The following is a 244819-nucleotide window of genomic DNA, read 5'->3' on the forward strand; positions in this document are numbered from 1 at the left end:
TGAACAAATAAAATAAAAGCATTCTGTCCATCTACAACTAAAAAAAAAAATTGAAAAGAAATAGCATCACTAGTCTGAGCTGTAGCTCCCCTCCCTGAAGTCAACCCATTTCTTCTCCTACTTAACAAGCTAGCCTTTGTTTATTTAAAGGCACCATTGATGTGACAGGAGCTATACCAAGAGCTTCACTTATTTCATCTCATTTCACTCTCCCAGCAACCTGCAAAGGAAGGTTACTATAATTTTAGAGAGAAAAGGACTGAGGCTTGGGGAAGTTAGAAGACACAGCTGGTAAACGGAGCCAGGTTAAACAACAAGCCGAGCCCCAGTCTCCTCCGTCATCAACCATTTGGACAGGGCTCTCGGTCCAGCAATTAGCTCTGAAACTCCATCTCTTCAGGCAAGCCCCTGCCCTGGGCTGCTGGGATCATGGGATCGCCCCAGCTGCCCCTCCCTCAGTTCTGTCCAGCCTGGTAGGAAATGACAGCCTCGGGGGTTCCTCTTGACATGGATGGCTCTGCAATGTGGGGATTGTGCACCATGGCATGGTCCTCTCCAACTGACCTAGCATTTGTACCAAAGCCAAGCTGCCTAGCCTCCAAGGCTGGTTGATCAATCTGTCTTTAGTACATCAAGGCATAAAATGGGGGTGGGTTTCAAGTCACTGTAGACACTAAGCTGTCTTCTCATCCCACATGCACTATGGAATGGAGCCAGCTGGGCAAGCCCCCCCAACTATCTCTTAGATTTTAGTCCTGGCTTAATGAATGCTGGGTGCCTTGATGAAGGACCTTATCTCTCTGTGCCTCCGTTTCCCCTGTGTGAAATAAAGAAGTAATTCCCTACTATATCACTCGAGGAACAAATGAGATTAAGTATATTACTAGCTCACAGCTAGGGTATTGTGGGGGTTCTACAAATGATGGTTTCTTCTAGGGCCCATAAAGCAACCCAGAGCATAACTGTGAGCAGGACCTAGGCTGCCTCGCCTCCGCCCTCAGCCTCATTTCCCTAATGTCCTATTTTTGCCTGGCCACATGCAATCCCTTCTCTGCCCAGAAGAGACAGAGCCCTTCCTAGGGTGTCCAAGAGAGAAATGGGAGAAGAGGCAAGAGCACCCCACCCTCTGCCTTGCCACATTTAAGGGCATAGGGCCCTCCAAATCCAGGGTATGTCCCTCGCCAAAGTGAGATGTGGGCTCGCCTTACACACATCTTCTTGTACCAGTACAGACAACTGTGGGGCTTTGCAGAGAAATGGAGCACTAATTGAAGGGGGAATTGGAGTCGAAAAAGAGCTTTTTAAAAGATCGGAAGGGCTAATTTACATGTTTACTGACAAAAATGATCAAATAAAAAATCAGTGGAAGAGAGATTTCCACTGAGTGTAGCTTGGTCCTTTCATCCCCTTGAATGTCAGCTCAAAATTTCCTTCCTCATTTCAGAGACTCCTTTGTACTGGATGGAGGCTCTATGCCCTGATAGGAAGAGCTTTGGAATCTGGGTTCAAATCCTGATTCTGCCAATCATTGGCTGGTAGGCCCCTGTGGGCCTTTATTTCCTCATCTTTAAAACTGGAATAATAATACCTTTTGAATTTGGCCTGAGGATTAAAGAAATTGTGTTTGGCCTGGCACACACTTAGTAAGAGCTCAAAAATAACTATTACTGTTGCTATTCTTTTACCAAAAAAAGGTTTTTCCAAGCCTTTCTGAGATGTGAGTTCTTACTGGGAACAAACCGTAGCCACAGCCTGGAGCAACAGTAAAGGTTCACTCTTCCTAGCTTGGGCACCTGTGTCCAGGCCATTCTGACACTGCGCTCATTACCCAGCTCCTCTCCTGCCTGCCTCGGGGCATGGATTTCCCCATCCTTTTCAGGAGCATATTCCTAGGTGAACTGGAAGTTGCTTCCCTGAGCCCTGCCTGTGCCAGAAAGGGTGGCAGCTTTCCCTTGAGTGCCCTGAGATGAGCAGTCACTCTGCCCTTTAGCTCCCTGCTTTGTGTCTGTTATTGGGCAGGTGGGGGCAGCTGCCTAGGGGGCTGCATCTGCTGTGGCCTGTCAGCTGGGTGTCAGACTCGACCCCGAGGGCAAATAGGGCTCCAGCTAATGAAAAGCTCAGCGGAGACTTCTGGAGCAGCTCTGCAGCTGCTGCCTCTGTCCTTCCTCTTTTCCCACACGCCTGGCTTTGGCAGTCCTCAGCAGGCAGGACCAGGGCTCTGTGGTTCCCTCTCCCAAGATCAAATTACAGAACAGATTCCCTGGCTCACCTTGAAGAATACCAGAGACCTGAGCCAACACAGCTGCCCATGTGGTGTGATTTCATGGTCTCTGGAAAAATCCCTCGAGCCCCAAATGTGTTCCTGCTATAAACCTGAAACCCCGGCCCTTCCTTACACCCATGACTCTAACAAGCATCACCTGGCTTGTTAGAAATACAAATTCTTGGGCCCCACCAAGAATTTATGGGACTGGCCCTGTGGATTGGGGGCTCAGCACCATCCTCTCATGTAGTGGGTGGATTCTTTGCTTACATTTTCCCTGTTTTATTCTAATCTCTTTGGGGGCTGGTGGGTACAGGTAAGGCTTCCCGTGGGTAGCTAGTGAAAATAAAGTAAGTGGTGCGCTTTCCCGAAACTCTGGATTCTTAGGGTTGAGAAGAAAGGCAGCAGTTGAGGCAGAGGCCACGCTGGAGACCCAATATTTGCGCCAGACACCATCAGGGTCTCGCAGCCAACCAATAGGCCGGCAGCTGAGTGCATCCCTGGAGAGGAGAATGAGCTCCTGGAGAAGCAGACATGTGCCCTCCACCACAGCACCTTTCCTTTCCCTTAAAGCCTCACACAGCATTGTGAGCCTTTGATGGGAGAACAAGATCTCAGTCCCACTAGGCAGACTCACACTATGGGGTTGCAGAATAATGCTACCCTGATTCCCTAGCTTCCCGTTGCCAGTCAATGCTTCATCACTAATTGAAGGGCTTAATCCCCACTAGAATTCACATCTCCACTGAGCTGTGCTCTGGTTTGGGGTTAGTCAGTCTGGATTCAAATCCCAGTTCTACCATTTGCTAGCTGTTATGTCCTGAGTTAAATATTTAAACTCTTTGAATTTCACGTTCTGCCTTTGTAAAATTGAGAAAGTGTTTTAGGCCCACACTTGCGCGTGCACACACACACACTTATATATAGTCATTGTTATGTCAACGTGTGGTGCCTTTTGTATTTCTTATGATTATATTACTTTAAAGTTCCAGAAAGAGTGGGGGGAGTAAAACCTGAAGTGAGTGGGTGAGATCAGGGAAGACTAATAGTTCTCAACTGCTAGCCTGTGTGGAATCCCAGGTGACACTTGGAACACCGCACTGTGAGGGTCATGAAGAATTCAATGGCTGACTGCCAATGCAATCAGAAACTACAATTTTTAATATTTTGTTATGGCAGAAGGGGCCCATGAACACAAAAGGACTCCTTGGCAGACAGAGTGCCTGACAGAGTGAAAATGTCAGTTGCACTGTGGGCAGGGGAACTAGTCACATGTGCAACCCACATTTGCCTCATCTGCTCTAGTTGCTCCCTCCCTGAAGGCAAAAAGACAGCCGTGACTCACGCAATTACCTGCAGTGGAATTATAAAAGCCATTACCTGGGCTCTTCAAAGACTCACACAAAGAGTTATTTAGTCTCTTAATTGAATGCAGTCTCCCAGTATCATTTTGGAACATCGGAGCTATCCCCAGTCACGTCGCAAGTCCTCTTGATCTTCAGGAGAAAAGTCTTTTATGTGTCCTCAAGAGGAAAGAGAAGAGGAGTCTCTACAGTGGCACCAGACATGTTTGTGAACCAGAAGGATCTTGAAGCCGGTTTCATCAGGGTGGGGTGGGAGCTGGGGACCAGGCGGGCATGAGACTTGGAGGAATGGGCACCCCAGGAGACCATGAACTCTAGTAACTTCCTGATGACTCCCAGATCAATGGTAGCTGTTGTGTGTTTCCCAGCTGGAAGGCTGTGCGACTTGCAGGTGTTTTTCATTATTAATCAGTGAGGTTTTTTTCTTCTTAATAATCTAGTCTCTCTCCACATCTATAGAGGCACTTTGAAAAGCCTGTGGTGGTGTATGTGTGTTTCATGTGGGCAGCTGGGCAAGGCCCCTTGACTATTAATGCAGGCTCTTTGCCTGGGGCCCCTGGGACTTTGAGGGCCTGGGAAGATGTTTTAATTTTGATATCATTTAATATCAGAAGAAAAAAATATTAATGAATATAGACTAATAAATCCAACCCAGATTGTCTGTCTTTATACCAGGACAATCATAAAATAACATTTTAAATATTTTATTGTGGTAGTGGAAGAGGCCCAAGAAGGCTAAAGTGCTTAGGGCCCAGAAAGGTCACAGTGTGGTCCTCAGCACAGGTTTGGAAGAAATTTGAACGGGATCTGAAGACAAATCCCGGTGACCTTATAACCTCAATCCCATCATTCATCTGGGGGTGCAGCTTTCTCTGTGGTCCAGTGTCCTACAAGTGCAAAAGAGGACTGAGAGTCCCCTTCCCCTCTTGCTCCTGGTTTCAGGCTCTAAAGAAATGATCACTATAAATTGTTTGAAAATGTGTAAATTTGCAACAGGAATGTTGGAGGTCAGAATTCTTATTACTTGGAGAGAAGATAGAGAGACCCATGCTCCAGGAATGGATAGCTCCAGAGGAGCCGTTAATGTTTCCATGACACCCTAACATCCACCAGGCAGACACCATCTGTTTGATTCCTAAGAAAACAGCAAGTTCAGGAGAGGCTGGTTAGTGAGCTGGGCCTTTGAGGGTTTGTGGGGCTCCAGGAAACAGAAATCTTAGGGAACAGCACTGCAGGCTTCCAGACCCACCAGGGAGGGTGGACTTGGCAGGAGGGCTCTCCAGGTGTGAGAGGTGTGGCCACCCTGCTGACCAGGTGGCTTTCCTGCTCAGCAGATACCTTAGCTGAGATGAAGAACGGAATGATCTGGAAATTGCAAAATTGCTTAGTCTTATTATAAAGCTAACTGTGTTATTGTATAAACACCCTGTTCATTTCTTTTATTCCACTCTGTGGTAGGATGAATTTGGGGCTGGGAAATGGAGGCAATGTTTTTCCTTTAATTTGTGAGAACAGGTGTCCAGGTGGCCCTCCCCAGACAGCTGTAGAGAGGTCAGATGGATGGACCTTGCCCTGCCAACCCACCAGGCCAGCAGGTCAGGAGCTAGCAACTCCAGTGTCTTCATCCACAGGGGCAAAGCAAGGCCTCGACATGGCCTGGAGAAGGAAATCCCTGACTTCTACTTTGCTCACTGTGAAGAGAAAAAAAGCAGGGGACAGCCGAGAAACAGGTGGGGAGTGTGGCATTCCCAAGACTGCAGGAGGTGGGGTGCTGGGCTATCTGAAAGAACTGCTGGCAGAACCTTCTCTATTCTGATACTTCCCTGCCCAGGGCCTCAAAGCTGCTGTAATTAAGAATCAAAGAAATGTACATTCAAATAATCAAAGAGTATTTCTTAAACTTATCAGATGGGCAAAATAGTAAATGTTTTTGAAGTTTGCCTGTTAAACAGGTGCTCTCAAATCCTAAGGGAAAGAGTCCTGCAAGCTTTCTGGAGACGTAATTTGAAACTATGTAGCCCTCTGACCCAGAGATTCCACTTTTAGGAATTTATCCTAAGAAAATTATGCATGTCATAAAGAATCACCCACAAAAAAAAGGTAACTGTAATTTTTTAATAATGGTGAAAAAATCGAGACTTTGAGTAGTAGATAAATTGTGCTATTTTTATTCATTATAGTTCTGAGTGATGATAGATATAGATTAGTTTCTTTCTTTCTTTTTTTCTGAGATGGGGTTTTGCTATGCTGCCCAGGCTGGGTTGTCAAACTTGGAATCCTGTAGTCTGAACTTGCCAAGGTATGGATTCATTAACATGGAAAATGTTCACAGTATACTGATGGAGTGAAAAAAGTTGATTTCTGAACAGTATTATGATCCCATCTTTTTAAAGAAAAATGTATTTATATTTATTACCTATGGCCACCTAACAAATTAGCCTATAACTTTGTATCTTAAAATAGCAATTATTTGTTCACAGGTTCTGTGAGTCAGGAATTCAGGGTGGATTCATCTCACAGCTCCTCAGGAGGCTCCTGAAGCTTGACTGGGCCAGAGGAGCTGCCTGCAGATGGCTCTCCCACTGGCAGCTGGCAGCAGGAGGCCCATACCCCACACGTGGACCTTCTGCAGGAGCTCCCTCCTGACATGAAAGCTGCTTTCCCCCAGGGCAAGTGAGCCCAAGAGCAAGACAAAGATGGTCACATCTATCAGGACCCGGCCTCAGAAGTCACAATTTGTATCTTCTGTAATAGACTATACTACTGATAATACAAATCCACCCTATTTGGTGTAGGAGGGGACGACATAGCAGCCTGAGCACTAGGAGGCAGGGGTCCTTGGGCCATCTTGGAGGCTGTCTATCTCAGTGTTTGTGCTTGTTCATTCCATAAACATCTTTTGAGTGCCTACCAAACATCACATTGGGGACATGCCTATAAAAAGAGAGGCAAGCTCCCTGCTCTCCAGGAAATCACCTTCCTGGGAAGAGGAAGTAAGAAAAATCCTTATAAACAGTGATCAGTGTGTGAAGGGAAGAATGGAGGAAATGACGTGGGGCAGGGCAGGGGCAGATAAAGAACCTTGCAGGCCATATAGGGAATTTAGATTTCATTCTAAGTGTGATAGAAAGCCACTAGAGGGTCTCAAGCAGACACGTGACATGGCCTGAGTTATATTTTTTCAAGGATCCCTCTGGCCGGGGGTAGAAAATGAATTCAGAGGCAAACACAGAAGCAAAGAGATAGGTTAGAAGTTCTTAAAGTGATGGCTTGAAGAAAGACAGCAATCCTAGTGAATGCAATCCTAGTGAATGTGAATGAGTGTGTGTGTGTGTGTGTGTGTGTGTGTGTGTGTGTGTCCTGTTTATTTCTCTCCCCACCCCACTACCCCACTTGGCCCTTGGCCCAGCACAGTGCTGGCATGAGAAAGGAGGCAATAGTCCAAGTGGATGACACTCCACTTGGACGGACCATCAAGTGACATCCAGTCACTCCTGTTCTGTGCCTCAGTTTCCTCATAAGTAAGAAGAGAGATGCAAATGAAGTCAATGGTTTGCTGATTTTTTAGGCAGTGAAATCATATCCCCCCCCCCCCAATCAGAAACAGCATTATGACATACAAACCAACTGAGAGAGAGTGCTGGCAGGAGCAGGGCTGAGCTGCAGCCTCCCCACGGACCCCAGCTGACCCTCACGCCCACTAACGCTCCACAGGCTGAGTGTTCCCTGAATGCTCATCGTCAGCCAGTTGGCTTGATTTCTGCCAGGCCCTTCCTGCTGCCACGTTGAAATGCTCTGTTCCATGTCCCTCCACCTGGCAGCGTCTGGACATTCCATTCCATTCCATTCGTACACAGGGCTGCCGGGCTGGGAATGCTGCACTGTCCCTACTGGGAAGGGAGGCCTCAATATCTGGGCAAGGAGGGCGAGTTTTCACTCATATTTACCATCAGACTCGGGCTCCCCAGGGAGGAAGAAGCTGCTCTGAGATCCCCCTGGTAAGCTGTCCGATGAGTGGCTGCTTTTCTCTAAGCTCCTTGGATAAAAACTGTCAGGGAGATTTTCTGGTTGAAATCTTTTACTCCCTCCAAGGCTGCAGCCCTGACAGCTTTCTTTCCCAACCAAGTTTCTCACTTCAGGGAAAAATCCTCTCCCCTCTGAGCCTCGAAGCCTCCTCTACAAAGTGGGATTATCAACATCCACTATCCAGCTAGTGCATCAGGGCAGACATCCTCATTGTGAGAATATTCAAATATGCAAATACTGGGTGCTGAAAAGCTGGCCCTGGTACTGAAGCTTTCTTGATATCAACAGTCCAGCCACCCCACTCCGAGGACCCAGATGTCCACAAGTCAGTCTAAGTTTAAGGGTCACACAGCAGGAGCCTGCAGATCGAGCTCCAGCACTATGGACAGACTCAGTTCTGACAGGCAAGAACCTGAGCCTTAGAGGCTATTAATATCATAATATTACCCTTGGCTACAGTGGTGTGAGATCATGTACATGAGGCAATCAGCATGTAAGTTCCTGGGGAACAGAGGAATAATAATTCTTTTAATCTTCGTAATTCACAGAGTTGGACTTCCCAAGTTTTATTTTCCTTAATTTTTTTTCTTGTCGATGGACACAACATCTTTATTTTATTTATTTATTTTTACGTGGTGTTGAGGATCAAACCCAGTGCCTCACGCGTGCTAAGCAAGTGCTCTACTACTGAGCTGCAATGACAGTCCAAGTTTGTTTTTCTCAAAGCCCGGCCCATTCCCCTTCCTGTCTACGGCACATGGTGTCCTCTATCCAAGGCTCAGACTTTGAGGTTGCCACTTTGTTTGTGTGTTGCCTTTCAAATACTCTTGAGTCTCTGTGTGGTTATGCCTGTTTCCTTTGTGGGTTAATTCTAGATAGGATGAGGTAAAAAGGGGTGAACCCATCTTATAATCAGTGGTACAGGAAGGGCTGTTCTCAGCCTTTAGTCTCCGCTGGTACATGCATAGCCCTGGAGCTCATCTCAGTGTACATTCAGCAGTCAGAGCTGCTGGATCTGCCTCATAGAAACCCACCTATGGACCAAGAGAAGCAGCTGTCTGCAGCTAACTCGCAGAGCACCTTGGCCACGCATGCTGAAGCAATAGAGCGTGTGTGTCTTGCTTCCTGAAGTTGGTTGAATGGTAATCTGCCCCCTCCAAGATATGTCTAGATCCTAACCCTAAGAATTTATAAATGTGACCTTATTTGAAAGAACAGTCTTTGTAGATGTTATTAGTTTGGGATCTGAAGGTAAGATTGTCCTGGATTATTCTGGTGGGCCCTAAATCCTAGAACCTAGAAACTATTGTCTTTCTCACTGTCTCCACCTTGTAGGAGAAGTTTCTCACCAGAATGTGTTCTACACTGTACTTTTTGTCTTTTCCCCTTCCTACCAGTAAAAAAAAGTTGTGAATCATTCATTCAAAAACATGAACTTTCCAGACCTGGCTGAGCTGGAGGCGCCACCGTAGGAGGTGAAAGTTTCAGCACAAAGAACCCATGAACCAGGACATCTACCAAGACTGTAGGTCAAGTTGTACAGGTTTCTGCCTAGAGGAACCAACTCCACTTTCAACCGAGTAGTACTGAAGAGGGGACAGGAACCCTGGTCAGGTGAAGGGGGCGGGGACAAAATTTCACATGTCTAAGGCAAAATTCAAAGGGAGAATATTCAAATGAGACCCTTCATATCACAGGTGAGAAACCTGAGATCTAGAAAGGGGAATGGACTTGCCCAACCACACCCACCAAGAGACAGACCTAACATACCCAATTCCAGGTCAAGTCCATCTCACTACTCCAACTTCTCCTGAAGCCAAGGAGAAGGTCAAAAGTTTTAGCCAGGGATTCTCATTGTGAGAACTTGCAGCTGCAGCATTTTCTGTGAACTTGTAAGAAATGCAAATTGTAGGCCCCCATCTCAGACCCGGAAGCCTGGCAGCAGTCCCTTTTTAACAGGCATCCAGGTGATTCTGATGCTAAAGTTTGCTTTAGGCAAAGGAATGATCTCTAATCAGGGAATTTTTCAGAATGCAGGGCAGTTTTGGAGATGTTTTTTTTCTGAGAATTCTCAAATGACTTGTCCTGCACTGAGATATTATTCAGGGGCCAGCAAACAGGGTTACTAAGAGGAGCAGAACTGAGGAAATGCATAAGCGCCTTCTACTGGTTGGGGTGGCTTCTGAGTAGCCAGGGAGGCCCAGGCCCAAGCTCTGAGCTGGAGGTGACATAAACAAATATTCTGGCCAAGGACCAGCCAGCACCTGGTTTTGTCTCAACAACCCACAGGCAGACCTTCTCTGACTGCAGCGGGGGCCTTGGTGGCCCAAAGAAGTCAGTTTCCTTTTCTTCCCGTTTTGACAGATCAGGCTCCTCTTCTCTTTTGCCTTTAAAACCACATCTCTGTCCTTTACTATAGATGTTAGCAAACTTGAAATTGGAGATTAGGGGCTCTAAATCTGGGGTTCCTTACAGATTCCAATCTTCAGGATTTCTTCTTCCCTTCCAGCTAAAGACAGCCCTCAACACACTTGATCCCAAATAGCTCTGATTCAGGATCTTAGAAATTCATGCTGTCTCCACTGGCCTGATCTCTGATGCCAACCCATTTCATGACCCTGGCCCAGTTACCAAATCCCACGAACACTTTATTTCCCCATCTGCTAAAGAAGGGAGTTGGATATAGTGAAATGGCCTTGTTTTTCTTTACATATTGACCATGGAAACCCCAGGTATTTGGATAGCAGGCCTCAAATGCCTTGCCACCCAATGATGTCATACCTAGATTACAGGTAAATTCCCCAGGAAAGAACACAGTAGTCTGACAAGCCAAACCCACAAATGATTGAGGAAATCCTGAGTTTAGAGAGAGAATTTTTAAAAATATTTATTTATTTTTAGTTTTCGGCAGACACAACATCCTTGTTGGTATGTGGTGCTGAGGATCGAACCCAGAGCCGCACGCATGCCAGGCGAGCGCGCTACCGCTTGAGCCACATCCCCAGCCCGGAAATCCTGAGTTTAAAGAAAATAGTATTGTTAAGAAGTTTTGGCTGGCATTTAATTTGTCCTTATCCTAATGACTTTAGGAAACCAGATGTAAAAGAGTCCCTCAGGAGGATGGGCAAATTCAAGTGTCATGTGCTTAGTTTGTTAGGACCCCATCCATTCATCCATTTTATATTGCATCTTCTGACAAAAATCGAGGCAAATGTAACTAGGCTAAAAGATCTTGATTGCTACTGTAGGACATAGAATGAGTTTTACTATGATGAGAGAAACAGGGACCAGAGAAGAAAGAAAAGAGGAGGAAAGCTGAATAACTGAAAAGTAGCTAAGAAGAAAATGAAGAGACGAAGGAAAGAAGGAAGGAGGGGAGGGAGAGAGAAATATCGTCCCTATTCAGCAAATGTCTATTATTAAGCCAAAAACTTTCTGGTTTTTTTTTGTGCTTAAAAGGCCTCTGCTGAGCAGCAACGATAGAGGAACTGGGCCATGGTCCCCCTGCCAGGCAGAATCCATCAAGGCAGTGACAGCCCCTCCAGAGAGGGTTTTCTGGCCCTGACGGAGCAGGATCCCAGAAGCTTCCTTTCAGGAACCAGTGTGGACCCAAACATACTTCAAGGCCAGGGGCAACTAAAGTAAGATAAAAGAAACTGGGCGGTGGGCTTAGAGAAATTGAGATTTGCTTCCCACAATGCTACACCCCTGGCACCAGGCTCATTGCATTGAGAGCTGGCCCTGGAGTCCTGGAAGGGTTATTGATAAGATAGTCAATCAATTGACTTCAAGGTCTTTCCTTTCTTTCCTTCGTTTGTTTGTTTGTTTCTTTGTTTCTTTGTTTCTTTCTTTTCTTGGTACTAGGGATTGGGCACTTAACCACTAAGGCACATCCCTAACCCTTTCTTATATATTACTTAGAGACAGGGTCTCACTGAGTTGCTCACTAATCTGCTGAGGCTGGCTTTGAACTCTCAATCTTCCTGCCTCAGCCTCCAGAGTTGCTGGGATTATAGGTGTGCACCACCACGTCCAGCTAAAAGGTTCATCTTTATTGAGCACTTCCTACAGTGTCCTGGGGAGGTGCTTGACCACTACCTTCATGGCATTTGCAAGGGAAAAAATGTCATTGTGCAATTTAAAAAGAGCCACTGTTGATTAGCCACTAATCATGTTGGTACTAATTTATATACAAAAGAAAGGAAAGAGGAACAATGGAGGAGTCTACAGCAGCGAGTGACCTTATTAGGAGAACTGACCCAATTTTAGGAAGCTAAATTCAATTCAACTGGCCCAAGGTCACCTGGCAAGTAATTGATAGAAATGGAATGTGAGCCCAGCAGCCTGGATCACAGACCCTGAATCCTGAGCCACTCTGACACCCGATCTCCATCAGTATAGTCAGGACATGGAGCCAGGGTATAAAGAAGATGACACTTCCAGCTGGGACTTGTTGCTTTGAGCTAGAAGCATCTACCAGGCAATTGACGATGCTTCCTGGCACTCTGGAAGACAGGGCTGCTGCAGAGGGTGGGGTGCTTGAAAGGCTTTCTGTGCTGTCTGCCTACTCTCTCCCTGCTTGGAGGAGAGAGCATTGGAATTGGCTGTTTTGTTTCTGAGCTCATCTCTAGCAAGGTTATATGTATATATATAGTCAGCAGCATATCATCTATTCTGTCTTGGCTCTTACAAAGGCACAAAGTCTTTATGGTGAGCCGATCAATGACCATTCAGAGCATTCTTTTCATCCACACACAAAAAAATCAATTAGTCAGACTGAACCAAAAAGAGGAGCAGCAGGATGGTCTAACTGATGAATCCTGCTTCTGAGAAAGCTTATTTTCTGTGTAGTTATTCATTTAATCTTCAAAACAACTCCACGAGGTAGGTACTGTGATTGTAGCCATTTTTACACATGACACATTCCCTATGGATGAAAGTCTTTTAAGTAAGATATGTATTTGTTGATAGAAAGAGACCTGGGCTTAGAATAAGGACACATGGCTGGCAGCTCAGAAGTGTGTGATGGGTCTAAGTCTTCTCATCTGTAAAGTGGGAGCAAGGGGTTAAGGAATTCCTAAAGCTCCTTCCTGCTACTGCTTATGGATTCTCTCACTGTCCCCAGGGCCTTGTCTTTTCATTGGCTTCCTGGGCCCAAGCTTAGCTCCTGCTCCCAGCTGCCCCATGTCCTAGCAGGCACAGGCTTGTGGCTTCCACTCAAAGCTGTGCCTTCCTAACCCATGCCAGGGCTTTCATTGAGCGTCTGTCATCACTTCCTGTTTTTGGCATTAACTTGGGGGATTGGGAGATGGCACCCTGTGGTGCCTGGCCAAAAGGCTGGCCCTTCCCTGATCTGGTTGGGAAGATGGGAGGACTATGACAGATGGTGAACAGAGCTGCCCCTACCCCTGAGCCCCTGGGTGGCTGTCACCTGCCACCCTCTCTCTGGCTATGGTCTTGCTCTGCTGGCAGCACCCCCTGTGGCCTAGCCAGTCAGCCAAATGGCCTCTACAGTGGAAGAGCACTGAGAGTTAGTTTTCTGCTTCTTGCTGCTTTGATTTTTAAGTCAGCATTTTCATTCTGTTGGATGAGGACGTTCAGATCCTCTTCTGCTTCAAATGCTCTCTGGCACAGAATCAGGGAAAAAAGAGGCTCATTGGCCTCTAACCTCCCACTGGTTAGAAGGCCTGCAGGCAGGTGGAGGCCACGTCCAGAAGGAGGAGATACTCGCCAGGAAGTGAGTGTGGAGGGAGTCGAGGCCTGGACTTTGGGCCCAGTTTTGCCTTTTCCTGTTCCTCTCAGAGACATGATTGTGACCTAGAGGTAGAGGGAGTAGGAAAGACCTCTGGGGGTCTACCTCTGGGGGTCTTTCCTGGTCTCAAACCATTTCTCTACATCAGAGTTGGCACATCACAGCCCAGCTGGCTGAATTTTTTTCTTTTTTATAAATAAAGTTTTATTGGAAGCCCATTGATCATAGGTGCTTTTGTGTGCCAGAGTTGAATAGTTATAACAGAAGCCATATGTGGCCCACAAAGCCTAAAATATTTACTAACTGACCCTTTATAGAAAAGCCTGCCAACTTCTGCTCAACCCAGCTCTTCTCCCAGTTGTAGGGTTCTAGAAATGACTGTTTCTCTCCTAAGCCGAAGCTGTGTAATAATACAGGCCTCTTGCAGCCAGGTGTGTTTTCAGTTTATGTGCACCACATGAATGGTCTATTATATATCACCCCTGGTGGGATCTGGGACAACAGGTCATAATCAAACACACTAATTTTTCTGTAGTGAAATATATAACTATTCCTACTTTATGGGATAAATATAACCATAAATAGATTCCCATCATTTCAGGCCTGTCTCCACCCACTGAATGTGTTTACATGTGGCTGCCAAATGAGATACAAAAATCACTTTCAGTGTCACAGTCCTCCTTGGTAGATTAGGAGGCTGAGATTGAGAGAGGAGGTACAGTGCTGAGGTCGGCCACCTTGTGAAGATCAGGGCCCAGACTACACCAGATGTCTCTTCAAATTCCTATCCCAGCCTCATTGCAGTCTGGAGTTCATCCCTCTGACTCCTCCCTCCTTCACAAACCCTCCTCTGAAAGTGAAAGTCTATATTTACTTCTGACTTTTCCAATTTTTTAAAATCTTTTTTTTTCTTGCCTTGAAATCCATCACTTAATTACCCGCCGCATGGTGTCGTTATGCCTCAGTGGTCTTCTCATCTCTTCGAGGACAGGGTCTGTGAATTCCATTTGTTCTCGTCTTCCCTACGGGATTGAAGGGCCAGTATATCAGTGATGATCCATGATGATCCATTGTTGATTGAAGAAAGTATCTAACTGATCTGGGTGCTGAAACTCACTTCTCATACCCAGCAGGGTGTGCAATAGGGAAGGGGGAGTTCCCCGCACCTCTGAACTAGCATGTGGAACATACCCATTTGCCTCCAGTGAAAACCCTGACACTCCACAATCAGGGCGGCTGGGAGCAGGGAGCTTGGAGATACAAACGTGGAAATGAAGCTGTGTGTGTGATTTGTTAGGCTGGTAAATGCTGCAGGAAATTCATAGGTGATGCATACAGATATCTCAATGATCAAGGGCAACCAGCAGTCAAAGGTGACCTGTGCTCTGTGGTTGGTGTCAGCAAGGAGGACAAAGACAAAGTCTGCATTTAGGGAAAGCATTTAGGTGAATCTCTTAGCTGAGTGCTCCTGTGGGGCTTGGATAATGCTGATGAATATGTGCATTTTGAAGTGGTCAGGAGTTGATCTGATCATCTATCACATATAAAGATACCTTTGGGAGCAACTAACCCTTTCTCTGCTGATGAGAAGTCCAACCCCTTATGAGGAGGTGCTTGGGCAGCATCACCACAGCATTCATCATCATTATCAGACGACATCACTGCTGGGTGGGTTACTAAAGAGCCTGCTTCTGGGGAGTGACTAGGTGAAGCTGTCACTGCCCTCACTCGTCTTCCGATCCAACCATTTGCAGAAAACACTAAGAGACCATGTGGGTGGCTGGTGGGTGAAGCATGGTGAACTATGTGTGAATCTGACTCTGCCATGTAGTAGCAGCTAGCTGACCTTAAACAAATTCCTTACTTTCTCTGAGTTCAGATTTTTATCTGAGAAAGGGGATATTAGTAACCCCTCTTTCTCAGAGTTGTTGTAAGACATAATGAGATTGTCACTATTAAATATTCATAGAAGTAAACCATAAATCCCTCCCCTTCCTGCGTACTTTTTGGTCTCTGAAGGCAAATGGTAACCAGGGAGGGCATAGGTGTGGCACACATACTACCTTTCTCCCTCTCAAGGCATGGGCAGGCTTTTAGTAATCAATCAGCACCCTAGACTCTGTTCTGCTAAGCTTAAATGAATCCCCAATACCTTCAACACAGTGTTACAAGCTACAGGACCAATGAGGACCTCAGGCCAGTCCTAATACAATGCAATCAGCTCATCCCTAGATAGTGGGGAGTCTCAGAGCCTAAGTGAGTTAAGATCACAATAGGGTCAAGAATGTTTGATGGACCCCTGGGACAGGAATTTGTTTAGATGAAAAACAAGGGAGCCTTCTGGAAAAGAATTTAGCCTAAGAGAAGAGAGAAGGGACCCATACAGCTTAAATTCAAGGATAATGACCCATGTTGTAGGAGTGGGAATGCAGATTTTGCTAGACTGGAGTCTGAGCCACTCTCCACTTGACTGAGCCTAGGCCCATTTTTGCAGAAAATTTTCTTTTTTACAAGAAAATTATAAAAGAGCAGTTTTACAGTGATGGCCAAAGATGGTGAAGCTCTAAGACAGCAACCATTGCCACTGTGGAAGGGGAGTATACCCTTGCCAAGTGTTGGCATAGGAGAGAAGGGGCGTGGACAGGTACTGGACATTGGCAGCTTCAGAATGAGCAGCAGCAGCAGGACCCTTGGTAGCACTCCAATACAACTGGCTTCGGTAGGCACCATATGTGGTTGTTGTCTGTGTTCTTGACTGAGACTACCGCAGCAAGGCCGAGCTGGTGAGCCAGCTGGTATCAGGGGCTCTAAGACTCCCAGAGTGAATCACCACTGGAAACCCCAGAACTACTAGAGGGAGTTCAGTGTTCCTTAGGGTGAATAGGAGGCAGCCAGAGAAATGTTTTAAAATATTATTCCTTGAACTCCTCCCAATCTAGTCCCTGGTGGCCTCAGAAACTACGGAGTCAGCATATGATCTGGAGCCCTCATACATCTACAATTTTTTTTTTTTTTTGTACCCGGGATTAAACTCAGAGGCACTCAACCACTGAGCCACATCCCCAGCCCTATTTTGCATTTTATTTAGAGACAGGGTCTCACTGAGTTGCTTAGCACCTCACCGTTGCTGAGCCTGGCTTTGAACTCCCAATTCTTCTGTCTCAGCCTCCCGAGATGCTGGGATTATAGGCATGTGACGCTGTGCTCAGCATCTTCTACTATTTTTTGAGGAGTATTCTTTTTGTAAATTACCTCTGGCGTCATCATATTATGAAATATATAGTTGATCTTCCACCCCACTTCCTGACTAGTAACTCCTAAAACCCTTGTAATCTGGTCAGAGTGTCTTTTTTTTATGCTAATGAGATGACTAATAGCTGGCATATCCTAAAGGCTTCAAGATGTAGGCTGATCATAAGAAAGATCAACAGGTGATTAGAGGGTTGCAGAGAGGGGAAGGACTAGAGGTTGAGCTGATCACCAATGACCATAGTTTAATTAATCATACTATATAATAGTGTTTCCATAACTCCCCATTTCCCCCCCCTCCAATTTATGTGGCTACATGGAGCTTCCTGAGAGCTAAATGCATGAAGGTTCCTGAAGGGTGGCATGCTCAGAGAGGGCAGGAAAGCTCTGGGCCTCTTCTCATGACTTGCTCTATGCATCTGGCTATTTATCTCTATTCTTTATAATAACTGGGTAGATGTATGTAAAATATTTCCCTGAGCTCTGTGAGTCATTCTAGCAAATTCTTCCAACCCAAGGAAGAGGTCATGGAAAGCTCCCATTATATCCCGTTGATTAGAAGCATAGGCCACAACCTGTGCTTGTGACCAACAACTAAAGGGTGGAGGGAGTCGGGAGTTCTGTGGGACTGAGCCCTAACCTGTGGGATCTGATACTCTCTTCAGGTAGGGAGGGTCATAATGAAATTAAAGAATGCCCACATATCTGTGGGGGTCACAGAAACATTGAGTTTAGTGTCGTGGGGAGTAGAGAATAGGAAAAACCTAATTTGGGGGCTGGGATTGTGGCTCAGTGGTAGAGTGCTGGCCTCCCATGCATGAAGCACTAGGTTTGATCCTCAGCACCACATAAATGGAACATAAATACATTTGTGTTCACCTAAAACTAAGAAATAAATTTTTTTTTTTTTAAAAAAAACCTAATTTGGCTTTTCTTCTACATGTGAAAGGTACAGATCCAATGAGGTTGTGCCTCATCGTGTTTTCCACAGTTTCCAGAGCAACTGATATGATCGTAGTCCCTGAAAAATGGCTGGCCAGGGAGTGAAGAGAGGAGTGAATTAGTGGAAGGAAGGAAGGAAGGAAGGAAGGAAGGAAGGAAGGAAGGAAGGAAGGAAGGAAGGGAGGGAGGGAGGGTGGGTGGGTATGTGGTGTGTGCCCTGAAAGCCAGTGCTGCTGGTCTCTTACTGATCAGCATTTGCATTTCAGTTTTCTCCCATTTCTCTCTTTCCTGTTTTTTTTTTTTTTTGGTTGTTGTTTGTTTGTTTGTTTGGTTTTTGGTACCAGGGATTGAACTCAAGGGCACATAACCACTGAGCCACATCATTTTTATTTTTTGAGACAGGGTCTCACTAGGTTACTCATAGCCTCACATAGTTGCTGAAGGTGGCTTTGAACTCTTGATCCTCCTGCCTCAGCCTCCCGAGCCCCTGGGATTACAGGCATGTGCCGCTGCACCTAGTTTCTTTCCCTTCTTTCCACACATTTCTTGTTTCCTTTGTTTTCATCACCCTCGTCTTTTCTCCTTTGTGAGCTTCCTTTCTCATGGTTTCACTCTTCAGAGATCAGAATGAAAGTCTGGATCAATTTTCCATTAATTAATTCATTAATTAACTGAGTCAATAATTATTTATTGATCTCCAGCTGTTCCTTTGTCCTTTCATGTAGTCACTTGACAAGATGTTTATTGAGCATCAGACCAGTGGTGTGTCTGATGTGGTGCCAGGAGTTAACTAATAGGGAGACAGAAAGATCTGAGTAAGTTCTCTGTTCTCTAGGGTCTGACAATCTGAAGCACAAAGCAGACAGGAAATGGCAATTGCTGAGCTCTGCTGACCCATGGCTCCCTTCCTGATCAGTTGCCCCAGTTCGGGTTGTGAAGGTCAACTCCTCGACCACCCACCTCCATGTTGTTTTGCCTCTTGCCCTTTGTTAATTGGTCTAGCACACTGCCTGGGGTAGCCACATAATTAATATGGCATTTACAGAGCAGCAGGCCCTCTCCTCACTGCCTCCCTTCACCCTGCTCCTCATTTGTTCAGTGGCTCATGCTCCTTCAATCCTCCCTGCTCCTCCCTATCCTCAGCTCTGTGAATTGGAGAGATCTTGGAGTGTTTCTGGAACTCTGACACCCAGCACGGAAGCCCTATCCACAGCCTCCCCAAAGCTGGTCCCTCAGCTGAGGCCTACACCTCCAACAGCAGCCAGCCCCTCTCCTTCATGAGCCTCCTGTCTTGGCTCTACAGAGACCGATTCACATGTTTAGCTCAAGTGGACACACTTTATCCAGATTGCAGCTTGGAGCTCAACACAATCTTGACACATCTTTTAGTTGCAGTCTATCAGATATTAAATTTATAGCTCTTATGTTCCTTTTCAGGATTCTCTTCTTTTTAAATTTTATTTTAAATATTTTTTTTAGTTGCAGATGGACACAATACTTTCATGTTATTTATTTATTTATTTATTTTTATGTGTTGCTAAGGATCAAACTCAGTGCCTCACATATACTAGGCAAGCAATCTACCACTGAGCTACAGCCCAGCCTTAGGATTGTCTTCTTGAGGATAAATATTTCCAAGTTATCAATTTTTTCAAATGCAAATATGACCTCTCACAATACTGAAGAACTTTCTCTGGTCAGAATCTAGTTTTCCTCTAGACTTTCTTTCTTTCTTTCTTTTTGGGTACTGGGGATTGAACTTAGGGGCACTAAATTACTGAGCCAAATCTCTATTTTGTATTTTATTTAGAGATAGGGTCTCACTGAGTTGCTTAGCGCCTCACCATTCCTGAGAGCTGCTGGGATTACAAACATGTGCCACCATACCTGGCTCCTCTAGACTCTTTAAAAAGAATCTTGTCCCCACAATGGACAACTACCCAGAGGACTGCCAGGCAATTGAGGTCAGCTGGGTCATTGTTTGGTTTAAAGTGACCTTTATACCTATTTGTACGCCTGAAGTTTGCACTAATTACTATTTATATACTCTGGCTCTTATTGAACTGATAACCAACTAAAACCACCAAGTCTTCTTGTATGAATGAAATAAGAGAATTCTATGATGAAAGCAAGAGAATCCACAGGACTATCTAGTAGTCCAATTCACTAATTTTGCAGGACAGGAAACAGGTCCAGAGAGGGTCAGGTTCTATGCAGAGGCTCGAAGCTTATGCAGAGTGGAGGCGGTATGGGGTCTCTTGATTCCTGTTCTGGTGCTCATTCTGCTACATCAGGCTGCCTCCTGATTGGCAGCCATTTCAGGGAGAAAGTGGAATGTGTCTTGTACTTTCAAGTCAGTTTTTCTCATTCAATATTTTGTGCTGTTGGGTTTCTGAACCCCAGGTATGACCCCGAGTTTAACCCTTTTAGGTTTCAGCTTACCTGTTTCTTCAGTCTGTCAGGATCACTTCCTGCCTTGGTTTTGCCAGGCATTGCTGTGGCAGGTCCTCCCCGTCTTGTGTCTTATGTTAGGCTCATATATGGAACTTCCTCCAGCTCTGGAGGCTCTTCATTCTGTGCCATGTGCCAGCTTGTCCCACTGCAAGCCTGGCAGGGAGGACATACTGCCTGGAGACAGACAATGGACACTGTGGCTTCCTCTTTGGCTCCCCTGCTGCCTGGCTCTTGCCTTCCATGTGAGTCCTTCTCCTTCCACTTGCTTCCTGTCCTGCCTATTCTATTGGGAGCCCCACAAATCCACTTCAGATTCCACTACCAGAATGTTGTAGTGGAAGCCTCTGAAACAGGCACATATAGATGCTGGGTCCTCTCACTTTCTTGATTCACATTATTTCTGTCTCTGTCATCTCTACTTTCTCATCTGTGTAGTAAGTAGAGATGGAAACTCACAGCTAGTGAACATGTGCTCTGTACTCGTAGCTGCCAGTGGCTTCATATAATTGTCACCAATATCCCACTCTCTTAGTAGACAACATTCCTATTTCAAAGAAGAGAAGACTGATGTCAGAGAAGTTAATTTGCCAAGGATTTTCCAAGCTGGTAAGTGAAAGAGTTTCTTTACCCCCTGTCCTCCCTTGTTGAGTTATTATAAAAATCACATAATTTAGTAATGAATGTGAAACTGATTTGAAAAGAATAAAGCATGTAAACATAAGGGAGTATTATAAAAGACTGAGATTCCTTGCTTGCGCTCTTTGCTTCTCCTTTTCTGTCACCTCTCTAAAGTATAAACTGCTGCCTTTGGTCCAGACCTATCAAAGAAATGTCATAAAACCATTTTTCAAAATGTCAAATGCCCATGTACTTTAGCCCAAAGTAATTAAGCCCTTTTATTTTCTCTAAGTCACAATGCAGAACCCTGGGAGCTTCCAGAATGCGCCCTTTCTCCTCTATCCTGGACTAATGGAAATCAAGGCTGAAAGCTGAGCTTGCTGGGGAGTCCACGAGAGCCCTTCAGTGCCACAGAGGCCTGGCCTGACTTTGGCGGGTCTCCAGCAGTGACCACAGAGTGCTAAATAATAACAGGGTTGAATTATTTATCCAGGGGCCAATGACTTGTGATGGCATGGTTTACGTCTAGCAGAGTGCCAACATCCCTGGGTCTACGGTAAGTGGGTGCCAGAGGGAAGACAGCAGTCCTGGTCTCTAGACTGCCAGTCCTGCCTCCTCCTCCACTGCTCCCCAGAATCACCCCACCTTGTGTATAGCAATCCAAGCAAGGGCCCATGCCTGGGGGCAGCTGACATTTCAGTGACATTATTGGCTATTGACTCTGAGCTAGATATTTGTGCATACATTTTCCCAGGCATTTCTACAGCAACCTTTATTTTGCCTGTTTTCCCCAATGAAGAATTTGAGGCTTATGCTCCCAGTGACATAGTTGGCAAAGGGCAGAGCTAGAATAAAAGCCTGGGTCTGATATATCTAGGACACCACGTGTGCTCTTAGAATTCCTTCTTCCTGACAATTATTTTTATGAGCACAATCCAGGAAGTTTAGATGGTGCCAGCCATGATCTTGGGGAGCAGTGGATTCTTGGCCTGGTACTTACAGCCCTTCATAATCTGGTCCTGTTCTAGTTTTTTTTTTTTTTAATCATTGCATTTTGTTCCTTCATAAGAATCACCTGGAAGCTTTAAAATACAGATTCTTGGATCTTATTCTTAGTTCACCGTAATCCTAAAAACCAGTGCTAGGACCCAGGAATTAGCATTTTTAAACCCAAATGATTATGATGATCTGTTGATTTGGAAGCCATCAACTGATCATCACAATCAGGCCAGCTTTCTCATTAGTACCTTTCCAAATTACCATCTATATGTCCATCTCAATGACCTTGCTCAATTCCATGCACTTCACTTAGATTGACTTTTCTTCTACTCATTATTCTGTTAAGCCAGCTCATACTCCTTAAAAGGAACTTGACTACCACAGCTTGTAGAAATATGTATGTTAGTTAGGATGTGTGTTTAGAAGCTGAGAGAGACCCAAGATAAGAGTTTTGCCTCATTTGACACCTAGAAATACATGTCTGTCTTCGCTAACAGTGCAGGAGTAATTAGTTCAGTTGTGGCTCCAGGGCTTCAGAAACCCAGGCTCCCACAGTCTCAATTCTCATCCACCGTGTAATTAGTGCCTTTGGTTTCGTGACCCAAATCAGCTCATCACCACACCCACACTCCAGCCAGCAGGAAAAGGAGAGATGGAGGAAGGGGGACCAGGAATTGCCCAGAATGATTCTGATCACATCTCACTGTCCAGGATCTGATCACATGGCCATATTCAGCTGCAACCAAGGCTGAGAAATTTAATTTAATTTTACTCAGTTTAATTTCTATTAATCATGCTAGAGAAAGGGGAGAATGAATATTGGGGAACAACCTAGCAGGTTCAACTTTTACCTTGGTTTGTTATTCTCTGCTTTTATCTGTGTTCTCAGCTAAACTGTGAAAGCTTTGTGAGAACTGGGCCCCTGACTGTACCTGTTTGTGATCATTCTATGTGTCTAACACATGGAAAGCACAAGATGAATGTCACCGATTGGCAGAATAGTCTAGAGTGATTACAAAGCTCTGGGATGTGTCAGATTTTTATTTTAGCCCATGTTCTCCACAATTTAACCTCTCCAGACTTCCGTTTCATAGAAATATAACATTTAATTGAAAGGTACCTTTGATGTCATCTAGCTCAATCCTTTCATTTTGTAGATGAGGAAACTAAAAACCAGAAAGGTAGTGACTTATCCAGGACACAAAGCTTCATAAAGAGAAGAACTAGAGCCTAGGCCTTCTGGAAACCAATCCAGGTACTGTATGAAGTTCTTTTGCCATATCTGGAAAATGGGTTCTAGGGACAAGGTGTTCTTAAAGTCTCCTTCCAACATAGAAACCCTGATGCACATACAAAATATTTCTACCTTTCAATCAAATTAAATACAAAACTGGGATAATTTCTAAGCACTCAACCATTGCATTTGCTAGATGTTGCTATGTATTGTAGCAGCTTAGACAGGTGAGCAAGAGGTAGAAAAGTTCAGAGCTTTGGGCTCCAGGGTCAGTGAAGATGCAAAACTAGGTGGAGAAGGCAAAGGAGAGACATGTGGATGAGACCCTTCGCCTGGTCACAAGCAGCAATATCCCCTGTGAGCTGCTCTGAGATGACACTGTTGTTCTAGGTGCTGTGGAGCAGCTGCCCTCGGGGACTTGGGATCCAGGTCACACACAGTTAAACGGCAGTGGAAGAAGATGTATGTAACAATCAACAGAAGAAATGTCACAAGGCAAACTGGCCATCTTAGTAATAAGAGCTTCCATTTATTGCTAACTGCAATGTGTGCCCCTCAGTTTGATAGGTATTTATTTTATAGGCTTGATCTCATTAAATTCTCACGACAAGCTTCTGGGATTACTGAAGGTCATACAGCTGGTAAGTGGTGATTAATTGTCGGAGGAGTGGTGTGAAGAACATAAATTATGGAGCAGTTTGGAAAGAGCGAAGCCTGTGGATAGAGAGTGGTCTGGAAAGGCTCTGTGGGGGAGGAGAAAGTTAAACTGGGTCCTGAGCATAGAAAGGATTTGTGGGAGAGGGGAAGAGGGAAAGGGAGGGCCGATGGCAAAGGCAGCCTTGGTGAGGGGAAGCAGGGAGTGAGTGAGGTCCCAGGTAAAGTACGAGTCAGAGCCAAGGGCAAACACCCAAGCTGTGGAATTGTGAGGCTAGGGAGTGATGAAGGGGAATGACACACCAATAATCATTCTCAGGAAACGAAAAGGATAAAAAGTCAATGGACACTCCATGGCTCACCCGTGGCCTACTGCCAAAGAGAAGAGAAGAGAAAATGACTGGAAGACTCTGAAAGCAATTTGTGTCAAGAGCCTTACAAAGAAGTATATATCCTTTCATCCAGGAATCTCGCTTCTAGGATTTACCCAAAGAAAATTTCAGAGACAGAGTGAAACCTGGAACCAACTAAATGTCTAATAGTAGGGAAATCATTGAATACATTATGGTACATCTGCATGACTAAATGTTATATAGTTTTTACAGAACATACATTTGAAGAATATGTAATGATAGCACATAATGTCAGGTAAAGAAGCAGAATGCAAAACTGCAGTACAGAAGTTCTTAACTTTAAATTATATGTATTACAAGAAATTGTATGTGTGTACACATAAACAGGAAGAGATCAAAAGAAAAGATAGTGTATTTAGTGTAGTTAGCATCACATGGTAGGAATATGGGTCATTTAGTTTCATTTTAAACTTCAATATTTACCAAGTTTTGTTCAGTGAATACCTACTTTTACAGTTATCAAATGCTCATTTTATTTTTTTGGGGGGGATAACAGGGATTGAACTTTGGGGTACTTGACCTTTGAGCCACATCCTCAACCCTAGTTTATATTTTATTTAGAGACGGTCTCACAGAGTTGCTTAGTGCCTTACTTTTGCTAAGGCTAGCTTTGAACTCGCAATCCTCCTGCCTCAGTCTCCTGAGCTGCTGGGATTATAGGTATGCGCCACCGCTCCTGACTTGAAATGTTCATTTTTAATTTAAAATCTCTGAACACTAAACATATCTGCTTTGTCTTTAAAGACAATTCATTATCTATTCCCCCACTCCCTCAACACAAATAGTCCAACTAAATGATTGTTCCATGGTTGCTGCATCCACAGAGTCTGGAAGTTTGTGCAAACCTGGTTTGCCTGGGTTCCCACGTAAAGCTTCCTGTCTCCTGGCTTCCACTGCATTGCAAACACTGAAGTTTCCCATTAATGTTCTGTGTAGCCATTTAGATAAATTGTCTTCCTCAGTGTCATAAATCCTAAATGAACAACACTCTCATTTCTGAGGACAGGCACCAAAGCTTCTTTCAAACTTGAAGATGTATGTGTCTGTGGCTTTCAGAATGCCAGGGGTCCTTCATCAATATCTGCAGGGCCTTCCCAAGTGTAGGAATGTACCGTGTCTGGCAGAAAGACATCACTGTACTTGGATCGCTAGTTTTCACCTTTATCCTTCCTGTTAGGTATTTATTTTTCTTCCTTCCTCTGAAATAGTTGAAATATTAACAGAGTAAGAGAGGCAGTACATTAAATATAACTTGATCAGAACCCCTCCTGTCTTCACCCTCATTGCTAGAGGGGCAACAGAAAGGTTAATAACTAAAGAGAGGCCCCCCAAGCACTTAACCACAGTGCAGCACCCTATCACCAGGTGACAATTAGAAACCTTCCATGAATGCCAATGACGAGTGATCAAACAGAGCTTTGCCCAAACCAGGCGGACCACTGCATTAGCTCAGCTCTCCATTCATCATGGAACTGACAGCCTGCTGAGCTCAAGGTTGAGTACGCAGCTCTGCCTTTCTGTGTTACCCAGTGAAATGGTCCATGCTGCTAGGACTGAATGGGAGAAGAGTTGGGGAGGGAATGAAGGAAATGAAACAGGCTTGTCTTGGGCGTGCTTGGGCAACAGTTCAAAGTGTCTGAGACTTGAAGAGAAATGTTGCATAATGATCTTGCTTGTTCCTGCTTGCAACTTTCTGGCTCTCACACAGGGATGGTCCTACCTCAAACAACTTTCACTTTTTGGAGGCAGCATGACAAATTGGAGCAAACACTTAGTCAGTTATAAGACTTTGGACAAGTCACTCAGGCCTGTTTTCTCATCATCCATAGAGTAAATGGGCTGGATAAGAGTAGCAGTTTTCAAACTGGGCTCCTTGGGGTGCTGAGTTCCACAGAGCTGCCTTAGACTCTGCCAGGTATGCTTCCTGAGTGTGCATGCGGTGGGTAGACAGGTAAATACTAAACCCTATTGCTCCATGTGAGCTTATTGAATTATATTTGTAGACTACTTTAAAATGGGTGGATTGTGGTCTTACCTATGAATCTCATTTGATCCTCACAATTTTGTGAGGCAGTCAGGACTGTTGTGACCTTCTGCTCTACTTACTGAGTAACAAAACACTCCAAATTTGATGGCATAAGACAACCATTGTGTTATGGATTCTTTGAGACAAGAATTCAGATGGGCACAATAGTAAATGCTTTTCTCTGCTCCATGATGTCTGGGACATTTACTGGAAGACTCCAAGGCTGGGGGCAACTCAAGAGCCAGGGGCTAGACTCATCAGGATGTGTATTCATTTACATGTCTGTCAGGGGGAACCTCAGGTGAACTATTGATTGGAATACCAACACATGGCCTCATTCTATGGTCTCATCACCTGGCTGGTTTGGGCTTTCTCACACAATGTAAACTGAATCCCAAAAGCTATTGTCCCATTTTTATAATTGAACCTCAGAAGTCACATAATATTGCTTCTACCATGCCCTAGTGATTGAGGCAATCCCAAATCGCCCAGCATCAAGGAAGAGGACATGATAGGAGAAGAATCAGTGTCACGGTGCAAGAAGAACATGTGGAATGGGAGATAGCTTTGGAAAATACGATCTGACAAGTTCTCTTCATTTGAAAGATGAGGAAACAGGAGGATTAATATACATCTCTTAAGAGTAGAACTGCGACTAGAACTGATTCCTTCAAATTTGAGCTCTTTCTTCACCATGCTGCTTTGGGCTCTTCATTTTTTCTTTCTGAGTTAACTCGTTAATTTAGTAAATAGATTGATTCAAGTATGAACCTTTAATATGAAAGTACACAACCAGTCTCAGAGAACAATGTCTTCTAGTGAATGGAACATTTTGATCTGATCTGTTCACAGAAAATTGGGATGGAAAATGTATATAACTTCCATTAATGTTAAGGTAAAGGCAAGGGTTATTTGTGTCTCTTTCTAGCCTCCAGCCCAATATCAGGAACATAATCAGCACTTAGTAAAGGGTTGTAGTTTCTGTTTACTTGTTTTTGTTTTATGAATTGACATTTAAAATATTTTCCAAAGTCAAAGCCATGTAAGCCACTCTTTAAGTTTGCCTTGGTGGTTTCTATGTGAAGTTTATTTTTATCTTTATCCATTCTCACAACACCTAAATATGTATTTCTAATTTATCAACAAGAAAAATGAGAGATAAGCAATCAAGAGAGAGCCAAGAACACAGGGTGGAGTCTGAAAAAAAGAGTTTGACTCTGGGGAAGTTGTGAAGTGGAAAATTTTTCATTGATCCAGCAGCCATTTACTGGGACTTGGAAATGCCTGTTTCTATGTTCAACATAGAATCCAGAGGTGAGACAAGTATGCTCTCTCTCATTGAAATCCTCACATTCTAACAAAAAAGATAAACAGCACAATCAGTGCTGAAAGGGAGCCTGAACGAAGTGCTGATGGAACACAGAGGGAGCAGCAGTGGACACTGCCTGGGAGATCAGATGGCTTTACAGAGGAGAACCTGTACCTGGAGGGAGAGGTGAAAGCTGCCCAGGCAGAGACAGTGGGGGTAGAAAAAAGTCCTGAGCTTAAGGAATGCACACAGGACACAGGGACACGAAAGGACATGATGTATCTTAAGAACGGTAGGCAGTTGGTCCATGTTGGAGGTTAGGTGTAATGGGTGAGCAGACAAGCAGGGGAGGAGACTGGGAAAGTAAGTAAGTCGATTGTCAAGGAGTGTCAGTGGCATTCCTAGTTATTCTATTTCTCTGAATGTTCACTTCTTCATAATCCCACTTATCCTCACTTCTGAGTCCCTGCTCCCTTGGTCTCTGGATGAAAATTTAATTATCTCAAGAGCTGCTAAACACTTCTTGCAATAAAGTACAGTACATCCCATAATGATCAACTCGCAGAACTACTATTCTTTGCATACAGCAAGCCAAACTCCCAGGCATGGGGCAGAATGTAAATGTTAACAACCTCCTAGGTCATTGCCAATAAAACTCCTTCATGGCTGCCTAAATAACAGGCATTGTCCAGTGCCTCCAGCTAGAGTGACAACCCCAGCTTCTACTGGCTGAATGAGAGGAGCGTTGATTCTCTATGTGAGAACAAGCAGGTTGAAGTGATGTTCAAGGAACCCAGACCTTACCAACACACGAACACAGTGCCTGCACAATGCTGCAAGGGAGGGAGGAGGACCTTCCCATGGGGTGATTGGTTTCCTTTCCTTGTTGATTGGCATCGGGTGCTGCTTGACCTCTTGACTCCTCAGAGCTTGTTTTCATGTCCCACTTTTTGCTGTCCTCCAAGTCTAACTCATCTGGTACTAGAAGGCAGTTGGCTGATCACCGAGGTGCTAATATCTTGATGATATTTTTTTCCTCAGTTACCCCTCTAACCTCTTATTCCCACCATTTCTCACCACCTGACCACACTGATGGCCTCCCCACCCTTGACTCACCTCTTGAGCTCTGGTTTCCTGATCACACTTGCTGACTGGCTTTGCTCCAAGGATTGTGTCCTGTGACTGGTTGTCAAGGCCACTTTCTGCCCATTTATATGTCCAATCTATCCAACTGCTTCTTGAGCATTACTTCCACAGAGGATTGACATCGCATTACCATACTGTTTCCTTTTGTTCCCCTGACATGATCCCTTGGCTAGGAAAGAGGTTCTTGTGTTACTCCCCTGCATCCAAGCCTCTGCCTGTGCCTGGCCCGAGTTGCCAGACTATGTCTTATCCTTTGCTTAAAACTCTAAATGTTCCTATTGTTTCCTTTGGAGCAGAGGCCTTCTCTGCCTTCACTGTGCAAACTGTGCACCCTGAGTTGGAATCCATTGAGAGCTCCAGTCCTTGCATCTCAAGATTACTCATTGTCATGCTCAGTCAATGTCTATGGCTACTGATATCCCCTTAGAGACCTTGAATTCTGGGTTCTGAATTTTTACTTGTCTGTCTCATATATGGTCACTGTACTTCATTTTCCTGCATGGACTTTCTGTTTCTATCTGTTGCTATGTCTGCCATCCCACTGATTAATGCCAGGGTAGGCCCAACTGCTGTCAACCCCAAATCTCAGTAGCTTAACATAAGAATTTTTGTTGTTGTTGTTGTGCCGGGGATTGAACCCAGGGCCTTGCCTTGTGCATGTGAAGCAATCACTCTACCAAATGAGCTATATCCCCAGCCCCAAGAATGGTTTCTTTCTAATTTACACCAGTTTGTATGTTCAATAGTGTACTATATGGTGATTCAGGGGCCTACTTCTTCCATCCAGTGACCTTCTCCATTTTCTAGGAACTTGAAATCCTTAACTGCTTCCTTTGTGTCCAGATAGCCAGTAGATGAGGGATGCAATGAGTAGGTGAGGTAGCAGTCAGGAGTTTTCTGGGGCTGGTCAAGAAGTGGCACTCATGGCTTCTGCCCTCATTGCTGGCTAGAACTAGTGAACTAGTAGCTGGCCTCATTTAAAAATGAAACCTTCCTGAGTGTCAAGAGGAAATAAAATGCTCTAGGACACAAGTAGCATTGGCTCTGCTACTTACGAAAGTATCTGTTTTCTAAGGGCCATCTCCTCCCAATCCAGTCCACTCCTTCATTTTGTTCAGTCTAAAATGATCTGGACTCCTGAGAAGACCTCTAAGAAGTGGCAGAAGATGTGAAGTGGACATCTACCTTCTCACTACCTGAGTAGAAGGTGGATCCCATGGAAAGGCCCTCTAGGGAGAACCTCAAGCTGAACATAATATTGCAAATTGGACTCTTTTTGACAAATGACAGCCTTTCATTTCTTCCAGGAAATATTCTTTTTCTCCTCCTGGGGACTTGTTCAGAGAAGAGATACCCAAGTGATACGTGCTTTGCAAATATCTAGATGGATGAGAAAAAATGGCACAAGGAAAAATTTAGACGAAACAATGTGGATCACCATGGAAACAATCTTTAGAACACACTAGGAGGGAGGAATCATTGTTAACATGGTTCATATTTTGAAGAGGTATCTAATCACCAAATTCAATTTAAGACCCTTCAATCATGCTATCTTCAAAGTGCTGAGGTTGTTGTGACCACAGAGCATAAGCTGATTTTCAGGAAGCCCTTTTCTTACCCATCTAATCATCTTTAATGAAGATAATGCTTTAATGAAGGCAACTTACTGTTATCCCATTGGTTAATTTGAAATCAGTAAAAGGTCAAGTTACCATTAACACAGCAAATTTACTCAGTTATTCCAGGAGTATTTTTGTTCTGACAGCAGAGACTTATAAGAATATGGCAAAGATGCATATTTTGTTGAAATGTGCACAAGGAAAACAGAAGGTTTGTCTTTTATATGTCATTTGAAAGAAAAAGGGAAACTTCTTCATTGCACAAAAGCAGTTTTTCTTAGTCTTTTCTGCCCTAACATATGTGAAAATACCTACAGGTATGGATGATACTCTGGCAATAATACATATTCATTATAGCTGTTTAACCAAAACCTCTGGAGGTTGCGAATAAGCAGTTTGTTCCAAGGACTTCTAAAGCTATGTCAGAAGAAGGGCAGTGGCTCTTGAAAACAAGGCTTCAGAAATGGAGAGTCACTACAGTCCATGTGTTGGCATGGGAATGTAGAGTCTGTCCACTATTACCTGCCCACTATTACCTATTCACCTTCACAGGCATGGGAATGTAGAGTCTGTCCACTATTATCTGCCCACTAGTCTCTGAGAGCTCCCACACTGTCTGCCTATTCCCCAGTTTCCCAGTCTTCTTGGGAAAAACTGAGTGTCTTCCTCATTTGCAGGCAAAGCCATAGTCTGATCTTGCAGTCCCAGGATCACAAATCATGAAATGTATACCCTAAAGTCTTCTAGAATATATATTTGTGCTCTGTTTCCTGCTTTCCTTGGCCCTAATTTTCCTAATATGGCCATCCCTTAGTATTTTGGGGGATTGCTTCCAGGAGCCCCTACAGACACCAAAATCCACAGGTGCTCAAGTCCCTTATATAAAATGATTTAACATTTGCATATAACATATGAACATCCTTCCTTATACTTTAAGGCATCTCTACATTACGTATAATATGCAATGCAATGTAAATATGATGTCAATAGTTGCTATACTACATTATTTAGTAGTGTTCAGTTATTCAGATACATTTTTTCCCCATTTATTTTCCATGAGGATGGTTAAACTCATGGGTGGGGAACCTGAGGATACAGAAGACTGATCATATATGATACATGTGGGTTTGGGGAGAAAAGAGCCTCCCTATAATACAAGAAAAGTCTTGAACAAAGTATGAGATTTCTTTTCTCTTCCTTCTCTCCTTCTTTCCTTCCTTCCTTTCTTTCTTCTTTCATTTATTCCTGCACATATTTGTCAAGCATGTGATATGTACTGGGTATTCTTGCAGGTGCCACTATTATTGCTTTTGCATTTCTCTTACCCCCTCTCTGTGACTTTTCTTCTTCCAACTTTAACCAGATTTCCTCCTGTCCTCCAACTCTTTGTGACCTCAAAATCTGTTCTCAGGAAAGTTCAGCTAACGGTCGTTTGTTCTTTAGTGCAAATATAAAATTGCCGCATTCCTCTTCCTAGAATAATTAGCATTTGACATTTGATCTTCTTTGTATCAAATGATTCGCAGTTCAAAAAATTTGAGACATTAATTTGCAAGCAGGAGTGATATTTTTCAAAGCAGAAGACCTTCTCCAAAACCTTAGAGTCACACCATCTGTTGACCACCCACTTGAAATATGCATGAGGTTGGTCCCTTCCTTTGCTCCTTTTGGTGATCAAAACAGAGGATGGAATTGATCAATCTCAGAAAAACATGCTAACATTGTTCTTAAGATAAGAGCAGAGAAGCCTGCATAATCCTGCCTCCTACCTAACTCTTCAGACTCTTTCTACATCACTGGAGGAAAGCCACATTGGAATTTTATCAGATCTTTGATCAAAATACCATCTAATCTTAGTATGCCTCTGCATGGAGCATACTACTCATCAACCCCTTCAGCATGCTGATTCCTACCCCTGCCTCAGTACTCACTGCAGATGGTTCTTCTGGGAAGCCTTTTCTGACTCTCAGGGACCTAGAAAGACTAGGATAGGCCCCTTGATACATGAAGTCATAGCACCCAATACTTTTCATAGCACTTATCATGATTGTGCTTCATTATTTGTTTCATGGAAGTATATACCCCATTGACTTAAATCTTCATAATGGTCTTATCTATCGTTGTGTATCAAATGTGCTGGGCACATAGTACATAACTGGAACGTGTACATGACAAATCTGAAGTACTGTTCCCAAGTCAAAACATCACTGGGAGTTCCCTATTTGGTAATAAAACACTGATTAGTTTTGCCTTGCTGAGTGTTCACCGACTGCTGAGGTCACTCATCTTGGGATTTGGGGGTTTTTCCTTATTGTCTCATGCCTGGGATGTCCCCACTTCAGTTCAACTTGTGAGATCATCCGGGATTAATCTTTGCAAACACTAGTTTGAGCAGGCTACTTTTCTGCTTAAAAGCCTCTCATTCATTGGAGTTGGCTGCAGAATAAAGTTCACATAGATTCTGCTCGGCCTTCAAGCCCTTCTGTGATAGGACCCTGACCTATAATTCTGTATTAACTTACCCTCTGTGGTGAGTTGCTTATTCCATCAGATATTTTTTTCTTCCACAAGAAGAAACAAGTTTTTGTTTACATTGTTTACTCCATCTAAAAATGCTCCCTGTTCTGTTTAATCAAGCTTCTACCCAGTTTAAGAGTATAACTTGCCAGGCGTGGTGGCACACATTTGTAATCCCAGTGGCTGGGGAGTCTGGGACAGGAAGATTGTGAGTTCAAAGCCAGCCTCAGCAATGGTGAGGCACTAAGCAACTCAGTGAGACCCTGTCTCTAAATGAATTACAAAATAGAGCTGGGGATGTGGCTCAGTGGTCAAGTGCCCCTGAATTCAATCCCTGCTCCACCCCACCACCTCCAATAAAAAAAAAAAAAGTATACTTCATTTCCCACTTTCTTTGTATAACAGTCCCTAGCCACTATTGTTGAGACTCTTTCAGGTACAAGTACAGAGTCAATCTCAAATAGGTTTAAGTAAAAACAACTTACTACATACAAGGTATTGTATATTTCCGATTCTCATCTAGTTCAATTGGGTTTTTTTCAACCCCAAAGGAAAATTACCAGAAAGGTAACAAATATCTCAAGTTTCCTCTGAGAACCATGCAACTTCCTTCATGCAGTTCTGGGGGCTGACCCCACCATCAGTTCTAGGGATGGAAGTTTTTCCTTTCTTGGGAAGGTCCTCTCTCCATCTGCTCTCTTCTTCCTTCTGTTCCTCATAGGAACTATGGCTCATAGCTTGCATTCTTCACAATGCTTTATACTTTGCAGCTATCCAATATTTGTTGATTATATTTGACAGTAAGGGGTTGAGGGAAGGGTGGAGAACTAAGATTTTCTCTGGGTTCTTATGGTTCAGACTTAATTTTTGCCCTCAATGCTAAAGAAAATGGAAGATTTACAACACATTCGTGTTATGGTCATTTGAGCTATGAAGATGCAAATACAGGCTAGGGTTGTGGCTCAGTGATGGAGCACTTGCCTAGCATGTGTGAGGCACTGGGTTTGATTCTCATCACTGCATATAAATAAAATAAAGGTCCATTGACAACTAAAAAATATTTTTAAAAAATGCAAATACATCTCAAATATATTTCCTTAGCTGTAGCTCATTTCCTGGTCAACTTGTAAAGTTGTCTGATGCTTTTGTTGTATGGCTAATCTATGTGGCTTTTATATATGTAAAATGAAGTTAGACGTGCAATATACCTAACTTGGATAATTGGTTTCCTTTTTATGTGGATTTCTTCACTTTTAATTTAATAAGAGAATTTGTCCTCTCACCGAATCTTAATTCACAGTGGTAAGTCTTCAGAAATATATATTATATTATAGAATCCAATCTCCTGCTGTCAAATACACTTTATTCTCACATGGACACTTTATGTTGTCAGGATGTCAATTATTTTGACAGGGTCCTGAAAGATGGCGTTTTCACATTTTTATTCTTAGCTAATATGGATAGGTAAGAGAATGTTTTCCCCCTCTGTTTTCATAGAAACATATACTTTCCCACAAGATTGGATGAAAGTGGTATGTTTGTAAAGCACTCTAAGCTTTGGGGAGGAAAAGATTTCCCTACTGCTCAAGACCTACTATTAACTGCCTCCAAATGGCTCCACAGTTGTTGTTATCTCCAATTGCTGTAATGCTCAGAAGGGTCTGAATCTTAAGGCACTGGAAATGCCTTTGTTTCCACCAAGGATGACTTCTTCTACTTTCTTTTGGCATACTGCCACTTGCATTTTGTATGTAGTAAGTTATGGCTACTGATCCATTGTCCTTTGCTCTTTGGGTAATGTTAGTGCCTGATGATTAGCAGGCTGTGAGTTTGTCGGGTATTTTATTTCAGGAGTAGGAGCAGACTGAAACTATTCTCAATACTCTTGTGTTAGCCATCGATTATTGCATAACAAGTGATCTCAAAATAAAGTGTCTTTAAACTATAGACATTTATAAACTCACACAGTTTCTTTGAGGAATATGAGAGAGGCTGGGGGCATGTGTGTTCTGGCTCAGGGTCTCTCATGAGGCGATGTCAAGGTGTTGGCCCCAGGTTATAGGCTTAACTTGGCTGTACTAGACTTTCCAAGATAGTTTACTTAAACAGGTATTAGCTGGAGGCCTAAGTTTCTGGATTCTTCTTCAATGTCTTTATGCTTTGTTTACTCCAGAGTGTGTGACCAAAGAAATTAAGGAAGAAGCTTTAGTGCCTCTCATAACCATCTTATAAGTCACACACTATCATATTTGCTGTATTCTATTCAGTAGAAGTGAGTCACTAGGTCTAGCCCAGGCACAGTGGGGGAGGGAATTAATTAAGCTTCACTTCTTGAGAAATGTATCAAATAATTTTGGGATATATTTTAAAACAGTTCTATTGATTTCCCCCTCTCTGTGACTGGCTATCTGCAATACACAAACCAAAGTCAAGGGTTTAATCAAGGGTCAGCAAATGGAAAGATGAATACTGCTCCTTTAATCTTAGGATAATTCACACAGAATTTCAGCCTTCCAATCTAACCAAATAGGTATCCCCCAACTCTAAAAGGAAGGAAGAGAAGTTGAATTGGAGAGTCAGATTTCTTCTTCCAGTTTTTCAAACAATATTGTCTTATGAGGTCCTTGTGAATATGGAGTGGCCAAGAGGTAGCTATTTCCAAGGTACACTCAGTAAAGCTTCAGAACAGAGACCTAGATGAATAGGTCAGAATAAGGCAGCAGTGGCCATAACTTAGTAAGAAGCACACAGGTTCTGTTCTGCTGCTGGTTGGCAAAGACCAGTCACAGATGGTGACAGTGAGGCTATGAGTAGACAGACCCCAGTGCTCGGATCAAGCAAGTGCCAATGCCTCACACTAAAATCATCTGCAGCACCACTGAGAAGTATGCAGGGTCCATGAGCAGAATTCTAAGCTTGGATCTCTAAAACAGAGACCAAAGTGGCTCTGGCCCCTTGGTGGCTTTCAGCACAAAACACCAAGAAGGGAGCACTTGGTGACAGATGGAGAGGATGCAGGAACAGAGCATGACTGTCAGGCCACAGAATGACGCATCGTGCCATAAAGACAGATGGTGAGAGGGTGCCCCCGTGAGCAGTGGCTTGCTGCCTTTTCAGTACTCACACTGCCTGTGTACCCTTCACATTGGGGCTTCCTCAAGAGTTTCTACTCACAAAGCATTTTTATTTAGAAGTCAAATGTAAGTGTGCCAAGCTTTAGTTCAGGCTGAGAACACTTCATACCTTTCTTGTTTTCTCACATTTACTGTCACATAGATTTCTGATACACTAATTAATAAGGTAATCTTATGGGATGATATAATTTATGAGACTGAGTATTGGAGAAAAGATGCCCATAAGATATAGAGTTTTCTTTCTAGTATATTCCTGCCATTAGGACAAGAGCCAAGAGGGTGGGAAGCATAGAATACACACAGATTTTTGTTTCAAGATACAGATAGAACCTACTTGTCATTATTTAAAAAAATTCATTGGATCTGCTAGTACCAAACATAGAGGCAGACAGGAGGGGTCTGCCTTTAAAGGGCTCTACTCTGGTTCTTCTCTAGCTGCATTCCTACTTACGGAAGAGGAGTTCATTAAGCCAAGGAATGTGCCCACCTGGAACTGACTGGAGTTGACTTGACACTGTACTTCACTCCAGGTGCTCAGCAGTAAGAATTCCCTGCCTAAAGACCCAGAGTACACTTTCAGAACCTCGGTGGGCTTCTCTCTAGATCCTGAGATATATATACCCCTGAACTTGTGGAATGCCCATGAAATGACTATTTTGGAGGTAGAGAAGTGGAACTAGAGCTTGGACGTGTGGGCTGGAGTATCCACGTTGGGGTTACCTTATAATTTGGGACTGCACTGACTAAGGGAAATAATGGGAAAAGGCTGCCCTGGTGGGGACCATCTCTCCTTAACCTACCTTTTTTTCCCCCCCCCAGCAGGGTACTGTGAGAAATCCCATACCAGAATTCTAAATCCCAACATGGTCTTTCAAGTTGTTATCAAAGTATACTTGTAAAAGGATATAATTTTTTTGTGTGTGGTGCTGGGTATTGAACCCAGGGTCTTGTGCATGCAAGGCAAGCACTCTACCAACTGAGCTATATCCCCAGCCCAAGGATATAATTTTTTAAAGTCCACAGTTTATTATTTGTTTTATAACTTTGACATATTTAGACATTTGATATGTGGGCCTCCAAGAGTAACTTATTCCTGGGTTCTACAAATGCTAGGGTTGGTCCTGGTTTCCCATTTAATACAAAATCAAGCCAAATCAAAGTGGCTTGGTATTTAATGCCTTTTACTCTTTAATTCCTTTCTGATCTGATCTCCCACTACTTTTCTGTAGGAATCTATCTACCAAACTGGCCAACTCACAGGCTCAGCCCTCATGCTTTTCTCTGAGCTTAGGTTCACATGATTTCTCCCCGAAGGCCTCCATTTCTGCCCTATATTTGTATGGTCAACCCACTGTCTTTCCATTCAATTCAAGACTCACAGCCATGACTCCCCCCTCTGGACTCTTCTAACAGTTTTTGTCTGAGCCAATTATTGTCACTAAAGTGTGCAACTGTGTATTATGCACAAGGTGTGGTTATTAGATAGGTATACATCAATACCCAACGGTTTTCAAACCAAGAAAGGTGACTGGGGAAAAAAAGATAAAAGAGTATCTAGAGATTCAAAAGGTGAATAGCCAGATACTAAAAAAGCCAGTCAGCATTGCCAGTTGCAGAAAGGTTAAAGATGGCCCCAAGTAGACCACCAATAGGAAAGAGGTTTTTTGAAACCATTGACAGCAGCAGACTGTGTGGGCAAAAGCAACATTGTAGCAGAGAAAAATAAGAGATGAAAAAGTGGAAACAGTAAATATACTTTAATGTTTCTTAAAAAGAGTGATTCTGAGAAGAAAGGAGATAGGGCAGGTTGAGTGGGTAGAAGAGGTAAGGTGGTTTTGTTCTGTTCAAAGGTTGGGGGAGACTGAGTATATCTGTGGGAGAAAGGAGTCAGCAAATGAAATTGATAATCTGGAAAGCTGATTAAACCAAGTCTGGGCATGGCTGCGATCCTGTGCACAGGTGCAGGGGTTAACCTTGATGAGGAGAAAGAGCACTTGCTGTGGTAAAACCGGAAAGGAGAGGAAGATGAATGAAGGCTACAGGATAGGTATAATAATGAAGAGTCTAGACTTAAGTGTAAAGGGATTGGCTCTCATTGTAGAGGAAAGGTTAAAAAAAACCCAAGTTTCTGGGGCCGGTCCAAATTTCATATATTTATACAGTCTTCATTCATTCCTTTCATATGTATTCAGTGCTCTGCGTGTGCCAAACACTATTGGCTACTTGGGTCTACAAGTTACTTTTCATATAATTTGGGAATTTGTTATGTTGGTGACTCAAGTGAGATTTTTTTTACTCTATAGGAAGGCTTTAAGTAGAAACAAATGCATGAATCACAGGAGTCCTTTGTCAAACCAGATGTCCCGAGCAGGGGCTTGGAAAACATGGGCATCTTAACAATTGTCACCCTGTTTGTAGTAGAGAGGGAGAAGAGGCCGAAATGGGGGAAAGAGGGGAGTTTTAATCTGAATTAAATGGAAGTTACTAGGCGGGCAACCCAAGGCAGATACACATTCAACCTGGAAGACAAGAAATCCCCGCGCTACTTCAGGTCTCGCTGTTACCAAAGGTGAGCCTCGTTTATCCCAGTGTAGGACCGGCCGACTAGTTCCCCAAACCATGTGTATCTACGGCGGCCGAGCAGGACCAAACGCTAGCAAGGCCCGTCATCCATACCTCGCCCCCAAAGTCCATCTCCTCCGACTACTTCAGGTCTCTGCTACCTTTGCCCGTGGGTTATTGATGAAGGGTGGGGCGGATCACCTTTCCTCTCGTACAATAGGTCACAGTGAGTTTCGAGTCCCTCCTCCTGCGCTGCCGCCAACAGGCTGCCGGCGCTGTCACTCGAGGAGCGGCCGCGGCCGCCCCTCGCCGCGGCCCCGCCCCTCGCCGTGGCGGCGATCTCGCGGGAAGAGCGGCGGGCACGGCGGTGGCTTGGTCTCCCGGTTGCGCGCGGAGCTGGAGGTCTCTCTTCACACCAGCGCTTCCTCGCCGAGAGGCTGGAGCTGCGGCACCGCAGGCCTGGGCTACCGTTTACCTGCCGCCTCCTTTTCCTTCTCAGGGCTCCCAGTCTGCTTGCCACCCGACGCTGCTCAGGTGAGGAAGCCCAGCGCGCGTCTCCGCGGAGGAGCGGTCCGGGAGCAGCGACACGGAGCCGCCGGGGCAGGCGGGCTCCCGACGGGGGCGGCTCCTGGGGCTGCGCTGCGCTGCCTGGTGGGCGCGAGGCTTAGCGGGGCTCTGGAGTGCGGTGGGCGAGGAGGCGCTGCGGTGGGATCCGGGGGCGGGCGCCGAAGCGCGGTTTAGCGGGTGAGGGGACTCTGGAGGTGAGGGGGAGGTTTGTTGGGGGTCCTGGGGATCTTCTGGCTTTGAGTGGGGGTGAGTGGCGGCAAAGAGGGTCCCTGGTGTTCGGGGTCGGGGGAGATTTGTCCGGTCTTAAGATTCCTTGAGGTGGTGTAGCGGGGTTCCGGGTCAAGGGGACTGTTGATTGGGGTCTTGGGCTGTTTGGGGGCAGTGGAAGCAGTTTAGGAAGGTTCCAGGTGTCCGGGGGCAGATCACTGGGGGGATGTCCTTTGAGCGGTGGGGGGCGTCTTCGCATTCCTGAGATAAAGAAGCAGAGTGTCAGGGTTCCGGGGAGAGGGGTGTGTTTATCGCTGTCTCGGGACCCAGAGGGCGGTGTATCTATCTGTTCCGCAAGGGCGGCCGCCTCCGTCTGTGGCTGGGGCCGAAGGGTGTCCCGCCGGTACCAGAGAATATACTGGGGTTTCTACTTTGCCCAGAGGGTGGCGGTAACTGGGCTTGGTCCCCAGCCTTTTCTTTTTTAGCGGGGGTGGGGGGTGGGGGGGGGAGATGGGGGGGCGACCGGGCTAGATAGTGGGTCCCCGGGCGATCTAGCAGCGTGGGCGCGGTTCAGCAGGCGCTGAGTCTCCTGGGGACCCAAGGGAGCTTTCCTGGCTTCCTTCTTGAGCTGGCCCAATTGACTGTCAGTGGCTGTTCAGCATCCTGAAACGGTTTCAATCTGGTCACTCTAGATGAGATTTACTCAATGTTTAGTTGGAGGATTGACCCGTATTGTTGCCTAGTTGTTGAATTAGTGGGTTTGTTCTGCAGTTCTCTTTCCTCTGCTCTGGGATCCCTGTGGGGGCGCGCTGGACTCTCTGGAGCTGTGGGAGCTGGAGAGTGGCAGTACCTTTAACTGGGCATGTGGTCTGTAGGTTCTGTAGGAGGCACGTGTCCGCGGGTTCAGCGAAGATACAGCTCCCAAGCAACTGGAAATTGCTAAGGGCGAGGAAGGCTATGTGATCTTGGCTTTCCTTCCTAGGTGGTCTGCTTTGATGATCCTACATTTTTAGATCTGTCCTGAAGTCTTGCCTGAGTGTAGGCAGAATTAAGTAGTGCTGGAAACGTGTGTTCTGACTTCTGTGTTCTTTGAAAAACATTTGTGGAGAGAGACAAGTTTAGCTTCAAAAAAAAAAAAAAAGTATTGGAATTTGAAGCCCTAAAACTAGATCTTTGCAAAAGCATCTTTTGCAACCTGTTAAGGATGGCTAACAGAGCTCTTTTACAGAATCTTGCTTATCAGTTTTGTTGTGAAGGTGTACTTAGTTTTAGATCTTAAGGAGTTCTTGGTGACTAGCCCAATTTAGGTGAGATTTAAATAAACTGACCTGTATGTATGTGTATGTGGTTTAAAAACAAAAGTATAAATCAAAAGTCTGGCATTTACCTGGCATTTCTTCTCCTTAGGGAGTCTATTGTGACAGACAGTGGGGCCTCTACCTATAATAGTTTTGTAAATTTGTAATCTGGGATAAAGGACAAATTTGACTATGCAAAAGCAAAGTCTGCCTCAGACTTTTTCTTATTGACAGCTTTTTTAAAAGGACATTTTATTTCATCTTAGAATCAGAGAGTAGGGATAACATACTGAATTTTTGAATTTTGCAAACATTTTTTAAAAAACAAGGGAATGATGTGCAGGAATATTTAACTCTTTGAGGGGCTTAAAGTAGGTTTTTGTTCAAACTAAAATATCTGCTTGGCTTTTCAGCCATCAAGACCCATCAGTTGAGCAGGTATTTAACACTGTGGCCCCCAGAACTCTTAAGTATATCCTCCTGCCCCCCCCCCCCCGATTTTTGAGAGAAAGACAAATGATAAATTAAGCAGATTTTAGAAACATGGCTTTCATGACTGCTAAGTAAGGATAGAATTATCAATCAAATATTTGATTATATGCTTTGTGTCACAACATTGAAGGTACGGTGATTTTAGCAGTTACCTAACCAACATCAAAAGGGAGACAAATAAAATAAACAACTTGTAATGATGCTAAGAAAGAAGTATACAGACAACTTGGGATTCAGCTATTTTTTAAAGTATGAGTGGTAATATAATTGATGTCTGTCACAATCACCAAAACCCAACAAGGTAGTGCTCTACTTTCTGAATTATTAATGAGAGAGTAAATTATTATAAGAGTTTGGGTGTTATATATTAATTCCTTAAAGATACTTCTGTATGTAAGTATAAGAAAGTCTGTAAGGATGCACATCAAACTTACATTTAAAGATTCTCTAGAAGGGATTTGCAGAGGCATGGTAGAGCTATTTAATTTTATACTTTTATCTTGAATTTATTTAAATGAGCACACATTAAGTGCAAATTAGAGAGTTCAAAATTTAAACATTTTGAACACTATGCAAATTTGTGAAATACGCAGTATTTATGAGGCTTGTGTTAACATTGCCACTTCCATCTGTTTGTACAGATGAAGAAAAAAGATATTTCAAGTGTCTAAAAATTATAGGGACAGGGTGAGGTGGTGAGCACAACAAAAATAAGATGTAGACCTAAGTAAAATGTTAAAAGATGTTGGATATTTAATTATATAAAGATGAATTAATCTTAGCTCTTTTTAAAATTGTTTCCTGAGTTTGAGAAAGGAGGTTTGTAGGCTCCCTAGAGAAGAAGAGGGAGTTTTTTTGGGTGGAGGGAGGTGTTCTTAGTGTGGGGCAAGTGTCAGGAAAGTTTTCTTTCTTTCTTTATTTTTTTGGTCAGTCAAACATATACATATCTAATAGATGTTTTTATTGTGAGACATATGAACTCTGAAAAGCTTTATAATATCATTATTACACTGCTGAAAGTGATAGTACCAAAGTGTCTTGAGTTATTCAAAACTCTAAAATCATAAATGTGATATATTAAAGCAATTTCTAGAAAAGAAATCATCAGACGTGAATGCCAGTCTTCATTGTACTACTAACAGCATGACCTTAGATAATTCCTTAGTCTTTTAGGGCCTTGGTTTCCATATTTACACGCACACATACACACACTCACACACACACACACACACACACACACACACACACACACACACAAAGTAAGAGAAGTCTCTGTCAGTAGTCAATATAAGCTCCGTTCTAAGAATTAAACTACATTGGTTTTTATGTTGCAGATTTGCAATATTATATATACAAGAAGGGACAGATACTGTAGAGTGGCTATGTAGAAGGCTAGTTCTCAGGATACAGTTAGTTCTGTATAGTTTTTATATATTAGACTTAATTTTAGAAGCCTCTTCTTTTTAAAGATATATGCGAATTGTTTAACCCCATAGTATACATTCATGAAGGTGAATGATTTCCTTTGGGTCATTTAGTTTTGTCTGTTAAAGGATGGTTGTTTTTAAATTTTTGATCCTTGTTTCTATCATTATTTATCATCCTTATTTAACTCTGTATGGAGAATGACATCTTTAGTGGTTGCTTCCAGACTTGACTCCCTTTAATCCATTCATATACTACTGCCAAGGTAATTTTTCTAAAATGCAAATCTGTTCATCACTTGTTTATTAAAACCCATACTTCCTTTGTACCTACAGTATTTAGTCTTAACTCTTATCATTACAAGGCCTTTCATCATCTGGCTCATTTGTCTTTCTCCTACCGTAATCTCAAGTTCCAGTTTTAGAAATAAGAGCAGTTTACTAAATGAACATTATTGCTTCCTGACTCACTTTTATTCTCCCCACTGCTTAGTGTGCATTTCGTTCTCTTGTCTTGTAGTGAATTATACTGTTTTTTCAAGATAAAACTTAATGCTGTGCTTTTTAGGACTCCTATACCCTCTGATTCGCCATCTTCCCATCTCACTGAGTTATTCACCCAATGTATTTTGTTTATTCATTCTGTTAAGTTCATTAGTGTGCTGTAATTATGTCTCTCTCTCTTCCTGGATTCAAAGGCAAGTTTATATTTCTTACTAGTTTTTGAATTTCCATTGCTTGTTGACACATAATTGGCTCTCATTACATGTTACATTCTCAAAACCAAGATTAATGTCTTTTTTTATGTCCCAGGTGAATTAAACTCAAATCTCAATGTTGTCCTATTTTCCTAGAACTTTGGGGTTTCTAAATTATCTTATTTTCTTGATTTATATTTAAGAACTGAGACTCCTGACATAATAGGAGTTAAGCTTGCAGTAAAATCTTATAGAATTTTGAGACAACCATTAATTCCTCTCTCTAAATTGCTAAGTAAGAAATTAACTAATTTAGGAATTTCAAATTTTGGACATCAGTGATTTTACCTTGGCTACTTTTTATATGAGTTTTTATATTGGCTCAATAATTGCTTTACATATATTCATAGCCTTTAATTTTCAAAACCAAATCCTGACTTAATAACTTGCCAATGATCATTATCTACTAAGAATCAGACAATGACTACATCTAAGTCTGAATAATTCCACATTCTATGCTTTTTCATAAATGCTACCCTGCTTTCTGAATAAGGCTACTTATTCATCGTTAAATTAACTGATATTTTGCATATTTTATAATTTGAAGAAGTAAATTGTAAGATTTATCCATTTACTTCTTCCAAAAAAAAAAACAAAAAAACGCTTAAATGGAGAATTTGAGATTGGTTGGACTTTAGACACTATTTAATCCAACTCTTTCTTTTAGCAAGCATATAAGGATACTGACATGTAAGAATTGTCGAATGTCTTGCTCAAGATCACACAGCTAGTTGGTCTGTAAGATTTTCTTTGTTAAGCTGATTGTGAACACTGACATTGTTAAACTATTGTTTGAAAGGAGCACTAGATGGCTGATTTCCCCCCTTGGGGAGGGGAAGCTTAGAGTTGCTTTTTAGAAAAGTGACATCAAGAATCTTAGAGTCTTAAGGACATGGCTCAGAGAAAATCCTGACTTTGGATCATGACACACAGAGATACCTCATTGCCTTTACTCATGTGGGTTTCTAATCTTATTTTCTTTTCTTCCTTTTTTTTTGTTTTTGTTTTTTGTTATAGGCCTATTCACAGCTTACTGATCTTATGCCTGCTCAGTTATTAGCATCAACCTTACTGTTAATTATTTTAGTGCCAACCATGGGCCAACTAATAAGAATATAAAACTGCATAAAATCTTGTCCCTTCCTTGAAGAGGCTTGGGGTGTGTGTGTTTAAATGAAGTTAACTTCAATAAAGTTATTAGCCATGAAATTAATTCTTAGGACCAACTTTGGTGGGGGGAGGTAATGGGGATGGAACTCAGGAGCACTTGACCACTGAGTCACATCTCCAGCCTTTTTTTTTTTTTTTTTTTTTAATTTAGAGACAGGGTCTCACTGAGTTGCTTAACGCCTTGCTTTTGCTGAGGCTGGCTTTGAACTCTCGATCCTCCTGCCTCAGCCTCCCAAGCCACCGGGATTACAAGTGTGTGCTACTGTGCCAGGCTTCTTATGGCTAACAATAAATTTTTTTTTTTTTATTGTTGGTCGTTCAAAACATTACATAGTTCTTAATACATCATATTTCACAATTTGATTCAAGTGGGTTATGAACTCCCAATTTTACCCCGTATACAGATTGCTGTATCACATCAGTTACCCTTCCATTGATTGACAAATTGCCTTTCTAGTGTCTGATGTATTCTGCTGTCTGTCCTATTCTCTACTATCCCCCCTCCCCTCCCCTCCCCTCCCCTCCCCTCCCCTTTTCTCTCTCTACCCCTTCTACTGTAAATCATTTCTTCGATTTGTATTATCTTGTCTTACCCCTCCTTTCCTCTTATATGTCCTTATGTATAACCCTGAGGATCGCCTTACATTTCCATGCGATTTCCCTTCTCACTCCCTTACCCTCCCACCTCTCATCCCTGTTTAATGTAAATCTTCTTCTCAAGCTCTTCGTCCCTACCCTGTCCTTGTTTACTCCCCTTATATCAAAGGGGTCATTTGGTATTTGTTTTTTAAAGATTGACTAGCTTCACTTAGCATAATCTGCTCTAATGCCATCCATTTCCCTCCAAATTCTATGATTTTGTCATTTTTAAATGCAGAGTAATACTCCATTGTGTATAAATGCCACATTTTTTTTATCCATTCATCTATTGAAGGGCATCTAGGCTGATTCCACAATCTTGCTATCGTGAATTGTGCTGCTATGAACATCGATGTAGCAGTGTCCCTGTAGCATGCTCTTATTAGGTCTTTGGGGAATAGACCGAGAAGGGGAATAGCTGGGTCAAATGGTGGTTCCATTCCCAGCTTTCCAAGAAATCTCCATACTGCTTTCCAAATTGGGTGCACCAATTTGCAGTCCCACCAGCAATGAACAAGAGTGCCCTTTTCCCCGCATCCTCTCCAGCACTTATTGTTGTTTGACTTCCTGATGGCTGCCAATCTTACTGGAGTGAGATGGTATCTTAGGGTAGTTTTGATTTGCATTTCTCTGACTGCTAGAGATGGTGAGCATTTTTTCATGTACTTATTGATTGATTGCATGTCCTCCTCTGAGAAGTGTCTGTTCAGGTCCTTGGCCCATTTATTGATTGGGTTATTTGTAATCTTATTGTCTAATTTTTTGAGTTCTTTGTATATTCTGGTTATTAGGGCTCTATCTGAAGTGTGTGGAGTAAAGATTTGTTCCCAGGATGTAGGCTCCCTGTTTATCTCTCTTATTGTTTCTTTTGCTGAGAAAAAACTTTTTAGTTTGAGTAAGTCCCATTTGTTGATTCTAGTTGTTAACTCTTGCGCTATGGGTGTCCTATTGAGGAATTTGGGGCCCGATCCCACAGTATGTAGATCATAACCAACTTTTTTTTCTATCAGATGCCGTGTCTCTGATTTAATATCAAGCTCCTTGATCCATTTTGAGTTACTTTTGTGCATGGCGAGAGATAGGGATTCAGCTTCATTTTGATGCAAATGGATTTCCAGTTTTCCCAGCACCGTTTGTTGAAGATGCTATCCTTCCTCCATTGCATGCTTTTAGCTCCTTTATCAAATATAAGATAGTTGTAGTTTTGTGGATTGGTTACTGTGTCCTCTATTCTGTACCATTGGTCCACCCGCCTGTTTTGGTACCAGTACCATGCTGTTTTCGTTACTATTGCTCTGTAGTATAGTTTGAAGTCTGGTATCGCTATACCGCCTGATTCACACTTCCTGCTTAGCATTGTTTTTGCTATTCTGGGTCTTTTATTATTCCATATGAATTTCATGATTCTTTTATCTATTTCTACAAGAAATGCTGTTGGGATTTTGATTGGCATTGCATTGAACTTATAGAGAACTTTTGGTAATATCGCCATTTTGATGATGTTGGTTCTGCCTATCCATGAGCAGGGTATATTTTTCCATCTTCTAAGGTCTTCTTCTGTATCTTTCTTTAGTGTTCTGTAATTTTCATTGTATAAATCTTTCACCTCTTTTGTTAGGTTGATTCCCAAGTACTTTATTTTTTGGGGGGATATTGTGAATGGAGTAGTTTTCCTCATTTCAGTTTCAGAGGATTTGTCGCTGATATACAGGAATGCCTTTGATTTATGCGTGTTGATCTTATATCCGGCAACTTTGCTGAATTCATTTATTAGCTCTAATAGCTTCTTTGTAGACCCTTTTGGGTCTGCTAGGTATAGAATCATATCATCTGCAAATAGTGATAATTTAAGTTCTTCTTTTCCTATTTTTATGCCTTTAATTTCTTTTGTCTAATTGCTCTGGCCAGTGTTTCGAGGACTATGTTGAACAGAAGTGGTGAGAGAGGGCATCCCTGTCTTGTACCAGATCTTAGAGGGAATGCCTTCAATTTTTCTCCATTCAGAATGATGCTGGCCTGTGGCTTATCATAGATTGCTTTTACAATGTTGAGGTATGATCCTGTTATCCCTACTTTTTCTAGCGTTTTGAACATAAAGGGATGCTGTACTTTGTCGAATGCTTTCTCTGCATCTATCGAGATGATCATATGGTTTTTATTTTTATGTCTATTGATGTGGTGAATAACATTTATTGATTTCCGTATATTGAACCAGCCTTGCATCCCATGGATGAATCCTACTTGATCATGGTGTATAATTTTTTTGATATGTATTTGAATCCGGTTCGCCAGAATTTTATTGAGGATTTTTGCGTCAAGGTTCATTAGAGATATTGGTCTGTAGTTTTCTTTCTTTGAAGTGTCTTTGTCTGGTTTCGGAATCAGGGTGATGTTGGCCTCGTAGAATGAATTTGGAAGTTCTCCCTCTTTTTCTATTTCCTGAAATAGCTTGAAAAGTATTGGTGTTAGTTCCTCTTTAAAGGTTTTGTAAAACTCTGCTGTATACCCATCCGGTCCTGGGCTTTTCTTAGTTGGTAGTCTTTTGATGGTTTCTTCTATTTCCTCTATTGTTATTGGTCTGTTTAGGTTGTCAATATCCTCCTGACTCAATCTGGGCAGATCATAAGACTTAAGGAATTTATCTATGCCTTCACTATCTTCTATTTTATTGGAGTATAAGGATTCAAAATAATTTCTGATTATCTTCTGTATTTCTGAAGTGTCTGTTGTGATATTGCCTTTTTCATCCCGTATGCTAGTAATTTGGGTTCTCTCTCTTCTTCTCTTCGTTAGCATGGCTAAGGGTCTGTCAATTTTATTTATTTTTTCAAAGAACCAGCTTTTAGTTTTGTCAATTTTTTCAATTGTTTCTTTTGTTTCAATTTCATTAATTTCAGCTCTGATTTTAATTATTTCTTGCCTTCTACTTCTTTTGCTGTTGTTTTGCTCTTCTTTTTCTAGGATTTTGAGATGAAGTATGAGATCATTTATTTGTTGGTTTTTTCTTTTTTTGAGGAATGAACTCCAAGCAATGAATTTTCCTCTTAGAACTGCTTTCAATGTGTCCCATAGATTCCGATATGTTGTGTCTGTGTTTTCATTTAACTCTAGGAAGTTTTTAATTTCCTCCTTGATGTCTTCTAAAACCCATTGATCACTCAGCAACCTATTGTTCATTCTCCAAGTGATGCTTGATTTTTCCTTCCTTCTTTTATCATTGACTTTCAGTTTCATTCCATTATGATCAGATAAGATGCATGGTATTATCTCTACCCCTTTATATTGTCTAAGAGTTGCCCTGTGACATAATATATGGTCTATTTTTGAGAAAGTTCCATGTGCTGCTGAGAAAAAATTGTAACTACTTGATGTTGGGTGGTATAGTCTATATATGTCAATTAAGTCTAGGTTGTTAATTGTGTTATTGAGTTCTATAGTTTCCTTATTTAACTTTTGTTTGGAAGATCTGTCCAGTGGTGAGAGAGGTGTGTTGAAGTCTCCCATGATTATTGTATGGTGGTCAATTAGACTTTTGAACTTGAGAAGAGTTTGCTTGATGAACACAGCTGCACCATTATTTGGGGCATATATATTTATGATTGTTATGTCTTGTTGGTGTATGGTTCCCTTGAGCAGTATGAAGTGTCCTTCTTTGTCCCTTTTGATTAACTTTGGCTTGAAATCTATTTTATTAGATATGAGTATGGACACTCCTGCTTGTTTCCGCAGTCCATATGAGTGGTATGATTTTTCCCAGCCTTTCACCTTCAGTCTATGAATATCTTTTCCTATCAGATGCGTCTCCTGTAGACAGCATATTGTTGGGTCTTGTTTTGTGATCCATTCTACTAGCCTGTGTCTCTTAATTGGTGAGTTTAAGCCATTAACATTTAGGGTTATTATTGAGATATGGTTTGTTCTTCTATCCATATTTGTTTATTGATGTTACTAACCCTGATTTGTTATCCTCTTTGACTACTTTCCCCCCTTTACTGTCCTATCTCCCATTGTTGGTTTTCAATGTTATTTTCCATTTCCTCTTCCTGTAATGTTTTGCCAAGGATTTTTTGAAGAGATGGTTTTCTAGCTGCGAATTCTTTTAACTTTTGTTTATCGTGGAAGGTTTTAATTTCATCTTCTAACCTGAAGCTTAATTTTGCCGGATACACGATTCTTGGTTGGAACCCATTTTCTTTCAGTGTTTGAAATATGTTATTCCAGGATCTTCTAGCTTTCAGAGTCTGTGTTGAGAGATCAGCTGTTATCCTGATTGGTTTACCCCTAAATGTAATCTGCTTTCTTTCTCTTGCAGCTTTTAAAATTCTCTCCTTATTCTGTATGTTGGACATTTTCATTATAATGTGTCTAGGTGTGGATCTCTTATGATTTTGCACATTCGGCGTCCTGTAGGCTTCTAGGATTTGGGAATCTGTCTCATTCTTCAATTCTGGGAAGTTTTCTCGTATTATTTCACTGAATAGACTTTTTATTCCTTTGGTTTGGAGCTCTGTGCCTTCCTGTATCCCAATGACTCTTAAATTTGGTCTTTTGATATTGTCCCATAATTCTTGGATGTTCTGCTCATGGTTTCTTAGCAGACTTGCTGAGCTGTCTATGTTCTTTTCCAGTTGAAATACTTTGTCTTCATTGTCTGATGTTCTCTCTTCTAAGTGATCTACTCTGCTGGTAGTATTCTCAATTGAGTTTTTAAGTTGGTTTATTGTTTCTTGCATTTCTAGAATTTCTATTTGTTTGTTTTTTATTTCCTCTATCTCCCTGTGAAATTGATCTTTTACTTCCTGGATTTGTTTGTCAATGTGATCTTTCATTGTCTGATTTTGCTGTCTCATGTCTTCCTTGAGTCTCCAGATCATCTGAAGCATATTAATCCTGAACTCTTTATCTGACATTCCATCTGTTGCAGCTATTACCTCTTCTAAAGTTGAGTTGACCTGCATTGCTTGTGGTCCTTTCTTTCCTTGTCTTTTCATACTGCTCGCGTTTCTTTCTGCTTGGTGCAACTGTTGTGTTTTTGAAATTTACCCCCTATTTATTTATGTTGCTCTTGTATAGTTGGGAAGTCTCCCTTGCAGGACGGGTATTGGCTGTGCTCCTCCTCTAATTATGGTGGTCTGTCTACCCCGCTGATCGGTCGCAGGTCTGCCCCCGCTGCGGGCCCGGGTGGCGGCTTTGCTTTGCCCCCACTCCAGTTGTGGTAACGTAACTACCACGCCCTGGGGTCGTTGGTCCTGATCTGGATGTGGGTGGCGGCTCTGCTGGGCCCCCACTTCAATTGGTGTGACGAGTCTACCGCGCTGGCAGACCTCTAGGTCGGTGGGTCGCAGTTCTGCACAGCCCCCACTCCCAATGGGGGTACCTGACTACCTCTCCAACGGGTCGCTGAGCCCCCTCCGGACCTGGGCGGCGACCCTGCTCCACCCCCACTCCAACCAGTGTGACGCGACTGCCTCGGTGTTACGTGTCCACCACGCTGGCAAGCTACCTGGCCTGTCTTGCCAGTTGGCGGCAGGTCTGCCTGCCCTACTTGCTCAGATGGCAGTTCTGCACAGCCCCTACTCCAAATGAGGTTACTTGGCTACCGCGCCGCAGAATCGCTGGTCCTATTCTAGGCGTGGGCCGCTACTCTCTTCAGCCCCAGCTGCATTTGGGGTGTCATGGTACCACGCTGGCGGTTCACTTGGCCTGCTCTGGGCGCAGGTGAAAGCTCCACTTTGCCCCTACAGCACCCCACCGGACCCTGATTGAGAAGCAGTCACCACCGGTTCCCTAGCCTTGGGCCAAAGCAGCTTAGGTAGCCGGAACCCCCCCTCTCCGATCCCGATACACTCTCCGCTGGGAGCTGGCTCCAGCGAGCGACCCCCACGGGTTCCCCAGCCCCAGGCCAAAACTGTTCCGGGAGTCAGAACCCAGTCGCCCCAAGCTCAGCGCACTCTCCACTTGGAGCTGGCCTCCACCGGCAGTCTCCGCAGTTTCCTCAGACCTGGGCCAGGTTAGCCCCGGGAACCAGAATCCAGCTGCTCAGTGCCCGGCGCACGCCTTGTCCGGCACGTGCCTCTAGGAGTATTCTCCACAAGAACCCCAGTCCCGAGCCTGAGCAAGAAATCTGTCTGCTAGATGCAGGCAAATATCAGCCTGAAATCACCTGTTCCGTAGTTGAATGGGCTGAGATCAGTAGAACACGGGGATGATTATATCATCTCTCCGAAATGGCGGCTGCTGTCCTCCACTGTGGTCCGACCGGTGTCTGGAACCAAACTGGGCCGCTTCTCTCCTCTGTTTCAAAGCCGGAACTCAGCACTATGGGCTCCGATGTACCACTGGTGGGAACCCCCCCGGATCCGTATCGCTGTTCCCCCGCTCCGGCACCCTGCCGCTCCCCGGCGCGCACCACAGACTCCAGCCGCTGGGCGATCGCCTGTCAGGCTATGCGACCCTCCGTGCGGAGAAATGGAGCTCTCAGAGCCGAACTTCGCACGATGGAAATCTGTCCACTAGATTCTGGAGCACCTCAATTTCACTGGAACTTCCCAAAGATAGCCTTCAGCCGTTTTGCATCGTCTTTCTCCCACTTAGTGACGCGGTGCCCTGGGGTGATGCACTCCCTTCGCCGCCATCTTAGAATCCGGAACAACAATAAATTTTTATACATGCAAACATATACCACCAGCCAGATCAAGATGTAGATCATTTCTAGGACCCTAGAAAACTCCCTTATGTTCTCTTCTAGTCAGTACTTTCCAAAGGTGACCACTTTTCTGATCTCCATCACTCTAGAGTAGTTGTGCTTATTCTTGAGCTTCATATAAATGGGATCTAGCCGTTCTTTTATGTCTGGTTTCCCTTGTTAATATGATGTCTGTGAGATTCATCCCTGTTTTTTGAGTTAACAGTAGCTTATTCTTTTTCATTGCTAAATGTTATTCCATTATGTGGGCATATATTCATCTATTCTACTATTGACAGACATATAGACACTTAGGCTGTTTCCAGTTTGTAGTTTTTAGAAATAAAGCTGCTATGAACAATTTTATACATGTGTTTGATGGGCATAAGATTTCATTTCTTGGGTTGGGGGTGTAGCTTACTGGGTTCAATTCCCAACAGAACAGAAAAGGAGAAGGAGAAGGAATTCATTTCCATTCTTATAAAGCTAGGAGTTAACTTCATTATTTTATTTATGTGTGTGTGTGTGTGTGTGTGTGTGTATGTGTGTATACATATATGAATATGTATATAAAGTATTTGGAGCAGGTCTACCCTAAGTGCCATCAGTAGGGTTTTCCTTTCTATGTAGAAGGAGGCACCTCCTTTAGGCCTTTCCTGCTTCCATCTTAGTTCCTTGTTGGTGATATACAGGTTAGGAACGAGGCCAGCTCCTCACTGGTATAAAATGTTATTTAGTATACATTAAATCATCACTAGATTACTTATAATCCCTAATACATTGTAAAAGCTATATAAATAGTTTTTATATTCTATTGTTTAGGGAATAATGATTAGAAAAAAAAATGTTCAGTGAAGACTCAATTTTCTCTCCAAATATTTTCAACCCTCTGTTGGTTGAATCCACAGATGTAGAACTAGTAGATACAGAGGGCAAACTATATACATGTATATGTATAAATGTGTGTGTGTGTGTGTATATATATATATATATATATATATATATATATGTGTGTGTGTGTGTGTGTGTACATATGTATATGTAGAGAGAGTATATGTGTGTGTATATGTGTGTTTGTGTGTGTGTGTGTGTGTGTATATATATATATACATACATACATACAAACATACCAAAACAGATGGATTATGTAAAACATTCATTAAAATACTGATTTAGATGGGTATCAAGTATTCTATTCATATACTAAAAATAAGAAAGGGTCTGAATGTCATTAGAGTCTGGCTACTAGTCCAGAAGGAAGAAAAGAAAGGTCTGGTGGTATTTCACAGTAATTTTCTATAAGACAGGTGGCCTTAGTTCTTTTTATTATTGGATCAATTATTTGACATAGCACTACTGTTTATAGTACTTATTCTGTGGTACTTTTCAAAAAAGGAAACCAAATTTCTGAAAATTAGACAGTTGATAACTTAAAAGAAATTCAAACACAAAGCTATTTGAAGGTATTTAAGGAGAACATTTTGGAGAATGATATTATATTCTTAGGCATTTTAGTATTTCAGTGTGTCAGATAACAGTTTTAGCAGAATTCTCATGATTTTTTTTGCTTAACATTGAAAATTAAGTTATTGCAAATAAAACTCATCATTTTACTAAACTCTTATTTGCCTACATTAAAAACTAATCAGTCTTGATATAAACATTTTAGAGTATATATTTTAAAGATTTTTATGCTAATGGCATAGTAGTAATTTGTATCATACATCAAAGATCTTGTAGAACTTGACTTGAATATGATTGCTAAATAAGTGGTTTGAGCAATACAAGCAGAAATTTTAATTGGTTTCTATGGAGTTTTTATGGTTTGTGGAAAATATATTTGCTTATGGGATCAACTTCTTAAGGTTCCTATTTCCAAAAATAAAATTTGGAGATGACTGGTGTTTACTGAATACTAACTATGACCCGGATACTAACTATGACCCGGATAATAAGTAGGGGTATTGCAAGGGATCCTACTTACTGGAATTAAAGTCTTCTGTTCAAGACAAATTATAAGGCTGTAGGTCTCCTCAAAGAATTTACACCTAATAGGTTGGTAATATTTGCTGAGTTTTAAGAAAGAATTCTTCATAATGGGAAGATATCATCTTGATTGTTTAAAAATGTTCAGTTTTAAAATAGTCGCATATTTGAAGAAGAATTGCAAAATAGTGTAGAGAATTCTCATGTACCATGTACCCTTCATTTAACTTCCCCTAATATTAACATCTTATATAATCTTGGTGTCTTTATCAAAACTGACAAATTCATCGTAAGTTTTGAAAAGGAAATTAAATAAACCTTATTAAAAAACACTATTATGTATAAATAGTGTTAACTCCTGAATAAGTACAGTGTTGGAAAATAAGTGAAAATTGTAGGTAATAATAATAACAGACTGGTAAGCTTGGTGTCATTTCTTGAACAAATTGTCTAGCAGTTTATTGAATTCTTGTATTGATGGTACTTAAAAGAATACTGATCATGGGGATGGGAATGTGGCTCAAGTGGTAGTGTGCTGGCCTGGCATGCATAAGGCACTGGGTTCGAGCCTCAGTACCACATAAAAATAAATAAAGATATTATGTCCACCTAAAACAAAACAAAATGAAAAAGGAATACTGATCACTAGAAGAAGTCAGCATGATTTCTCAAAGAACATGTCTTGACATCTAGACTCCCTTCTTCTAGGGTAAGTAAACTGGAAGTTACATCAGGAAATACTCTTGCCATAGTAAATGTTTATTATTATAACTATATTTATTGAATTTTTAGTATGTGCTGGACACTGGTTTAAATGCTTAACATAGGTTGTCTCATTTAGTATCCATTATACAGATGAAGAAAGGGGCCCTCAAGGTTATAAATATAGCATTTGACAATCTTCTCTGATATATTTGTAGATCAGATAAAGAAATGTGGTCTGAGTAATTACATAGGTAGGTGGATTTGTAATTAATTAAAAGGTCACATTCAAAACTTGATGATTAATGGACTGATTTTATTCTTAGGAGTGTGCCTCAAAATGCTATTTTCCCCCATGTGCTATTTAATGCTTTTATCAGTTCCATAAGGGAGTGCTGATGAATATACAGAATCAGGATCCTTACCTACTCTTATTCATCTGTTTGCTTATTTATTTATTAATTATTTTTGATATTAGGGTGTGCTCTACCACTGAGCCTGTATCTCCAGTCCTTTTTACTTTTTATTTTGAGGTAGGATCTTGCTAAATGCTAAGACTGGCCTTGAATTGGTGATACTATTGCCTCTATTGCTGGGTGTGTGCTGCTATACCCAACTTTCTTTATTTTTAAGAATAAGGACAGGCTATATTTAAGAAAATACATGCTACACACATTTTGTATTTGATTGTATGGATATTTGATAGGGATGAACAAAGCCCTATAATTGAAGATTTTTAAAAAGTCTGTATGGGTGCAGTTAGAAGACCTGGAAGGCTAAGAGCAGTAGGTGTTTTTTGTTCAATGTTCCTTCTTTTTAAAACAGTTGCGTTTCTGCTTGGGTATGGCTCCTTATTTATCTGAAGTTGTTTTGTCAGTGGTCCAAAAGCTAACACCTCCTTAAGCTACATTATTTTGAAGCATGTTGTTTTAAACACAGTTAATTATCCTTTTCCAGTCTGCATCTTTGTTTTTTTTATTTTCTTGGTCACATTTTAAAGAGGATATAGGTAAATAGTGTATTCAGAGAAGAATAATAAGAATGAAGTAGTGTCTTAACAAAGATACTTGAAAAATAAATGAAATATTTTGTTTTTCAGCCTGAAAGAAAGAAGCCTTTAGCAGGTATATGGTAATGCTTTTCAGATTGTATACTTGGGTGATCTTCAGTGTGCTTACTGACTCAAGTTTGTGTTTCTGTGAAACCAAGAAGGAAGGGTACAGTAGAAGAAGGATTAAATATATCTTGCATTCCCAGATGATGGAACGAAGAACAATGAATGAAAGAGGAAGGGGAGAATATTTGTTCATAATGAAGAAGTCCTTTCTGACAGTTGAAATGAGAATGGGAGTGGACATTCTCTCCTTTGAGACATCAAAGCATATACTGAGTATGGGTTTAATCACCAATCTTTTTTTTTAAATTTCTTCATTAGTTATAATTCCAATTTGCAAAACTTTCTTTTGGGCACTAATTCTTAACTACTTTACAGCTTCACATAGTATCAAAAGTTTGTAGGAAAGACTATTTTTCTTGATTATCAACTTCTGAAATTAGAATATGAAATAATTTACATGGAATTTTTAAAAAGTTTATTTGTACTTCCAAAGGAAATGAGATTTTAGTTTTCTTTTAGAAGTGCTACAAACTATTTGCAATTGCTTTTACATGTGATGGCATAAGTACCACTAAATAGAAATACTCAAATTTTGTCTCTTATGCATTTCTGCAAAATAATGTAATGCCAAAACCTGAAACCAAAGGTTAACTTCTAAATTATTTGTTTGTTTAAATTCATAATGAAACAATAAGCTCTTTTATGTATTGTCTCTTGAACAAACCAGGAGTTTCTTTTTTGGCAGGGAGTTTTTTGGGGGGGGGACTTTGTGACCTTTTTTAAAAAAAATTTTCTTTTAAGAGGAAGAAAAATTTATTTGGCACTCACAGTTTCAGAGGTCTCAGCCCATAGATGGCTCACTTTATAACTCTGGGCCTGGGCCTGAGGTGAGAGAACTTCAGACCAGAAGGGCATGGCAAAGGAAAGCAGGGAACAGAGGGCTCTGGCTCACAGGGATAAAATATATACTCCCAAAGACACCACCCTGTTAATTCCTATCAATGGATTGATGCACTGATTAGGTTAAAGCTCTTGTAACATCATTTCACCTCTAAATTTTCTTTCATTGTCTCCCACATGAACTTTTGGGGGGGACACCTCATATCTGAACCATAACAACCTGCCCCGGGCCTCCAAAAGCTCATGTCCATCTCACAAGGCAAAATACATTTAGTCCATTTCCAGAAGTCCCTATAGTCTCAACTAATCCAGGATTGCCCAAAGTCCAAGTCCAAAATCTCATCTGAGACTCAAGGCAAATTCTCAGTATAGCTCCTGTAAAAAGTTACTATATCCAATATATAAAGGCACAGAGTATACACTTCTATTCTACAGGGGAGAAAGAGGGGATGGGACCAAAGTAAGACCAAAATCAGCTGGACAAACAAGTCTTGTAACTGTGCTCATTGCAGCCTGTGTGCCCTCTCCCTTGACTTGTTTCTGCTTCTTTGCCGCTGCTTTCATCAGCTGACCTTTCGTGGTATTGGCCTTTCTTAATCTTAGGGTCTCCACTGCATCTTTGACTTTCTTTTCACATCTTCACACATCATTCTCTTAGGGGGTTGCTTGTAGGGATTCTGATCCTGTGGCACTTTGCTTAGTCTCCCAGGACTTCCTTGGAAATCTTGGTGGAAGCCTCCATGACCCCCTAACTCCAGCATCCTTCGGTCCTACAGAACTGTCATCATCAGGTGATTGATGCCAAGGTCTGCTGCCATCTCCAGTAGTAGCCAAACCTGGCTGCAGCAGCATCTGAGTGCCTGGGCATCTGAGCATGGTGAAACAACTTCTTAACCCACCTCCCCAAACACACTTGGTTTCTTCTCAAGGGAATTTTTACTTTTATATCCTTGAGTCTGAGCTGGGTGTGGTCTTGCCAATTCCTGAGAAGCCCTCAAGCCATCTTTCCTATTGTCTCTGGGTCAAGTCTTTAGCATCTCTTTAGTGAATATGAAGTCTTTAACAACCTTGTTAGCCCCAGACATACTTGCACTTTTCCGGTCAAAACTTTCTGCTTTGCTTTCTGTCCCTGATTATCACAATAAACTTGGCTAAAAACCACCAGCAATATCATGCCACCACCTGAATGCTATACTATCTTGAAATTTCCTCCACTGGATTAATTAGTCCATCAACTTTAAATTCAGCCTCACAAAAAGTCTCAGGACACAGGCAAAATGTAGACAACTTGTTAGAATGTAATGCGAGTTGTCTCTGGTCCAATTTCCAATAGAGTCTTCTTTTTCCTCAGAAACCTCTTGAGCCTGGTTTTCACTGTCCATTGTTCCTTCAGCATTCCGGTCTTTTGAGCTCTCACAAGAATTGGCCACTAAGCTCTGCTTATAACAATCTAAAGCTTTTTCTAGCTTGCATTTCTAAACTTTGAAAATTCTTCTCCCCACAAACCAGTTCCAAAGGCTTTTGAACCTCATGTTCAGGTTAGTCACAACAGTGACCCCACTTCTTGGTACCAACTTCACTTTTGGTCAACTTTTTCATTGCTTTGACCACAAAGACTTGACCAGACAAGCAGAATAACATAGAGGAGGAAAAGTTTATCTGGGGGTTTCATAGGTCTCAATCCATAGATGGCCAACTCCATTTCTCTGGGTGCAAGGTGAGATACAACATCAGAGTGTGGAAGAAACAGCTCAGGATGACCATCAGAAAACAGAACATCTTCATATTTTTTATCCTAAGAGCTCTCCCTTTCTTAAAATGTAATCTTCAGGACTTTTCCCCCAGACCCATGTCTTAAAGTCATCTTGAGTTCCTCTATTCAACACATTTTTTTTTCTTTTCAAATAGGTTAGTATCTTAGTGATAGTATATCATATACTATTGTGAATTGCTTAATAATTATAATATTATTAAGATTTTTTTATTGTTGTTTTTTAAAGCAACATTATAAGCTTCTTGAGATCTTCTTCAATGGGCTTGAAAACTATTTAATGAAATTAAAATGTATGGTCTGGGGATGTGGCTCAAGCGGTAGCGCGCTCGCCTGGCATGCGTGTGGCCCGGGTTCGATCCTCAGCACCACATACAAAAACAAAGATGTTGTGTCTGCCGAAAACTAAAAAATAAATATTAAAAAATTCTCTCTCTCTCTCTCTCTCTTTAAAAAAATTAAAATGTATGGACTGGGATAACACTAGAAAAAAACAAAAAAAAGAAACACAGTAGTTGAATATCAGTTAATGTCAAAACAGTAGCAAAGAAAAGCCTGTGCAGAACTTTAACACATTTAATTACTACTTTTATCTTTAGTGCATCTTTATTTTTGTCTTTATTCAGTAATTAAAGTTACAAATGATAGTATTGTGTCCATTTAAACATTGAAAAATAAGAAAGTAGAAATGATTTTTACTTATCCTGACATTCTTAATACTACCCTCTCCACATTTTGGAATTTCCCTTTAGTTGTTTTTCTATGAATATGCCAATTTTGTTGTCATTAGCCCTCAAAAGTGGCAGATATATAAAAATGCTATTTCAAAATGAGTATCTAATAAAAAATAAAGCAAAACCGGGAGATACATTCCAGTAAATGTACTTTGCCAGTGGGGTACTTTTTATGTTGTCATATTAATACAAACACAAAAAGGCTTAGTGAAAGAAAAAACAATGTGTTTTAAAATGTTTGAGAAATAAATGTCTATGAAAATGTCTAATTGATCATAGATGAAATTAGTTTACAGTCATCAGCTTTCTCTATTCTCCATATAGAATTTTTGTTCTACCCAGTGGGGTTCCAGATTTAGGTGTATTATCAAGCCAGCATTGTTATCTTGTGTTTTGATTGGCTTTCATTTGGGGAAGCATTGGCCTGTTTCAGAGATCTTTTTGCCTTCTTCAGTGAAGCTGCTCTTAATAGGCTTTCCTTGCTTCTTCATTGCAGGGGTGGTAGAGGTGTGGGGGAGGGCCTTTTTTCCATGTAAATTGTCTTTTCCAGTTATTATTTTACTTAAATTTTAAAAAATATGCCAGGCATGGTGGTGCATGCCTATAATTCCCGAGACTTGGGAGGCTGAGGCAAGAGGATGGTGAGTTCAAAGCCAGCCTCAGTAACTTAGTGAGGTACTTAGCAACTCTGGGAGACCCTGTCTCTAAATAAAATCCAAAAAAGTGCTGGAGATGCGCCCCAGCGGTTGAGTGTTCTTGAGTTCAATCCCCGGTACAAAAAAAAAATTTTTTTTAAATACAATTTTTGAAGATAGGAAATACATGAATTCACTGAACTTAACCATAGAACCTTTGAATAGAAAATATGACAAACTAGGAAAGCAAATATATTGGCTGGGAAGTCTTATATTATACTAAATAATGTAATGCTGTGTTCATTTGCTCAAATTTAGAAACCAAATGTCCATTATGTATTAATGCTATATCTCTTAAAAATTATACTATTAAAAACTGGATAATTGAGTTACTGGATAATTTAAAGTCACTCTGGCATGGGAAATGATTTCATTTGCATTATCACATATAGTATTACAGCTTAAAGGGAAGTAAATACAACATGGCTTAGTTTTCAGAGGAACCTTTTTTTTTTCAAACTCCTATTTGGCATTGCAACATAAAATACAAATAAAAAATAATATTTTCATATTAACTTTTTAAAATACATATTTATAGCTAATTTATTATAAAGTCAATCAGTTACATTGAGGGTAGACTCTTAAGTTGTCTTTATCTTCACAGAATTCTGATTGCTTACTGATTTTATTTCTAGCGCTTCACAGTACATGGAACAGAATAGATTCCAGATGTATCCTAGTGAAAAAGAAATGAATGAATGAATGAAGACATTTTGATGTACCCAAGAATTTAAAAATTGAATAATGGATGATGATTGTAGTTTTTCAGTCTGCATTAAATTCATTTATCTATTTTGTCTTGATTGTACAATGTCTGCCACAAATGGAATGTTGTTTTGGTTGGGTTCTGAGTCCCAATTTAGATCAGAATACTCCTTGTCAAATTTAATTATAACATTGAAAAAGAAATGGTAAATGTTTGTTTCAAAGCTAAATCGGAAAGAATTCACATTTGCTCGTGTTATTTATGGTAAATATAGTAAAGTCAAACTATTGGTATTTAGTGAAACAACACAATATTTGGAGTCCCCCTTTTTTAATAGCCTCATTGAAGTATTATTATATCCTTGACATACAGTAAACTGCATGTAAACATTACTACATTTTGGGGCCGGGGCTGTGGCTCAGTGATAGAGCACTTGCCTAGTATGTGTGAGGCACTGGGTTCGATCCCTTTGCACCACGTACAATAAACAAATAAAATATTGTGTCTATCTACAATTACAAAAATATTTAAAAAAAACATTACTACATTCAAGATGGTAAGCATATTTTTTATCTCCAGAAGTTTCTTCATGTCCTTTTATGATCTTTCCTTCATGCCCCTCTGCATATCTATAACCCACCACTCCGAGTTACCATTGAGCTACTTTCTGTCACTATGAATTGTTTTGCATTTTCTAAAGATTTGTATGAATGGAATCATAGAGTATGTGATTTTTGCTGGGAAAGGGTCTATCTTCTTTGATCCAGCATAATTAAAATTTTTCTCTGTTCTTGTATATATCAATAATTTATTTCTTTTAATTGGGAAGTAGTATTATTCCATTATAAGGACATACAGAAGTTTGTTTATCATTCATGTGCTGGTGAACATTTGGTTTATTTACAATTTTATTTACAAATAAAGTTGCTATCAACATTGGTGTGTAAGTCTTGGTATGAATGTTTTCATTTCTTTTTTCTTTTTTTTTTTAGTTGTAGATGGATATAATACCTTTATTTTGTTTATTTATTTTTATGTGATGCTGAGGATCAAACCCAGTGCCTTACACATTCCAAGAAAGTGTTCTATCACTGAGCCACAGCCCCAGCTCTGAACTTTTTAATTTCTTTTCAATAAATTCTTAGGAGTAGAAGGGCTGGATCACACAGTAAATGTGTCTTAACTTTTGGGTGTAACATATTTACAGGGCCAAATTTCCTAATACACAAAGAGATATTTAAAAAAGAGATCTTAAAAATCACAGGATAAAAAACCCAACAGAAAAAATGGGCATAGAACAAACATGTGGCTCAAACCAAAATAGATTTTAAAATGGCCTTAAACATAAGATTCCTGGAAAGCTAAATACAAAACACATTATTTAAAAATCCAAACTGCTTGGGTTCATAGATTTTCTTACAAATAAGAAGGTTCTTAAAATATCAATAAAATTGTAATAGTAATACCTATCTCAAAGGATTGTTGTGAGAATTAGATGAGTTATGTAAAAGTTCTTGGAAAAATACAAAGAACACAATAAGTGTTCAATGAAAGTTTATTATTGTCAAAAGGCAAATTTAAATCAGAGAGCATTTTACCAGATTCACAGAGATGTGAATGACAAAGTGATGATAAAGGCAGGAATGTAAATATGTGCACTTTCTTTGGAGGACAAGTTGACTTTATTTATTAAAATGATAAGTGCTCATATGTTAAAATGACTGACTCAATCCTTATAAGTTGTCTTTGATCAATATATTATTAATTATATTACAAAAAGCCCTAAATGACTTTTAATATGGGCTGATTAAATAAATAATGGCATAGCCACACAATGGGATGTCACATAACCATAAAAAGAAAGAAAAAAGATCTTTAATGTGAACTCATCTCTAAGACACCTTACTGAGTGAAAAAAAAATGTTGTAAAAGTGTTTATGGTATTGCTAACATTACTGTAAAAAATGTATGTGTGGGTATAAATACATAAATGCACACAGTTATAAACACATTTGTGCTTCAGTATGCATGGACCTGCCTGGAAAGATACATAAGAAAATGAAAAGTAGTTGTTTCTGGAGAGAAACTGAAAAGAGGGGCTAGGGATTAGAAGTCTGAGATTTCAAACTGTGATTGTGTACACTTTTATATTGCTTCAGGTTTTTTTGTTTAATACATTTAAAAAATTTTGTAAGTAATTATGACTCTCAGGAAATTTCAAAGTTAATACAGAACTGTCCCATCCTTCATCCAGTTCCTCCCAGTAGTAACATTTTACATAACTCTGTGACAGTATCAAAACTATGAAATTGACATTGGTATAATCCACAGACCATATTCAGATTTTGCCAGTTTTATATGTACTCATTATATATTTATAATTCCTTGTAATTTTATCACATGGAGATTTGTGTAATTACCATCAAAATCAAGATACAGAACTCTTCTATCACCACAAAAATCTCTGTGCCGTCCTTTTACAGTTATATCCATCACCCTAACCCCTAGCAACCTAACCCTCAGCCTTATACCGCTTTTAGTGTTTGAGGGGAGATAATAGAGATATATAATAACAATCCTGTGTGAAGATCAGAACGTGATGTATTAACCCGTTTTCTGTTGCTATAACAGAATATCTGAGGTTAGATCGTTTATAACGAATAGAGGTTTCTTTCTTTTAGTTCTGGAGCCTGAGAAGTCCAAAGTTGAAGGGCCTACATCTGGCAAGGACCTTCTTGCTACACACAGGAGCAAGGGGAGGGAAAACTCATTCTTTTATTAGGAACCCACTCCAGTAATAAAGGCATTAATCCATGCATGAGGACAGTGCCCTATGACTTAATTACCACTTAAAGGTCCCACCTCATCACTGTTGCATTGAGGATTAACTTTCTGACATACGTCCAAACTGTAGCACTTGACCAGTGCCCTAATGGCAGACTATGTTTATTGCTTTTAGAGTTCCTAGTGATAAAAGATTAAAAGAGCATGATCAGAAGGATATTCATGGAAGAACATTAATGCATTTATTAGGTGAACTGACTTTAGTGCTGATCCTACATTAATCACCACTAACTAACCAGATGTGCAAAGTAAGAAAATAAGAGTGTGTGTTTTTAGTGGTCCCTTTCAATATAATCTTGATACTGTGGATAATTTCATATAATCTTTGAAGGATGGCTATAATTTTGTTCATTTATATAAATATTTGTATGACTCTTAATGCCTGAGCCAGTATTTAATGTCACTGCTCTGAGCCTGGAAATGCATCAGTGAACAAAACAGACCAAAATTCCTGTCCTCATAAAACTTACATTTTAGGTGGGACAATAAAGAGGTAAATATATAGCATGTTTGATTATAAGTAATAACAAGGAAAAACAAAAAAGGGAAAGCAGAGTATGGGAAGAGTTGTACTTTAGAGAACAGTAAGGAAAATTCACGGATAAGAGGACTTTTAAATAACATGAAGGAGCTGGACACCGTGGCACATGCCTGCAGTCCCAGTGCTTGGGATGCCTAGACAGGAGTATCACAAGTTCAAGGCCAGTTTCAGCATCTTAGTGAGACTCTGTCTCAAAATAAAAAACAAAAAGGGCTGGGAACATGGCTCAGTGGTAAAGTGCCCCTGGGTTCAATCCCCAGTATAAAAAAACAAGAAACAAAACAAAAACATGAAGGCAAGCAGTGAGTGAAGTATTCAAACAAATACAAAACATTGTAGACCCCAGGAATAGCAAATGCCAAGACCTGGGGCTGGAGCATGGCTGAGGTACCCATCACTAGATTAGGGTAAAGGATAGAATAATGGAGGATGAAGTCAGAAGTAGTGATGGTTAGTCAAGCAGGATCTTGTAAGGTTATTTTAAGGACCTGAGCTTTTAGTCTTTCAGGTATAGAAAGGCATTGGGTGAGTGATTGGACTTTTAAAAAGAGAATCATTCTGGCAACTGTGTTGAGAACAAATTGAAGGAGATCAAGGGCAGAAGCAGTAAAACCACTTTGGAAGCTGTTGCAGTAATTCAGGTGAGAGGTAATAACTTGGACCAAGTAGTAGAGGTAGTAAATAATTGGTATCGTAAAGGTCAATGGGATTTGTTGACAGAGGGTGAGAAAGAAGGCAGAGAATAAGGGAAAGTGGATGGTTAAGGAGGATTCAGTTTTTGGCCTGAGCACCTATAAGGATAGAATTACCCATTTACTGAGATGGGTGAAACTGTTAGGGAAAAGGCTTGGAGGAGAGAAATTTTGGACAAAAGAAATTAGAGATAAATATTAGGCATTGAATGGAAAAGAACTGCTACATGTCTGACTCTATAGTTCAAAAAAAAAAGGGTTGGACTAAAGATTTAAGTTTGGGAATTATGTATAGATGGTATTTAAAGAAATCAGATCACTTCATCAAGGGAATAATTGTAGAGAGGTGAGGTTCAAAACTGAGATTTGGGGCACTATAATGTTTGAGGTTTGGGAAATGAGAAACCAGCAAAGGAAACCAAGAAACTGTTTAGGCAAGAGGAAAACCAGGAGTGTATATGATATCTTGGAAACCAAATGAAAAAACTGCTTCAAGAAGGAGGGAGTAATGAACCTCTGTCAGATGCCTCTTTAAGAACTCATTCAAGGCTCCTAGTCTTAATTTAAAGAGTGCCCAGCTATCAGACTCTGTGCGCGTGCGCGTGCATGGGCGCACACAAACACAGGGTTGTAGGAGGGAGGTCTGTGTCCCTCCAGCCACATCCAGCTGTATAGGCCAACATGGAATAGGCAGAAAATTGGGTTGGTACCAATTTTAGCCAAGCAAGATTGACAAAGTATGAAGGAAAGCGAGTAGTTAAGGGTTTGTGCAAGGAAGATAAGGAATGTGAAACTGAATATAGATTTAACTTGGGTAAGAAGGATTGAAGGGGACAGGGAAAGGTGAAAGAAAGTGAAAAGGTGGTAAGATTAGTAGACTGTCAATCTGTTGGGTTGGAGGATTTTTGGAGTTAGGGTATTAGAGGGAGTGAGCTGGTAGAGTGTGATGCTTGAAAGTGGTGTTTTGGAGGGGTTGCATTTATTTTAAAATTAAGACAATCAAAATTTTGACCATGGGAATGAGTGTCTAGTATAAAGTGAGGGATAGCATCATTGGAACAATGTCATGGAACCAATAAGCAAGGATTTGGGAAGGGTTGTCTGTGAATGCTGAGATTTCCAAGCTTTATCGTTGTGTTAATGTTGGAGGTGGTATAATGAGCAAACAGCTAAAATCTTCAAGAAATAAAGTGGAGAGTTTGATGACTGCAGTAGGGAAAGGAAGTGAGCAATTATAGTCTGATGACAATAGATTCCAAGTTGGATATTTTTAAGCAAGAGGGAGGAAGAATGATTTTGAATGGGCAAGGAGGACACTGACCTCACCTTTAGGCTCTGTAGTGTGAGAAGGTGGGAAAGAAGACACATAACACATGAAAAAACTTCAGGGGACTTAATGGTAAGGGAGAACCAAGTTGTAGTTAGAACAAATACCTTAAACAGGAATAGAAGGTAATAGTTGGTGTCATAGAATAGCAAAAACTGCAGTGCAATTTACTTATTCCTTTCTGTTCGATGTCTTTGCAGCTTTATTCCTTTTAGTATCACTTAGAATTTTTAAATAGTCTCTGTTTCAGCGTCTAGAAGTTTGTCCCCAAAATGATTGTCAGCCCCAAGACTTGAGATTAGTAGATGAGATTAGTAGGTGGTATAATATTTCCCAGGATGGAGCCTGAGCTATTAGTAATGATTTTTGTTATGTTTTCCCAACATCCACTTCCTCAATTCAGTTGTAGCTCTGGGCATGCAGTGCATAACACCTTTCCTCCCTTATGGCTTGCCTTCCCTCTAAATCTTTTAGGAATATCCAGATCAGAGCAAAATTTCCAAGATAAGAAACAAGCATAGAGTTGCTTCATTTCTTTTCCAAAGTTCTACCTGTGTTAGATTATTACATTTAAATTATTTACTAATAGAATTACAGAATTTTAAAAAAAATCCAAGAGAGCTTTTTGGCTCATAGGCATCTTTTGTAGTCCATCAGCTAGCTAAATTACCTCATTAAATTCTGTTTTAGTTAGGCCTTTTCAGCTTTAGGTATCAAAAAGCCCAATTCAAACCTTTTATACAATAAGGACACTTATTAGCTTAATATAGTGGAGCGTTGAAAGGAAAAGTAAGCTTCCGGATTAGTCAATTACTACCTTAATGAAGACACCAAAGATTCAGATTCTTTCATTGTTCCACTTTGTTTTGCCTAGTGCTGACTTTATACCAAGGCAGAATTCTCTTTGTATAGTGATGGTTGCCAGGAAGAAACCATATGTTCTGTAAAGATGAAGTCTGACTTCTTCCTAATAGAAAGGACAAACTTAACCAGAAGCTACCAACAACTCATATTTCACTGGCATGATTTCTCCTTATTTCTGAATCTCTGGAAGTGAGGGTAGGCCACCCTTCAGCTAAAGTTAATTCTTTAGGTTGCTGCCACTCATGGTTAGGGAATGGGTATTGGAGAAGAAAGTCACAATGTCTGTTATGGCGTTGTCTGCATTGGTTGTTTTTTAGTGCTGTGAAGTTTTTTTTTTAATCCATTATGTTTTTGTTATATTTTCATAATGAGTCAAGATATGGTTATTCATATGATCAGAGCTTTCTATCATATAAAGCAAAGCAGCAGCTCTTAAGCATTCCTTTTTGAAAAAAAGAGAAAATGTTAGAGTAGTGAAAAGATTGGAGATAGTGGGCAAATTTGAATTAGTACCTCCTTGTAATCAATAGTTCTTTAACCTCTTTTACCTGCAGATAATTCACTTAGCTACCATTTACATAGAGGCTTTAGTGATTTGAATTCTATCTCCTTCCTCTCTGTCAAAAGTTGCCTGAAGCATTGTGGTAAAGTAGAGAGTGAGCTGGGTTATGATTAAGGTTCTAATTAATTTTAGCTCCACTGCTTTCCAGTTATGTGTGATCATGGGCTGATTTCCTATAACTGCGTTTTTTTCCCCTCTGTTAAGTTGGAAAGAGCTACCTCCCTTCTCACCAAGTTTTTTATTGGAATTAAATAAGCTGAATAAAAAAATTGAAAATGTAGCACACAATTTTAAATTGATTTAATTCTAACACTAATTAAACAATAGGCAGTTAAAGGAAATAATCTTGAATAACTTAACTTGATACTTATTGATTCTAAAAAATAATTCATCTTAGATTTTTGAGAATCTAAGGTAGTGAAGGGTAGGAGATAAGCACTTGTTTGGAAATTAGATGCTTAATGAATAAAACAAAGAAATTTTATCATAGGACAGCTATTTGAATGCTTAATTCTAATTAGTAGATCCTGCCTAGTACCTACTTTTTAAGTATTCCCTAGAATATTTTTCTTTTTCTTTAGATTTTTTTGTCCAATTTTTTTTGTTTGTTTGTTTTGTAAAGCTGTTTTCAAAGAAATCAGCCATAAAGTAGATTGTAAACTAGAATGCTTTATATGATTTACAGAGAGTGTGATAGGTGTATTTATTTCAGTTATTGACTGTTTTTTCAAATGCTCTCTGTTCTTTTTCTTTCTTGGAACATTATTTTAAAGAACCTTAAAGTTTGACACTGAAAGGTCGGTAGTGTTTGCTTGTTAATATCAAATAAGGCAATATTACTTCATTGCTGAGACTGAGTTGCAAACCTTTGTATTTGGAGTGGATGAAATTAAGATGACCCTAAGGAATTTGACTTTTACAAAACTAATGTATTCATTCAAGTATTATATTAATATTCATGTTGAATCTGAATATGTTAATCAATTGTAGAGCACTGATTTCATTTCAGTGTTTTACTACTGTTAGTGAAAAGAGGTATGCCTGCTTCTTGAATTGATATCATTTGCCTTTTACTTATTAATTTATTTTAGCACTAGTCACTGTTATATTGGATTTTGGCCAATACTCTTTCCTAAATGAAAAGATCCATCGTACTATATGTCCTTTTCTTTCATATAAGAGATATACTTGGTCAGTATACTCTGTATCGGTGTTGAAGGAGAAGGAAACTAACATGTTGATTGATTGGGGAACTATGTACAAGGCATACTAGGATTTAACATTTATATCATTTAATTCTTCCTTATCTTGGTAAGAGTAATAGTGAACCCATTTGACAAAAGAAAACATTGAAATTTAAAGATTAATAAACTAAAAATTGCCCTCATGAAGTAATGTTAATTTCCCTCTCTTCCTCCTGCTTTCCCTCACTTCTATTCCCTGGGCTTTTTTCATACCTTCTTTCATTTAATTAATATAATTCCCCTTTAAGGAAGATGTTATTCTTATTTTGCAGGTGAAAAAAGTATGACTCTACAATTTAAAGAATTAAGAAAATGAAAACATGTACTAGATTAAAAAATAGAACTTCACAGGATATATATATATATATATATATATATATATATATATATATTATTTTTTTTCTCACAATGCTTAATTCTCAAGTATTAAACCATTCTTGGCTTTTCTTATATAAACACACTTGATCATGATGAATGGTACTTTTGACAGATTGGTCAAATCTGTCCAGAGTATTGGATTTTATTTACAGAAATCTTAAGAATTTTTGCACTTACATTTATGGAAGATTTGATTTACAATTTTCTTATAATGTCTTTGGTTATAGTCAGGGTCATGATAGCCTAATTTTAAAATGAATTGAAATGTCTTCAGTTTTCTGGATAAATACTTTAGAGTTGCTATTAGTTTTGTCTTTTTTTTTTTTTTATTGTTGGTCGTTCAAAACATTACATAGTTCCTCATACATCATATTTCACAGTTTGATTCAAATGAGTTATGAACTCCCAATTTTATCCCGTATATAGATTGCTGCATCACATCAGTTACCCTTCCATTGATTGACATATTGCCTTTCTAGTGTCTGATGTATTCTGCTGTCTGTCCTATTCTCTACTATCCCCCCTCCCCTCCCCTCCCCTCCCCTTTTCTCTCTCTACCCCTTCTACTGTAAATCACTTCTTCCATTTGAATTATCTTGTCTTACCCCTCCTTTCCTCTTATATGTCATTTTGTATAACCCTGAGGATCGCCTTCCATTTCCATGCGATTCCCCTTCTCGTTTCCTTTCCCTCCCACCTCTCAACCCTGTTAATGAAAATCTTCGTCTCAAGCTCTTCGTCCCTACCCTGTCCTTCTTTCCTCCCCTTATATCAGAGGAGTCATTTGGTATTTGTTTTTTAAAGATTGACTAGCTTCACTTAGCATAATCTGCTCTAATGCCATCCATTTCCCTCCAAATTCTATGATTTTGTCATTTTTAAATGCAGAGTAATACTCCATTGTGTATAAATGCCACATTTTTTTAATCCATTCATCTATTGAAGGGCATCTAGGCTGATTCCACAATCTTGCTATCGTGAATTGTGCTGCTATGAACATCGATGTAGCAGTGTCCCTGTAGCATGCTCTTATTAGGTCTTTAGGGAATAGACCGAGAAGGGGAATAGCTGGGTCAAATGGTGGTTCCATTCCCAGCTTTCCAAGAAATCTCCATACTGCTTTCCAAATTGGCTGCACCAATTTGCAGTCCCACCAGCAATGAACAAGAGTGCCCTTTTCCCCACATCCTCTCCAGCACTTATTGTTGTTTGACTTCCTAATGGCTGCCAATCTTACTGGAGTGAGATGGTATCTTAGGGTAGTTTTGATTTGCATTTCTCTGACTGCTAGCGATGGTGAGCATTTTTTCATGTACTTATTGATTGATTGTATGTCCTCTTCTGAGAAGTGTCTGTTCAGGTCCTTTGCCCATTTATTGATTGGGTTACTTGTTGTCTTATTGTCTAATTTTTTGAGTTCTTTATATATTCTGGTTATTAGGGCTCTATCTGAAGTGTGTGGAGTAAAGATTTGTTCCCAGGATGTAGGCTCCCTGTTTATCTCTCTTATTGTTTCTTTTGCTGAGAAAAAACTTTTTAGTTTGAGTAAGTCCCATTTGTTGATTCTAGTTGTTAACTCTTGCGCTATGGGTGTCCTATTGAGGAATTTGGAGCCTGCTCTCACAGTATGTAGATCATAACCAACTTTTTCTTCTATCAGATGCCGTGTCTCTGATTTAATATCAAGCTCCTTGATCCATTTTGAGTTAACTTTTGTGCAAGGCGAGAGATAGGGATTCAGATTCATTTTGGTGCAAATGGATTTCCAGTTTTCCCAGCACCATTTGTTGAAGATGCTATCCTTCCTCCATTGCATGCTTTTAGCCCCTTTATCAAATATAAGATAGTTGTAGTTTTGTGGATTGGTTACTGTGTCCTCTATTCTATACCATTGGTCCACCCACCTGTTTTGGTACCAGTACCATGCTGTTTTAGTTACTATTGCTCTGTAGTATAGTTTGAAGTCTGGTATCGCTATACCGCCTGATTCACACTTCCTGCTTAGTATTGTTTTTGCTATTCTGGGTCTTTTATTATTCCATATGAATTTCATGATTCTTTTATCTATTTCTACAAGAAATGCAGCTGGGATTTTCATTGGCATTGCATTGAACTTATAGAGAACTTTTGGTAATATCGCCATTTTGATGATGTTGGATCTGCCTATCCATGAGCAGGGTATATTTTTCCATCTTCTAAGGTCTTCTTCTATGTCTTTCTTTAGGGTTTTGTAATTTTCATTGTATAAATCTTTCACCTCTTTTGTTAGGTTGATTCCCAAGTATTTTATTTTTTGGGGGGATATTGTGAATGGAGTAGTTGTCCTCATTTCCGTTTCAGAGGATTTGTCGCTGATATACAGGAATGCCTTTGATTTATGCGTGTTGATTTTATATCCTGCCACTTTGCTGAATTCATTTATTAGCTCTAATAGCTTCTCTGTAGACCCTTTTGGGTCTGCTAGGTATAGAATCATATCATCTGCAAATAGTGATAATTTAAGTTCTTCTTTTCCAATTTTTATCCCTTTAATTTCTTTCGTCTGTCTAATTGCTCTTGCCAGTGTTTCGAGGACTATGTTGAACAGAAGTGGTGAGAGAGGGCATCCCTGTCTTGTACCAGATCTTAGAGGGAATGCCTTCAATTTTTCTCCATTCAGAATGATGCTGGCCTGTGGCTTATCATATATTGCTTTTACAATGTTGAGGTATGATCCTGTTATCCCTAATTTTTCTAGAGTTTTGAGCATAAAGGGATGCTGTACTTTGTCGAATGCTTTTTCTGCGTCTATCGAGACTATCATATGGTTCTTATTTTTTAGTCTATTGATGTGGTGGATAACATTTATTGATTTCCGTATATTGAACCAGCCTTGCATCCCATGGATGAATCCTACTTGATCATGGTGTATAATTTTTTTGATATGTATTTGAATCCGGTTCGCCAGAATTTTATTGAGGATTTTTGCGTCAAGGTTCATTAGAGATATTGGTCTGTAGTTTTCTTTCTTTGAAGTGTCTTTGTCTGGTTTCGGAATCAGGGTGATGTTGGCCTCGTAGAATGAATTTGGAAGTTCTCCCTCTTTTTCTATTTCCTGAAATAGCTTGAAAAGTATTGGTGTTAGTTCCTCTTTAAAGGTTTTGTAAAACTCTGCTGTATACCCATCCGGTCCTGGGCTTTTCTTAGTTGGTAGTCTTTTGATGGTTTCTTCTATTTCTTCTATTGTTATTGGTCTGTTTAGGTTGTCTATATCCTCCTGGTTCAATCTGGGCAGATAGTAAGACTGAAGGAATTTATCTATGCCTTCACTATCTTCTATTTTATTGGAGTATAAGGCTTCAAAATAGTCTCTGATTATCTTCTGTATTTCTGAAGTGTCTGTTGTGATATTGCCTTTTTCATCCCGTATGCTAGTAATCTGGGTTCTCTCTCTTCTTCTCTTCGTTAGCATGGCTAAGGGTCTGTCAATTTTATTTATTTTTTCAAAGAACCAGCTTTTAGTTTTGTCAATTTTTTCAATTGTTTCTTTTGTTTCAATTTCATTAATTTCAGCTCTGATTTTGATTATTTCTTGCCTTCTACTTCTTTTGCTGTTGTTTTGCTCCTCTTTTTCTAGGATTTTGAGATGAAGTATGAGATCATTTATTTGTTGGTTTTTTCTTTTTTTGAGGAATGAACTCCAAGCAATGAATTTTCCTCTTAGGACTGCTTTCAATGTGTCCCATAGATTCCGATATGTTGTGTCTGTGTTTTCATTTAACTCTAGGAATTTTTTAATTTTCTCCTTGATGTCTTCAATAACCCATATGTCACTCAGCAACCTGTTGTTCATTCTCCAAGTGATGCTTGATTTTTCCTTTCTTCTTTTATCATTGATTTTCAGTTTCATTCCATTATGATCAGATAAGATGCATGGTATTATCTCTACCCCTTTATATTGTCTAAGAGTTGCCCTGTGACATAATATATGGTCTATTTTTGAGAAGGTTCCATGTGCTGCTGAAAAAAAAGTGTAACTACTTGATGTTGGGTGGTAAAGTCTATATATGTCAATTAAGTCTAGGTTATTAATTGTGTTGTTGAGTTCTATAGTTTCCTTGTTTAACTTTTGTTTGGAAGATCTGTCCAGTGGTGAGAGAGGTGTGTTGAAGTCTCCCATGATGATTGTATGGTGGTCTATCAGACTCTTGAACTTGAGAAGAGTTTGCTTGATGAACACTGCTGCACCATTATTTGGGGCATATATATTTATGATTGTTATGTCTTGTTGGTTTATGGTTCCCTTGAGCAGTATGAAGTGTCCTTCTTTATCCCTTTTGATTAGCTTTGGCTTGAAATCTATTTTATTAGATATGAGTATGGACACGCCTGCTTGTTTCCGCTGTCCATATGAGTGGTATGATTTTTCCCAACCTTTCACCTTCAGTCTATGGATATCTTTTTCTATCAGATGCGTCTCCTGTAGACAGCATATTGTTGGGTCTTGTTTTGTGATCCATTCTACTAGCCTGTGTCTCTTAATTGGTGAGTTTAAGCCATTGACATTTAGGGTTATTATTGAGATATGGTTTGTACTTCTATCCATATTTGTTTGTTGATGTTACTAAACCTGATTTGTTATCCTCTTTGACTACTTTCCCCCCTTTACTGTCCTTCCTCCCATTGTTGGTTTTCAATGTTATTTTCCATTTCCTCTTCCTGCAATGTTTTGCCAAGGATTTTTTGAAGAGATGGTTTTCTAGCTGCGAATTCTTTTAACTTTTGTTTATCATGGAAGGTTTTAATTTCATCTTCTAACCTGAAGCTTAATTTTGCCGGATACACGATTCTTGGTTGGAACCCATTTTCTTTCAGTGTTTGAAATATGTTATTCCAGGATCTTCTAGCTTTCAGAGTCTGTGTTGAGAGATCAGCTGTTATCCTGATTGGTTTACCCCTAAATTTAATCTGCTTCCTTTCCCTTGTAGCTTTTAAAATTCTTTCCTTATTCTGTATGTTGGACATCTTCACTATAATGTGTCTAGGTGTGGATCTCTTATGGTTTTGTACATTCGGCGTCCTGTAGGCTTCTAGGATTTGGGATTCTGTCTCATTCTTCAAGTCTGGGAAGTTTTCTCGTATTATTTCATTGAATAGGCTGTGTATTCCTCTGGTTTGGAGCTCTGTGCCTTCCTGTATCCCAATGACTCTTAAATTTGGTCTTTTGATATTGTCCCATATTTCTTGGATGTTCTGTTCATGGTTTCTTAGCAGACTTGCTGAGCTGTCTATGTTCTTTTCCAGTTGAAATACTTTGTCTTCATTGTCTGATGTTCTCTCTTCTAAGTGATCTACTCTGCTGGTAGTATTCTCAATTGAGTTTTTAAGTTGGTTTATTTTTTCCTGCAATTCTAGTATTTCTATTTGTTTGTTTTTTATTTCCTCTATCTCCCTGTGAAATTGATCTTTTACTTCCTGGATTTGTTTGTCAATGTGATCTTTCATTATCTGATTTTGCTGTCTCATGTCTTCCTTGAGACTCCAGATCATCTGAAGCATGTATATCCTGATCTCTCTATCTGACATTCCATCTGTTGCACCTATTACCTCTTCTAAAGTTGAGTTGACCTGCATTGCCTGTGGTCCTTTCTTTCCTTGTCTTTTCATACTGCTGGCGTTTCTTTCTGCTTGGTGAAACTGTTGTGTTTTGAAATTTTCCCTCTATTTATTTATATTGCTCTTGTATAGTTGAATAATCACCCTTGCAGGGCATGTAGTGGCTGTGATCCTCCTCCAATTGGTGTGATCCGTCTACCACGCTGGGAGGCCCTAGGTCTGCTCTGCTGGTCGGTCAAAGGTCCGCCTACCCAGCAGGCACGAGGGGCACCTCTATCTCTCCGCAGGTTGCTGGGCCTAACCTCCCGATGGGTCAAAGGTTCGCCTAGCTTGCAGGGGGCTGCTCCCGGAGCGAGAGCTAGGCCTCCGGGGGGAGCCCGGATGGTGGAGGCCGACTGCCGGTTCAGGCGGGGTGGGCCAAGCCGCACTGGGTGCCGGCGGCTTGCAAACGCGGCTGGTATCAGCAGGACTTAACTCCTGCACCCGCTGCGGGGGCACCTTTATCGCCGAGTAGCTGTGGTCGCGTGTTTGGGACCCGGGCGGGTGGGGCCGCTTCTCCCAGGGCGAGAGCTGGGCCTCCCGGGGGAGCCCGGATGGCGGAGGACTGCCGGTTCAGGCGGGGCGGGCCAAGCCGCTCAGGGATCCCGCGGGTTGCAAAGGCGGTTGGCGTCTGCAGGACTTAACTTCTGCACCCGCCGCCGGTTCAGGCGGGGAGGGCCAAGCCACTCAGGGTTCCCGCGGGTTGCAAAGGCGGCTGGCGTCTGCAGGACTTAACTTCTGCACCCGCCACGTGGGCACCTTTATTGCCTAGTAGCTGTGGCTGCCTGGTTAGGAAGCGGGCGGGTGGGGCCGCTTCTCCCAGGGCGAGAGCTAGGCCTCCTGGGGGAGCCCGTATGGCGGAGGACTGCCGGTTCGGGCGGGGCGGGCCAAGCCACTCAGGGTTCCCGGGGGTTGCAAAGGTGGCTGGCGTCTGCAGGACTTAACTTCTGCACCCGCCACGTGGGCACCTTTATCGCTGACTAGCTGTGGCCGCCAGGTTAGGAAGCGGGCGGGTGGGGCCGCTTCTCCCAGGGCGAGAGCTAGGCCTCCAGGGGGAGCCGCCTGCCGGAGCGGCTGATGGTTGGGGGACTAGACCTCTGTGCCCGCGTGGCCTTCCAAGATCCACTTCTCTGGGGCAACCTGTCACTTCGAGTAAACCTACCAGTTCACGGCAGCTCTCCTCTTAAGGAAGTTATGCTAGAAGTTCCTCCGTAGCTAGGCTGCAGCTGTTTCGATGAGTCTTTCATATCCCGTTAAAGTGGAGACGTTGGAGTCGCTGCTTCCTCGCTGGCCGCCATGTTGGATCCCTCTCTAGTTTTGTCTTAAATGTTTGATAGAATTTACCAGTAAGCCAGTTGACCTAGACAGTTTTGTGGAAAGCCTTTTAATTATAATTTCATATAAATTAGAGTTTTTCAGGTTACCTGTTTCTTCTTGAGTGAGCTTTTAGCAGATTGCCTTTCAAGAAATTTGTTCATCCATGTTATTAAGTCTTTTGACTTAAAATTATGTATAGCATGCCCTTATCCTCTTTTTATAATTTTATCTGTCTTTTGCAGTATTGGTAATTTATGTCTCCTCTGCCTCCTGTCTCCTCCTTCTTTCTCCCCTACCTTCCCTTTACCTAATTAATATGAATAGTTATTTATCACCTTTACCCATCTCAAAGAACCAGTTTTTGCTTTCATTGACTGATTTTTTTTAAAAACATAGACTTTATATTAGAGTAATTTTAGGTTCAAAACAAAATTGACTGAAAAATCTAGTTCCTGTATATCCCCCACCTCTCTCTACAATCTTCTTCATTAACAACATTCAGCATTGGTGGTACATTTGTTATCGATAAAACTACATTGATACATTGTTGTACCCAAAGTCCATAGCTTGCATTGAGGATGACTTGAGTTTGTACATTCTGTGTTTTGACAAGTATATAATGACATGTATCTAGTATTATAATATCATACAGAATAGTTTTATAGCCCTAAAACTCCCAACCCCTGGCAATCACTGACTTTTGTTATTGTCTTCATAATTTTTTCTTTTCCAAAATGTCACATTGTTGGAATCATACAGAATGTAACCTTTTCAGTGTCACTCCTTTCACTTAATATACATTTAAGGTTCTTTTCTGTCATTTCATGTCATAAGCTCATTTCTCTTTAACACTGAATTATATTCTATTGCCTGTGTGTACTATAGTTTATCTGTTTCCTACCAAAGGATGTAAATTTTCCACTCATTTGCGTCAATACCAAGAAACATGATTGCTAGACATATGATAAGGGTATTTTATATGTTTTGTGAGGACCTATCAGATTCTTCCAAAGTGACTTGTCCATTTTGCTTTTTACCTGTCTCAAAAAGCCAGTTTCTGGTTTCATTGGCTTTTTTCTATTTTTTCCTGTTCGGTTTTGTTTTTTTCAATTTCTATTCTTCTGTCTTGTCTTTCTTTTCCTCTTCTTCTGTTTCTTCCTTTATAGAAGGAAGAATAGGGTGACTTTACTTTCTACTTAGGTTTAACTTTCTCTTCTCTTTCTAATTTCTTAAGGTAAAAGCTAGGGTAACCAATCTGAGGCCTTTCTTTTTTCCTAAGATTTAGATGTGTATCATTTAATTTGCAGATATTTGGTTTTTTTTTAAATGTCTTTCTGACTTTAACTTATAATTCCATTGTGATTAGAGAATATACTTTGTATAATTTGAAATCCTTAATATTTATTGAAAATGGTTTTATCTATAAATAGTTAAATGGCATATATTGGATAATGGTTTCATGTTTACTTGAAAAGTTGTACATTCTACTGTGATTGGGTGAGTAGTCTATAAATATTAATTAGATTAAGTTGGTTGCTAATATTATTCAGGTCTGATAGGATATCCTTACTAATTTTCTGTCTACTTAGTTCATCAATTATTAAGAAAGAATTGTTGAAATCTTATGATAGTAGTTATGGATTTGTCTATTTCTCCTTGTAATTCTATCAGTTTCAAATTCTAGTTTAGAATGTTGTATACTCTTAACGAATTGATCCCTTTATCATTACGAATGACTACCCTTGATAATATTATTTGCTTTAACGGATATATTTTATCTGATATACTTTATCCGATATTAACATAGGCACTCTAGCTCTTGATTAATGTTGTTAGCATGTCTTTATAATTCTTTATGTTTTTAATTTTTATGTTTTTATATTTTAAAATGTAAAATATTAAAAATATTTTTGCTTGTTTTCATGGTACTGGGATTGAACCCAGGACCTTGTGCATGCTAGGTAAACATTCTACCCACAAACTGCACCACCAACTCTCTTTATTTTAGTTTTTATTTACTAAGTTACCCAGGTTGGCCTTGAACTTGTAATCCTTCTGCCTCAACTTCCTGAGTGGCTGGCATGTGACACTGTGCCCAGTTTAAAGTAGATTTCTTGTAGATAGTATATAGTTGGGTCTTACTATACACACAAACACAATCCAACAATATCTCCATTTTAATCAGGCATTTATACTAATTACACTTAATTTATGATTACTGGTATGGTTGGAATTACGTTTGGCCTGTCTGGTCTTTGATTTTTTACTCTTTTCCTATATTCTTTTAGATTGAGCACCTTTTAATGTTCCATTTTTTTCTCTACTGTTGTCTTCTAAGATATAAGACAAAGATAACTTTGTCTCTATTCTTTCTTTTCTCATAGTTGATCTATGGAAACATTCTTCATCTTTAATTTATCACAGTTTCCCTACACGTAATGTTATGCCACTTCACATATAAAGGGTAAGATTAATCACAGTATAATTTCATTTCCCTCATCCCATCCATTGTCTAAATATTGTCATGCCTTTTACTTATGTTACAATATTGTTGTAACCCTTCAGTTTTCTTGTTGTTATATTTTCTTTAACCCATTAGTTTTCTTTTAAATGTTTTAAAAATAAAAATAAACTTTTATATTTATGTACATATTTATTCATATCACTACTTTGTATTCCTTGTTTTTGTCTGGTATCATTTTTCTTCCACCAAAAAAAAAAAAAGAAAGAAAAAAAGGAAAACAAGAAACTTCCTCCACATTTTTATTTACTGATGACATTTTCTGAGCTTTTATTTGTCTGAAAAGGTATTTCATCAGCACTTTAGAAAGATATTTTTACTGGGTATTACATCTTAATGTGTCAGAAGTCTCTAGTACCATCTCCAGGTTTGGTGGTTGGCTAAGAGGACTCCCAGATCTGAGTATGTAGCTGAGTTCATGGCTAGGATTTATTACAGTGAAAAAATACAGTGCCAGATTAGCAAAAGGGAATAGATTATGTGCAAAGTCGAAAGAAACAAGACACAAGCTTTCAAGAGTCTTCTCCCAAGGGAATACCATATACATTTAGTTATTCCAGCAATGGGAAGCTCTTGGAGACTCAGTCCCTGAGGTTCTTTTTTTGGATGCTGGTCTGGGTAGACTTCCTCTGTCTAGCATATTTCAAGGACAAGTTGCCAAAAAGAAAAGCAAATGTCCAGAATAATTACAGTCTTTGAATAAACATTTATATGCATAGTAAGCCACCATTATTAGTTAGGGAACGTTAGAAACCTTTCTAAAATGCAAGCTCCCAGGCACCATCCAAGACCTAACCTGGTAGTTAGACCTTTTTAAGAATGGCAGGGGGGCTGGGGATGTGGCTCAAGCCGTAGCGCGCTCGCCTGGCATGCATGCGGCCCAGGTTCGATCCTCAGCACCACATACAGACAAAGATGTTGTTGTGTCCGCCAAATACTAAAAAGTAAATATTAAAAAAAAATTCTCTCTCTCTCTCTCTCTCTCTTAAAAAAAAAAAAAAAAAAAAAGAATGGCAGGCAGGGGCTGGGATTGTTGCTCAGTGGTAGAGCACTTGCCTAGCATGTGTGAGGCCCTGAGCAGATTCTCAGCACTGCATATAAACAAATAGAAGTCTATCAACAACTAACAAAGTATTGAAGAAAAAAAAAAAAGAATGGCAGGCATGCTAGATTACCTTGTTTTCTCCTTTTTTCACTTCAAAGACTTTATTTTGTTTTCTTCTGATTTGCATAGGTTCTAAGGAGAAATCTGTGATGATTTTCTTTTTTCCACTATAGGCAATGTGCCCTTTTACCTCTGGATGTTTTAAAATTTTTTTCTTTATCACCATTTTCAGCAGTTTATGATGTACCTTCCTGTATGTGTGAATATGTGTTTATGTTTATCCTGCTTGGTATCACATGAACTTCTTGAAACTGTGTTCACATAGTTTTCAACAAATTGAAATTATCTAAGCCATTATTTTTTTTCAATATTGACCCATTTCTTTTGTTTTCAAGTGTCCATGACAGATAGACTGCCAACACTGTCCTACAGGTCACTGAGCCTTCATTTGGGGAGATATGTCTTTCTTCCTTTCTGTCTCCATTTTTGGATCATTATATTCCTATGTTTTCAGGTTTACTAACATTTTCATTTACAGTGGCTAATCTGCTTTATCCCATTGAGTGATATTTCTGTTTTACTTATTGTGTTTATCATCTGAAGTTCTTTTTTCATATTTTTATTTCCTCATTATGTTCTATTATATTGCTGAGTGAACATATTATGCTAGCTGTTTTAATGTCCTTATCTTCTAATTTAATTGTATTTATCATGTCTAATTCTATTTATACTGACTTTTTCTAGTTCACGAATCACATTTTATTGCTTCTTCATTGGTCTGATAGTTTTTGATTTGATGTTCGTCATTGCAAATTTTATGCTTTTGATGTATTTTGTTGTATTAGTTTATAGAATGTTGGAATTTTTCTGGTAAGGTACTAAGTTATTGCAGATAAATCATTTCTGCAAGACTTGTTTTTGAGCAGTTTTAGGGCAAATCTAGAGTGGTCTTTACTTTCAGTTAATTTAGTCTGACTTCTAAGTCATGGTCTTTCTGAAGTTACTGTTAGCTCTTCACTTTGGGTAGTAGAATTTTTTTTTTAAACAATTCCTGGCCCTTTGTGAACTTTGACAAGTATTTATCTTGGCTTCCTGTAATTTTCTTTCCCTGGAGGTTGATTTTGATTGTGCCCAGCCTATGGGGTTTTCACCATCCACATATTTGAATTATATTCAGCCAAAGATCCTTAAGCTTTTTTTTTTTTAATTCCTTTCTTTGTGTAGATTTTTCTACTCATTTATTCAACCCCTAACCCTACCCCACATAAGATCTAGCCATTTTTGCCTCCTCAGACTCTTGATATATATCTTTTCTATTTATAATATTGCTTATGAGCTTACCTTCCCTTGTTCCATTGTCGAGAAATTACCTACAGGAGGAAAGTTAGAGTTCTCTCTCGTTTATTGTCCTTTTAAGAAAGATAGTCTCGAATCATCATCATGATCACCTTGTGCTGCCTTTGTTCAGCTTTAGAAAATAATTGTTTTCTATATTTCCTCCAGTTCCTAGTTGTTCAGGCAAAAGACCCTCTTTGTCCTTTGAAATCTCCCTATAAGCATTTCAAACTTTTCCATTTATGCGATTAACTTTTTCTTTTCTTTTTTTTAAAAAATATCTTTATTTTTATCCATTTATTTGTATGCAATGCTGAGGATCGAACTTAGGGCCTCACGCCTGCAAGGCAAGTGCTCTACCACTGAGCAACAGCCCCAGCCCAACTTTTCCTTTTCTAAAGTAACTTTTATCATATATAATAGGTGTGAAAATATTAAATCTCCCCCTTTTTTTCTTACTATATTTGGAAGATAGCCTTGTGTGATGAATGTGACAGGATCTCAGACTTCAAATTCTGCTCAGTCACTTTCTTTAGCCACAAAATTTGCTAAGCCTGTGATGGGTGTCTATGTATTATTTGTGGATTTGGCCCCTGCTGGCAAATAGATCACCTACAAAATTTAAGAAGATGCTCACTCTCAGCTGCCAATTCTATACTTGTACTACCTGGAGAGGCAGTGCCTCTTTAAATTTAATGCCCCATGTGCCATGCTTGCCTCACTCTAGTCCAGGCTTTGCAGTGGATGTGTCAGACAAAGATCACTTTTATTTTTTACCTATGGCATTAGTCCCAAACCATTATTAACTAGATCACATATTTCCTTTAGAGTAAATATGAATCTTTTTCACCTTCATATTTAAATTATTTTAACTTATCTCCAAACATAATTTTCCTAAAAGAGCTGAAATTGTGTAATATGTCAGTACCTCAGGATTGATTGAGAAACGGAAGAAAGAAAAGAGTAGCTGAGGAAGCAAATAGTATTCCACAAAGCCAAAGCTATGTGTACTGAAGCCTTACCTATTATTAGATTAGGGTGTCCTGGCCCTAGAAATGAATGACTGTTCCCACTCAGACCAGATTCTGTTAATTCCAGCTATTTGCCCAGTAGGCTTGCAGCCATATTTGCAGTTTCAGAGTTCTAAGTTAGCCTGAGTAGGTGAAATGAATCTAGATTTCTACTAAGAAGAATTTTTAAAATACATTTAAACATTTTAGCTTTTTTTAAAAGATGGACACAATACATTGATTTTATGTATTTATTTTTATGTGGTGCTGAGGATTGAACCCAGTGTTTCATACATGTGAGGCAAGCACTATACCGCTGAGCCCTAAGGGGAATTTTAACTTAGGTAAGGGGCAAACATTTGGACCCTGATGGTGGTGAGAACAAAGTTTAATCTCATCATGAAGTATAATTTTTGAGGTCTTTTGGCTCTTGACCTACTTTTGGGTTGCTTTAGGGTATTCATGCAGTTGAAATGATAAATCTCTTTCTTAGAATATTAAAGGTGGACCAGGAATATGTTCACATGAAATGAGTCAGGAGCCTTTTGTTAGGGAAGAAAGGCAAAAATAATTTTTTTTTTACTATTTTAGTCAAGATTACCAGGATTATTCAGAATAGGGATCTAGATATGACTTCTATCTAAAAAGTGATTTTACCTGGAATGACCTGTTAAATATCTTTTTCTGGCACTTGCAGTAGTTCAAAAGGTCTGAAACATTGACCCTATGTGTAGAAAGTATTACTTGTGGATTAACTGTTAATTTCATGTTTCTATTGCTTTGAATACTTAGATTTTTATATTTTATTAATTCTTGGGTTTTTCTTCTTTTTCAAAGTAATATTAACACATTGTACTATCTAAAAGCATTTTTATAGTAAATTGAAATGTGAAAATCCCCAGTTCTAAAGGAAGATAACGATATAGTTAAGTGTTTACATATCTATATACATACACTGTTCCTTCTTTTAGCCACTGGATGATGTAATATGTTGTGATAGAAAACAGTAGATTTGTATTTAAAATGTTTTCAATTATGGTTCCAGTTGAACTATGTTTAGCTTTGTGACCTTCAACAAATTATTAATATCTTTAAGATTCAAATTTTTCCATCTGTAAAATATGTGGGAGGTGTGGGAGGATGTGATAATATCTGTCTGCCCGTTGCACATCATTGTGAAGATCATAATAAAGATATGAAAGCACTTTGGAAAATGTGTAAAGTGTAATACAAATGTAAAAACAATATTTATAGAAATATTTTGCCTCTATTCAATCTAGTATTTAAAAAAAAATCTTTATTTTGTTTTGTTTTTTTGAGGAGTACCAGGGATTGAACTCAGGGACACTCAACAACTGAGCTACATCCCCAGCTCTATTTTGTATTTTTATTTAGAGACAGGGTCTCTCTGAGTTGCTTATGAGCACCTTGCTTTTCCAGATGCTGGCTTTGAACTCCTGTCTCAGCCTCCCGAACTGCTGGGATTATAGGCGTGCACCACCATGCCCAGCTTAGTATTTTTTTTTTATTTTTAACTGTATAAAAATAGTTTCTCATCTAGATATATTTTTCTTTTATCACTGATAATTTTGAAGAAGTAAAATGAAATATGTCTACATTGAAAAATGAATGGGAAACATCATCTTAGGTTGAGGATATGAAAAAATTTATGTAATCGCCTTATATTTTGTGTTAATAAAATTTGAAATTTGTACTTATCATCTATTCCATTCCTAGACTTTAACAATATTTCACAGGTAGATTCTGTGACGTGTTGCATGTGACCCTTCCATCTTAGATTTTCTATGAAAAATTATTTTTAAAAGCAGTTTTGGTTGCTACTTGTCTAAGATGTTTCTGGACTACTCTTTCTCTCCTAATTAGTATGTTTTCAGGAGAATGCAAACTAGCTTAATATAACCCTAGTATAATTAGGAAGTTAAATTGATCAGAACATAAATTGCAATGATTGAATAATTTCAAAGGCAACAAAATATTTCATACTATTCTCCTGCAATAAAATAGATCAGCAAGAGAATCCCTTTTGGTTGGTTCAGTCATTCACTAAACAAATATTAATACAGAACCTATTATTGCCAGGTATATAACAGTAAACAAAACAGACAAAATTCCTGCTTCTGTGGAGCTTACATTCTTGTGAAGGAGACAGAAATACATAGTATGTCAGATAGCAGTAAGTACTAGAGAGAAAAAATTAAGGAGGGAAAGGAGATGGGAGGTTTGGAAGGCATGGGGACATGAGGATTGAGGAGAGCAGACCTGAGAAAGTGGAATTTGACCTGAAGATTTAAAGGGATATCCCATAGCATGTCTATTCTAAGGTGTAACAAGTGTAGCAGCTTGTGGGACCTGATATACCAGGGATGTTCCATGGTCAAGGAATAAGGAGGAAGCCACTGTGACTGAAGAGTGTGGAGAGGAGAGTTGGAGAGGAGTTCAGAGAAGTAATGAAACTTTGTAGGGACTTTGCCTTTTAATCTGAGAGAAGATGCCACCATTGGAGAATTTGGAGCAAAGTGGCCACATGATCCTTGGTGAGAGAACTGAGGATTCAAGGCAGAAAGATTATTTAGGAGTCTCTTGGAATAATCCACATGAGCTGGTAGCAATGGAAAAGGTAAAATGGTAGATGCTGTTTTTAAAATAGAGGGGCAAAAAACAAGGCTAACCTGGGGTTTCTGGCCTGAGCAGCTCGAAGCTTAGAATTGCCATTTACTAAGAGGGGAAAGACTGTGAGAGAAGAGGTTTGGGTGGTAGTGGTAATGAAGTCAACCAAGGGTTTAATTTGGAACATAAATGCATATTAAATGTCCAAGCAAAAGACGTTCAGCAAGTATAGTTGGCTATTAGAAGGCAGTTATGGAGGGAGGACAAAGCTATTTACCTATCTATAAATAATTTTTGGATTCATCAGTTTGTAGATGATATCTAAGCCTTTGATCTGAAGGAGACCACCGGAGAGACAGATGGAAGAGAAAAGATCTATCCAAGTACTAAGCTCTAAGGCACTCACTCTTTAGAGGGTAGAGAATGAGGAACTAGCAAAGGAAAATGAAAAAAGATAAAAACCAAGAAATAAAACTAAAAATCAGTAAGTAGAATACTACAAAGCTTCTGCACAGCAAAGGAAATAATTAAGAACATGAAGAGAGAGCCTACATGATGGGAGAAGATCTTTGTCACCTGCTCCTCAGGTGGTGTATTAATATCCAGAATATATAGAGAGAACTCAAAAAAAACTTAAAAAACTTAACACAATAAAAACAAATAATCCAATTAATAAATGGGCAAAAGAACTAAACAGACACTTCTCAAAAGAGTAAATCCAAATGTTCAACATCTCTGGCATTTAGGGAAATCAAAATGAAAACCACATTGAATTTTCATCTCACTCTAGTCAGAATGACAATAATCAAGTATACAAATAATAACAAGTATTTGTGAGGATATGTGGGAAAAGGCACACTCATACATTGTTGGTAGGACTGCAAATTAGTGCAACCACTCTGGAAAACAGTATGGAGATTCCTCAAAAAAAAACTAAGACTGGGATCACTATGTGACCCAGCTAACCCATTCCTCAGTATTTACCAAAAATATCTAAAATCAGTATACTATAGGGATGCACCCACATCAATTTTATAGCAGTACAATTTAGAATAACCAAACTATGGAACAAACATAGTTGCCCTTCAACAGATGAATGAATAAAGAAAATGTTATATATATACTCAATAGATTATTACCCAGCCATAAAGAAGAATTAAAGTATGTCATTTGCTATTAAATGAGTGGAACTGGAGACTACAATGCTAAGTGAAATAAGCCAGACCAGAAAGTCAAAGATTGAATGTTTTGTCTGATATGTGGAAGCTAGTCTAAACTAAAGAGAGAGGGGAGAGGAGAGAGGGGGGAGGGAGAGAGAGAGGTAGGGAGGGGGAGAGGGAGAGGGAAAGAGAGAGAACAAGAGGAAAGAAATGGGGGAATTCTATTAAAATAAAAGATCAGAGGGAGGAGGGCTAGGATAAGGGAAAAACAGTGGAATGAATCTGATCTAACTTTTCAATGTACATATATGAACTACAGCGAATCTCAACATTATGTATATTCACAAGACACTAACTAAAAAATAACAAATGTAAATAAATAGATCAGTAGAGTAGAGGAAAGGGAAGGGGTGGGGAAGGTAAGAATAAGTACTTGACTGAATTGGAGCAAATTATATTTCATGCTTTTATTTTTTATTCTAATCAGTTATACATGACAGCAGAAACCTCTTCGATTCATTGTACACAAGTGGAGCACAGTTTTTTACTTCTCTGGTTGTACATGGAGTCACACTATTTGTATAATCATACATGTACCTAGAGTAATGATGTCTGTCTCATTCCACCATCTTTCCTACTCCCACAATCTTCCTCCCCCCTCCCCTTTGCATCATCCAAATTTCCTTCACTCATCCCATGACTCCCCTGTACATCATTATGTATTAGCATCCACTTTCAGAGAAAGCATTCGGCCCATGGTTTTTTGGGATTGGCTTTGCTTAGCATGATATTATCCAACTCCATCCATTTACGTATAAATTCCATAATTTTTTTCTCTTTTAATGCTGAGTAATATTCCATTGTGTAAATATACCAGTTTCTTTATGCATTCATCTATTGAAGGGCATATAGGTAGCTTCCACAGTTTAACTATTGTGAATTGTGCTGCTATAAACATTGATGTGGTGGCGTCACTGTAGTATGCTGTTTTTAAGTTTTTTGGGGTATAGACTGAGAAGTGGGATAGCTGGGTTAAATGGTGGTTCTATTCAAAGTTTTCTAAGGAATCCATACTGCTTTCCAGATTGCTTGCACTAATATGCATTCCCACCAGCAGTGTATGAGTGTGCCTTTTCCCTCACATCTTCACCAACACTTATTGTTGTTTGTATTATCTGTAACTGCCATTCTGACTGGAGTGAGATGAAATCTTACAGTAGTTTTGATTTGCATTTCTCTAATTACTAGAGGTGATGAACATTTTTTCATATATTTGTTGACTGATTGTACATCTTCTTCATGAGAATTGTCTGTTTAGTTCCTTAGCCCATTTATTGGTTGTTTTTTGGTGTTAAGTTTTTTAAGTTCTTAATATATATCCTGGAGATTAGTGCTCTATCTGTTGTGCATGTGGTAAAAATTTGCCCCCAAAATGTAGGCTCTCTATTCACTTCATTGATTATTTCTTTTGCTGGGAAATTTTTTAGTTTGAATCTATCCCATTTATTGATTCTTGATTTTATTTCTTGCACTTTAGGAGTCTTGTTAAGAAAGGTGGGGCCTAATCCGACACAATGAAGATTTGGGCCTACTTTTTCTTCTGTTAGGTATAGATAGGGTCTCTGGTCTAATTCCTAGGTCCTTGATCCTCTTTGAGTTGAGTTTTGTGCATGGTGAGAGAGAGGGGTTTATTTTGCTGCACATGCATTTCCAGGTTTCCCAGCACCATTTGTTGAAGAGGCTATCTTTTCTCCAATGCAAGTTTTTGGTGCCTTTGTCAAGTATTAGATAACTGTATTTATGTGCATTGTCTCCGTGTCTTCTATTCTGTACCGTTGGTCGACATCTATTTTGGTGCCAATACCATGCCATTTTTGTTACAGTAGCTTTGTAGTATAGTTTAAGGTCTGATATTGTGATGCCTCCTGTTTCAGTCTTCTTGCTAAGGGTTTCTTTGGCTATTCTGGGACATTTATAATTATGTCAAAATGAGTCCAAATATTAGATGTCCCTAATATGAACCAATAGAAATAAAATAAAAAGGCTATTATCTTAAAAAAAATAAAGAAAACCAATAGATTTTATGTTGTGGGATCCATGAGTTTCAAGGAGAATGTACCTGGGTCAACTGCTGTAAAAGAGGAAAACTGGTAATGGGTTATTTAGCAATGTAGAAGATTGGGCAAATTTGGCAGATGTATTGGCAAAGCCTGGTTGATGTGTGTTTAAAGAGAAGAAAATGGGAGATGTGGAGATGGTGCATACATACATTACCTTTGAGTTCTATTATTAAGGGGGAAATATGCACATGTGGTATATAAAGTTAAAGGAGTGGGTCTTTTTGTGTCTTAAAATGTTTTTGTTCCATATTTTATGGGATAGGAATGATACAGTACCAAGGGAATATTCAACACACCATAGAGAGAAATAATTACTGGAGTGCTGAGAGCCATAGCCAAGTAGTAATGACGCATGCATGGCATTTTTGGTTGAAAGGTGACCCCAGCAAGCCATTGAGATGATAATGATTATGTTAAGATGTGCATTCAATTGGAGATTAGACCCCTGCTGTCTGCCTAGGCCTGCTACTTTGGAGCTCTCTGGACTCCTGGGACGTCCCCATTGGTTGGGGAAGTGCAGTAGGAGGGAATTCTGGAGGAGGGATTTCCTGTTGGAGTAGTGTGTCCCGGGAGGAGCTGCGGAGGAGCCGCGCAGCGTTTGGCATTTTTCCCCTGGAGCGTGTGTGGAGTGTGCTGGTGGAGTTCAGAAATAAAGTTTGTTCCTGCTTCAGTGGCTCGTGATTTGTGCCCAGCCAGACTGCGGCACTGGAACAATTCTCTTGAATAAGTAAGAAGGAATTGGGGTCCAGTACCCAGGTAGAAGAGTTAGCCCTACTCAGGTCCTATCTTTGAACATGGACTGTTTGTCCATAGTGAAATTATTTCATAATAAAATGCTGATCTGTAATCTAGTGGAGGTTGAGAGTTTACTGCTATCCAATATGGCTACAGTCACATTATGTACATTAATGTAGACCTCTTAGACTACCTGAAATGCTTGTACACTTTTGAAGTCAAAAGATGAATAATCATCTTTTCCCTCCATACTTGAACCCTACTGCCCCATGTACCTTTCAAATGTATACTACTATCCAGGCATCTAAAGCACATTATTACATGTCTATTACTAGATTGTTGATAACCTTAATCCAACTTGATACTCAACTATTATTTCCTTGAGTACAGTGTTTTTACTCATCACTATATGCCTGTTAATTAGTTAGTTATTGCTATATAACAAGTTACTCCAAAATGTAACAGCTCAAAAAAAATACTTGTCTTACAGTTGGATTAGGAATCCAGGGGCAGCTTAAATGGGGCTCTTATAAGGCTCCCATCAATATGTTGAAATAGGCCTGCAGTGTCATCCAAAACCTTGCTGTAGAAAAATCCACTTTTTAGCCCACTTACGTGTCAATAGGTTCCATTTCCTCTCAGGCTGTTGGTCATAGACCTCCCTCTGGTTCTTGCCACATGGGCCCATGGAGCACCTTATAGCAGGGTAGCTGATTTCATCAGAACAAGCAAGAGTAAAAGAATGCCAGTGTAGAGTGGCAGGAAAGACATCACAGCCTATAACCTAATCACAGAAGTGACATCCGATCACTTTTACCGTATTTTATTCTTCATAAGCAAGTTACTAGGCCTAGCCCACACTTAGAGGAAGATGGGATTACATAAGTGTGTGACTACTAGGTGGCAGGGATTATTAGGGGGCTTCTTTGAAGTCTGCCATCCAGTCCTCAACCCTGGTACTATAAGATGCTTAACTTGTTGAATAAATTAACCATTTTGCTAAGCACCCTCATTATTGGTAGCATATGTCTGTAAGAGGGCTGGGCAAGGGTAAGAATTCAGTTTGAGACTGTCAAACAGTAATTTGCTACTCAAGGATTCTTTGAACTCATGTTCCTAGTTTTGTTAATAATTTCCTTTTATAAAATTGTTAATATTAATAAAAGTTTAAAATAGTTTTATATCTTTAGGAGCTAAACAAGACCAGGAGTGCTATTAAAATCATAATATATGTAGTATATTTTAACAGGACTTCAATAAATAGTTATATTTTTACGTAAGTCAAGCTTCCAGTAGTTCCCAACATATGTACCATTTTGACTTGAATGAAGATGGACATAAAGATATATAAGAATATCTGTAATCGAGGTATAGCTGAATTTGATACTTTACTATAAAATACTTTTCTTTGTAAAAATAATAATAGGCAGGAGTAACCATTGCATCATGGATTTCAAGGTTTTGTTTTGTTTGGTTCTTGTTTATTTTTTTTCTTTGTATAGTTGAAGTAATTCAGTCTTAAGAACTAAAGAATCTATCCTAGATTCATAATTCATTAGATATTAGAAATAACTTGTCCAAAGTACCACTTTTCACATGAAGAAATAGCTACCCAGAGAGGTACCCAAACTTGCTGGTAGTAGAGTTAGTGCCGGATCCCAAGCCTTCTGATTTATTCAGTGCCCTATACGATACCAAATTGCCAGTAATAAACCGTACTAAAATTGCTTAGGGATCTTTAAAAATGCTTATGCTGTTTCATTTTGAAACATTCAGATTTAATTGACTTTGGACACGGATTTTTAAGTGATCCTGAGGTGACTCTGGTGTATACCTTACCACCACAGGAAATTACTGTGCTTAAGGAATTGAAATCAGTAGGACCAACTTATGTCCATTCTCATTCTTAATCACAAGTTTGGCTAGGTTTTCATCAGGGTACAAAATCACATGTTTGGCTAGGTTTTCATCAGGGTACAAAAAAAAAAATCTTTACATTGAGAAACAACCCACAATTTTTGTGGCACTGAGGCTTTCTTAATAAAGCCTTTTTTTTTTTTTTTTTTTTTTTTTTTTTTTTTGCTGGTTTTGTGTTTTGTAAGTAAGATAGCCTGCAACAAATTTCTTCTTAATCATGAAATAGAAGAATAGTTTTTTGACACTGATCAGGCAGGGAGAATGTCTTCTGCCATCTGTGTTGTGGCATGATCTGCTGTTGTTTTAACTAGACAAAATTCTAATTACTGTTAAACAGATTGTTTATGGCGTTGTTTTTAATATTTTAGAACAAGTGTATAAATATAAAGAGGCAAAAAAAATGGTTCCAGATTTTAAAACAAAAGGCTATTCCTTTGAAAGTAAGTTAATCAGAATTTGATTCAGAACTTTTTTTTTTTTTTTGTAGATGGACACAGTACCTTTATTTATTTTTATGTGGTGCTGTGGATCGAACCCAGTGCCTCATATGTGCAAGGTGAGTGCTCTACCACTGAGCCACAACCCCAGCCCTCACACAGGACTTTTTAATAACATTTTTCTGTTTCCATCCTTGGTACTGCATGCCACAAGGAATGTGAAATTTGCAGTTTGATCGTAACCCTTCTGTGGTGCTGTCATATACTCTTTGGCATAGTGCTGATAAGAAATACTAATTCATGATTGGTAAGTGACATTTTGTTCCTTTAAACAAGATCTTTTCTACATAAGGTCAGATGTGGGAGTATGAAGTAGAAGAGTTAAGAAAAGGTGATTAATATCAGATTGAAGCATCTCAGAATTTTACGTCTTTTATTTAAGCAGTGTTGGGGTTATGTCAAACTATATGTTTGGATTGCTATAGTAGAGGTGGTAGAGGGTTATTAGTTTTGTGTTGTTGCCATCAAAAATCACTGCAAATTTAGTAGCTTAAACAACAGATTTTTTTTTTTTTTTTAAATTCCTAATAGTTCTGTAAATCAGTAGACCAACACAGGTTTTACTGGGCTGAAATAAACATTTCAGCAGGGCTATGTTCTTTTCTGGTAGCTATAGGGCAGGGTCATTTTCCTTGTTTATTCTAGTTTAGGGTAGAATTCAATTCCTTGAGGTTCCAGCACTGAGATCCCAGTTGCTTTACTAGCTGTCAGATGAGGGCCTTCCCAGCTCCTAGAATCCAGCCACATTCCTTAGCTTGTTGCCACCTTCTAGGGCTTCCATTTTCCTTTTCCCCTCTCTGTCCCACTTTTGTCTTCTTCCCCATATGTTAAAATTGGACTCATCTGGATAATACAGAGTACACTTTCCCATCTCAAGGTTTTTGACTGAAAAGTCCCTTTTGCAATGTTAACATAATCTAGGCTCCAGGGTATAAAGACAGAGACGGTATTGGAGGGCCCTTAATACACCTATCAAAGGTGTGAGGAGAGGAATTGGTCACTGGAGTTAATTGTCAGTATTTACATAGCTATTGAAAGCCTTAATTTATTCAACATCTGGTTTTTGAGTGCTTGCTGCATTGAAGTAGGCACTAGAGCTATCATGGTAAACAAGGCAAGACATGATTCCTGAACTTCATCTTGCTTCTCTTAGTAAAGACTCTAAAGTGCTAAACGCAACTCTGCAAATGCTGTAATCTATAAGTTGGCAAAATTTTGCTTTTGCCCCCTAGATTCAACAATTAGAAAACAATTACCCTATTTAAAAAAAAAAAAATCAGCAGTTGCTTTTAACCAGTATTCACTATAGTGAAGAATTGCTACCTAAGAAACATTAGCTTTTCTCTAGATCGAATTTTGAAATAATGGAAGAAATTTACTATCTTGCTTACTATTCTTAGAAGTTCTTCCTTCCTCATATAAAATTCTGTGTGTGCTCCCACTGTGTGTTGAGCGATCTACTTTTTATGGAAAAACCTTAAGATTCTTGACGATTGTTCAAAGATTTCCAAAGACAGTCTTAGTTTTTTTCAGTTATAGTCAAAGTTACAATTTTACATTATATATGATTTTCATTATCACTTCAGTAATGATGGATTGGAGTATGCATAGATGTATAGTACTTAAGAATAACCTACAAAGGCATTAATTTCAAACTTGGTCAGCACAGAACTTTTAATTAAAAAACATTAGTAAGTGGCTAAATATATTCCTAACCTAAGTTTGGACTACAAAGTATAACATTATATGGGGCCTTTAGAATGTCTTCATAATTACAACAAATACCAAGCTTTCTATCTCAAGTCCCTTCTTGATTTTTTGCCACTTTAACATTAATTATAAATTCTTATCATTCTAACTCTTTGTAACTATAAACAAATAGTTGAAACTTTATTTCTGAAAGAACCTTTAGAATAATAGATGAAAAGTTAATTTGATTTGCTTAAGTAGAGATGGCTTTTTTGTCATTGTTAGAATGATATTAACTTGAGTGAAGGAAGTGACAGCTACTTAAGTTTTGCAGAGGTAGGTGGTTTATGCACTGTAATCTTAAAATGTTACTATGCATTGCTGATTTCTGAGTTTTTTGTTTTGTTTTGTTTTTTCTTTTAGCTCTTGAGTTTCATTTTGGTTTGGGGGTTTGTTTTTTGTTTTTTTGGCATCTCAGTGTCTGGAAATTGTAGCATTTAATTGGATTTAGTCCATAGGTAAAAATTCTCAAAAATGGAACATTTCAAGAGAACTGGAAGGATACTGGTGAATGATGCAGTAATAATGACTGAGATGAGAGAGTGCTCATGGCTTTTGGTTGTTTCTGTTTGTTTCCCCCTAATCCTGACTAAAAGTCTCATGCTGAGCTGAAAGTATTTACCCAGTAATCTCAATTCATTGTCCATCCTTTAGGCTTTTGGGATCAGCCTTTCATTAAATTGCCCTGTATTATCTTTGAAAGCTGCTAGGTTTTTCTTCCTCTTCCCCCTTTTTTTTTTTTGTCTCTGGACTAAGCATATTTAATTTATTTACCCATAGTAAGCACAGGATAGCAGAAGATTTTGTCTTGTCTTATTGTTGTTATATCCCTGGCATATAAAACAGTGCCTAGCACATTATATTATCTCAATAAACATTTGTTAATTAACACATATTTGAATACTTTTTGTGTGCCAGGTGTTATTGTAGGCATTAAAGGCAAAAAAAGAACCTTGTTTCATGGAGCCTATGCCAAAAAACCAAAAGAAAGGAAGAAAAGAAAATAATTGAGGTATACTTGATTCTTTTGAAAAGGAGGGAGAACCTTCCATGTTTATTAACATTAAAATATAGGAATTACTTAAATATATTCAGTGTCACAAAGAGACAGATGGAATTGGAATTTACTATTTTACTAAAAAATGTGGACAGGTACATGCATCATTGGAAGTCAGACTTGGGTTATTAAAGCAGCCTTTGTTTGGTAAATTGAACATCTAGTGAGAAAATTTTATGAAGCAATAAGCATATAGATTTGCAGTAGGTGTTCTTTTTAATGGATATTGAAACTAAACTTACCTTAGTGAACTATTATAGATAATACCACAAATAGCTTCAGTTAGAAATAATATGATACCAGATCTAAGTAATTTTTTTTCCCCCAAATCTGTTTCTGGGGAAAATAAACCTAAATTCTCGAAGCAGACCATTTCACTTCTAATTGAATGTAATATTAAGAGAACAAAAGGCCTTCAGGCAAAAATTGTTCCTTACAGAGGCTTTTTGTCTTCCATTTTAAATTAGAATACTTGTGAGCCGGCTTTTTTTTTTTTTTTTTATTGTTGGTCGTTCAAAACATTACATAGTTCTTAATACATCATATTTCACAGTTTGATTCAAGTGGGTTATGAACTCCCAATTTTACCCCGTATACAGATTGCTGTATCACATCAGTTACCCTTCCATTGATTGACAAATTGCCTTTCTAGTGTCTGATGTATTCTGCTGTCTGTCCTATTCTCTACTATCCCCCCTCCCCTCCCCTCCCCTCCCCTTTTCTCTCTCTACCCCTTCTACTGTAAATCATTTCTTCCATTTGTATTATCTTGTCTTACCCCTCCTTTCCTCTTATATGTCATTTTGTATAACCCTGAGGATCACCTTCCATTTCCATGCGATTTCCCTTCTCACTCCCTTTCCCTCCCACCTCTCATCCCTGTTTAATGTAAATCTTCTTCTCAAACTTTCGTCCCTACCCTGTCCTTGTTTACTCCCCTTATATCAAAGGGGTCATTTGGTATTTACTTTTTAAAGATTGACTAGCTTCACTTAGCATAATCTGCTCTAATGCCATCCATTTCCCTCCAAATTCTATGATTTTGTCATTTCTTAATGCAGAGTAATACTCCATTGTGTATAAATGCCACATTTTTTTTATCCATTCATCTATTGAAGGGCATCTAGGCTGATTCCAAAATCTTGCTATCGTGAATTGTGCTGCTATGAACATCGATGTAGCAGTGTCCCTGTAGCATGCTCTTATTAGGTCTTTGGGGAATAGACCGAGAAGGGGAATAGCTGGGTCAAATGGTGGTTCCATTCCCAGCTTTCCAAGAAATCTCCATACTGCTTTCCAAATTGGGTGCACCAATTTGCAGTCCCACCAGCAATGAACAAGAGTGCCCTTTTCCCCGCATCCTCTCCAGCACTTATTGTTGTTTGACTTTCTAATGGCTGCCAATCTTACTGGGGTGAGATGGTATCTTAGGGTAGTTTTGATTTGCATTTCTCTGACTGCTAGCGATGGTGAGCATTTTTTCATGTACTTATTGATTGATTGTATGTCCTCCTCTGAGAAGTGTCTGTTCAGGTCCTTGGCCCATTTATTGATTGGGTTATTTGTTATCTTATTGTCTAATTTTTTGAGTTCTTTGTATATTCTGGTTATTAGGGCTCTATCTGAAGTGTGTGGAGTAAAGATTTGTTCCCAGGATGTAGGCTCCCTGTTTATCTCTCTTATTGTTTCTTTTGCTGAAAAAAAACTTTTTAGTTTGAGTAAGTCCCATTTGTTGATTCTAGTTGTTAACTTTTGCGCTATGGGTGTCCTATTGAGGAATTTGGAGCCCGATCCCACAGTATGTAGATCATACCCTACTTTTTCTTCTATCAGATGCCGTGTCTCTGGTTTAATGTCAAGGTCCTTGATCCATTTTGAGTTAACTTTTGTGCATGGCGAGAGATAGGGATTCAGCTTCATTTTGATGCAAATGGATTTCCAGTTTTCCCAGCACCATTTGTTGAAGATGCTATCCTTCCTCCATTGCATGCTTTTAGACCCTTTATCAAATATAAGATAGTTGTAGTTTTGTGGGTTGGTTACTGTGTCCTCTATTCTGTACCATTGGTCCACCCGCCTGTTTTGGTACCAGTACCATGCTGTTTTAGTTACTATTGCTCTGTAGTATAGTTTGAAGTCTGGTATCACTATACCGCCTGATTCACACTTCCTGCTTAGCATTGTTTTTGCTATTCTGGGTATTTTATTATTCCATATGAATTTCATGATTCTTTTATCTATTTCTACAAGAAATGCTGCTGGGATTTTGATTGGCATTGCATTAAACTTATAGAGAACTTTTGGTAATATCGCCATCTTGATGATGTTGGTTCTGCCTATCCATGAGCAGGGTATATTTTTCCATCTTCTAAGGTCTTCTTCTATATCTTTCTTTAGGGTTCTGTAATTTTCCTTGTATAAATCTTTCACCTCTTTTGTTAGGTTGATTCCCAAGTATTTTATTTTTGGGGGGGGGATATTGTGAATGGAGTAGTTGTCCTCATTTCTGTTTCAGAGGATTTGTCGCTGATATACAGGAATGCCTTTGATTTATGCGTGTTGATCTTATATCCGGCCACTTTGCTGAATTCATTTATTAGTTCTAATAGCTTCTTTGTAGACCCTTTTGGGTCTGCTAGGTATAGAATCATATCATCTGCAAATAGTGATAATTTAAGTTCTTCTTTTCCTATTTTTATGCCTTTAATTTCTTTTGTCTGTCTAATTGCTCTTGCCAGTGTTTCGAGCACTATGTTGAACAGAAGTGGTGAGAGAGGGCATCCCTGTCTTGTACCAGATCTTAGAGGGAATGCCTTCAATTTTTCTCCATTCAGAATGATGCTGGCCTGTGGCTTATCATATATTGCTTTTACAATGTTGAGGTATGATCCTGTTATCCCTACTTTTTCTAGCGTTTTGAACATAAAGGGATGCTGTACTTTGTCGAATGCTTTCTCTGCATCTATCGAGATGATCATATGGTTTTTATTTTTATGTCTATTGATGTGGTGAATAACATTTATTGATTTCCGTATATTGAACCAGCCTTGCATCCCAGGGATGAATCCTACTTGATCATGGTGTATAATTTTTTTGATATGTATTTGAATCCGGTTCGCCAGAATTTTATTGAGGATTTTTGCGTCAAGGTTCATTAGAGATATTGGTCTGTAGTTTTCTTTCTTTGAAGTGTCTTTGTCTGGTTTCGGAATCAGGGTGATGTTGGCCTCGTAGAATGAATTTGGAAGTTCTCCCTCTTTTTCTATTTCCTGAAATAGCTTGAAAAGTATTGGTGTTAGTTCCTCTTTAAAGGTTTTGTAAAACTCTGCTGTATACCCATCCGGTCCTGGGCTTTTCTTAGTTGGTAGTCTTTTGATGGTTTCTTCTATTTCCTCTATTGTTATTGGTCTGTTTAGGTTGTCTATATCCTCCTGGCTCAATCTGGGCAGATCATAGGACTCAAGGAATTTATCTATGCCTTCACTATCTTCTATTTTATTGGAGTATAAGGATTCAAAGTAATTTCTGATTATCTTCTGTATTTCTGAAGTGTCTGTTGTGATATTGCCTTTTTCATCCCGTATGCTAGTAATTTGGGTTCTCTCTCTTCTTCTCTTCGTTAGCATGGCTAAGGGTCTGTCAATTTTATTTATTTTTTCAAAGAACCAGCTTTTAGTTTTGTCAATTTTTTCAATTGTTTCTTTTGTTTCAATTTCATTAATTTCAGCTCTGATTTTAATTATTTCTTGCCTTCTACTTCTTTTGCTGTTGTTTTGCTCTTCTTTTTCTAGGATTTTGAGATGAAGTATGAGATCATTTATTTGTTGGTTTTTTCTTTTTTTGAGGAATGAACTCCAAGCAATGAATTTTCCTCTTAGAACTGCTTTCAATGTGTCCCATAGATTCCGATATGTTGTGTCTGTGTTTTCATTTAACTCTAGGAAGTTTTTAATTTCCTCCTTGATGTCTTCTAAAACCCATTGATCACTCAGCAACCTATTGTTCATTCTCCAGGTGATGCTTGATTTTTCCTTACTTCTTTTATCATTGATTTTCAGTTTCATTCCATTATGATCAGATAAGATGCATGGTATTATCTCTACCCCTTTGTATTGTCTAAGAGTTGCCCTGTGACATAGTATATGGTCTATTTTTGAGAAGGTTCCATATGCTGCTGAGAAAAAAGTGTAGCTACTTGATGTTGGGTGGTATAGTCTATATATGTCAATTAAGTCTAGGTTGTTAATTGTGTTATTGAGTTCTATAGTTTCCTTATTTAACTTTTGTTTGGAAGATCTGTCCAGTGGTGAGAGAGGTGTGTTGAAGTCTCCCATGATGATTGTATGGTGGTCAATTAGACTCTTGAACTTGAGAAGAGTTTGCTTGATGAACACAGCTGCACCATTATTTGGGGCATATATATTTATGATTGTTATGTCTTGTTGGTGTATGGTTCCCTTGAGCAGTATGAAGTGTCCTTCTATATCCCTTTTGATTAGCTTTGGCTTGAAATCTATTTTATTAGATATGAGTATGGACACTTCTGCTTGTTTCCGCGGTCCATATGAGTGATATGATTTTTCCCAACCTTTCACCTTCAGTCTATGTATATCTTTTCCTATCAAATGCGTCTCCTGTAGACAGCATATTGTTGGGTCTTGTTTTTTGATCCATTCTACTAGCCTGTGTCTCTTAATTGGTGAGTTTAAGCCATTAACATTTAGGGTTATTATTGAGATATGGTTTGTACTTCTATCCATATTTGTTTATTGATGTTACTAACCCTGATTTGTTATCCTCTTTGACTACTTTCCCCCCTTTACTGTCCTACCTCCCATTGTTGGTTTTCAATTTTATTTTCCATTTCCTCTTCCTGTAATATTTTGCCAAGGATTTTTTGAAGAGATGGTTTTCTAGCTGCGAATTCTTTTAACTTTTGTTTATCGTGGAAGGTTTTAATTTCATCTTCTAACCTGAAGCTTAATTTCGCCGGATACAAGATTCTTGATTGGAGCCCATTGTCTTTCAGTGTTTGAAATATGTTATTCCAGGATCTTCTAGCTTTCAGAGTCTGTGTTGAGAGATCAGCTGTTATCCTGATTGGTTTACCCCTAAATGTAATCTGCTTTCTTTCTCTTGCAGCTTTTAAAATTCTCTCCTTATTCTGTATGTTGGACATCTTCATTATAATGTGTCTAGGTGTGGATCTCTTATCATTTTGCACATTCGGCGTCCTGTAGGCTTCTAGGATTTGGGATTCTGTCTCATTCTTCAATTCTGGGAAGTTTTCTCGTATTATTTCACTGAATAGACTTTTTATTCCTTTGGAATGGAGCTCTGTGCCTTCCTGTATCCCAATGACTCTTAAATTTGGTCTTTTGATATTGTCCCATAATTCTTGGATGTTCTGCTCATGGTTTCTTAGCAGACTTGCTGAGCTGTCTATGTTCTTTTCCAGTTGAAATACTTTGTCTTCATTGTCTGATGTTCTCTCTTCTAAGTGATCTACTCTGCTGGTAGTATTCTCAATTGAGTTTTTAAGTTGGTTTATTGTTTCCTGCATTTCTAGAATTTCTATTTGTTTGTTTTTTATTACCTCTATCTCCCTGTGAAATTGATCTTTTACTTCCTGGATTTGTTTGTCAATGTGATCTTTCATTGTCTGATTTTGCTGTCTCATGTCTTCCTTGAGACTCCAGATCATCTGAAGCATATATATCCTGAACTCTTTATCTGATATTCCATCTGTTGGAGCTATTACCTCTTCTAAAGTTGAGTTGACCTGCATTGCTTGTGGTCCTTTCTTTCCTTGTCTTTTCATACTGCTCGCGTTTCTTTCTGCTTGGTGCAACTGTTGTGTTTTTGAAATTTACCCCCTATTTATTTATGTTGCTCTTGTATAGTTGAAAAGTCTCCCTTGCAGGTACGGGCGGCGGCTGTGCCCCTATTCCAATTGGGGTGACATGTCTACCACGCTGGCGTCTCTCTGGGCCTGTTCCAGGAGTGGAAGGCGGCTCTGCTCTGTCCCTATTCCAATTGGGGTGTCGTGACAACCATGCTGGCAGGTCGCTGGGCCTGTTCCGGGCGTGGGCGGTGGGCTTGGCTGGCGGGATTCCACCTAATGGCAGTCCCTAACCTCCCTGCTTGCTAATTAATGGCTTCTCTGAGGCGCCACGCCTTCTGTAGCTGCGGGGCAGGCCGCGCGAATCAGTTGGCCTGGATCTCCGGGGTCCTGCTGCTGGCTGTTTTGATGTTGCAAGCTGTTGGAGAGTGGTGGTGTATCCTTCAGCTTTCCCGGATGGTGGCCGCTGACTGCCTGGATGGAGTGTCCGCTGTTTTGATGTTTCACTCTGAAGGAGAGAGGCGGTGTATCCTTCAGCTTTACCGGATGGTGGCCGCTGACTGCCTCGGAGGAGTGTCCGCTGTGGGGGATGGGACTGTACCGCTTCCTTCCCCTTCTGAGATCCCAGCTCAGCCCAAGGGTCCGTGTGGGCTTGGCTGGTGGGATTCCACCTAATGGCAGTCCCTAACCTCCCTGCTTGCTAATTAATGGCTTCACTGAGGCGCCACACCTTCTGTAGCCGCAGGGCAGGCCGCGCGAATCAGTTGGCCTGGATCTCCCGGGTCCTGCTGCAGGCTGTTGGGATCCCTGGCACTCTATCACTTTGATTTTTTCTGCTTGCCCCTCCCCCAGCGCTGGCTAGCCAGGTTTCCTTTTGGCTGCTACTGAGAGGAGGGGTTGGAGGTCAGGTGTCTCTAGTTTCCCCCTAGTCTTTATGGAGGCTCAGCTTGATACTCCCTCTCCCAGCAAGCCTAGGAGAGATTTTATGCGAATTCCCGCTGTCTGGGGGGTGAGCTGAATGACACCAACCTGTTTTGATGTTGAACTCTGAAGGAGAGTGGCGGTGTATCCTTCAGCTTTACCGGATGGTGGCCGCTGACTGCCTCGGTGGAGTGTCCGCTGTGGGGGATGGGACTGTACCGCTTCCTTCCCCTTCTGAGATCCCAGCTCAGCCCAAGGGTCCGTGTGGGCTTGGCTGGCGGGATTCCACCTAATGGCAGTCCCTAACCTCCCTGCTTGCTAATTAATGGCTTCACTGAGGCGCCACGCCTTCTGTAGCCGCAGGGCAGGCCGCGCGCGCGAATCAGTTGGCCTGGATCTCCCGGGTCCTGCTGCAGGCTGTTGGGATCCCTGGCACTCTATCACTTTGATTTTTTCTGCTTGCCCCTCCCCCAGCGCTGGCTAGCCAGGTTTCCTTTTGGCTGCTACTGAGAGGAGGGGTTGGAGGTCAGATGTCTCTAGTTTCCCCCTAGTCTTTATGGAGGCTCAGCTTGTTACTCCCTCTCCCGGCAAGCCTAGGAGAGATTTTATGCGAATTCCCGCTGTCTGGGGGGTGAGCTGAATGACACCAACCTGTTTTGATGTTGAACTCTGAAGGAGAGTGGCGGTGTATCCTTCAGCTTTACCGGATGGTGGCCGCTGACTGCCTCGGAGGAGTGTCCGCTGTGGGGGATGGGACTGTACCGCTTCCTTCCCCTTCTGAGATCCCGTGCTTGGCCCAAGGGTCCGTGTGGGCTTGGCTGGCGGGATTCCACCTAATGGCCGAGCCGGCTTTTTAAAAAATGTTCAGGAGAGTTATTATCTTAGTACATACTTTTATTTAAATTAATTACTGTAATACATGGATTTTTTTGTGACCACATGTATATATAGCATAATGATACACTGGAAGTTTATAGTATTACTATATTAGTTAAGGTAAGATAAATAAACTCTCTTAGAAGAATAGAATTACTTCTGAATTATTATGTTTTCTGGCTTATATACTTGCTTTCTCGTATCCTACTTACCCAAATAAAGTAACTGTCTTTTTTCTAATAATAAAAATGGAGATAAATTTTCAGAATGCTATCTATACATTGAATTAATCGTATCCCTCATTGCATTCTGTATTGAGTGTAAGTAATTCTTTTTTTAATATTTATTTTTTAGTTGTAGTTGGATGCAATATCTTTAATTTATTTATTTATTTTTATGTGGTGCTGAGGATCAAACCCAAGGCCTTACCCATGTAGGCTAGCGATCTGCTGCTGAGCCACAACCCCTGCCCCCAAATCATTATTCTTTAACGAAAATATTTAATGAAGGTTCTTTTATGATGTTATTAAGCAGATGTCAGGATTTACACTTCAATTAGTGGAATTATGGTTGTTGGCTGATTAGAATCGTTTGCAGGGATACACTGCGTAGAAGAAATAACATTTCCTCTATTGATTCCTAATGATTTTATGTGTCAAGACTGAGCTAAGAAATTTTGTCAGTTGCTGTGTCTTTAAAGTAAGCAGAATAAACAAGAGGATTTTTAAAGACTGTAAAATCCAAACTAAATATCCTAGAAAAGCCTTGATGACTTAAAGAAAGGCTTTTTATTATCAGGAAAAAAAATTTAAATGAACATGCAGTAAAACTGGTTTTACCTATGTACAGTTAATACATTTCATCAGGTATATAGAATTGTTTAACCACCATCACAGTCCATATGCAGAACAGTACCATTAGTTCCAAAAACTCTTTCAAGCTCTCCCTATGTGGTCATACCCTCCCCTTGACTCCCAATTCCTGGCAACCACTCTTTTCACTTTTGCCTTTTCAGAAATGGCCGTTAAATGGAATTATATAGTATGAGCCATTTGAAACTGTTATGTATGCATTTACTTAGCATAATGCTATTTAGGATTATTGTAAGTTATTTTGTATATTCATATTTCATTCCTTTTTTATTGATGAGTAGTGTTCAGTTGTATGGTACCACAGTTTATTTGTTCATTAATTAAAGAATATTTGGGTTGTGTCCAGTTTTTAACTTTTCTGAATAGAGCTGCTATAAACATTTATGTACAGGATTTTGGCTAAATATGAATTTTCTTTTCTCTTGGATGAAAATACACGGGGGGGGGGTTGCTGGGTCATGTGGTAAGTGTATATATTTAACTTTGTAAAAGACTGCTAACCTATTTTCTAAAATGACTATGCCAGCCAGATGTGACAGTGCACACTTATAATCCCAGCTTTTCAGGAACCTGAGGCAGAAGAACTGGAAGTTTAAGGCCAACCTGGACAACTTAGTGAGACCCTATTTAAAAATTTAAAAAGGGTTAGGAAGTTACTCCGTGGTAGAGTGTTTGAGTAGTACTGTGCAGGGCCCTGGGTTCAGTTCCCAGTACTGCTAAATAAATAGGTAACCATAGCATTTTGTATTACTATCCTCAGTAAGTGTTCTTCTTGTTCTGCATTTTTATCAGCACTTAGTATGGTCATCTTTTTAATTTGAACTGTTCTAATTGATTTTATATTGCTATCAAATAATGTTTATAATTCACATTTTCCTAATAGCTAAACATCAAATTCTTTTTTTCTTCCATACAAACTATATCCTTTTTGGTGAAGGGTCTGTTCAAGACTTTTGCCCATTTTTCAATAATAACAAACTTTTCATTGTGGAGCAGTTTTAAATTGATAGAATAGTTATAAAGATAATACAAATATAAAGAGAATTGCATTATGTTCCTTATACATCGTCCCATAAAGTCAACATTTTTACAAAACCAAGGGCGTTTATCAAAAAGCAAGAAACCAATATCGGTACCTTAACATTTACCAAACTCCAAATTCCAAACTCAGATTTCACCAGATTTCCCATTACCCTCCTTTTGTTCTGGGATCCAAGCCAGGATTCCACACTGCATTTGTCTTATCTCCTTAGTCGCCAACAGTTTGTCAGTCTTTCCTTTTTTTTTCATGACCTTGATAGTTTTGAGTATAAGTCAAGTATTTTGTAAAATGTTCTGCAATTTGCCTTTGTTTTTCTTATGTTTACACTCCAGTTATGGATTTTAAAGAATAACAGCAGAGAAATAAAGTATACTTCTCCTCCCATCTTTTCAGGGAGTATGTGATCACTTGGTGAGATAGTATTTGCCTGGTTTCTCCTCTGCAAATTTGTCTTTCTGTATCCTATCCTTTGGGAAATGAGTTTCTGATTTCAGCCCACGTTTAAGAGGTAGGATATTAAGTTTTACATTATGGGTAGAGTGTATCTATAAACCTTATTAGGAATCCTATAAGGAAACTTTTGTTCCTTCTCATCCATTTATTTATTTAATCACTTATGTCAATACATGTACTCATTACATTGGTTTATTTTATTCTAATACAGAGTATCCCATTTATGATGGTTTGACTTACAAATTTTTCAACTTTACTATGGTGCAGATGTATACCTATACAACTTTTCTGCTTTTCCATTTTCAGTATATGCATGCAACAAAATATACATGAGGTACTCAATACTTCATTATTAAATATGTTTTTGGGTCTGTGGCTCAGTGGTAAGAGTGCTTGCCTGGCATGTGTAAGGCACTGGGTTTGATCCTCAGCACCACATTAAATAAATAAATAAATAAATAAATAAATAAATAAATAAATAAATAAATTAAATGTTGTGCCTGTCTACAACTAAATACACACACACATATGTATACATATATATTTATTTTAAAAATAAAATAGGTTTTGTGTTAGAAGAAGTTGCCCAGTTGAAGGCTAATCTAAGTGTTCTGAGCACATTTAAGGTGGGCTAAGCTAAGCTCGTATGTTCAGTAAGTTAGTTGTATTAAATGCATTTTAACCTAGGATATTTTTAACGTATGTTGATTTTGTGGGTATGTAACGCTCATCATAAGTCAATGTGTATGTTGCTTATTTTATTAAAATTGTTCTAGTGTTAGTCTCTCTCTCACATTCAAATGTCAAATGTTCTTGTCTTTTTTGCATACTTACTTGATTTCTGGCACTGCAAAATAATACAGACTGTTGTATATTTTCTTAATGCTAAAACTACTAGAATCGACCATTTTCCCCAAAGATATCCAGATTCCTTGTATCGGAGAATTGTGTTAAGAAACCAGTTTCTGGATGCTGGGTAGGCTTATTGCTATTAAAATATCACTGTTTCTAGACCTTCTCAGGAGACACAGCTAGGAGATACAGGTGTGTAGTATGCTAGCCCATATATCTATACACATGTATAATTGTTTGTTTCCACCCAAATTCATGTGTGTGATTTGAAACCCAGTACCAAAGCATTTATTCTAGGCTTCTTCACCTTGATTATCTGTAACTTTCCTCTTGAAAAGTGAGAAACTCAATTCCCATCATCCATTTACTTATTTGTTCCATTCTAGTAAAGCAAATCAGAATCTTTAACCAGTACCACAACATGAAATAAATGTGCTCTAACCTCTTCAGTGAGGTTTTGTTTTAATTTATAATATAGTTAAAATTCATTTGTCACAGACTGCAGTTTGTTTTGAAACTCCACCAACATCTCAGTTGACTTTTTTTTTTTGGTAGATTGATTTTTTTTAAATTTGCATTTATTAAAGTTCTGTCTTTTTGTTACATAGTTATGTGTTTTGACAAATGCATAGGATCACACACAGACCATACAAATTTCATCACACTAAAATTTCCCCAGCATATCCTCTTTGTAGTCAATTGCTTCTCTCTCTTCCAACCCCTGACAACCACTAATCTCATTTCTTTTCCTATAGAGTGTCATACGAATGTAATCATATCTTGGTTTTCCTTCACTTAGCAAAATACGTTTAAGATTTATCCATGTTTCAGGAATCAAATAGTTAGTTCATTTCTTTTTATTCCTGTATGAGATTCTGTTGTATCAGTATACCACAGTTTATTTATTCACACATTGAAGAACATTTGGACTGCTTCTAGTTTTTGATGATTATGAATAAAGCATCATTAAGAATTCATGTACAGATTTTTTGGTGAATATAAGTTATTAGTTCTCTTGAGTAAATAGCTAGAAATTCAGTTCCTGGGTAATAGAGTAAGTGTGTACTTTAACTTTATAAGAAAGTGCCAAACTGTTTTTGAAAGGAGTTGAGCCATTTTTCATTCTCACTATAAATGAATGATAGTTTCTATTGCTCTGCATCCTTGGTAGCCTTTGGTATTGCCAGGTTTTTGGTATTTTATTTAAAATTTAGTTATTCTAATCCATGAGCTTTTGCTCATACTTAAATTTTTTTCTTACTTTGGAGTTTTGAGAGTTAACATATTCTGGCAAGTTCTTTATTTTACATGTGATTTACAAATATTACCTCCCTGTCTACAGTTTATTTATCATAAAGATATCATGCCAAAGCAAAAGTTTTTAATTTCAGTAAAGTCAACTTATTACTTTTTATTATATGGATTGTGGTTTATGCCTAGTTCCAGATCACAAGGATTTTGTCATCTCTTTGTGTGTGTTTCATATTTTACATTTTTGATTTATGATTCATTTTGAGTTAACTTTTGTATAATGTGAGAAGTTTAGGTCAAGTTTTCCTTTTTTCTTTGCATTTAGATACTCAGTTGTTCCAACATCATTTGTCAAAAGACTGTCCCTTGCACCTTTATCAAAATTCATTTGGGCCAGGCACAGTGTCACACGCTTGTAATCCCAGCAGCTCAGGAGGCTGAGGTAGGAGGATTGCTAGTTCAAAGCCAGCCTCAGCAAAAGCGAGATACTAAACAACTCAGTGAGACCTTGTCTCTAAATAAAATGCAAAATAGAGCTGGGGATGTGGCCCAGTGGTCAAGTACCTCTGAGTTCAATCTTCTGGTACCAAAACAAAACAAAACAAAGTCAGTTGGCCATGTTTATGGATATCTGTTTGTGGACATTCTACTCTATTTCATTGATTGGTATGTCTTTACCATTACCAATACCACATTGTCTTGGTAAGTGAGCTGAAGTCCTTAAAATTAAATAGTATAATTTCTTCAATTTTATTTTCTTTTAAATGGTTTTGGTTACTCTAGGTCTTTTGCTTTTCCATATTAACTTTAAAATCAGCTTCTAATATAACTACAAAAAAATCTGGAATTTAGATTGTAGTTGTACTACATCTGTAGACCAGTTTGGGGAAAATTAACTTCTTTTTACTGAATTGAGTTTTCCAGTCTAATGAACACAGTATTTCCTTCTATATATTTGGTATTCTTTGACTTATTTCATCAAGATTTTGTAGTTTTTAGCATGTAGATCATGTGTATGTATTATTATATTTATACATCTAAGTGTTCATTTTTATAGAGCTATTTTGAATGGTATAATTTTGAAATTTGGGGTTCCAATTGCTAATGTGTAGAAATGTGGTTGATGTTGACCTTATATTCTTTGACCTTAATAAAGTTATTTATTAGTTCTAGTAGGTTGTGTGTATATTTGTATTCCTTGAAATTTTCTGTATAATATCATTTGCAAATAGTTGTCTTTCTTCCATACCAATCTTATTAGTCTGGTGTTACTTCTTTTTAAAATATTTGGATAGTTAAATGAAACCACATGTACCTGGTTGTTTCCATTTTTTTAAAAAAAAGGTTTTTACCTACAGAATCCATTTATTCAATAATTATGAAACTATGCAGATTCCATTTAGTCAATAGTTATGAAATTATGCAGCTTATATCCTGAATGAGTATTGGTACTTTGTGATTTCAGGGAATTGATTCATTTAATCTAAGTTGTTAAATTTGTGTGCATAGAATTGTTCATAGTATACCCTTATTTTCATTTAAATGTTTGTGGGGTTTGCAATAAGATTTCCTCGTTTTGTTTTTGTCAATCTTGCTAGGAAGACTGGTGTTGATTTTTTTTTTTAATGAGCCAGATTTTGTTTTATTGATTTTTTTCTGTATTATTTTACACTTTTTAATTTCTTTGATTTCTTCTCATTATTTCATTCCTTCTGTTTGCTGGTGTTTAAGTTGCTCCTCTTTTTCTTGTTTCTTAAAGTAGAAGTGTATATTATTAATTTTGCCATTGGTTTTCTAATAAAAATATTTTTAATGCCATAAATTATCCACTAAATACTACTTTACGTACATTTTATCCACTGGTTGAATCTATCATGCAGAACCTATATATAGAGAGGGTAGACAGTATTACATACCTTATGATATACATGTTATATTCATTTTACATTGAATTTTTTATACATTTTCTTAAAAATGTTTTTATTTATATAAGCTTTCTTTTCCCTTGCTAGCATTTGGGTGTAACAAGCTCAAAAAAATTCTTCATTTTTCCCCCCAATCTCTTCTCTCTGTTGTTCAGGTTGGATAACTTCTATCAGTAGTAAATTCCCTGATTTTTTTTCTTCTGTCATCTCCATTCTGTTGAGTTTATTTAATAACCTTTTTTTTTGGTTATTGATATTTTTCAATTTCCAAGATTTCTATTAGATTCTTTTTTATATTTTCTATTTCTTTGCTGAGCCTTCCTGTCTTTCTACTTGTTTCAAGAATGTTCTTGCTTGTTGAAGCACTTTGTGATAATTACTTTAATATCTTCATCAACAATTCCAACATCTGTTCTTGGTGTTGGCATTTTTCCCCAGGCAAGTTGAAATTTTCCTGTTTTTTTTTTTCCTAGTAATTTTGGATTATATCCTGAACATTTAACTACATAATATGAGATTTTGGATCTTGTTTTAAATCCAATGCAGAATGTTGATGTATTTGTTTTAGTAGGCAGTCCACCCAGTTAGGTTCTGACTGCAAGTTCTCCCTCAGAATTTTAGGACTCCATTCTACTGTTGCTGCAGCTGCCACACATGGCTGGGCTGAGAGAATGGAAAGAAAAGGGAAAGAAAAAAGATTTCCACATTTTCTTGTGAATGTTAGAAGACCATTTTCCCTCTCTTCTAGTCACAGCTAGAGGGCCTCCCCTGAAGCTTTCCATTTGGATTGCTCTAGTTCAGGCTGGATGATACCAGAGGGGATCAAAATGGTAACCTATCTTTGCATCAGTGGTACTTTAAATTCTGATGCTCTTATACAATCTGCCTGCTACTGTTTACTTTTTAGAGTTCTTAAGTAGCTGTTCCAGGCATTCTATCCAGGTTTTGTAGCTATGTGCACTTGGAGAGGGAGGTTGGAGTGTGATTACTCCATTTTATCTGCAACTGGAACCTGACTTAAAAGTTTCTAATTTTGTTTCTCTAGGAATTTAACAAGAAACAAATTTTGACTCAACTATATTTTGAATTGAAGCCAGAAATATATTAGAGTTTAGATTCTTTCATTTGATTAAGGTAAGATTACTTAATAAAATATTATTGTACCCTTTATATTTTAATGTTTTATTAGCATTTTAATTTCCTAGTTTAACTGGAGATTCTGAGCTCAGAAAAAAATTTCATGGTCCCTTTATCATTTAAATACTTGTAACAACTATCAGATGGAAGTGAAACATGATTTTATGTTCACTGAAAGTCTTATGTATTGAAAATCAAATTTTTTTTTTTTTGCCTATAATAGAAATTAGCCCTGGCCACCTATTTTGTAAATAATGTTTTAATGGCTCATAGCCACACCCCTTTATTACATACCATCTATGGCTACCTTATCATTATTGTGGAAGAGTTCATTAGTTGCAATAGTGTCTGTAGATTTCACATGCCTAAAATCTGTCTCTTGAGGAAAGTTTGCTCTTGGCCTAGAATATTGAATCGTGATATCTTACTGTACTGAGTAATTATGTGTGAAATGATAGCTGATTTTAGTTTTCAGTAAGGGTTATCATATAAAAACTAACTCAAAGTTTGAATATGTATGTTAAGAAATGTATATATCTACACCAAACCTAGCATCTTGAAGTGAAATATCTATATAATTTCTTAGAGGAGATATTAGTTTTCTGGAATAATTGGTTTTAAAAGTAAGACCTAATGCTATAAGCAGTTACATGTCATGGGTTTATTTTTGACTATAACTCTTAATTTTGCTTATATTTTCAAAAACAATAGTTTATATGATAAAGGTCAGGCTTGTTCCTGCTCTAAAAATGTATTCATATAAATTAATTATGTTTTACCTTTTCTAGCAGATTTTTTAAAAGCTGGTAATATTTTGGAATTAATGATTATATGCGTTTAATATCTGACCTAATATAAAATAATTGGTTTACAGGAGTTTTTTAAATGAAAAGAATTGCAATTATATTACCATTTATAACTACATTAATGGGTAAAGTTGGAATTACGTTTCTCTGTGAGATTTAAATTGAATCATTTATATAGTTGGCCCTATATATCTCAGAGTTCTGCTTTGGCAGATTCAACCAACCTTAAGTCCAAAACATTCTCAAAAAAATTTGTACAAACTTAATTTTCATATGATTATTCCCTAAATAGTATAGTATAACAACTATTAACATGGCATTTACATTGTAGTCGATATTATAAGTAATCTTGAGATGATTTACAGTTATGGGTGGGTATGTGTAGGTTATGTCATATGCTGTGCCACTTTATGTGAGGCACTTCAGCATTCACATATTTTGGTATCCTTTGGTGGGGGATGGTACTGAACTCATCCCTGGTGGATATTGAGGGTTGAGTTTACTTGTTTGTGATTACTGAAATAATAAGTATTTAAAACTTGAAATAGAAGAAATTTAAATTTGAGCTTAGAAAGTATAAAATGTTTACCATGTTTCTTAGGAATCTCAGCTGAAGGGGGCAAAAATCATATTGTAAAAGTGTGCCATATTCAAAGTAAAGGAATTTCTCTGTTTGGAGCATTAAAATCAGCAGGGTGGGTATCTTAGTCTTGTTTTGTTTTTGTTTTTATTTTTTGGGTTTTTTTTGCGAGTTTCCAAGTAATTTTTTTTAAGTAAGTTTCTATAATCTTCATGTTGTAAAGTGCTATTTGATTTTAAAAACAGTCTCTTTTTGTTTTGTTTCTTTATTGAGACAAGGTCTTTCTATGTTGTGTAAGCGGCCTTGAACTCCCACCTTAGCCTCCCAAGTACAGCTGAGACCACAGGTGTTCACTATCAGGCCCAGCTGAAAAAAACCTTCTTTTATATCATAATTTATATCACAAAAGCAGTTTATTTTATGCCTAAACTGATATATATTTGGTTTCTTAATAGACTAGTATAAGGTATCTTTGTTAGCTTGTAATCTTACAAGGCATTTTTAAAACTTTATAAAGTTTACTTTTTATAAGGTAAAATCCAGTGATTTAAAAAAAAACTGCATCTTTTTATACTATCATGCATTTTACATTTAAATTAGTATGGACTTAGAATGCTCATACATTTGAATTATGAAAGATGATAAAATTAAGTTGTAGAAGAGATGATAATCTTGATAGCTTTAATATGTTAATGAGGCATGTTGTGTTTAGTTTTGGTCTAACCTGAATTGAATTTGAAAAGTATCTATCTGATTTGTAGACTGAGACTGATGAATAAAATAATAAATTTATTATGAGTATGCCGCGTCCCCTCGCCAGCAAAGGAAACACGACACAGGATTCTTCCTTCAGCAGTTTATTCAGGCCTTTATTTTGACATGTCTTCTAGCTTCTACTCCTACTGCTACTTCTACTGCTACTCCTACTACTACTACTACTGCTACTACTACTCCTACTCCTACTACTACTGCTACTACTACTCCTACTACTACTACTACTACTACTGCTACGTGCCCCAGCCCTAATAAAGCAGATAAAGCCCCAATGCACAACTGCCACGTGGATCTTTCTCATAGGGTGTTTTACAGCTACGTGCCAACTCTCCCAAAATAAGGAGTTGTTTATCACAGGCCACGGCGCTTATCAGCGCCATCTTGTAATGGCGGCCACAGTACACAGAAACGGCTCACTACATGAGTAAATACATAAAATTTCCTTTTAAATGATATTAGAAAGTACTTCTAAAATTTTTGCCTGTATCAAAATTATAGCTTAAGACACATTTTTAAAACTTCTCTGATTTATGTTTCAGTTGTATTTAAAAATAAGATATAGGGAAATAAACCTATAGAGAACTTCACACTGATGTTTTTTCTTCCTTATAACCGTAGATGAGTCAGATTTTTCTAGGTCAGCATAAATTTTTTTATTTTAAAAATTAAATACTGAGTTGTTTCCAGTTTGACAGTATCATTAAAATAAAATTTGTTTTAAAAATAGGGCAGAATTTTTCTTTGAATATGCTCCTTGTGTTTTATAGTGTGTATGACCAGTTTGAAAATAAACCAGGAGATAATTTAAAACACTTTGTTTTAATTGTCTATGATGGGGTTTTCTTAAACTTTAAATGATGTTTTTGTTTTTCCAAATATAGTGTTCATACAGTCATTTTCTATCCAATAGAATTGTTTTGGGAAAAATAATTTTATTCACTCAGTTTGCTATTAAGAAAGATATACATACATTGGAAGAGAAGGATAAAGTCTGTGACTTTTTTTTAAATTAATGTTAACATTTTATATAACCATGAAACGGTAATCAAAACTAAAGAAACAATATTGGCTTATTAAACTACAGACTATGAGAATTTCACCAGTTTTTCCATTAATGTCCTGTCTTAGGATCTCTTGCTACTTAGTTACTACATTCATATCCTCTTAGCCTCTTCCAATCTCTGTCAGTAGTTCCCCAGTCTTGTCTTTCATGACTGCGTACTTTGTTTTCCATGTTATTTCATTTAATCTTTACATTTAATTTACAAAGTAGGTATAATTCATGTTTTACAAATAAAGAAAATATGTCCACAAGGTAACACAGCCAAGAGTGATAGAGTCAGGATTTGAACCTTTATCTTCTGATCTATAGGTCCATGTTCTTCTTCATGACACTCTATTACTTCCCTTAACAAAAGTAATAAAATTTTCTCTAAGCTTTTAGCTTCTGGGGAGGAAACATGTAATTAGGTAAGATTGATAAGATTAACTTATCCTCATGTAATGTTTTTCTCATCTTTAAGCGTTTCATTTTTTGAAAACCTGTTGTATACGATATCTGAGGAAATGACTGGCATAATACTTGAAGTGCTAATCAGGTGGCTAAATCTCCATTTGATATCTCAGAAAGGATTCTGTAATAACATTGATCATTAATAGTTCTCTCAAAAACAAAAATCAATTATGAGTCAAAAATAATACACATCTGCTTTGCTGTTAGCAGTTAAAATATCTAAAAAATTCAACACATGTTCAGTAACTTCTTGATAGTCTAATTAAACTCTTAGAAATTATTCTTAGTATAATATTTTCAAAGCACACTTGTATAACTGCAAATAATACTTTAAGCTGTTTTGTCAATAAACTCATTTTATGATAGATCAATAAACTCCATTTGTACAGTGATTAAACCGTCTTTATCTTAATGATATTTTACCTTATAGTAATGTTATACTGTTAAGATTAACGACATTATAAGAGTTTTTCTTAATATTTTTATTATACTAGTGGCCTTTTTGTATACTTACTGTAAATTTAGCTATAGACCAGGCATTACTTAATATTTGTTTTCAGCATGTTAACATTCTCAAATCAATAAATATAGAAAATATTTCAAGTAGGATGAAACTGTATGAAAAACTTTCTCAGTTTATATATATAAGCAAGCTACAGACTTTTGCTTTAAAAGCAATAAATGTTACTTGACATTTGGTAAGGAAAAAGTCCAACAATTCAGTATTTCTTTTGTAACATTTTAGGTAAAGTATATTGCAGTACTATGTGTGGCAATATAAAAGCATTACTTAAGTATATTTATGTATTTCTTTTGATGTTGCAGGTAGATCAATAGGGAAAGCACAGCCTTGGTATTCAGAAGAGTTGAGTTCACATGTTAGTCAACCAAAGCTAATTAATTATGTGACTTTGAACAAGTCATTAAACTCTAGATATTAATTTTTTTTGTTCATTAGCAAAGTAATTAGTAGTTAGGGTTTCTAAGATTATTTTCAACTTAACTATTTTTTTTTGTTTTTGTTGTTCTTCTAATTTTGTATTTTGATAAAAAATACACATAACAAATTTTATTATCTTAACCATTTTTAAGTATACAGTCCATTGGGTATTAAATGTATTCATGATGCCATACATCTGTGAAACTTTGTAACAATTAAAAATAACTGCCCAGTAACTTCCTGCTTCACCTGGCAACCACCATTCTTCTGTCTCTTTCCATGGTTTTGTCTATTCTAAGTACTTCATATAAGTAGAATTATAAGTCATAGAGTATTTTTTGACATTGTTATTTCACTTGTAATTATAAGAATCCTTAAGAGTCCTTAAAATTCATCCATTTTGTAGCATATGCCAGAATATTCTTCCTTTTAAAGTTTGAATAATAATAGTCTATTATTGCCGCAGTCTGGCTGGACACAAATAACCGAGCCTCCACGAGGCACTTGTAGGTTCAAACAGGAACTACTTTATTGCCCGAACTCTCACCGGCAATCCACTCCTGTTCCCCAGGAACTCTCCCAGCCTTCAACCGGGCTCCGCGAGAACTCAACGGGAACTCTGCGAGAACTCAAAAGTAGCGGGCGCCTGAGGCAGCAGCAGCAGGGGTCTATATACAACTGAATACACAACGTGTTTCAATCCAGCATCATCCAGTCACAGCAATTATACACAGCTTAACTTAATTGCCATCATCTTAATGGCTCACTGGTGTCACCTCTCAACCACTCCTTCTGGCAAAATGCCAGGCGCCATCCCGACTCAGCTGTGGCTCTCAACATCTCCCCCCTTCTATTTAAACAACAAGCATGTGGCTTAGGGACCGTGCCTGTCTTAGGTTGTCAATACTACATATGGTCCTTACCTATCATCGGATGAGCTGACCTCAAGGCGTCAGCCCACTGTCTTAGGTTGGTACCATTGCAATTAGATCTTACCCGTCATTGACTACTGGCCCAGCATACAGCCATACTTGTGGATAGGCCTTTGCACCAGTGGGGGGGGGGTGAGGTTCTTTTCCTCACCTCTGTTGGCCCCCAAATTTTAGCTGAACGACCATCACAAGCAGAAAGGAGGAGGATACAAAATGCCACAACACCAAGCCAATTGACAGCTCCTTTTGGAAAAATTGTACCACCGATGACACCATCAGCAAAGATACCCCAACATTACCACAATTCGCTGCACCAACAGATAGTTCACAATGCATACATGTCATACATAGTCCAGCCAAGTTTTGCAAGCAGTTCAAAGCAGAGGAATCTATTAAAATGTCCATTTCCTCCCAAAGTAAATCAACTTCTTGACTGAGCATCACTTGTTGAGTTACATTATTCATTGATATATCAGTTTATACAGTTTGTTGTGATAGCTATCGCAGAAGCTGTAGTTTGGTTTTATCTTTGTCTTCACCGGCACTGAGATGAAGATAGGAATTCTGGCAATGATGGCTAAAAAAAACAATTATGTAACATTCCAGCAGGCACTAAAAAACAACAACAACAACAACAAAAAAAAAATTTTCTAAACAATTTAGTATCCTGAATAAAATTAGATGCAATGAAAAGGAAAGGTGAAAGTAAACAAACAGATCTGTTAACCTTTTTTGTTCACATTTTAAAACAATCCTCAACAGCTATTTACCCAATTAAAATTAAACCATTTAAATCACGTGAATAATAAAAAAAAATTTGAATCCATTTTTTCATGAGTGCTCATAATATATAATGTATAGACATATGCACATACAGACATACAACACAAAACACAAGTGTGCACACATAATACAATACATACAACAGATATCAATAGTAAAGGCCTTGTAGCTTTTCACAGGTGAAATCCCCATTGCAATGCTCAAAAACTCCACAGTCAAAAAATAGAACTGATCAGAAAAACATTAACCTAGGTCTGTATGAGCTCAAAAAACAAAATAGAACTTCATGATGTGGGAAAGGACAGTAATAAAATAGATATTGAAAAAGGCATCCTGGTTACCACTTGGGTTTGACTCTTCTTTTGATATCCCATCCTTCTTCCTGTAACTTGCATATAGGTTTGAAGATATTCCCACAAGTAAGCCTCAATGTTTTTTACATTTGAAATAGGCCTTTATGGTGTTCATTATTCATTAGCCTCCAGGTGTGGGAGAACCACTGTCGAATATGTAAGGATAGCCAAACTGGAGTTCTGGATATCAGCTGTTATGGATTTGAGCCAAATCATCTTCTTTTTGGTCTGTAGAAATTGCTTTTGTTAATCTCTCTGGAATCCAAATAGGCTGCTGTTCTCCCTGTGGAAACACACAAACAGATCCCCAACTCCAGACAATCACTGGGTCAGGACCTTTCCATTGTCCTGTTAAAATATCCTTCCAAAGTACCTTGGGCTTATGTACATTTTTTGGACACATGTGCCTTTCCGCAGAACTAAGCCTTGATGAATCCAAATTTTAAAAGTACATTTTAATAGTTTGATGAGCTCTTTCAGCTATGCCTTGTCCCTGTGGATTGTATGGGATTCCTGTTACATGAGTAATGCCAAATGATGAGAAAAATTGTTTAAAAGAGGTAAAAGTATAGCCAGGGCCATTATCTGTTTTTAACTGTTTTGGAACGCCTACAATGGCAAAATTTTGTAAGCAATGAGCTATAACATCTTTAGTTTTTTCTCTGGCATGAAGGGAGCCCATCAAAAATCCGGAAGAAGTATCAACTGTAGCATGCAAATATTTTAATTTTCCAAATTCTGGCAAGTGTTTGACATCCATCTGCCAAATATGGTTAGGTGTCAGTCCTCTAGGATTGACTCCAAGATTAATTTGTGGTAAAAAGGTCACACAGTTTTGACACTGTTTTACTATTCGTCTAGCTTGTTCCTTAGTTATTTTAAAACACTTTTGTAAAGTATTAGCATTGACATGGAAGGATTTATGAAAATTTGTAGCTTCTTCTAGTGTATGTCATGTGTAGTTTTATCTCCTAAATCATTGCCCAAACTAAGGGCTCCAGGCAATCTTGTATGTGCCCTGATATGTCCTATAAAGAATGGATCTTTTCTGTCCCAGATTAGACTTTGTATAGTGGAAAACAAAGAGAAAACAGTAGAGGAAGGGGAAATCCTACCAGCATCTTCAAGAGATACTATAGCATTAACTATATACTGACTATTGGAAAATAAATTAAATACAGAATCTTTAAACATCATAAAAGCTTGTAATACTGCATTAAGCTCTACCTTTTGAGCTGATTGGGTAATAAAAATGTAAAAGTTTGATCAGGGGTAACTACTGCTGCTGTACCATTATTTGACCCATCAGTAAATATATTTGGAGCATTCATGATAGGTGTTTTTCTTGTCATTTTTGGAAACACTACAGGATGCTTAGACCAAAAAGACAACAGGATTAGATGGTAAGTGGTTATCAAATGAAACATTAGATTTACACATGATTATTGCCCAAGTATTTAACTCATTAGCTAACTCATCAATTTGATCCATTGTATATGGAGTAATAATTTTATTGGGAGTTAATTCCAAACACTCCCTTTGCTGCTCTTATTCCTTTGAGTATTAATTGTCCTACAGCCTCAGGATACCTCGTAAGAATAGTGTTAGGAGAATAAGATAAATGTATCCATAATAATGGACCTTCTTGCCAAAATACTCCTGTAGGAATATTTTTTGTTGGTAGTACAATAAATAATAAAGGCAAACTTATATCAATTCTATCCAAATGCATATTTTCCATATATGTTTCAATGATTTTTAATGTCTTTCTTGCTTCAGGAATTAACATTCAGGGTGAATTTGGATCTGATGGACCTTTTAGGATATCAAATAAAGGTCCCAACTCTTCTGTTGGTATGCCTAGATAAGGCCTTATCCAATTTATGTCTCCTAATAACTTTTGAAAGTTGTTAAGTGATTTGCGTTGATCTACTCGTATTTGAATTTGTGGACGGATCATGGTTGAGGATAATAGAACTACTAAATAATTAATTGGAAGATTTAATTGTACTTTATCTATTGCGATCTCTAGATTATAATTTTTTAATAAATTTGTAAGTGTGGCATAACATTTTAGCAATGTGTTTTTATCTTTGTGTGCTAATAATACATCGTCCATATAATGAAATATTTGTAGTTCAGGATTTTGATTTCTAAGTGGCTGGATTGCTTTGTTAACATAAATTTGACACATAGTTGGGCTGTTAGCCATCCCTCGAGGGAGTACTTTCCAGTCATATCTCTGATCAGGACCTTCATGATTCAGCACAGGGATAGTAAATGCAAAATGTGGACTATCTTCAGGATGAATTGGAATTGAAAAAAAAAACAATCTTTATTATCTATAACTAAAACATATCAGGTTTTTGGCAAAGCAGATAATTGGGGAATCGCCGATTGAGCAGGTCCCATAATAACCATCTCATTATTAATGGCTCTTAAATCTTGCAATAATCTCCATTTACCAGATTTCTTTTTAATGACAAAAATGGGAGTATTATGGGGAGATACGGAAAGTTGTATATGTCACTCCGCTAATTGTTGTTTGACCAGGTCATGGGCTGCTTGTATCTTTTCTTTAGTCAGGGGCCACTGAGAAACCCATACTGGTCTTTCTAAGTAATGTTTATTGTCTCAGTGACCCCTCCTGAAAACCCAATCCATGTCTATCTATTTCTTGATCTATTTGTATTGGTGCCACTATACTTTGTCCTTTTTCTCCTAATCCTTTTCCTTTCCTAAAACCTTGTCTAGCCATAATTGTGGGCACATTTGGATTGATGTTATTTGTTAATGTCAAACCTAATTGATCTAGGACATCTGGTCCCCATAAATTTATAGGAAGATGATCCAATACATATGGTTGATAGTTCCTTCACATCCTTCAGGATCCTTCCAATCTAATACCATTGCACTTCTATGGGGATTAGTTGCCACTCCTAGGCCTCGAAGCGTTTGAGTGGCTTGTTGTAACGGCCAATGTTTTGTCCATACTTGACAAGAGATGATGCTAAGTTCTGCACCTGTATCCAGTAGCCCATTAAATTCATGTCCTTGAATATTTAGTTTTAGCATTGGGCGAGAATCTAAATTTAAAGAAAGCATAGCCCAATCTACACCTGTGGAGCCTAATCCCCTGGAACCTCTTTCTATAGTACGGCTAGAAAATTTATCATGTAGGCTGGGTATTATTAATAACTGTGCTATTCTATCTCCTGGTGAAATTATTGATATACCCCTTGGAGAACTGGCCATAATTTTTATTTCACCTTTATAATCGGGATCAGTTACCCCAGGACTTATCATAAGTCCTTTTAGAGTAGAAGAACTGCATCCTAATAATAAGCCTACTGTTCCTCAGGGAAGAGGTCCTTTTTCCCCTGTGGGAATGATTTGAACTCCCATCTCTGGAGTTAGTACTGCTCTGGCAGAGGCACAGATGTCCAATCCTGAACTCCCTCTGGTTTGTCTAATGAAGGGTCTAATGGATAATGTGTCCTGGGCACTACCCTGATGGTGGTTCTGGGTTCCTCCAGTGCCCCATATATTTGTGGTTGTGGGCCCCAGAGCATTGGGCCCCCCTATCTGTTTTTTGGCAATGGAGCCCGTTGCTTTTCTTCTCGATATCGTGGGTAAACAACTGGTCCTTGTCCGTTTTTTGATAATGGAGTACCCTCTATGGTGGTCTGAGAACGGCATTCATTAGCCCAATGTCTCCTTCTATGGCATTGTGGACAAATACCTGGTACTCTACCTCTTTGATCATATCCAGTTTTGTTAAACCCTCCTCCTATGGAGCAGCTCCTTCTAAAATGTCCTGTTTGTCCACACTTGTAGCATGTTTTTGGCCTGGCACCTAAAGCCTGTTGTACTGCAGCTGCCAAGACTTGCCCTTGTTCATTAATGTCTCTACATAATTTAATATATGTGTTTAAATCTTCATGTTTCCATGGTCCAATGGCCTCCTTGCACCATCTATTTGCTTGTTCATAGGCTAGCTGATTAATTAATGGCATTGCTTGTTCTGTATCCCCCAAAACTCTGGTAGCTGTTTGTATAAGTAAATATACAAATTCAGCGTAAGGTTCATTAGCTCCTTGTATTACCTTAGATAATTGACCTTGTAAGTTTCCATGCCCTAACCGCATCTGCAGCAATTTGTGAGTATATGGTAGGATCATATCTAATTTGTTGCTGCTGACCCTCATAAGGTCCCTTTCCTAACAACATATCTAGATTTCTCTGAGGATAATCGGCTGCTGCATTTCGCCTAGCCGTCTCCGTGCAAAATTCTTGATTGGCAACCTTCCGTAACAGATATTGTCCTGCATTTAGCACAGCTTTGCACATACTAGCCCAATCTGCTGGTGTCATGTTCAAGTTGGTAATGGATTTGACCATACTTACAGTGAACCATAGGTTGTTACAGCCTCTTTCAGCTGCTTCACTGTTTTGAAATCTAGAGCATGGTAAATTCGCTGCCCTCCTATCATCTCAAATACAGGGCATGCTAATCTTTGAGGTCCTGTCTCACGATCCCATCTATCAACTACAGGGGTTGGGGGCCACCCAGCATATGTTGTCTCCATAGGTGGAGCTGTTGGTTGGGCACTTATGCCCTCTGGTGATAGAAAGGTGTTAGTAGTAGCCTCCTGTTGTAACTTCTCCTCTGATAGCCCTTCCTCCTTTAAATTTTCTTCCTCTGTCTGACTAGCTTGAGAGACCTTCTCTTTTACTTGATCTAACATGTCTTCTACCATAGTCCGAACTGAAGGCTTTGGACTAGGCAAACAAAATCGTATCATCATCCACAATGGCAATGTGCCAACTGGGAGAGTTCCTGGGTTTTTCTTTTCCCTCTCCCTTAAATCTTCACCATGATGGTCCCATTGTGATATATTCAACAACTCCTCCTTACAAAGCCATGGGCTACATTTTTGTATTGTATCAACGTATGCCCTTACTGTTCCTGGTTTTACTGGGGTGCCTCCTTCCTCTAACAATTCACTTAACACTCTTTCGGTTTGTTTTTTACTAATTTCTGATCCCATATTTCTACTATAAAGATAACGCAACCCAACAAGAAAACACAAAACAATACCGAAACAGAATGAAACAAAAATGGAACAAAAATGCATTGTATCAATTTTCCTATTTTCTTGAAATGTATATTCGTGATCTATCTTTATCTCTTCCTTAGGGGCGAACAACTTTTCTAGCATTCTATTTATTTCTAGGGGCAGCCAGCTTGAAACAGAAACATAACGAATCAAAACAAGAACACATTGTTTTTTGAAATGGTCACCCATTCTCTTGCCCTCTCTCAGGGGCGAGCAATTTCACTTACCCCCAACCTTCAGGCGTTCCCCGTATGGGCCATTAAATGCCACAGTCTGGCTGGGCATAAATAACCGAGCCGCCAAGAGGCACTTGTAGGTTCAAACAGGAATTACTTTATTGCCCAAACTCTCACTGGCACTCCACTTGTGCTCCCCAGGAACTCTCCCAGCCCTCAACGGGGCTTTGTGAGAACTCAAAAGTAGCAGGACAGCAGGGGTCTATATACAACTGAATACACACCCTGATTCAGTCCAGCATCATCCAGTCACAGCAATTATACACAGCTTAACTTAATTATCATCATCTTAATGGCTCGCTCAACCACTCCTTATGGCAAAATGCCAGGCGCCATCCCAACTGACTATGGCTCTCAACATATTATATGTATTTATCACATTTTGCTTATCCATTCAACTGTTGATGGATACCCATTTAGCTGCTGATGTATACATGAGTTGCTTCCGTGTTTATAATGCTGCTATGAACATGGGTGTATGGATATCTCTTTGAGATCCTGTTTTCAATTCTTTTGGAAATATATCAAGAAATGGAATTGTTAGATTATAGGGTAATTCTGTTTCTAATTTTCTGAGTGACCACTATACTGTTTTCCACAGTGGCTATATACCATTTTACATCCCAACCAACAGTGCATAACGGTCCAATTTCTTGACATCCTCACCAAAACCTGTGATTTTCTGTTTGCTTGTTTGGGTTTGAATGGGCAATTATAATAGGGTGTGAGGTGGTATGTCACGGTAGTTTCGATTTGCATTTCCCTAATGATTAATGATGATATGCACCTTTTCAAGTGTTTTTGAACATTTGTTTATCTTTTTTGGAGAAATGTCTTTTCAAGTCCTTTGCCCATTTATGAATCAAGCTGTTTGCTTTATGTTGTGGTTATTGTTGTTGAGTTCTCTTTATATTCTGAATATTAATCCCTTGTCAGATATATAATTTGCAAATATTGTATCCTTTTCTGTGGACTACTTTTTTTTTTTACTCTGTAGATATTAGCTTTTGATGTACAACATTTTAACATTTCATCGAGTTCAGTTTTTCTTTTCTTAGTGTGCTTTTGGTGTCATGTCCAAGAAATCTTTGCCAAATCCAAAATTTTGAAGCCTTTCTCTGTTTCCTGATTATTTTTATAGTTTTGACCCTTACATTTAGGTCTTTGAGTTAATTTTTGTGTATGGTGTTCAGTAAGGTCCAGCTTCATTATTTTGCATATGGGTTTTCAGTTTTCCTGTCACCATTTGTTGAAAAGACTATTCTTTCCTCACTGGGTGGTCATGAAACCCTTATCAAAAATCATTCAAGAGCTTATTTCTGGGTTCTGTATTCCATTGGTCTCTGTCTACCTTTATGATAGTACAGTGCTTTTGTGATTACTATATGATTTGAAATCAGAAAGTGAGAGTTCTCCAACTTTTTTCTCTTCATCAAGATTGTTTTGACTATTTAAGATCCCTTGAGTCCATGTACAGTTTATGGTAGGTTTTTATATTTCTGTAGGAAAAACATCATGGGGATTTTTGTAGGGACTGTATTGAATCTGTAGACTGCTTTGTGTAGTATTGACATTTTTATAATATTATGTCTTCCAGTCCATAAAATATTGTATACATTTCCATTTATGTCTTTTAAAGTTTGTTCAACAATGTTTTGTAATTTATATTTTACAAGTCATTTACCTCCTTGGTTTAGTTAATTCCTGACTTTTTCCCCCCCCTTTTGGTGCTGTAGAAAATAGAATTTTTTTGGTCATTTTCTTTCTAGGTTGTTCACTGTCAGTATATAAAAATATAACTGATTTTTGTTTGATGACTATGTATCCTGCCCCTTTGCTGAAATTTTAGTTGATTTTTTATAGTGAAATTTTAAATTCCTTTTTTATTTTCTTTTGTGTGTCTTCCATATCTGTTTTTGTTGTGGTTACCATGGATTACATTTAATATCCTATAACACTCTAGTTTAAATTTATGCTAGTTTAACTTCAGTAACAAAAACTGTGTTGTTGATGTCATAGATTAATACGCATCATGTGCTCCCAAATTTAAACTTAATTAAATGTGGTAGTCTCTCAAGTTGTATAGAAAACAACAAAAAAAAAATGGCATTACAAACCATTGTTAAAATAATAACTTTTATAATTGCACATGTATTTACCTTTATCTTTGATCTTTATTTCTTCTTACAACTCTAAGTTATTGTCTAGTGTCCTTTCATTTCACCTTGGCAAGACTCCTTAAGAATTTCTTGCAGTGCAAACTCATTCAGTTTTTGTTTATGTGGAAATACCTTAAAGTCTTCTTCCTTTTTAAAGGACTGTTTTGCTGAATATAGAATTCTTGGTTGACAGGTTTTGGTTTTTTTTCTTCTAGCACTTATTAATATATCAGCCTACTGCCTGTAGCTCCCAGTTTCTGATAAGAAATCAGGTGATAATCTTAAGAATCTCTTGGGTAGAGTCACTTCTCTCAGTGCTTTCAAGATGTGCTCTTTCTTCTGTCTTTCAACAGTTTGATTATAATGAGTCTGGGAATGAGTCTCTAAATTTATCCTACTTGGAGTTTGTTGAGCTTCATAAACTTGGGAGGTTTTTTTTTAATATCTTCAAATTACCTCTCTGCCCCTTTTTCTGTCTTATCTCCTGAAACTTCCATATTCATATATTGATCCACTTGATGGTGTCCCATAGGTCCCTTAGGCTCTGATTTTTTTTTTCTTCAGTACTGGGAATTGAATCAGGGGCTCTTTACACTAAGCTACACTCCCAGTCCATTTTTATGGGTCTTGGTAACTTGTTGAGACGGGCCTCAAATTTGTGATATTTCTGCTTCAGCCTCCCAAGTCATTGGGATTATAGGCATGTATCACTGTGCCCAGCCTCTGTTCACTTTTTATCAATCTTTTTCTTTTCTTTTTTTGTTACTTAGACTTGGTAATTACCCTGACTCAAGAGGGCTCTGCCCTGAAGACAGTTACCTCTTAAATGCTATCATATTCTGTTCTAAATTATACACACACACACACACACACACACACACGTGTGTGTATGTATGTTAGGAGGTATTTGAGTGTTGAGGGAAGAACCCTCTTGAATGGGATTAGTGACCTTAGAAAAGAGCTGGAGAGATGAAGCTAGAGCCTTTTACCCTTCCACCCTCTTAGAACACAGTGTTCAAGGCTATTTAAAATGGCCAAACACATAGAAGTAGATTGATGGCTGGCAAGGGCTGGTGGGAAGGAGAAATGGAAAGTTCTTGTTTGGTGGGTATGAAGTTTCAGTTATATAATGGTGATCTCTAAAGATCTCCCATGCTGCCGGGTATGGTGGCACATGCCTGTAATCCCAGCGGCTCTGGAGTCTGAGATAGGAGGATAATGAGTTCATAGTCAGCCTCAGCAAAAAGTAAGGCGCTAAGCAACTCAGGTAGATCCTGCCTCTAAATAAAATACAAAAAATAGGGCTGGGGATGTAGCTCAGTGGTTGAGTGCCCCTGAGTTCAATCCCTGGTACCCCTTTCCCCCCCCAAAAATAAAGATCTCCTGTGCTACATTGTGCTTATTATAGCTAATAAATACTGTTACTCTTAAAATTTTTAGAAAAAATAATAAATTTCAAAAATCCATTTGTCTATTCATATTTGCTATAAATAATATTTTCTGTTTTTAAGGAATATGTGATATAGCCATTAGTAAAGATTAGGCATGCAAGATAAATATATTCATAACAAATCTGAAAAATCAATACTCAATCATGTAAAATTCTTAGTATTGTGCATCCAATAAAAATTATATATGCAAAAATTAAGAAAATATAATCCTTAGCCAGGACAAAAATTAACCAATAAGAGGAGGAAAAAAATGATACATGATGGAATTAGCAGACAAGGACATTAAAGGAGATATTATAAATATACACCATATGTTCAAGAGAGTAGAGGAGAACATGAATATACAAAGAGAGAAGTGGAAATTATTTATAAAAAGAGATACATCCAAGGGGCTGGGATTGTGGCTCAGGGGTAGAGCACTCACCTAGCATGCATGAGGTACTGGGTTCGATTCTCAGCACTACATACAGATAAATAAATTAATTTAAAAAAAGAGATACACCCAAATAGAACTTCTGGAGATGAAAAATACAGTATCGGAAATGAAAAATGTAGTTTTTATGTTGAAATTAACAGCAATTTAGATACTGTAGGAGAAGATAAGTTAAAATCTGAAGACATAGCAATAGCATCTGTCCAAAATGAAACACCAAGAGGAAAAATACTTGAAAGAAAAAAAAAGAACATCACTGGGCTATGGGACAATCAATATCAAACAGTTTAATAAAATTTTAGAAAATCACATTGTAGAAATTAGTGGCAAAGAAAAAAACTCAAAAACATCCAGAGGAAAAAATAACACCTTATATAACAGATTAACAAATAGATATAAGTTATTTCACCCTTCTTGTCAGAAACCATGCATGCCAAAAGACAGTGAACTCTGATTCAACCTAGAATTCTTGCATGGCAAAAAAAAAAAAAAAAAAAAAAAAACTTTCCAAAATATAAAGACTTTTTGGATAAACAACAACTAGGAGAATTTTGTAACCAATGGAACCACACTACAAAAAAAAAAAAAAAAAAGTTGTTAAAAAATGAAATGATATCAGGTGAAAATTTATTTGCATTTGCAGAAAGGAATAAAGAGCACTAGGAATAGTAAATATGTGAATTGATATAAAAATCTTTTCCCTTCATTCAAGAATCTGAAAAAGATATTTTTTAAAAAACAAAAATAACAATACATCATTCGATGTATAACATAAATAGAAGTTTTAAAAGTATAGCTAATAAACTAGTAATGGAGATTAAATAAAACTAAAAATTGCTTTCCAAATAATGACAAAAAAGGAAAAGGAATGACATAAATAATGATCAGATAGCAAGATAGTAGATTCATATCCAAGTCTGTCAATAATCATATTAAATGTAAATGGTCTCAACATTCCAGTTAAAAGAAATTGTCTGATTAGATTTTTAAAAGAAAGACTAACTGGCATGATGACACTCACCTGTAATCCCAGCTACTTTGGAGACTAAGGCATATGGATCCAAAGCCAGCCTGGGCAACTTAGCAATACCCTGTCTCAAAATTTTAATAATAATAAAAAGACTGGGGATGTAGCTCAGTGATAGAGGGCCCCTGGGATTTATTCCCAGTATCACTAATTATTTATTAAATCTTTTTTGCATTTCTGACAAATATCATTGTTTTCTCTTATACTCTAAATTTTACCAGGTTTTCTAAATAGTCACGAATTTTGTTTGGATTTTCTACATATTATTTATTGTCCAGACATTCCTTAAAAATTATGTATCAGGTTGAGTACAGTGGCACATGCCTGTAATCCCAGTGACTCAGAAGGCTGAGGCAGGCAGATCACATATTTGAGGCCAGCAATTTAGCAAGGCACTATCTCAAAGTACAGAAAGGGCTTGGGGATGTAACTCAGTGGTAATGCACCACTGGGTCCAGTCCATGGTTACCTCCCTCCGGAAAAAAAAAAAAAGGAAAAAAAAATTCACAAATCAGATAGATTAATTTTATATATTCATTGCACACTTGCAGCTTCTCAGCAAATGACCCCATTTTATTGTTTGTGTTTATTTTTTTTCCTCTACCTCTCAAAAGACTTTTTAATATTTTTGTGAGCTTTTCCTACTTGGGATATATATGTTCTACCTGTTTAAAAAAACTTTTGTATAGAGTAAAGTAGGTTATTGTCTGAGTGATAATAGTTCCCTTTTATGTGCAAGAAAATAACAGTGAGGGAAACTTTTAGTATGTTATGGGTCAAGCTCATTGTTTCTGTCTGGTTTGTATAGTATGGTAGAATGGTCATTTAATGCTTTCTTAGAGCTAGTGGCTGATCCAGTGCTAATATTATGTTCTTAATATTCTTGCTATCCAGTAATATTTCTGGACAGTAGTTCCTAAGCTGAGATACATAATATTGTGTTATATTACAGAATGGTTTTCTAGGAAAAAAAGTATCTTTTTTTTTTTTTTAATTATTAGGGTTTGAATCCAGTAGCGCTCTACCAATGAGCTACATCCCCAGCTCTTTTTATATTTTATTTTGAGACAGGGTCTCTCTGAGTTGCTGAGGCTGGTCTTGAACTTGGAATCTTCCTGCCTCAGCCTTTGAGTAGCTGGGTTTACAGGAGTGCACCACCACACCTGACTGTGGAAAAAGGATCTTGATTTGTCTGTGTGTGCAATGAACTGGTATGACTGCATGGGGGTGGAGGACTCATATTCATGTGCCCATTTTTATTTGTCATGAAAATAGAAACCATTGACTTGTACTTTTATTCTGCCCATTGTCTTAAGGATTTCAAGTATATTTTTAAAAAACTGATGCTTTGCTTTCTAGTGTTCATTGTTGCAGAGATTAAGATCCTTTGTATTTGCTAAACTAGCTACTACTTTTTCCCCCCTGTACTAGGAATTAAACTCGGGCTCGACCACTGAGCCACATCCCCAGCCCTAATTTGTATTTTATTTAGAGACAGGGTCTCACTGAGTTGCTTAGTGCCTCGATTTTGCTGAGGCTGGCTTTCAACTCATGATCCTCCTGTCTCAGCCTCCAAAACCACTGGGGATTACAGGTGTATGCCACCATGCCTGGCTACTACTCTTTTTTTTTTTTTTTTTTTTTTTTTTTTTGGTTTTCAGAGTAGATTTATTGTAATATAAAACACACATACAAGTGTATTTATAAACAGACACTTAGATATTTGAGTAAACATAAACCCACAAAATAGCCTAGTTATGTCTGCAACTGTATTTTCTACTTCTTTTTATAGGGAAAAAATAGTGTAGTGTTCAGGATAGCAAAATAGAATTTGAGGGGGCAATTAATATTCATACATTTTAATATTCAGACATTTTTTGAAACGTATGGTAGGAATAATTAAACCACTATACAGAAAGAAGGCAAAACCAGCATTGCCCATTGCCCAAAGCACTTTGGGAGAGGGAGAAAAATACACTCACATGGTTTCTACCCTCTAAGAATTTATTTTCTGATATAAATGCAACAGCAAGAATAAAGAAGAAATTCATCCTTGAGAATTACAGGTTATCAGCTAGTCTAAAATCACAGACTAGATGAATGTTTTTTGTTTGGGTGGAAGTTGTGTTCTTTGGGAGGAATAGCAGATAGGAACGAGGCAGAAAGTGTGCATAACTGACAAATGTTTCTACCAATGTAAGAAAGAAATTACTTCTTTGACCTCAATTATTAAAGATTATAGAATATCCATCTTGGAGTATTTGGGGCTTTTTCTTGTTTCCCTAGAAAGGTTGTTTTCCCTAGGAAGGTTTCCCTAGGGTTGTGGCTCAGCGGTAGAGCACTTGCCTAGCACATGAGAGGCGCTGGGTTCAATCCTCAGTACATCATAATAAATAAGTAAATAAAATGAAGATTTTATGTCCAACTGCAATTAATTATATGTTATATATTATAATTAATATATATTGTTATTATATTATGTTCTGTTATAATATATAATAATATTATATATATATATATATATATATATATTTTTTTTTTTTTTTTTTTAAGAATCTCAGTTGACAACCCAGATCTATTGGATTGTTCAGAGGCTGTAGCTGCTTTGTGGTTGGCTTGACAGAGAGGAAAGATTTTTAAAGCATCTTAATTTCTTGTTTGTTAATTATTGTTTGCCACATTTTGAAACCTAAAATTTATGAAATATGGTAATTTATTATTTTATTTTATTTTTGTGGTGCTAGGGATAAAATGCAGGGCCTCATGCATGCTGATACCTCTGAGCTCCATCTTCAACCCAAATAATAATTTAAATTCTGTCTTGAAGGAGCAGTTTTTAAAAACATGAATGTAGTAAGCTATATGGTAGAGCCTGTTGCAGGAAGAAAACACATTCATATATATTTGATATATATATATTTGATACACATATGTATAAGGGATAAAGAGGGGAAATCAAAGATACAATTTTCTTTTTGCCAAATATTTGTAATTCAGGTTTTAACCTTTGTAAATAATTATACTGCTAAGATCTTAGATTTTTTTATATAAATGTCAGTGAAGCTTGATTTCAACCTTTAGATGATGTGTAGTTATGTATAGGAAATATATTTCTATACATTAAGATATACTCTTGAATAATATTCTTTTTCTACTTCAGCTATTTTATTAGCTTAGGTAAATAGAATTTCTGTATTGTAATTTGCATTCACTTCAAAATTTAAAACCAACAGAAAGTATACCTTTTACTCAGCATGTAGTAAGGTCTTAAGTAGGAGGTAAATGAAAGTTCCTACAGGGCTGAAGTTAATTTAATTTAGTAACCTTCCTATTTGTTTAGAAAATTGAACATCTGGGAAATCTTAGCTTAAGTCTTATTTAATTTGTATTTATTGCTGATGAAATTTAGTTTCTGGCCAACATATTACTCTGTGGAAAGACAGATCTTATTTGTTTCTTGATTGCTATTCTTGTCAACTTTTATGAGATAATAAAAATTATAGAAGCTTAGAGAAAGGTATTCTTTTCAGGGGAATTCTACTGTTTGTTTTTTTTTTTTCAGATGAGTTATTTGGGAAAATGTTGACATACTGTATAATATATGTTTAGGAAATATTTTATTAAATGAACAAATATAGATGAAGATTGCTTCTTTTTTTACTAGCTTAAAAAAAGAGACATAATTTCATCCATTAACATTTTTTCTTTGCCTATTGTGAACTCCTATTATGTGGCAGGCACTAAAGTAAGCGTTCATTTCATCTTGCAATACTTTATGAAATAAACTGTATTATATCATATTTACAAATCAGAACATTGAGTTTTGGAAAAATTATCTAGTTTATCCAAGATCTCAGATTCTAAAGCTCAGAATTGACCTATTGAATTAGTTTCTCTGATATTGTCAGAGCATTTATAACTCAAAAAATATGGAAATGCATTTATTCTAGATTAATTTTTATCTGTTGTTTTAAAAGTCATTTATTGGAGATAATTTACATGGAATAAGATATAATCCCCATTTATAGTATATTGTTCCATGAGTTCTGACAGTACATAGTTGTTTAACTATTACTTTGATCAAAATCTAGAATATTTCCATTGCCCCCCAAAAGACCTCTTGCTCTATTGTTACTTCCTTCCAGCCACCGGCAGTTAACTTTTGTCGTTATGATTTCACTTTTTCCAGAATGTCACATAAATGAAATCATATAGTCAGAATGCTTTTTATCTTACTTCTGAGAAAAATGTTTTTGAGGGTCATCCATGTTGTTACATTAGTTTATAACTAAATTAGTTTATAACTAAATTGTAGTCTATTGCATGGGTAAACCACAGTTTATTTATCCAGTCGCCATCTGTGTACACATGTGTTGTTCCCAGTTTAGGGATTATTATAAATAAATTGTTACAAACATTCATAGCCTCGTTAGTTTTAGATTTTCTGTGTTAGTATGGCATTCTCTTGAATGACTTATTACAGTAATCTAAAATATGAAATACCTCATTGAAGACTCTGAGCCCTCAGTTAGAACTTGAGGATGAAGAATTTGTTGACCATTTTCAAAATCTGGAGAGTAATGTACACACAATTTAGCATGTTCTAGTAGTAGAAACAAATGATAGAAAATAAAGTACAGTGAAAATGTAGTGTAACGAGTGGCAAACACTAGATTAAGAGTTTAAAAATTGGGTTCCAGGCCTGCAATCTGGTTTTAGTTTCCAACTGTGTCTCTTATTAGACTTTTGACAGATTGTGACCTTGAACAAGTTAATAACATCTCTGAAAAAAAATGGAACCCATGTTGCCACATTCTTTAGGTATATGATTTGTCTTATATAGTCTTCAGAACACCTCTGAAGCACCTAAGAGGTAGATAGTACTAGTCTGTGATTCTGTTTAGGCACTGCTTTCATACACATGTATATTCTTGTGCAAGACTAAGACTATGTGTCTTATGACTTTTAAAATTATTGTAAACAAAATTCTTGATGAACATCGTCATTCTTGTTTTCCTGGATGGCACCTAACTTGATAAAAGATGTTTCATAAAAGCTTACTGCCAGCAGCTATTCTATAGAATTTCTTAGGATAGCTGTACCAATTAGTACTGTAAAGTCCCCCTGTGCATAAGCCATGCAAAATAACAACATCATTAGGTCCTTTTTCTGGACTTTCTTAATGAGTGAAGAAATCTTACACAGCTGCAAAAGCCTGGGACTCCTTTCTGAATGAATTTATTTACATAGCATATGCTTAGTTTGACACATTGCTTAGAAGCAAGCAAGAGCTTTTTCATTAAGTACTATACAGCACTTCAAAGAACATTTTAGTTACATTGTAATTGTTAAGCTTTTCTGGATACAAAGCAGCTCTGTGCTCTTTAAAAAAATTTTTTTCCTGTCCTAGTTCTTTATATTATTGCTGCTGGAAGAAAATTAAGTTGAAAACATTTAGAAGTTCTTTTCATAAGCAGAGTTTAGTTTCAAAAGCTAATACATAATGTTAGTAGTTTGTTTCTGCACAAACCAAGGGCAAATCATTCTGTTCTTTTTTAATTGGTGAGAAAATATATAATTATTTGGAATAATATGATGTGGTCTAATGTAAAGAATTTAGACCTTGAAGCCAGATAGAAGAAGTAAGTTTAAATCCTATGAGCTCCCTAATAATTTTTCTTAAGCAGAATTTAAAAACTACTGTTTTCCTCAACTATCTGCTGGTTTGATTTCAATGACTGAAAGTATATATAACACTTAGCATACAGTAAAACTACTTATTAAATGTTTCCTTTTTCTGTAATCCCCTTCCCCAAAAAGGAACAACTTCCTTTTCCATTCAATCAGGTTTTTTTTAAACCTAAATATGTCTTTTGAAAGTTTGAGAATAGATGAGATAGCAGGATCAACCTCCCTGTGCAGGGTTGATTATGATTTCTAGCCCAAGCTTTGAATTATGGGAATATTGGGTTGCCTCACAGATTACACAATACAATAAATTTGAAAATATTGCTACACACTGTAACTAGACATGAGAATAAGTCCCATTTCAACTTACTACTTATGGGAGCCCTACAATGGATAAGATTGTGGTAAGTATTGATACATAAATATGCCCTTCACCTTTAAGGAGCTTAACCTAAAGAAGGACACTAATAGATTCATGATAATTTTAAACCATATTTTGAGAATTTGTGTAATTGAGATATGCATAAAGGGGCTACATAGAGTGAGTAATTAATTTGTACACTGAGAAGGACTTTCTGCTACTGGAGCTAGTTTCCTTTCAGCATCCATTTTCTCCTTTTTAATAATAGAACCCCAATTTTTTACTTGGTGCATTGCTTTCTGGAACAAAAGGTATTTCCCACTCTCCCTTTAAACTAGGGGTGGCCATATAACTTGAGATTTGGCTATGAAATATCTGGAGTGTTGTGTGAAGCTTCAGGAGTCTCATTAAAGTGAATTGATTGCAGTGAGACATGTTCTTTTGCCCTTGTGCCTTTCTGAGCTACAATACAGACAGACACAAAGGTGAGACTTCAGTAGATTTCTTGGGTTATAGATTGATATTTTAAAAAAAAGTGCCCATGACCTTGATGAGCATGTAGCTACATCCAAAGTTACAGACTGCCTATTTTGGAATTTTCTGAGTGAAAATAACAATGACTAGAACATATAATAATTTATTTTTGATATATATATCTAGCAACAAAAACTAGCCCTCACAGATTCAGATAGCATTGTGGGTGGGCACAGGCATCTGACTCTCTCTCTCACCTTACGTTTAGTGCCATTGAAACAACTAAAAATGGCATGCTAGCAGTAGGAACATGGGAAAGTTGGTATTCATGTACCTGTAATACAGAAATATCAAGAAATCTCAAACAGACATAATCTAGAAGGTTTTCTTTCCAAGGTTCACAATAAAAGAAACTAGAACTCTGAAGAATGGCTGTTAAATCTTTGGCAGGAAGTGCATATAATGAACCTGGGATGTCTTGTAATACAAGATAGCAGGAAAGCCTTCAGAAAACAGTTGGATTTATCAGAGGACTTAGAGGACAACTTGAAGAGATTCACACTGGCTAAAGATAGGATAATTTGAACATTACAAAGCATTATTGCAGTAGATTAAAATATATCAAGTATGTTAAAAATCTGTGAGTATATATGTTACTGTTTTTAAAAGCTGTTTTGGAAGTTATTAAGGATCCAATCCATTATTTTGAAAATTGGTAAAGGAAAGATTCAATCATTAATTCTGTATTTCTTGTACAACTATGTGATCTCAGGGTAACCATGTAGCTGGCAAGGTTTCTTTCCAAAGTATTCCAACTAATATGTTAAGAAGGACTGATAGAACTGTTAGCTGAATAGAGAGCTTTATAATGACTGGATTAGGCTAATGACACTTGAACACGAGGATTAATCATAACATCACAAAAAGAGACAATTGGACATATACTTCCTGGTGAAATTCACATCTCTCATGAAAAAACCCTATATTTATGAAACCTCTAGATCTAGTCTTTGGCTTATAGAAAGTACTGGAGGGATGCAATATAAGATTCTGAAATCATGAAGAAAGAGAAATGTAGCACTTAATACAGGACAAAAGCATACACTCTTAATATGAAGATTTACTTTAGTATTAAAAATTTTAGAAAGCATTTTTTATTTGCAGATTTAAAAATTGGTGGAGTCTGCTGGGCAATCCCAGCTACTCAAGAAGCTAAGGCTGAAGAATCTACAAGTTCAAGGCCAGCATGGGCATCTTGGTGAGACCCTGTCTCAAAAGAAAACAAAAAGGGCTAAGAATGTAGCTTCATGGTAGAGCACTTCCCTATTATACCCAAGGCCCTAGGTTCAATCCCCAGTACCACCAAAAATAAAAATTAAAAATAAATGAAAAGTAGAGTCTATGGAATGAGATGTGGAAAATGAATTCACAGATGGTAGACTGGGGTGAAATGGGGAAAGCTAGCTAATGGAAAGGCATAAATTAAAAGAGCATTACATTAAAAAATAAGGAACAATAAGAAGGAAACTAAAAAATACAGTATTCAGATAAGAAACAATAGAATAGAAATTGAATATGCAATACCTAAAAATGTACACCAGAAGCAAATTCATGATATACAAGTTTGAGAAACTTCCCTAAAGTTCAGAGGAAAAGGAGAGAGGAGATAAAAATAAAAATGAAGGAAAATATGGTAGACATGAATAACAAAAAGATCCAGTGTATAAAGTTGATATTCTGGAAGAGACAGAACTAACTGAACAGGAACAATTATTAAACACTGTAGGAAAAAACTAAGATGAAGGATGACCTGTACCTGAAATTCAAATAGGCTTGTTGCCAAATAGCAGGAACATCTAACGAAAAGAGACTGATAACTAAGCCTATTCTGATTTAATTTTGTTCTTTCCCTTGTTCAAATAGTCATCATCATCATCAGGCATCCAAGCAGGGAGAAACACAAGTTAATTACAGGGAATGTAAAGCAGACTAACCTTGGGTTGTTCTTACAATTGTATTTTACCACTCTGAATTATTGGCTCAAAGTTAGAATTCAGCTTCACCTAAAACAGTACCTCTTTTTTTCCTAATTTATTTTAATTAGGTATATATGACACCAAAATGCATTTTGATTTATTTACACAATTGCAGCACAACTTTTCATTTCTCTGGCTATATATCATGTAACGGTACACCCTATGTGCAGTCTTACATGAATCTAGGATAATGATGTCCATCTCATTCCACCATTTTTCCTGCCCACCTGTACTCTCCCCACCCTCCCTTCCCTTCACCCAAAGTTCCTCCATTTTTCCCATGCCTCCCCGCTCCCCATTTTGGATAAGCATCCACTTATCAGAGAGAACATTCGGCTTTTGGTTTTATGGCATTGGCTAACTTCACTTAGCATGATATTCTCCAACTCCATCCATTTACCTGCAAATGCCATGATTTTATTCTGTTTTAATGCTGCGCAATATTCTGTTGTGTATATATACCACAGGTTGCTTCCATAGTTTAGCTATTGTGAATTAAGCTGCTATGAACATTGCTGTGGCTGTGTTACTACAGTATGCTAATTTTAAGTCCTTTGGGTATAGACCAAGGAGTGGGATAGCTGGGTCAAATGGTTGTTCCTTTCCAAGTTTTCTAAGGAATCTCCATACTGCTTTCCAGATTGGCTGTACCAATTTGCAGTCCCACCAGCAATGTATGAGTATGGCTTTCCCTCCCCACATCTTTGCCAACACTTATTGTTGTCTGTATTCTTGATAACTGTCATTCTGATAGGCATGAGATGAAATCTTAGAGTAGTTTTGATTTGCATTTGTCTAATTACCAGAGATGTTGAACATTTTTTCATATATTTGTTGATTGAATGTATATCTTCTTCTGAGAAGTGTGTTTTCGGCTCCTTAGCCCATTTATTGATTGGGTTGTTTGGGGTTAAGTTTTTTGAGTTCTGTGTATACCTTGGAGATTAGTGCTCTCTGTCTGACGTGTATGTGGCAAAAATTTGCTCCCCAAATGTACTCTCTCTGTTCTCTTCATTGATTGTTTCTTTTGCTGAGAAGAAGCTTTTTATTTTGATACCATCTCATTTGGTTCCTCTTGATTTTATTTCTTGCACTTTAGGAGTCTTGTTAAGGAAATCGGGGCCTAATCTGACATGATATAGATTTGGGCCTACTTTTTTCTCTATTAGGCTCAGGTTCTCTGTATTTTTATTCCTAGGTCCTTGATCCACTTTAAGTTGAGTTTTGTGCCTGGTAAGAGATAGGAGGTTATTTTCATTTTGCTGCAAAAGGATTTCCAGTTCTCCCAGCACCATTTTTTGAAGAGGCTATCTTTTCTCAGATGCATGTTTTTTGTGCCTTCGTCTAGTATGAAATAACTGTACTTTTGTGAGTTTTCTCTGTGTCTTCTATTCTGTACCTTTGGTCTACATGTCTATTTTGGTGCCAATACCATGCTGATTTTGTTTCTGTAGCTTTGTAGTATAGTTTAAGGTCCCGTATTGTGATGCCTCCCGTTTCACTCTTCTTGCTGAGGATTTCTCTGGCTATTCTGGGTCTCTTAGTTTTCCAAATGAATTTCATGATTTCTTTTTCTGTTTCTATAAAGAATGATGCTGGGATTTTAATTGGAATTGCATTGAATCAGTATAACGCTTTGGGGTGGCATGGCCATTTTGACTATTAATTTTGCCTATTTAAGAGCATGGGAGATCTTTTCTTCTAAGGTCTTCTTTAATTTCTTTCTTTAGTGTTCTGTAGTCTAAAACAGTACCTCTTAATGTCTGAGTTTAATTCACTATCTGGTAACCTGTTATAAATTCTGGAGAAGGGGCAGCATTCAGTTTTTAAAATACAGTATTTGTATATCTGCCCCAAATACCCTATGACACATTAGAGCACAGGCTTTAAGAGTCAAACAAACAAGCCTGAATTCAGATTCCTTCTCAATACTAGTTATGTGAACCATCAAATAATAATGTGACCTTAGTCAATTACTTAACATCACAAACTTTAGATTCATCATCTGTAAAAGGAGAAAAACACAAAACGGTGGGTTTTTTTAAACATATTTAAATTATAATCTTGGTTTTGTCTTTGTTCTCTTTAGTGAATCTCTTCAAGTTTGACCTATTGCTGAATATTTAACCAGTTGACTGTATAATGTAAAATTTTGGTCTAATAAACCGTAAACAGCAGTAAATTGGCCAGCACATAACATCTCAGTTATGTTCATTTTTTAATTTGGATTATGATTTCCTATACCTAAATATGGAGGAAAATACAAAGTTGCCTAACAAAGTCATCTTGTTCAGATGACTGCTTTTAAAGAAAAAAAATTTGCATATTTAACAATGTTCCATCATTCAACAAACCTTTAGTGAAGGCCTCCAGTGAGCAAGACACAATTCTAGGCACTAGAAATATAGCAGTGACCGGGAGAAGCAAAATTCCAGCCCTTGTGGAACTTAAATTCTAGTGAATCAGAGATAGATAATAATCTAAGTATGTAATAAATCAAACTGAGTAAGGACCTAGAGAATGATGGAGCGAGATCTGCCATTTTAGATAGAGAGGTCACGGAAGGCATTTATGATAAATTTAAACAGTGACCTGAATGAAGTAAGGAAGCCAGCGAACTGGATATCAGGGGAAATAAAGTGCCAGGTAGAGGGAATGGCAGGAACAAATGTGTAGATTGGTAGTATACAGTGGCTGTCAGTTTTCTATGCAGTCTACCTTGAAGCTTTCCCAGACACTTTCAAAAGGGAGAGTTTTGTGTTTCATAGCACATTCTACATAACTTTTTAACAGTTTTTATGGCATTATTATATTTATTTAGGTGCATGGATAGTGCCTTACATGCTACATAGAAAATGTTGAAAGATGCTGATTGAACCAATCTATTTGTTTATTTTCTGAACAATTATTATTGCCTTCTATTTTCTGAATATCAAGGAGTTTTAAAATATATCAATGTTTAGATATGTAAATAAGATAGAATAATGAGCAAGCAAGCCTTGACCTCTTTTATTCAGAAAAAACAATGACAAATTTCTTTAAATACATTCTTTTAAAAAATTATTAAAAGATTATTCTTTACTGAAATACAGCCTTCATATTTTGAAAACTCATGATGATAGCCATAGTTCCTGATGTTTACTAATTTAATACTTCCTTGAAATATTCAGTTAGAAAAATGAATCTGAAAAGGAATCACAGAAAATTTCTTTGAATTGCAAATTATATCAATTTGCTCTCCCAAAAGAAAACTAGGAGTTGTATTTTACTCTCCCTAATTTTTGCTATGTCCACAAAGAAATTGTTCCAGTTATTTTATGATGCTTACCAAATACTGTTTTCTGTTTTAGATCTCCAAAGTTACTAAATCCAATTTTTACTTAGTTTTAAACAAATAAATCTATAGGGTCTGTAATAGGTAAGGTTTCAAGGTTGATTTTATGGAATTTTGTTTTATTTAAATGATTAATCTAGTTCATAGATATGGCAAAAGCTTTAAAGTAAGTAGGAATCTTGGCACCACTCATCAGAAAACTCTGATTACTAACTTTAAAAGTTGCTATCATTTGTCTCTAGCAGAATGTCCATGCAATCTACCTTTTGAAATTTGAAAGTATCTGTAGTCCGTTTTCTATAATTTGGCAACATTATAATAAAATTGTTGAATTTACGTTTATTTAGGTAAGTCTGTTTGGTAGTGAATACTGCATGTCAACAGTCAGTGTGTCTCCATCCTCCATTCATCTCCCTATCATTCTCCCTCCATGAAAATGTCTGTTTTGACAATTAAATATTTCTAGACATTTTAAACTTAAGGTTTACATTTCTTTCAATATTTTAGCAAAATTGAATTTGCCCTTGGTAATTTTGCATATTTTTATTAAAAACTCAACAAATGTGACATAAATTTAGAAAATAAAGACTTATCTATGCATTGCTTATTAAAGTGAGATCATACTAAATGTGTTATTTGGTAAACTCTTTGTTTTTTTGTTTGTTTGTTTATCTTAGTATCTTCAAAATTCCGAGGCTAGGACCATGTTTGACACCTGATGGATATATACTTAAGTGTCTTTAAAAAAAAAAATCTAACCCAGTCTCCTTTTACATATCCTTAATTTACTCAAGGAGGCAAAGCCTACTATACCACAGGATGTCTCACCTCCCAGATGTTTTTGGTTATTTTTTCATTTAGTTCCTCTGTTCACTGTATTTTCTGTTAACTAGAAATTAAATCTTAAGATCTGACAGAACCAAGTTAAAAAAGAGCCACAGTGTCTGGATAAGTCACCATTAATTAAACCAAAATTAACCACTGAATTGGTTTAATGTGCTGATCCCTTTATTGTAGAGTTTTATCTTTTTCTCCATTCAACAGAAAATGTGTTTGGTGTTACTTGCACACTATAAATCTTTAAGTCATAGAAAGCATATACCTGAATACAACACTTGCTTGAATCAGTAATTTCATGAAGGACTGCATAAGTTAATTTTCTGATTTTTTTCCTTCTACATTTTTGTCTTTCCGTAAAATAGATTAGTATATTGACTGGGCTATTAGTTTGTTCTGAAATATAGTTGCTCCTGCAGAAGCAAAACAAATAAATAAATTATATTACTTAATTACCAATATTCACTAGCTAAGATTACCTAAGTTTTTGTCTGGTCTTGTCAAATATTTTTGTAGACTCATAGATTATTATTGACTAAGTGTAGTTCATCCAATTTCAGGCATCATTCTCATAGTTTTAACAAATAGGGATGGGAGCCTCCCAGGATGAGTTTTTTTTGTTATGCCTCTATATTTGTGAATTATGGAGATGCTTAAACATAAAGTATAAGCTGTGTACGATGGCGCATGCCTGTTATCCAGTGACTGTTGTAAGACAGGAGGATAACAAGTTTGAGGCCAGCCTCTGCAACTTAGTCAGACCCTGTCTCAAAAAACAAAAAGGTCTGGGAGTGGAGCTCCTCTGGATAAATTCCAGTTATACACGCACAAACACACACGCACAGCACATAAAGTATATGAAATAATATAGTGAACCTCAGTGTATCTGTTAGTCAGATTTAGCAGTTATTAACATTTTTTCCAACTTTATTCTATCCCTTACTGTTTTTTTGATCCCTGGATTGTGACTCTGTTGGCATTTGAAAGCTTTTTTGTTCTGGCCTGGCAAGGTATCCCAGCCCAACACCTAGAATTATCCATCTCTCATAAGAAGTCTCAATTGCTTTTAGTAAGGAATGTGTCAGATACAAATAGTAGCTTAAGGGTTGCTGAAAGTTTTTAAGTGTTCATTTTTCTTTATAAAGATAACTTTGTTTGGGCTGGGGATGTGGCTTCAAGTGGTAGCGCGCTTGCCTGGCATGTGCAGGGCGCTGGGCTCCATCCTCAGCACCGCATAAAAAAATAAAATAAAGATGCCGAGAACTAAAAAATAAATTTAAAAAAAAAAAGATAACCTTGCTCTATAATCAAAGTTACTCTCATTTGAGTAGTGGCAAAAAGATACTTCTCAAAGATGGAACAAAAAACTATATTTCTATTTTAATTGGTCAAAATGTTAGTAGGCATAGTTGATACATTATTCAAATATTGACGTTAGTGGTTTTGGTAAGGGATTTTTAAAAAGTAAATACCATTTAGCATTGTCAGTTTGCCTTCTACTACAGTATCCTCAGTTTGTAAATACATGGCCTTTGAAGGTTTGCTTGTACTGCATTATGGTTTTTGAGCATTTAACACATTTTCTCATCTAATAATACAAGTAATAAAATACATTACAGATTGGATATCCTTAATCTAAAAATTTGAAATCCTGGGACAAGGGATGTAGCTCAGTGGTAGAGTGCTGGCCTAGCAAGCATGAGGCCTTGAATTCAACCCCCAGCACTGGGAAGAAAATTTTAAAAAGAAAAAAACAGAAGTCCTAAATGCTTCGAAATGTAAAATGTTGAACACTGATATGATGCCTCAAGTGGAAATTCCATACCATGAAACTGCTTCGTGCACAAAATTATTTAAAATATTGTATAAAATTATATTCAGGCTTTGTGTATAAGATTAATATTAAACATAAATGAATTTTGTGATTATATTTGGGTCCCACACTCAAGATAATGTCATTATGTTTATGCAGGTATCCCAAAACCTGTAGAAATCCTAAACACTTCTTGGCCCAACCATTTTGGATACTCAACCTGGATTGAATTTTCAACTTTTAAAATCTGTTTATGATTTTCAATACAAACCAAATCCTTGCTTCCTTTCCCTCCTAATTTCACACTGAAATAAAATCTATGGAAATAATTAATAAACCAAGAATAGTAAATAGGAAGACTACCAAAGGATGATAGTTGGGCAGATTTCTGGACCTTTGTTGGGCACCAGAAGGGCCAACTGTACCTTCTCTTTGCCTCCCCATACTTCTTCCATCCCTGCATTTGGACTAGAGATTGCTGGCATGAATCCAGGTAAAACACCAGGGAGATTTTCTTTAGAGAAATTGGGAAAGACTATGGGCTTCTAAAGTGCATATACGTTCCCAGAACAAAAGAAGAAAAGCCATCTTTGGTCTGGCATTTAGGTCTGCTGTCCTCCCACCCACTCCTCCTAGAGGAACACTGCTCCTGTCAGCTTGTGCCCAGCCCACACAGAGTTCTTTCTCCTTTTATCCCTTCAGGAGAACAATCTGGAAAAAACAACAAAAACAGACCATCTTCACAATAAGAAATGAAACCTATGTTGACTAATGTCATTTTGTCTTAAATATGATTGAGTAACCAAAGATTACCAGGCAAGTGAGGAAAGCTAATGGCATGAAAAAGACGAAATAACCAGAAAAATTGCCATTTTGAAAAATTACCAGTGGAGAAAAATAGAAGTAACCATAGAGAACTTTATTTTTTAAAAAGAACTTGTAATATACTCAGAGATGCAAGGAGATACCACATCCAATAAACAAGAATAGAAGGGCACAAGTTTTCAAATTGAAAGGGCTCAGAAAGTGCAGAAGTAGAGAATCAAACATTATACCATGGCACAGCCTCTTAAAGCTGCAGAATTCCTAGGATAAACTGATTCAGAAGGAAGTTATGTATGAAGTGACAGTTGAAAGACTAAAATCAAACCTCTCTTCAGTAAGCGTTAATGTTTTAAAACAGTTAAGTATTGCCTACAGCATTTTGAAAGAAAATAGTATGCAACTAAGGAATTTGTATCCTGCCAAAATATTGAAAGTAAAGTTGTTTTTAGACAGTTGTGGCTCAAGGTTCACCTTCTCTTGGAATTAAAAGAAATGAGTGAGGTACATATTCACTATCAGCTTTCTTAAGAAACCAAAAGTCAGCATTTGATTTTTCATTAAATACTTGCATTTAAAAAAAATATATATATATATATATATAAAATCATTGCTGCTAAAAAGGTTTATTGTAGGAAAAATTCAAAGAAGGTTATGGAATAAAATAAATAGTTGCGGATTCACACTACACAATAAATTACAGAGTGACTGTGACAAATATCAATCAACCTCCTGGCTCCCCTCTCAGCAGGCTGAGGTGTTCCTTACATTACACACATAACTAACACAATTTCTCATGTTTCCCAGTGACATCTGCATTGTGATCCTGACTGGCTGGTACAGCATATGGCCAGCAAGGCCAACAGCATCAAATTCTCCTCCCATCAGGACGGCAATGACATCATCTTGCTTAAATTTAAAAGCATCATTCTGACTGCTAAGTTGAGAATAGACTCGAGGTGGAGTAGTATGGCAGGGGTAGAAGCAGAGACCAGTTTTGAATATCACTGAAGTATTTATTCTAGGTGAAAAATGACAGTGGCTCTGACAAAGTGGTAATAGTGGAATTGGTGAAATGAAGTCAGATTTTGGATATAGTTTGAAAGTAGAGTCAACAGGATTTCCTTAATGACTGCATATGGAGTGAGCAAAAGAGGAGTCAAAGTTTTTAGTTTAGGCTATAGAAAAAGAAGAGCAAATTGAGGGAAAAGATTAGGAGTTAAGTTTTGTGAGCTACATTTCAGAATTCTATTTGACCTCAGTAAAGATACCAATTACTTGAATCTATGAACCTGCAGTTCCAATGAAAGGTCTGACCTAAATATAGAACTTGGGGATAGTCAGCATAGAAATTGTATTCAAAAGCATGAGGTTGGGTAAGATCACCTAGGGGCTAATAGAGAGAAAGAAGTCTGAGGGCTGGGACCCTAAGGCTTTCTAACATTTACAGCATCAGGGAGGTAAGAAGGAAGCCTCCAGCAAGACCAAGGAAAAGCAAACCTCTGTGGGATATAAGGAGAACCAAGAAAGAATGGTACCTTAGAAACCATGGGAAGAAAGTGTTTCAAGAAGGAAAAATTATTGACTTTTCTGAGAGGTCAAAGTAGGATGGGCACTAAAAATTCACTGTTAGGTTTGGCAACACGGATGTCACTGTTTTCCTTGTAAAGGTCTGTTGTTTTTCAGGTAGCTAAGATATTTAGGGCATAAGTACTAAAATTGTTTGATTTTGACTACTTAAAAAATGGAACTATAAGATGTTTCTTTTGGCTTAGGAGGCATTTTGAAAAATTACCAAGACACCAAGGGAACACAAACTAAAAAAATTTGGATATCTCTGCTTTAGAGGATTATGTTAACCTAGTATTTTACCATAGAGGTACCTCTTAACTCTTATTTGTTCCTGCTGAAAGTTTGAGTTAGTAATTTTAAATCTCATCAGATTGCTTGCATTTAATAATCCTAATGTTGTTGAACATTTTAAAAATGAAGACAATGTTATCTTATGAAATATCAATATTAACATCTTTGCATACATTTTTCTTCTTGCCTCCATAGGTATGGTCTGAATATGCGTTGCTTGGCAGCTCGGGTCAGCTATAAGACTTTGATTATCATCTGTGCACTCTTCACTTTGGTCACAGTACTTTTGTGGAATAAGTGTTCCAGTGACAAAGCAATCCAGTTTCCACGGCACTTGAGTAGTGGCTTCAGAGTGGATGGATTAGAGAAAAGAGCAGCAGCATCTGAGAGTAACCACTATGTGAACCACATGGCCAAACAGCAATCTGAGGAGGCATTCCCCCAGGAGCAGCAGAAAGCACCCCCTGTCGTTGGGGGCTTCAATAATAATGGGGGAAGCAAGGTGTTAGGACTCAAATATGAAGAAATTGACTGTCTCATAAATGATGAACACACAATTAAGGGGAGACGAGAGGGGAATGAAGTCTTTCTTCCATTCACTTGGGTAGAAAAATACTTTGATGTTTATGGAAAGGTGGTTCAGTATGATGGCTATGATCGGTTTGAATTCTCTCATAGCTATTCCAAAGTCTATGCACAGAGAGCCCCTTATCACCCTGACGGTGTATTCATGTCCTTTGAAGGCTACAATGTGGAAGTCCGAGACAGAGTCAAGTGCATAAGTGGGGTTGAAGGTTGGTATCTATTTGCTCCACTTGTATTTTCTAGACTGATTTTGTTGAGATACCATCATACCTGAATATAGGACTATTCCATTAACCTTCCTCAGAATCTAAGATTCTCACAAGTAAGGTCAAAACATAGCAGAAATTTTGCTTTAAAATACACTATTATAATACTATGAGAGGAGATACGAAAGGGAGAGAGCATCCCTTGGATCCCTCAATTTCCCAGTGTTGTCCTATTACCTTATTAGACAGGTCTCTGAAAGGACGTTTCAAGTCCTCAGGATAAGACAGTACACTGACACTGAACTTATACCATACTCCTGTAGTCTGTGTGTGCTATCTTTCATTGTCTTTAGAAACCTGAAGCAGTTGTTGTTCCTGAGGGGTTATTAGTACATTTTGGAATTTGCTTTCAAATCTAGGAATTGACGAGAAGGAAATTAAATTTGACATTGACGTATATCATTTGAACAGGGGAAACAATGTATTTTGAGATTGGTTCAGGTTTTATTTCACTTTCCTCATTTTGTTATACAGTGATTTTAATATAATTTCAATTTTAATATTAAACTTTAATATGAATTTATTAAAATCATGTTGAAACAGCTTTTAACTTTATATTTTTGCTTTGAAAAGAAGTTTGTGGGGCTGGGGTTGTGGATCAGTGTAGAGTGCTTGCCTTGCGTGCTTGGGGCACTGGGTTCGATCCTCGGCACTACATAAATCAATAAAATAAAGGTATTGTATCCATCTACAACATTAAAAAAAAAGAAGATAACTCTGCAGATATCTTCAGACTCCCTCAGGTAAAAAGTGTATATAGCCATTGTCTCTGAAGTTAGTGGTGTACATCAAATTGGAAATTGGAGTCTATATATTCTGCATATTCTGATGCAGGTGTTTTCCTATTTATATGATATCTTTTTTTTGTACTGTGTATTAAACCCAGGGATGCCTAACCACTGAGTCCTTTTTATTTTGAGACAGGGTTGCTTAGTCTCACTAAGTTGCTTAGAGCCTTGCTAAGTTCTGAGGCTGGTTTTAAACTTAAGATCCTCCTGCCTCAGCCTCTTGAGTCTCTAAGATTACAGATGTGTACCACTGCATCTATCTAATTTTTTTAGATAATATATTTACCAAAGATTAGAAGAGAGAAGGCAACAAATTTACCTATACTATGTTCTTACTACCCCAAAATAATCATTATCATTTTTGTCAATTTACTGGAGATATTTATATTTTCTCATAAACTTTAACATAGTTTTAATGATACTTACTATCTAATAATTCAGGAAAATAATAATTTGTTATAGATTTCAAAGATATCCATGGCCAAATCAGTAGATGCTTAGATTCTAAAGAAAAAGTAAAAAACACCCAGAGCCAATGTAATCATTATTAATATTTTGATGTGTTTTTTTCTGATCTGTTGTTGTGAATATACATTTTTAAACAAATTGGGATCATACTGCATAGTCAATTTTTTATATTGCTGTTTCAATTTATTATAATTATAGTATTTCTCCTTATAATTAAATATTTATTGGACATTTCAATGTCTAACATTCCATAGTAAGGTCATTTCATGATATATGTAATATATGAGATCCTTCTCTTTTGTTGGATACTTAGGTAATTCCCCAATTTTCTGCTATTGTAAATAATGTTACAGACCCTATTGTTAATTTTTATTGCTATTTGAATTATATTCTCAGAGTTGTATATTCCTTCTAGAGAATATAATTAACCACATGTCAGATTAACCTTTTGATATGTTTTGTCAAACAGTTTTCCAAAAAGGTAGTAGCCCTCCTCATGTTTCCAGTAGCATAATAAGAGGGTGCTTTTGTCTCAAATTCCATCATGGAACATTGTTTTTAATCTGTTATTTACAAAAAGACCTTATAGTTTTCTTCCTTTAACAACTGTGAGGTCAAGTATCATTCCTGTGCTAATAACCATGTTTTCATGTTCTTTCCCCTGTTTTTTCTAATGCAAGTAGTAGGGTTTTTAAAACAGGTATTTGTAAGAACTTTGTATTTATAATATACTAAGAGTAGCAATACTTTGTTGCATTTGTTATAGATACTTTCTTCAATTCGTTTATCTTTTAATTATGATTTATTAGTTTTAGAAGATTTTAGTTGTTTATTAAACATATAAATTTGAACTTTGTGACTTATTCATTTTATGCTTAGAAAGGCATTTGCTATACCAGGATTTTATTTTTATTTTCTTTAATAATTTTATAGTTTCGTTATTTTTCTTTTTTAGTTTGTTGTTGTTTTTGTTTTGCAGTTCTAGGGACCAAACCCAGGCCTCAAACATGATGGGCAGGTGCTCTATACTACTAAGCTGTACCACCCTCAGCCTCTCATTTAACTTTTTTAGTCCAGCTAAATTGATTTTTATTTTGAAAAATGGTATAAGTCAGGTACTAATTTTAGATTTTTCCCCCAACATGTTTCAAATGATCTTTTCTCCTGATTTATGAATTCAGGCTTTATCATTATACTATATTCTTATGAATACTCTGGAGGATGTTACTTCCATTGGGAAGTCTCAGTTTTATGCCAGTTATACATTAGTATAGACTAATATATATGAGCTTATAAAAACCTACCTTTTATTAAGTGATAATTCTGCTTTAATTTGGGGGTTCTATCTCTTGAAAAGAGTATATAGATGTTAAACAATTTATTTATAACCTATATAGTCCCTGTATTAGTCCGTCTTTTGTTGCTATGACAAGATACCTGAGGCTGGGTACTTTCTAAAGAAAAGAGATTTATTTAGCTATTAGTTTTGGAGGCTAAAACTCAAAACAGCCTATGTTGATTTTGGCCAGGGCCTCCTTCACCCTGTCACATCATGAATGGCATCAGAGAGCTATTGCAGCAAGAGGACCAAATGGAAGCCAGAGCATAGGAGGAGCCAGGCTTACTCTTTAACGAGAACCCTCTCATGAAAACTAACCAAAGTCCCAAAAGCAGTACATTAATTCTTTCTGAGAGCACCACCTTCAGTGTCCTAATTATTTCCTACTAGGTCCTACTTCTTAAAGATTCTGTCACCTCTCACATTCATAAAACTGGGGATCAAGTTTCCAACACATGAAACATTGGGGGACACACTTATGCCATATTGAAACCATAGCAATCATTAGTTTCTTAAACATTATTTTGAAACTGCATTAAAACACATGCAATTATGTAGATTCCCAGTCTCTGCTGTGCCCATCAGATGTTTGTTCACTCATTTTAGAACTACAGTATTCTGTGCAGTATATTCTTGTAGTTCCCATGTAGGAAATTACTAAAATAAAGACTAATACCAAACATCTAAAAAATTTTGTAAGAAATTTATTAATTATCTCAAAAATCAATGGTCAAATATAGAACTTCAATTCAATTTTTGAAAACACTCCTTAGAAATTAATTTTTAGCAAGAAGGATATAAAAATATTGAAGCACTTGTTTTGTATCTTATGTTGCCTAGTCATAACTATCTTTTTAAGCAAATACTGTAACCATCAGATGACATACTTAGTTCTCAGACCACACTTTGACATTGGAGAGAGAGATGAGGAAATAGAAAGCAAACGTTAAAATTTCAGGCTTAGTATTTAGAATAAAATCTTGGTGACATCTTCATACTTCTAAATTATACAAAATTTGAATGTACGAAAGACAATTATGAAACATGGTATCTGTGGCAAAAGTAAGACACTTGAAAGAGTCCTTAAAAGGTAATTGATAATGTTAAATTGCTCTCTCAACAAATAATGAGTGAATGAATACTTTTATCTGATTAATTAACTAATTTTCTAGTAATTATGAAAGCAGTATAAAAAGCTCAAAAGTTGCTCATAACCCTAAAACATTCTCCAGAAGTAAAATCCTATTCATTTTGTTTCTCTTTTTATAGGGGTGCCATTATCGACACAATGGGGACCTCAAGGCTATTTCTACCCAATCCAGATTGCACAGTATGGGTTAAGTCATTACAGCAAGAATCTAACTGAGAAACCCCCTCACATAGAGGTGTATGAAACAGCAGAAGACAGGGACAGAAACATCAAACCTAATGACTGGACTGTGCCAAAGGGCTGCTTTATGGCCAGTGTGACTGATAAATCTAGATTCACCAATGTTAAACAGTTTATTGCTCCAGGTAAGTTATGTACTGTGTATGTCGGTTAATTTTATGTTAATCCATAGCACCTGGTATTCCTTTAAAATTTTAATATGGGTTTTAAAAACATATTAGACCTTTAATATTACATAAGTAAATAAACAAATGCTGTCACCTAAGTGAAATCTCTAAAGAATGAACAGCTAGGGGAAAAAAAAAAGTTATTGCTGGATGCAGAAGTACACACCTGTAATTCCAGAAACTTGTATGGCTGAGGCAGGAGGATCACAATTTAGCAAGACCTTGTCTCAAAGTAAAACTAAAAAGGGTAATGGATGTAACTCAGTGGTAGAGCACTACTAGGTTCAATCCCCAGTACTAGGAGGGGAAAAAAAAGGAGTTATAAAAAGGAATATTTACTATGTGAAAAGCTAAGCCATAGACTGAAAACATCCAGATTATGGGACTGGGGATATAGTTCAGTGGTAGAGCTCTTGCTTAGCATGTCCCAAGTCATGGGTTCAGTCCCCACCATCATACACACACACAAACGAGATCACTACAGTGTGTACCTCCAGGGTCTATAGCCTGTAGGATTGAAGCTCCATGGTTTTGGTTTGGTTTGGTTTGGTTTGGTTTTTGCATTGCTGGGGATTGAACCAGGGCTTTGCACATGATAGGTAAGCACTGTACACTGAGCTTCACCCCCAGGATCCCTTGGTTTATTTTAATATTTCAGTATAGTTTGTATAGTTTATTTGTAGTTTATATTAGTTTGCAGTTTATTATGCACCAAGGCAGAAACTGTTTTATGGAAAGACCCATCCTTTCCTTTGTATATTTTTTACCATTAGCATTTCATTTTTTCAAGAAAATGTAGCATTACCAAATAGACATGCTCCCTGATTGAATTCTGTTAATGTACTAAATTATCTCAAACTTCATATAAAACCATTTTCATTAATAAAATCACTTATAAAATCAAATTAACTTTATGCAACATTTCCCCTTTTACTAAGACAGTCTCATTAATTAGGATGTAATGTATTTTTCTGCACTAATCAATATCCATGAGAATTAATGACTCCATTACTTAAAAAGACAATGAAATAATCTCAGCACCTCTGGCTTAATTCTCTATGGGGAAATGTTGTCAAGATCAGAACGTCCCCCCTCCCACTAACCTTGCAGTCAGTAAATAAAAAGAAATGAAAAGTTTTAAGACCTCTTCTATATTCTCTCCTTGTCTTTTATTGATGACTGTGTAATTCATAGACCTTGAAAGCCACAATATAAATCTACTCATTCTAGATGGCCTTAAGTAATGGATTTATGAGTGCTTAATGCAGTGCAAATAATGGATGACCTTTAGTTTTTATTCTGTGACTAGAACTTCTTTTCTCCCAGGGTACTCTGTGATATTCCAGTACATGGAGCATCTTTGCTTATTATTACACAACAGGCTTGGCTGGATGAGAAGTTGCAAGAAAATGTTTTAACAATGTTTAGCTTGGGGTATTGCAGTGGGGAAGTGTTACACTAAGCAAAAGAACATTGAGCTTCAGGCGCACCCAAGGAGCTTAGTTTTATGTTCCTTAATAATGTGGTTTAGATTAGGGTAGAAAATCACAACCCTTGTCTTGATCTCCTCAAATGTCTGGGAGTTTTTCTTAAAACAATCTTCTGAACTCATTCTATTTAGAGCAGCAGATTTCATTGTACACTTTTAGGTGCTCTGGGAAATACAGAAGATAGGTTCTCACATCCTACTTGGGGGAATCTTCATTTTAGCTCTTTATTCTATGGCCAGTAGCTTAAGATAAACCACTTCCTAACATAGCGATAAGCATAGAGAGGAAGGATCTCCGTGACAGCTACTCTGCCAGTGGAACACACCTACTCAGAGTTAGCACTTCCTGGTGATTAAGAGTGCTAGTTGGGAGTGGCATGCAGGTTTTGATATCCTGGGTGTACTATAGTTACATACTACAGGTGTGAGAGGGAATGAAGTTGAGTTACTACTCAGCAGAGCGGGATAAGAGAATCAAAGAGGTGTGAGAGATGAGGCTTTTTAGAAGACAGAGAGTTCATGGGAGATGAATTCAGAGAGTCACTGTTGAGAAGAACTTTGGACTGGTATCTTAAAGCATATGCCTAAGTGAAGTAAGAGTTTGGAAGACCAGGAGCTGAATGGTGTCAGCCTTTTATTTTTACTTTCTTTTCCTTGAAATTTTTTGCCTGAAATGGAACAAAATCATCTAGAGTAAACAACCATTATATGAGTCTGCAACGTATTTTTTATCGTTTTATTTGATGAATAATGTTTTTTCTTCCTAACTTTAAAATTGAACAAATTTAAGCTTTGTGCCTGTTCTATTCTATTAAATTAGTTTTTCCTTACCCAAAACACTCTATGTTTCATTTCTAGGAACCCACTTTCCCCTCCTATCTCTATAGTCATTCTTTTTTAGGCTACTTGTGAGCTTCTCTTCTGCCTTGATCCTCATCTCCGTGTTCTTCAAGGTTCTAAGTAAGGCCTGATTCTCAATCCACATAGTAAGCCTATTGATTAAATGAATGAATATTAAGTTTGCATTCTGTATGAAAACATTGATTTTTTTCAGCTTTATGAGGCATAATTGAAAAATAAAATTGATTATAATTAAGGCATACAGTGTGATGCTTTGATATACATTTATAAATATCTTTATAAATTTATAATACATTTATAAATTATCTTGTGAATTTATTGCCACAGTCAAGTGAGTTAACACACCCATCACCTCACATAGTTACCTTTTTTGTGCACATGTGGTAATGAGAACATCAAAGATCTCTCCCAGCACATTTTAAGTATTTGATATGGTATCATAATCTATAGTCATCATACTGTACATTAGATGCCAAGAACTTATCCATTTTATAACTGAAAGCTGATATCCTTTGACCAGTATATCTCCATTTCCTCCACCTCCCAGCCCACAATAACCACCATTGTACCATCTGAGTTCAACTTTCTTAGATCCAGATATAGTATATGTCTTTCTCTGACTTACTTCACTAGCATTATTCCCTCAAAGTTCATCTATGTTATTGCAAATGGCAGAATTTCTTTCTTTTTATGATTGAATGATATTCCACCAGACATACACATTATCCACTCATCCATCACTGCACACTTAGGTTTTTTCCATTTCTTGGCTGTTATGAATAATCCTGAAGTGAACATAGGAATTCAGATATCTCTGAGATACGAATTTAATTTCCTTTGGGTATGTACCCAGAAGTGGAATTGCTGTCTCGCATAGTAGTTCTATTTTTAATTTTTTGAGGAACCTCGATGACTGCCAATTTATATTCCCATTCAGAGCATGCAAGAGTTCCCTTTTCTCCATATCTTCACCAATACTTTGTTAATTTTGTCTTTTTGATGATAGCCTTTCCAACAAGTATGAAATGATATTTCATTGTGGTTTTGATTTACATTTTCCTGATGATTAGGGATGTTGATCACCTTTTTGTGTATCTTTTGGCCATCAGTATATCTTCTTTAGAAAGATATTTATTCAGATCCCTTGCCTGTTTTTTAATTATTTAATTTTTTCTATTGAGTTACAAAAGTTTCTTATATACTTTAGCATATTAACCCCTTATCAGATATATGTTTTACAAATATTTTTTCCTATTCTGTAGGCCACCTTTTCAGTTTGTTGATTGATCCCTATTCTGTGGGAAAATGTAGTTTGACACAGTCCCACATGTTTATTTTTGCTGCTGTTTGTGCTTTTAGTGTCAACCCCCCCCCCAAAAAAAAAAATCATTGACAAGATTAGCACCCATCTCCCTAGCACCTACCCACTCCCTCCCTCCCCTCCTTCCTTTGTTTTCTTAAGTATGTACATGTACCCCATGTACCAGATAAAGCTACAGTAACTCATAGGAATGACTGCTCAGAAAAACTAGGGTCATAGGTTTCAAACAATAGAAAAATCAGAACTTTCTTTTAGTAGATTTGAAGCAGGAGTCTTCAGATAGTATATTTCCAGGAGCTTTCTGAACCTTACCATCCCATTTGCTACCATTCAAATCCTCCTGATGATGTTAGCAGGTTATTTAACCTCCTAGGTAGCGCTATAAAATAAAAATTAAAAGACCTGTTTAATAGAATTACTGTGAAGAATGCAGAGTTGTTGGTTGCTTTAATTTGTGGATTTTCTCCATCACTTCTCCTATGTATGACTAAGTAACTCCCTCTGCTGGTGGTAATATTTTAGGAAAATTAATAATGATTTTTTTCAAAGGTCATACCATGACATCATTCATTCCTGAATTCTTTGGACTGATCTGGTATATGAAGACATAATAAGGTGATTTATTTAACCATGTCATTTCATTACATTTTTATATATAAATTGAGAGTTAGAACAGAATTCTGGGAGGAAATGGATTCTTCAGTTTCCTCTCATTTATACTTCCAAAGATGGGTCATTCAGTTTGTTATCCAGTTTGGCTAGAATAGATGTCAGACTTAAAAATATTGTCTGATGAATGAGACATTACCCTAAGAATGAAAAAATAAGGAGCACTCAGGATAGTCTGCTCTGCAGAATATAATTTAATCCTGAGTGATTCATAAGTCAGTTCAGAACCCAGCAGTGTTTCAGGGATATTGTGCTGAGCTTCAGATTCTGTTTCACTCTGGAAGCAGGAAAATACTAGTTAGGGAAGAAAGTATACATTGATATCTTGCCAGATAAAATAGATTTTTACTTCATTAAAGGTTACTTGTAAAATCAATTTCTAAAATGCCATTCAAAGCCTTATTTGATACATAAATCTATCATGATGTTTTATTTTGTATGCCTTTTTTCCATATTTTTAATTGGTGCATTGTACTCGTGCATAATGGTGGGATTTGTTGTTACCTATTTTTATGTGCACACAATTCAATAATATAATTTGGCCAGTATCACTCCCTAGCACCTACCCATTCCCTCCCTCCCCTCCTTCCTCCCCTTGGACAATGTCCTCATTCTTGATACAGCTTCCATAATTGTTCCATTAAAATGAAATGATTAAGAATCTTGGCCACCTGTGTCCATACTGATAGAATCCAGTGTTGCAAATTAAATGATAAACTCAACATGCTGGCGCTCTCCAAGCTGTCCACACCATATACGCTGTCATAAGTTCATATTTCTAATCTTTACTTCCAGTGACATGCTAATGATTTCCTCAAAGACTTTCCAAAGCAGAGATGTGATTTTATGATTGTGTCTAAGAGAAATAACCCTTCCATTGATATTCTCCTGAGGATGCCATTTCCAACAGCATTTGTCTTATAGTTTTTGAACTTTGGTCCAAGAAACCTGGATTCTAGTCCCTGCTCTAACCGCTAATTAGCTTTTGGCCTTGAGCGAACCCTTATTTAACCTTACAAAACCTGCATATCTTTATCTCTAAAATGGAAATAATTCCAGCTTTAACAGCCTCAGAAGATAATTTTAAGGATCAAATGAGGTAATACATGTGGAAATATAGCTGTATAAAGATCATTTTTTCCTTAATGTTTTAAAATTTGTACTACCTGTATTTTTCATTGTTTTTATTGCTGCTGGGTTTTTTAAAAATATTTTTTAGTTGCAGTTGGACACAATACCTTTATTTTATTTATTTATTTTCATGTGGTGCCGAGGATTGAACCCATTGCCTCACACATGCTAGGCAAGCGCTCTACCACTGAGCTACAACCCCAGCCCTACTGGGTATTTTTGTTTGTTTGTTTGTTTGTTTTAATATGCTCAGTTTCTTTTCTTGGGAGATACAGCTACAGAATATATATGAATAGAGCAGTATTCAGAAAGTCATTTTTCTGAGAACTCACCATCATTTTACTATAACTTTATAAGAGAAATTTTTGTTTAATAATTTATCAGATAAAACAACTTTTACTATTTTATTATCGTGATAATTAGTGATAGTAATCACTATTACTCTTACTTTATTATAAGCCATTGTCTCTTTTTAAATTCTCTCAGTTACTCTGCAAAGTAAAGTAATAACTTTTGAACAATGGAGAAATCAAGGCTGAAAGAGGTATATTTTTGCTTTCTCAAAGCTAGAGGAGAAATTCATGCTGCCCTCACACACACACATGACTTTTTCTCTAATACATGAGCCCATTGCTCAACTTTCTATTCTTAACTCTAGAGAACATCAAAAACAAACTTACCCTTTTCATCATTAAGGACATATATTATGAAGCCAGATTATATAACGACATTTTGTACCTTGGGTACATTACGTAACTCTTGTGTGTCTGAGTTCTTCAACCATAAAGTTGGAGCGGTACTCTAGCACCTCTTGTAATTAAGAGAAATAAATGACTTAATATATATAAAATGCTTAGAACATAGTAAGCACATATTAAATATTAAATAGATTAGAAATTGAAAACTTGTATATGCTATTCTTTCTAGAACTTCTAACCTCTCTTTTAAAATGTGTGCTGAGCTAGCTTTTGGCTATTTTTTCTTCTTTGCAGAATGGGTATACTAGAATAGTCATTGATTACTGATACCTGGCATTGGATCTGGAAAAGACAATTTGAAAATACCCTTGTCACTTGCTCTGAATCCTTTAAACCAGACATGGCCAAAGTTCTGAGCTTTGGTCCAGTTCTCAGAAGCTACCAGGAACTCGTCCATTCTGTCATTTGTTTATGGTTGATTTAATAAAAAAAGTACATAAATAATGATATGATACCCAAAATGCCCAGGTCTTAATTTTGTATGGTCAGTGGTTATAAAAGATAAATTGCAATTACATTTCAAATACAAAAGCGCTTTTATACTAACAGTCTTTGTTGATATTTTTCCCTCTACAGAGACCAGTGAAGGTGTGTCCTTGCAACTGGGAAACACAAAAGATTTTATTATTTCATTTGACCTCAAGTTCTTGACAAATGGGAGTATATCCGTGGTTCTAGAGACTACAGAAAAGAATCAGCTCTTCACTGTACATTATGTCTCAAATACCCAACTGATTGCTTTTAAAGAAAGAGACATATACTATGGCATTGGGCCCAGAACTTCATGGAGCACAGTTACCAGAGACCTGGTCACTGACCTCAGGAAAGGAGTGGGTCTTTCCAACACAAAAGCTGTCAAACCAACCAAAATTATGCCCAAAAAGGTAGTTAGGTTGATTGCAAAAGGGAAGGGATTCCTTGACAACATTACCATCTCTACCACAGCCCACATGGCTGCATTCTTTGCTGCTAGCGATTGGCTGGTCAGGAATCAGGATGAGAAAGGTGGCTGGCCAATTATGGTAACCCGTAAGCTAGGGGAAGGGTTTAAGTCTTTAGAACCAGGGTGGTACTCTGCCATGGCCCAAGGGCAAGCCATTTCTACATTAGTCAGGGCCTATCTGTTAACAAAAGACCACATATTCCTCAATTCAGCTTTAAGGGCAACAGCCCCTTACAAGTTTCTGTCAGAGCAGCATGGAGTTAAAGCTGTGTTCATGAATAAACATGACTGGTATGAAGAATATCCAACCACACCTAGCTCTTTTGTTTTAAATGGCTTTATGTATTCTTTAATTGGGCTGTATGACTTAAAAGAAACTGCAGGGGAAAAACTTGGGAAAGAAGCAAGGTCCTTGTATGACCGTGGCATGGAATCCCTTAAAGCCATGCTGCCCTTGTATGATACTGGCTCAGGAACCATCTATGACCTCCGTCACTTCATGCTCGGCATCGCTCCCAACCTTGCCCGCTGGGACTATCATACCACCCACATCAATCAGCTGCAGTTACTCAGTACCATTGATGAGTCCCCGATCTTCAAAGAATTTGTGAAGAGGTGGAAAAGCTACCTTAAAGGCAGCAGGGCAAAGCACAACTAGAGCTCAACCAAAATCACATTTCAGCCTCTTCTGAACCCAGAAACTACAGCTCTGTCTCAGCAGAGCACAGGCACACTTTTAAAGGTTGTGTATACTAGGTTTTTGTGGATTAAAGCAAAGTGATAAGTGATCCTTAAAATCCGTCTTCTGAAATAATTGCATTCCATGGGTTGAGTGTTTAGAAATGTAGGAGGCATTTAGAGCAGAGTTTAGTCAGCCAAACAAAGATGTTTGTCTTAGCCTTGCTCAACACCTCATGGAGCCACATAGATAGTCCAGTCCTGCTCAGCATGGGAAAAATCATGGTAAGTTGCTATTACCGGCCAGCTGTCTAGCACTTACCTAGAGACTGGTATGGAGCTCTTTTAAAACGTGATTATTTATATTTATATTGAAAGCAGACTTTTCAAAAAATTATGTGCTATAATACAGTAAAAAATGTACTTGTAGCCTGGATAGTGGACTGTGTTCAACTTTTTAAAAAGCTGGTTTTTTTCTACAGATTCATTTCTTGGGGGTAAATGTCACATTTGTTCAATTTGTTATATATGGAGAATATTTTGAATTATGGTTTTCTTGAAATATGTAAATTAAATACACAACCAGTGTTCAGGCTTCACAGTTATATAATGTAAGCACAACTAAAATGAAACTTGTTGACTGCACAAGAAATTACAAAAATGTTATCTGTTTTGTGAAACTTGATCTACAATCAGTAAAAGTTTGATAATCAGTCTATCCCTCCCTCAGCCCCCAACTTAATGGTTTCTTTTTTGTCACTGTCTGGAATCATGCATTTCATTTCAGCCTGCACTTTGGGAGTTTTGTTCATGGGGTGGGGGATATTTGGGGAGACATTATGTGGAATATTTATTACAAATCTAAATTTAGAACGGGACTAGTAAATTTAAGTCTACCATTACTTCCTGTTAGGATTTCCCATCCCCTTTAAGGAAAGTACTAGGTTAAATATACATGAATCATAATAAAGTTTTCTCCTGCCTAGATCACTTTTTATTATCATTTTCCAAATCATTGATTCTGTCATTGTTTTTTCCTTTAAAATTTAATTTTAAATTTTTCCAGCTGTTAAAAGAAATGCTACTGTGTTTGCTGCCCATAATCAGAGCTTTATTTAGGTTATGTATCATACCAAACCTCATAAATAGGTTCCATAGTCCTTGGACCATGGGCAATGTCTGCTATAGGGCTTCAAATATTAGGTTAAAACAAAGGGGTTGATTTTGCTCTGGTTTTTGTTTTAGGGTATGATAATACACAAAATCAATACTATAATCTACAGTTTGGAAATATGAGACCCGACACTTTCAAGGGACTGACAAACACAACGCAGTTTATCTGTGACCTCTACCAGGTACACATTTAAGAGCCAGATGGATTACCTGCCTACACACTATATCTTAATTAATTCACCCTACCAACCACTGTTTAGAAGCATATGTGAGATATATATATATATATCATAACATCACCTAAGGGAGCAAGAGTCAAGAAGGTTGAGCTCTACGCTGAAGACAATATCAAACTGGCCATAGAAAAATAAGCTTAAACTCCCAATTTTTATGACCACAACTTTTAATTTTGCCCATAGCAACTGATGTGGGTTATTAGGCTTTTCCCCTTTGTAGTTCTTATGCATTAGATGGCTCAGCAATGTTTAAACATAAAATATGTTGTATTGTCTTGGCAGTAAAAATGAAGACTCCCCTCTTTTTTTTGTTGTTGTTGTTTTCAATGCCAATACTCAAAACAAACTTTATTCCATCTGAGAACCTTATACTTCATCATATTTGTTATTATTTAGAATGGTCCAGACTTCTGCTTTGTGTTTGCACATTGGTCTTCAGATTAGGGGAATCAGTAAAAACAGTATGGTACTGCTTCTGTGACAAATATCAGTGCCTTAACAATATGGCCGTTCTTTTCCACTGAAGAAGGAAAGATTTTTTGATCTAGAAATGGCATTGCTATTTCACTGCTGTTGGTTTTACACTGCCTGCCTTCCACATCATAACAGCAACTTGATTTGTCCTGTGAGCCCAGAATTATCTAAGAGGATGAGTTGAACCCATAGCAGCAGCATTGTCTGTACAGACCCATAAATGCTTATCAGACTTCAGGATGCCTCAGGATCACCTGGGAGCTTATTGAAATGTAGATCCCAGATACTCTAACTCTGCCTGTAGCATGATAATCTGCATGTTTCACAAGCATCCAGGCGATTGTGATGCAGGGGAGCTGGGGCATACCTGGAGGGATGCTGCCTGGGATCCTCCACTGCATTTTCTCTACAAACAACTAGGGCATTTGGGGATTTTCAATCATGTAAAATGTTTTCTTAGTTTAGAGAGAATAGGGAGGGTATTTTAAAGTTTTAATTTGTTTCTTTACATTTCTCTTTAAGATTATAGGTTTACTTTTGTTTTCTGTTTTCCACTTACCTTAAGTTAGCATTGATGTGAAACCTAGTGCCACTTCAGTTGTAAAACAAGCCAAAAGTTTCTGGATGGAGGTCAAGTTTGGCCCATTAGGAGTTATTGTATATAAACACTTCACCCAAGAACCATCCAGTGAACGTGAGCAAATGCAAAAATGACACCCAAGCACAAGTCTCCAGATGTGGCGGTCCTTTTCCTTTGTTGGTATGCAAACTTTCACTGAAAGCTGCTATTTTCATCCTCCTTGTAATTGTTTTCTTGTTTATTCTCCATTGTACATGTGGGTTATATACCATGTGTTAAATATGCAATAAAGTGTTTACTGGATGCCCTTCTGAAGGGTAGTCCTTTGTAAAGCTGTACAGACTTTGCAGTTTAAGCACAATGTGCACATGTTAGTTTTATATACAGCAAAACTTGATTTTTTTGCAGATGGAAAGGTATTTTGTTTCTCTACAAAGTAAATGGATTGTTTGTGCTTAATGTAAAGCTGCTTTATAAAATTGTAAAATAAAGTTTGTATCTTAAAAGGAATATACCTGGACATGTCTCTTTCTTCTTGGATTATCCTAAAACTCTTTGAGCCAGCAAGCTCATTTCTGAGTATTCCTTTTCACCCATGGTGTCTAGTCAGGCTGAGATAGGGTAGAAGATAAGGATAGGTAGAAAGGAGACATGCAGGAATACAAGGGGGACCATAATTTAAAGTCCACTTCAGTGGATTAAAAATTCAGGTTTAAAAGTCATTTTCACTTAACCTTGATCACAAACAGAACTATTAGGTGAATTATTAGACTTATCTACAGGTACGCTGATGTAAATATTGTGTTCAGAAAGCAGAACATGTCAAAGACAGAAAAAAGAAGATAACTCCTCCATCCCAGTAATGGTCAACATGTCCTCTTACCAACACAACGGAGAACTAAAAACACCCTCTTAGAGCATGCCCCTGTACCACTGGTCTTCCATGTATAAACATGGCTAGCTAAGATGGAGCTAGCGTGCTCCTCTCCAACCCCTGCACGCTGCCCTGTCCCTCGGAGTATGTGCTACTTCCTTTCTCTGAGTAAAATCAACCTGTGCCTCAGTTTGACCCATCCTCAAATTCCTTTCTGCAACGACATGGAGTACCCTTAAGGCCTGAGTTGAAGTCCACCTCCCTTTGGGGGACCTCCTCAGGACCCCCCATCCTGATGACAAGGCAACAAGTATGGTTCATGTAAGGACTACTAAGTCTGACAAAGTGGGGAAGAACAAAAAGTGTAGCACCTGGGCATTAAGGAGTGCTAGTTGGGGGACCGGGGGGTACCAAAGCACATAAGACTCAGAAAAATAGAATGCTAGGCTGTGCAGTCAGTTGCTCATTCAGACTGGTAACAGATGTAGATTCTTGAGAGTTTTGTACTTCCCGTATTTTCTATACTTTCCTCTTCTTCAGAATGATGAGCAGTATTTAATGTTTTCTCTCAGAGAATAGTGATTTAGGTTCTCAAATACATATGACACCAGTCTATGACTTCATGTTATGTTTCATTGTACCTTTTTTATTTTTTTTTAACATCTGTACCATTTTTGTCATGAATTCCCATCAATCACCCATCAGCTTTTTTCAGCTGATGGAGTACAGATTTTGACAGGCTGCTCCTCAGCATTCTTTCCTGCTGTTTCTTCTCTACTATCCTTAGTTGGGAAATAGTCATAGGTGGCAAACAATCTTGGACTGGGTGGGTCATGGCTACTCTTGCTTTGATTTTGCAGTTTGTAGCAAAGTGTTACTACATTGGTCATACTGCTGTAGTACACGGAACCTGTATGTTTCCCCATTGCCCGGGGCAGGGGGCCAAACCCTCCAGACTGCAGGAGACTGAGTCTGTAGACTGACAAGCGCTCTTTTCTTGCTTCCTAATCCACAGGACTCTGACAACTGCTGTGCCAGTCTCTTCCCCATGAATCCAAAATTGGGATGGATTAAAAAAAAAAAAAAAAAAAAAAACAAGAACAAGAACTGAAGCAGATAGTGAAAAGGAACAATGAAAACCAGGATCCCAACAATGCTTCAGATCCTGGTTCCAGTGCATTTCTGAGGCCTATTGAATGCCACTCAGGTGCCATGAGGTACCACTGTATCCTTAGGATGAATTCCCTGTGTGTGCTTAAGTCCACTGAATTAGGTGTCTGTTACTTGCAACAATTGAGCAAGTAATTAAAAAATAATAATAGTGTGTTATTGATGACAATATGGTGTAAATTCTGCATTTTCCTCCAGTCTGGTCTACTGTGTTCATTCACCAGGTCTGCTGTAATAAAATACCCACAGACGAGGGTAGCTTAAGCAACAGAAATTTACTTTCTCAAAATTTTGGAGACTGGAAGTCTAACATCAGGATGTTGGCAGGGTTGGTTTCCTCTTAGGCCACTTTTCCCTGTCTTCACGTTGTCCCTAGTCTCTTCTTATGACTCTAGTCATATTGGATTAGAGACTATTCATATGACCTCATTTTGCTTCAATTGCCTCTTTCAAGGCCCTGTGTTCACCGACAGTCACACTCTGGGTAGCTAGGACTCCAAACTCTGAATTTGCTGGGAGCTGGGGGGGCGGACAGTTCAGCCCATAACAATCTCTCTTCACCCTAAATACACAGACACTGGACTAGCCAGGACTGCTGTTAAATTTGATGATAACTAACAAAAACCAAAATGCAGAGCTATTCAGAACATTAATTGAGTAAAAAATCTACATTTGGAGCACAGGAGACTGGGCGCCCTGGCTCTGCCACTGGAAAATCAACACATCTTTACCCCATAGGCTTCATAGTGCAGTCTAATAAATAGAGAACTCATCAATCTTGATTTTTTTGCCCTCAACTACAAAAGGCAACCACTAAATGTAAATAGTGATGTTAAAAAGTACACCAGTATAAGCTGCTAGATTTTTATTTTTCTTCCCTTCATGCCATTTTCATTAGCCTGTTATGAATATAGAAATCTCGGGTGTTGGGGGAGAAAAAAGTAGAGATGGAGTATGAAAACTGCAAGTTGTGATATTTTGTTTAATGACAATTTTTTTAGTCCTAAGCCTGTATTATTATAACTGTTAAAATAGTCAACAATATAGGGATAAAATATTGATTTTCATCATATCAGCTCATTAAGGATGTCACATTGAAAATGAATGTGAATTTAAATTTTGTATTGGTGATGAATTTGTTTGCTGCTCAATTTCTGGTAAAAAGAGATCCATTTACCATCTGGTAAAAATGATTGATAACTTGCATGTGTATCCTGCCTTTCCTGAATGTTAAGTAGCAGTGTAATTTCCCTAATCCTTTTCCAGGAGTAGAAAGATTCTGCAAAATGACAGAACTGCAAAACAAGCCACTGAGAAACAGAAGCAGAGGGAACAACCAAAGAGGGAGAAAAAAGTCCTGTGAAGAATGAGAAACAGAACACAATGTTCTGCACACAATTCAGATAGGACACGGGGGCGACCGGAGGCACCCTGCACCTCAGCTTCTTGTCAGGAGGAGCCGGGCCTGCCTACGACTTTGCTTTATTCTTAACACCTTGTGAAATCACTGAGATAAGAATGGCTGCTCCGTTTCAGTTCAGAAAACCAAGTATTCACCTCTTTGGGGACTAGAAAAGGAAGTCAATCCGGGGAGTGGAATGAAGGTGAGGTCTTGTTTATAAGCAGACACCTGGCAGGAATGCAGGATTTTCATTTAGTGCCTGGTATTCTGTTATTTCCTTTTTAACATCTGGTAAAATTAAATCTCTGGAATTCAATTGAATACAGTGGGAGACCTCAAACAAATTCCCAAATCCCATCAATCACATGGCAGAGTAATCTGGAGGAAAGTGTCTTATCTTCACTCTGCAGGCAACAGGCATTATGTCCATCAGGGGACAGCCACCAGAAGGTATTGCCTGGATAACTTCTTGTGAGCTTGAATAAATATTCAGAGTTCTTTGTGTCTGCAATCAACAAATTATGGTTCTGGATTTTTGTTGGTTTTGCCTTTTTTTTTTTTTTTCACCCATGGTAACTCATTATTCATGCTTTCCTACCAAGAGCAAAGATGAGAAGATCCTCCCTGCCCAAATCAATAGTCAGTATCAGTAAGTGACTCCACGACGGTTGGCCTAGAGTGTCCTTTTCTCTGGCAGCTTTGAGTATCCTTGGCTTTCCAAAATCAAACACAAAGCAATGGTAACACTAGCAGCTGAAGGGTTTGAATGTCCACCATGGATTGGGCTCTTGCAAAAAATACTTTACATATATTCTTTCTGATTTTTATGAGAGGAAATATTGTGTGCACTTTACAGATGAGAAAAAAAAAAAACAAGCTTAAAGAAGTTGATTTGCCAGAGATCATCAGTTTTTTGGCAAGCAAAGAAGGTCTTGAGCCCAGATATGTCTAATTCACTTTCCACATTCTGAACCATCATTCCCAGGCAATAACCATGATCCATCTCCTGACGCCCTTTTGGTATCATGCACAGGAGGCTCAATCAGAGACACAGATCTCAGCCCCAGCATTCTCCCACATTTGCCATAAGAGGAAATCCGCCCTTTTCATCTGTGAAATTGGGCTTGCTTTACTAATGATTAGAAGAGCCCAGAGGCAGAGGCAGAAAATTTTTGCAGAATTAAAATCTCCTTGGTGTGTGCCCCCATTTCTTCAACTTCCATTTACATTAGGTTTTGGATGACCCAACACTAAACCCCTCTGTAGCCCCTGTTCTGTTGACTTCCCTAATGGACTTTTTAAAAAAGCTATATATAGGAAGATGTGAGTGCTTTTTAATAGGTGAGGATACACATACAAGGAGAGACACAAGTTCTCTGTGAAAGGTTACCAGGCACTGTAATGGCTATAGGGATGAAGGATAAGACTGAGGCCCAACCTCCGTAAGTTCATGAAGCAACAGATGAGGGAGGTACACATTTTTTATTCTTTGCTATCAGAAACAAAATGTGTTTAAGCCAGGAGCAGCAGCATGCACCCTTATCCCAGCTACTCAGGAGGCTGAGGCAGGAGGATTGAGATTTTGAGGCCAGTCTGGGCAACATAATAAAAACCATCTCAAAAAAAAAACAAAAAAACTCTTTAAAACATTACAATTTCCAAGATAGAGTTTGAGTTAATAAGATTCTAAAGAGTCTTCCTACGTGATATTTTTTAGAATCTTTTCATTCTCTTTGATCCTCAGAGTGGTCCTCAGACACTGAATGGCGGTCTCCTGCTCTGGGAGGAGCAGGAGCTCGGGTGTGTGGAGGCTACGTGGGATCAGTGTGCCTGTGACAGCTGAGCTAAAACCGAGGCTCTGGACTGTTCACCTAATCCTCTTCATCATGGAGCCTTCACATCTATGGGAGTCTGGAGAGGAGCCTCCTGAGGTTGGGTGGCCTGGGAGCACTGCAGCTGGGCCTCATCTGACCTCTGATCTTGTCATGCTGGCCCCAGGCCTGGCATGGAAGGGGTGGGGAAGAGGGACACTTCTGTTTCTGTTCCTCTTTGTCATCAGTTCTCTATCTCATGACATCTGAGCTCTTACCAGAAAATAAATGACCCCAGGAAATCATGTGAGGATCTGTCCACATGTCGCCTGGTTGCTTTGTTTAAAACTGAGTTTTATTTAAAGAAAGCACATTTTTAAGGGGGAAAAATAATCAATGACTTTATAAAGTCATAAAGATTTTTTATCTTTATGGAAAAAAAAAAACATGAGTAGTCTACTAGGTGACTCCATGAGTTTTGTTCCACAGCCTCAAGAACAGCAGCATGACAAAGGGTCCTCTGGCCCGCTGCTCACCAGCTGTGGGACATGGAGTCAGTTATGTCACCTGCCTTTACCTCAGGGGCTCCCTGGCTGTGTGGATAGGGATTACAGGGGCAGGAGTGGAAATGAGAAGCTGAGCAAGGAGACTCATGGCTGCACCCAAGGGAGGCAGATGGCAGCCCAGACGGACGGAGGTGGGAGGCGGAGGTGGGGAGATGAGGTGGAACCAAGGGACCAGTGTTGAGCAGCTGATGCACTGATCTGGCGGGGGTGAGAGACAAGGAATGAAGGTCACGTGCTGGGCGTGGGTAACAGAAGGGCCACTGGCTGAGGTGGGAAGCCTAGAACTTCATTCTCACACACATCCTCCAAATACTGCATCCCCTCCTGGGGGACTTGAGGGTATGTGTGTGCATGTGACACTGCAGAGGCTACTTCATCCCCCAGCAGGATTTCCACTCCTGCTCCCTGCAAGCCTGTGTCCCTGGACCCAGAAGAGAATGCTAGGTAACTGGTAAAGTTCAAAAAGCACCTCCCAGTGCACTGACTCCCAGGCTTGTCTGCACACTGGAATTACCTGGGAAGATTTAAAATACAATGATGCCAGGCCTGTTCCCCCAGTGACTCTGTTTAATTTTGTTTTGTTTTGGTTTTGTTTTGCTTTTTGGCAATACTGAGGATTGAATCCAAGGGCACTGTAACACAGAGCTACATCCCAGGCCTTTTTTATTTATTTTTGTTTTGATACAGGTCTTGCTAAGTTGCCCAGATTGGTCTTGAACTTGTGATCCTCCTGCCTCAGCCTCCAGAATAGCTGGGATCACAGGCAGGTGCCACCCAGCTGGTTTAACCTGTTCTTGATATGACTGGACTGCCTGCTGGTTCTCCCGTGAGCCAGACTGAGAACAGGCTGGGGTTCAGTATCATATTTCCTGCTGGGAAGCAGCAAAGTACCAAGACTGGCCAAGGGTAAGGCTTGATGGAGTGTGTGGAGGTCCTAAGTGGGTGTTCTGTGGGAGCCCTACAATCTTTTACAACAGTTACTCCCCAAGTCCTATCTGACTAGATGGTCAACATCCATCCCTATGCTGGTGATTCTCAACTGGGGGATATTTTGCCCCAGGGGTCTTTTGGCAATGTCTAGTGACATTTTTGATGGGCACAGTTTGGAGGGAGTGGGTAGAGGCCAGGGACGTTGTATACTTTCTGTAGTGCACAAGACAGCCTCCCCCACCCTTGCCTCCCTGTGAAGAATTATCCAGCTCAAACTTCATTAGTGCTGGGGTTGGGGAACCATCCTGAGCTGCCCTGTTGGAGCCCCCTGAGGGCAGGTCTATGTCTGAGTTAATGCTGTGCTGGGCTCCCAGGGCCTGTGACAGGGTGTGGCATGCAGTACTCCCTCTACACCAGCATGTAGATGGGTTTAATATTGGAGCTAGAGAGAATGACCCTATCTCTACACTGAAGAGCTCAATATTGAAGCAGGGAGCCCAGCCCTGCCCCCTGGCCCTCTTCTACGCAGACAACAGTGAGACTGGAGGTGGGTTAGCTCTAGAAGGGCTTCGCAGGTTCCTGAAGGTTTCAAACAGAATGCAACCAGGGCTGCTTGGGGTGGGAGATCCACAGTGAAGAGAAGCACGCATGGGAACTCAGGCCTTGGGAAGAGCAGACTCCCCTGGCTGTGCCAGGAGGGCTGGGCTGGGGCCGCCACCCTGGTACCTTTCATAAGAAGATGCAGACACAGCGCTGTCTTTTCTCCCCAGCCCAGCCCACCCCAAGCTCGCTCAGACTTTTCCGCCTATCCTTGACCTGGGTCCCTACCAGGGCCAACTTAGACATTAACCACAGTTCTTAGGGCCCACACTACTTTTTTGAAACCCTTGAAAATGTTTTAATTTCTTTTAAAATCAGAATAGAAAAGAATACAATAATAATGGGTATAAAATAATAGTATCCAGGCATGGTCATTCATACCTGTGGTCCCAGCTACTTGGGAGGCTGAGGCAGGAGGATCACTTGAGCCCAGAAGTTGGAGGCTAGCTGAGCAACATAGTAAGACCCTGACTCAAAAAATAATAATAATAATTTAAAATAATAACGATGATGTTGAAGAATCCAGCCTGGACTGTCTCATGATATAAGCTTCCTTCTGTTTTTAGGGTGAATGAGGGTCAGAGCACTGCTGCCCCATCATACTTCCATCCCCTCTGCTCTCAGATACTGTTCCCACCCAGGAGCAGCTGACCTGGTTTCTCTTTTTTTTAAATTTTTTAATATTTATTTTTCAGTTTTTTGGTGGACACAACATCTTTATTTTATGTGGTGCTGAGGATTGAACCCAGGGCCCCGCGCATGCCAGGCAAGTGCGTTACCACCTGAGCCACATCCCCAGCCCTGACCTGGTTTCTCAATGGAAACCTCACAGAGAACCCACTGGAGCCTTTTAAGTACAAACATGTAACTCAGAAGCACTCTGACTTTGATGAATTTTCTCTGGAAAAGGGTTTTCCGGAATGGACTCTATTAAGTCAATTTAATTCCTTGATCAATTTCCTATAAAGCTTAGTTAAGTTCTTTCCAATTTTTCTTTTTCATTTCCAATTGACCGAAACCATTTTCATTGGGACCATTTCTTTCTCTTTTTTTTTTTTTGCTTAAATTTGATATCAGGACTTTGGTTCATAGATCAAATTTTTGTCAATATCAAAATTCACTCATGATAGTTTCTGCCAGGGCGAGTTTTCTTTTGTGGACTTTATTTCTACCAATTCCATTTTCTGGGGTCAAATTTTGTTCTATTTCTTCAAGGATATTGGATTCTTTTCTGAGTTCTAGTAGATAACAACCTAACAACTTAGGTGTTGGTTTTCCCACACATCAGATGAAAGACTTTATTTAGGCTTTGTAGCTATTTCTGAGCTTAAACCATGGGGAAATCGTGGCTACACCTCCGAGGCGCAGGGAGGGTGATGTGGGAGGTGGACTGAGCAGAAGACAGATTTACAGCATCGTCAAGTTGTTGAGCGCACAGGGGAGGTCAGAGCGTCCTCAGGAGTGAAAGGGCAATCACATGGCAGTTATTTTCTGTTCCAGCTCATCTCTGTGTATGAAGTCTTCTATCATCAGTCACTTGATCACCATTGGGAGAGCTGTGGGTAAGGTCTAAAACACAGCTACCTACACTTGCCTGTGACTACCCCAAACTGGAGCAAGCCAGTATTCCTCAGAGGGCAGGGGAGGTACCAGGTGTGGAGGCACACACCTGTAATCCCAACTACTGGGGTCACTGAGGCAGGAAGATGGAAAGGTCGAGGCTAGCCTAGGCAATTTAGTAAGACACCAACCTCAAAATGAAAAGGGCTGAGGATGTCGCTCAGTGATAGAGCACTTGCCTAGTGTGCATGAGGTCCTGGGCTCAATCCCCAGCACTAGGTTGGGTTGGGGGGAGTACAAATGGAGACTGGCCTACCATAAGTCCAAATGTTTAGCTCCAGCGATCCCACCACTGGGTATGTACCCAAAGAAAATATATGTTAAAGACATATCTATAGTCCCATGAATGGATATATCACATTGGTATATGCACACAATGAAATATTATTCAGCCAAAAATAAAGAATGAGACCTGTCATTTGTGACATGGATGAAACTAAAGAACATTTATTGTTCCATGAGATAAGCCAGGCACATAAAAACAAATACCACATGACTTCCCTCATATGTGGATTCTAAAAAAGTTGCTCTCCTAGATAGTAGAACAGAATGGTGGTTACCGGGGCTGGGTGGTTGGGGGGTGGGGTTAGAAGATGTTGGTTGAAGGACGCAAACTTTCAGTTAGGCAGAAGCAACACTTCAAGAGATATATTGTTGCTAGACAAGGTGGCCTATACCTGTAATCCCAGCTACTGAGGCTGAGGCAAGAGGATCCCAAGTTTGAGGTCTGCCTGGGCAACTTAGGGAGGTCCTGTCTCAAAATATAAAAGGACTGGGGATGCAGCTCAGTGGTAGAGCTTGCCTAACACATGCCAGGCCCTGGGTTCAATCTCTATTATGGGGGCTGGGGGAGAGATAACTGACTACAGTTAATACTTTATATTCTAGAAAAATGCCAAGAGAGTGGATATAAACTATTCACACCACAAAAATAACTATGCAAGGTAAAGCATATGCTAGTTAGCTAAATTTAGTCATCCCACAATGTACATATACTTCAAAACATCATGCTGTACACAGTAAATACATACAATTTTATCGGCCAATATAATAATTAAATTAAAAATTAAATAAGTATTTAAAAGCTATTAATCTTGCTGACAGCCCTTGAAAAGAAAAATGTTTTTCTACTTTGACAAATACATCTTTTTAGTGATAATATTAAAAAATAGCAGTTTTTCATGTGGCTGAATACTGGGTTTGTTTTGTTTTTCGTGGTAGGTACTGCTGCTTGGACCCAGGGCCTCATGCATGCAAGGCAGGTGCTCTACCACTGAGCTACACTCAGCCCTTGTTTTATTGTTGAGATGGAGTCTCACTATATTGTCCTGGCTGTCCTTGGAACCCCTAGGCTTCAGTGATTCTCCTGCCTCAGTCTCCTGAGTAGCTGAGACTACAGGTGTATGCCACCATGCCGGGTGAGAACTGGTTTTTATTTATCTATTTTTTTTTTGCTTTTATTTTATATGATTGAAAGTAAAATATCAGTGGTGACCGAATTTAATCATTACTTCATATGTCTAAGTGTTGTGTTGATGGACTGGGGATATTTGAATGAATAGCAAGATAAAAACACATTTCATAAAAGTTGTTTCCCTTTATTTGAGCAAAATTAGTATACTTATGTTATACTGATTTTTTTTTTTACAAAAAATAATTGACAAGCAAGTAGGGTGATCTTTCTTGAGTCATTGTTCTTAGACAGTTTTTTTTTTTTTTTTATCAGATTCAATTTTCTGAGACAATTGCCACTGGAATTACCAATATACTCCTTGAAGGAATACTTAGATTCAGAAATAAGCCATAAATTTTATGTATCATGTTCAAAAAGTGTAAAGAGATAATTAGCCATTATCACAAAAAAAAACATAATATTTAAAATTTCCATATCCCTTCTATCACATAGAATTTTTATTATCTCTTGAGGCATTGCCGAGCTCAGTGCTTCTTATTCAGAGCATCTACCCATGAAATGTTGTTGCTGGTCTACGATAAGAGAATGGGATTGTGAAAGATTGGGCCCCTACATACACTGTTCAGTTCAGGGGCTATCTTTTTATATAAGACTTTCTTGAAGAAGGAAGCATTGTGTAGATATATTTCCTTATTTAGCATTAAGAATTCATTTAACATCTTAAGTTCTTCCACATTTTTCTTTTGTGTGTATGTGTGTGTGATACTGGGGATTGAACCCGGGGACATTCTACCCATGAGCTATCACAATCCTTTTTATTTTTTTTTTTTATTTTGGTATGGAATCTTGCTAAGTTGCTGAGACTAACCTAAAACTTGCTATCCTCCTGCCTCAGCCTCCCAAGTACCTGGGATTACCAGTATGTACTACCATGACCAGTTTCTTCCACATTTTTCAATGCTGGAACATTATATAAAGAGAACTAAAACTTCCAGTATTCTACTCATTTAATCAAATCTCTCTTTAATTGAGAGTCTTCCTTCCTTCATTATTATAGAATGGCCAGAAAACAATCTCTAAAACTGCGACTATTTAAATGTGAATCTTCTTAACATCATATAAGTATTTTATTTTTTTCTAATTTCCTTATATCTTATTTCTTACATATTTTATATGCTTCTCTTGCATATTTTATATGCACACTCTTGATTTATTAAATTTTTTCTCTAAAAACATTTAAAAATATTTTCAATTCTTTAGACAATGATACAACTAATTTACATCTGTTTTTTAAAATAATATTATGCTGACATTACTAATGGCAAGCAGCAGTTTATAGCAAATAAAAATAAACATGGATAGCACAACATGATAAAGACAACTTCCTTGTCTATCAAAGACTGAGACTTGCTCTTTATATGAGGACTCTCCAAAGTCATCATCTCAGGCTCTGTCCATCTCACAACCGATGACTCTCAGAGCCCTGTCCTGACAGTCCCATCACCTCTGGGAGCAGCTGTGAGGTCAGACTTGATATGGTTTTCACCAGGATGCTCTATCTTGGCACAAATCCAGAAAAAAATCATATGTAACAGTTGAATAGTCTGAAGCAGACCGTTGTACCATGCAGTGGAAGCCACATCTCCTAACACAAACTGATACAGCCCAGAAAGTGCATCTCTGTTTGGGGCCAAAATTCTGGCTCATGTTCTTGTTTCTTTACAATCATGTTAGTAGTATCATCGTTGGCTTACCTTGGCAATTAAAAAAAATCAGGACCAATGTGATCCTGCAATCTGTACACGTGGAAAAATAAGAATTCATATCCCATTTGAATCAAATGTATGATATGTCAAGATCATTGTATTGTTTTGAGCAACTAATAAAAAAAATCAGGACCTATAACTGAGAGCTATGTATTCAGCTTGTCATTTAAATCAGAACCTTACTTTTTATAGAAGGTGTAAAATTAATGAAGTACTCCTAAATTTTGACTTGTTTTCTTTTTCTGTTTTTCAAAACTCCCATAATATAAGTTGGTCATTCAACATGGATTTTGTTCCTGATACAATCAGACCAATCTGAATAATATAAAAGCTTTTCAGAATTCTTATATGTAATTTCTTCTCTCACTTTTTATCCACCAAATTAATAATCTCATTTTGAATTCTACCTCCTAGATATTATTTGCTTTATTTTTAAAAATCCAAATAAATCTTACATGTTTGGCTATATTAGCATCAAAATTTAAAGTTATTTTTACTAAATTTAGACTATATTAGTTTGTTTTTTGTATATATTATGTCATTATATCTTCCCTCACCCCAATTAAAATATGTTTGAATATAGGGCACAAAATTTTATCCTTTTAAGAACATCCTATCAGTGTTCCCAATCTTTGTTTACTTATCTATCAAATCATCCATGGATGATTGTTTATTCAATCCCTCTTTTCATTTTAATAATTGTATGTTTGTGCTTTGAGGGTCCAGGTGAAATCTGTTCAGCTTTGTTCTTGACAGTTTTTTTTTATATTTTAAGCAGACCACATCTTTCAATATTTTCTATTTTTCTCCTTAGCCTTTTTTTTCCCTGAGTTCCCTTTCATAATTATTCTTTTATCATAATCTCTATTTGCATTCATTTCCAATCATCCAAAGAATTAAAAAATAAAGTTCATTGTACTCAGAGCATAACATTTGAATACATTTTCATCATAGAAATGTAAATTAAATCAATTTTTATAAAATTAAATTTTCTGAAAATGTATGCAAACATTAATTTCATTTTCCTTAAAAATGTTAAAAATGTCTATTAGGTGGAAAAGACAAAAATACATATTTTAAGTAATGAATATCAAAGCATAAAATCAAAATTATTTAAATCTGGAATCCCAGTTTAACTTTTTGAAATTGTAATCAAATCTTATTAAATACTTTATAAAAATAAAACTGCCTGTGACATTCATTGCCCATTTAGTTGGCAATGTAAGAAGTGGTATCAAGACTCCCTTTTAAACCTTCCCTGATCCTGGATTTGTCATGTTTGCTGAAAACGGTAACTGCTAATATTTGTGAAGCGCCTATTACCTCCTGTCCTGAGAGCCCAACGAAGCAGGAGGGATTGATTATTCAGGTTTTTGTTTGTTTGTTTGTTTTTTCCAGGATGGGAAAACAAAGAAACTAAGGGCTCCTTGAGGTGCCCTCTACTATGTGCAGGCAGCAGCACCTGGATTTGAAGCAGACTTTTCAGACTTACACCCTGAGTCCCTCCACAGCAAAGCACACAGGGCAAGTCCCCTGACTGCCTTTTACGCGGATAGGCTGCCCCCAAACCAGGGTTTTCAGGCCTGTCACAGCAGCTACTTCTGGCTCCTTCAGGACTTGGGACCTGGGTCCTGCTCAAAAGAGCTAGAGTCTCTGGAAAACTTAGGGTGGGACCAGAGCTGGCTCCTGGGTGCCCCTGGGGCAGGGAGGACCACGGCCTGGCCGGCACGCGGGCGCCACCTGCAGGGACGTGGGGCTCCTGCGCAAGCAGCTTTCCAACAGCTCACCACAGTCCCTCCAGCTGGGGAAGCCCTTTTCACCACAAATAAACCACCGCCCAGGGCAACCCCAGGGTTTTGTTGTTGTTGTTTGTTTGTTTGCTTGTTTTTTCCATAGGCCATTTTCTAGGGCTTCCAGAAGTGCGGCTCCCTGAAAATGCATCCAGAGTTGAATGGGTTCAAGTCAACCCAGCACCCCCCGCCCAGGCCTCCCGTCCAGACCTACTTCCTCCCTTAGGAAAATTCAACGTGTTATCTGTGACTCCAAGGACCTGTTACCATGTCACACTCAATAGCCCTGCGATGAGCCAGCCAAGTCAGGATTGTCATTACTATTTCTCAGATGAAGAAACTGAAGACGAGTGTCAGGACTGGCTGGAAACACAGTGGAGACCTCCAGATCCCAAGCCTAGGGATCTTGCCAAACCTTGTGGCCTTTTGAAGGCAAGTTGAGGTTCCTGTGTCCATCCTGTGTGGCGGCCCCAAGGTGCACGTTCGGGTCCTTTGTACCAGTGCATCAGTCACTAGGTATCTCTTTTCAAAACAAAACAAAAACAAGGACCTCACATACCCCACACCTTATATAAAAATGAACTAAAAAATGAATCACAGTCCTACATGTAAACCTGTGAATCTTCTAGAAGATACAGAAGAAACTATTTGTGACCTTGGGTTAGGCAAAGAGTTTTTAGATACCAAAGGCATAATCTGTAAAAGCAAACTTGTGGAGTTAAACTTCATCAATATGAAAAACACTTGCCCTACAGAAGAAGCCAAAAATGAGACATGATCCACAGACTGGGAGAGAAGTTTACAAATCATATATTTGACAAAAAGACTTACATATCAAGGATTCAACAACTAATTTTTTAAATGGGCAAAAGATTTGAACAGATATTTCATTAAAAAGGAAATGCAAATGACTCATCAGTCCATTTAAAAGTGAACTTCATTAGTCTTAGGGTAATGTAAACAACAACCACAGGAAACAATCTAGATATTCAGAAATTAGGGATTAGTTAAATAACTCAGGATGCATTCGTGCAAAAATATATATCCACCCTTCAAAAATTACATTTGATACTTCAGAATAACATGAAAAATACTTATGTAAAACTAAGTAAATAAAATGTATTAAGTAAAAGAAAGAGGATTTAATGATGCAGAGTATCACCCAAAATTTGAAGGGAAATTGCATATATATGTTTTACCTATGTATTAAATAAACACTGAATTACATTAAAACATAAACAGGGCTCATTTCAGGCAAGGGGGGTAGCTCCGTGGTAGGGTGCTTTTGTAGCATGTGATGCTGAGTCTCATCCCTAGGGAACCTCCCGCCACATACACACACAGAAAGTCCATTTTAGGTATGGCAACCACAGAAATTTCAATTTTCTTTACACTTATGAAGCTTTTCCTAAACACTTTCAAACATACATATGCTACTTTTACAAAGTATTTAATTAAGTCAGAAGAGGTAGGTAGAAAGTGGCTGTGTGTCTGAGCCTCATCATTCAGTCCTTCACAGAGGAGTTCCCACCCAGAGCTCCAAAGCAAGGGGTATTACATGCTAAAGTGGCTCTCCCACAGTGCTCCACTCTTGGTCAGCTGATTGTCCTTCCTCTGGAACACCCTCTTTCCCTGGGTGTCCCCTAGCTCTCTGTCTCTTCCTTTGCTGACACTCCTGCTGACCCTCTCCTATGGTGGAGGACCTTGAGGGCTCCTTTTGCCCCCTTTTCCTTCCTAATCCTCACTGTCCCTGGGAGGTATCATTCATTTCTGTGGTATCAGCTAGGTACGCCCAATGCACCCATCACTGTCTGGCTTCAACCTCCACCCAAGCTCCCCAGCCTTGCTCACACACCCATTCATGCCACAGAAGTTTATTGGGTTTCTGTGGCCAGCCACCGCTCCAGGGCCCAGAGATCCAGCAGGAACGATGACCACAAAGGACCTGCTTTCAGTCCTTTCTAACAGAGGAGTCCAGCATAAATAGACAGGTTAACTTCAGAACCTACATTTTAACAAAATCCCTGTGACAGCTGAATGCACGTTAATGCTGAGACCTGCTCCACCCCAGTGTCTCCAACCAGAGGCTCAACACCTCTTAGGAGCTTGTTACAAGTGCAACTTCTCAGCCCCAACTCAGACTTATTGAATCAAAAACTCCATGTGTGGGGACCAGCATCTCTGTTTAAAAAGCCCTCCAGGGGATTCTGCCATTGTCCTGAAAAGGGCTTCTCAAGGTCAAGGACCACAGCTCATTTAATTTGATATTTGTGTTCATTTCCTATTGTAGCTATCACAAAATACCACAAACTTAGTGGCTTATGACAACACATTCTCTTACAGTTCTGAAGGCTGGACATTCGAAATCTGTTTCACTAGGCTAAATCTGTGCGTCTGCTGCACTACCTTCCTTTTGAGGCTCCAGGGAAGGGTGTTTGTTGGCTTCCCCAACCCCCCAGAGGCTGCTCACCTCCCCTGGCTGGTGGCTGCATCCCCCTCATCTCTGTTTCTGTCATCACATTTCTTGCTCTGACTTTGACCCTCCTGCCCTCTTAAGAACAAGGATTCTTATGATTACATGGGACCTATCCTGATAATCCAATATAGTTTGCCCATCTCAAGATCCTTAACTTAATCTCATCTGCAACATCTTCTTTTTTTGGGGGGGGTATCTGGGATTGAACTCAGGGGCACTCAACCACTGAGCCACATCCCCAGCCCTATTTTGTATTTTATTTAGAGACAGGGTCTCACTGAGTTGTTTAGTGCCTCTCTTTTGCTGAGGCTGGCTTTGAACTTGTGATCCTCCTGCCTCAGCCTCCCAAACATGCAACATCTTTTTTACTACATAAGATAATATGTTCATTCACGGGATCTGGGGAACAGGATGTGGACATCCACAGGGGTGTCATTATATATCCTACCTACAGTATTTATGATAGGGCTATGTCCTGATAAACCCATCATAAGTTGAAAATATAAGACAAAGTTACATTTGATACACCTCACCTCTAAGTGTAGTGTGCTTTTGACATGATTAGCCACACAGCACACTGTAGAGCAGCTGTGATTTCTCCTTATGGTGACATGGTGGCATGGCTTACTGGGAACTGCAGCTCCTTGCCTTCGTCCAGCATTTCCCAAAGGAATGTTCTGTAGAAACATTTTCTGGGAAAAAATCAAAAGTCAAGATGTGAAGCACAGTTTCTATTGAATGGACATCACTTCTGCACTATTGTCAAAAAATTATAAGTTGAACCATCATAAATCCAGGACATCAGTGTTCCCAGCTCTTAGCATGGTGCCCTTCACAGAGCAGATGCTCAAGAAGGATCTGCAGAAAGAATGAGTGAGGGAGGAAATGAAGAAGGGGCCAGATGAAGCCTTGCTTTCCTGGGATCTCTGGGCCACCTGTGACATGTGACCTGGTGTGGAGGTCTCAAGCCTCCCCAGCCCTCTGCTCCTTGGATTTAACTGCACCAGTGCAGCATGCAGCAGGCAGATGAGGCTCTAAACTGAGGCTCTGCCAGCCAGAATCAGGCTGTCACCAGGCACCGGGGCAGCCAGGCTAGCAATCTCAAGGTCAAGGTCAGTGTCAAGAGGAATGCTGAGCGGCCAGCTGGTGAGCTTGGTAGCTCAGGTCACGAAGAGAACATGGATGTTGGGCTCAAGTCCAAACAGCCATCTTCCAAGTACATGAGCTTGAACAAGCTACTTCAGCACTGAGCCTCCTGCCTCGCCAGGTTGCATGGGAATAAGCATGAAGTTCCTGGCCCTGGCCTGGTGAGGAGGGCAGAGAGGCTCCCACTGGTGGAGAGGGCTACGTGGGGAGCTGGCAGGGGCAGGGAGGGTGCTGACTTAGGCCCTGGGCTCCCTCCCCATCAGCCCCTGCCCTGAGGCCCGCTGACCCTCAACCCTGACAGGCCTGGCTGTGAATTCGGCTTTAGGATTTAGGTGTCCCTTCTCTGTATAATTTGCTGGCTTCCTTACTCCCCCATTGCAGGGGACTGAGCTCACAGAAGACAGGAGTTATTTGGGATCTTCCTGCAGACCTGAGGGGTAGGGGCAGAAAATGCTGAGGATGTTGGTGAGGAAACCTGGGCTCTGGCACTTCCAGCCTCTGTGGCCCTTTGAGACCGTATTTCCCATCCACAGGCAGGAATATGAAATCTGTAACACCGTGTGATTGGCCTTTGGTGTCCAGGACATGCCAAGGAGGTGAAGGTTTGTGCAGGTGGGGGAGGCGGGGGTAATACAGCATGAGAATGGCAGAGGTTCTGGTTAGAGCCTTCTCATTCGGAGGTTTTGATGTGAACCTGAGATAGCGCTGTTTGTCGTTTAGTTAGACTCTGGAATAGTATGATAAAGATATTAATGTTCTGTCATTAAGTACACTAGCTTGGGGCTAAATTAAATATTTACACAGCCCTTGATTATCTTTTCCCTGTCTTTAGCAACTCCCTGCCCATGTTAAAATATTTAGCAGGGATTTCAGAAGTATTCTCAAACCTGGCTGTGGCTGAGAAAGTTACTGAATACCCAGGAAGTTCAGGGCCACTGCTCTCAACCAGTCCCATCGGCAGCTGCTTTATTTGGAGGCCAGGATAATCCACGTGGCTTGATCGGATCAGCATCTTAGAAGGAAGGTGTAACACTTGGATTTCTCTCTCTCTCCCTCTCTCTTTTATTTTTGGTCCTACTGGGATTGAACCCAGGGCTTTGCACATGCTAGGTAAGTGCTCCACCTCGTAGCTACATCCCCAGCCCTGAACTCGGCTCTTTAAAAGGGAAACAAACTGTGCAGGGAGGTATGAGACAGGCGGGACTCAAAGGAATTTTCTAGGATAAGTGTCAGAAACTGTCTCCAAAATAGCTGCACAAAAATTTTTGAGGAGGAAGAAACCCCCAGCAGGGCAGGTGGCAGCCGAGGCGAACTTGGCCTTTAATTCATGGAGTGACCACAGGCAAGTCACTTGCCCTTTTAGGATCTTGGCGTTCCTAGAATAGCTAATGCGTTTTTATGGTCCCTCCTGGTTTAATGTATTCTTATATATGAAATGCACTAGAAGGACTCAGCATTTGCCAAAATAAAACTGGGCAAAATGCCTGCTCCTTACACTGTTTAAATAATCATGGTTTTTATGTTAAGGCTACCTGTGGAAGCCTCCAGATTGATTGGGTAGGGAGAATAGGAGTCCTGTTGTGAACGTTAGCTATAGGATATATGATATTGCCATAAACCTCAGAGTAGACATGTTCCAAGAAAAAGTGTACATAAATTTGATTTTTTAAAAAAATCTCTGTATATCTGTTAATGACTGAGAAACTCGGTGCAGCCCCAAATTCGACAGCACAAACTTTAGACCATCCTGATTTGAGGACCTTATACAAGTCATGGGCTCAGCTTCCCAGTCTGTGAAATGGGATCACGGTGGATGTGGGGCTGGGTGAGCGCTCAGTGAGATGCTGAGCCTGTGAAGCTCCCAGCAGCTGCAGTAGGGGCCTGGGAACTCTGGCTGGTCTTACTTCAAAACTCTTGTTACAGTGAAGCCTCCTCTCCACCAATGTGTGCAGCTGGACTTCCAGGGCTGGGCAGACTGAGCTTGTCCCAGGTTCCTGGGCCACCCCCAGCTGCCCCGTGGCTGGGCAGGCCAGGCCTCAGGAAGGCAGCGCAGTGGAACGCTGCCAGCTTCTGATGGCTCCAGAGAGTATGGGGACAGAATGCAGCAAGGTCCCCAGGGGCCTTTCCTTTGAACACAGCTTTAAAAGGTCCACACCCAGACGGGGAGAGAGCTGCGGCCTCGTGCCAACTGCCTCCTCTGTGAGTCCAGAACCTGTCCAGTCCTATTTCTAGAAGCATCCATGCCCATCCAGCCTGCTCCTGAGGAGGCTCTGAAAACACTGGGTCCTCTCCTTCCCCCCCATCAGGGGGAAGATGCAGGAAGAGCAGGGAGAAGGCCCCTGCCCCTGCGGAGACCACCGGGGCCCTGCGCTGAGCTCAGCCTTGTCCTCAGCGCACTGGCCACCTCTGGGAGTGTCCCCGTCTGACCCTGCAGACATTCTTACTTTAGAATAAAATCATGTCTGGAGAACATGAGGCCTGATCAGAGCCCTGCAAGCTCTTCACCAACATCGTCAGGGTCCTCTGTGCCCCACAAGAAGCACACACTTGGCTAAGAGGGCCAGTGGTGCACGGGGGGCTGTGTGCAGAACCGTCATCTACTGTGGTGGTTTCAGGGCCCATCCTGCCTGTAAAATTGTTCTGTCCTTTGGGCCTGAAGCTTTGGCTTCTTTCAAAAACCACAGAGAGGCAGCCCTGTGAGCACCTGTACCCACCTGAGAGGTGCCTTAAAGGGCCTCCCCTGAACACAGGACTAATAACACTTATTATTATTATTATTATTATTATTATTAGCCCATATGGAAATTTATTGCACAAGTGATATTACAAGAAAACCAGAAATAAAAAAATCTATTAAGTGGGCATTTTGATTTCTTTTTCCTTTCCCTTATTTCCCCCTGATTCCCTCCTAGCTCACGTACATGCACAGATACAACTTTTTCCCAGCTGGGCTCTGATCCAATGCAATTTTGCAGTCAACACCATATCATCAGCGCTTCTCCATGTGCCAGCCGTCTTCATAATTGGCTTTTAAAATGGGCGTGCTGTTGTTTACCAATGCTGGAGAGAGCAGGACGTTTAAGTTGCTTCAAGTTTCCAGCCATTAGATACACTTCTGGCTTTTTCTTTTTTGAGGATTATTTCCTAAGGCTATGTTCTCAGGTGTAGCCCTGCAGGGTGAGAGGTGGTGAATACTCTCCCAGTTCTTGAAAGGGAGCCGAGCGCAGGGGTTTGCCTGAGACTTGCAAACAGCGGGTACCTGAGGGCTGAGAGAGAGCTGGGAGTCAAGAGAGGAGTCTCTGGGTTTACTGGGGCCACTTGAAGTGCAGCAGTCCTGAAAGGTCTTTAGTCCTAAAGGGAAGGCAGTGGCTTCCCTCCGTGGGAAGGTAGGAGAAGCATCCCAGAGAGAGCTGCTACCTGAGTCTTCCCCAGCTGCTCCCAGGATTGACTCAAGCCTCAGCATCTACAGTGACCACAGCTCAGGGACTGGAGAAGACACCCAGAGGAGTGGCAAGCAACGGGCCATTCAGATGTGATTCAGACAGTAAGTGCAATTGCCATTGCCACTGGGGAAAATCCACCCACCATCACCGTGGTCTGGAGCCAGCAGAGGCGCCACGCGCTCTGCACTGTGTGTGTGTGTGTGTGTGCTGGGCCCAACCCAGAGCACCATGGGGGAAAGATGATGAGGTGGCAGCCAGGCTCCTGGCTGTCCAGGTGCCCCAAGGATCAAGCAGGCTGAGGTAGACTACCTGGGGGGGTGGTGTCTCCACCCTGGATGGATGCACATCTGAATTCCCCCACGGAGCTTTAGGGAATCTGGGGAGCTCCGGGGATTTGATACTAGGATCTAGCTGGGGCTGGGAAGCACTGGACTGGAGGGTACACTTTCTTGTTAGGGAATCCTATGGTTGGACTGTGTGTTGGAAGCTGGGTCCTCACTAGAAGTGTGGGGAGGTGGTGGTGTCTACAGAAGGTGGAGCCTAGTGCAAGATAATTGGGTGGCTGCCCTCTGAAGGGATTAATGTACTTTTCCAGGGAGCCTGGCTAGTTCCAAAGACTGTTGTTATAAAAGACTGTGCTTGAGCCCTGAACTGCTTTCTGGCTTCTTGCCTGGCTGTGTGGTCTCTAGCCTGTGCTCCCGCCATTGTGATGCCATCTACCATGAAGCATACACCAGGGGCTGAACCCACAGAGCTTCCCAGTGTTAGACTTTCAGCCTCCAAAACTGTGAGCTAAGAAAACCTGGGTCCGATCTTCAGCACCACATAAAAATAAATCAGTGAAATAAAGGTATTGGGTCCAACTACAACTAAAATAAATAAATAAATATTTAAAAAAAGAAAACCTCTTTCCTTCATAAAGTATCCAGCCTCCAGCAGTTTGTTAGAGGAATGAAAAAAAAAAATCTTTACTCCTTCAGTCAGATGGCCCTGAAAACCCTTCTGGAGGCTTGATGGATACTGGCCCAGAGGAGCCCCCATGGCACAGAGGAGGCCTGGGGCTTCCTGAGATGATGGTGCTCGGTTGTCACCCTGGGAGGTAAGGGCCTGATCTCTTGCCAAGGGGGTCACCTCTCCACTTCAGTTTCCTCCCTGCCACCCACACTCCTGAAAGGGCCAGCCTTCCATGCTCCACCTCCCTCGGTAGTTCTGCTCGGGAAGGGTCTATGCCTGGAGAGGGGTGTCCCCACCACAGGGGTTGGCCTTAGAGTATGTGCTCTCTGAATGGAAGTGACGCTCATCTCTCCCTGACAAGGGGCTGGGCATCATAAGAGGGCCAGGGCACACGGATGAGAGAGGACGGTCACTTCCTCTGAGCCCATCCTTCACAGGGACCTGGTGACAGAGAGATGTGAGTGGAAGAGGCACAGAGGGTGCTGTTGAAACAGCTGTGGTCGGACAACAAGGTGGACGAAAGGAAGTCCAAAGAGGGGAGTCCCCAGTTCAGTCCCCAGCAAGGTCCCCAAGTGGCTTCTGTCCTTTTTTCTCCTGCATAACACAACCAGAGGGAGAAGATGTCGGCAGAGGCTCCGTCCTGGCAGCCCAGGCAAGGATGTGAGGAACTGGGTGGATGAAAGGAGGAGTCTGGCCCTGCAGGACCACTAGGTGCCACCAGTAGGACGGAAGACACGGCAGGGATTGACTCAGGTCCCCCAAAGGAAATGTCACGTCCTGACCTCCGTGACCTGCGACGGTGGCCTAATTGGGAAAAAGCCGTCTTTGCAGATCTCATGCACTTGAGGATCTTGAGAAGCGATTTCCTGAACCCAAAGACTGCTGTCCTTATTTGAAGAGGAGAGGACATGGAGACACACCGAGACGGACGAGTGAAGACTGGGGCAGGGATTAGAGAGATGCCCCCACAGCCCAGAGATGCCCCGAGGAGAGGAAGGACTCTCCCTGTCAGCCTCGGAGGGAGTGGGCCCCAAGGACATTTTGACTGGGGACTTCTGGCCTCCAGGACTCTGAGAGAGTAACAGGAAGGAAACTCTCTGAGAAGTTCCCATAAACCATGGCCTCTCCCTTAATAGCTATTTCTTTCTCTGTAAGAAAAGGTTTTAATGGAGGAATGGATAAAGAAAATGTAGTATATATACCAATGGAATATTACTCAGCCTTAAAAAAAGAATGGACTATGGCATTTGCTGGTAAATGGATAGAACTGGAGGCTAGCGTGCTAAGAGAAATAAGCCAATCCTCCAAAACGAAAGGCCCAATGTTCTCTGTGATTTGTGGATGCTAACTCAAAAGAAAGGAGGCTGGGGAGGGGAATAAGAGAAATCCATTGGGTTAGACAAAGGGAAATGAAGGGAAGGGAATGGAGAGGGGCACAGGAAAGACAGTAGAATTAACTGGCCATAACTTTCTACCCTTGTATTTGTATACACCACCAGGGTAACTCCCCGCCATGAGCGATCATAGAGAGGGTGGGAACTGAAATAGAATCCGTTGTACAAGAAGAAGAAGAGGCGGCAGGCTGACATCTGCAGCCCAGTAATGGGGCAACAGCACTGTCAGCGGGCAGCCTGTGAGTCCAGTCGCCTGGCTGTTGTAGGTCTGATGTTGTGGGGCAAGAACCCAGCGAGTCCTGGCACCTCTCCTGGCCTCCGTGTTCTTACCTGGAAAGCAGGACCCTGCTCTGATGGCCTCATTGCAGAGGAGCAGAGAGGAGGAAGTAGACTTGGGGTTGGGTGCAAGAGGCTGAGAACGCTGTGAGGAACCCGGGTGTTGGCATGAAGCCAGGACGGTGTTCTCTTCTGCACGGTCCCTGCTGTCAGATGAGGCCTTTGGAACAAGCACAGGAGGACAGGCCATCTGGGCCCCACCCGAGGAGCTGCTCAACCCACCAAAGACTAGGTGCATGTTGGGGGAGTTGAAGAACATGTACAAAGAACTTCTGAGGTGGTGCCTCCTGAACGCACCAAGAGGAGATGGGAGACACCTAGCCACTTGGATGGGAGGGGGTATGCTCCCCCCAAATGGTCTTTCTGAGTTGTTCTGTTGTAAAGATGTCAGGGAGACTGACATGCACGACTGGCGCTCTCCTTCCTTCCCACCCTCCCTGGGCCTCCCTGACCATTGCAGATCCACCCCTCCCCCAGCCCCATGTGAGGGCCTTTGCCACAGTGAGACACAGGTGCCCAGTCCAGCCTGGGTTAGTTCCACAAGCATCCCCTGAGGCCCCTGGAGAACAGCACAATTCCACAGGTTACATTCGCTCTGCCCACTGCCGTGGACGTAGCACTTCCAAATGTGTTCTGTGGTCATCGCGGTGACCCTAAAAGGGAAGAGGTTATGACCCCCCAGGCCATAGATAAAGAAACTGAGGGTCAGAGAAGAGAAATAACTTGGCCAAGGCCATCTACATACAGGTTGTCTGACTCCTGGTGCTCTTCCGCTGCCACCTAACTGCCTTCCTGACAGGTCACCCGCTGTCTCATTGGGTGTCTGGGGACCTGTGTATCTCTCCAGGGATGTCTTGTGCTGGAATCTCCCTAACTGGTGTGGGCTCCATACACTCCTAGGAATACAGCTCTGGCCTGGCTTCCAGGTCTGTGTGGCTCCCTCCCTCCTTCCAGATGCTGCACGTCACGTCACTGCAGCAACTTCCTCTGCTGTACAAGGTTCCCAGTGCTGCACCTCAGTTCAGTCTCTTCTTCCTGCTAGAAGCTTCCCTACCCACTCATCCCTGTCCCCCTACTTCTTAGGGCTCAGACCTCCTTGGACAGCACAGGAGCCTCAAAGCCAGCACAGTTCTGAGGTCCTCAAATCAAGTTCCAACTCTGCCACAAATGGGCAGGTCACATGTCCACTCTGGGCCTCTGCTTCCTCACTATGACGTGGGGTAAATTAAGCCCAGCACTCTCCAAATTCCTCTCCAAGTGGTCTCAGTCCCTTTCCCTGGTCTCTCACTTCCCCTGCTCCTCTCTGATCTTCCTGAGCCATCCGCAGCACCCTCTCCCAGCTCCATGTCACGTTTAATCATTCAGCTAGACTCTAAGCTAGGAGCAGAGATGGCATCTGTGGTACCCACCCATGGAGTGCTCAGCCAGCACATGCTGATGAATGTTCAGTCAGCCACTGGCCACCTCCACTGGAGTTGGGAGTCTCTTTGTCTCCCCTCTTGAGTTTCCCCAAGGTGCACACAAAGGTGCAGCAGCAGTGGAAGATCTCCAGGTGAGGCACTGGGCATCGCTTACCGTGGCTACCGGGGGGGTGCATGCCTGCACCTGTTCACCTCACATCTTCTGCAGGAAGGGCAATGACCCTCATGCCTTTGTCCAGGGCATCAAAGATGGTATCAAAAAGCATATACCCCCTTGCTTTCTCCCTTCAAAGGGCTTCCTATATCATGTCTCACTGAGTTTCCCAACAGCCTTGGGAAGACAAGTCAGGGATTATGCATCTCCATTTTGTGGACGGCCACACCTAATTCAGCATGGAGCTGAATTCCACTCTCCCTGGGCCCAGTCATCCACGTGAAGCAGCTGGTCCCTATGGCCTCAGTCACTCTTCCTTTAAGAACCGAGAGGAACAACATGCCGCCTAGCACATAAGCTTTGTACAGCCACAGCAAACCTAGTAAAGCAAGTTGCCCAATGCCATGATTCAGGATCCATTAACAGGGCCTCAGAGATAATACACTGCAGCCCACTCACTGTGAATGAGGAAACAGAGCCAGAGTCTTGCCCAAGGTCACAGAGTTGAATGGAGGCCAGAGACCAGGTATCTGGACTCCCAGTCCTGTGCTCTTGCCTCTGGCTGCACACTCTGCAAACAGTGCAGGGCAGAGTGCCGAAGGGATTCCCTTCCGAAATGGGCAGGACCAAGTGACTGATCCCTCACCTGGAGTCTGGAAATTTTGTCGTAGGGTGGGTTTTCTGAGTTCTTTGGGCAGGGTGGGCCGGCAGAAAGCAGCTGCAACCTGTTCCTTCAGCACCTGCACCTACTCAGAGTCTGAGCCCCGGGCCTAAAGTTTCTTCTTTGTCCTCTGCGTCCCTTCATTTCTTATCGCTGTGACCACTGGCTGGCAGAGGGCCAGCCCCAGCACCTTCCAGTTTGGGAGCTTGTGACCTGGGACACAGAGCCCCAGGGAGAAAGGCAAGACTGGCAAGGACCGCCCGCCCTGGGCACTCCAGAGAGAGCAGGGAAGAACTGAAGGCAGGTGTCTAGTCTGGAGCACCCAGGAGCCTCTCCCACCAGGGGAGAGGACTTTGTGGGGTGGGGCTGCGGTTGCTTTCCGACCTTCCCTGTGCTTCATCCACCCCGTGCATTTTTCTGAGGGGCAGGTTCCGAGGCCCTGCTCTTCCTCTGGATTCCCAGCCCTCAGCCATTGGGACGGGAGTGGGCGTGGAGTATGGCCCACAGGGTTCCAGGGTACCAGAGGGCCTTTGCGACCCCCGCGTGCCTCTGCAGCAGTTTTGGTAGCACTTGAAACTTGGGCAAGGAGAACTTTAGAAGGTGACCGAAGCCAGGGGTCGGTGGCACGCAGCTAGGCGCAGACCAGGCGTCCGGAGGGTGCCCCGCGCCGCCCTCGGCTCCTCCCCGGGGGCCGCCCTGCCCGCGCCCGAGGAGCTGGGGCGGGGACCGCGCTGGGAGGCGCCCGCCAGGTGCACTTCCCACTAGTCCCGGGGCCGCGGCGGCCCGGGAGGACTGCCCCACCTCCCTCTTGCCTGAGCCGCGTCCCTGCACCCTGTCTACTGGACGTCCGTGACCCTCAGGACCCAGGTAACCCAGGGCTGGATGCCCGGCCAGTGCCGCCCCCGGGTCCCCCGTCGCGCGCGGCCTCCGAGTTCAAGTGCACTCTCTCTCCGCTACGGGAGCGCCCCGGAGTGGGGCGGCAACCGTGAGGTCAGCTTGGAAAGTTTGGTCGTGCGAGGGTGGCGCAGCCGCGCAGCCACTTCCACCCGCTCACCCCAAGCGCGTGTGAAGGCGGCGCTGCCCCTGCGGAAGGCTCGCCGCGGACATGGGTTGGTTTTGGTCTTCTCCCTTTTGCTCTCTTGGAGCCTGCACGGTGGGCGATTCCTTTAAGGGATGTTTGTTTTGGTGCTTCCCAGCTCCTCCAGAGGTGAGGCTGGGCTGAGTGAGATGGGGTGCGAGGAAGGGGCGGCTCTGTGCGCCCTATTCAAGTGGACGCCCATCACCGGGAAATCCTGCCTTTGGTCCTCTGCCTTCCTCTGGCTGCAGTCAGGACTGGGCATCATTGACCCCCCGCAGCGCTTCCCAAGCCCCTGTAAGGTGAGGCCAGGAGAGGGGATGGGCAGCAGCCGGGATGACGCAGTGTGTGAGCCCCTGACTCCCGTGGGTATGAGCGAGCGGCTCTGCTTGGGAAGGGGGAAGGATGACACTTCCACCAGAGCCAGAGACGGATGCGAGACCCCACAGCAAACTAGTGGGGTGGTAGGTGTTGGCCCATTGGCAGATGAGGGGAAAAGGAGACTCAAAGAGGCCAAGTTATTTGCTCAGGAAAAGAGGTGGACCACAGCCTTCTCGAGCCAGATGGTCGCTTCTGCATTTTTGCGGTTTGTTTCTCCCTCACTCCCTTAAGGTTCTTCCTGTGGACAAAGAGAGGGCACCTCCAAACAGAAACTCCAAGAGCGAGCCCGCTCCTTGTTAAGTTCTGGGAACTGCAGGAGGTGGGAGACCCACTTTGTTCCCGTGGGTAGCCATAGCACCGCACAGCTGAAGGTGCTCTACTAGAATGGCATGAGTTAACCTGAAAGTGAATTCTTTTCAAGCTGACATACCTCTCTGCCCTTGGTAAGCGGAAAGGACACTGCAGAGTTGAACCAGGAAGGTGCTCGCCAGCACCCTGAGGTCCCTTGACATCTTTTTTTAAACTAGTAAACACATCCATAACACCTTGTGCTTTTCCAGATAGAAAATGGGCTTTTCCTTTCCTCTTGGTCCACTTCTTGTCAGGCCAAGAAGAGTGGGGGGCAGTGTGCAGGGTTAAATGCCCAGCACCACAGTGCACTGGGTTGCAGGCAGAGGCACTCTGTCCTGTCTAGTGGAATTCTTATCCATCCTTTCTGGATATTCAATTTGGAAACATTAATCTTTATTGTCTCCTTTCTCTCTTGACTCCCCCATGGGGCAGCCATGGTTTAGAGAAGAATTCGTTTTTCTTGCCTCAATTTCCTCTTGGACAAAATGGGGACAATAGACTCTGCATGGTTTTATGAAAGAGTGAGTGGTCCAAAAGGCTCTGTATATTGCAAAGCACACCTCTGAGATGACTCTTCTTTCTCTCTCTCTCTCTCTCTCTCTCTCTCTCTCTCTCTCTGTGTGTGTGTGTGTGTGTGTGTGTGTGTATTAGCCTGGCTCCAAGTTGGCCTGTATATTTCCTGTAAGCAGTAGCCATGCATCTAGCCGTCCCTCAGAGAGCAGGCCTTACTCTGAGTGCACACTAGATTTGTAAGAAGTATTTATTGGTCAAAATCTCTATGAGAAAGAAATTGCTAAAAATCCAGAGAAAAGGGTGGTTTGGCGTCTTCCTCTCTCCTTCCCAATGTGAGAGAGAGACTCTTTTCCATACAGGGGATGGTCTAAGGGACAGAAGGGAGGGGTTGGAGAACCCTGTGGGTGGAAGGGGTCCATGTCTTCTTCAACCAAGGACAGAGGGGAAGGAAGGCAGAGGGAAGGTTGTAGAAGACTCTCGATGGCAGTCCTCGGAAGTTGCCACCCTGCTCTAGAAGAAATCCTCCAGTCACACAGGACCTTTGAGTCCCTACCTGGGACTCTGGGCCCTTGGATTGGGACCTTGGGAGATCTACCCTGCTGAGCAGGCCTGTTGTCTGCCTGTGGCCTAAGGAAAGGCCAGAACACCCAGTGCTGGTCAGTTTTGTTCCCTGGAGGAGGCTGTGGAGAAAGCTCCTGCTTGGGCCTCCCCCGACCACCTGAGAGATGTTCCTGCAGTTGATGGGCCCTGCCCAGCTTCCTACTGCTGGCTCTCGGATCTCAGCAGAATGAGAGCTCTAGACCCAGAGTGTCCAGGCCCCGCGGTCGCGTCCCTTCATGCCCCTCTGCTTTATTTTCCACAGCATACCTCACATTCTGTGTATTTCACTTTTATCTTGGGTTTCATCTGCCCTGCCGGTTAGAGCACCAGCTCATGCGGGCATGGCTTCTTGTCTGTTTTGTTCCCTGCTCTGTCCCTGGGGTCGGGGCAGCGCCTGGTGTGTGGTAGGTGTTCATTTATGATATGTTGAATAAATGGGTACTTCCCCTTCTCCTTCCTCAGAGTCCACACAGGGAGAGGGAGGCCCAGGGCTGAGGGTGCCTGATGGAGGCAGGGCTGGAGTTGTTCCCAACTGGACTTGAGTTAATTCAGAGCTGGGTCCCTGTCCCCTGCTCCAGGTTGTTAGGGTTATAAGAGTCTCCTGGGCAGTTGCCTCTAGAGTTACGGGGAAGGGAACCTCTAGACTGAGCAGATGGCCACCGCAGAGGGCCCTTGGAGTTCCAGGGAGAAGTGGTCCCCAAAAGGCTTCCGTCTTCACAAGAATTCTACTCTCCAAAGGGAGCCCATCCCTCTATGAGTGAGCCAGCCCTTGAGGGAAAAGAGTGGCCCAACCAGGAAGCTTGTTCAGATTCCCCAGGGCGCTGAGAACCAGAGGGACCAAAGCCAGACTCTGGAGCCCTGGGGAGGGTGGCGGTTCAGATGGGCTGGGCTAGGGATGACACCAGTGAGAAGTGCAGAGGCCAGGGAGAGGCCCTGAGGCCTCACCTAGGAAAGGGGTAAGAGAACCTGGATGCCAGGGAGACACACAAGCAGCTGTCATGCAGTCCCTTATGTTAGAACGCGGCCAGTGTGGGCTTTTTGGCCTAGTCCTGCCATTGACCCAAATATCTCTTCCCATTGCCCTTCATGCTTTGCCAAAATCATAGTTAGAATGTTCTTGCAGAGTCTTGGAGTTGGGAGAGGGACTCCAGAGTTGGACCTTGAAGGATGTATAGGAGCTTTCCAATTTGTAGGGAAAATTGGGGAGGAGGAGCTTGGGGTAGGCAAGGAAGCAGTGATAAGATTAAGAAGAAATGGCTCTGTAGTGGTGCCTTCTTCTCTGGACCACACCCCTCCACCATCCTTGCCCCCAGCCACCTTCCGTGGAGTCCCTTCTCCTGGAGGAAGTGAGGCTAGACCTGAGAGCATAGCTTCATGCATTCCTGCACCCTGCCTTCTCCTTATCACCATCGTCACTACCCGTTGGATGGCTTTCAGCCTCAGTGAATGGAAAAGTACGCCTGTTGCGACATGATGTGAGTCAGTCATTCATAAATAATGGGGCTGCACAGCCAGCCCTGATGCCTGAGGTCTGGCCCATAGTAGGAGTCACGGTGTTGGCTCCCTGCGGAAAAGACAACGGCGAACTCTAGAAATTATTAGGAAATCATGCAGGATGGCAGTGAGGAGCCATCAGATGCAAGACAAATACCATCTGTTTTGTTTTGGTACCAGGGATCAAACTCAGGGACATTTAACCACAGAGCCACACCCAGCCCTTTCATATTTTATTTAGAGACAGGGTCTCACTGAGTTCTTTTGGGCCTCACTAAGTTGCTGAGGCTGGCTTTGAACTCGACATCCTCCTGCCACAGCCTCCCAAGCTGCTGGGATTACAGGCATGTGCCACTGTGCCTGGCCAAGAAATATCACCTTTGACATCTGGGAGAAAAGATAGTGGCCCCCTAAAGCAATGATCCAAGTCTTAATTCTCACCATTCCCTGTTCTCCAACCTGGGTTTTACCTTAGAGAGTTTCCCTCTCTTCTGACCTTGAGCCACAGGACCATCCCGTGAGGTCCCCTCCACCCCAGGTGAGTTTTGCCTATCTCTATCAGGGGCACTTTGCACGGACATACCATGGCTCCTTAAAACACCCCTCCCCTTTGACTAATTGGGAACCTCCTGGCCAAAGTGACCTTGATGGGACTCTTTTGGAGCCTGTCAGAGGCACAGGGCCTCTGTGGCTTCTAGATCCCAGGGTTCCCAATTCAGCCACACCCCCAGCTGGCCTTGGGCTTGGAGTTGGTCAGTATACTCCTGGGAGCTGAGGTTGGTGTGGCTGCCAGCAGGTCTGGATCCTAACTCCGACACTATTCAACTCACAGTGGGACTTTGGTGTTGTCACTTCCCGAGCCTCAGTTTCCTCATCTGTAAGAGAGAGCTTAGCCAGGTGTGGTGGCACACATCTGTAATCTAGTGTCTCAGGAGGCTGAGGCAGGAACATTGCAAATTCAAGGCCAGCCTGGGCAGCTTCGTGAGACCTTATTTCAAAAGAGGAACAATAAAAAGAGCTGCTGTGTAGCTCAGTGGTAAAGCACCCCTGGGTTCAGTCCCTGGTTCTGCCCCCCAACAAAGCCAGCTCTGGTTCCGTCGGAGTCCTCCACCTCAGCATTATTGTCATGGTGGACAGATAATTCTTAAGGAGGGCAGGGGGAAGTGGGGACTATCCTGTGCCTTTTTGACAAGGCATGTTGAGCAGAGATGTTTAGCAGAGTCCTTGGCCTCTACCCACCGGTGCCAGAGCATCACTGCCCTTTTCCTCCTTGACAGCCAATGTCCTCTGGGGGCAGCATCATATCTGGCTGAGACCCACTGGGTTAGATGATCCCCGAGGAGCCTCCCTCCCGACATCACCCCCAAGACAGAGGGGACAATTTTCCTTTCCAGTTTTGGGAGTTGGACTGTTCAGTGGGTGGGGGTCTGAGGACTTAGGGATGGAAATGAGCCAGGGACGTGCTGGGCCTGGGGGACCTCATACTGGGAGCCAAGGCCAAGTTCTCCTTGCCTTCCAGGCTTTGGGTTACATAAGAAGGTGGGGGTAGGGGGTCAGGCCTGTGGTCTGGGCCCTCCCACTGAGGTCAGGGCAGTGTAGTGACCAATCGTGTATTCACAGCCAGGACTCAGCTGCTCCCCAGCTTGCCCCTCTCTCCTTGCCCTGGAAGGGGACACAGGAAGTGACTCAGCCCATCAGCTGATAAAGGCAGGAGAGGTTGGAGCCTGGCGTTAGAAACAAGGGCACCCGGCCTGCACTGAGCTACCCCTGGTTTTATTTTGTTTATGTCTCCCAAGCTAGCTGTTTATTAACTTGGTCCACAGATTCCCCTTCTGACCTTGTTGCTTAATGGAAGGGCAGATCTGGCTTGGGGGATGTCGGGGGGGATGGGGGTGCTGATGAATCTAAGCAGTCACTGCTCTGGTCTGGCATGGTATCCACCCAGAAATGATGGGTTTGGGCTGTTCATTCTTACAGCCCTCGTGGAAGAACCTCTGCTCTAGGCTGTGGGCTAGATGTTGGGAAGAGACCATGAATGAGACCATGTCCCCGGCTGTGCACAGGCCAGGACGTCGGTCTGTGCTCAGAGGAGGGTGGGCAGCCCCGTGGCGTGCTTGTGCTTGTAGGGGGTGGTGGTGGGGCACGCACAGATTAGCAGAAGGGGTGAGGGGTACTGGGCAGATTCACAAGATGGAGGGGTGGGGTTTCATGTTTTGCTTTGTTTGCCTTTTTGTTATCTCAGTAAAATACATGGGACATACAAATATGTTGTTTCCACCATTGTAACAGGTACAGTTCGTTGCCATTAAGCTCACTTAATCCTTCTCCAGGTATCACACCAACCTTCTCATCATTTCCCACTGGAAACTTTGTACCCAGCAAACACTAAGTCCCCATCTCCCAGCCCCAGTCCTTGGAAGCTGCTATTCTGCTCTCTTTCTCTGATTTTGAGTCCTTGAGGTACTTTGCAGTGATCTGTTTTCTGTTGCTGACACCACAATGCCAGGGGCTGGGGACATTTAAGGAAAAGAGGTAATTTGGCCCAGTGTTGGAGGCCCAAGGTGGAGGTGATGGTCCAGGGATGGCCTCTGGCTGCAGAGTCTCAGGCAGTGCAGAGCGTCACATGGGAGCCCGTGGGCGTACAGACATGGCTTTCAGTCTCCAGCCCTTCCCTTACACAGCCTCACCAGGATTCGGCCTTGGGGGCTGCTCCCTAATGACTTCCATGATCTGATTCCAAAGGCTCCACCTCCATGTGCCTTAGTTGAGTTGTTTCCACCCTCTTAACAGCTACCAATGGGGATTCCATTTCAAGACATGAAGCTTTGGGGGACATGTTCAACCACACCCAAACCAGAGTAGACCTCCCTTAAATTGGATCCTATATTTGCCTTTTTTGTGACTGCCATATGTCACTTAGCATAATGTCCTTGAGGTTCACCCATGTTAGAGCAAGTGACAGAATTTCCTCCCTCCACCCCTAGTGCTGGGGATTGAACCCAGGGTCTTGTGCATGCTAGGTAAGTACCCCACCACCGAGCTACACCCCCAGCCCTCCTTGATTTTTTTTTTAAATCTTTATTTCTTCTTTTTGGTTTTATACATGACAATAGAATGTATTTTGACAAATCATACATACATGGGACACAAGTTCCTCCTTGTTTAAGGCAGAATAACATTCCGTGGTCTGTGTGGACCACATTTTGTGAATCTGTTCATCTGCCTGGGGACACCTGGGTTGCTTCCACCCATTGGCTTCTGTGAATCATGCCGCGATGCTCTTGGGAGTACGGATATCTACTTGGGTTTCTGCTTTCGGTCCACTGGGTATATGCCCGGTAGTGGGATTCCTGGATCATGTACTGGTTCTTTGGTTTTTGGAGTGCCTTCATAGTTTGGAGTAGAGGTGTCTGACCTTGGTTTTAAGGACAATTATGTGCTCTGGGCATCTAAGAGGAAAGACGAGAGGAGAGAGAAGGTAGATCTACACCATGGCATGAAATGAGTGGGGCAGAGGTTGTGTGCCTGGGCTGCAGAGGCTTGCTGGGGATGAGGCCACAGCAGGTGCCAAGGTTGAAGAACCCACCTACTCGGGCTGGGGGACTTGGGCTCTGCCCCGTGGACAAGAAGAAACATCGACAGAGACTTTGAGCAGGAATCGATACAGGCTGATTGTCTTCTTAGAAGGCTGAGCCAGGAGTGATGTGCCAGGTGGAGTGGGAGGGCAGGACGCTGGAGGCAAGAAGGCGGGGGGGGGGGTGGGGAGAATGGGCAACTCTGGAGCCCATCACTGGGCAGTGGAGGGAGCAGGTCTGAGAGGCTGGTGAACTACACGAGGGCACCCCAGCTTCTGGTTTGGCAATGGCTAGATGTGGAGCCTCATGGGAGGCACAGCAGTTTGAGAAGATGGGGAGGGGATCAGCGTGGGCAAGGTGACTTTTAGGGGCACTTAGAGCCTGAGTGGAGATGAACTGAGATAGGATGTATCTGATGTGCAAGGGCTGGTTTGTCCAATGAGCCAGGGTCGAGGCCAGGGAAAGGACTGCCATTGGGTGGCACATGGGGCCCAGCTAAGTTGGAGGCCAGGATGTGGTGGCCTCTGCTGGATGTGACTCAGTCCCTGCCCAGGGCATGTCACGCCCATCCACATGGTTTCATTGCCAGGCTTGAGGCTGTCTGCTTGGGCTGGGCACTGGGGGTACAGGTACCGAGATGAACCTGGGTGGTGACTTTAATTCATGTATTCATTACATAAACCTCGGAGAATGGGGCTTTTCCAGTTTCTTTGCACAGTTAAAGATCCGATTGTGATGGGTGGTGTGTGGAGACATGGAGTATGTGGTGAGTGGGTCACGGGGTGTGACCGTCGGAGACAGGGTTTCCCAACCTTGGCTCTAGTGACATTTGGGGCGAGATAGTTCTTGGTTGTAGGGGACGTTCCTGTGCATTGTAGGGTGTTTGGCAGCATTCACACACACATTCCCTACTCTCCAAAGTGTCTCCAGACATTGTCCCCTAGGGAGCAAAATTGCCCCCAGTTGAGGTCCATCGGTCCCAGGGACCAGGACAGTCTCCCTTGAGGAAGTCATGTTAATCTGAGCGCCAGAAGACAGATAAGGGCTGATCAAAGAAAAGCAGGGTGGAGAGGGGAGGTGTTGGTCAGCATTCTGTCACGGACGGAAATAATATCTTACCCCTGAGGTAATCACAGTACCAGGAGGAAGGGTCCATGTTGTCTGTAGTCCACGGTCAGTTAGCACTGTGGCCTTTGGGCCTGAGACGAGGCAGCACGTCAGGTGGTAGAGCAAGCTGCTCGCCTCATGGTGACAGGGAAGCAGAGAGAGAGAATGGGGAGGGACCAAGGTCCCAATATTCTCTTCAAAGGCGTGTTCCCACATGACCAGATGACTTTCAACTAAGTACCTCATCCAAACTGTAGCTGTAGAGGAGAGTGTCCAAGGCACAGGTTAGAGTATGTGCAAAGGCCCTGAGGTACAGCAGAGTGAAAGGATAGAGAGCGTGAGGAAGTTGAGGTAGCAAATGAAGGCTTCAACCAGATGGGCCGTGGTGGAGGGGGTGAGAGTGGATGGGTTCTCGGGATAGTCAAGAGGGGTCACAGCTGGGTTTTGATGACTGAAAGGGTGTGGGCTTGACAAGGAAGCCTCCCAGGTATAGAGAATGAAACTGGCTGAAAGCCGGCCATGCTATGCTGGTTGGAGATACCTGGGGACAAGGAGTGGATCCTGAGCTCAGAAGAGGTTCCTCGGGATGGAGGTGCACACTGGTTGCTGCCTGCATACAGATGAAGAGGGAAGCCCTGGCGTGGGAGAGAGTGGGGACCTCCCAGATGGCTGGCAGGGAGGCCCGAGTGGGTGCTGTGGAGGCCCCTGCAGGAGTGGCTGAGGAGGGCAGTGCTGTGCAGTGTGTGGCGCCAGAGCGAGTCAGACCAGGACTGGGGAGCAGTTGCCAGGGGGCTGCCGGGGGCTGCCCGGGGCAGGGACAGTTGCAGGCAGTGCTCCCCAAATGTTGTCATTAGAGGCGAGGAGGGAACAGGCAGAAGCCAGAAAGGGCAGTGGGCTGGAGGTTTGGTCTTGTTTTGTTTTTCAATCTTGCTTGTTTTGTGCCCCCAACCCCTTCTTAAGAAAGCAGAAGTACAGCATTCAGAATTCTAAGATTAGGAGATGGTCTCTGTGAAGGGTGTCCAACCCCACACCCTCCGACCTCGCAGGTGCCTCCTTCCCTTTAGACAACTCTTCCAGTTTCAAGCCTGGAGTGGTGAAGTGCGCGTGCTGATTCCTTCCCCAGGTGGTGGCACAGGGGCGCACCTCTGTCCCCCCGCTCTGGCTCTGTCTTCCCACTTCTCTGTCTCTATGAGATCCTCTGCATCTGCACATCAAGAGTGTTTCTTTCTTGTTCCTAGCTCTGTGAGCTTCCCGTACAGGGGTCACAGTGCTCAACCCAGCTCCTGGGTTTTGGACATGAAGTCGGTTTTGAGTCCTTTGCCTCCTCAAAGGATGTCCCAGAGGGTCACCCTGTACGGAGCCATTTACAAATGGAGGTGGGCTTATGTGAGATGCAGTCCCAGAGGCAGAGCTGCTGGGTCAGAGGGGATGTGTGTGAGTGTGTTGGAGGCTGAGGCCATCTGACGTATACAGATTTTGCGAGAAGGCACCAGAAAAACAAGGCCGCTGACCCTCCACCCCTCCAGCACGGAGTGTGTCAGACTCACTGGCATCCACCAACCTGGAAGACAAAAAAGAGTTTCTTGATATAATTTTAACTTGCATTTTTTTTTTACCATAATAAGATGTGTCAGAGCTACAGAACTGTTTGTCTTTGCTTTTCTGTGAAGCAGTCTATTCATGTTTTACCCATTTTCTGTTGATGACACCTCTCTCTGTCTTGCACTCGCTCGCTCTCTCTCTCTCTCTCTCTCTCTCTCCACACACACACACACACACACACACACACACTCAGGACAGAGAATTAAATTAAACTCAGGGCTTCTGCACATGCTAGGCCTGTGCTCTACCACCAAACTACATATCCACAGCTCTCTGAGGATCTTCCTGCTGGGATCCCACATGAATGCCCCCTGCCCGGCTTGATGTTTTTCTTATTGAATTGAAAGAAATCTTTAGGCATCAGGAAAACTAGATTCTTTTGTCTGGAATCTAAATGGCACATCTCCCAAGCCCCATTTGATCAAGGAGTTCTTTTTGCTATTACTGCTAAATTTTTTTTTAAGAGGGAGAGAGAGAGAGAGAGAGAGAGAGAGAGAGAGACAGAGAATTTTTAATATTTGTTTTTTAGTTTTCAGCGGACACAACATCTTTGTTGGTATGTGGTGCTGAGGATCGAACCCAGGCCGCACACATGCCAGGCGAGCGCGCTACCGCTTGAGCCACATCCCCAGCCCTATTACTGCTAATTTTTAAGAATTATTAATGCAGAGGGGAGGGGAGGGGAGGGGAGGGGAGGGGAGGAGAGGGGTCTCTGACACGGAGGTTCCTGAGAGGTAGTGGGGTAAGTCGCAGAACAGGAGCAGGGGTGGTCTGTGGGCAGGGGGGCAGATACCTTGGCAGAAAGGAGGAAGGAGGGTACCCTGGCCAGGAATTTGGTGGCTGAGTTGAGGGATCCCATGAGGTAGCTGAGGGAACCCAGGTATGTTAATGAGGTATGGAATGTCAGGGGTGGGGACTTGACCATGTCAGCAGGAGAGGGCTTGATTGGCAGGCCCTGGAGTTGGAGTGGAAGAGAAGTGGGGAGACACTCCTGTCCCTGCGATTGCCAGCCCAGGCTCAGAACCAGCTCATCTTTCCTTCATACGCCATCCAATATTTCCTGGCTCTTCTTCAGCCAGGCCCACAAACCAAGCACCCGGGACAGCCTCTACGCCCAAAGCCCTCTGGCTTTAACTAACCAGTTTTAAGTGAGACGATCCTGGACCATTTCCCGGCCCTGCCTGGCCTTTCCCATGGAGGCCCTCATCAGGCGCTGGCCCAGGCCTTCCCCTTGCTCCTGCTTCCACCTCTGACCATGGAGGACCTTGCTCTCGTGGTGCTGGGGAGCGAACCCAGGGCCCCACACAAGGAAGACGTTCTTCTTTCAGTGGCCTTGCCTCTCTTTGTGGGACCTCAGATTAATTCCTAAGTCACAGTCCTGGGGGTACAACAATTGAGTCCCTGGAGGACCCTGGGACAGGGAAGCGTGAGGGTCAGTGCTGCGGGTGGTCAGTGCCAGTGGGGAATGGGCTCTGAAGAATGGAAACGAGGAGAGGCCTGGCAGGGGGACAGCCAGAGCAGACGGGAGGCACCGGGAGTGTGTGTGCACCGTGTGCGTGGACGTGCGTGCGTGTTGTGCGTTGGGTGTAGCACAGTGGTCAGAACTGGGAGGACGGAGAAAATATATAGTGAGGTCACTAATCTGATGGCCTGTGAGGCCTGCAGGAATGAGAGGCCAAACACACAGGGCGCCCTGTGAATGCTCTATGAAGGAAGGAAGAAGTTGACTTTGTGTTGACTCCCGCTGGGGACGCAGGGTGGGCTGGGCAAACGCACTGCGGTAGGACTGACAGGTTGTCAGGACGGCCAACCCATTCCTGTGAGTACAGTCCCCCCCTTGCCCTCTCCTTTGCTGGTACCATCCACAGAGTCCCTTCCCTGGATGCTCTCAACCACTACGTCACTTCCTCAACCCTGGGCACTGGCACCCCCTCCCTCCCTTTCATCTGGCTCAATGGCGCAGGTGTTTCCCCTCCTGTCTGAAGTGAGCCTCTGTCATCTTGGCCTCTCTCTCCCCTTGAAGGTCCCTTGTCCCTCCACGGACCTCCCTTCGCCGGAATCAGGGGTCCATACCTGTCCACTGGTTCAGATCTTCCAAGGACATTCAACCTGAGAAGAGAATTCTTAAAGACCAAAATGTCTTCAAAACCTGAAGAACTGAGGAATAACGGTGCAGGGATTGGTCGCGGCACTGCTATTGGGGGCTTGGTCCACACTCCTCACATCACACCAGATCTTTGTGTGTGGAGGCTCCTACTGTAATAAGGCTGGCCTAGGTCACAGTCCTATGCTCTGCAAGACCCTAAAACCTCTGGAGTCTGCAAATGCATGCACCCATTTGACAATTGCTTATGTGACCTGGTGATCACCCAAAGGGTTATTTATCTTCTTGAGAGGGGGTGTGTGGGGAGATAGTCTCCATTCCGCAGGCACTTACCTAGGTCTCAGGAAGAGTGACTGGACCCTGTGCTGGGGGTCACAGGGTCCCATCCTCGGGGATGTTTAAGTCCTGCAGAGACAACACCTAGCGATTCGCTGCTGTGCCACACGATCCCAGCTGTCAGTGCAGAGACTAAAGGGAACCCAGGTGGGCTGTGGTTGGTGAGGACTTCTGGAAAGAAGAAGTGGCTCTGGGGAAGGTGGCAAAGCGGGAGGAAGAGAAAAGGAAGTCCAGGGGAGGCCCCTGTGCCTGGCATTCTGCACCCCAGGTGTGCCCTGGGGAGGTCGAGCATCAGACCTCAGGGGTGGCCATGGCACGGTGATTGGTCACCCCAGGGGCAACAGGGGAGCCTTCTGGGAGGGAAGGAACAGGTGGCACCAGCCTGGGAGCCTAGGTGGGGAGCTGGCTGAGCTGGACTCGGGGATCTGCATTTCTGTGAAGGACAGGTTCACAGCTGCTCGTTCCCCAAGTCTCCCTTTATCCCCCAGCCCCCCATAACAGGGACCAACTGTTATTCCCAGCTAGGAGCTCAGTGATGTCCGTCACCTGGTCTCTTTCTTGGTGAAAGGTAGCAACAGAAAAGAGTGGGCTTTGAAGAAGGGTGCCAACAGGAGAAGGCTTCAGTTGCTGACACGGGGGACATCAGTAGTTCATTTCTTAAATGTTTTTGTCCACGTCCTCTCTAGAACCTGGCTAATCTTTGTTTGTTTGTTTTTAGTTGTAAATGAGAAAAAAAAAGCATGTGTGCATGTGTGTGTGTGTGTGTGTGTGTGTGTGTGTGTGTGTGAAGGAGGGTGGAGCATCCCTCTGGCTTACCCAGGCCATCTTCACCTTCGTCCCCAGGACGGTTGCTGGAACTCGGTTGCTGGAGTACCACTGAACAGAACTGGGACTTTCTAGGTTTATTCTATGACCCCGTTGTGTTTGATCCCAAGCCAAGGATCATATAGCAGGCTGGTCATGGGGTAAGTCCAGAGACTCCAGTGTGTTAGGCTACAACCTAGAAGCAGTGTTCCAGCAACTTCTCTTCTGGAAGCACCACCTTTGCCTTTCATGTGTGCAGACCAATCTTCCTCCATGACCCGTCTTGGCTCACATCCCCAGGATTTCCTTGAGGACCCACAAAGAGCAGAGGAGGTGCCCAAGCTGCGGGTCCAGTGGCCAGGCTCCTGTTGCTGGCTAGACAAGGGCTGGGAAGGGGAGGGACACAGCCCCTGGCTGGGCTCCAGCAGCCTGGTGCTGTGAACACCCTCCATTGTCCCAAGGCCTCAGACTTGACTTTCAAAGGGAAATCACCTAATAGGGCGGCTCTGCTCCACTCCTGGGTTTGTGGTCGCAGTGGCCTACTGGGGGAGGAGGACAGCGCTGACCAGGTCTCCAGGGGTTGGATGATACCTGCCCTAGGAGAACACCTGGAGGGTGCCCATTCCCCTACAGCATTGCTCAACCAGAGCCTGCCAATGCTGGCACCCTTTTTTTAAATTTGATATTTTATTTCATTTTTGATTAACATGTGTTAATAGCACATATCAGTGGGGTTCAGGGTGGTATTTCCACATAGGCACAGGGTATACTCATCAAATCCAGCCTCCCTTTATCCCCCAACCCCCCCTGCCAGCCTCCAGTGATGGCTGTTCTATGTTCAGATCACTACTCTGTTTAGCTTCCACACGAAGCTCAGCACGCCGTGTTTGTCTTTCTGCATCTGGCTTATTTCACTTAATGTGGTTAAGGTCCATGCATGTCACAAATGATGGGATTTCATTCTTCTTCACAGCTGAATGTGCAGATATGCCACTTGTATGTACATGCCTTTGTCCCCTCACCCATTGGTGAGGTCATAGCCACTGTGAATAGAGGGCCCGTTATTGGCAAGTGCTCCTGGGCCACGGAGGAGGAGCAGAGCAGCAACACCCTCTGCATTTGCTCACACCAGGATGAGGAGACGGAGGTGCACGAAGGTCAGCTCGCACAGTGTCCCTTTGGGCTTCCCAAGGATGGCTCCACTCAGACTTGAACCAGGTCTTTGGACTCCTTGCCCAGTGCTCTTTGCCTGTTGATGATGAGCCTAATACAAATGACTTCTCTGCCCCTCACTCCTCCCTTCCTGCTCTAATTTGTCCCCCCTGAAACTCTAGCTGCTGACAGTTATTGGGTAAATGAATTCCCTTTGTCCAGGAATGACGGGTTGGGTCTCTGTAAGAGTTTTAGCCAGGCACAGTGGTGCACGCCTGTAACCCCAGCAACTCCAGAGGCTGAGGACGAAAGATCGCAAGTTCAAGGCCAGCTCAGACAACTTATTAAGACCAGACTCGAAAGAAAAAAAAAAATTAGGGCTGGGGCTGTAGCTCAGAGATAGAGTGCCTGCCTTTCACGTGTGAGGATCGAAATCCTCAGCACCACATAAAAATAAATAAAGGTATTGGGTCCATCTACAACTAAAAAGAAAAAAAAGAAGAAAAAAAAATTAAATGGGTTAAGAAGTAGCTCAGCAGTAATATGCCCCTGCACTCAATTCCTAGTGTCAAAAAAGTGAGAGTTTTCATGTGATCATCACAACACCTTCCATTTTCCCAAGTATTAGCATGTTCCTTGGGTCCTTCCTTAAAGACCCAAAGAAATGAATCTCTAATGGTGAAAGCTCTAGTCTTGGTATCTAGAAGGCAGTCCTGGACTCAGGCTACAGGAGGGACAACTTTTCTGCCTCCTTACCCAGATACCTGCCCAGGAAGACATTCCAGAGTCAAGAAATGTGAGGTCCTATCACCAAGTTTGTTCCACCTTGACAGTACCCCCTACTTCACGTACCCACAGCAGCTGTGTGGCACCGTCTATTTGGAGAAAAAATCATGGAAGTGATTTTTTTTTCTTGTCACTTTTCATCTAGAGGCCCAGCTTCCCCCCATTGAACAAAGTGAATTATTTTCCACAGTAGGTGGTGACAGTTGGGGCTTTGAGGTCAGGAAGGAACAGCTTGGGTTTAGGGACAGTTACAGTGAGAAACCTCTTCACCCACTCGAGTGTCACTCCTCACAGCTTCCTCTTCCTGTTGGGCCCTCTTGGGTTTGGGCCAACCTCTCACATCACAGTGTGTGTGCGTGTGCATGCACGCGCACGTACACACACACACACACACACACACACACACAGCCGGCCTGGAGCCTTGGAGGTGATCCTGGCTACAGAGGACCACGGAAGGCAGGAGGAGCTGTTTGCATCTTCCTGAGTTGGCAGAACATTCTTGAGGGCTGATTTAGAGGGATCCGTTATTCCCATTCTCCCTGAGTTTTTGAGTGATGCATTTTGCTTCAGCCTTAAAAAAAAAAAAATGTGCTTAATAATGGTCGAATGATGACCTTGTGCCACATTTCTGCCACGGGGGCTCTTCATCCATTGCTGCATTCAAATATTGTGAGATGTTTACTTTACTTGTGACATTGGGTTAGCAGGAAAAATACCATCTGTCCTGGTGAGGAGGAAGGAAAATAAATCTTATGGTCTATCTTGTAGCCAGGGGCAGGGCAGAGAAGGCAGGGGCTCAGTCATAGAACAGTTAGAGCAGCAGTTGCTCCTTATGGAACACCTACTGTGCACCAGGTGCTTATTGAATACCTGCTGTGTGATGTTCTGACCAGTGTGCAGACACATCAAAGAGGCAGTTACTCTGGGGATTATGAAAGTGTCCACCCAGAGGGACGTTGTAGAAATTAAATGGCATGTAAAGTGCCCATAGGGGCTTAGGTAGATGAAGTGCTGAATAACTGTGATTTCCAACCAACATCATCGTCTCCATTTGATAGAGGAGGAGAGAGAGGGACACAGGGAGGCTTCAGGACGCAGCCAGGTAGAGCTGACTTCAGCACACAAACGCCACATCACCCGTGAAAATGGTGTAGTCGTGGGCAGAGTAGATGCATCTGCCGGGACTCCCCAACCTAAGCTCCTCATGGGCTGTGGAGCCACTTGCAATAATGGATCCCTCTAAATCATGCCCTTTCCCATCTGGCCCTGGTCCTTCTCTGATCCCCTCTAGTCTCAGCTGAGGCCCTGAGCACCTGCCAGTACCCTCCCCCAGTTTATGTGACCTCCCTCCTTCTTGCCAGTCCACACCTCCCTGGATCCTTGGCTGCCTGACCGTTTCCCCCTCCCCTGTGAGGTGTGTTCTTTGGGTAATAATTATGTGGAACGGTTTACCACCAATTTATTGGTTAACAACCCCCCACCCCCGGCGGTGTTAATGATTGTTGAGGAAAGTGTCTCAGGAAGGCAAATCACTGGAGAAGGGAGGTGCAGCTGCTTCTTGGGCCTCCCTCAGGAGCCTTTGCTCTGGAGTTGGAATGTCCCTAGGGCGGCTGCTTCCTGGCCTGTCTTTGCACACTTCCCACCCCTATCCCAGTGCATTCACACACACACACACACACACACACACACACACACACACACACGCACGTACACACGCTGTGCTGTACTCCCTTTTCTTGTCTCTGAACCCAGGTCCAGTAGGTCTCCGCTTGATGGTTGCCGGTCAGCTTCCTCCCCACTCTGCTCCTTGACTGTCCCAGGGAACACAGCTCCCTTTTCTGCTAAAGCAAGTCCTCACTGTCTTTCGGGACCCCTGGGTGGCCTCTTGATCACCCCACCTCCTTGCTCTGAGCCTTCCTTCTCTGAAAGCCGTGAGCCGCTGGGCAGGTCTTCTCCTAGCACACCCAGTGCTGGGCTCTGTACTCGACTTAAAGGACCCAGCAGTGAATGAGACAGAAGCCCTGCCACCCAGGAGGGGATGGACCTGCTCCAGGAGCACCACCCAGCCTGAGAGGCAGCAGAGGTCAGAGGAGGGGAGAGGTCTGGAGGCTGATGGAGGGGGAAGAGAGCTTTTCCAGGCGGGGGAGGAGGTGGGCACCTGGGGCAGTGTGGGCAGGACAAGGTCTGTGGTCAGATGACCCCTGTGGATTTATATAGAGTGTCACCCGAGGAATGTCCAGCTGGCTGTGCAAAGAGACAGTCACCCCTGGAAGTCTCTCTCTCCTACTCTGGCTGCTCCTACAGTTTAAAGGTGTGCCTATCTCCTCTGCAAGAAGGGACTCTGCGAGGGCAGCCAGGACGGCTACACCCTTTCCAACAGGGACCCTGCACTGAGCATGAGTTCACTAAGGGGCTGCAGAGGTGAGTGTGAGGCACGCCTCCTACAGGACCTGCCATCCGCTGGGCCACCTGCTTGCCCCTTGTTCATCTGGTACCATCCTGAACTCCTTGAACTTCTGCCCGTTTTGTCTCCCGATAGAGTCAAGGCCTGGTGAAGTGAGTGAGCCCAGAGGCTCAGGATTCTGTATCCCCTTGGCCACAAGTAGAATCACCACTGGGCTTGATAACAGGCTGCTGCAGGGACCCCGATTCAAAGGGCCTGAGATAGAAGATAGACCAGCTAGGGAAGGACCTGGGTCATTAGGCTGCATGGTTGGGCTAGGGCTGTCGGCCAGGGTGGGTGTCCAGGCCCAGTCTGCACCCTAACTGCAGCCTCCCCTATCCCCCTGCCCCAGGCCAGGATCTGAACTTCAGACTGCACCTGGGGAGCTCAGAGCCCAAGGAGCAGGGATGGTGCTGGAGCTGGAGGCTGTCTCCCAAAGGCTCCTGTCTGGGGTCTCCATTCTACCCTGAGGGGCCTCTGTGCTCCCAGCTCACTACCTCTGGACATGTGAAGGCACCAGCCTGGCCCCAAGTCTCCCTCCCTTCCCCCTCCTTTCCTTCCACTGTGTCCTGGGCTGGCTCCTGCAGGCTGTGGCCTTATCTCTGTCTAAGTTTCTGATCAGATTAGCAGCTTGAGAAGAAATGGAGGGAGCCTGTGCCTTCCCCAGGGGCCTGAGGGGACGTCAGCCACAGTCACCTTCCTTGGCTCTTTCCCAGACTCAGAGGAGGAGTCAGCCTGCTGCACCTGCCCCCCAGAGGCCAACTGAGCAGGTAGCTAGAGCCCTGAAGAGGCCACTCAGGCTGGCTCTGGGCACCCAGTTCTATGTATAGGGTCAGGCAGTCCAGCTCTGGGGGACTCCACTTCTCTTACTTTGGACCAACAATCTCAGTGGTTCTAACTCTAACTGCTGCATCATCACCTGGGCCCACCTCCGATCACCAGATGCTCTGAGACAGTTACCTGAGCTGGGCCGGGCCAGGCATCAGCATTTAAAAACATTCCCTGAGTGCTCCTGATGCACATCCAGAGCTGAGATTCCCGGCACCCACCCTTCCAGCTGGGAGGATGGGTGCAAGTAGCTGTTTCCCACCCGCTGCAGTGAAAAACACCAGAGCTGTTCGCGTGCCTGTCACATCACGCCTTAATAAATATTTGTATTTTACAAAAAGGTATTTTCAAAATTAAAGACAACAGACCCAAATATTTGATGATTTGAAAGACAAGACATTTTAGAACACTAAGTAAATGTAAACTTACAAAAATATACATTATTATTCTGGTCTGTTTGTTAGTGGATAAAACAAACGAAAAGGAAGTCTCTAAAACCCAAATCTGCACACTTCACAAACACAAAATTTCGTCATAAAATCTTGAAGGGGAAATATTATTTGATACTTCTTGAAACAGAAGAATGTTGGCAGTATACTGATGTCACAAGTATGATTTTTTTTTCCTAGAAAAATTTCTAGAAAAATCTTTTCCTGACTCTACCCTAGTTGGGGAATGGCAAGAAAATATCTGTATGTGATATCTTCCATTATTTCCCACTGATGAGGCCTTGACTTTTCTTGGGGGACTGCTGTCTTTAATTTACAAGGAGCCATCATCACTCTTGTTTCCAAAGGATTTCTGGTTTGTCTTTAAGTTCTTCAGTTTTATCTTGTTCAGATGGAGATTCTGATGCAATGTTTCCTGTGTTAGTTTCAAAACTGTCATGTTGATATTCCGCATGCCAGGAAAGTGTGTGACTAATAACTACGTTTGCTAGAGTCTTCCTCGTCTGCTGCCACGGGGCCTCCTAGCAGGCCCCAGGACACCTTTCCCATGTCAGGTTTTATTTTATTTTTGCATTGTTAGTCTCCCCTTTCCAAAGCATAGACACACCTCAAGAGATGAGGATAATGAACTTCCAAGCCTGGTTTTACCAATGACCTGCTCTTGGCCCATCTGGTCTCATCTCCAACCCTCACTCAGGCCCCTGGATCACAGTGAGATTCGGCTGCAGCCCATCCACAGCATCCTGTCAGCTCATCTGCAATTACTTCAGTAAGCATCTCTAAATGCAGTGGGACCTGTCAAACGTGTAACCACAATCCTGTGACTGCATCTTAACAACTGATCCTTCCCATCAGAAAATATCCAGTGTTTGAATTTTCACAATTGTCTCATACATTTTTCCCTCATTTTTTTGTTATTGGTACATTATAGTTGTACATGATGGTGGGATTTGTGCTCACGTTTTTGTACATGCACACAATGTAACAATATAATTTGAGCAATATCATTCCTCAGAATTTCCCCCTTTCCTTTCCCATCTCCCTCCCCCTGGTCCCTTTCCTGTACTCTGCAGATCTACCTTTGATTTTCATGAGCCACCCCCCCCCACCCCTTTCCTTTTTCCTCTCTAGCTTTCACATATGAGAGAAAATATGTGATAAATGGTGCTGGGGAAACTGTGTATAATATTTTTAGAAGAATGAGATTAAACCCTTGTCTCTCCCCCTACACAAAAATCAACTCAAAATGGATGAAAGGCCTAGGGATTAGACCCGAAGCTTTGCCACTCCTAGAAGAAAACATAGGGTCAACAGTCCAGCTTTTAGGCCCAGGCAGTGACTTTCTCAATAAAGACCCCTAGAGCTCAGGAAATAATGCCAAGAGTTAATAAATGGGATGGCACCAAATTAAAAAGCTTCTGCACAGCAAATGAAACTATTAAGAATGTGAAAAGAGGCTTCCAGAATGGGAGAAAATCTTTGCTAGCTACTTTTCTGACAGAGGATTAATATCCAGAATATATTAAAAACTCATACTTTTTAAATACTTGAATTGTTTGAAATTTCAGATGTTTTTAGGGGCTTGAATCTAAAAGTGCTTCATCATGGAGCCACGTCCCTGTCCTTTTATTTCTTATTTTGAGACAGAGTCTTACTGAGTTGCTGAGGTTTTCACCAAGTGGCTGAGACTGGCCTCAAACTTTAGATCCTCCTGCTTCAGCCTTCCTAGTTGCTGAGATTATATGTATATTGACACCAGGCCCAGCTGATATTTCAGATGTTTAACAATTCTGAAATGAAAACTTTAGAGCAAAGTGTACAGTTTTGGCACTGAAGTGTAGTATTCATGAAGGCAATATGGGAAGCACTGGGTGGAAAGAGCTAGACAGTGTGGTCAGACCTTGTTCTAGACTTCTGACTACAGTGGGAAGCAGAAGTCATTTGATGGCTCAGCAAACATTCACTGAACAGTAACGGTGCCCTGGCCTGGGCACCACAGACAGCAATGAATGACAGACTTGGTCTGTTTTGACTGAGGGAAACCAGGAGCCTGACATGGCATATACCCTTCCCATAGAACCCACAGAAGAGAGTGGAAGCTAATTTCACTGTATTTTATCCCATGATCATTGCAGATTTTATGCCGAATGTTTTTGAAAAAAAAAAATGGGGTGCAGCCATTATGTGAAGCAGTTGCGTACAGTTTTGGCACTGAAGTGTAGTATTCATGAAGGCAATATGGGAAGCACTGGGTGGAAAGATCTAGACAGTGTGGTCAGACCTTGTTCTAGACTTCTGACTACAGTGGGAAGCAGAAGTCATTTGATGGCTCAGCAAACATTCACTGAACAGTAACGGTGCCCAGCCCTGGCCTGGGCACCACAGACAGCAATGAATGACAGACTTGGTCTGTTTTGACTGAGGGAAACCAGGAGCCTGACATGGCATATACCCTTCCCATAGAACCCACAGAAGAGAGTGGAAGCTAATTTCACTGTATTTTATCCCATGATCATTGCAGATTTTATGCCGAATGTTTTTGAAAAAAAAAATGGGGTGCAGCCATTATGTGAAGCAGTTTTGTTTTTAAATTATGCCAATATTACTTAAAAATAATTTATTACTAACCTGTCTTTAGTGCAAAATTAGAATGCATTGAATACTTGTGAGTATGTGTTAAAATTGAATAGTCCAAATCAATGCACTTCATTTCTTCCTGACAGTTTGGCAAACATTTTTCTGGTCTGAAAAATAAAAATTAAACATTAGTTGTTATTGATTTGTGCATTATAGATTGAAATGTTCACTTGATAAAATTTACTACAGTGTCGTGAAGTAGGGACATACAAATTTAATTTAATCAGGTTAATTGACCCTGAAGAATTAAAGTCATCTTACTCTAGTGATACCTGCATACCCATGTGTAGAGCAGCACAATTCACAATAGCCAAACTATGGAACCAGCCTAGGTGTCCATCGATAGATGAATGGATAAAGAAAATGTAGTGTATATACACAATGGAGTTTTATTCAGCCATAAAGAAAAATGAAACTATGGCATTTGCAGGAAAGTGGATGGAACTAGAGATCATCATGTTAAGCAAAATAAGTCAAGCTCAGAAGGTTAAGGGTCCTAGGTTTTCTCTCTAGTGGAAGCTAGAGAGGAAAACACAGATGGGGGCAGATCTCCTAAAAATGAAGGGAGATCAGTAGAGAAAAGGGACCAAGGTGGGGGAAGGGGAGGCAAAGAAGGAAGAGGGAAGTGTTGGGGAGTGATATTGACCAAATTATATTGTTATATTGTGTGCATGTATGAATATGTAACAACAAATCCCATCAATATGTACAACCATAATGCACCAATTAAAAAATATAGAAAAAAATTTAATCTTCTGTGTCTGACGATTCTGCACCACTATCATTGGTTTCATCCTCAGCACCACACGTTTAAAATGTGTTTGCCATTCACACTGCAGTGCTCTAAACAAACCATGCAAGACGATTTTTGGAAATATGCTGACAATGCGCATGTGCTGAGAATTCTAGACTCTGCTCCCTCCCGGTGCATGAAAAGACAAACTGTGCCTCCTATTGAATATATTGCTACTGTTAACCTTTGTAGCTGTATGAGGAACAGAATTACACAACAAAAGGTTATAAACTAATTTTTGGAGTAAAAAAACTGTAATGGTTATGCAGTTAAAAAAAAGGGTATTCTACAAAGCATTGTGGAATGGGTAGAATTTCATTCATGGGAGAAGGTGAAAGAAGAGATTCTCAGCCAGACAAATAGCAGGCACAGAAGCCTGGAGGTGGAAAGCTCCTGCTATGTCTAGGACAGAGATGAGGGACAGAGTGTAGGTATAATGGCAAGACCAGTAGGAGGTAAGGCTGGGGCTCAGTGCACTTTGGAGGGCCTGAGAATATGTCAAGGAGTGGGGTCCTCCAGGACAACTGGAGGGGACCACATAATTTTCTCAAAAGAGTATGAAGTGTGGACCACGAGAAAGGAGAGAACCTTCAGGAACAATGAGGGCTTGCATTTTCAAGCCCTTCCTGGAGCCCTGCATCCACTAGGTCATGGATCCTAGGGGGTGGACCCATGTCTGCTTTGGATCTCCAGGGATGACACTGTGGCTGGAACACAGCAAGTGCTCCATAGAGTCTATGGTCCTGTCCAGCATGTGCCTCTCCTGACCTCCTCCACCTCCACTCATGGTGATGACTGAGGGCGACCTTGAGGCCTTTAGCTCTAGGAAACGGGGTGACTTTTCCAAATGCATGACACTAGGCTTTAGGACTCAGGCCCCAGCTGACTAGATGCCCCTGGGCCAGCAGGCATGATGAGCACACATGACCTTCTCAGTGGAGGTATGAGGGCATGCCGACCTCTGCTGTCCCTGGGTTGGCTGACATGATTGAGTCTTCCAAGACTGGCTAAGCGTGAAGGACTCATTTATTTCCTTTTAGCAGCATTGTTGCTTTGGAAAATAATCACCACCACCATGAATCCATAGTGGGCCAATTTTGGTGTTGGAGGATAGTGGAAAAAAGAGAGTAGAGCAAACCCCTAGATTTGCTGGCCTCACTCTGTCTGGAGAACCACAGTGAACGCTTTTGGAAACAGCCTTCCCAACATTGTTTCTGTCCATAAATATGAGCAGTTAAGCGTAGCGCAGTTTTGCACGGATGGTACTACAAGATTTATGCTGTTCCCCAACCTGTTCTTTTTTTTTTTTAATTTAATAACTTGTCATGACAAGTTTCCTGTCAGTTACCCAGATCTATAACATTTTTAGTAGCCACACAGTACACGTTTGCATGGATGGACCATACTTACCCAGCCAGCTTTGGATTGTTTCCAGTTTTTCTCTGCAGTGTGCCAAGGAATCATTCAGCGTTTTCGAGATGTGCAATAATCACCTACCAGTAAATATTTAGAATAGCTGAAATAGCTAGCAAAAAAAGAAAAAAAGAAAAAGAAAAGAAAGAGAAAGGAAAGTAGGTTTAGTTCCCTCCCTAAGTCCTAAAGCCCAGCTGGGAGGTCACCATGGCAACCTCCTGACAGCCTCTTTCATAGAGCCCCGCCCTCTGAGTCTCCATACCAGGCAGGGAGGTGGATGGGAGCCGGGAAGGAGCCTGTTTTCAGGCAGTTTTATGAACCCAGGGCTAAAGCGCAGCAGAGAGCATTACCGTGGACTGGGGTGGCTTAGGGTGCAATGGTGACGAGAGCTACCTTTCATCAACTGCTTGTTATCTGGCAGATACCATGGTTTTTTATCTCCACAGGAGATATAGATACTTTCATTATCCTCTTTCAAGTAATGAGGAAATCAGGGATTAGGTTGCTGTCTGAGAGCACACAGTAAATGATGGAGTCAGTGTGTCAAGTTGGCCTGCATTCACTCCTCAGAATTCTCCTAAATGCCTGACCTGGGGTCACCAGTGTCTCTCCCACCGACTCTGGGAAAACTTGTCCAGTCAACCAGGCTCCCTAAGGGCATCTGTTCCCACTGTGATTGTTTGGGACACCTACTGTCTGCCTCTGGCCTCTGGCCTTCAGGCTCCACCTGGCCAGCTGCTGCTGCATACCCTACACTACCTCCACACTGAACTGCAGAGAATTCTCCAAACTGTATACAGTAGTCTCCACTCATCCACGGGGGATGTGTTCCAAGACCCTCAGAAGATGCCTGGAACTATGGACGGTACCAAAACTATACAAACTTTTTTTCTGGTTTCTACATACCTATGATAAAGTTTAATTTCTAAATTAGACACAGTAAGAGATCGACAATGACAACTAATACTAAAACAGAATAATTATAACAATATCCTATAATAAAGGTTGTGTGAATGTGGTCTCTTTCTATCAAAAGATCCAAGATGAATATTGATCTTTTCAGACCAATATTGGCTACGGGTTACCCAGACTGCAGATAACCGGGGATGCTTGTACTCTCCCTTAACCCTGGGGCCTTTTCTCTTGCTGTACCCTCAGATCCCCTCCTGGGGCTGCTGCACCAGCTCAAGAGGTCTTTCCTGACTTCCCAGTGTGATGCTCCTCCTCTGTGTTCCCCAGAAGCATCCGGTTCTAGCTTCTACTTGCCATTAGCTGTGCCATGTGGCAGTTGTTAGCGCTGATCTGCATTAGCCTGGGAGCTCTTAGGGGATAGAGCTGTGGTATCCCCTTCTTCATCCCGGTGTCCTGCCAAAGCCTTGGGCAGATAGTAGGCATTTAGTGGCTGAGTGCTTAATGAATAAGTGATTGCACATATTCCCATCAAAGAAGGGGACGGGCAGGGACTGAGTTAACCTCAGCCCACCAGGAGCCACACCTGGATGTTCCCAGGCATTGCCCACAACACCTGAGCCCAGCCTCCGTCTGCTTTAAGCCAGCCTGCCCCTCGAACCCCCCCCAGTTCCTGCTCATGCCAAGCCAGGGAAATGGAGGTCCTCGGTGAACCCTGTGTCCTCCCCCGCACCCCAGCTTTGTGATGCCCCACTGGGTCCATGAACTTGACTTTTTCTCAGCCCTTGGGGCCTCCTCTCTGTGTTCCTTTCTCTGGGGGGAATCTGAGTACACCCTGGGTTTTGCAAGTCACTTGTCTCTATCTCCCAAATTTGTCTGAAGCCTCAACTTAAGTGTCATCCCATTTAATTTTTTAATTAATTCACTTATTTATTTATACATACAAGGATTGAACCCAAAGGCACACAACCACGGAGCCACATCCCCAGCCCTTTTTATGTTTTATTTAGGGACAGGGTATTGCTAAATTGCTTAGGATCTCAGTGAGTTGCTGAAGCTGGCTTTGAACTCTTGATCCTCCTGCCTCAGCCTCCTGAGCTGCTGGGATTTCAGGCGTGTGCCACTGCACTGGGTAGTCCCACATTCTAAAACTGCAGATCAGCGCAAATGGAACTCACCGTGTCTGGAAGCTGCCTGGGTCCTTCTCATCTCCTACATTGGTGCCCTTTCCCCACCTGTGGGGAATGTAGTCTGGATCCAGTGTGTTCTGGGTGCCTGGCTGGGTTGCCAAATCTCTCTCTTTGTGATCAGACACTTGACTTTACCACCAGGGTCCCAAGCATGAGCTCCAGGCCAAACCTGCTGGGAGTGGTGAGGGGGTGGGGGGCTCAACAGACCCTGGTGTGAGGAAGCAGAGGCTGTAGATCTTCAGGTTTGTCAAAAGAATTGGGAGTCCAGGTTTCTATGTGAGACCCCATGATTTTTAAAGGTAGGCCCAGGGTGTTCTGTATGTTTTTCTCTTTCTTTCTTTCTTACTTTTTTTTTTTTTTTTTTTTTTTTTGTGGTGCCGGGATTTTGTTCTATTTCTCCCTAACAGATTTGGTTTTTATAGAGCAGTTTTAAGTTTACAGAAAAATTGCATCGTGGCTACAGAATTTCCGCATGCTCCTCCTCTCTCCTTCCCAGGCTCCCTCCATGATTAACATTCTGTGTTAGTGTGGTATGTTTTTTAAAATAGATGAATCAATCCTGATACATTATTGACTGATATTCACTGTTCACACTGGGGTTCACTCTGTGTTGTGCCTTCTATGAGCTTTGACAAATGCACAACGTCACGCAGCCACCCTTACAGTACAGTGCTAGTTACTTAAAACACGTTAGGATCCAGGAGTCTCTGCCGTCCACACTTTCATCTCACCGTGCCCCTCCTTCTCACTATTATCTACCCCACTCTTGGTTCAGCTCCTCTCCTCTCTCTCTAATCCTAACAGTTTCCCACCCCTGCAAATGGCCAGGGTCCTGTCTCACCTCCCTGCCAGCCTCCAGCCTCCCGGAGGCACCCGGAGGTGGGACTGACACATCTGTCTCCCTAGCACCTACACAGGGCTGCTGCTGCTTTTGAGAGTCCCTGCATCTGTTGGGAATGGGGCTCTGGGGAAAATGTTTTGGGTGCAGTTGACAGGGTGCGTGTGGCAAGGGCCAATCTCCAGGGCCAGTGGTGGCAGGGAGGAGGGGGTTCAGTTTTCAAGCTGAGGATAACCCAGCTCTGGATGTAAGGATGTTTGAATTCTTAGGAGGAGTTAGGGGGCAGGGTTCTTCAGGGACAAAGGGAGGAGCCACCCAGAGACCACACATACTGGATCTCAGAGTCCCCTGGCCCAGGCCCTTCCCCCATGAGGACACTTAGGCCTCAGTGCCAGGAGCAGGACCCACTGTGGCAGAACAAGATTCAAAACCCAGTGTTCTCCTGCAACCTGTGCAGAAGGCGACAGCCCTGCCGTCACCCGCCTTCCTGATGAATGGCCTGTAATGGGGAGTGCCTAGTGTGGGACCTGAGCCTAGCACCCCAGCAGAGCGCAGAGAGGGCCCAGGGTGAGTCCAGCAGCCTATGTGCAGACTAGCCTGGGGCTTGCAGGACAGGATGGCGGGGGATCCTTCTGAAAGGGGGAGCAGAGGGCAAACCAACAAGCCTGGGGAAGCATCTGAGAAGGAAAAATCAACTCAAAACTCCTTCCTGGTGGAGCTGCTCCCCTGCTTCTCCCAACATGAAAGTGCCCCATGAGATACTTGCACCCGAGTCTGTCCCTGCCCACAGAGCATCTGACCGCCGGTTCACTGCCTAGTGTCTCCATTGTTCTGCAGGAAGTTTTCTAAGGCCAGAGCTGTCGTTGTATCCCTTGTCCCCAGCTATGAGCACAGTGCCTGGCACAGGGCGGCTCACCCCATGGATGAGTGGGTGAATGGATGGACAAATGAATGAAGAGCCTTGAATAGAACAGTCGATGAGTTTTTATTGAGTCTCTTATATAAAAATAGACCCGGATCCTGTCTTCAAGTAATCTAAATTGTGGCTACAAAAATGACCAACCTAAAAGACTCGGAGAATCATAAATGGCCAAGCCAGTAATAATAATCCCCAACTCTGAGTGGCTTGCTGCAGGCCACACTCTGGGCAGAGAACCGTGTGTTCACTGTTTCAGTTAGTCCTCGTGGTGCTGGTGTGGTGGGGATGGAGACCCAGACTGAGAAAGTGAAGCAGCATGTTCAAGGGCACCAGCTGGTGAGTGAGAAGCTGAGCCTGGAATCAGATCTCTGTGCCACCGAAGCCTGCCCCCACTTGCCCCACTGCAGCTGGTGGGCTTCAGGGGAGAAAGGAAAGGCATCCCTCATGGAGGAGGTCCGCTGGGGCTGGGCCTGGATGGGTGCCAGAGAAAAGGACAATTGAAGGACATTTGAAGCTTGGGGACAAGTCCAAAGCCTGGCCGAGTGGAAACACTCCCAGAGAGCTGCAGAGAGAGGTTGTGGGTGGCCATTGCCTCAGCCTGGGCTCCCCCTGGGAGGCTCACAGTGATGGCAGTGCCCAGAGAGAGCTGGGGACTACAGGTGAGAATAAGCCCAGGGCTTCCAGGTGTGGACATTCCTGGAATAGAGGACAAGGCTGGCACAGCCTGCAGAGCAGGTCTCTCCCTGGAAGAGAGAACCCCACCCAGCTAGCTGGTGGGGCCAGTTTCCAGGGTGGGGCAGGGCAGGAACAGGTTTCTGGTAGGGAACCCTGCCCTCATGTACTGCCTGGTACTGACTGCTGGAACCAGTGACTCCTGCCCTGGTTGGGGATTCTTCTGGGTGCCAAGGTACCTGGGGGTGGCTTAATCCTGTTCACCAGGTACTGCATGGGGTTAGGGGTCCTGAGCTCTCTCCTTGGCTCACAGGTACCACTCAAAATTTGATGAAAGTCTCTTTGACACACACATTCACATGTGTGCAGGCACATAATTTTACCTATAATTGGCTGGACTTCTGAGGCCCATTCATGGGTTTTCATGGACCTCAGATCACACACCTCCATTCTAGAAGCTGCTGCAGCTGATGGCCCCTTTCCCTGAATGTACCCCATTGGTGCCAGCAGCGGCCCGAGCAGTAGTAGTGGTGAACATGACCGGCAGTGCTGAAGCATGTTGTAGGTAACATGTTCACATCTGGCATCTCATTTTAGCTTCCCACAGACCCGACCAAGTAGGTACTCATGTCCCACCTCACTGATGACAAAGATGAAAGTCAGGTGGAGTTACTCAGCCCAGGAGATGGCAGGGAGAAGCCTGACCTTGACTACCCTGGGTCTCCAGCCACAGGTGCTTCCCTCCTGTCCCACTGCTGCAGAACGTTCTCCAAGCTCAGGTCATCCAGGATGCTTGTTAGAATACACCAAGGAAAGGGCTGGGGTGGTGGCTCAGCGGTAGAGCGCTCGCCACGTGTGGGGCCCTGAGTTCCATTCTCAGCCCCACATAAAAATAAATAAATAAAGGTATTGTGTCCAACTACAACTAAAAAATAGATCTTTAAAAAAAAATAGACCAAGGAAAGAAGAATAGACCAAGGAAAATTAAGAGGAGTTTCTTTTTTTTTTTTTTTTAAAGAGAGAGTGAGAGACAGTGAGAGAGAGAGAATTTTTAATATTTATTTTTTTTTAGTATTTGGCGGACACAACATCTTTGTTTGTATGTGGTGCTGAGGATCGAACCCGGGCCGCACGCATGCCAGGCGAGCGCGCTACCGCTTGAGCCACATCCCCAGCCCCAAGAGGAGTTTCTTATGTAGCCATTCATTTGCTGGGATCTGGCAGCCCCTGCCCCTAAAACTCGTATACATAACCGTGGCAAGAGTGACTCTAGATGAAAAAAAAAGTCATTGGCTCTCCATAATCAGCACAATAACCTGTGACATGATCACACCTTTTCAAACATTTTGGACTGAGATTTTCCATAAGAAATACCTTTGGTCATAACACATAATACGTATAACATACATCCAGATATCATAGAGGGAAACTTTTCTTGATGTTACATGTGATATTTTCTGTTCTTCTATTTTCCATACTATTCTATTTTTAAATGCCAGCTGAGGCTCAGTAAATTGATTTTGTGATCTATTGACAGAGCCTGACCTGCAGTTTGGAAAGCAATCTGTGAAGAGACTTAATAATTGTGATTTTAGTGAATAGATGTTTATATGTTTGCTGAGGTGGGCATTGGACTCTAGCTGCAGCAGGCTGGAGGTCAGGGGTGGACCCTGGCTGCCCCCAGCTCACTGTCCTGTGAGCTGTTTCTTTTCTGTCTTTGGTGGAGTCTGGTATTGGCTTGGGCAGGGTGGGGTTGCTGGTCTTTCAGGCGCTACATCTGTGCATGTTCCTGTTGTTAGTTACAGACCTCTTTAATCTTGACTTTGCCAGCCCCTTGCTGAGTGACTCAGACAAGTCATTTCCTATCTGGGATCTTCATCGATAAAATAGGAAGAAGGGAAGATTAAACTAGTCTGTGTTTCCTGATGTGGGAAGGTTTTGGCAACGGCAGAGTGTAGATGGTATATATTTTTTTTCCTGGAAGATCTGGAGAAAATAAATTCTTGTATTAAAACAATCATAGCTAAATTTTGGAGCAGACTACAAAATTTACATGCTTTTTTTTTAAAAAAAAAAAAAAGATACTTTTTCTTATTGTGGTAAAATTTTCCATGTAACCATTTGGAAGAGTGCATTCAGCAGTGCTAAATACACTTACTGTTGCTGAATGCAGTGGCGTATGCCTATAATCCTAGGGGCTCCGGAAGCTGATGCAAGAAGATAACAAGTTCAAAGCCAGCCTGAATAACTTAGTGAGGCCCTAAGCAACTCAGCAAATCCCTGTCTCTAAATAAAATATACAAAAGGGCTGGGGCTATGGCTCAGTGGTTAAGCACCTCTGGGTTCAATCCTCAGTATCAAATAAATAAATAAATAAATAAGTAAATAAAAACACACTCAGTATTGTGTGATCATTGTGTTTCAAGGTTCACCCCAGTTGTAGCATTTGTCAGAATTTTGTTCCTTTTTTAAAAAGCTGAGTGATACCCTATGGATGTCTACACCACTTATTTATCCATCCATCTGCTGCTGGACACTTGGGTCCACCTTTGGGTTATTGTGACTGGTGCTGCTATGGTATCAGTTGACAAATATCAGTGTGAACCTCCTCACTTCTTCTGGGGTGTACATGTAGAGATGACATGGCTAGATTACTTGGTAATTCTAAGTTCAACTTTTTGATAACCTGCCTGTTTTCTATGGTCACATCATTTTACATTCCCACCAGCAGCGCATTGACATTTTAATTTCTGGGCATCCTTGCCAAGATATATCCTTCATGTTTCTTGTTTTTTAACAGCCATCCTAATGGGTATGGACTGCTCTCTCCACTTGGTTTTGAATTGCATTTCCCTGATGTCTAGTAATGTGAGCATCTTATCATGTGCTTATTGGCCCTTTGCATATCTTTGGGGAAATAGCTGTTCATTGTTTTTTGTTCCTTTTATGGTTGTTGTTTTTTGCTGTTGAGATGGGGTTGCCCAGGTTGGTCTCCATCCAGTGGACCTAAGTGATCCTCCTGCTTCAGCCTTCCACATAGGCAGGCCTGCAGGCACAGGCCACTGCACCTGGCTTTTCTGCTTATTTTTGGATTGGGTTGTTTGAGTTTGTTTGATTTTTTAATTTTCTTTTTGGCTGACTTGTAGGAATTCTTTATATATTCTGATATTAATCTCTTATCAGACATACAATTTACAAATCTCCCATTGTATAGATTTTCTTCACTCTTCTCTTTTGGTATTGGGGATTGAATCCAGAGGTAATTTACCAATGAGTTACTCCCCAGTCCTTTTTTAAATTCTATTTTGAGACGGGGTTTTGCTAAGTTGCTGAGGCTGGCCTCAAACTTGCAATTCTCCTGCCTCAGCCTCCCAAGTTCCTGGGTGTCTTTTCACTCTCTTGATGGTGACATTTGATATACAAGTTTTAAACGTTGATTGTATGTATTTTTAAGGCAAAACAGGAATCTGCAGGCAGCTTGGGACTCTATTCCTGCATTCTATCCCTGTAGTCCTCCCCAGGGTACAGTGCAGCCCTGTGCAGTGTTGAGCACCATGTAAGCATTCTTTTGAATGGTATGGGTTGGAATCAGCCTCCTCTACTATCTGCACTCTGTGCTGTTTTCTGTCAACATGAAGGAGAACTAGACAGGAAGAGGGAGAAGGCTAGTAAGTGAGCCAGAGCCTGCCTGAATGAGGCCAACCCTTCTCTTCCCACTTACTCTTCTCCTGGAGCCACTATGCTAAGCCTCATCAGCTGAGTCTGAAGAAGCTGGCCCCCTCCTACCACACCCTGGAGGCTGGGCCCTGCTGGGACCGGACAGCCTGCAGCACTCTCTAGTGCCCTCCCAGGCTAAGAGTGGGCTCCGAGTCTGCAGAGAAGAGGTGAGGGCTCCCATCTCCAGACATCCCCAGGTCCCTGCCTTCCTGCAGAAATTCTGTTACATTGCTTCTCTGGATCAAATGTGTGACCTCTAGTCCGAAAGACCCCACAACAAAAAATCAGGTATCTAGCACGCTTTGGCCTGGACAGCCTCTCAGGAGCTTTCTGATCTTACATTCCTATTATTCTAAAAGCAGGCACAGTGCAATCCCTGTGAAACAAGCCTTTGCCTTTATGATGTTGTACTAGGAAAGCATTTTGTTTTCCAACATAATATTTTTCAGAAAAGAGGAAGTGGTGTTACAGTGAAGTCCTCCGGGGTTTGCATGTTCAGGTCACTGTCTTTTTATTTTGAAGAGTGGGCTGTTTGGGGAAGATGTTATGACAACCTGGTACTTTCCCAGCCAACTGTTCTTGGGCTCCTTTTGGAATCCTTTCAGAAGGCCCCTGACACAATCCAGAGACGGGGGAGGGCAGAATCTCAGATAGAGGCTTATTCCCAGGAATGTGATCTTCTAGTTGCAGGTGTCAGTTTTGCCATGAAGGAGACTTCGATGACCCCTTTAAGTGCGGAGAGTCACACTGTGTGCCAACCTAAGCCGCTCACTCATCTCAAGCACTACGTCATCTATCAGAACATGCACTTTTTTTCCCCCTAACATTTTTAACAACTCTGAAATCAGGACTAATGCGCAATCAGTGGTATCTCATGATTATAATTGGCAGTACTTTTTTCTGTGCTTGTGGTACACAGAAGTGGCAAAGAAGACACTGCTGGTAGTGTCTAAAGTTCATTGAAATACCATCTTGGGCTCAGTCAGTATTTGGAGGTGCATGAATGAGAGGACCCCCCAATCTCAGCATCCATGGCACAGTACAATGAGAGGCCACGGCTGGGCTCCTGCTGGCCACATCTACACTAGCAAGCAGGCACAACCTGATATAATGGCCAATCCAGCAGCCAGAAAACCTACCTGCCCTTTCAGGGACTCTCACATGCACCTTGCTTGAAAGCTCCCAAGGCTGAGTCAACAGTTGTCAGCTTTGGTTGAGCTTCTGGTTGGATTCAGGCCACTGACTCCTCCCTAGAGGGCTCAGTCGGGCTCATTCACAGGAGCAGCCTCATCCTGTAGCTGTCCCTGCTCACACACAGGGACAGCACCTGGACAGCTGCTCACTAATTCACATTTCTCTAATGCCTCTCGTTTCTCCAAGGAAACTGCATTCTCAGTGCTCAGAAGCACACCCTATGGTGGAGACCAAAAATAGCCCCAACAGATCCAAAGCTGTGCTCTCCACAGTATGAACGGCATAATGGCTCCTCTTTCAAATACTAACTAACCACCACCCCAGGGCTGCAGGTTGAAGCTAACATCTTCCATCAGACCCTCCATGTGAAGTATATAAAAGCAAATTGCAGCCAATATAATAATAGCAAATGAATAGTTGTGATTTGAAATATATATATTTTTTAGCAGCAAGCATTCAGTACAGTTTCAAATCATGCGTTTTTCAAACAACTGCAGAGGTGGAGGGTGGGACCCCTTTCTTTACCCATCAAAAGGGTCATAGTCAATATATCCTGGAGCAAAAGACAGGTTAGCAAGAGGAACCATGAACAAATTTGTTTAATCCAAGTTTTGAGTGATATAGGAGCCTTCAGAAACGAAGACCCAAAGACCTCTTGCTATCCTTGTTTGCCCTTGAATCTAAACCCAGGGAAAACTGTAGGGGTTTTTTGTTTGTTGTTTGTTTTTGGTACTAGGGATAAAACCAGGGAAACTTAACCACTGAGCTATATCCCCACCCCTTTTTTTGTATTTTATTTAGAGACAGGGTCTCACTGAGTTGCTTAGGGCTTCACTAAATTGCTGAGGTTGGCCTTTGAACTCACAATCCTCTTGCCTCAGCCTCCTGAGATGCTGGGATTACAGGCAGCAAAACTGTGTTTTTATGCTTAGATTTGATGAAGAACAGACAGTTGTGCAGAAATGTCATTGGACATAGGAGTCAGTAGTAATATGAGGTGGGGGAGGGGGTACCCAGTAAGGCCACTCTGTTCAGATTCTTCTAGATGTCTGTGTAGCCAGGCTTCCTCTCGGATGTGAGGCAGGATCCTTCTGGAATGGATCTTAAAAGGAGACGAGATCATCTCTCTAGGTTATACATCTTTTTTGAGAAGAGAGGGGCTCTAGTTTAAACGACCCACCTCCAGGAAGAAGAAGTCTGCTTTCCCTGTCTTGTTTTAGTGACAGACAGGAGGGCAGGAGCAGGTCAGAGAGCCCTTGCTTCAGAGGCCTCCCAGCCTCCAGTTCAAAGGACTCAGGAGCAGCGAGATGCCAGGCTTTCAAGTATTGTTTCCTGAGCCTCAGCACAATGTACAAGGAAGTGAGAATATTTTGCCCTTGAACTGTGGTACAAAAAAATGCCTGTAGTTAAAAAGAAGATATTCTTATTGAAGGTGCATGTGAAGATTTGGAATACACTTATTTCTGTGAAATATGACTAGAAAACCTTTAAATTAGTAAATTGCATTTATAGTTAGAGATTCTTATATTTGTGCCTAACTGAATGAATAAATTAATGTTATAAAGAGACAATTTGAGGTCTGGGGATGTGCCTCAAGCGGTAGCGCGCTTGCCTGGCATGCGTGCGGCCCGGGTTCGATCCTCAGCACCACATACCAACAAAGATGTTGTGTCCGCCAAAAACTAAAAAATAAATATTAAAAAATTCTCTCTCTCTCTCTCTCTCTCTCTCTCTCTCTCTCTCTCTTTTAAAAAATAAAAAAATAAAGTTTCCTGAGGGAGGGACTGCAAGGAATGAGAGGAATGAGGTAGCTAAGTATAACTTTTACTTCTTACTAACTTTACTTGCCCTTTAATCTACGAATGCTAACTTGACACTTCCTCCTCGTGATGGTTTTGTTATGATTGCTTTCTTTTTAAATATTTTTTAAAATATCTTTTTAAATATTTTTATTTTATTTAGTTATTTATATATGGTACTGACGATGGAACCCAGTGCCTCATACATGCTAGGCAAGTGCTCTATCACGAAGCCACAACCCCAGCCCTGCTTTTTTTTTTTTTTTAAAAAAAAGGTTATTTCACTATTTCCTATTTGCTGATGATATGATTCTATATTGGAAGACCCTAAAAGTTCCACCAGAAAACTTCTAGAACTAGTAAATGAATTCAGCAATGTAGCAGGATATAAAATCTACACCCATAAATCAAAGTCATTTCTGTTTATCAGTGACAAATCCTCAGAAAGGGAAATGAGGAAAATACCCCATTCTCAACAGCATCAAAAAAATAAAATAAAATACTTGGGAATCAATCAACTTAACAAAAGAGGTAAAAGATCTATATAATGAAAATTACAGAACTCTAAAGAAAGAAATCAAAGACCTTAGAAGATGGAAATATCTACCTTGCTCTTGGATAGGCAGAATTAATATTATCAAAATGATGATACTTCCAAAAGCACTATACAGATTTAATGCAGTTCTGATCAAAATTCCAATGGCATTCCTCATAGAAATAGAAAAAGCAATCATGAAATTCATCTGGAAAAATAAGAGACCCAGAATAACTAAAGCAATCCTTAGCAGGAAGAGGAAGCAGGTGGCATCACTATACCAGACCTTAAACTATACTACAGAGCAATAGTAGCAAAAATAGCATGGTATTGGCACCAAAACAGACTGGCAGACCAATGATACAGAATAGAGGACACAGAGACTAACACACAAAACAACAATTATCTTATATTAGACAAAGGTGCCAAGAACATGCATTGGAGAAAAGATAGCCTCTTCAACAAATGGTGTTGGGAAAACTGGAAATCCATATGCAACAAAATGAAATTAAATCCCTATCTCTTACCGTGCAGAAAACTCAACTCAAAATGGATCAAGAACTTAGGAATACAACCAGAGACCCTGCGTCTAATAGAAGAAAAAGTACACCCTAATCTCCATCATGTGGAATTAGGCCCCAACTTCCTTAATAAGACTCCTGTGGCACAAGAATTAAAATCAAGAATCAATAAATGGGATGGACTCAACTAAAAAGTTTCTTCTCAGCAAAAGAAACAATCTGTGAGGTAAATAGAGAACCTACATCTTGGTAGCAAATCTTTACCCCTCACACATCAGATAGAGCACTAATCTCTGGGGTATATAAAAAACTCAAAAAGCTAAATACCAAAAAAATAAACAACCCAATCAATAAATGGGCCAAGGACCTGAAGAGACACTTCTAAGAAGATGATGTACAATCAATCAACAAACACATGAAAAAATGTTCATCATCACTAGCAATTACAGAAATGCAAATCAAAACCACTCTAAGATTTCATCTCACTTCAGTCAGAATAGCAGCTATTATGCATACAAACAACAATAAATGTTGGCAATGATGTGGGGGAAAAGGAACACTCATACACTGCTGGTGGGACTGCAAATTGGTACAGCCAATATGGAAATCATTATGGAGATTTCTTGAAAAATTGGGAATGGAACCACCATTTGACCCAGCTATCCCTCACCTTGGATACCCAGAGGACTTAAAAACAGCATACTACAGGGACTCAGCCACATCAATGTTTATAGCAGCATGATTCACAACAGCTAAACTATGGAACCATCCTAGATGCCCTTCAATGGATGAATGGATTTTAAAAAGTGGCATATATACACAATGGAATACTTCTCAGCAATAAAACAGAATAAAATCATGGCATTTGCAGGGAAATGGATGGAGTTAGAGAAGATAATGCTAAGCGAAGTTAGCCAATCCCAAAAATACAAAGTTGAATTTGTCTTTGATATAAGGAGGCTAATTCATACTGGGATAGAGAGGGGAAGCATGGGAGGAATAGACGAACTCTAGATAGGGCAGAGGGGTGGGAGGGGAAGGGAGGAGGCATGGGGTAATTAATGATGATTGAATATGATGATCATTATTATCCAAAGTATATGTATGAGGACATGAAGTCCTGTGTGAGTATTCTGTGTATACAACCAGAGATATGAAAAATTGAGCTCTATATATGAAATAAGAGTTGTAAGGCATTCTGCTGTTATATGTATAAATGAATGAATCAAACAGAAAATAAAATAAAAAGGTTATTTCAGGGGCTGTGGCTGTGGCTCAGTGGTAGCTCACTTGCCTGGTATGTGTGAGACACTGGGTTGGATTCTCAGCACTGCGTATAAATAAATAAAATAAAGGTCTATCGACAACTAAAAAACAAAAAGATTATTTCAGGAGAATTCAGCATGTCCTCGTGAGTATCCTACAATACCAACCCCCACTTTGTTTTTAGCAATTTAAAAACATTGCAAAGTTTGGAATCCTCTTTTAAATGAAGTCTTTTGTGGAATCCCAACATACTGCTGAAATATTAGCTGATCTTTCCATTGCATTTTGATCTCATCTTAGAAGCCCTTGGTTTTATTCAAGCTTGTTTCTTGGCCTCTGCTGAAAAGAGACCACAAACCACGCTGGTATGGTCAATGGTGGAAATTACACTCTGCATTTTATAGTGGGGTGGAATGAAGAGCTTGGCTCCTGATGGAGGAGGCTGAAAAGGCTAGTGAGCCCACTCTGTTTCTTGACACCTGAAAGGTTTGTAGTAAGCCCAGCAGGTGAACCAGGGGCCATGGCACAACTTGCTGTGATGAGCCATGGGTGTCACACGATTCTGGACAACATAAAGGTTTACATTGTAGATGCCAAAGAGCAACCTATTAGTAGGAGAGGCCTTATTTATTCAAATGGTAGAAGAACAATACAAAAAATTCCCCCACTTTTGAAAGAGAAAGGTCTAGTCTGATCTTACTGAGCATTGTCTTACTCTAATTGGCACAGAGGCTCATTGCTCAGAGCCTAGATTATAAACAGCACTGTTAACCTTCTGTATTTTCCATTCTCTCTCAGTAGCAGGGAGAAATCAAGTCTTAGTGTCTAGTGCTACAACTTAATGCCCTTTGATCAAAGCCAATTCTCTTCTTAAAAGAAAATGTATGACTCTTAACATTGTCTTTCTCAACAGGAGGGTTTATGTTACTGATTTCACTACAATCCAGAAAGCAAGTGGATATCTTCTGGTTATAGCAGGGACAGCAGTGACCTTTCTCTTTCTCCTAGCCACCAAAAGTGTCCCCTGGGTGTCTTAGTCTGTTTAGGCTGCTAAAACAAAATGCCATAGACTGGCTGGCTTATAAACCACAGAAATTTACTTCTCACAATCTGGAGGCCGGGAAGACCAACATCAAGACTCTGGCAGTTTCTGTGTCTGGTGAAGGCCACTCTGGTTCCTAGACTGTGTCTTCTCACAGTATCCTCACATGGCAGTAGGACACACAACCTCTCAGGGACCTTTTGGAAGGATATGAATCCCATTCATGGGGGTTCTGCTGTCATGGCCTAGTTGCACCCTGAAGCCCCACTTCTGAATATCATCACATGGGGATTAGGTTTCCACATCTGAATCCTGGAGGGAATATAAATGTTCTTTCTATAATACAGGGCATATAACTAAGGCCTGCAGAAGATTTCAAAGTCTCTCGAGTCTCTGCAATTTATCGTGCTCAGTGCAAATGGCACAATTCAAGGAAGCTTCCACATCTCTCCACCCCAGACTCCCTCCTCAGACCTTCAGGTGAACCAGAGATCAAATCCCAGCTTTACCACCTGTCAGCTCTGGGATCTGGGAAGATCCCCTGAACTTTCAATGCTTCACAATTAATTTTATGAAATTAATTCTCCTGTCTGAAAATGAATACGAATGACTGGTGCTTGTTGAACCCTGTCTTTATGGCAGCCCTTTACATGGCTCATCTCTTCCAATCCTAACAGCAGCCCCATGAGAAAGCACTGCTGTTATTTCCATTTTGCAGATAAGACTGAGGCACAGAGAGTTCAGCGGCTTATTAAGGGTTGTGCAGGAAACAGCAGAGCAGTCTCTGCACCTGGGTGGATGGCATGCAGTGCCAGGCCCCCTGCTCCTCTGCCCGGCCTCCTGGAGGCTGTGGTGAAGGTGGATGAGAGGAGACTTTACACTCTGGACTGGTGGAGAGTGGGTGAGTCCCCTCCTCCGCAGGGTGACCCGTGCTAGTTAGTTGGATGTTGTGATGGCTAATTTGAGGGCTCAACTTGACTGGATTAAGGAATAGCTAGGGAATTGGTAAGGCATGATTTCTGGTATGTCTGGGAGTGTGTTTCCAGAGGACATTGGTGTGTGAGTGGAGGCACTGTGTGGGAAAAATTTGCCCCCAATCTGCTTGGGGACCTAGAGAGAATAAAAAGGCAGAGGAAAGACGAATTCATTTCTTTCTCTCTCTCTCTCTCTCTCTCTCTCTCTCTCTCTTCTCTCTTCTCTCTTCTCTCTTCTCTCTTCTCTCTTCTCTCTTCTCTCTTCTCTTTCTCTTTCTCTTTCTCTTTCTCTTTCTCTTTCTCTTTCTCTTTCTCCTGGGTCAGGACACCCATCTTCTGCTGCCCTTGGATGTCAGAACTCCAGGTTCTCTGACTTTGGGCTCCTGCACTTACCCAACCCCCAGGATTCTCAGCCCTTTGGTCTTGGACTGAGAGTTACACTGTTTGCTCCCCTGGCTCTCAGGCTTTTGGACTTGGATTGAGCCATACAACTAGCATCCCAGGGTCTCCAGCCCATCATGGGGTTTCTCAGTATCCATAATTGTGTAAACCAGTTCTCCTGGTAAGCCCTCTCCTGTGTATCTCAGTCTGTATATCCTATCTATCTGTTCTTTCTCTCCAGAGAACCCTGACTAAAGCAGGTGTGTGTCTGGTTTTTATTCATTTCTTGGCACAAGGACTGTCTCACGCATCTTTCCTTTCCTTGTGCAATGAGGGAATGGCATGGTGTGGGGGATCCTACTCCCCTCCCCTGTTCCGTGCATCACAAACCAATACAATTTTTCTATCAGCTTAGTCCTCAGCCTTTCCTTAAGGTTGCTGCAGCCTGCAGAGAATAGACACTATCCATTTGCCCCTGCTCTTACTCTCCACATGATTAAAGTGCAGCAGACAATGGCTGAGTGAACAGATGAGTGGATCCTGTGCTTCTTTGGAATAACCTCATTTCTGTGTGGCTGCTGGGTCATCCCACCTAGATGATGGGTGCTGCAAGAGCAAGGACTGGGTCTTTTTCTCACCCATGAAATTGAGTCAAGTCCCAGGAGAAATAAGGGGTGCTGGAAGCAGACTGGGGAGCCCTAGCTTTGGTTCCCATTATCATCTGGGTTTTTTAGGGTGAGCTTGAGCTTCCCCTGGTCTGGCCTGTGTTCCTGCCACTGGGTGGGTGACATCTGCTTCTGAGAGGGAGAGGCTTGGTGAAGCTAGGTGTCCCATGCCCCGCTCAGAGGGCGGTGTCGTTTGCTGGTATAGTGTCAATTTTTATTTTTTAACATGAGTAAAAAGCACCTGAACTTTAAAAAACTATTTTCTTTATAATTCTGTAATTTTGAAATATTGCAAACCTGTTTTCTTGTCGTCAAATACACATAACAGAAAATTTACAATTTTAAGCATACAGTTCAATGGCATTAAGTGCATTCACGCTGCTTTGTGACCGTCGCCACCATCCATCTCCTGAACCCTCTCATCACCTCAGAGAGAAACTCCAAACCCCTTGAACTCCAGCACCCCACCTCCCCTCCCCCATCCCAGGGGCCTCTGCTCTGCCTCCTGCTCCTGTGGATGGGACTCCTCTAGGTACCTGTGTGAGTGGATGCATATCAGATTGATGCTTGTCACCGGCTCTCTTCACTTAACATAAGGTCTTCAGGGTCCATCCATGTGACCGTGTGTATCAGAATCTCCTCCTTTTTTAAGGTTAAAAGCTATTTCATGGTCTATCTACACTTCTGCTGTTTATCCATTCATGGGTTGGGGGCCACATCATTGCTTCCACTGCTTGCCTATTGTGGATGATGCCTACATCGGTTTTTTTGAGACAGAAGCAAATTTATGACCATGACACAGAAACGGATTGTATTTTGCTACAGGGCTCCAGATAATAAAGACAACCTAAAGAAAAATAAGAAGCAAAAGGAAACAAACCACAAAACCTAAAAGCACTTTAGGTTCAAAAAATGAGCTGCATTGCTTCATTAAATAATCATTTGCTGATTATTTGCTGAAGGATCAGGGTTTCCAATCAGCCATGGGAGGGTCCTTACCCCCGGGGGACCTGAGCCCTAGGGAGCTCACTTTGACTACAGGTCAAATGTGGCTGGTGCCCCAAGAGAGTTTTGGGCTGGGTCTCCAGACCTCCAGAGTCAGGGAAAGAAGCCCTCTCATTGGATGGGAACAAGAGGACGACCCTAGGAAGCAGTAGACTTTGGACCTGTGATGATGGGGTAGAGGAGACATTGACTATGGCAAATTCCACCTCTGTTCTTTTTCTGTTTCCTGGACCTCTATTGAGAGCACTGGATTTCTCTAGTTTACATTACTTATTGCTGCTTAATCCTGCACTTAAGCAACCTTATTACTTACTCCCGATTGCTCTGTCTCCAGCAAGCACCTTGGGTTTATCTGACTGGCCTGGTTCTTTTGTGTGTCTAGGACAACCAAGACAAGCTCTGGCCAGCCTTCTGGAAGAGACACATCTCTTTCTATGATCTAGGGCACAGTTCCTCATCCTCTCCTGTGCACAGAGCTGATGAGGCTAGAGATCCCACTGTCTGCCCAGATGATGGAGTGGAGAGTGTGTGGCCTCAGTTCTCCACAGCTGTGCAGCTCTGGGGAAGTTACCCCACCCGTCTGATCCTCACATGTAACATGAGGGGATTGGATGACCTCTCAAGCCCTTTCCAGCTCCCCAATTTTCTGACCACTGTCTCACTCTATTTAGACTGTGATAACAAAAGACCTTAAACTGGGTAAGTTAATAAACAACAGAAATTTATTGCTCACGGTTCTGGATTCTGGGAAATCCAAAATCAAAATGTCAGCAGGGGGCTGGGGCTGGGGCTCAGCAGTAGCACACTTGCCTGGCATGAGTGAGGCACTGGGTTCAATTCTCAGCACTGCATGTAAATAAATAAAATAAAGATCTATCAACAACCAAATATATATATGTGTGTGTGTGTGTGTGTGTGTGTGTGTGTGTGTGTACATCCTGAAGGCCCTACATGGCTGTCTGGCAAGGGACCTACCTGTTTCTCAGATGGCACCTTCTCTCCTTCTCTCTGTGTCCTCACCTGATGGAAGTGGCAAGCAAGCTCCCTTGTGCCTCTTTTAAAAAAAAAAAATCTCATGTTTAATGACATAATAATATGCTTCCTGTATAGTGTTAAATTTTTAAAAATCAGATTACAAAAGTCATGTATTTTTAATATTTTTAAAAGATTTATTATTTTTAGATATACATGGGATGTAGAGTATATTTTGACATATCATACATACATGGAGTATAACTTCCCAGTCCTGTGGTTTTACATGATGTGGAGTTACACTGGTGGTGTATTCAGATATGAGCAGAGGAAAGTTATGTCCGGTTCATTCTACTGTCTTTCCTATTCTCCTTCCCCCTCCCTTCCTTTCATTCCCCTTTGTCAAATGCAACGAACTTCTGTTCTTCCATCTCCATTATTGGGTGTTAGCATCGGCATATCACGGAAAACTTTCAGTCTTGGGTTTTTGGGGATTGGTTTATTTCACTTAGCATGATAGTTTCCAGTTTCATCCATTTAGTGTCAAATGCCATAATTTCATTCTTCTTTATGGCCTAGTATCTTCCAATGTGTCTATATACCACATTTTCTTTACCCATTCATCTGTTAAAGGGCATCTAGGTTGGTTCCCTAGCTTGGCTATTGTGAATTGAGCTGCTGTAAACATCGATGTGGCTGGGTCACTGGAGTATGCTGATTTTAAGTCCTTTGGGTATAAGGAGTGGGATAGCTGGGTCAAATGGTGGTTCCGTTCCAGGTTTTCTGAGGAATCTCCTACTGCTTTCCAGAGTGGTTGCACCCATTTCCTTGTGCCTCTTTTATAAGGGACTGATCCCGTTCGTGGGGGTGGAGGCCTCATGACTTAAGTACATCCTGAGGCCCTACTTCTTCACACCCGCTGGGGACTGTTTAGATGTCATCAATGCATTTTGGAGGAGGAGACATTGAGAGCACAGCTCTCTCCCCTATTAGGATCCATGGCCTCCCTCCAGCACTCTTGGAAGGAAGGACTCCACAGTCGGAAAGCATTGCTATTGTTGCTTTTGAGAAAGTTCAACTTGTTGCCACCACTAGCAAGGGCTCATTTAGTAGCTGCACAATCCAGTTGGAGTTAGATGGACACTGACTCGATTTCTCCATGCTGTCCTCTTTCAGGAAGCAGCCGGGGACCCCATGCCTGTCAGGGCTTTGAGTCCTGGAGAGAGGCAAGGGCTGACCCCCAGCAGCCTGGCCAAGCTGACATCAAGATGCTGAGCCTGAAGATCCCCAGGCTGTTCAGCATAGACCAGGTGCCCCAGGTATGTGCTCTGCTCCTTCCAATAGAAGAATTCCAGGGTGTGACCAGGGCTTGGCCTCCTCCGCAGGGGGACTGCATGTCTTCAACCAGTCTGCTCTGCACAGCCCTTCTCCTCAAGCTTCCCCTCTGGGGGAAATGAGAGCTTCCTGCTTCCCCTTCATGCACTAAACCTGGAAATGGAAGCAGTCCCCAAACTATCTGTGTGTCTTCCAGAAGCAAAATGGTCAAGGTTAGAGATTCAGGTAACAAGAGGAAGCCACCAGCAGCTGGGTGGGCAGGAGACGTTTTTTAAGGATCCTCCTATGGGTGCTTGAGGACAGGCCAGGTGAGCAGTCACTGCAGGGTGGCTTTGCTATCATCCCATCTCTTGTAGGAGGCAGGAGGCCAGGCCCTGGGCTGGGGCAATGGATAGAGCTGCTGCGTGGGCCTTAGCACTACCTTTCCATAGGTTCTTGGGCCTGGGAGGCCATTCCGATGGTCTGCTTTAATAAGACAGGGGACAGCATTCTGGTCGTGTGCCATGACAAACTGGCCTGCTGGGCTTCTTCCCTTGCAAAGAAAACATGACAGCACCCCTGTTTCAGTGTCAATTTTCCTTCCTCTTGGACTGGAGAAGAGGCAATGTTATTTCATGGTGGGAAGGTTCATCTGGAGGATGTCACGGAGGACACGGGCCCCTTTCACTCGGCTGGTCACTCAGCACTTCAGCCATCCCCTGAAAAGTAATTCTCAAACAAACTCAGCATCAGGAGTGGAAGATGAAGAAGTGCGTGCCAGACCCTGACCCTGGGAGCCTGGGAAGCCAGGTGACTCCAGGAAGATGGCACTGGGCATAACCAGAGCCATTTGGTGAAAGGAGGTCAGAATGGTGGCAGGAAACAGGCGAACTCAAACGGAGCCGGTTTCCATGACACTGCTGAGCGGAGCACTGCCTCTGTCCTCAAGGGGCGTCTCCTCTCCCGATGGGATCTATGCACAGAGCATTAATGACTGGGAAGGCAGTCTGGCTCTTTGTTCATCTGTGACATTTTTATGGACTCTCTACCATGCACAAGATGTGCTCCACAGGATTCAGAGAACAATCTGAGGAACCGCAGAAGGCTTTGTCAAGAGAGTGATCTTTGAGATGAGTTTGAGGACTGAATAGGATTTGTGAGGTGGAGAGAGGTCCAGGCTTCGAGATGGAAATCATGGGGCAGGGCTGGGACTCAGGTGAGGATGATGGGTATCTGCTGGCTGTCTCCCTGGGGGTTTTGGTCAGGATTGGATTTGGGTACATGCCACAGAAGTGAAGAAGGGAGAGTGATATCAATGGGTCCTCAGGTAGCCTGCTGGGATCCTGAATGTAAGGAGATTCTGAAGGTCGGGACTGCAGAGAGGGGGCTGAAGACAAGCATGTCCTCCACCCAGCTCATAAATGATGGGGTGATGTTCTCCCTTTTAGTGAAATGACACAAGTTACCAGCAGAGAAGCCATGTCACACCTTGCTTCAAAACTTTCTTGGGCTCCAGCATCCACTATTGGGCTTTCCAGCATCATGCCTGAGGTTCATGAAGCCACAGAGAAAACAGTGCCTCTTGTCTGCCTGGGAATTTCACTTGAGGATTTAGGGAAAAGGCTTTTTTAAAAATTAAAATAGATACCAAAACATTGAGGATAAAATGATAAATTTGCATGAACAGTTAACACAGGAGACTTTATACAAATGTCGACCTTATTTTTGGTGGGCTCGGTGGTTCAACACTTGGTGTGCAGAGTGTCCTCAGGAAAAATACTCAATCTCTATTCCTCAGTCTCTGTGCCTGTAAAATGGGAGTTATGGCAGCATCTGCCTCCTAGGATTGTGGTTGGGATTAAGTAAGATAATCCATTTCAAGTGCCTGACATATGGCCTGAGAAAGTGCATTTCAGGCCACCACACATCAGTAATGTCCATTGTCATTATTGTGGTCAACTCTCCTATGCCTTCCAGGGCACTTTGAGAGGTAGAACTTATTGCCAAGGGACTTTGAAAAGCCCTGCCCCAAATTCAGTTCTTCTCTCCCCCACTCTCCATCCTCCTCTGGCTTCCTTCTTCAGTGCCTGCTCCCTTCCCTGAGCTACCCGGTGGTTGGCTGGATCTATGCAGGCTGCCCTGTGTGGCTGCCTCTCCTTTTGCACAGGAATGATGGTGTGGTCTTGGCCACTGCCCCACCATCCCTAGACCTCATCTCAGCAGGAGGAGGTACCCACCTCAGTACCAGCACCTCCCGGCACATACCTGGCCAGTAGATTGTTCTCAGCAAGATGCAGTTTCTCTCTTCTCTTATAGAAGGTAGTCCTCAATTTTTAGTCTTCCTTGCACTGAAAAAATAGGCCTGAGTATATTAGGGGATTATGGAAGATTTGAACAAACATCTTAAGGATTGGAATAAGTATCTACACAGACTTAATTTAGAGACAAAGCATTGAGGTCTAGATTACAAGTTACATGGTGCTCTGCTAGTAAATAAGGACATTTTGTGTCAAATTGAGAATCTCTTATTAACTACAGCCTAGGCCCATCAGCAGATATCCCATGGTCTCCAGGAGCCTTCTTAACAGGCACATAGTTTCTCCAACCTAGAATTTCTCCATGTGGATCACCAACGTCAGAATCACCTGGGAGAGCATGATGGGCATCGGGATGGCAGGCATCTGTGTGTCGTTCTTGATTTCAATCAAAAAGAATGCTTTCTACATTCTATCATGTAATATAATATTTGTGTATGTGTAAATAATCTTTATCAGATTATGTAAAGTCTTAATATTCCTAGTATGCCAGGATTTTTCCCTTTAATTATGAATTTTACAAAACCCTCTTTTCTATTAGTGTATCTTTTGCAACAATCATGTAGGACTCACTTGAGTTGTTGATGTTATGAAAGGACATCGATGGATTTACCAAGGTTAAACCAACCTTTTGTTCCTGGTCTAAATGTAACTGGGTTATGATGTAGTGTCTTTTTAATCTATTGCTGGCATCAGCTACTATTTTGTTTAGGAGTCTTACATCTATTTATGAGTTGGAGCGTGGTTTTTTTCCTTGTTAGAGTTGGCCTATAGTTTTTTCTTCTTGGTCCTTGCCTGGATTTGGGATTCAAGGTATACTGACAAAAAGTGAGGTGGGGATTGCTGCCTATTCATTCCATGGAAAAAAAATCATATAATATTAGAATTATACATTCCTGAAAATTTTCTGGGTGGGGCCACCATCTTGCCAACTCCAAGGAAGCACTGTTTACCTCTTTTTTTTTTTTCCCTCTCTTTTTCCTTGAAGTGCTGGTTATGGAATCTGGGGCCTCACGCATGTTAGGCAAGTGCTGTGTCTTTGAGCTGAACCTCCAGCCCTACCACTTACCTTTTGGCCTACGTGAAAGGCAGTGTCTGGAGTTGGGCAGGGAACAACCTGGCCCTATAGCTGTATTTTCTCTGTGAAAGTTTTGTTTTGTTTTCGAATAATAGCTATGTTGAGATGTAATTCATGTATCATAAAATTTGCCCTTTGAAAGTATATAATGCAGTGTATTCTAGAAACGGACACACAAAGGGTACATTGCACAAAATCATCACCAAGATCAGTTTGGGAACATTTTCATCGCCACAAAAAGAAACCACCTGTTAGCAGCTATTTCCCACTCCCCTCCCTCCCTCAGCCCTGGCAACCACTAATTTGCTTTCTGTCTGTGTGGATTTTCCTACTCAGGGTACTTGATGCAAAGGGAATCACACAGACTGTGCCCTTTTCTGCCTGCTTCTTTCTTTTAGTATAAGGTTTTCAAGGTTCATCAGTACTTGAGCATATGTCAGTTTTCTTCCTTTGCTCTATGGCTAAATAATATTCTGTTGGCTATTGCCAGTTCATCCATTCATCAGTCGATGGACACTTGAGTTATTTCTATTTTTGGCTATTATAAATAATGCTGCTAAGAACATCCAGGTACACGTTTTTTGGGTGAATATGCTTTCCTTTCTCTTGTGTATGTACCTAAGAGTGGAAATGCAGTATCATACATTAATTCCTGCTTCCAAGTGCGTGGAATGGTCTTGTTTTGGTTTTGGTGCTGGGGAATGAACCCATGGCATCACACATGCCAGGCAACTGCCCTACCACTGAGCTATGTCCTCACCCTGCACAGAGTTTTTATGTTATTGTCTTAATCTAATTGATTATGGTCTGAGATTGTCCACCTAACTTAGTTTAATCCTTAAAATTTGTCCAGGCTAGCTTTATGGCTGGCTTAGTAGTACCTGATCAATTTTCATAAATCTTCTAACTGTGCCCTAATATAATAGCTTCTAATTATTGGGGGAAGTAGTCTCTATATGTCCTTAAGTTTATAGGGTTTTTTGTTTTGTTTTGTTTTGTTTTGTTTTGTTTTTGCCAGACCAGGGATTGAACCTAGGCCCTTTCACACTGAGCTACACCCCCAGCCCTTTTAAAATTTTTTATTTTGAGAAAGGGTCTTGCTGAAATGCCCAGGCTGACCTTCACCATGTGATCCTCCTGCCTCAGTTACCCAAGTAGCTGGGCCTACAGGTGTGCACTACCATGCCTAGATCAAGAGCAAATTTTTTGTTTTGCATTTTTTACTAATTTTACTTTGATCTATCCCTAAGTTAAAGTTTTTCTCCATTGGGAGACTGGTGAACTGTTCATCATAGGTAAGTTAATTTTTGCTTTATCTTTGTTGAGCCTTACTGTGTCTTCCTGGTGAAGTAAACTTACTCTTATGTTGCAGTGACTGTCTTTATATCCAGCACGGTTGTGTGTCTTAGAATCCATCTGATATTAATTTAATAACTCCAGCTTTGTTATTAAAATATCTTTCATTTGATTCATCTCTTTCCTTTCTTTGACTTTTAATCCTTCCCTGTCATTATATTTTAACTGTGTCTTATTGGACTTTTAGTTTGGTAATATGAATCTTTTAACCAAAGTTTAGTCTGTTTGTATTATTTATATATTTGCATTTATTTCAGTTCTCTTGTGTGAATTTATTTGTCCCGTTTCTCTGTTTGTACATTCTTTCTTGTTTGCTATAGATTGAGTTTTACATTATTCGCCCCCCACACCCTGCTTTTTTTTATATCTGGAATTGAACCCAGAGCACTTAACCAATGAGCCATTCCCCAGTCCCTTTAAAAAAACTTTTTTTATTTTGAGACAGGGCCTTGCTAAGTTGTTCAAAGCCTACTAAATTGCTGAAGCTGGCCTCAAACTTGTGATCTTCCTGCCTCAGCCTCTAATGTCACTCAGTTTTTCTTTTTTTCCTTTTCACATTCTATTTTTCCTATTTTATAATTAATATGTCAGAAACAGGCTTTATATCTGTTAGAGGATATTCAACTATTTTAACATGAATTGTTAGAGTAGGCAGGAAGGGGTAGGGCACGCTGAGGTTAAAATGTATACCAGATGCCACCGTGATAACATAGCAAAGGTTTATTTCAGTTCACATTGCTACAGTAATGTAACTGAGACCAAAGGGCCCATGTGGATGGAGATTCCAGCATCTCCTAGCTGCACCATCTGGCACATGAGGCCTCCCACGTCCCCCACAGAAGGGGAAGAGAGAGCTCTCTTAGGTTGGTTTCCCCAGAAATAGACTCTCAGATAAAGATTCGTGTGCAGAAGTTTCACTAGGCACTATTTTCAGGAACACACCTGTAAAAAAGTGAGGGAAGCAGGGTGGGGTAGAAGGAGAAGGTACCTCGGAGGCCTCCACCTGTCACACAGAGGCACCTGAGCGGGGTTGGCCTCCCAGAGTTGTTGCTCTACCACTAAGCTTCACCCTCAGCCCTTTTCTTAAAAAATTTGGAACAGATTATTGCTAAGTTTTCCAGGCTGGCCTTGAACTTGCAATCCTTCCGTTACCAACTAGGGGTGCCGGGTTCATTGTCTCCATTCAACAAAGAATTGAAGAACAGGACACAGAGAAAGCAAGCCAGGAGAAGGTTTATTGAGGAGATAGAGATACAGAGGCTGACTTCTCTGAAAAGAAGGGGCCCCAGAGCTCAGAGTCTGGTGGGGGAGTTTGGGCCTATTCTTTTCATGGTCTCTGCAAAATCCTCCTTTCCATATCTCCTCCCCTGTCCATGTGCTCCTCACTATCACTGCTTGGTGCCCCTCTGTCTGTGCATCTGTTTTGTTTTTCTATTGGATCCCCACTTGGGAGCTCAAGTACAAAAGTGTCTGTCTGATTGGGTCCCTGCTTGCATCCACCAACACTTTTAACAAGCAGGAGGTTGACCTCATCAAAAGACCCTCTCTGGGCTGGGGTTGTGGCTCAGTGGTAGAGTGATTGCCTAGGACGTGCAAGGCCCTGGGTTCAATCCTCAGCTCCACATAAAAACAAATAAATAAAATAAAGGTATTGTGTCCAACTACAACTAAAAAATACAATTTAAACAAACAAACGAACAAAGACCCTCTCCATGCTCCTTTGTTCTGGCCTTGCCCCTGACCACTTCATTTGTCATCTTGCCCCGGCTGCCTAATCCCTTCTGTATCTCCCTCAATCCTGCTTCAGCTTCCCAAGTAGATGGAATTGTAGGTATGCACTATAATTGCCCAGCTCAATTTTTTTTTAATTTCATTGTTTTTTAAGCAATTAGAGAAATGCCAATTTATTTTTCTCTTTTCCCCCTTTTTAAAATGGTGTATTATAGTTACATATTTGTACATGCATCCAACATAACAATATAATTTGGCCAATATCACCCCCTAGCACTTCTCTCCTCCCTTCTTCCCTCCTACTCCTTGGTCCTTTTCCTCTATTGATCTCCCTTCATTTTTAGGAGATTCCTCCCACACCTTTTCTGTTTTCCTCTCTAGCTTCCATACATGAGAGAAGACATAGACCCTTAACCTTCTGAATTTGACTTATTTTGCATAACCTGATGGTCTCTAGTTCCATCCATTTCCTGCAAATGCCATTTGTCTTTATGTCTGAATAAATCTCTATTGTGTGTATACACCACATTTTCTTTATCCATTCATCTGTTGATGGACACCTAGGCTGGTTCCATAGTTTGGCTATTGTGAATTGTGCTGCTTATAAACATGAGTATGCATGTGTCACTATAGTATGACTTTAATTCTTTGGGATAAATACTGAGAAGTGATGTAGCTGGGTCATATGGTGATTCCATGCCTAGTCTTTTGAGGAAAATCCATACTGATTTCCATAGTGGTTGCACTAATTTACAACCCCACCAACAGTGTAAAAGAGTTCCTTTTCCTCCACATCCTCTCTAGCATTTATTATTATTGGTGTTCTTGATGGTTGCCATTCTGACTGGTGTGAGATGAAATCTCAGTATAGTTTTGATTTGCATTTCCCTAATTGCTAATGATGTTAAACATGTTTTTCATGTATTTGTTGGCCATTTGTATTTCTTCTTTTTGAGAAGTGTCTATTTAATTCATTTGCCAATTTTTTAATTGAATTTTTTGATTTTTTAGTGTCAAGTTTTTTGAGTTTATATATTCTAGATATTAATTCTCTGTCAGAAGACTAGCTAACAAAGGTTTTCTTTCTAAAAAAAAAAGAAAATAAAAGGTTTTCTTTCATTCTATAGGTTCTCTGTTTACATTCTTAATTGTTTCATTTGCTGTGCAGAAGCTTTGTAATTTGGTGCTTTGCCATTTATTAACTCTTAGCATTATTTCCTGAGCTTTATTGGGTCCTATTGAGAATGTCACTGCCTGTGCCTAAAAGCTGGAGTGTTGACACTACATTTTCTTCTAGGGGTTCCATAGTTTCTGGCCTAATTCTAAAATGTTTGATCCATTTTGAGTTGATTTTTGTGCACAATGAGAGATAAAGGTCTAGTTTCATTCTTCTACTTATAGATAACCAGTTGTCCCAGCGCCATTTGTTAGAAATGCTGTCTTTTTCCTATGTATGTTTTTGGCACCTTTGTCAAAGATCAAAATTGATCGTTGATGTATGGGTTTGTCTCTGTGTGTTGATGTATGGGTTTGTCTTCTGTTCTGTGTGTCTGTTTGTATGCCAGTACTTGTTACTGATTACTTGTTAGCTCTGTAATATAATTTGAATTCAGGTATTGTGATGCCTCCAGCATTACTTTTGTAGCTTAAAATTGCTTTGGCTATTCTGGGTCTTTATTCTTTTTTTTTTTTTTTTTTAAAGAGAGAGTGAAGAGAGGAGAGAGAGAGAGAATTTTTTTTTAATATTTATTTTTTAGTTCTCGGCGGACACAACATCTTTGTTGGTATGTGGTGCTGAGGATCGAACCCGGGCCGCACGCATGCCAGACGAGCGCGCTACCGCCTGAGCCACATTCCCAGCCCCATGGGTCTTTATTCTTCCAAATGAATTTTAGGACTTTTTTTTTTCTAGTTATGTGAAGAATGTCATGGTATTTTGATGGAGACTGCATTGTATCTGTTATTTGCTTTTGGTAGTATGGCCATTTTAATGATATTAATTCTGCCTATCCATGAACATGGGAGGTCTTTCCATCTTATGATGTCTTCTTCAATTTCTTTCTTCAGTGTTCTATAGTTTTCAAAGAACAGATCTTTTACCTCTTTGGTTAGATTTATTATTAGGTTATTTTGTTTTGTTTGGGGGGGTTTTGTTCATTTTCTTGAGGCTATTGTGAATAGAATTGTTTTCCTAATTTCTTTCTCAATAGATTCATCATTGGCATATAGGAAAACTATTGAATTTTGTGCATTAATTTTTCAACTTGCTATTTTTCCAAATTTGTTTCTTAGCTCTAACCGTCTTTTGGTGGAGTTGTTTTTTTTTTTTTTTTGGGATCTTCTAGGTATAGGATCATATCATCTGCAAACAGTGGTATTTGACTTCTTCCTTTCCTAATTTTTATCCCTTTTATTTCCTTCTCTTGCCTAATTCCTGTGGCTTGAATTTCTAGCACTGTTAAATAGGAGTGTGGAGAGTGGACATCCTCATTTTGTCCCAAATTTTAAAGGAAATGTTTTCCATTTTTCCCCATTTACTCTGAGGTTGTCTTGGGTTTCTCATAGATAGCCCTTTTGATGTTGAGATAGGTTCCTTCTATCCCTAGTTTCTTCAGTGTTTTTATCATGAATGGGTGCTGAATTTTGTTAAGGCCTTCTCTGAATCTATTGAGATTCCTAAGTGATATTTCTCAATTTTTTAAAAATTTCTAAAAGTTATATTAGGTTCTTTTCAAATCTGTTTATTTCCTGTTATTTTTTTAATACACATCCCCATCCCTATTTTGTATTTTATTTAGAGTCAGGGTCTCACTGAGCTGCTTAGTGACTCACTTTTGCTGAGGCTGGCTTTGAACTTGCTTGCCATCCTCCTGTCTCAGCCTCCTGAGTCACCAGTGCCCAGCCTTCCTGATCATATTTTTAAGCTGTTTCTTTAAATATATTGGACAAAGATATATATTTCAAGGTCTTGTTCTTTGAGCTCCATTTCTGCCATCCACTGTTTCTACTGCTTTTTGCTCCTGGTGTTCTCTTTCCATGCGGGCATGCTTGTTCTAAAATAGCAATCCTTCACAGAGGCTTTGTACTTGCTTTTGTAACTTACCCAAGGGAACTGCATAACTTTGACCTCTTCCTATTTACAACTACTTTACATTTTTCCATTTGAGATTTCTTGGACCACAGACCCATGTGAAGATTAGTTGATAGTTCAGAATTCTTGGTATTTTTCCCTTTAATTTTATTTGGTTTTCCAATAACTTTCCTTGTTGTTCCATTATGCCTGCTTGGATTTATTTCATTTATTTTTCTTTAGAATCCTGGCTTTATCAGCAAGGTGTCCTACCTTAGACTCCTTGCCTTTGGTGGTCCTTGGGTTTTACCTCTTGTTTACAAAGTCTGGCAGCAAAAACTCTGGTGGTGAAAGTGTCTTATCTCCCGGGGTTCCTGGTTTTCCTTTGTTTGGGGGCTTTGTGACCTTTCTTTTGTGCCCTCTGGCCGACACATTTATCTGGAGCACAATGGAAATGTTGTCTAGCATATTAATTGTTTCAGTCAGAAACATGTTTTCATCATCATTCTGCAGAACCAGCGTCTCCCAGCCATCCTTCTAGGTCCTTCCTTCATCACCCTGGGTCCAGTGATCTCTTCCTTTTGAAAACTTCTATGACACTTGGCATTTCCATGAGATGTTCTGAGTCATCTCTGGCTATACTGGATGGACGCAGTAAAACACTCATGGGCTTTTCAGTCCACTAGTTTGCATCTTGGTTTTGCTACTTATTATGGACTTGGAGACTTCTATTCATTGAGCTTCAGTTTTCTCATCTGTAAAATAGGTTGTCAGTCCCTTCCTTTCCATGACCTCATGGCATTAAAATGAAACTAGACTTACCCCTGACATGTGTTGAGTCAAATCATGAGAACAGATACAGGCCACAGACTATGGGTCTATGAAGCTAGCAAACACTTATGTGAGATGGGTCTGTCTGCCTTGACAAATATCCCCTCATAATAACAAGAAAAAAAATGTAAAGCTCTGATTTTTTGCAGCAAAATATCAAAGACAACTGAATTTAATTATTACTGTACATATCTGGATGTTATGTTGATGAAATATGATATTTGAAAAAGCAATAAAATAAAACGTACATAATTCCTAAATCATTACATTTAGTTCACAAAACTTATTTTTCTTGGCTTTCAAAATTATGAGTTATAGTGTTATAATCAACATTATCAGATGATTTGCATTCTGTTGACAATGTTGCCAAATTAGAGCATTGTTCTCAGTCATTGTAGTTCTTTGATAAGAAATGGAGAAATTAATTCAATTGGAAGAAACTGGTGCTGAGTTTCTGCTTAGTTCTGCTGAGGTAGAACAATTGGAATGGCCAAAAGAAATCCTAAATCCACATTTAGAATCAAAAATGAACCATAAATTTTACATATCAAGTTTACATTGCATTGAGGCTGCATATGATAGTTCATATTAAGCAAAAAATGATTAACTATTTTAATTTCACATGTCACCATCTCATATTGCTATTTTTATTCTCTCAAAGAAATGTCTAGATTAATATAGTCCTTATTTGACTATTTCGATAAGAAAAAAAGACATAAAGACAATAGAAGATAGGATTTTGCTCTGCAAAGTCTACAATTTCCAGAAAAGTAATCTGGATAGAAATTAATCCTGGGATTATTTGTATGTGACTCTTCTCTTTCTTAGTTCACAGATATTTTTTTTGAATTTTATTTTATTGTAATGTCGCTGTTATTGTATATTTCATACATGACTCTTTGGTTTTGAAAAATCCAATACATATTTAAAATAATAGGTATTTTTTAATCCTTTTAAAATTAAAATAACCAAACCTAGATTTTTTTATAGGTTTTGATAACAGCATTTCATGACATATATCAAATAAGGCTGGGGATTCAGTGTGCAAGAAGCCCTGGGTTTGATCTCCAGCACAAAAAAAAAAAAAAAAAGATAATTTATTGTCTTCCAGTTCTATAGATCACAGGTCTGACCTGGGTCTCATTGGGCTAAAATCATGGTGTTGATGGAGATTGCAGGGGACACTGGCCTTTTCCAGCTTCTAGAGGCTGCCCCCTCCTTGGCTTACGGCCCCCTTCCTCCGTGTTCAAAGCCAACAGCGTTGCTTCTCTCTGTCCTTTGCCTGCAAACAGCTCACCAGATTCCCCACTGGTCTCTAGCTATTCCTTGTGTTGGCTTTTCATGCCTTTCGGCTTGTGTTCATCTCGTACCTCCAACTTTGGGGGAACCTCCCCTCCTGTGAAGAACTGGGTGCTGGGTAGGGAAGTGATAGCACAATGCCAAGCTGGCTTGGAACCAGAGGCAGCTGCAGAGAAACGCTGGCTTAGGAAACGTGTCGCCCAACCTCAACACTTGTGAAAAATCTTCTAGGGCTGCCATGACAAAATCCCACAGCCTGGATGGCTTAAACTGCAGAGACTTATTTTATCACAGTGCTGGGGGCTGGAAGGCCAAGATCAAGGTCTCAGCGGGTTAGTTTCTTCTAAGACCTCACATGTTTGCCCTCTTGCTTCCTCTTCACAGGTCTCCTTCTGCAAGCATGCTCTTGTGCTTCTCTGTGCATTCAAAATGCCTCTTATGAAAGACACTAGCCAGAGTGGATCAGGACTCACTCTAATGCGCTTGCTTTCCTAAGTCACCTCATAAAAGACCTTATCGACAAACACGGTTACATCCTGAGGTACTTCAGGTTTAGGACTTCAACAAATGAATTTGAGGAGGACACAGATCAGCCCAGAACAGCACTTTAAAGAAGAAACTGGCTAACTGCAGTGGCACATACCTGTAATCCCAGCAACCTGGGAGACTGAGACAGGAGGATCAAAAGTTTGAGATCAGCTTGGGCAATTTAGCCAGATCTTGTCTGTCTCAAAGTTTTAAAATGGGCTGAAGATGTGACTCAGTGGTAGAGCATTTACCTAGTGTGCACGAGGCCCTGGGTTCAATCTCTGGTGCTACCACCAAAAGAAGAAGGAGGAGAAGGTGGAGGAGGGATAGGGGGAGTGGGGGAGGAGGAGGAGGAGGACAAATTGAGGCTCAGAGATATACATTACGTCCCAAGTCATGCCACAGGTCAAGGATGAGATTCCCGTGTCTCAACAGAGCCCTTCTTAGCAGCAGCGAGACTGATAATGCACTAGAGACCAGAGAAGGGGAGTCTGATAGTTGCATTTTGAGCTTTAATTTCACTGCTTCCAGGAAGTTGGATAAATGCCCTAAGCTTCCCAGGCCTCAGTTTCCTTTTCTGAAAAAAATGGGGGCAATAAAGGGATTTTCCTTGGCCGGGAGGGGTGGCGGATGCCTGTAATCCCAGTGGCTTGGGAGGTTGGGCAATTTAGAAAGATCCTGTCTTGCCTGGTGCAGTGGTGCATGCCTGTAATCCCAACAGCTCCGGAGGCTGAGACTGCAGAACCGCAAGTTTAAAGCCAGCCTTGGCAACTTAGCAAGGCCCTAAGCAGCTCAGTGAGATCCTGTCTCTAAATAAAATACTAAATAGGGCTGGGGATGTGGCTCAGTGGTTGAGTGCCCCTGCGTTCAATCCCCTTTTACGCCCCCCTCCAGAAAAAAAAAAAAAAAGGCTTTTCCTTAAAAGAATTTGATGAGATTTGGACAGGAAATGCAGAGTACATACTAAAAGTGCTGGCCTGCTTCCTCATTCTACTCTGCTCTTTCTTTTTTTCCCCGCTATCAAAATCTGCTCTTATGCCACTTGCCAGAAATGCTCAGTTATTTTCCCCAGGTTATTTTCAGTTCAATAGCTAAAAAAATCAAATGGCTTAAAAGCTTAAAACTGTCGTGGTGGGATTTCAGGCATAAGCTAGCAAGTAGCGGGTGGGGCGCTTGGCATGCTGGGAGCCTTCCCCAATGCTGCGCCTGTGGCAGGCTCTAAAAGGGAACACTTACTGATGTGCCCTTCCACCCCCAGTGCCTGGGGGTTCTCACTTCTAAATAATAGGCTGCACATGATTTGATTTCATTTCACTCTAAATTTGCCCAGCCTGAAACCAGGGATGCAAAGTGGAGTCCTACAAATCAATTCCAGTGTGCAAATAAGCAGGTGCCTGTTAACTTGGGGGTGCTTAGAAATGAAGCCAGGCTTCAGCGTGTTGAGGCAATGATTACAATTTGCCGTTGGGGTCAAACCGGATTTGGAATATGTCACTGTTTTCAAATGTTTCATTTGCTGTCTTGATATACACGGCACGTGTTCTGTGAAGATTTACTCTGTGCAGAGCACTTTGCTAAGGCTAGAGGGGCAAGAAGGAGAGAACTGGTCACCTTTCCTGGGCTCAAAGTTGCTCAGAGCAGGAATGGGTCTAAGCATGAGCAATATGGTCCAGTAAAGAGAGGCTCAGGTTGGGGACCAGCAGGGACAGGCGGAGCTTCTCATTCTGAGTTGGAGCTTCTCTACCCAGAGAAGCTCCCTTTCTTCATTCAGCTGCTATTGTTTTGCAGATGCTGCTCTATACCTGCCCCTATTGCATGGTTTGGTGTTGACCTGGCCCATCCATGTTTGGGGTCAGGATGGAGGCAGGTTCTTTTAATCTGTGCCTAGCCCTGACTTTGGTTGCAAAATATCCTCCCCATGTCAGGCACCAGATTCCCAAGTGTGGCCAAGTTGTCCAGCTCTGCTGTTCCTCTCTGACTTTTGAGTAGGCCAACACCTGCTTTCGGCAGCCAGAATGCCAGGAGTCTCCCTGAGCAGAATGTGGGTAGTCTCTTCCTCCAGCGCCCGCTAAGCTGCTGCCCACAGTGGCTGTCACCCTGGTAGCTCCTCTGCAACTCCGCCCTGCCCCCTTGTGGGCCACCCACCCTCACAGGCCAGGGCTCTGCAGAGTTTTCACTCACTGGCTCTTGGTCACAAGGTCTCTTGCCATACGGGACAATGATTCTTGGCTTGGTCAAAATTTAGTCAGACTTCTGAGCCTTCTCTCAGGCCCATATGTGTATTCTTTGTGAAATTCAGCTTTCACAAAAGAATGCTGATAAGTTAGCACAACCAGAAGGCCCCGTCTTTGATGGCTGGTCACCATCCACACCTGACCAGGTTCTTCATCCTCCACCAGGGGCCAGGCGAGGTCTGATCACACTGGTCTTCTTCAGTAAGCATCCTGTCAGGTCAGTTTAACCAGGTTCCCTGCAACTCCTGCTTAGCTATTTTCGTCTACTGACCCTACCCTGCTCCTTGGCTGTCAATTCCCACTTGACCATGCTGTGTTCCACGTTAAGCCCTTTCTCTCTCCCCCTCTGCTAGCCCATTGCAGAGGTCTTACATCTAATGCAATGGTCCTGAATGGTCTTTCTTACTGTGCTTTAGTATTAATTTTTTTAATGAGGCTCTCCTTAATTACTTCATGTGAAGGAGTGAATAATTAATAGTAATTGCTCCTTTCGTAGAGTCTTTGCATTTTAATAAGCAGCTAATGCTTTAATTTACTTAAAATTTTTTTTTAAGGAAGAAAGAGAAAAACTTGAAAAGTGGAATGATAGGACCAGTGGGAAGCTCCTGGGAGCCTGTTTTCTGCCAGGGGCCTTCCAAATGCCACCATGCAGGCTCTGTCCTCCTCCGTATGCATCAAAGGCTGAGGCTGGTGGCCCATTTGCCCCCTTGTTGTTAGCCCTGGAGCAGTGGGAAACTGCTAATCAAGATTCCTGCCACCAGGTCTAGGACTGTAGCTCAGCGGTAAAGCACTTGCCTTGCATATGTGAGGCACTGGGTTCGATCCTCAGCACCACATAAAAATAAAAATAAAGAAACTGTGTTTATCTACAACTAAATAAATACTTTTTAAAAAAAGATTCCTGCTGCCCACTAGAAGAGTCTTCACTGTAATCCAGGGACATCAGAATTGAATGGTGAACCAAAAACCAGAACATATCACTTTACTTAGTCATGACCCAAACTAGCTCATTACTTCATGGGGCCATGAGCCAACTGCATTATCTTCCCTCCCCGGTTGACTAGTTTTACCCAGAGTCAAACTAACAGGTCCCGGAAACTCAGAGCTGCTGCTGAGAGGGAACCTGTTCACCTTCCTGCCAGTGCCTTCCCACTTTACAGATGAGGATTTTGAGATCCCAAGTGTTGCGGCCCAGCCCAAAGGCACATGGCACCTTGGGGACTGAAATCTGACTCTGCTCTGGCAGCCCCTTACTTTCTTTATTGTCCTGTGGGAACCTCAAGAGCCAGCACCCACTAGACCTCACATGTACTGGGGTGGAACCTGGGCCTCATGGGTGCTACATGTGTGTTCTACCACTGAGCTTGGCCCCAGCCTGTCCTATTTTTAAAAGGAGGCCTCTCTTAATGAAGAAGTTGGTGACCCAAGTGAGAGATGGGGTGGAGTTTCTCCAGCCTTTGCATCCTCCTGAAGTTGAAAAAGCAAAGGAAACTTTTAAATGCGTCCTGACCTGGCTTACATCACGATGACTAATGTTATCATCGTTATCGATTGCTTCAATCAAGCCTCTAGTTTATCATTTACCTTTCAAAGGTTATGTCAATATTCATATAAATTAGTGGCTCTGAACTGGAGGAGATGTTGCCCATGGGGGACATTTGGCCATATCTTGAGACATTTTTTGGTTTTCACCACTTGGTTGGGGTGGTAGTGGGCACAGTGAGAGCCACTGGCATCCAGTAGATAGAGGCCATGTGTATCTCTAGATGATGCACAGGCCAGCCCCCACCCTGCCCCCAGGAACTATTTGGCCACAATGTCAGTGAAAACCTTGCTCAACACAAAGGAGTGCGGGGTTGTCTTAGTGCTAATACCTTGACAATCAAACTCTTCGTTCTTCCA

At 40.9% G+C, this 244819-nt stretch overlaps 1 protein-coding gene across 1 annotated transcript; it reads left to right on the forward strand.

Annotated features, from left to right (window-relative positions):
• Positions 1–38666: 38666 nt before the first annotated feature.
• Positions 38667–158650, forward strand: Glce (glucuronic acid epimerase). The gene is made up of 5 exons (XM_026387832.2): positions 38667–38815; positions 108449–108537; positions 143071–143669; positions 147591–147836; positions 154684–158650. The coding sequence occupies exons 3-5, from the start codon at positions 143084–143086 to the stop codon at positions 155706–155708; spliced, it is 1857 nt and encodes a 618-aa protein (XP_026243617.1). The 5' UTR covers positions 38667–38815; positions 108449–108537; positions 143071–143083; the 3' UTR covers positions 155709–158650.
• The last annotated feature ends 86169 nt before the right edge of the window (positions 158651–244819 follow it).

Source organism: Urocitellus parryii, chromosome 6 (assembly GCF_045843805.1).
Source record: "Urocitellus parryii isolate mUroPar1 chromosome 6, mUroPar1.hap1, whole genome shotgun sequence".
NCBI classification, from domain to species: domain Eukaryota; kingdom Metazoa; phylum Chordata; class Mammalia; order Rodentia; family Sciuridae; genus Urocitellus; species Urocitellus parryii.

Coding starts and splice junctions, on each gene's coding strand:
- Glce (XM_026387832.2), top strand. CDS start 143,084: ATGCGTTGCTTGGCAGCTCGGGTCAGCTATAAGACTTTGATTATCATC. Junction 143,670..147,590: donor GTGCATAAGTGGGGTTGAAG/GTTGGTATCTAT, acceptor CTCTTTTTATAG/GGGTGCCATTATCGACACAA. Junction 147,837..154,683: donor TAAACAGTTTATTGCTCCAG/GTAAGTTATGTA, acceptor TTCCCTCTACAG/AGACCAGTGAAGGTGTGTCC.